The following is a 288,358-nucleotide window of genomic DNA, read 5'->3' on the forward strand; positions in this document are numbered from 1 at the left end:
TTCCCTTACCTCGAATGGAGCTAAACGTTCTTAAAGAACTCTTGGTGGAAGAGAACCAGAACCAATAACAGCTTAATGAGCTGAAAACAAACGCACGAGCACGAAAAAGAACTTAGATTTGATAGAGATTAAGGTAGGACCAGAACTTAGGAGCTGAAAACAAAAGGAAGCAAGGGAAGGAATCAACTTACGTGGTAGAAAGATGTTTCAACTATGGAAATCAAGGAACTTGTTCAAGCCCTAGCAGAGCTTTCTGCTTCAGCACCAGAGACACAAAGAGGACTATTTTCTGTAAAAGTGACAGAATGAAGGGTAAGTGACTGTGAGGGGGGTCTTGGGGGTCCAAAGTGGGCTGAACTTGGACCCTTAAATGGCTAAGCCCAACCCCTCTTTAGGACAGAGTTTAAAATAGAGAAAGGGGTCTCACATTATTGATTTTACAAAATAAGTATAATAGTATATGACACGTGCGTGTACATGCATTTTTTTATTTATTTCAAATATATTTAGAATAATAATATAATTGTTATTATATTTATTTAACCATTAAAAATAGTAATAATATTATTAATAGAAATTATAAATTATAAAAGATTAAAAATCTATTTAGCAAAAGTATTTAGTATAATAACGTTTTTTATTATTAAAAAAAGCACTTATACTAATAACATCACTATGAATGGTAGTAGTAATAATAATAATAAAAATAATAATGATACTAATAATAACAAACAAATGATAATAATAATAATGTTTATGCTATAAATATTAATGTCAATGTAAATACCAAGGCTAATGTTGCATAATAATAATCTATAATTATATATAAAGATATATACATGAGAAACAAAAACAATTAAGAAGGATAACTAATTGAGATATGATATCGTAATAAATAAAATTAAGATGTGTGTCTAACTATAATAATAATAATAATATTACCATTATAATAATATCGCGTAGTGATAATAATAATAATAATATCATTATAATAATATCGCGTAGTGATAATAGTAATAATAATAATAATAATAATACACTAATCAAATATATAAAGAGATACACATTTTTTATGTCCTTCTTTTGGTTTTACAATTTTATTCTCTTAATTATTATTTATTAAATTTAAAAATTATTCATAATAAAAAATTATTTGTCAGTTTTATCATTCTACCAATTTTAGTAACAATTTTTTTTCAATTCAAAAAATATCAAAATATAGAGATAAAATGAATAACAAAACAAATACAAAAATAAAGTAATTGAAATATGATCTCGTAGTAAATAAAAGTAAAATATGTGTCTAACTATATTAATAATAATAATAATACCATTATAATAATATCGCGTGGTGATAAAAAAAATAATACTAATACCACTACTACTAATAATAATATTAATATTAATATAACTACATATAAAGAGATAAACATCTTTGGTGTACTTTATATTTTATCAATTTTATCCTCTTAATTATTATATTTTAAATTTAAATAATTATTAATAATAAACAAATTATTTTTCAGTTTTATTATTTTACTAATTTTAGTATCTATTTTTTTAAATTGAAATAATTGTTCAAATGAAAAGATAAATGAACAACAAAACAAATAAAAATTACAAGTAATTGAAATATGATTCATACATAGTAATTAGAAGTAAAATGTGTATCTAACAATAATAATAAAAATAATAACAATAATAATAATAATAATTATAATAATTATAGTTCTTAATAATAATATTAGTAATATAATAATATAAATAATTATAATTAATAATAATGATAATAATATTTATAGTTGATAGTAATAATGATTACTAATTATAGTTGATAATAATAATTTGTGATGGATCTTCACCAATAATTTTGGGGGAGCTAAAATAATTTATAGTAAAAAATTTTAAACTCATCAATAACTTATTCGGAATAAAAAGCCCCGGTTATTCCTTTTTGAATGTAAGTAACCATATTGTGTTCAAGAAATTCATCTTTCATCTTATTCCGAAATTTGTTTTGAAAATATTCGTTATAGAAAATGAAACATTAAGAGTTAAATAAAATGAATTAGATAATCAATCAAGTAAAATATCTTTAATTTGTTTGTTTTTGTCAAAGATTGACATAATTCAATAATGGTCAACAAATCTTTCAAATTTGAATGGGTATGAACATCGACAATGAAATGTTGGAGTGAAATTTTAAACTGATAATATATTTATCAATATATATATATATATATATATATATATATATATATATATATATATATATTTTTTAAGTTTAAGACAAAAATATAATTTATCATAATCTAATAAAAATTGAGACGTATTACTAACAAAAATATATAATAGTAATAATATTATATATTACAAATAAGAGTAAAAAATTTACTACTAATAATGTTAATAATACTAATAGTAATAATATATAATAGTAACATATAATCATAATAACAATTATTATTATTATAATACTAATATTTGTTATAATTTTACTACTATCACTATAAATAATATTTGTAATAATATTATTATTAATAATAATTATAAATACTAATACTTATAAAAATACCACAAATAATAATATTATTTATAATTAATATTATAGTTGAAATCATAAATAAATGAAATAATATTATTTATAACCGGGTCCTTTTGTACCAGAGTTTTAAAATGACAAAAAAACTAATTTTTATGACACATGTTAATAAAAAAAATGGGTAATGTAATAATTTTGGTAATATCTTCTTTTCTTAATATGTAATAAATTTCATTTATTACATTATTATTTAGCAATACAATAGTGATAATAAAATTTAAAATAATAATCTTTCACGTTTCAACGAAGAAAATAACCTAAAAGTACAAAATGAATATTTTCTAAAAATTATTTATATATTTATCATACAAATTTTAAATTAAATATTTATTAATTTTATGTTTGTTTTAAAATATCATGACATTTATAAAAAAAGAACTTTTGAAAAAAACAATTAATTATATCAAACTTTTTAATTGTTTTTTTAAATAATTCGTTGTTTATTTATAAAATATTTTTAATTTGTTTAAAATTTACAATTTTATGAATAAATGGCGATAAATGTAATTTTCTTATTTTTTAAATAAATTAAAGATTATACACATTAATTTTATACTCAAATGTTAACAAAATTACTATATTCATACAATTAAAGTTTTTTATTAAATTAATTTAATGTTTTTAAATTCACAAAATAAGTGCATTTTATAAATGATCCTCTCTCTATATATATTAAGAATGTTTATTAAATTGATTTAATATTTTTATTTTATAAAATAAGTTCATTTTATAAATGATCCTATCTCTCTACGTATTTATTATGGTTCCTAAATTTTAAAATATTGATACATTTAAATTAATAACGCTATAATTTAATTATATAAATTTAGAAATAAGGATACTTTTAAATTAATAACATTAAATGAGATTCAAGTTGTTATAATTTAATTATATTTAATTTAGGAGGGTATAAATATATTTTAAAATTATTTTTGGATACTTTTAAATTAATAACATTAAATTAGATTCAAGTAGTTATAATTTAATTATATTTAACTAAGGAGGGTATACATATGTATTTTAAATTTATTTTTGGAATCACATTTTAATTAAGTAATTACTCTATTTAATAAAATAAGTAATTGAAAAACTTATATTTACTAAATAATAATAATTATATAACTTCTTTATTTACAAAATAATTACACATATACTATTTTAATATTATATTATCTATCATTATATGAAAAAATATACTTTTTGATAATTACTTACTAGACAAATTTTACTATTTAAAAAGTAATAATATTATATATATATATATATATATATATATATATATATAAAATTATAGATATTTTCAAGCTCTGTTATTTTAATATTTACAATATCAGTTTTATAAAATTATCTATTTTAAAGTAATACAAATTTGAATATATTTTAATCTATAATTTTAATATTATTAACACAAATTTTATAAAATTATATATTTTAAAGTTATATTATATTAATATAAAAAAAAAATACACATACATGAGTACATGTGTTTTTTCTAATATATATAATATGTTTATTCATCAAATTAAATATGAAATAAAATAAAATGAAAAAAGACATAAACATATTTTTAATTTAGCTACATTTAATTTTATCTTTCAAATTTAGAATTACTTTCAGTTCTATAAGTTATCTTTAATAAAATTATTTTAATTCATTTGTCAAGGTGTCTTTGATCTAAATTTTGTCCGATTAAGTATCTAAAAGAAAAACAAATATTTGATCAGGTATTTATTGATAATAGAGTAAAATTAAATTATGTTATTGTACAAATGAATTTTTTCTCTCATATATATGTACCACTTTTTTAATAATAATAATAATAATTAATAAGTTAAGAAAACAATATAATTTTGATGGTTTAAAGCTATGAATATCTTATGTTTTGTATTTTGATTTCTATAACTTTTTGTTTGACATTTGGTTAATTGGTAATCTGACCTCCCATCTCTTACATATTTAATAAAATAATGGCAAGAAGTGAATTAAATAAAAGTAAATCTTATATCAGAAAAAATTAAATAATGAAAATATACTTTTTTAGCACATTTACCTTTATATTTCTTATTGCACCACAATTTTTTTTACTAAACAGCGGAATACATTAATTTCATTACATCAATATTTATTTTAGAGGGTTGAAAATGTTAAATTAAATGAATTATTTTTATTATAATTAACTTCAATTTTATTTATTCTAAAGAGTAACCAAACACCTGTAATCAAATGAATAAAATCATAAAAGAATACAAAAAATATTAACAATTTTATAGGTTAATTTTAATTATATATTTTAACTGATAACAGAAAAAAAAAAATTCATTACTTTAAAGAAATGAATATTTTTCAACCAAGATCACAGTTGAACGTGAAAATAGCACCTTCAGGCACTGTGGCTTTCATTGGTAACGCATACAATCCCAATCCCCAATGCGCAGTTCGCTTATATAAACACACTACCTCTCTTCCTACCTTCATCTGTATCTCTATTTCTTTCTCTCTCTCGTAACTTTTTTTATTAATTCTTGTAAATTAGGATTAGGGTTTATATCAATTTGCACTGTACAATTTAAATCAGAACCTTGTGTTCTCATGCATTCCTCTTTTCTTCAAATAAAACCGGTCCTAGAACCAATCAAGGGGATGCTATTTCGTGCCCCAAATCCAGTTCTTTCCGTAAGTGAGAGCTCATTAGGGTTAAGAATAGGGTTTTAGATGCGTTTTTGTTTCTGATTCGAATCAACATGGAGAGTACGCGCAGAACCTTGGATAGATCTAGAGAACTGGGTTCCAAGAAGCCTCGATTGATCGATGAACTCAGTGCCCGACAGTTACCTCAACGACAGCAAGGGTCCGGGGTAGTTGCTTCCTTGGTGTCTGCAAGGGCTCGAGTAAATGATAGGGACTCCGAAAGCAGCGAATCCGGTCGCGGGGGTGGGTACCAGCCTCAGCCGCAGCCTCACCATGAGCTTGTGACTCAGTATAAGACCGCTCTTGCTGAGCTTACTTTCAATTCAAAGCCTATAATTACGAACTTGACTATTATAGCCGGAGAGAATCAGTCTGCTGCCAAGGCAATTGCCGACACTGTTTGTGCTAACATTCTAGAGGTGAACAAAATGTGCTGCCCGTGCGTATTGAATTGAACTGTAATGGATTTTTGGAATAAAGCAAGAACAATTCGACTTGAATTCTATGATTTGTGATATTTGGTGTTTGTTATTGTTTTTTAATGTATGGGATGATGAATTGGATTGTTGTTGTAGATTGAAATGCTAGAGGAAAAGGGACATCCATCGTTTGTTGAATATCACCTTATCTTATTGGCCCTGTGAGAGTAGATTGGTTTTTAAGTGGTGCTTTATGTCCTGCACCTAAAATCCTTTTGAAGCATATTTAGTTCTCTAATTAGCATTATGAAGAGAAGTTGTCCTTTTGCCAAATGACGGTAGTTTGGTTAATTTTAAATCGGTGTTTGACTGGTAATCACACTGGGAAGTGGTTCTCCACAATTTGCTAGGTGTTTTCTTCATTTTTTATGCAAAAGGGATTAATAATCTTGGTAAACATTGATTTTTCCTGTGACAACTACGGAATCATTAAACAGTTTTCATTCTTAAATACCCGAAGGTATAGCTTTATCACCTGTATTAGTCCTGGTGGATTTGAGCAGAATTGCCTCTCATAGGTGATAACACTAGTCTTAAACCAGAACCAGTTACTAATCTCAATCAGTAATAAAGTTTGATTATGAAATTCTGTGCCAACTTCTGATTGGATTATACATTGTTTTCAGCTGTTTTCCCTGTTTGCATCTGTCATGACAATCTTATTCTTGTCATCGTGTTTTTTAACTTTAGAAAAAAGGTATAGTGTAATTGAAACAAGTTAATGACATTCCAGGTTCCAAGTGATCAAAAACTGCCGTCTCTTTATCTCTTAGACAGTATTGTTAAGAACATCGGGCGGGATTATATAAAGTATTTTGCTGTCAGATTACCTGAGGTCAGATACTCACTATCCTTAACCATTATCTTCATGCCTTTATTTTGATACACTTTTTATTATATATGATGAATCCTTTGGACAGTGAAGTTTTTAAATTTTATACTGAACTGTTCTGACACTAGATTAAGTGACTCGTGAGATTGTTAAGTTATATACTCATAATGAAATGGAAACAATTTTTCCCTATGCATTTTTGCTTTGACATATGTTTTCTAATTCTATACACCTATTTTTAACTAGGTACTACTACTTTACATTTTAGGTATTCTGCAAGGCTTACAGACAGGTTGATCCTATTGTCCATTCAAGTATGAAACATCTTTTTGGAACTTGGAAAGGAGTCTTTCCTCCTCAGTGCCTTCAGATGATTGAGAAGGAGCTTGGCTTTACACCTGCAGTCAATGGTTCAGCTTCAGTATCTGCTACAGTCAGGAATGATTTGCAGTCACAACGCCCTCCTCACAGTATCCATGTGAATCCAAAGTATTTAGAAAGGCAGCGTCTCCAGCAGTCAAGTACGGTATGTGAACCATTGCACCAAAAACTTGTTCTTTAAAGGTCTGGATAGTTGCATTTTGAAAGGAAAATTCAAGCTTTGATACTGTTACAAATTTTTATGTGATGAATTGAAATTTGCAGTCATGTGTTCCTTGGATGTTGAAATGAATGGAAGACATGTAATTGGCATCCAATTTTGATCTTTATTTTGATACACTATACAGTATTTTCAATTGGAATTTTTCCATTAAACTACTTTAAATTTCTCTTGATCATAAATTTCCATGATTTTGTGGTTCTAATTATGATTTGGCAGGTGATGATATATATGTGCTATTAACCTTGCTAGGGTTTAGTTTAAAGTAATATTTTGAATGCCATCTCCCTATTATTTTCATATACATATACCAGTCTTTTCATCCACTATCACTTGTACTTATTTCTTTTGCCGTCTCCTTTTTTAATGCCATGAAGAGTAAAGGAGTTGTTGATGACATGACTGGAGCTTTGTTAACCTCAAATGAGGATTCAGAGAGGCCAAATAGAGCTTTGGGTGCTTCTCGACCATGGCTGGATCCTAGGATTAACATGCTTGTATGTGATCTAGCTGTTTCCTTTTCCTCTTTATGCTATTATCTCTCGCAGCTGTTGTATCTTAATGTAGTGATGTGTATTGCAGAATAATCAGCACACACAGAGAGATGCATTTAATGATTCTGTTCCTGAGAAGAGCATTGATGGATCATTTGGAGGCAGTCAATATGGTTCTGGCATTTCTAGTAATTTGGTCTCAGGGGCTGGAAGAACTGGAACTAAGCTCATTGATTTAGGGCAAGAAAAAACATGGTCCAAAACAGATGGTGGTGATGCAGAGACCATATCTGGGCAAAAAAACGGTTTCAGTCTCAAGCGTAGTCTTTCAACTCGTGAAGCACCAAAGTCCATAAATTTGAAAGCACAACGTCGGCCAGGCCTAACTTTAACTCAGATATGGAACAATATGATGTCAGATAACTGGAAAAATTCCGAAGAGGAGGAGTTCACGTGGGATGAGATGAACTCTGGTTTGACTGATCATGGACCTAATGTGTCCAGCAATTTGAGCACAGATTCATGGATGACAGATGATGAAAATTTGGTAAGCTTGCTAAAAGGGTCAGTTGCACTGCCATTTTGTTTGCGATTTTTCTACTAATTTATAAAATGAAGTACATTCCTTTGTTATGTAACATGATTCTATTTGAAATGATCCTCCAAATTTATAAAACTCCTGCTAATTTTAGAAACCCTTTTCCTACTACTACATTTTTCACAAAGCAATCAAGACTGGTTAATGTGGCTAATTTCGATCAGAAAACTCCACTTACTATGTGAGTTTTTTCACTTTCAGCAAAAACTAGAACATCATTTAGTGTTACTCTTCCCCTTAAAAAGTTGCTCTTTTCTAAGCTTCGAATTATGAGACAATCCCTATCTTGAAATATAGGGGACATTACAGATAATCATATTAAAGGAAGAGGCCAATTTCTTGATAGTGAGGGCAATTGAACTAAATAGCGTGCGTGGTAACATGCAGTTGCCCCAAATATTTTAAATTGTGTATAACAAGAAAAGTTGTTTTGTAATCAGTCTAAGGCCAAAAGCACGAATTCCCTTAGATAACTTGCCTAACAAGCACTGATATATCAAAGTCGAGCAATCCAAAGTTTTAAAAAGCCTAATACAAACTAAGAATAAAACTCTAATTTAATTTGGTATAAGATATCCTGGTTCTCTACTTTCAAATCCTGGTAGTTAAACCACTTAATCCCTAAATCCAAAATTATCTGAAACTTCATAAATTTCAATGGATATACATGACTGATTTATTTTTTCAATGTGCAGGAAGGTGAAGATCACCTACATATTCAACACCCTTATGGGGTAAAGGTTGATAAGGAAATATCCACTGTTAAGAAACAACTGCCTGGTTTTGGTGGCCATCCACCTTCATCATGGCAGTTGCAGAAGCATCACACAATTGATAAGTTGAATCTGAAGCCAGGTTACTCAGAAGGATTTGTGTCCACTATTAGTGGCTTACCAGCCAACGCAAGTTCTTTACCTATCAAGAAGGGGAACCAGTCTTTTACGTCAAAGGCAATAGTAGGATTGTCCAAAACTGTAGAGCCACAATTTGATTCTGGGGAGACCGAATCCCCTTCTGGGCAGTCACCTTTGCATCGACAGTCTCCATCACTGCCAGGAGCAGTATACCACCCTCATTCAATGCAAAATTTGCCTGAGCAAGAAATGCCCCAGGATCTCAAAACATCTCAATTTTTGGGAGGTCCAACTAGTCAGCCCATTAGAGATCGCTCACCTACCCTTCATCCCGTCGTTCAGGTTGGTAACATGCGAAGAACACAGGAAAAGGACATGCAGGGCACGTTTCAACCAAAGCTTCAGCAACAGCAGCTCGACTCTTCTCAGGCTGAAGTTTTTGCCAAAACTAAGCTGCCGCCCCTGTCTAAAGTTTCTTTAACCAAAGAAGTTTCAGAACAGTCAACCAAGAATAATTTGTCAGCTGCAGCTGTGAAGAGTGGAATCATTCCCAAGAAATCAATTACCAGTAATCTGGATCCAAGGAAGCATCTATCCAAGTCTGGGGTTCAGCTTCCTCCTTCTGGCAGGTCTTCTCCTGCAACATTAATTTCTTCGGGGTCTGCAGTGGCATCAACATCTTTATTGGATCCTCTGCACAAAGATTCATCTTCGCTGCCCAAAAAACCTCAAGGAAAGGCTGGACAACCGCCACAAAGGCCTTCTACTCAGCCACCTGCTTCCTCTAATGTGAATGCTGCAAAAAGTAATGTAAACCCAATCGCAAACCTTTTAAGTTCATTGGTTGCAAAGGGTTTGATATCTGCAGAAACTGAATCACCGACTATGGTACCAAGCGAGGTGCTGAAAGGATCCAGAGATAAAACTGTAAACATCATTACCAGTAGCTCTTTCCCAGTTACATCAGTTTCTGATTCCGCAGCTGTCCCAGCATCATCTACCACCAGAGATGAGGAAGACGCTGCTACAAAATCTTCTCTTCCCTCAGCTCAATCAACTAGCACGAAAATCAGAAATCTCATTGGCTTTGATTTTAAACCTAATGTAATTCGAGAATTCCATGAACCGGTAATTAGGGAATTATTGGATGATTTCCCTCATCATTGCAAAAGTTGCGGTATTAGGTTTAAACCAGAAGAACAGTATAAGAGACACTTGGAGTGGCATGCCACAAGAGAGCATGGTCCAATTAAAGTATCCAGAAGTTGGTATGCGAAGTCAAGTGATTGGATTGCTGGCAAGGTAGACTATTCATCTGAGCTTGAGTTTACCGACTCTGTTGTTGTACACGACAAAGAAACAGAAAGCAGTCATTTGGAACGATGATTCGAGCAGATGAAAATCAGTGTTTGTGTGTATTGTGTGGCGAGCTATTTGAAGATGTATACTGTCACGAAAGAAACGAGTGGATGTTCAAAGGGGCCGTTTACATGAACTGCTCGGATTACAATGATGAGATGGAAAGTAGAAATGTGGGTCCCATCATTCATGCCAAATGCTTATCAGAGAACTCAATGTTCACCAATTTAGTAAGAGACCTGTTATGATATAGATGTCTTTCATTCAAGTAGTGTATTTAATCATGTTTTTCTTCTGACATAATTTGACCACTTTAATGTGAATTATAATTTTCAAGGAGAGACTTGATATTCAAATGGGTTTATCTTGCATTGTGTGAGAAAGAAAAAAGAGTAAAGCAACTGTTCATCTTGTCTTTACTTCAATGAATAAGGGTAAGGAATTAAAAAGGAACAAAGATAAGGGAACTGCAATTGCATATGAAAGCAAACAACAAAAGAAATCAAATAAATATTTCAGAGGCATCTGAAGGGAGATATGACTTAAGGAATTTGTCTTTGAGGATGGATATGCATGTATTTTAGCATGTCCAAGATCGTTTTCTTAACATTATTCCGTTGAGATATTATTCATTTTAAAATAAAAAATAAGTGTTTTGTTACGGTTTTATTTTTATAAAGCATCTTAAAGTATGAAAAAGAAGAAATATTTAAATTGTCTATTAAATCTTAACTTTTAAGCAATGTGAAACTCTTAAGCATGATAAAAACATAAGTCCCCAGTCGCAAAGTCTAAAGAAAATAACAGGTCATCCCAATGGAGGGCTTAAGGGACCAATGATAAGGTGGCTTAGTGGTTAGAAGAAAGGAAGGAGGGGAAGGTCGTCGATCCCTCCTACTAACAAATTGGAGAAATAAGATTGGTTTAGTGGGATTTAGAAGAAAGGGTGGGAGAGATTCTGAGTTCAGCTCTCTAGCTAACAAAAACTAACAACTAACAATTATCGATAAAAGAGAAAAGGGACCGATGTTAAGTTATTGACCCCAGGGTGAATGCCAATATGTTTTGATTCCAAGATTAATGATAGAATCGCTATCAATCACCATAGATCTAGAGCGTGAAACTTCGTCATCATTTTGTCCTTAGAAGACGTCAAGATGGAAGGAGGAAGAGGGTATTTGACAGATCATCCCCAATGGAATCCTTAAGGACGGATGGTTCCGTTGTCGACTTTATGGTAAGTGTCAATGTTTTGATCATAAGTATGATGATAAGATTATTGTCAATCACTATATATTCGAAGTATTATCCACTTTGAAGTGTACTCTATCACAATTTATCTTTAAATGACATGAAATATGAAAAGAGGAAATAATATTTAAATTATTTGTTAACTAATGCAAATTACATATTTAATGTATTTAATGTGTGATAATTAAAAAGTAATTCAACTTTATAACCGATAACTAAAAATTAACAAATGACAATATTACTTGTCCATTGTTATATTAACACTAAATTATTCTCTTATTCTAACATCTCATTGATTATTAAGAAAATCTAGAGTACTTATTTGTCTAAAAAAGCCAAACTATTTTATATTTCAGTTATATAAACTAATATATTGATCTGTGACCCGTGCGTACGCACGGGTCTTATTTGTTTTATTTTGTATATTAAAATAATAAAATAGGAAAAGTATTATGTAATGAAATATTATAAAAATTAAATTATATTGTTGTAAATGTTATTATTAAAGTAATAAAATAGTAAATCTAAGTGATGCAATAATAATTTCAATTTTAAATATAATAAATAGAATTGATTTTAGTTAATTCTAAATTAATTATACCCATACCCATTTTCTTACTACTTCAATATTAATTTTAATTAATTTTTATAAAATAATAAAAAATTATGGTAAAATAAACATAATATTATCAAATATTCAATATTAGAAGGATGATTGTTTTTTCGATATCAAATACTGTAAAATAAATTATAATTGTTTACATTTTAGATTATAATACTAAATAAAATTTAATGAAAACCAACACATTTATTAAATTTACAAACATTAATGAAACCTAATTGATAAAATTTTAAAATATTTTTTAAAAATATAAAAGGAAAATAAATATTCAAATTAAAATATATTTTAAATGTTTGTTTACTTCAATCTTTTAAATTGTAATGAATATTTTTTTATACACTAATAAAAGTTATAATACATCATTTGATCAAAATGATACAAAGAACAAATAATAATCATAATAAAAGTTTTAAATAAATTATAATTTTTTACATTTTAAATTATAATACCAAATAAAATTTCATGAGAACCAACACATTTATTAAATTTGCAAACATTAATGAAACCTAGTTGATAAAATTTAAAAATATTTTTTTAAAAATATAAAAGGAAAACAAATATTCAAATTAAAATATATTTTAAATGTTTGCTTACTTCAATCTTTTAAATTCTAATGAATCTTTTTTTTATACAATAATAAAAGTTATAATACATTACTTGATCAAAATGATACAAAAAAAATAATAATCATAATAATAAAATTTTAACATAGATCTTGTATCTTTTGAACTTCAATTATGTTGGATGGTGATAAAAAATATTCATGACAATACATTAAATTTTTATATTGTAATAAATAAAAATTATTTATACAATTATAGTGAAAAAATTACAGTATGATTGATAATGAGTTATAAAATAAAAAATAATTAGATAAATATATCGAAATAGTATTCTATATAATGAAAATAAACAACATATAAAAATATTAAAAAATTAACAAATGTTTACAAACAATTTGAAAGACTATTGAAAGAAATCGCACAAAGAAAAGAAATGTATAATTAAGGGTATGATAAGTTGAAAAATATCTCAGAGATATAAGAAAACTTTTAAAATATCAACATATATACTCAATGGTTGAGAAATAACAAAAATTATTTTAGCGAAACAAAAGAGTTCTTCAAATGAAACAAAAACTAATAATAATAAGTAAAGAATTATTTTATATTACCTAGTAAATGAAAGGTTTGTGCTATTAAATATTTAAATTGAGAATATTAAACATTCTCATGTGAAAGAAAAATATATAATAAATAAAAATATTAAAAAATAATAAAATATTCAAATGTGAGACATAAAATTTTTTAATTGACATACATCTTTTTAACATAATTACATAAAAGTTATGATAAGTTGAAAAATATAATTGAGATGCGAATAAGTTTCATGACAAACCAAATAATTATAAGAAATAAGAAATAATATATATATATATATATATATATATATATATGTGTGTGTGTGTGTGTGTGATTACTTAATTAATTGTGAATATTTTAATAATTTAAACGGTGACAGCTATTATGGCAGGGATATGTACATCCTCATACTTGAACAAGTCGGGGATTCCTCATACTCATACCCATACCCAGTCAATGCGGGGATTATCCGTCAAAATGGGGATGGGTTCAAGTAATACCCATATGAACGAGTTTATTTGTCATCTCTAGCCATAATAATAATAATAATAATAATACCATTATAATAATATCTCGTAGTGATAAAAATAATAATAATACAATAACTACATATATAAAGAAATATACATTTGTTGTGTCCTCTTTTGTTTATACAATTTTATCCTCTTAATTATTATTAGCGAACAAACAGGCGCTGTCGCGCCTGTGTATCCGCATTTTTTAATTTTTATAAGATTAATAATATTTATTTTTAAAATATATATAATAAATTTTAAAATAGTTGTTAAATAAAATAATTGTTTGAAAATGTTTTTAGAATAACGGTCAAAATAAAAAAGATTTAAAAAAATGGTTACAGAAAAAATAATTATAAAATAATTAATTTTTAAAATAGTAATTAAGGGTAAAATTGGAAAATGAAAAGTGGACACAAAAAGAGGAATCCCCTTTTTATATTGTTATAGATTTTTTAAATTAAAATAAATAATAAAAATTATTTTTTCATTTTAATAATTTTAGTAACTATTTTTTTAATTCAAATAATTACATAAATATAAAAATAAAATGAACAATAAAACAAATAAAAAATACAAATAATTGAGATATAATCTTGTAGTAAATAAATGTAAAATGTGTGTTTAACTATAATAATAATAATAACAATAATAATAATAGATAATAATAATAATAATAACACTTAAATAATATCGCGTAGTGATAATAATAATAATAATAATAATACAACTACATATATAAAGAGATAAACATCTTTGATGTCTTTTTTTGTTTTTTCAATTTTATCTTCTTATTTGTTATATTTTAAACTTAAATAATTATTTAAAATAAAAAAATCATTTTTCAGTTTTATTATTTTACTAATTTTAGTAACTATTTTTTTGAATTGAAATAAGGATTAAATATGTTTTTGGTCCCTTAACTTTTAGTGAATTTTGGAATTAGTCTATTTCGAAACTTTAAACCAATTTAGTTCTTCATATTTCGAAATATGTGGGTTTAGTCATTTTAATCAAATTTTATTACGTACACATTTTAGAATTGTATTTGAGTTGTTTATATTGTTTAACACATTCTTCCTTTAATGTCAAGTCAAATACTATTAAACGCGCTTGAAATGTCAAATAAACTTAACAAAATTTGATTAAAATGACTAAATTCACGTATTTCGAAAGATGAAGGACTAAACTGGTCCAAAGTTAATTGGTCCAAAGTGTCGAAATGAACTAATTCCAAAATTCACTGAAAGTTAAGGGACCAAAAACATATTTAACCGTTGAAATAATTATTCAAATATGAAGATAAATAAACAATAAAACAAATAAAAGGATAAAGTAATTGAAATATGATTCATAGATAGTAAGTAAAAGTAAAATATGTATGTAACCATAATAATAAAAACAATAATAATAATAATAATTATTATTATAATAATTATAGTTCTAATTAATAATAGTAGTAGTAATGATAATACTTATAATAATAATAGTAATATAATAATAGAAATAATTGTAGTTAATAATGATAATAATAATACTTATAGTTGGTAGTAATATTCATAATAATAATTATAGTTGATAACAACAATTATAGTTAATAATAATTATAATTATAATTAGAGTTGATAATAATAATAATAATAATAATAATAATAATAATAATTAGAGTTATGATCGATAATAATAACACTAATATAAAACTAAAATAATAAATATGATGAAAATAAGTCTATATTGTTGTAAATGTTATTATTAATTAAATTAAGTTGTAAATTCAGTTTTAAATATAATAAATAAAATTAATATCACAATATGGTGCGGTTAGTTGTGACATCCCATTTTAAATAGAGTAGTCTACTAAAAATTAAGCATCACATAATTATAATGTAAAAGAGCACATATCATGAAGCATACATGTACTGACTATTACAGTTATCCATAGTATACTTGGAATAAAAGCTTAGGCACACCACAATTGCCATAAAAAGGACACAAGGGTACTATTGTTTTACAAAAGATTGCTCATAGAGCAAGGAATCTAAATAAACAAGAGTTCTTCAAAAAGTGGCTCAACAGTGAGCCATAACCCAGACTAAGGGGATCACTCTACACAGCAGCATCTTCACCATCTTGAGTTCTACCAAGGGTTTCCACATCTGCTCACACCAATAAATTGGTGATCATTGCAAAAGAGAAAGCAAAGCAAGGAACAAACAAAAGTGAAAGGGTAAGCTAGAGTAAAATATTTTAACATGTTATCAAGCAACCAAATGATAAAACAGGTTATAATCAAACAAAGCAGTAGGCACCCAAATCATGTGAAAGCAAACAATTGCAAGACTCTATGACTCAATATCCGGATCATACTCTTGATATAGAATTCTAAAGGAAGTATGCACCTGTGTTGGTTTCTAAACTCTGCAGAGTTTAGACGCAAGGGATTATCACCCAACCACACACAGGGTTAATTCTCTAATGTCTTAGGCCCAATATGTCCCAAGACTAGGACCTCCTGCCACTCTCACCACATAAATCATTCTGCTCTATGTGATCGTGAACGATTATTAGAGTTTAGGATACCTTCCTTTATCTAGACATCTCCTATATCAATACACTAACTACCATTACCAAGAGTTTCCCTTGAAACTCTTTTACCAACAAATTTCCACATGCCATCTCAAGAATTCAATTTTCATGCCATTTCACCACCAACCACAAAACAAGTCATGCTTTCCATACCAACATTCTCATTATCAATCTCATTAAAGCATACAAACAGGCATGATCATCTATATTGAGTAAGGGAAAATTAAAGAAAACCATCATGAAACAAACAACAGTCAACACAGCCTCTCCTACCTGAGTTTCATAGGAATGACTTAAAAAAAACATGTATTATCATTGAAAATCTGACATTTGTTTTAAACTTACAAATATATAAATAGTTTTAATAATATTTGAGAGTAGCATATAAAATTAAAACCATTGTTAAACTTGCATGTGAAAGACTTTGAACAAATTATGTTAAATTGGTAATTGGTAATTAATGCATTTAAAAACAAACATTTTTCTTTTATAATAATGAGAATAAAAATTATTGTCATTTATTCTTATACAAGGATCAAAGATATTGGTATTCTAAAATGTAACAAAATGATTAAAATTTTATCAGAAAACTAAAAGATATATATATATATATATATATATATATATATATATATATATATATATATATATATATATATATTGACCTTTACTAGGAGAGGAAAGACATTACTAATTATGAGATGAAGAAAAAAGTAACAGGTCTGAAAATCAATACATGTATGGATTCATGATAACACTTGCAACAAAATAATGTCTTTTACAACAGTGTATTATGTTCTCATCAAACTAGTTTACTCTCGTGAAAATAGTTACATATATAATAATTTAATTTTTTTTAACCAAAATATAATTTACCCAGAAGGGAATACTCCTCACATTTATACTTTTATCTAGATTTTTAATTTTTACAAAACATAAAATGTACTCGATGCAATATGAAAATTGTCAAGGGACATGCCATTTTTAATGTAAGCATCAACACCTTAAATTATTTTCTACAAATCCTGCACAGGGGAAATTTTCAATAAAGAATAATTTAAACAAGATATCAATCCACAAATGTTTTAAAAAAAAGAATTTTACTTAGTTCATACTTCAACATAAACCCAAGTCTTCAGAGATTGAGACCAAAGGCAAACTATTTTCATGAATAAAATCTCAACAAATAAATAAAAGTATCTAATGTTAATGATTCAATGCGGGCAACAATCAACATCTAAAATTTCAACCAAGGAAACTATGTACAGAAAACAACATACCCTTAAAAGGATAAATATTAAATACAGTCAGATACTATACCAATAAAAGTACAGAAATGATGCACCTTGTCCAGCAACAGTTAAATTACAAGGTGCTTTCTGTCACATAAATCTGATGCCTATATAGAAAGCATAATAACTTTAAAAAAACACAAACTCTAACTTCCCTTACCTCGAATGGAGCTAAACGTTCTTAAAGAACTCTTGGTGGAAGAGAACCAGAACCAATAACAGCTTAATGAGCTGAAAACAAACGCACGAGCACGAAAAAGAACTTAGATTTGATAGAGATTAAGGTAGGACCAGAACTTAGGAGCTGAAAACAAAAGGAAGCAAGGGAAGGAATCAACTTACGTGGTAGAAAGATGTTTCAACTATGGAAATCAAGGAACTTGTTCAAGCCCTAGCAGAGCTTTCTGCTTCAGCACCAGAGACACAAAGAGGACTATTTTCTGTAAAAGTGACAGAATGAAGGGTAAGTGACTGTGAGGGGGGTCTTGGGGGTCCAAAGTGGGCTGAACTTGGACCCTTAAATGGCTAAGCCCAACCCCTCTTTAGGACAGAGTTTAAAATAGAGAAAGGGGTCTCACATTATTGATTTTACAAAATAAGTATAATAGTATATGACACGTGCGTGTACATGCATTTTTTTATTTATTTCAAATATATTTAGAATAATAATATAATTGTTATTATATTTATTTAACCATTAAAAATAGTAATAATATTATTAATAGAAATTATAAATTATAAAAGATTAAAAATCTATTTAGCAAAAGTATTTAGTATAATAACGTTTTTTATTATTAAAAAAAGCACTTATACTAATAACATCACTATGAATGGTAGTAGTAATAATAATAATAAAAATAATAATGATACTAATAATAACAAACAAATGATAATAATAATAATGTTTATGCTATAAATATTAATGTCAATGTAAATACCAAGGCTAATGTTGCATAATAATAATCTATAATTATATATAAAGATATATACATGAGAAACAAAAACAATTAAGAAGGATAACTAATTGAGATATGATATCGTAATAAATAAAATTAAGATGTGTGTCTAACTATAATAATAATAATAATATTACCATTATAATAATATCGCGTAGTGATAATAATAATAATAATATCATTATAATAATATCGCGTAGTGATAATAGTAATAATAATAATAATAATAATACACTAATCAAATATATAAAGAGATACACATTTTTTATGTCCTTCTTTTGGTTTTACAATTTTATTCTCTTAATTATTATTTATTAAATTTAAAAATTATTCATAATAAAAAATTATTTGTCAGTTTTATCATTCTACCAATTTTAGTAACAATTTTTTTTCAATTCAAAAAATATCAAAATATAGAGATAAAATGAATAACAAAACAAATACAAAAATAAAGTAATTGAAATATGATCTCGTAGTAAATAAAAGTAAAATATGTGTCTAACTATATTAATAATAATAATAATACCATTATAATAATATCGCGTGGTGATAAAAAAAATAATACTAATACCACTACTACTAATAATAATATTAATATTAATATAACTACATATAAAGAGATAAACATCTTTGGTGTACTTTATATTTTATCAATTTTATCCTCTTAATTATTATATTTTAAATTTAAATAATTATTAATAATAAACAAATTATTTTTCAGTTTTATTATTTTACTAATTTTAGTATCTATTTTTTTAAATTGAAATAATTGTTCAAATGAAAAGATAAATGAACAACAAAACAAATAAAAATTACAAGTAATTGAAATATGATTCATACATAGTAATTAGAAGTAAAATGTGTATCTAACAATAATAATAAAAATAATAACAATAATAATAATAATAATTATAATAATTATAGTTCTTAATAATAATATTAGTAATATAATAATATAAATAATTATAATTAATAATAATGATAATAATATTTATAGTTGATAGTAATAATGATTACTAATTATAGTTGATAATAATAATTTGTGATGGATCTTCACCAATAATTTTGGGGGAGCTAAAATAATTTATAGTAAAAAATTTTAAACTCATCAATAACTTATTCGGAATAAAAAGCCCCGGTTATTCCTTTTTGAATGTAAGTAACCATATTGTGTTCAAGAAATTCATCTTTCATCTTATTCCGAAATTTGTTTTGAAAATATTCGTTATAGAAAATGAAACATTAAGAGTTAAATAAAATGAATTAGATAATCAATCAAGTAAAATATCTTTAATTTGTTTGTTTTTGTCAAAGATTGACATAATTCAATAATGGTCAACAAATCTTTCAAATTTGAATGGGTATGAACATCGACAATGAAATGTTGGAGTGAAATTTTAAACTGATAATATATTTATCAATATATATATATATATATATATATATATATATATATATATATTTTTTTTTTTTTTTAAGTTTAAGACAAAAATATAATTTATCATAATCTAATAAAAATTGAGACGTATTACTAACAAAAATATATAATAGTAATAATATTATATATTACAAATAAGAGTAAAAAATTTACTACTAATAATGTTAATAATACTAATAGTAATAATATATAATAGTAACATATAATCATAATAACAATTATTATTATTATTATTATAATACTAATATTTGTTATAATTTTACTACTATCACTATAAATAATATTTGTAATAATATTATTATTAATAATAATTATAAATACTAATACTTATAAAAATACCACAAATAATAATATTATTTATAATTAATATTATAGTTGAAATCATAAATAAATGAAATAATATTATTTATAACCGGGTCCTTTTGTACCAGAGTTTTAAAATGACAAAAAAACTAATTTTTATGACACATGTTAATAAAAAAAATGGGTAATGTAATAATTTTGGTAATATCTTCTTTTCTTAATATGTAATAAATTTCATTTATTACATTATTATTTAGCAATACAATAGTGATAATAAAATTTAAAATAATAATCTTTCACGTTTCAACGAAGAAAATAACCTAAAAGTACAAAATGAATATTTTCTAAAAATTATTTATATATTTATCATACAAATTTTAAATTAAATATTTATTAATTTTATGTTTGTTTTAAAATATCATGACATTTATAAAAAAAGAACTTTTGAAAAAAACAATTAATTATATCAAACTTTTTAATTGTTTTTTTAAATAATTCGTTGTTTATTTATAAAATATTTTTAATTTGTTTAAAATTTACAATTTTATGAATAAATGGCGATAAATGTAATTTTCTTATTTTTTAAATAAATTAAAGATTATACACATTAATTTTATACTCAAATGTTAACAAAATTACTATATTCATACAATTAAAGTTTTTTATTAAATTAATTTAATGTTTTTAAATTCACAAAATAAGTGCATTTTATAAATGATCCTCTCTCTATATATATTAAGAATGTTTATTAAATTGATTTAATATTTTTATTTTATAAAATAAGTTCATTTTATAAATGATCCTATCTCTCTACGTATTTATTATGGTTCCTAAATTTTAAAATATTGATACATTTAAATTAATAACGCTATAATTTAATTATATAAATTTAGAAATAAGGATACTTTTAAATTAATAACATTAAATGAGATTCAAGTTGTTATAATTTAATTATATTTAATTTAGGAGGGTATAAATATATTTTAAAATTATTTTTGGATACTTTTAAATTAATAACATTAAATTAGATTCAAGTAGTTATAATTTAATTATATTTAACTAAGGAGGGTATACATATGTATTTTAAATTTATTTTTGGAATCACATTTTAATTAAGTAATTACTCTATTTAATAAAATAAGTAATTGAAAAACTTATATTTACTAAATAATAATAATTATATAACTTCTTTATTTACAAAATAATTACACATATACTATTTTAATATTATATTATCTATCATTATATGAAAAAATATACTTTTTGATAATTACTTACTAGACAAATTTTACTATTTAAAAAGTAATAATATATATATATATATATATATATATATATATATATATATATAAAATTATAGATATTTTCAAGCTCTGTTATTTTAATATTTACAATATCAGTTTTATAAAATTATCTATTTTAAAGTAATACAAATTTGAATATATTTTAATCTATAATTTTAATATTATTAACACAAATTTTATAAAATTATATATTTTAAAGTTATATTATATTAATATAAAAAAAAAATACACATACATGAGTACATGTGTTTTTTCTAATATATATAATATGTTTATTCATCAAATTAAATATGAAATAAAATAAAATGAAAAAAGACATAAACATATTTTTAATTTAGCTACATTTAATTTTATCTTTCAAATTTAGAATTACTTTCAGTTCTATAAGTTATCTTTAATAAAATTATTTTAATTCATTTGTCAAGGTGTCTTTGATCTAAATTTTGTCCGATTAAGTATCTAAAAGAAAAACAAATATTTGATCAGGTATTTATTGATAATAGAGTAAAATTAAATTATGTTATTGTACAAATGAATTTTTTCTCTCATATATATGTACCACTTTTTTAATAATAATAATAATAATTAATAAGTTAAGAAAACAATATAATTTTGATGGTTTAAAGCTATGAATATCTTATGTTTTGTATTTTGATTTCTATAACTTTTTGTTTGACATTTGGTTAATTGGTAATCTGACCTCCCATCTCTTACATATTTAATAAAATAATGGCAAGAAGTGAATTAAATAAAAGTAAATCTTATATCAGAAAAAATTAAATAATGAAAATATACTTTTTTAGCACATTTACCTTTATATTTCTTATTGCACCACAATTTTTTTTACTAAACAGCGGAATACATTAATTTCATTACATCAATATTTATTTTAGAGGGTTGAAAATGTTAAATTAAATGAATTATTTTTATTATAATTAACTTCAATTTTATTTATTCTAAAGAGTAACCAAACACCTGTAATCAAATGAATAAAATCATAAAAGAATACAAAAAATATTAACAATTTTATAGGTTAATTTTAATTATATATTTTAACTGATAACAGAAAAAAAAAAATTCATTACTTTAAAGAAATGAATATTTTTCAACCAAGATCACAGTTGAACGTGAAAATAGCACCTTCAGGCACTGTGGCTTTCATTGGTAACGCATACAATCCCAATCCCCAATGCGCAGTTCGCTTATATAAACACACTACCTCTCTTCCTACCTTCATCTGTATCTCTATTTCTTTCTCTCTCTCGTAACTTTTTTTATTAATTCTTGTAAATTAGGATTAGGGTTTATATCAATTTGCACTGTACAATTTAAATCAGAACCTTGTGTTCTCATGCATTCCTCTTTTCTTCAAATAAAACCGGTCCTAGAACCAATCAAGGGGATGCTATTTCGTGCCCCAAATCCAGTTCTTTCCGTAAGTGAGAGCTCATTAGGGTTAAGAATAGGGTTTTAGATGCGTTTTTGTTTCTGATTCGAATCAACATGGAGAGTACGCGCAGAACCTTGGATAGATCTAGAGAACTGGGTTCCAAGAAGCCTCGATTGATCGATGAACTCAGTGCCCGACAGTTACCTCAACGACAGCAAGGGTCCGGGGTAGTTGCTTCCTTGGTGTCTGCAAGGGCTCGAGTAAATGATAGGGACTCCGAAAGCAGCGAATCCGGTCGCGGGGGTGGGTACCAGCCTCAGCCGCAGCCTCACCATGAGCTTGTGACTCAGTATAAGACCGCTCTTGCTGAGCTTACTTTCAATTCAAAGCCTATAATTACGAACTTGACTATTATAGCCGGAGAGAATCAGTCTGCTGCCAAGGCAATTGCCGACACTGTTTGTGCTAACATTCTAGAGGTGAACAAAATGTGCTGCCCGTGCGTATTGAATTGAACTGTAATGGATTTTTGGAATAAAGCAAGAACAATTCGACTTGAATTCTATGATTTGTGATATTTGGTGTTTGTTATTGTTTTTTAATGTATGGGATGATGAATTGGATTGTTGTTGTAGATTGAAATGCTAGAGGAAAAGGGACATCCATCGTTTGTTGAATATCACCTTATCTTATTGGCCCTGTGAGAGTAGATTGGTTTTTAAGTGGTGCTTTATGTCCTGCACCTAAAATCCTTTTGAAGCATATTTAGTTCTCTAATTAGCATTATGAAGAGAAGTTGTCCTTTTGCCAAATGACGGTAGTTTGGTTAATTTTAAATCGGTGTTTGACTGGTAATCACACTGGGAAGTGGTTCTCCACAATTTGCTAGGTGTTTTCTTCATTTTTTATGCAAAAGGGATTAATAATCTTGGTAAACATTGATTTTTCCTGTGACAACTACGGAATCATTAAACAGTTTTCATTCTTAAATACCCGAAGGTATAGCTTTATCACCTGTATTAGTCCTGGTGGATTTGAGCAGAATTGCCTCTCATAGGTGATAACACTAGTCTTAAACCAGAACCAGTTACTAATCTCAATCAGTAATAAAGTTTGATTATGAAATTCTGTGCCAACTTCTGATTGGATTATACATTGTTTTCAGCTGTTTTCCCTGTTTGCATCTGTCATGACAATCTTATTCTTGTCATCGTGTTTTTTAACTTTAGAAAAAAGGTATAGTGTAATTGAAACAAGTTAATGACATTCCAGGTTCCAAGTGATCAAAAACTGCCGTCTCTTTATCTCTTAGACAGTATTGTTAAGAACATCGGGCGGGATTATATAAAGTATTTTGCTGTCAGATTACCTGAGGTCAGATACTCACTATCCTTAACCATTATCTTCATGCCTTTATTTTGATACACTTTTTATTATATATGATGAATCCTTTGGACAGTGAAGTTTTTAAATTTTATACTGAACTGTTCTGACACTAGATTAAGTGACTCGTGAGATTGTTAAGTTATATACTCATAATGAAATGGAAACAATTTTTCCCTATGCATTTTTGCTTTGACATATGTTTTCTAATTCTATACACCTATTTTTAACTAGGTACTACTACTTTACATTTTAGGTATTCTGCAAGGCTTACAGACAGGTTGATCCTATTGTCCATTCAAGTATGAAACATCTTTTTGGAACTTGGAAAGGAGTCTTTCCTCCTCAGTGCCTTCAGATGATTGAGAAGGAGCTTGGCTTTACACCTGCAGTCAATGGTTCAGCTTCAGTATCTGCTACAGTCAGGAATGATTTGCAGTCACAACGCCCTCCTCACAGTATCCATGTGAATCCAAAGTATTTAGAAAGGCAGCGTCTCCAGCAGTCAAGTACGGTATGTGAACCATTGCACCAAAAACTTGTTCTTTAAAGGTCTGGATAGTTGCATTTTGAAAGGAAAATTCAAGCTTTGATACTGTTACAAATTTTTATGTGATGAATTGAAATTTGCAGTCATGTGTTCCTTGGATGTTGAAATGAATGGAAGACATGTAATTGGCATCCAATTTTGATCTTTATTTTGATACACTATACAGTATTTTCAATTGGAATTTTTCCATTAAACTACTTTAAATTTCTCTTGATCATAAATTTCCATGATTTTGTGGTTCTAATTATGATTTGGCAGGTGATGATATATATGTGCTATTAACCTTGCTAGGGTTTAGTTTAAAGTAATATTTTGAATGCCATCTCCCTATTATTTTCATATACATATACCAGTCTTTTCATCCACTATCACTTGTACTTATTTCTTTTGCCGTCTCCTTTTTTAATGCCATGAAGAGTAAAGGAGTTGTTGATGACATGACTGGAGCTTTGTTAACCTCAAATGAGGATTCAGAGAGGCCAAATAGAGCTTTGGGTGCTTCTCGACCATGGCTGGATCCTAGGATTAACATGCTTGTATGTGATCTAGCTGTTTCCTTTTCCTCTTTATGCTATTATCTCTCGCAGCTGTTGTATCTTAATGTAGTGATGTGTATTGCAGAATAATCAGCACACACAGAGAGATGCATTTAATGATTCTGTTCCTGAGAAGAGCATTGATGGATCATTTGGAGGCAGTCAATATGGTTCTGGCATTTCTAGTAATTTGGTCTCAGGGGCTGGAAGAACTGGAACTAAGCTCATTGATTTAGGGCAAGAAAAAACATGGTCCAAAACAGATGGTGGTGATGCAGAGACCATATCTGGGCAAAAAAACGGTTTCAGTCTCAAGCGTAGTCTTTCAACTCGTGAAGCACCAAAGTCCATAAATTTGAAAGCACAACGTCGGCCAGGCCTAACTTTAACTCAGATATGGAACAATATGATGTCAGATAACTGGAAAAATTCCGAAGAGGAGGAGTTCACGTGGGATGAGATGAACTCTGGTTTGACTGATCATGGACCTAATGTGTCCAGCAATTTGAGCACAGATTCATGGATGACAGATGATGAAAATTTGGTAAGCTTGCTAAAAGGGTCAGTTGCACTGCCATTTTGTTTGCGATTTTTCTACTAATTTATAAAATGAAGTACATTCCTTTGTTATGTAACATGATTCTATTTGAAATGATCCTCCAAATTTATAAAACTCCTGCTAATTTTAGAAACCCTTTTCCTACTACTACATTTTTCACAAAGCAATCAAGACTGGTTAATGTGGCTAATTTCGATCAGAAAACTCCACTTACTATGTGAGTTTTTTCACTTTCAGCAAAAACTAGAACATCATTTAGTGTTACTCTTCCCCTTAAAAAGTTGCTCTTTTCTAAGCTTCGAATTATGAGACAATCCCTATCTTGAAATATAGGGGACATTACAGATAATCATATTAAAGGAAGAGGCCAATTTCTTGATAGTGAGGGCAATTGAACTAAATAGCGTGCGTGGTAACATGCAGTTGCCCCAAATATTTTAAATTGTGTATAACAAGAAAAGTTGTTTTGTAATCAGTCTAAGGCCAAAAGCACGAATTCCCTTAGATAACTTGCCTAACAAGCACTGATATATCAAAGTCGAGCAATCCAAAGTTTTAAAAAGCCTAATACAAACTAAGAATAAAACTCTAATTTAATTTGGTATAAGATATCCTGGTTCTCTACTTTCAAATCCTGGTAGTTAAACCACTTAATCCCTAAATCCAAAATTATCTGAAACTTCATAAATTTCAATGGATATACATGACTGATTTATTTTTTCAATGTGCAGGAAGGTGAAGATCACCTACATATTCAACACCCTTATGGGGTAAAGGTTGATAAGGAAATATCCACTGTTAAGAAACAACTGCCTGGTTTTGGTGGCCATCCACCTTCATCATGGCAGTTGCAGAAGCATCACACAATTGATAAGTTGAATCTGAAGCCAGGTTACTCAGAAGGATTTGTGTCCACTATTAGTGGCTTACCAGCCAACGCAAGTTCTTTACCTATCAAGAAGGGGAACCAGTCTTTTACGTCAAAGGCAATAGTAGGATTGTCCAAAACTGTAGAGCCACAATTTGATTCTGGGGAGACCGAATCCCCTTCTGGGCAGTCACCTTTGCATCGACAGTCTCCATCACTGCCAGGAGCAGTATACCACCCTCATTCAATGCAAAATTTGCCTGAGCAAGAAATGCCCCAGGATCTCAAAACATCTCAATTTTTGGGAGGTCCAACTAGTCAGCCCATTAGAGATCGCTCACCTACCCTTCATCCCGTCGTTCAGGTTGGTAACATGCGAAGAACACAGGAAAAGGACATGCAGGGCACGTTTCAACCAAAGCTTCAGCAACAGCAGCTCGACTCTTCTCAGGCTGAAGTTTTTGCCAAAACTAAGCTGCCGCCCCTGTCTAAAGTTTCTTTAACCAAAGAAGTTTCAGAACAGTCAACCAAGAATAATTTGTCAGCTGCAGCTGTGAAGAGTGGAATCATTCCCAAGAAATCAATTACCAGTAATCTGGATCCAAGGAAGCATCTATCCAAGTCTGGGGTTCAGCTTCCTCCTTCTGGCAGGTCTTCTCCTGCAACATTAATTTCTTCGGGGTCTGCAGTGGCATCAACATCTTTATTGGATCCTCTGCACAAAGATTCATCTTCGCTGCCCAAAAAACCTCAAGGAAAGGCTGGACAACCGCCACAAAGGCCTTCTACTCAGCCACCTGCTTCCTCTAATGTGAATGCTGCAAAAAGTAATGTAAACCCAATCGCAAACCTTTTAAGTTCATTGGTTGCAAAGGGTTTGATATCTGCAGAAACTGAATCACCGACTATGGTACCAAGCGAGGTGCTGAAAGGATCCAGAGATAAAACTGTAAACATCATTACCAGTAGCTCTTTCCCAGTTACATCAGTTTCTGATTCCGCAGCTGTCCCAGCATCATCTACCACCAGAGATGAGGAAGACGCTGCTACAAAATCTTCTCTTCCCTCAGCTCAATCAACTAGCACGAAAATCAGAAATCTCATTGGCTTTGATTTTAAACCTAATGTAATTCGAGAATTCCATGAACCGGTAATTAGGGAATTATTGGATGATTTCCCTCATCATTGCAAAAGTTGCGGTATTAGGTTTAAACCAGAAGAACAGTATAAGAGACACTTGGAGTGGCATGCCACAAGAGAGCATGGTCCAATTAAAGTATCCAGAAGTTGGTATGCAAAGTCAAGTGATTGGATTGCTGGCAAGGTAGACTATTCATCTGAGCTTGAGTTTACCGACTCTGTTGTTGTACACGACAAAGAAACAGAAAGCAGTCATTTGGATACGATGATTCGAGCAGATGAAAATCAGTGTTTGTGTGTATTGTGTGGCGAGCTATTTGAAGATGTATACTGTCACGAAAGAAACGAGTGGATGTTCAAAGGGGCCGTTTACATGAACTGCTCGGATTACAATGATGAGATGGAAAGTAGAAATGTGGGTCCCATCATTCATGCCAAATGCTTATCAGAGAACTCAATGTTCACCAATTTAGTAAGAGACCTGTTATGATATAGATGTCTTTCATTCAAGTAGTGTATTTAATCATGTTTTTCTTCTGACATAATTTGACCACTTTAATGTGAATTATAATTTTCAAGGAGAGACTTGATATTCAAATGGGTTTATCTTGCATTGTGTGAGAAAGAAAAAAGAGTAAAGCAACTGTTCATCTTGTCTTTACTTCAATGAATAAGGGTAAGGAATTAAAAAGGAACAAAGATAAGGGAACTGCAATTGCATATGAAAGCAAACAACAAAAGAAATCAAATAAATATTTCAGAGGCATCTGAAGGGAGATATGACTTAAGGAATTTGTCTTTGAGGATGGATATGCATGTATTTTAGCATGTCCAAGATCGTTTTCTTAACATTATTCCGTTGAGATATTATTCATTTTAAAATAAAAAATAAGTGTTTTGTTACGGTTTTATTTTTATAAAGCATCTTAAAGTATGAAAAAGAAGAAATATTTAAATTGTCTATTAAATCTTAACTTTTAAGCAATGTGAAACTCTTAAGCATGATAAAAACATAAGTCCCCAGTCGCAAAGTCTAAAGAAAATAACAGGTCATCCCAATGGAGGGCTTAAGGGACCAATGATAAGGTGGCTTAGTGGTTAGAAGAAAGGAAGGAGGGGAAGGTCGTCGATCCCTCCTACTAACAAATTGGAGAAATAAGATTGGTTTAGTGGGATTTAGAAGAAAGGGTGGGAGAGATTCTGAGTTCAGCTCTCTAGCTAACAAAAACTAACAACTAACAATTATCGATAAAAGAGAAAAGGGACCGATGTTAAGTTATTGACCCCAGGGTGAATGCCAATATGTTTTGATTCCAAGATTAATGATAGAATCGCTATCAATCACCATAGATCTAGAGCGTGAAACTTCGTCATCATTTTGTCCTTAGAAGACGTCAAGATGGAAGGAGGAAGAGGGTATTTGACAGATCATCCCCAATGGAATCCTTAAGGACGGATGGTTCCGTTGTCGACTTTATGGTAAGTGTCAATGTTTTGATCATAAGTATGATGATAAGATTATTGTCAATCACTATATATTCGAAGTATTATCCACTTTGAAGTGTACTCTATCACAATTTATCTTTAAATGACATGAAATATGAAAAGAGGAAATAATATTTAAATTATTTGTTAACTAATGCAAATTACATATTTAATGTATTTAATGTGTGATAATTAAAAAGTAATTCAACTTTATAACCGATAACTAAAAATTAACAAATGACAATATTACTTGTCCATTGTTATATTAACACTAAATTATTCTCTTATTCTAACATCTCATTGATTATTAAGAAAATCTAGAGTACTTATTTGTCTAAAAAAGCCAAACTATTTTATATTTCAGTTATATAAACTAATATATTGATCTGTGACCCGTGCGTACGCACGGGTCTTATTTGTTTTATTTTGTATATTAAAATAATAAAATAGGAAAAGTATTATGTAATGAAATATTATAAAAATTAAATTATATTGTTGTAAATGTTATTATTAAAGTAATAAAATAGTAAATCTAAGTGATGCAATAATAATTTCAATTTTAAATATAATAAATAGAATTGATTTTAGTTAATTCTAAATTAATTATACCCATACCCATTTTCTTACTACTTCAATATTAATTTTAATTAATTTTTATAAAATAATAAAAAATTATGGTAAAATAAACATAATATTATCAAATATTCAATATTAGAAGGATGATTGTTTTTTCGATATCAAATACTGTAAAATAAATTATAATTGTTTACATTTTAGATTATAATACTAAATAAAATTTAATGAAAACCAACACATTTATTAAATTTACAAACATTAATGAAACCTAATTGATAAAATTTTAAAATATTTTTTAAAAAATATAAAAGGAAAATAAATATTCAAATTAAAATATATTTTAAATGTTTGTTTACTTCAATCTTTTAAATTGTAATGAATATTTTTTTATACACTAATAAAAGTTATAATACATCATTTGATCAAAATGATACAAAGAACAAATAATAATCATAATAAAAGTTTTAAATAAATTATAATTTTTTACATTTTAAATTATAATACCAAATAAAATTTCATGAGAACCAACACATTTATTAAATTTGCAAACATTAATGAAACCTAGTTGATAAAATTTAAAAATATTTTTTTAAAAATATAAAAGGAAAACAAATATTCAAATTAAAATATATTTTAAATGTTTGCTTACTTCAATCTTTTAAATTCTAATGAATCTTTTTTTTATACAATAATAAAAGTTATAATACATTACTTGATCAAAATGATACAAAAAAAATAATAATCATAATAATAAAATTTTAACATAGATCTTGTATCTTTTGAACTTCAATTATGTTGGATGGTGATAAAAAATATTCATGACAATACATTAAATTTTTATATTGTAATAAATAAAAATTATTTATACAATTATAGTGAAAAAATTACAGTATGATTGATAATGAGTTATAAAATAAAAAATAATTAGATAAATATATCGAAATAGTATTCTATATAATGAAAATAAACAACATATAAAAATATTAAAAAATTAACAAATGTTTACAAACAATTTGAAAGACTATTGAAAGAAATCGCACAAAGAAAAGAAATGTATAATTAAGGGTATGATAAGTTGAAAAATATCTCAGAGATATAAGAAAACTTTTAAAATATCAACATATATACTCAATGGTTGAGAAATAACAAAAATTATTTTAGCGAAACAAAAGAGTTCTTCAAATGAAACAAAAACTAATAATAATAAGTAAAGAATTATTTTATATTACCTAGTAAATGAAAGGTTTGTGCTATTAAATATTTAAATTGAGAATATTAAACATTCTCATGTGAAAGAAAAATATATAATAAATAAAAATATTAAAAAATAATAAAAATATTCAAATGTGAGACATAAAATTTTTTAATTGACATACATCTTTTTAACATAATTACATAAAAGTTATGATAAGTTGAAAAATATAATTGAGATGCGAATAAGTTTCATGACAAACCAAATAATTATAAGAAATAAGAAATAATATATATATATATATATATATATATATATATATGTGTGTGTGTGTGTGTGTGATTACTTAATTAATTGTGAATATTTTAATAATTTAAACGGTGACAGCTATTATGGCAGGGATATGTACATCCTCATACTTGAACAAGTCGGGGATTCCTCATACTCATACCCATACCCAGTCAATGCGGGGATTATCCGTCAAAATGGGGATGGGTTCAAGTAATACCCATATGAACGAGTTTATTTGTCATCTCTAGCCATAATAATAATAATAATAATAATACCATTATAATAATATCTCGTAGTGATAAAAATAATAATAATACAATAACTACATATATAAAGAAATATACATTTGTTGTGTCCTCTTTTGTTTATACAATTTTATCCTCTTAATTATTATTAGCGAACAAACAGGCGCTGTCGCGCCTGTGTATCCGCATTTTTTAATTTTTATAAGATTAATAATATTTATTTTTAAAATATATATAATAAATTTTAAAATAGTTGTTAAATAAAATAATTGTTTGAAAATGTTTTTAGAATAACGGTCAAAATAAAAAAGATTTAAAAAAATGGTTACAGAAAAAATAATTATAAAATAATTAATTTTTAAAATAGTAATTAAGGGTAAAATTGGAAAATGAAAAGTGGACACAAAAAGAGGAATCCCCTTTTTATATTGTTATAGATTTTTTAAATTAAAATAAATAATAAAAATTATTTTTTCATTTTAATAATTTTAGTAACTATTTTTTTAATTCAAATAATTACATAAATATAAAAATAAAATGAACAATAAAACAAATAAAAAATACAAATAATTGAGATATAATCTTGTAGTAAATAAATGTAAAATGTGTGTTTAACTATAATAATAATAATAACAATAATAATAATAGATAATAATAATAATAATAACACTTAAATAATATCGCGTAGTGATAATAATAATAATAATAATAATACAACTACATATATAAAGAGATAAACATCTTTGATGTCTTTTTTTGTTTTTTCAATTTTATCTTCTTATTTGTTATATTTTAAACTTAAATAATTATTTAAAATAAAAAAATCATTTTTCAGTTTTATTATTTTACTAATTTTAGTAACTATTTTTTTGAATTGAAATAAGGATTAAATATGTTTTTGGTCCCTTAACTTTTAGTGAATTTTGGAATTAGTCTATTTCGAAACTTTAAACCAATTTAGTTCTTCATATTTCGAAATATGTGGGTTTAGTCATTTTAATCAAATTTTATTACGTACACATTTTAGAATTGTATTTGAGTTGTTTATATTGTTTAACACATTCTTCCTTTAATGTCAAGTCAAATACTATTAAACGCGCTTGAAATGTCAAATAAACTTAACAAAATTTGATTAAAATGACTAAATTCACGTATTTCGAAAGATGAAGGACTAAACTGGTCCAAAGTTAATTGGTCCAAAGTGTCGAAATGAACTAATTCCAAAATTCACTGAAAGTTAAGGGACCAAAAACATATTTAACCGTTGAAATAATTATTCAAATATGAAGATAAATAAACAATAAAACAAATAAAAGGATAAAGTAATTGAAATATGATTCATAGATAGTAAGTAAAAGTAAAATATGTATGTAACCATAATAATAAAAACAATAATAATAATAATAATTATTATTATAATAATTATAGTTCTAATTAATAATAGTAGTAGTAATGATAATACTTATAATAATAATAGTAATATAATAATAGAAATAATTGTAGTTAATAATGATAATAATAATACTTATAGTTGGTAGTAATATTCATAATAATAATTATAGTTGATAACAACAATTATAGTTAATAATAATTATAATTATAATTAGAGTTGATAATAATAATAATAATAATAATAATAATAATAATAATTAGAGTTATGATCGATAATAATAACACTAATATAAAACTAAAATAATAAATATGATGAAAATAAGTCTATATTGTTGTAAATGTTATTATTAATTAAATTAAGTTGTAAATTCAGTTTTAAATATAATAAATAAAATTAATATCACAATATGGTGCGGTTAGTTGTGACATCCCATTTTAAATAGAGTAGTCTACTAAAAATTAAGCATCACATAATTATAATGTAAAAGAGCACATATCATGAAGCATACATGTACTGACTATTACAGTTATCCATAGTATACTTGGAATAAAAGCTTAGGCACACCACAATTGCCATAAAAAGGACACAAGGGTACTATTGTTTTACAAAAGATTGCTCATAGAGCAAGGAATCTAAATAAACAAGAGTTCTTCAAAAAGTGGCTCAACAGTGAGCCATAACCCAGACTAAGGGGATCACTCTACACAGCAGCATCTTCACCATCTTGAGTTCTACCAAGGGTTTCCACATCTGCTCACACCAATAAATTGGTGATCATTGCAAAAGAGAAAGCAAAGCAAGGAACAAACAAAAGTGAAAGGGTAAGCTAGAGTAAAATATTTTAACATGTTATCAAGCAACCAAATGATAAAACAGGTTATAATCAAACAAAGCAGTAGGCACCCAAATCATGTGAAAGCAAACAATTGCAAGACTCTATGACTCAATATCCGGATCATACTCTTGATATAGAATTCTAAAGGAAGTATGCACCTGTGTTGGTTTCTAAACTCTGCAGAGTTTAGACGCAAGGGATTATCACCCAACCACACACAGGGTTAATTCTCTAATGTCTTAGGCCCAATATGTCCCAAGACTAGGACCTCCTGCCACTCTCACCACATAAATCATTCTGCTCTATGTGATCGTGAACGATTATTAGAGTTTAGGATACCTTCCTTTATCTAGACATCTCCTATATCAATACACTAACTACCATTACCAAGAGTTTCCCTTGAAACTCTTTTACCAACAAATTTCCACATGCCATCTCAAGAATTCAATTTTCATGCCATTTCACCACCAACCACAAAACAAGTCATGCTTTCCATACCAACATTCTCATTATCAATCTCATTAAAGCATACAAACAGGCATGATCATCTATATTGAGTAAGGGAAAATTAAAGAAAACCATCATGAAACAAACAACAGTCAACACAGCCTCTCCTACCTGAGTTTCATAGGAATGACTTAAAAAAAACATGTATTATCATTGAAAATCTGACATTTGTTTTAAACTTACAAATATATAAATAGTTTTAATAATATTTGAGAGTAGCATATAAAATTAAAACCATTGTTAAACTTGCATGTGAAAGACTTTGAACAAATTATGTTAAATTGGTAATTGGTAATTAATGCATTTAAAAACAAACATTTTTCTTTTATAATAATGAGAATAAAAATTATTGTCATTTATTCTTATACAAGGATCAAAGATATTGGTATTCTAAAATGTAACAAAATGATTAAAATTTTATCAGAAAACTAAAAGAATATATATATATATATATATATATATATATATATATATATATATATATATATATATATATATATTGACCTTTACTAGGAGAGGAAAGACATTACTAATTATGAGATGAAGAAAAAAGTAACAGGTCTGAAAATCAATACATGTATGGATTCATGATAACACTTGCAACAAAATAATGTCTTTTACAACAGTGTATTATGTTCTCATCAAACTAGTTTACTCTCGTGAAAATAGTTACATATATAATAATTTAATTTTTTTTAACCAAAATATAATTTACCCAGAAGGGAATACTCCTCACATTTATACTTTTATCTAGATTTTTAATTTTTACAAAACATAAAATGTACTCGATGCAATATGAAAATTGTCAAGGGACATGCCATTTTTAATGTAAGCATCAACACCTTAAATTATTTTCTACAAATCCTGCACAGGGGAAATTTTCAATAAAGAATAATTTAAACAAGATATCAATCCACAAATGTTTTAAAAAAAAGAATTTTACTTAGTTCATACTTCAACATAAACCCAAGTCTTCAGAGATTGAGACCAAAGGCAAACTATTTTCATGAATAAAATCTCAACAAATAAATAAAAGTATCTAATGTTAATGATTCAATGCGGGCAACAATCAACATCTAAAATTTCAACCAAGGAAACTATGTACAGAAAACAACATACCCTTAAAAGGATAAATATTAAATACAGTCAGATACTATACCAATAAAAGTACAGAAATGATGCACCTTGTCCAGCAACAGTTAAATTACAAGGTGCTTTCTGTCACATAAATCTGATGCCTATATAGAAAGCATAATAACTTTAAAAAAACACAAACTCTAACTTCCCTTACCTCGAATGGAGCTAAACGTTCTTAAAGAACTCTTGGTGGAAGAGAACCAGAACCAATAACAGCTTAATGAGCTGAAAACAAACGCACGAGCACGAAAAAGAACTTAGATTTGATAGAGATTAAGGTAGGACCAGAACTTAGGAGCTGAAAACAAAAGGAAGCAAGGGAAGGAATCAACTTACGTGGTAGAAAGATGTTTCAACTATGGAAATCAAGGAACTTGTTCAAGCCCTAGCAGAGCTTTCTGCTTCAGCACCAGAGACACAAAGAGGACTATTTTCTGTAAAAGTGACAGAATGAAGGGTAAGTGACTGTGAGGGGGGTCTTGGGGGTCCAAAGTGGGCTGAACTTGGACCCTTAAATGGCTAAGCCCAACCCCTCTTTAGGACAGAGTTTAAAATAGAGAAAGGGGTCTCACATTATTGATTTTACAAAATAAGTATAATAGTATATGACACGTGCGTGTACATGCATTTTTTTATTTATTTCAAATATATTTAGAATAATAATATAATTGTTATTATATTTATTTAACCATTAAAAATAGTAATAATATTATTAATAGAAATTATAAATTATAAAAGATTAAAAATCTATTTAGCAAAAGTATTTAGTATAATAACGTTTTTTATTATTAAAAAAAGCACTTATACTAATAACATCACTATGAATGGTAGTAGTAATAATAATAATAAAAATAATAATGATACTAATAATAACAAACAAATGATAATAATAATAATGTTTATGCTATAAATATTAATGTCAATGTAAATACCAAGGCTAATGTTGCATAATAATAATCTATAATTATATATAAAGATATATACATGAGAAACAAAAACAATTAAGAAGGATAACTAATTGAGATATGATATCGTAATAAATAAAATTAAGATGTGTGTCTAACTATAATAATAATAATAATATTACCATTATAATAATATCGCGTAGTGATAATAATAATAATAATATCATTATAATAATATCGCGTAGTGATAATAGTAATAATAATAATAATAATAATACACTAATCAAATATATAAAGAGATACACATTTTTTATGTCCTTCTTTTGGTTTTACAATTTTATTCTCTTAATTATTATTTATTAAATTTAAAAATTATTCATAATAAAAAATTATTTGTCAGTTTTATCATTCTACCAATTTTAGTAACAATTTTTTTTCAATTCAAAAAATATCAAAATATAGAGATAAAATGAATAACAAAACAAATACAAAAATAAAGTAATTGAAATATGATCTCGTAGTAAATAAAAGTAAAATATGTGTCTAACTATATTAATAATAATAATAATACCATTATAATAATATCGCGTGGTGATAAAAAAAATAATACTAATACCACTACTACTAATAATAATATTAATATTAATATAACTACATATAAAGAGATAAACATCTTTGGTGTACTTTATATTTTATCAATTTTATCCTCTTAATTATTATATTTTAAATTTAAATAATTATTAATAATAAACAAATTATTTTTCAGTTTTATTATTTTACTAATTTTAGTATCTATTTTTTTAAATTGAAATAATTGTTCAAATGAAAAGATAAATGAACAACAAAACAAATAAAAATTACAAGTAATTGAAATATGATTCATACATAGTAATTAGAAGTAAAATGTGTATCTAACAATAATAATAAAAATAATAACAATAATAATAATAATAATTATAATAATTATAGTTCTTAATAATAATATTAGTAATATAATAATATAAATAATTATAATTAATAATAATGATAATAATATTTATAGTTGATAGTAATAATGATTACTAATTATAGTTGATAATAATAATTTGTGATGGATCTTCACCAATAATTTTGGGGGAGCTAAAATAATTTATAGTAAAAAATTTTAAACTCATCAATAACTTATTCGGAATAAAAAGCCCCGGTTATTCCTTTTTGAATGTAAGTAACCATATTGTGTTCAAGAAATTCATCTTTCATCTTATTCCGAAATTTGTTTTGAAAATATTCGTTATAGAAAATGAAACATTAAGAGTTAAATAAAATGAATTAGATAATCAATCAAGTAAAATATCTTTAATTTGTTTGTTTTTGTCAAAGATTGACATAATTCAATAATGGTCAACAAATCTTTCAAATTTGAATGGGTATGAACATCGACAATGAAATGTTGGAGTGAAATTTTAAACTGATAATATATTTATCAATATATATATATATATATATATATATATATATATATATATATTTTTTTTTTTTTTTAAGTTTAAGACAAAAATATAATTTATCATAATCTAATAAAAATTGAGACGTATTACTAACAAAAATATATAATAGTAATAATATTATATATTACAAATAAGAGTAAAAAATTTACTACTAATAATGTTAATAATACTAATAGTAATAATATATAATAGTAACATATAATCATAATAACAATTATTATTATTATTATTATAATACTAATATTTGTTATAATTTTACTACTATCACTATAAATAATATTTGTAATAATATTATTATTAATAATAATTATAAATACTAATACTTATAAAAATACCACAAATAATAATATTATTTATAATTAATATTATAGTTGAAATCATAAATAAATGAAATAATATTATTTATAACCGGGTCCTTTTGTACCAGAGTTTTAAAATGACAAAAAAACTAATTTTTATGACACATGTTAATAAAAAAAATGGGTAATGTAATAATTTTGGTAATATCTTCTTTTCTTAATATGTAATAAATTTCATTTATTACATTATTATTTAGCAATACAATAGTGATAATAAAATTTAAAATAATAATCTTTCACGTTTCAACGAAGAAAATAACCTAAAAGTACAAAATGAATATTTTCTAAAAATTATTTATATATTTATCATACAAATTTTAAATTAAATATTTATTAATTTTATGTTTGTTTTAAAATATCATGACATTTATAAAAAAAGAACTTTTGAAAAAAACAATTAATTATATCAAACTTTTTAATTGTTTTTTTAAATAATTCGTTGTTTATTTATAAAATATTTTTAATTTGTTTAAAATTTACAATTTTATGAATAAATGGCGATAAATGTAATTTTCTTATTTTTTAAATAAATTAAAGATTATACACATTAATTTTATACTCAAATGTTAACAAAATTACTATATTCATACAATTAAAGTTTTTTATTAAATTAATTTAATGTTTTTAAATTCACAAAATAAGTGCATTTTATAAATGATCCTCTCTCTATATATATTAAGAATGTTTATTAAATTGATTTAATATTTTTATTTTATAAAATAAGTTCATTTTATAAATGATCCTATCTCTCTACGTATTTATTATGGTTCCTAAATTTTAAAATATTGATACATTTAAATTAATAACGCTATAATTTAATTATATAAATTTAGAAATAAGGATACTTTTAAATTAATAACATTAAATGAGATTCAAGTTGTTATAATTTAATTATATTTAATTTAGGAGGGTATAAATATATTTTAAAATTATTTTTGGATACTTTTAAATTAATAACATTAAATTAGATTCAAGTAGTTATAATTTAATTATATTTAACTAAGGAGGGTATACATATGTATTTTAAATTTATTTTTGGAATCACATTTTAATTAAGTAATTACTCTATTTAATAAAATAAGTAATTGAAAAACTTATATTTACTAAATAATAATAATTATATAACTTCTTTATTTACAAAATAATTACACATATACTATTTTAATATTATATTATCTATCATTATATGAAAAAATATACTTTTTGATAATTACTTACTAGACAAATTTTACTATTTAAAAAGTAATAATATTATATATATATATATATATATATATATATATATATATAAAATTATAGATATTTTCAAGCTCTGTTATTTTAATATTTACAATATCAGTTTTATAAAATTATCTATTTTAAAGTAATACAAATTTGAATATATTTTAATCTATAATTTTAATATTATTAACACAAATTTTATAAAATTATATATTTTAAAGTTATATTATATTAATATAAAAAAAAAATACACATACATGAGTACATGTGTTTTTTCTAATATATATAATATGTTTATTCATCAAATTAAATATGAAATAAAATAAAATGAAAAAAGACATAAACATATTTTTAATTTAGCTACATTTAATTTTATCTTTCAAATTTAGAATTACTTTCAGTTCTATAAGTTATCTTTAATAAAATTATTTTAATTCATTTGTCAAGGTGTCTTTGATCTAAATTTTGTCCGATTAAGTATCTAAAAGAAAAACAAATATTTGATCAGGTATTTATTGATAATAGAGTAAAATTAAATTATGTTATTGTACAAATGAATTTTTTCTCTCATATATATGTACCACTTTTTTAATAATAATAATAATAATTAATAAGTTAAGAAAACAATATAATTTTGATGGTTTAAAGCTATGAATATCTTATGTTTTGTATTTTGATTTCTATAACTTTTTGTTTGACATTTGGTTAATTGGTAATCTGACCTCCCATCTCTTACATATTTAATAAAATAATGGCAAGAAGTGAATTAAATAAAAGTAAATCTTATATCAGAAAAAATTAAATAATGAAAATATACTTTTTTAGCACATTTACCTTTATATTTCTTATTGCACCACAATTTTTTTTACTAAACAGCGGAATACATTAATTTCATTACATCAATATTTATTTTAGAGGGTTGAAAATGTTAAATTAAATGAATTATTTTTATTATAATTAACTTCAATTTTATTTATTCTAAAGAGTAACCAAACACCTGTAATCAAATGAATAAAATCATAAAAGAATACAAAAAATATTAACAATTTTATAGGTTAATTTTAATTATATATTTTAACTGATAACAGAAAAAAAAAAATTCATTACTTTAAAGAAATGAATATTTTTCAACCAAGATCACAGTTGAACGTGAAAATAGCACCTTCAGGCACTGTGGCTTTCATTGGTAACGCATACAATCCCAATCCCCAATGCGCAGTTCGCTTATATAAACACACTACCTCTCTTCCTACCTTCATCTGTATCTCTATTTCTTTCTCTCTCTCGTAACTTTTTTTATTAATTCTTGTAAATTAGGATTAGGGTTTATATCAATTTGCACTGTACAATTTAAATCAGAACCTTGTGTTCTCATGCATTCCTCTTTTCTTCAAATAAAACCGGTCCTAGAACCAATCAAGGGGATGCTATTTCGTGCCCCAAATCCAGTTCTTTCCGTAAGTGAGAGCTCATTAGGGTTAAGAATAGGGTTTTAGATGCGTTTTTGTTTCTGATTCGAATCAACATGGAGAGTACGCGCAGAACCTTGGATAGATCTAGAGAACTGGGTTCCAAGAAGCCTCGATTGATCGATGAACTCAGTGCCCGACAGTTACCTCAACGACAGCAAGGGTCCGGGGTAGTTGCTTCCTTGGTGTCTGCAAGGGCTCGAGTAAATGATAGGGACTCCGAAAGCAGCGAATCCGGTCGCGGGGGTGGGTACCAGCCTCAGCCGCAGCCTCACCATGAGCTTGTGACTCAGTATAAGACCGCTCTTGCTGAGCTTACTTTCAATTCAAAGCCTATAATTACGAACTTGACTATTATAGCCGGAGAGAATCAGTCTGCTGCCAAGGCAATTGCCGACACTGTTTGTGCTAACATTCTAGAGGTGAACAAAATGTGCTGCCCGTGCGTATTGAATTGAACTGTAATGGATTTTTGGAATAAAGCAAGAACAATTCGACTTGAATTCTATGATTTGTGATATTTGGTGTTTGTTATTGTTTTTTAATGTATGGGATGATGAATTGGATTGTTGTTGTAGATTGAAATGCTAGAGGAAAAGGGACATCCATCGTTTGTTGAATATCACCTTATCTTATTGGCCCTGTGAGAGTAGATTGGTTTTTAAGTGGTGCTTTATGTCCTGCACCTAAAATCCTTTTGAAGCATATTTAGTTCTCTAATTAGCATTATGAAGAGAAGTTGTCCTTTTGCCAAATGACGGTAGTTTGGTTAATTTTAAATCGGTGTTTGACTGGTAATCACACTGGGAAGTGGTTCTCCACAATTTGCTAGGTGTTTTCTTCATTTTTTATGCAAAAGGGATTAATAATCTTGGTAAACATTGATTTTTCCTGTGACAACTACGGAATCATTAAACAGTTTTCATTCTTAAATACCCGAAGGTATAGCTTTATCACCTGTATTAGTCCTGGTGGATTTGAGCAGAATTGCCTCTCATAGGTGATAACACTAGTCTTAAACCAGAACCAGTTACTAATCTCAATCAGTAATAAAGTTTGATTATGAAATTCTGTGCCAACTTCTGATTGGATTATACATTGTTTTCAGCTGTTTTCCCTGTTTGCATCTGTCATGACAATCTTATTCTTGTCATCGTGTTTTTTAACTTTAGAAAAAAGGTATAGTGTAATTGAAACAAGTTAATGACATTCCAGGTTCCAAGTGATCAAAAACTGCCGTCTCTTTATCTCTTAGACAGTATTGTTAAGAACATCGGGCGGGATTATATAAAGTATTTTGCTGTCAGATTACCTGAGGTCAGATACTCACTATCCTTAACCATTATCTTCATGCCTTTATTTTGATACACTTTTTATTATATATGATGAATCCTTTGGACAGTGAAGTTTTTAAATTTTATACTGAACTGTTCTGACACTAGATTAAGTGACTCGTGAGATTGTTAAGTTATATACTCATAATGAAATGGAAACAATTTTTCCCTATGCATTTTTGCTTTGACATATGTTTTCTAATTCTATACACCTATTTTTAACTAGGTACTACTACTTTACATTTTAGGTATTCTGCAAGGCTTACAGACAGGTTGATCCTATTGTCCATTCAAGTATGAAACATCTTTTTGGAACTTGGAAAGGAGTCTTTCCTCCTCAGTGCCTTCAGATGATTGAGAAGGAGCTTGGCTTTACACCTGCAGTCAATGGTTCAGCTTCAGTATCTGCTACAGTCAGGAATGATTTGCAGTCACAACGCCCTCCTCACAGTATCCATGTGAATCCAAAGTATTTAGAAAGGCAGCGTCTCCAGCAGTCAAGTACGGTATGTGAACCATTGCACCAAAAACTTGTTCTTTAAAGGTCTGGATAGTTGCATTTTGAAAGGAAAATTCAAGCTTTGATACTGTTACAAATTTTTATGTGATGAATTGAAATTTGCAGTCATGTGTTCCTTGGATGTTGAAATGAATGGAAGACATGTAATTGGCATCCAATTTTGATCTTTATTTTGATACACTATACAGTATTTTCAATTGGAATTTTTCCATTAAACTACTTTAAATTTCTCTTGATCATAAATTTCCATGATTTTGTGGTTCTAATTATGATTTGGCAGGTGATGATATATATGTGCTATTAACCTTGCTAGGGTTTAGTTTAAAGTAATATTTTGAATGCCATCTCCCTATTATTTTCATATACATATACCAGTCTTTTCATCCACTATCACTTGTACTTATTTCTTTTGCCGTCTCCTTTTTTAATGCCATGAAGAGTAAAGGAGTTGTTGATGACATGACTGGAGCTTTGTTAACCTCAAATGAGGATTCAGAGAGGCCAAATAGAGCTTTGGGTGCTTCTCGACCATGGCTGGATCCTAGGATTAACATGCTTGTATGTGATCTAGCTGTTTCCTTTTCCTCTTTATGCTATTATCTCTCGCAGCTGTTGTATCTTAATGTAGTGATGTGTATTGCAGAATAATCAGCACACACAGAGAGATGCATTTAATGATTCTGTTCCTGAGAAGAGCATTGATGGATCATTTGGAGGCAGTCAATATGGTTCTGGCATTTCTAGTAATTTGGTCTCAGGGGCTGGAAGAACTGGAACTAAGCTCATTGATTTAGGGCAAGAAAAAACATGGTCCAAAACAGATGGTGGTGATGCAGAGACCATATCTGGGCAAAAAAACGGTTTCAGTCTCAAGCGTAGTCTTTCAACTCGTGAAGCACCAAAGTCCATAAATTTGAAAGCACAACGTCGGCCAGGCCTAACTTTAACTCAGATATGGAACAATATGATGTCAGATAACTGGAAAAATTCCGAAGAGGAGGAGTTCACGTGGGATGAGATGAACTCTGGTTTGACTGATCATGGACCTAATGTGTCCAGCAATTTGAGCACAGATTCATGGATGACAGATGATGAAAATTTGGTAAGCTTGCTAAAAGGGTCAGTTGCACTGCCATTTTGTTTGCGATTTTTCTACTAATTTATAAAATGAAGTACATTCCTTTGTTATGTAACATGATTCTATTTGAAATGATCCTCCAAATTTATAAAACTCCTGCTAATTTTAGAAACCCTTTTCCTACTACTACATTTTTCACAAAGCAATCAAGACTGGTTAATGTGGCTAATTTCGATCAGAAAACTCCACTTACTATGTGAGTTTTTTCACTTTCAGCAAAAACTAGAACATCATTTAGTGTTACTCTTCCCCTTAAAAAGTTGCTCTTTTCTAAGCTTCGAATTATGAGACAATCCCTATCTTGAAATATAGGGGACATTACAGATAATCATATTAAAGGAAGAGGCCAATTTCTTGATAGTGAGGGCAATTGAACTAAATAGCGTGCGTGGTAACATGCAGTTGCCCCAAATATTTTAAATTGTGTATAACAAGAAAAGTTGTTTTGTAATCAGTCTAAGGCCAAAAGCACGAATTCCCTTAGATAACTTGCCTAACAAGCACTGATATATCAAAGTCGAGCAATCCAAAGTTTTAAAAAGCCTAATACAAACTAAGAATAAAACTCTAATTTAATTTGGTATAAGATATCCTGGTTCTCTACTTTCAAATCCTGGTAGTTAAACCACTTAATCCCTAAATCCAAAATTATCTGAAACTTCATAAATTTCAATGGATATACATGACTGATTTATTTTTTCAATGTGCAGGAAGGTGAAGATCACCTACATATTCAACACCCTTATGGGGTAAAGGTTGATAAGGAAATATCCACTGTTAAGAAACAACTGCCTGGTTTTGGTGGCCATCCACCTTCATCATGGCAGTTGCAGAAGCATCACACAATTGATAAGTTGAATCTGAAGCCAGGTTACTCAGAAGGATTTGTGTCCACTATTAGTGGCTTACCAGCCAACGCAAGTTCTTTACCTATCAAGAAGGGGAACCAGTCTTTTACGTCAAAGGCAATAGTAGGATTGTCCAAAACTGTAGAGCCACAATTTGATTCTGGGGAGACCGAATCCCCTTCTGGGCAGTCACCTTTGCATCGACAGTCTCCATCACTGCCAGGAGCAGTATACCACCCTCATTCAATGCAAAATTTGCCTGAGCAAGAAATGCCCCAGGATCTCAAAACATCTCAATTTTTGGGAGGTCCAACTAGTCAGCCCATTAGAGATCGCTCACCTACCCTTCATCCCGTCGTTCAGGTTGGTAACATGCGAAGAACACAGGAAAAGGACATGCAGGGCACGTTTCAACCAAAGCTTCAGCAACAGCAGCTCGACTCTTCTCAGGCTGAAGTTTTTGCCAAAACTAAGCTGCCGCCCCTGTCTAAAGTTTCTTTAACCAAAGAAGTTTCAGAACAGTCAACCAAGAATAATTTGTCAGCTGCAGCTGTGAAGAGTGGAATCATTCCCAAGAAATCAATTACCAGTAATCTGGATCCAAGGAAGCATCTATCCAAGTCTGGGGTTCAGCTTCCTCCTTCTGGCAGGTCTTCTCCTGCAACATTAATTTCTTCGGGGTCTGCAGTGGCATCAACATCTTTATTGGATCCTCTGCACAAAGATTCATCTTCGCTGCCCAAAAAACCTCAAGGAAAGGCTGGACAACCGCCACAAAGGCCTTCTACTCAGCCACCTGCTTCCTCTAATGTGAATGCTGCAAAAAGTAATGTAAACCCAATCGCAAACCTTTTAAGTTCATTGGTTGCAAAGGGTTTGATATCTGCAGAAACTGAATCACCGACTATGGTACCAAGCGAGGTGCTGAAAGGATCCAGAGATAAAACTGTAAACATCATTACCAGTAGCTCTTTCCCAGTTACATCAGTTTCTGATTCCGCAGCTGTCCCAGCATCATCTACCACCAGAGATGAGGAAGACGCTGCTACAAAATCTTCTCTTCCCTCAGCTCAATCAACTAGCACGAAAATCAGAAATCTCATTGGCTTTGATTTTAAACCTAATGTAATTCGAGAATTCCATGAACCGGTAATTAGGGAATTATTGGATGATTTCCCTCATCATTGCAAAAGTTGCGGTATTAGGTTTAAACCAGAAGAACAGTATAAGAGACACTTGGAGTGGCATGCCACAAGAGAGCATGGTCCAATTAAAGTATCCAGAAGTTGGTATGCGAAGTCAAGTGATTGGATTGCTGGCAAGGTAGACTATTCATCTGAGCTTGAGTTTACCGACTCTGTTGTTGTACACGACAAAGAAACAGAAAGCAGTCATTTGGAAACGATGATTCGAGCAGATGAAAATCAGTGTTTGTGTGTATTGTGTGGCGAGCTATTTGAAGATGTATACTGTCACGAAAGGAACGAGTGGATGTTCAAAGGGGCCGTTTACATGAACTGCTCGGATTACAATGATGAGATGGAAAGTAGAAATGTGGGTCCCATCATTCATGCCAAATGCTTATCAGAGAACTCAATGTTCACCAATTTGGTAAGAGACCTGTTATGATATAGATATCTTTCATTTTGTTATACTTTAGGTAGTAATTTGATTGGAGTATTTTTTTTGCAGGGTAATGATTAATGGTTTGCCTCCATAGCATTGCCCAATGGTGTAGTCGGAAGCTTACCAAGGGTATCCACCCAGTTTCACATTGCATACTAAATTTTGATGATCCTTTATACTCAAAATTTATTGCCTCTAACTGGTTCTTAGAGCGGTTAAACAAATTTTGTGCTCTTTTTTGGTTATTGTACTTTTACCCGGGAAAAAAATTGCGTAGTGTTCAACTATATAATTGAGCTAAACTTAATCGTCGATAGTGCATTTAACATATCTGGCGATAATCACTAGGCAAATAACTGTGCCCATGGTAATCCAAATATACGATAACGTTATCTGCAGCAACAAAAAAAACCACGATCTTAATTTCCCTCGTTATTTTCCGTAGTTAAATTTGTTAAGGAGGGATTGAAAGTAACTACTCTCAGTTGGATGCTCCCATCCCAACAAAGTTTGACGTTAAAACAATTTTCATACCTTAGGAGATTTTCATCCCATCTAAGTTTCTAGTCACCCCTTTTTTCACTGTGTATATGTGTTAATAATTTCTCCACCTCTGGATAAAAATCAAATACTTAAATAGTTGAATGGTTACGTATTGATAAGTTCATTCTTTCGATGTTATTTACTAGTTTTTTCCTCAAAAAACATTATCTCTCATGCTGTTGCACGCAACATGGAACCATTGAACATTGTTATCTGATAGTTAACCATGTTTCCATTGTGCAAAGCTAATTTTAGCCATTGGATATATTTTGGTTTTAAAATTTATAGTTGATATTTTTTCCATTTTCCTTCACCCCACCACGACCACGACCTTTTTTTTTTCTTTTTTTAATTTGCCCATCAACAATCTTCTTTATTTTTTTTTTTGGCAAAGTTTCTCTCCACCTAAGATCTACCTTCTTTTCTTTAATCTTTGGCGAACTTTCATTTCCAACTCTAACGAATGCTTTTTGATTTGGACTGGACTAGCGAGATAGTATTTATATTCATCCTTAACTGATGTCTTCACCGTCAATGTCACTGGTGAGAGCGTAACCATAAAGCAAAAACTTCAATCCTCTTTGTTCATTTTTGCAGTGGAAGCTGGTGCATGGGGGCAGCGGTGGGAGTTGCGGGGAACTTGGAAGGAAGAAGGGAATATAATGCCTTTTTTTTCTGGGGTCCTTCTCTCTCACAAATGTACGCTAATTTTTTTTAATACAAGTTTTAGATAATGTTCTTTGTTTTTGGTGATGAATGTTGAGTGTTTTGGTCGATTGGTCTGGTGATGGTTTAGTTTGTAACATGTTTGGGTAATTTTATTTATTTATTGTTTGTGTTATGGGTGATAATTTGCGGTGGGTATTCTCAACTAATGAAACAATTCCTCTTTATCTCTGTATATGTTCACACACAGAATATTATACTTGATTTAATTCTAACAACATAATCGTAGGTGCGAGACAGTGCCAAAATAATCTAATCAAATCCTTTTGGATTTGGAGCGGTGAGATAGTATCTGTTATTTGTGTTCTGAACGATGGATTTGTGTTGGGTGGTATTCTCGGTTTGACAACTTTACTCAACAATGTGGAGTTATTTTTTCATCCAAATGGTGCAATTTCTTTATGGAATTGTAAAAGAAAAATGATGTAACTCTTTAAAAAAAATTTGAGACCAAAGTCATGTCAACTTGACAAAAATTCATTACTAAAGAAAATTTACATTAAAAGTAGTTAGCAAAGTTATAGTATATTATATTTACAAATATTTAAGTAATTTATTATGTGAAATAAAATAAATTTGACTTACTTTTATTAATTATGTTTTGAATTTTAACATATAATTAAGACTAAAATAAAAATATAAATGCATATTAAATAGGAAAATATCGTTTATATATTATAAATAAATATATATTCAACGTTATTCAGCTCAAGATTAAAACCACGATAGAGGGAATTTTAAAATCTTCTAAGATGCTTTGGATTTTTCGGTTCCTAATGTTAAAAATAAAATATCAATTCTTGAAAGGAAAGAAAAAAAAAGTAAAAAAAAAAATAGTGTAAATTGATTTCTTAAATTCTGAAGCCCTCAATTTTTATAAACGTTCTGGAGAGAGTCTGACTGTAGAAAATATTCTAATCTATGATATCATTAAAAGGTTTAATTAATCGTATAATACCCAGTTTGGGGTTAGTGTGTCAAATAGGTACCCGATTTTAAAAAAGTGTCAATTGCATCCCAACTTTTGAAAATTGCTTCAATTAGGTCCCTTTCAGACAGAGTTGACTAACGCCGTTAGTCAACGTGCCACGTGTCAATATGTGGTTTTTTTATTTTTTTTTTAAAAATTTAAAAAAAAATTAAAAATGCCACGTGTCAAGTCCCTGTGTATGACACATGGCATTGTCAGTGCCACGTGGCATTGCAATGCCACGTGTCAGTATCATTATCAGATGTCATAATGTTGATTTCGATTTAGTCCCCATTTATATTTTTTCGTTTCAATTTAATACCTACTTATGTGTATTTGATTCAATTTTGACCTAATTTTTTTAATAATTAAAATATTTTTTTATAAAATTAAAAGTAATTAAGTATAAAAGTTTTACAAAAATTAAGTATTTGATATTTATATTAAAATTTAGTGGTAAAAGTCATTTTATTAAGTCATTTTTAATAAAAAAAATTAGTATAACATTCATACCAATAGAAATTTTGATTTAAAATTAGTAAGAAACAATATTATTCTATTTAAAAAATAAAATAAACATTAACAAAACATGAGTACTTAATAAAAAAGTAATTAATAAAATAATATGTTAAAAAGTCGTTTTTAATAAAAAATATTAGTATAATATTTATACAAATAATAAATTTGATCTGAAATTGAGAGAAACATTATAAATATTAGTACTTAATTTTGTAAAAATATTTATACTTAATTATTTTTAATCTTATAAAAAATGGATTACAAAAATATTTTAATTATTAAAAAAAAGTTGGGACAAAATTGAATCAGATACACATACTTAGGTACTAAATTGAAACAAAAAGACATATATGAGGACTAAATCGAAATCAACACAATGACATCTAATAGTGACACTGACACGTGGCATTACAATGCCACGTGGCACTGACAATGCCACATGTCATACACAGAGACTTGACACGTGACATTTTTTTTTTAAATTTAAAAATTTTAAAAAAAAAAAAAAAAAAACCACATATTGACACGTGGCACGTTGACTAACGACGTTAGTCAACTCTGTCTGAAAGGGACCTAATTGAAGGAATTTTCAAAAAATTGGGTTGCAATTGACACTTTTTTAAAACCGGATACCTATTTGACACACTAGCCCCAAACTGGGTACTATACGATTAATTAAACCTAATTAAAATCTAACCAACAAAGGCAAAAGATAGAATTTAAGGTACGTAGATGAGTTTATGATTATTGAAGACTCGTTGCAATGATGTTGAATAGTTATTAGAGTACCACAAGAATGATTACATCTTTAGTCTACTACGGATAATGATATTTTTATAATTAAATTATTTAATCTATAATGATATTTTTATAATTTTTTCTTATAATCTAAGATGATATATTTTAAGTTATTTTAGAATGTATAAAAATGAAAATATAAAATATAAAATATCAATTAAAAGATATCATCTTAGATAAAAATAGATAAAATTTAGTTATTATTTATTGATACGGTTATGAGAGTAGATGTATTCCAGTTCTGGCTCCACCATAAACCTTCTACTCAAACACTCTTCGTCCTTCACCTCGCATTCCTCTGACCCCATCAGCTGCAGCATGCATGAGATTAATTACATTTAATTAGGTCAAATAAATGGAGAATGAATATGATTAGAGGAGATTAAACAGATGGTATATCTTTACTTCCATGTCATCGACCTTCATTTTTTTCTCAGCTATATCAAGTAGCTCAAACCTTGGAGAAAAACAAGCACCAAACAACGTTGTTTTGTTTGTACAAGGAAACGTGCAGAAGCTAAGGAGGAAAGAGCAAGAAGAGAGACAAAGAAGATAAGCTGTTGCTGCTTCATTGTTGAAGGGTACTCTGAGAAACCAAAGTTTATATATGCCTCTACCATGGTGGAAGAAGGGATAAATAAGTCCAACAATTAACCCACTACTTTTCATTTTTTTTTTCATTTTTTAGTTTAAATTTGAGATCTCACTAAAACTAATCATCTAATTCTAGTTATAATAAAAACATGTTGGTTTATGGACACTATGTATGGGAACACTTTCACACACTTTTCTTAACTGCCCTACCCATTTCAACTTACTATAACGCCTTATTTTAAAAAACCTAAGTCTTTATGTTAAGTATATCTACTTCACAAAACAATTTAACAGATTTTTGAATATAATTAAATTCATCTATAATCTATATTATTTTTAAAATTAATCTTACTAATATATTAGGTTTTCTTAATTTCTAAATAATTAATTGATTAAATAAAAAAGAAGACTTTTAAAAAAGCAATAAAGAATTATCTTGACAATTTAAGGAGATAATTAGCCTAGTAGAAATACTGAATACTGTAAAATTCGATTGAGAATAGATAGATCAGAGAACAATTCCTTTCAAAACATTTGTTCTTTTTATGATTTAAATATGTTTTTAATTTCTAAATTTTGATGTGAGATTGAAATTCGTTTTTGTTCGAAATTTTGTTATATTTTGGTCTCCAAATTTTAAAAATGAATGGATATATTATTTTTACCTATTTACGTTAAATATTTTTGACGTGTCAACGCATTTCATACTAATATTTGAGTTGTTTACACTATTTAACACATTTTTACTATTATAAAATAATAATAGAAGGAGTATCGAACAAAAATATAACAAACTCTGCTTTATTGAATTGAATGATTACAATAGAAGTCTACTTTCATTTATATAGAGAAATTAACCCTAAACTTGAAATTCTAAATCATTTATATAACAAAAAAAAAAATAGAGTGACAACTATCTTGATTATTACAGCTTTCCTTTACAAACTTAATGTGGTGCATAAATACAAGAGAATCCACTACATTGAGTTTGGAATGTATGAACAAGAACCGATTGGAAAAGAGTGGTTTAATTAGAGCATCAAACCATTGATTTGCGGTAGGAATATGATGCACGTGAAGCTTTTTAGATAAAACCTTTTCTAACAAAGAAAATATCGATTTCCATTTTGAGAATGAAGAATTGGATTGTGGGTGACACCTACAACACTTTGATAATAATAACACAAAGTTGGAACTAAAGAAGAAAATGACGATTATTTAAGAAGAGTTTGGTTATTCTTCTATAATATTCATTTCAATGTTTGTTAAAATCGCGTTTGATACAAAATTTAATATAATTAAATTTAAAAAATTATATTCATTTATTTTTAAAATTTAAAATAATAATATATTAAAATTTCTTAGGGAATAAAATATATTTAACTCATTTTTATTTTAGTTTTAATATATAATTATCGGTTCCTGTAAGAAGAATATGTACAATTTAGCAACCTTCTTATAAAAATGAATACAAAAGTTATTCAAGATTTTATGATAAGGTTCAGAGGTAGTATATTATTTGTTTTTTTCTATTTTCTTTTCTATCATTTTTATTTCTATTATATAGCCTATCTTTTTTTTCATTTCTCATATCTCTTTTTTTTCTCTCTTCTGCATCTCACTTTTCTGTACAAATTCTTGGTATAAATACAATTATATATACTTTTGGTCTTTAATATACATGGGTACCCTTAATCTTGTAACATTGAGGAGATCCAATATCATGACATTTTGTCATGTTGGAATTAATGTGACCACAATGAACAATTGAGTGGAGTTATTACTCAGTATGCACTTTCTTCTTATTTCTTCATACTTTATAATAGAAATGTAAAGGTGGAAAGGAAAAATACAGATACATATCTATATTATTTGTAGTGGATATTCGGGGATAAGCACCATTGTATTTTAGTGGTATTTATATATTTATTCCATTAAACTTTTTTATGGATGACAAAAAATTGTCAACTATAAAAAAAATAGACACTAATTTTGCAGTAGAATTACTTTTCGTTTTAGATAAGTAACCGAGATTATGAGTTTTTTTTTAAATGGTTGTTTATGTTAATCAAATTCAAGTTTTTCTTTTAATTTTAAAAAATGAAAAATTTATATAAATTTGTCTATAAGTAATTATTTTTTAAATTAACTTAATTAATATACGATCGTTTAAAACTGTTTCATTATTTTTTACCTTGACATGAAATTGAGAATCGAATAAAATCAAGGAAAGTAAAAATAAATAAATAAATAAAAATAGATACTTCCATGATTGAAATTTTGTTAGTCGTCATATTTCACGTCATTGTTAAATGGGTTGAAGAGATTTTGCACGCTAGTGTTATGACTTTCATCCTAAGAAAAAAATGGTTCGATCTATATTTCTATAGAAATTAAAGTTATGTTTTGCCATACGGTCTATTTCCACTTCATTCTTTCTCATTTCGTCTATCAATTTTTTTTTTTAATTAATTAAATTTTAATTATTTTTAAAACTGCTCTAGGAACGTGATTCTGGAGAATGCAAAATGAAAACCTGAAACATGCATAGTCTGTAATATTGTCTGTTGTCTATGTATTTTCATAATTCTTTACTTAGACCCAACAAATTAACAAGTGATCCAAACTCCATACATCGACTAAATACATTTCAACAGCTTATTAGATAAAATAACACTTTAATGATGTAATAATATAAGAGCAAAGAAGGTAAAAAAAGAACAGGACATTCAAAGCACAGTATTCCTTGGAGCACAGGATTGACTAATATAAAACCTCCAATCGGAAGTAGCATTAAATTCTGAAGATTCTACACACAAGATGCAAACTTTTCCAGAAGCATACAAGAGTTTGCAGTATTGAAGCAGAACCACTCGTGACAAAGGTGTGAATATTTGAAAATGATGATTTGCCTGAAACAGTTGTATCAACTTAAAACATTAATTACCTGCAGCTGAAATGTCTGAGAGTGCTCTGGAGCTCGTCATTGGGAATGAGTCGCAAATGAGAGCGAGGATAATTATGGTCATAGGATTCCCAAATTCTCTCTTTTATTTTCATACTTGCATTTTAAAAACCTTTAAAATCTGAATTACACTCCCAAAGCTTCTTAAACACGCTCTAATTGAACCAAAGATGAAAGATGCACGAACATGGAATCTATAAGAATAGAGCATTATTACAAGAAAAAAAAATCATTGTCTAACTATTTCTCTGCATCTCATATTTTACAACAGTGCCTTTGGTCAGCTAGTATACCGTGTCTCAAGTCATCTAAGGTACTATCAAACTAACCATACAGAACTTACATGGATCCACGAAAAAAGCTTTCACCTTGTAAAGTTTGATTTCTTCTATTATCGAAAGAGGTAAAAGAAATTAAGTGTAAAGCTGGAGTGAAGTATATAACCTATCCTATTGAAGATGTATCACTACTATAGTCACTATATGCTGCAGGAAAGCTAATCTACATAGAAACCAGAAAGCAACATATGTCAAAAATAGAGATGGACAAGTGGCTCCCATTTTACCTCCGACAACAACTCATATCATAACCAATAAAGAAGCTGCCATCTCGCAGATTAAACGTGAAATTTGTAAAAGTCAGGTAACTGTCTACCAGGACAGGCAATGCAATTTTATCTGTTCAAAGGTTCTAACTGAACTTCCATTCTCCCAGAAGGTAGTGACTCTTTATCTGCAGTTGTTCTAGTTGAGCTCAAGAGATCAACTGAATCATCTTCCTCAAGATTACCAAACACCCAATTGCTTTTTGCAGATACCTGCTTCTTTATGCGCTGCCTTTCCTGGTATTCTAAATAAATAACAATCAAAGCACCCACTAAGAACCAAATTGCCATAGCCCAATTGAGTCCACGGGCATTTTCCACATCATATCTGTCTCCCAGATGCTTCATCCCAGTAAACAGTGCCGCGATGCCAACAACAATGGCACATCTACCAACAAATGCGTGGAAATATTCCCAAATAACCCTCTTGAAGGGTGCTTGCTCCCCATTTGCTGGCTTTTGAGGCCTTAAGAAAGCATTTACTGGCTGTATACAGGCAAAAAATATAGTAGCTAATCCAAATTTCACATGTGTTGAGCGGACATAAAACCCTCTAAGCTCAGCAACAGCAAAAAGAAGGGCAAGTAAAACAATTATTAGCCCTGAGTATTGTAAGTAAACATGAATCCGGAACCATCCGTCACCTTTAAGATGTTTTAAGTATCTGGCGGCCAATATCCCTCCGGGAAACAGGATACCCCATGCAACAAACATCATAAATCCATGCACAGCCAAAACAGGAAGCAAATCCTGTTCCGCTTCAGCTGACCCACGCATCAGTTGTACACGGATAGGCCTATTACTTGTACTGGAATGCATATTCCTATTAGTAAGATGGTCATTAGTCCATTTAGCACCCATTGCCCAAACAACTTTGAGTGGAGATGTGGGATCAATAATATTTTTACACTCTACCCTCTTTTCCCGTCTACAAGATGGGTCCAAGGGACGCGTAAACTCCAAAGTAATGATGCCATTTTCTGTTTTACACCTCACATGTGTCAAATTCTCCCGTGTAAGATGCAGGCTTAAAGCGTCTTTTCCATCAATCCAGTAAGTGTTTACATGTCCAATACCAGATTCATCCACCCAACCCACATACACATAGCTGTTCACCATTCCACTTCCAAATCCTATGGCAAGATAACCACTTTTTTTCTCGCCACGAGCTGCAATAGATATGGAATCCTTTGACAATGACCAAAAGAAAGTAACCTGTTGATCATCCAAAATGACACTGTTATTATACATATCTGATAAACCCCCATCAACAACCTCAACCCTCCAACCCATTTTCTGGTCATACAATGAATGGTAGTAGATGTTATCAGGAGTGTTCCTGTCAGGAGCCCAGACTAATTCTGTAGGACTTCCTTGAACTCCATGGGCCTCTGGACCTCCAGCATAAATAGTCTCAGTCTGATTCCTCGTCGTTGCATTTCCACCAAGCGGATCTGAAGTAATATAAAGAGCAACATCATGCCCAGCTTGGATGGAAAACTTGACTGGAACCCCTCTTTCCACTCTCAAAACAGGAGCTTCCTTTTTGTTGATGTAAAGAACCTTTGCAGGATTTGGAGGGTTGGGGTAATGCATTGCCGGAGCCGAAGATACCACCAGCGGATTATTGCCATCTGCAATGATAACACCTTGATCTTGTTTATCTTCGGCATCCAAGGGTCCAATACAGTCATTCACATGCTCCGAGACATTCAAAAACAAATGACCATAATTTACAGCCCCGTGATTCTGAGGAAGATAGTAAGGATTAATAGTATCAGGAGGCTTAATAGGCCCCAAAGCCCAAATAACCTTCATATTTGCAGTATGATTCACAGGGCGATCATACTTTCCACTAACCTTAGTCAAATGCCATCTGTATCTAACGAAGGACACCCCATCGCTCCTATGCCCATAAACCAACATTGAATTGTTTACTAAACCCACCCCATCAGGCCCTTCATAAACTGAATCAGGACAAACCCCTTGAGCAACTCCATCAACATTTTTCGCACACTCACTATACTTCGTAATGAAAAAATCATCCACAAAGGGTGCACCATCTTCCTTAAACCCTGCGACGGCAACATCGCCACCAATCATGAGATCAGAGTCTTCGGCACTGGGTTCAGCCCATCCAAAAGCCATGTAATCGGTGATCCCAATCGCAGCCTCCAACCCAATTTCAAGAGAATCCTCAGACACATTCAAACTCCACCTCAACCTGAAATTCTTCGACAAAACCTTGCAATTCTCGAACACCGTCGGAGGCGGCTTCGCCGGAGCGTCCCCACGAAGCACGACGTGGCCGAAATCAGAAGCGGCGCTGCGATCCCATACGGCGAGGACGTTGATCATGCTCCACGTAACATTGCTCAGCAAATGCACATCTAAGGTGGAGTTCTTATAGGTTCCGTGCAATCCGTCGTTGGAAACAATAAATCCGGCGGTAAGATTATCGAAACCAGTACCCGGCGCACCCCACCAGTGGACGTCGGAACCGGGAAGCATGTCAAATTGGGAAACCCTAAAGGAGCAATCGTCTGTGATTTTCAGAGATCCTCGAAGCTGGTGCTGAACCAACTCGAACTGGGACTCCGAATCGACGAGGGAGCTGTTCCGAGTGCAATTCGGAGCAGGATCCGCATACCGGAACAACAACAACAAGTGGAAGAGGAAGGGAAGAAAGAGGGATCTGCGAAGCATGAGGGGTGCAATTGTTGCACTGTCACGCAAATCGTGTGGATCGGAATCCACGGTGACGAACAGTGCAGGAGAGGGTGGTGATTGCGTTGTTTATGCGCCGTGAAAGGGTTGAAGTAGATCAGACGTTTGTGTAATTGCTCCAGGTGAAGAAATGAAGAATGTTTTACACGTTTTAAGGAGTGAAAATGGAGTTCTATTGTATTGTATGCATCACTGTCCCGTGGAATGGATCTGACGCAGTTGTCCTTACTCAGGGATTTACTTGATTCCTACTTTGTAGTATTCGAATTCTGATTTTTTTTTTTCTATATACGTTTCATTTAATAATTTTAATTAGGTTAAAATTCAGAAATTTGAAATAAATATTTTTTAAAAATAACTTATCTAAAATTAATTAAGGTTTAAATACCTTTTTGGTCCTCACCTTTGTAGTGTTTGTTGCCAATGATCATCATTTTTGACAGAATGTTTAAAATGGTTATCATCTTTACCGAATGTTTAAAATGTTCCTCATTTTCGCAATTTGTGTGTGTTATGTGTACTGTACTCTCTATCCTGACGTCAATCCACCACATAAGAGGATTTTACCAGTAAGACCCAAGAAAAAAAAAAGTTGGAAGAGGATTTTTTGGAATTTCTGATGTAGAATTCATTATTAATGTACTGCATTTTGACTTTCCTTAACCTTCGTTCAATCTCACTTTTGCCAAACATCGATGTAGTGCTGAGAATGAATTAATGTTATCAATTTAACTTCTTCCAGACTTAGATCAATTTAATTTTTTTCCAAGTTTATATCAATATCACTTACTTCAATGCTCAGATTAAGATGTTATTTTGAACATGTTGGGACTAATATCAACATGGTTTAAATAGTCTTTTGGTCCTAGTTATGGTCGACTTTTTTCACTTTGGTCCTACTTTTTAAATTGTTTTCAATTTGGTCCTATTTTTCGTTATATTTTTTCAATCAACTCCTTTCCGTTAACTCCGTCCAAATCATTAACGGATGTGAACAGTAACTGCCACGTGTCATCTTGTGATTTTTTTGATTTTTTTTTTAATTTTTTTTTAATTTTTTTTAATTTTTTTTAATTTTTTTTTAATTTTTTTTATTTAAAAAAATGTACACGTGTCAAGTTTATATTATGCCACGTGTCAGAATTAGATTTTTGTATTCAATTTGGTCCTATTATTCGTTATCTGTTTTCAATTTGGTCCTAGTTTTTTTAAAAAAATTTAACATTTTTTTCCTCTCCAAATTGAGACAAAATTTAATTTGTATATATTAAAATGCATATTTTTGTTAAATATTTTAATTTAGAATTAAATTTAGTTTAGAATTAAAACGAAAAAAAGCAATAACACCATTAATTTAATTTTTTTTTAATTTAGTATTTTTGTTCCTCTCCAAAGACAAAATACAATTTGTATATAAATGTTATATGAATATTCTTATTAAAATACATATTTTTATTAAATATTTTTAATTTAAAATTAGAGTTGGTTTAAAATTAAATATTTTTAACCTCTTAAAATTTTAAATTAATGATGTTATTGCTTTTTTTCGTTTTAATTTTAAACTAAATTTAATTCTAAATTAAAATATTTAACAAAAATATGCATTTTAATATATACAAATTAAATTTTGTCTCTAGGACCAAATTGAAAACAGATAACGAATAATAGGACCAAATTGAATACAAAATCTAATTCTGACACGTGGCATAATATGAGCTTGACATGTGTACATTTTTTTAAAATAAAAAAATTAAAAAAAATTAAAAAAAATTAAAAAAAATTAAAAAAAATTAAAAAAAAATCAAAAAAATCACAAAATGACACGTGGTAGTTACTGTTCACATCCGTTAATGATTTGGACGGAGTTAACAAAAAGGAGTTGATTGAAAAAATATAACGAAAAGTATGACCAAATTGAAAACAATTTAAAAAGTAGGACCAAAGTGAAAAAAGTCGACCAAAACTAGGACCAAAAGAGTATTTAAGCCTATCAACATAATCAAACTAATTCATTTCTTCATTTAAAAATACTACAAAACTGATTGAACTTTAAAAGATTACACACAATAACAGTACGAATAATACAATAACAATACAAGTGAACCCTATTACTAATTGCAGCCTCTTCTCAGCAACCTTCAATGACTTCTCCAAATAATTAATCTGCATCATTTGTGTCATGATAATGACATCCTTTTCATCAATACCACCATTTGTTTGAAAAAGTTGCAGTCCACATTATTGGAATCCCCACTCTGTAAATCAATAAACCAAAAATTAAAACCAAAAATTAAATCCAATTTATTATTAACACAAAAATAAAAAACAGATTGTACCCAAATTTTTTTTCCAATATTCTTTGGAGTTCTTGCCATCCTCAAAACTGTCATCTCTCCACAGCTACAAATCGGGGTTAATCCATTTCTAACAGTGCAGATACAACACGGTTGTCTCCAACGATTACAATCAGAGGTAAAGGAAGAAGTTTGGAACCGCAACATATCTATATAATGGGATTGCAGGAAGAAGAAGATTGCAACAACACCAATTGGGAATGAAGGAACAAGATTGCCAAAGCTCACCAACTGCCCAAACATTCCTTACCAAAACCCTAACTCACTTATTTATCCCTAAATATCTAATTACCACACATGTACATTACATGTAACACACCCTACAATGCTCCGTTAATGATTTAAACTGCGTTACAGAAAAGGACCAAATAAAACACCAATTGCAAAAATGAAGACCATTTGAAATATAGGTAAAAAATGAGGATCATTTTAAACATTATGTCAAAGTGAAGATCATCCGTAACAAACACTACGAAAATGGGGATAAAAAAGTATTTAAGCCATTAATTAAATATGATTCTTTTAAAAAATAAAAGTATGATTTAAAAAGAGAAAAACACGTGATAAAAACAAAAACTCTGTTTCTTTTATTAAAAAAATACCTTTTAAAACAAATAATAACAAACAATTCCGTTCTATCTCAACTATTTAATATTGTAATTTTTATTTATCTCTCAATTAGGAGAAAAATGAGTTGAAATTGTTTCCTGAACTCTTTTTTTGTATTGTCCTTATTGTACTTTCAACCTATATTTTAAAATATTTAACATAATTTAAAATATGAAAAGTTAGTATATTTAAAAGTTTACAAAAATCTAAATTTAAAAAGATAGTAAGATAAAATCAATTCATACATACTTAATAATAACAGAAGAAAAAGTACTGAACAAAAATATAATAAATTCTGTTTTGTTGAACTGAGTGATTACAATTATATATAGTTTTGGTATTTGATATATACACGGGTGCCCTTAATCTTGTAACATCGAAGTGATCCCAAATCATGACATTTTTTCATGTTAGAATTAATGTGACCACAATGAACAATTGAGGGTGCGTTTGTAAGCACTTTTTGAGAGAATTGATTCTATTTAATGTTGAAAAATCAATTTTGGTTGATAAAGAAATTAGAAAGAATTGTTTTTTTTTTACATAAATTTTCTATCTACAATTGATTTTAGACATTAATTTTGGATACTTTTAAATAATTTTTTAGCATAAATTGATTTTGGATATTTTCAAAAGTGAAACCAAACATGCACCGAGTGGAGTTACTACGACTTTCTTCTTATTTCTTCATACTTTATAATGGAAATGTAAAAGTGGAAAGGAAAAAGTACATATACATATCTATATTATTTGTAGTGGATATTCGGAGACAAGCACCAAAATTATATTTTAGTGGTATTTATATATTTATTCCATTAAACCTTTTTATCGTGCTCCATTTACCAACCTAGCAACGGTAGGTGACAAAAAAATGGTTTGTTGAAGTCTTCAACCTTTTATACTTGTTCTTCTAGCATATAAAAATTTGTTGAAGACTTGAAGAAATTCAACTGATGTGACAATGCAAAAGGTTTGAACTGGATGACCCTCCAATTGAAAAACAATTAATCTTCTTAAGATGATTTGTTGATTGGACTTCATAAGTTTTCATAAGTAAGCTTCATTTGTAGATCAATATCTCACGCCAAACTCTGAAAATGAGGATGATGAGTGATCATGATAGAAGTTAACAAATGGAACTTATGATACCTGTTTTTCTCCACTGGGATAAAAGGGATAAAACCATTCAAAGAGGGTTCAAAGTAAATATTCTTTCTTCAAAGGATTAGTAAGAATATCATAAGCAGAGTCTTGCACCAGATTGTCCACAAGGTGGCTTCACACAAATCCCACCTATTTCACATAATAGTTCAAATATTCCTCCATAAAATTTTGAACTTATTGGCTTCATGCATAAAAGAAAAGCAGTGAGTTTGTGTTTACCTTGGTCTGTTACATCTCTGTGCTACAAATGCATTTTAGGTTGTTCTAGGCAAGGTATTCTAGTATCTGGTCTGGTTACGTGTTTTTTCTATTACAAATCAGATAATGGTAGTACTTCTTGTACCTTGTTTACTTTCTTTTTATTGTGTGCTGATTTAGAAAAAACCTGCAAAAAACAGATAGATTCTGACTTGTGAATTCAAACTTTCTAGAAATTAAGCTTGGACTTTATCGTGAATCAGAACGGATGGTTTTGACCGGCAAAGGGAGAATTTAAGTGATCACATTCATAACTCTTACCACAGAAATTTCTCGAATTTAATACAGCAAACAAGTAGTCAACAAATTTACTAAAATTTTGTAAGATCTAGAACAAAATTTCGAATTGAGAGTAATGGAGATGTTCACACTACGAATTGTGGATCTGACTGTGAATGCATGCACACACGAATGATGTTCCCTTCTCAAGCGTGGAAGTCAACTTCCAACTCTGAATAGATTTCATTTATATGCAGTATTCTCTGTAGTCTAGATCAGTATGTTGGAAGTTACGTATTGATTAGAAATAAGATGATTTAAAAGTATATAAATGAATATAAATCTGATATTAGAGTCATAGTTAATCTCTGTTGGGCTGGTATCAGACCGCATATTTCTAACAAATATAATGCAAATTGTATAGTAAACTAAATTCAAGCACAAAAGCTATTATGTCTGTCCTTTACTATGATAGTTTTTTTAGTAAAATGAGTTCATAATTTTAAATTTCAGTATATACAAAACATAAGCATATGCATAGGCTCATAACTATAACTGTGAAAATGGGTTAGAGAGCGAGCTAATTCGTCTCACCACAGGTTTGAGTCGGGTTGGGTTGAAAATTTTTTACAAATTTTTATCTGATCCACTTAAAATCTGACTCACCCAAGTTGAACTTGTAGTAAGTTGGGTTGACTTACCAACTTGCAAATAAAGGGTCACACAAGTGTTTTTTCTTAAGTTGGACTTTGCATTTGGGTCATATTATTTTTTTTTAACACATAGATAATTTGTATTTTGTATTTTTGGTTCGTATTTGGATTATATTGAAGTTTATTTAGATTTTAATTAAAATTATAATTTAGTTTTGATGAAAAAAATAAAAAAAATCTGTTTTTTAAATTAAATGAGCATATGAGCCAACCCGTTTAATCTACTAACCCGTGATGGATCGGGTCGAGTTTGAATTTTTTTGGCTCGCTAATAAATGAGTTAGGTTAGATTGACTCATTAAATGATAAGTTTCTGGTGGATCAAGTCGAGACAAATCATAATATCCGTTTTGACAGTTCTACTGAACAAAATTAATTTGAGTAAACAAAAGGGTAAGGATCGTTTATTAAATTCTTATTACACTATAATTTTGATTATAAAATGAATCTAAAAAAATATTCTGAATAACAAATTTACTGAAATAGACTTAAAATTTATTGGAATCAAAAACTATTTTTCTGAATACATTTGGTGTGAAGTTTATTATATTAAAAAGAAAAATTATAATTTGAATTGTGATATAGCAGTTGATATATGAATAGTCAACCCTTCGCTTTAATATGTACAGATTTTGTCAGCGCCTTCACTTTAATGGGCAACTCATTTAAGTTTCTTCACATTCTATTCAAAACCTATGGGCCAGTAATTAATTTTACATTAACTATTTTTCGGATAATTTTCAAATAAAATTTATTTACAAACATATGCGTTAACAATATTGTTTTTCTTTCAAGTTTAAAAGTTTACTTCAACAATTTAAAATCTTGTGATTTAAAGAAATTCCCTATTATAATAAAGCATCTCAAATTCTAATAGAAAAATAGGTTAACTTTAGCTTGACAGGTCATTTTGTCAATATAAAGGCGTGACAGCAGGGCATATGGTGATAGTCAACCATTCCTCTTAAAGTAGTTTGGGAGATTTAATTTTTTTTAAAAATTCAAATGCTTTTTATATAAAACAACTGTTTATAAAAATGTTAAATGTTTGAGAAATATTTTGGAATTTAATAAAAACTTTTTAAAATAGATAATTTTGTGGAATCTGAAATTTTGTAATTTACAGTTTTTTTAATATTATTATAATAAATAACAGTAGTTATTTTATTATTAAAATAGTATAATTTGTGGATATGTTGAAAGATAGTTTTAAGGTATATATGGTTTAAAGAGAAAATAGGAGTAATGGTATGATGTAGGAGCAGATATGGGTGGGAATTTAAAACCCAATAATGAGGAAATGCAAGTGCCCCAATTTTGCGGCTGTTGAAACAACATGTTGAGAGGGAAAGGTTTCATCACATTAAAGAACTCCATAAATTCTTCTGACTTTATACATCTTTTCAATTGAAATAAATTAATCCAATGCAACGTATTTTCTAAAAAGTAAAATTAACTAATGATTATCTTCGGCATGAGGCAAATAAAAGTTGGAACCAAACATCAACTAACAAACATAGAGTGAATCCATGGGTCAATACTAGCTGAGCTAGCTATGAAGTTTGTCAAATATCACAACTGCTCTATAAATTATTGCATCCACACATGCCTCCACCCAACACTGACCAAACTTTATTTTGAAGCTGTGTTAAGAGGATTCTAACTTTGATTCTGAAATTACACATATATGCTATATATAATAAAGATGACTTTATTTTTCTTTTTTCTCAAATAATGTTGTTTTGTGCACAGTGTATATTAAACATAACTTTACTTTAATTAATTTTATGCTAATATGTCGAGTTTGCACAATCAATATAAGATTTCTATATCTTTTTTAAGTGAACTTGTGCGTAACAGGCACAACTTCAATTATTTTATTTTCAAATTAAAGTTGTATATAATAAAAACGATTTTTAATATAACATATTTTAAATTGAAGTCGTAATTTATTTGAAGGAATTATTATTTCTAATAAATAATGGTGTTATTAATATAAGAAGAATGCTAACCAGTGTTCTAAGATAACTGGTTAAGGAATAGTTAATATGCATTGGTTACATCATTTTTACATTTTTATATTGAAAGTTTAAATTATTAAATATATTAATTAAAATAATATAAATGTATATAACAAATTTTATAAAGACAAAAATACTCTTTTAAATTTTTGGACAATAATTTTATGATACAAAACAAAGATTTTGAAATTTTTAAGGTTTCTACTAAAATGTAGGAAAAACTTGTTGATACTTGAAGAGTATCTCAATGAAAATTTCAAATTGTATATTTTGTTTGTAAAATTTTTAGATATTTAACACTATTTTTTGTTGGTTGTTCTCTTAATTTAAATTTGCTTATGTTTAATTTTTACCAACATTAAAATATTATTATTTTATTATTAAATTATTTTATAATTTTTATTGGTGGGTATTAAATAAAATATGAAACACACTTGTACAACATTTATGAGTATTTTTGTCCTTTAAATAAAATAAAATTGTATTAATGATTATTAAGTCAGATTTCATTTAATATCAAAATGAATCATGTATTTTTGTAAGATTCAAGAATATTAATTATCCTTAACACATGCTGTCATAATCTTGGTTATCAAAACCTTTAATATAAACATATGTACAAATCTTAATATTGTTTTGTGAATGATAGATAGAAAATGAAGTGAATTATGAGTTTATATTTTAACAAAATTATGTTTTACGAGAACAACTGCCTAACAAGTTCAATTGTTTAAACAAGCCATAACATTTAAGATGAGTTTTTTGAAAGCATATGCTTTCAAACCACGAGAAAGGCTACACTCACTACCATTAAGCTATATTATATTGATGACGACTACAAATTTGTGATAGTGAAATCTAAGACAAAAACATACGTATCACGTTGCATACATTATGGGATAACGAGTATCAATAACGAATACAAGTATTTTTTAAACAAATTTGACATCAATAAGAGATTAACAAAATTAAAACACCTTACTTTTACTAAAAAAATTTAGATTGAATTCAATCAACACAAATCTCTCCATAATTTCTGTAAATACAATAGGACTATTTCCATAATTCTTTGCGAAATTACAAGGGATAATGGGACACAGAGGAACACGATGCATTTAAATAAGTTTCACGGTGATGAAGCCGTATTGTGTTTTTCCTTCCCCCAACATATTTAATTAATTAATATATGATTTTAGTTTTCAAAGATGGTTATAAATGTGACACTCTCACAGTGACAAACTCCTTTTCTATATGAAATGCCAACTCTGATGTTCAACATGTTCGCAACTCATCAGCCTCGGTTTATGGTCGTGCTATTTTTGTCCATCGAGATCATCACCTTGAGATGCAGTTCCACCACGCAAGAGCTTCACGCGGCTTCTCGGCCACGCCAGAGTCTTCAACGGCGTCGTTTCAGGCAGTTCTCAGTGACCCCAGCGGAAACTTTTCCCTCGGCTTCCTCCGCATGAACCGAAACCAGCTGGCACTAGCCATCCTCCATGTGGCATCCTCGGAGCCTTTCTGGGTGGCCAACCCAACCCGCGCAGCTTCCTGGTCCGACACCACGCGCCTCTTCTTCAACGGTAGTCTCGTGCTGTCGGACTCCGAAACGCGCGTTTGGTGGTCAACCGCCACAAACGGAGACCGCGCGGTGCTCCTCAACACCTCCAACTTGCAGGTCCAAGCCCAAGGCAGTCCCCTCTGGGAGAGTTTTGACTTTCCCACAAATACCATCGTCCAGGGCCAGAATTTCACCTCCAAAATGTCTTTGTTATCCTCCAACGGATTATATTCGTTGCGGTTAGGCAGCGATTTCATGGGACTGTACGAAGAAAATAAGGATTTATACTGGAAACGCACAGTACTGGAGACGAAAGCGGAGGTGCAGGAAGGTAAGGGACCGATTTACGCCCGAGTCAACGCGGAGGGTTACCTCGGGATGTATCAGACAAACGACGAGAAGCCCGCGGATGTTCAAAAGTTCAACAGCTTCCAACAGGCTGTCACAGCGGCGTCGTTTTTGTTCGTGCGGATGGAACCGGACGGGAATTTGAAAGGTTATTACTGGGACGGTTCCAACTGGCTAACTAACTACCAGGCTATTTCTGAGACCTGCGAACTCCCCCGCTCCTGCGGGTCCTACGGTTTGTGCACGCCCGGCGTGTCTGGATGCTCCTGCTTAGATAACCAGACCCGGTTCGAAGCGGGTGGGTGTTTCAACGATGTTGGTGGAGAGTTGTGTGGGGAGGAAGGGATTGGTGGGAGGGAAAGCGGGTACCGGGTGCTGAGAAGGACCGGCGTGGAGCCACCGCATAAGGAGCTCCTGAGCCACGTAACGACGTCGTCCTTGGCGGAATGCGAGGAGGTATGCGAGAAGAACTGTAGCTGTTGGGGAGCGCTGTATAACAACGGCACCGGGTTTTGCTACATGTTGGATAGTCCGATCGGAAGCATGTTGGGTACCGGGGATGCGACAAAAGTGGGGTATTTCAAAGTTAAAAAGGGGGAGGAGAAAATAAACGGGTTTGGGTACGGGTTGCAGTTGTGATTACGGTTTTGGTAGTGGTTGGGATTATTGTTGTTGGGACGGGGCTTTGTGTGAGGAGATGGAAAAGGAGAAGAGGAGTGAAGGAAGAGGATTGGGCCTCGCCCGGCCCGTATAAAAATCTTGGATCTGCGAGTTTTAGATCCATCGAAATGAGCAGTAGATAGAGAATGACGGAAGGGGTGACGCATTGGTGTTGGTTGACAATGGTGGCGCGTGGTGGGGACCATCCAATCTAATATTTGTTTTTTCCCATGGCAGTGTCATGAGTGATGCTTTGACACTTTTGACCTTTCCTTATTTATACGTGAGTGAAGTGGGCGAAAAGGTGGAGGGGCTGTTTGGTTTCTCACCCACCCACCGCGAGGGGAAGCAAGTGGCGATTTGGGTGTGAAGAGTGTGGAAATATTAATTCCCATCACAGACTCCACTTAAATTAAATTAATTCTTCTCTTGTTTTCCTATCACACTTCTTTTTTTATACTTCTATTTCACTTCACAGTGCTGCCGCCCCCGTGCATAAGTTCAAACTAATCAGCAACCAGATTAGCTCAACGAGATTTATTAATGATTAATTAGCAACGCTATTAGCTCAACCAGGAGATTTATTAATGATTGATTACAACCGCTGTTAGCTCAACCACGAGATTTGTTAATGATTAATTAGAAATGTTGTTCGCTTAGATATTTAAAGTAATTAAAGATTTGTTCGTAACATTATCGATTTTCCAATCTACCATTTAGTTAATAAGGATTTGAGTTCAGACACCGACTTTTATTCCAGGAGGGACTGATAAGAAAAGATAAATTTGTAGTTAACGTTGTTAGGTTTACGAAGGCTTTTACTTCTGAAAAAAAACGTCCAAATTAGATCTGAGCTCAATTATATAAGATATTGACACAATTTTTAATCTGAAATCTTAAGATAATAAGCTTATGGGTTTTTATCTTATATAGTGTTCTATTTTTTTATATCTAGTCAATATGAAACTTAGATTCGTTCCTAATTATATTTTTCTAAAGATTTAGGAACATATCTGAAAGATATATTTACATAAATAATAATTAAAAATTACTTTTTAAAGATGTAAGATTACAATCGTCAAATTATCAATATATCATTTGGAATATTCATAAATTTAAAATTAAATTTTGTATTGTCAAATTTTTAAAATTTAAATGAATTGTATTTTTCGAATTATCTTTCGACTTTAGTTGTGTTTAATGAGAATTTTGATTTAATACTCGTTTAATTTATTCTTAATGAACTAAAAAAGTTCGAAGTCAATTTCTTTTTTAATTACACTAATAATTTTTTTTTTCAATTTAAATTGAAGGGTTTTAATTCCGGATTTCATAATCAACACAAAATTGATGTGTAATTTCTTTAATATTATGAATCAACTTTATAAAAATGTTCAATTTATTGAATTCTTTTTCAATATGAACTTCAATAGAAAAAATTCATTAATTTTTCTTCAATAGTCATGTTTTTGAGCTTTTATATAAAGGTGGAATGGTGTATGAAGATTAAGTGGCGATAAAAAACAAATAACATGTAGATAGATTAGTAGAATCGCTTAATAAATGAGAAATGTAAAGTTCATAAATATAAATGGTAGGAAAATAAATGATCAAGAATAAAACAGAAGATAGTAAAGGAAATATACAAAAACGATAATTTAAATTACAACAATCATTATTGGATATGTCATTTTCTTGTTGGTAACATTAAAAAAGTATTTGAGTTCTAACCACAATTTGTCACAAATTTTTTGTAAATAAACATCCTATTTTCATTTTCTCTCATTTTTTTTTTGTTAATTAAGTCAAAATAAAAAAAAAATTACATAATTTGCAGTATCAGTATAAAATCACTCACTTTAAGTCAATTATGCTTATTAACCCCATGTTTTGTGGCAACTACATATGTCTTAACTCTTTCCAATCTCACATAGTTCATTTTCGATCTTATTTAACGATAGTTCTCTCGATGCATTTCTTGAGTTATTGATCATTTTTCAACTCTCACTTATATGTTGCTTTTACCTCGATTTCCTTTTATTTCAATTATCTCTAATTATTTACTTCTCAATTCTTTTCTAGATATTTTAATCTTTCAATGTATTTATCTCGATCCTTTTCGATGCATTTATCACGGCAGCCTCTTTCGATTTCAATGTCCTCAAACAAGTTGTTATCTCAGAAAAAAAAAATTAACTTTCAAAATTGCTGAAAAGATAGAAGGAAACTGTTACACTAATTGGATACTACAGGAAAACAAATAAATATAAGAATAATAATATATTTATCGGTATGTCTTGAATTTAAGATATCAATTGCTTACGTACTGTCTAGAAATTCATCTCAGCAACAAAAATTTAAACGCATGATTAAACTATGATGTTTATTTAATTAAAAAAGACAATTTGTATTTCAACGATAGTTTTTAAATTACATAAGTTAATTTGACTGAAGTGAACTTATTAATTTCATGAACTTATTTTAATAAATTACAAACATGCTTCCCCAAAAGGCTTCTAATAATAATTTGAGATGAAATTTTCGAAGTAAATTTGATGGGTCTTTCTTCCTACACCTCCAAACATTTCTTTTGCACCTCCAAAATTTTTTTAAATTCCCAAAATACCCTTTGACCATTTAAGGAAATTCACGAACATCACACACCCCAAAAATACTTTCGGAAGTCGATTTCCGAAAGTCAAAATATATAACTTCCGAAAGTCAAAATATATCACCAGAAGTCGACTTCTGGAAGCCAAAATATATCACCGAAAATCGACTTCCGAAAGTCAAAATATATCACTGAAAGTCGACTTCCGAAAATAAAAAATCATTACCGGAAGTCGACTTCCGGAAATCAAAAAACAATACCGAAAGTCGACTTCCGTAGATAAAAAATTAAGTGATTTTAAATATTTTTAATTCTTTCTCAAATTTATATTTTCTAACTTATTTTATTTTATTTTTTAAAACATATATTAAAAATTTTAAAACATAAATTTTAAAAAAAATTACTTTAAAAAATAAAAAAAAATAATAGAAATACTAAATAAAAAATTTAAAAATAAAATTTAAAAATAATTTAAATTAAAATAATAAAACTTCAAATTTAAATATATATATATATATATATATATATATATATATATATATATATATATATATATATGTTATAAGATCATGTATGGGGGCTGACGTTTGCCCAGTGTCGGAAGGTCAAGGAAGTTGGTGACTTGATGACAGGGGAGTCGACGACCGAAGTCTCAGTGAATGGCGGCCGTAACTATAACGGTCCTAAGGTAGCGAAATTCCTTGTCGGGTAAGTTCCGACCCGCACGAAAGGCGTAATATATATATATATATATATACCCTGGAAGTCGACTTTTGTATATGTATATATATTTTCTTTTTTATTTTTTTAATTTAAAATTTTATTATTTAAAAAAAAATTAAATATTAAATAAAATAAAATGAAGGAGAATAAATTTTTTATTTTTTTGTTTTCTTATTTAAAGTTTAATATTATCTTAATTTTATATTTATATTTATTTTTCAGTATATTAAATAAAAATAAAATTATATATATAGATATTAATATTTTAAAAAATATATATATTAAGAAATATGAAAACATAAAAAATAAATGAAATAATAAACTAAAAAATCATTAAAAGTTAAAAAGTATAAATTTTAAAAAGAATTAAACATATTCAAAATAAATTGTTTTTTGACTTACGGAAGTCAATTTCTGGATAATTTTTTTGACTTCTGGAAGTCGACTTCCAGAAATATTTTTTGACTTCCGGAAATATTTTTTGTTTTCTGAAAGTCGACTTCCGGGAATATTTTTAGACTTTCGGAAGTTGACTTCCGGTGATAATTTTTGACTTCCAGAAGTCGACTTCCGGTGATACATTTTGACTTCCGGAAGTTAACTTTCAGTGATATATTTTTACTTTTGGAAGTCGACATAATTTTGAGGATGTGGTGTCAGCGTGTTTCCTTAAATGGTCAAAAGGTGTTTTGGGAATTTAAAGAAAGTTTGGAGGTGTAGAAAAAATTTTGGAGGTGCAGGAAGAAAGACCCAATTTGATTTATCTCAAGCTGTGTATCACAATGAATTGGGTTTAGGATCCAACCAACAAAGAAAGGGCCTGGTAGAAACTTAAGCACTCTAGTACTTTTGAGGGCTCCTTCCTGCACCCCCAAAGTTTTCGTTACTTCCCATTCTGTCCCCTCCTAATTATATCTTAAATATTTAAATATAACTTTCATCTTCCTCCTCCCTGACAGTGAAAACCTTGCACCCAAAGCCTTCTTTACTTTCACTTGGTAAGCAATACTTTTTGTGAATGGGAAAACGTACAAATTACATATAGATCAAATCCATTTTAGACCGTGTAATATAAAAACTGATTTTAAGCAGTATAGTTTAATGTTTAAAAATATATTTTGAATTATATAATTTAAACATGTATTTCAAATGGTACAGTCTATAATATACTTTTTTATTTACTTAAATTAGAATTTTACTCCAAGTTTTTTATTTGAAATATGTTTCTAGGTTACATAATTCAGAAATATGCTTTATTTTGTATAATATAAATCACGAACTGTATAAGAAAATTTAAAACATATTTACAAATATGTTTGAATTTAAAAATATATCCGAAGTATGTTTTTAAATTTCTCTGTCGAAAAATCTAAATCGTATATTTAATTTTTGTCAACACCCGTAGAAATCCATGAAGAAATCATGCGTAGGAAGAAATTGCGAACTTTGATGAATTGTAAAGCCCACAGGAAGATCCACTCCAAATCTTCATTGCACGCTGTGCGCATTCCCCTATCCACCTGAAATTTTAAAACCCCGAAATCTGAGAAAATAATAACAACAACGATGATACTAATATTATTATTAATATATTTATAATTTTGTTTTCGTATTCATAAATCAATCATACAATTTTATAGTTAAAATTCCAACACGATCATTTTATGAAGTCGCGTTAAATATAATTATATTGTAATAATTAAAGATCTATGTATATGAATTTATAAGAAACAATTAATTTTGGTGTAAATAGAGATTTATTTGCGAGATTGATAGAATGTTGGGGGCACGTATTTTTGGTGCGTGTGAGTGTGTAATCTGTTGCATAAAAGCTACACGTAATGTAAAGAATAAATGCTCTTCCAGTAAGAGGAAGCAACAGAAACGAATATTCTTTATAGCACATTACACTCTGCTTTCTACATGAATATATCCATTATAGGTTCTATACTTTACATTATGCTTTATACACCTATATATATCCATGGAGAATTGCTAACACGTAACAAGCACAAATAATTAACAAAGAGTGTGAGAAAATAACGTGTTTGCTTTTGGAATGACATTTGAATGGACCATATTAATTTTAAATATTTGCTTCTTGGCTTGTACAAGGTGTTTTCATAAAAGTGTTTGGAAAAAAGTGGAAATGAGGATTCATAATAATTGGTGTTGAGTAGAAGAGAGTTATTCATAGATTTCTCTCCACTTAGATAACTCTAAACTCACTACAAAATAGTTCAAGACTGAAGCAGATAAAATACTCATTTTAGACTTAAAAAAAGTTCAATTAGTTCTAATATTTTTCAATTAAATTAATTATAAAATTATTAAAAAAAGACTTCAAATTTTTTTAGTATTAATATACTTCTATTAAATTAATTATGAAATTATGTTTAAAAAATATCTCAATTTTTTTTAATACTAATATATTTTATTAAATTAATTATAATTTTTTGTTTGAAAATAAAATTTAATTAAATTATTATCATTGTTAATTTTGATTGGTATTAAAAAATGACATTTAATGAGTTAAAACCATTTTTCAATAACTTATAATTTTATTTAAAAAAAAAATAATGATTAATTATCTTTATTCTCTTATAATCAATTATTATTATTATTTTCTTCTTTTATCTTTCTAGTGATTCCATTCCTTGCGTCTCATTATTTTCTTATAATTTAGAATTCTTCTTTTTAGGACTCAGACAAATTATATTTATTGAATCACATGTTGTTTGTGTGTACCAATATTTTTATCTTTATTTTTAGTTAGCATGCTTTATTTTTAATTATATTGATATTATTTTTATCTATTTGTTAAATTTGTATTAAGATTAAAAATGTGTTTTTTGTCCAGTTTATTTATTCATATTTTATGATTTATAAGTTTTGAGAATTCTTCTGCATGTATTTTGATAAGAAGTTGAACTTTTTGTCTGAATATCATAGAACTATTAATTAGATTAATGTTTAGCTTATATATAAATAATTTATATAAAATCTCTAATAAAATAAATAAAAATTGAAATTGAAAATAATATAAAATTAAATAAAATTAATTATGAAAATTTAATAAATAATGTATATAAAAAAGTAAAAAGATAATATAAAATAAAATACTTCATTCTTAAAGTTTACGGTTGATTCTATCAATTATAAGTGCATCAACTTGTTATGCATAAATAACTTCACACATTATATTAGATTTGTTGTCCAAAAATCTTCACGTGCAGCTCTACCCCCTCGTGCCAATGCTAACTAACGCAATCTTTATAAATAATTATCATAGTAGTGAAAAGAAAAAAAAAAAAACATTCTTTGGTTGTATATGTTTTTAAAGAAAATAATAATAATGGTCAATTGAAATTTTTTAAGAACTTACACCATTTCCAAAATTTCAGAACCAAATTATTTCATATTAGCAAAAAAGCCTATATTTATCCTGTATGCATGATCGATGGGATTTGTGAAATTAAGGAGCTAACAATTTAGTTGATACGAAAGTCTTGTCATAAATTGAAAAAAGAAGAACTTACTATATTACATTTAATTAATCATACAAACATAATCCTTAAAAAAGATATAGTAATCAATAAAATAAATTAAATAGCAATCGATGTAGAAACAAATAATTGAAATTAATAGTCATATATTTCTAATCCTCCGGTCCAATGTACCAATGTACGAACAAAACAACTGTACCATTTGATTCCCTATCCCTTGTCGACCAAAAAGATTGTGTATCTCCAACTAAAAAGTAAAGTAAAACAATGAAAAAAATTCAAGAAAACAAAATTAGTTAGAAAATTATATGTATTATTTTAGGACTACTGCTTAAAATAAAATTATCTTCATCATATCAACCATTACATATTTTCACATGTTGTCCCTACTATCGAGGAACTATGTTTGTCGGATTTCCCTTCTGCATATTCTTTACGAAATATGTACGTACTTTCATTGTTTTTAGTTGGAAATCTTACTAGTAATATCAAATTAGGAAATAATCAATTCGTTTTTAAAAACATTCAATGATGGATAGATTTCTACCTTATTTCGTGTAAATATTTTTTTTTATTATGGAATCCAGCTTTTTTCTTAATAGAATTCTTAATAAAAGCCTAGTAATAAATTCTTCAATAATTCGAGATTTAAAAACCAAAATATTTGTGTGAGAGCATTCTGAATTACATTTACTCAAATACACATTCCAATTAGGTTGAACAAATTATTTTTTTTTTTTTATCAAAATAGACCCTAATACTTCTTACTCCATTATAGCCTTCTTTTAGATAGCCTTTTAGTAGTTTGTTGGTGGTGACACTTTTAGTTTAACGGCAAAGTAGGTTTCTCTTGATTAAAGTATAATCTCATTTCTGAACTCATCACTTTCCTCAAGTGCAACGTTTTTCCCAACAAAATATTTATGCAGAAGAGCATATTTTTTCCATATCCACGCATTCAAACACAGAGAGAGAATCAAACACGCAATAATGTATTCATTAAATAGGAACAACTAAGTTACTTGCTGTGTAATGTCACAACAAAAGATGTGTGAAGAATAATTCTTCGCTGGGCTTGGAAAACATAGATTTTATTTAGCCGTGTGCGAGACATTCTCGAGTAAAATTATGAAATTCAGATGTGGTTCCCTCATGAAAGGATGCTGTTGTCTGTGTACCATCGTGATGTGTTTTATCTTTCAGTTGTTTGTCTGAAATCTGAATGATTTCCCCCAGCGTACACAAGTTACAAAAATAATTGTGCTCAGTCAAATTTTGTTCGTGTGTGACACAAATCAATTGTGTCCATGAAACTTTGCTTAGCCACCAAGTTAAATCACCTAAAATTACTGTCACTCAGGTGAATGTTTCTTGTGGGTTCCTTTTTTGTCTGAGATGCGTATGTTCTTAATTTCCATTTGGGTAATTTTTATTAATAATCTTTTGTTTAGTGTGAGTTTTCTCTTTATAGGTTGTCAATGTGGTTGCAATCAGATGCATCCCGAGACATTAAATTTCTTTTTCATTTGGTCCATGGACATGAATTTTTATCCAATACACTACGCAATACACGTATCTGTCCCTCCCCTATTTAGCTGGAGAGTGAAAACTGAGAGCCTAATCATCAATAAACGCCTTCATTTAGTTGACGGGAGAAGCTAAAACTGATACAAAAAGTTACTTAATTTAGACCTTTAAACTTCCTTTAATGAGCAGGTTGAAAATTTGTGCTTCCCACGTAACTGAAAAATAAATAAATTAATAAGCACTACGAAAGAAGGGACATTGAAAGTTGGATTTCGCTTTCCACCCTCGTTTTCCTCTGTCTATATTTTGAAAATCGGAAAGGATAAGCTTTTTGTGTAACTTACAACAATAGCTAACACGGAAAAAAAAAATGTTAGAGCAAAAGTAATGAATTTGTAGCCTGACTTGAATTCGTGGGTCCAACCGTCACCCTCATCCTTGCATTTTCCTCTCCATTTCGCCGTCAGCTTCGTTATCTTGTTACTGTGTCTGTCATATTCATCCCAACCCACATGTCAACACTTGTCAAGGTATCAAGCCAGGGAAAAAAATACCATCCTTCAACCAATAACAACACTTGCTTTTCGCACAAACTCACCAAGCTCAACTCAACCCTAACTAAAATTGCATACTATTCAATGCCTCATCATGACTTACATATTTTTTCACTAACCAATTCATAATTAACTCGGGATACAAATTGACCATGTTTTTATCATACAGGGTCAAACCGTAACTAATCACAATTTAATTAGTGGTGGGAAGGCAAGAGAAACGTAACGCAAGCAATTTAAGATACAATAGAGTTTTCAATTTTCATCTAGTAGTAAATTTTAAAGGTTAGAATTATAATATTGAATGCAGAACCGAGTATCATGCATTTCGTTTTCTTGCCTTATATTTTGTCTTTACTCATGCTTCACTCCACAGGTATGACAGAAAACATAAAGGACATTCACACATGGAAAATCCCAAGAAGAAAAAGTCTCCTCGTCTTTTGTCACCTTCAAAATCCCTCTCTTTCTCTCTCGCGGTGCTAGCTAATTCTTTCCTCGTTCATCGAGAAGCACAAGCATAATCAGCGAGTCACCTTAGTTTGTTTATTTTTATTTTTTTTCCTTTCCATTACAGAGTTGTCTTGATCCTTGTTATTTTTATGTCGGTTTATTTGTGAGAGAGAACCCTTTTATGATGAGAGGCATAGCATCTTGTTACAACGAACATGCTATTAGAGTGTCCGATTCATATTGTTCAAGGCCTTCAAACCAGACCTATTTATGTCCAAAACTGAATCCTTCCACCACCACCACCAGAGATTCAGTCACCTGCATGTACAAAATCTCAACGCAAAAACAACTCTTCATCACTCTAACTTGGGCCAAGAAACTCTTAGGTCAAGGCTTCACCATAACCATCTCCAATTCCCAAAATTTTCCCTCCAAATTCAACGCAAAGCAATTGAACAAAACCAAAGGCAACCAAACATTCCAATCCCACAATTTCCAAATCAAAGTCCTCTGGGATCTCTCCGGCGCCAAGTACGAGGATGGGCCAGAACCGATTAACGGGTTTTACGTCGTCGTTTTGGTGGACTCCGAGTTGGGCCTACGCCTCGGCGACAAAAATCCCTCGCTTGAAGAACAATCGGACACAAAGGAAGCGAATTTCTCGATGGTTTCACGGAGTGAGACGTTTTCCGAAACTGCGGTTTACGCAACGAAGGCGAAATTTTGCGAGACGGGAATTTCTCATGACATATTGATAAAGTGCTGCGCGGAAGAGGGAGCGTCGAAGGGTCACGTGTTGTCCGTGTGCGTGGACAAGAAGACAATGTTCCAGGTGAAGAGGTTGCGCTGGAACTTTCGTGGGAACCAAACAATTTTTGTGGACGGTTTGGTCGTGGATATGATGTGGGATGTGCATGATTGGCTTTTCAACCCCAATTCTGCCTCTGCAATGTTCATGTTCAGGACAAGGAGTGGCCTCGACAGTAGATTATGGTTGGAGGAGAAGACTTCGCACACGCGCAACCAGCAGGACAAAATTGGGTTCTCTTTGCTCATATGTGCATGTAAGAACCTTGATTGATTCAATCTTTTTTAGATTTTTTTTTTTAATTCAACTGGATTTTCTAAGATTAAAAGGACTGACACATGTTTAGATTTTTTTTCTTCTTAATATCAATTGTTCATGATCCTTGGTTGTCATTGTTCTGTTTGAACATGACTAGATGAATGTTCATAGATTATATTAAATACTCGTACTGTTGGAAGTGTGATTTTATAACTAAATTGTTCGCGATTATATGTGTGGAGTTTCGGTGTGTGAGATCATATATACATGACAAGCCACACTTCAATTTCGTTGAATTTTCTGTTTTTCATGATGTCTTGTTTTGGGACTCCTTGGTCCTTAGCTATATATAGTTATTATCTGTGAATCGTGATCTTTCGATCTCACTTCACAAAAACATGTGTCTAGAAAGTTTTACTTTGATCAAATATGTTAAGCTTGTTTGTATGTTGAAAAGTTCTTTGAGTTTGAAATTTCCGCGTTATTATATACGTTTAAAGTTAAAAAATTCATTGTCATGATGTATGTTTGGTGTACTTGTGCGTTACACTTTTACATTATCACAAATGTTTATGTGATTATACGTTATAAATTTCACGTCATCATATATTTTAAGTCATCATTATGATCGTTTAGTGTGTTTAAATGTTATGAATTTTATGTCATTCTCATACGTTTAATGCGCTTGTATATGTCTTAAATTTTACGTTACTAAAATTTTTTAACGTGTTTGTACTTAAAAAATTTCGTATCACCAGATAATATCGCTGTGTATGTTAACAAATCGATGTCACTAAATACGTTTTTTGTGTTTGTGCTTCAAATTCCATTGGCGTATTTTTAAGTTAAAAAAATCACATTATTAAAAAAACTGTTTATTGTGTTTCTATATTGAAATATTCAGGTCATGAATATGTACTTGCGTTACGTTTCTTATTTGCATTCTGTGTAGTTGGTTGGACATAAATTCTTATGCATGTTCTGCGAGAAGATATAATTTAAGAGGGTCTCAAACAAATTTTGAATTCACACGATTCCCTTTTGTAAAATTTTAACACACATCATATTTTATTCTTAAAGAAAAAAAAAAAAAACTTCTTTGTGTGCATTGAAGTTTTCAAAACAAAGGACCAATTTCTATCAGATAATATATGATATTTATAAGTATGTAATTGCATTAAATATTTGGGTGAAACGTTTTATCAGTGATTATATTATTTTATTTGAACATAATTATTTCTAATAAATAATATATGGTATCCATATAAAAAATATACAAATTGTTACTCTGAGCAAGTTGAAGTTGATATTCTTCTCGATTTGAGTTTTTTAATTTTTCAATTATAACTTTCGATTCTTTTATCATTCTTTTAAATATTTTAGCCTTTGGTATTTGAAAAACAAAAGCACTGATAAATTGAATTGATTTTAAAACCGTTTGTAGTTCCTAGAAACAAAAATATATATTTAAAAATTTTGATGGATTCAGTTTTTATAAAAAAAAATTAGAGAGTAAAATTAAACTTATTCTAAAATTTCCGAGACTAGAAATACAAATACCTACTCTGAAAATATTCCAACCTTATGCATAGCAGGAATTTCTTCTAAAGCATTTAGACATTATTTTTATTTGGATAAATAATTTAACCTTTGTTTAGTTTCAGAAACTAAAAGAATTAAACTAGGGCCTGGTGGTCTTGTGGGCTACACTACACAGGAGGAGGAAGAGAACCTGCTACAGTCATTCCTTCTTGCACCTCTATAATTTTAACTTGCACCTCCATAACTCTTTGTATTTCAGCATGTATAATCTTAAATAAATATTTTGTATTATAAATTTTACATTTAAAAATGTAAAAAAATAATTCCGACTGAAATACAAAATTTCCATTTTAGGTTATATAAGTTAAAATAAAAAACTTGTGGAATACAAATTAAAATCATAGAGGTGCATAAAGAAATTGCCAACTTGTAGGTATTATAATGCTCCACACGCTGGGCTTTTAAAATGATCCAAGTCCACTAAAAAATGGATGAAAACTCGTTTAGTCGCTTGATTAAACACATTCTTTCTTTCAGTTAGGCACGAGAAAGCTGGTTGAGAAGATGTTTTGCATTTTTTAAATTAAAAAATAAAATGAAAAATAGTTTAAACGAATTAGTTGTTTATTGTATTATCTAAATGATGTAAATATATAATTTTATTATAATTTATATAATTAATACGTTTTTTAATTAATTAATTAATTAAAAATATCTACTTATAATTAAACATGTTTTTAATATATATTTATAATATTAATAGAAGGATAAATTTTACTATTTTTATTTTCTTAAGTAATTGTTTACTTGAATTTAATCATTTTCTAAAGGAAAATAGTTACTTCGTCATTTTACTTTTAAATAATTGTTTATTTAAATGTATAATGAAAATACAAATTTGATGGACTAACATGAGTTAGTATTTTGATAGAGTAAATTTCTAGACTACTTAGCTATGGTATAGCAGTCTCCCATGTCCTTTCATTTTTTAATTGCAAGAGAAGTATACATTATTTATAAATAAATAAAACTTTAAATTATAAACTTAAAAAATATATTATAAAATCTATATTTCAACAGCCTAAAAATACACAAATAAAATGTGAGGTGAGGATGAAATAGCATACAAGACATCTCTCGTATTAATTGGAGAAAGAGAAAAAAAAAATTGAGAAAAGGTTTTAAAAAGTACATTTATTACCTAACATAAAAGGTTTGATAAAAATCCAAACCCAAACCTATCTCCAATCTAATATGGACCCATTCAATGAATCCGAATTACAATTTCTATCATTTTTTTTTTAAACTAAAATAGTTTTTACTGTATGGCACAACTTTATTCGTTTAATCTTTACAAAAAGAAATTAGATTTTTACTGTATAGCACAACTTTATTCGTTTAATCTCTACAAGAAGAAATCCATTATGCATTCCATATAAATTAAAATAACAATATTATTGAATGAAATCTTTTGTAGGCATCTTTCAACCCCTTCTAATCTATTTTGTCGTCTTTATTTTCAAATTAAATTTCAATGTTTTTTAGAAATTAGTATCAATAGATGAAAATAATCTTATACATACCAACATCAATTATCCTTCATAAATCTAGAATATAAACTATATATTTAAAAAATCACATATTGCACGTTGCAAATACGATATTATTTATATATTAAAAACTGTTTATTTGTAATAAATTTCAATTTTTTAAATGGACATTGAAAAAGAAAAAAAACAGTATATGTTAAATTACTAAAATATTGCACCGAGATGTATATTTATTATTTCCAATAATTTTTATTTACTCAATGGAAGAAATTTATTATTCACAATAATTTGTTCCGATTCAGTTAAGGATGTTATGATAAAAAAAATGCAGAGCCTAGAAAGAGAAGAAAAGTTAGATCGATGTGTATTCATATTCTTGGATTTGCTATTATTATTAGCTATTAATATCTTAGCGAATAAGCATATGACCTTTTTCAATGTTATATTTTATCCTTTGCTTATCCTAAAAAGTTATTCTTGAAAGTAAGTTAGGAATTTTCCAACGATAAATCAGCTTTCATCCTATTATTTTAAATTGGAATATCACAAAGCTGAATAGAGAATAAAAAATGTCCTGTTGCAAGCACAATAATTCTTCTTCTTTTTTTTTATCTAAAGTAACATAAAGCAAAACACAGTTACTTGTTGATTTAACATCATTAATTTTAAAAATAAATTGTACTTACCTATCATCATGAGGTCCTGTTAAATAACATTATTATTTTTTTTCTAATTTTAAAATAAACATATATCTACCTTATGATTTCAATGACGCTCGTCATTCTTCTATATAATAAATGCACATTAATATTGTTTAGATGTTCAATCAATATCACTGTTTTTTTTCTTCTCAAAGATGAAAAATAAAATATTAAGGTTTCTACATAATAAGAATTGTGTTTGTGATCTTCATCATGTAAATTGCCTAGTATCATAACTACAATAAATTTGTGATTGACTAGATGGGAGCCAAAGGTAATAAATTAAAAAACAATATTCACTCTGATTTTAAAACATGCATTTAATTCTATTATAATGTTACTAAATAATATTTACACTTCATGTTTTGATATTTTATATTTATATTAAAATAATATAATAATCAATTTAATGTCTAAAATATGAATTCGAAATTGATTATATATCTCTAAATAATGTCCAAGATAGTCTCCTTTTCATCATTTTTACCTATTTTTAAAAATATTAAAAATATAAAAATTTCTAACAAAAGTATTTTGACAAAAATTCTCATTGCAACATCATATTTCTCGATTTCTCTTATATTAAAAAAATAAATTTAAATTATTTATAACAATATATTTTTTCTTTCAAAATACCAATTTTATATTTTAAAATATAATTATTTATTAATTTTTTTAAAATTAATTGTTACTTTACAATTTTTTGTTTATTTATCAACGATTATTCTCTTATATTTTTTTATACATTTTATTTTATTTTTAATAAATATTATTTTATTTAATTTATTAACTTAATAACATTATATTATCATCACCTATTAATATAATATATTTTATATATCAACTTAATAACATTATATTATCATCATTTATTAATATAATATCACACATATTTAAAAAATACATACACATATACATACGACAAATACGCTAGTTAATGATAAAAAAGATGATTACACATGTTTTGATTTGTTTGTTCCAAACTAGAACAGGATGACGTGAGTCACATATAAAATGATTCATAAATCTTGGCTTACCCAAATTGATGAACTAGAGAATTGATGCATCAAATTATTAATTTATTTTAAAAATTATATCTACGTATATATTAAAAATATATTTAATATTGTAAACATTATTTTAATATATTTACTCATATACATAAATTTTTTATGTTTTTAAATGATTAATTAATTATGCTAATAAAATAAAATAATTATTATATTGATATATTAAATTATTTTATTATAATTAATAGTCGTAACTTAATGTATCAATGGTGTAAATTAAAATATCACACACTATTTATATATTTACAATATGATATAAAAAAATAACATTTTAACTAATATTTTTTATTTTAATTTTTAATTTAAAAAAGTCGGTCAATTCCCACTCATATAATCCACCAAACTAACACAGGTGAGGATATACTATTTTTTTATAAATTAAAATAAATAAAAAAATAGTTTAAAAGATTAGTTTTAATAATATTTTAACTCAACCATAACCATGATTTTAGACCCACTTTGATATCCTAATTTAAACACACCTTATAGTATTAAGAATAATTTAAGTATTTTTTTTCTTAACCCTGTGATGTTTAGACAAAATCATAGTAAATTTATGAGTTTTAAGATGGATACTTTCTCATATACAATCATTTACTCTAACTATGTTAATTCAACCAAATAACGAAACATCTTTAATTATTTTATAAAATTAAAAACAATAAAATTAACTACCAACATTTTCACAATATATTTTATAACTTCAACATGCAACGCAGTACTAATCGTTTTTTTTTCTTTTTAACAATGTAATATACCATAAATTACTCACCAATATCATGTTATTTTTTTTAAAATATGAAGACAAAATGTGTCTCTTTTACATTAATGTCAATAATGTATTTTTATACTGTATTTTATAAAAAGATTAATTTACTTTTTATATTATGTTTTGGCAAAAAGTGTAATTTATTGAGACACGGATAGATCATTGAATACTTATTGAATACTTATGCAGTCGAGTTAATTACTTAAGAATAAAAAACTTTACCATTCTTGAATCATAGATAATTTTATATACAACTCAAACATGTACCAAAGAAAAAACTAATTACAATTAATGATAAAAAGAGTAAAAGAAAAGAAAAGAAAACTAATTGCAATTAATGATAAAAAGAGTAAAAGAAATAAGAAAACGTGGGGCAAGAATATTTTTTTTAGGAAGAAAACATTGATGGAAGTTATATATATTGGAACACCTAAACATTTAAACTAACTTTTTGAACACTTCAAATGAAAAATGATGTGGAATTTACCATACTACCACTACCTTCTTTCCACGCCAACCCATTTGGCAGTCATAAATAGTCACCAAAACCACTCTCACTTTTCACAGTTTTAAAACCCTTCTCTTCCTTCCTTCACTTCCTCAAACCCAAAACCTTCTTTTCAATTTTTCCATCAATATTAAAACACCATGTCTTCCTTCAAGACCAAATACCAAGGTTTGTCTTACATGCCTTAGAGGTTTCTCACACCAGGCTTTCTTTTTTTCATGTTGTGCGTGTTGTTTGCGTTGAACAATGGTGCTTATCTACTATGGGTCTGATCTGATTTTGTCTTCTGGGTATGACGATTCAGATGTAAAAGTTTGATCTTTTCTATACCCTGCTTCACATTTTGGCAGTCTATGACAACTAAATAAATCTATATCTATAGATCCAAATTTCGTTCTGTCTTTGAGTATCTTTTTTCTTATGGAAAAATTTAAAATTTTGTCCATGATTGTGTTTTCTGATTGGAATTGAGAGCAACCTTTGAATCTTAGTTCGTCGAAAAACTTAAGAATTTGATCTTGTTGGGTGTGTGTTTGTCTCTGAATTGTCGTGTGATTACTATTTTTACCGTTCTTTGTATTGAAAGGTTTTGGTTGGGATATTCTTTGTAGTCTGAAGAAACAAGATCAGTCATCGAAGTATTTCTTTTTTTTGGTAATTTTTTGATTTTGTTTGGGCTTAGTGATCCTTCATGAATTTAGATCTTTGTTATTGAATGATAGCGTTGTACAAATCTCTTAAATCACACATAAACACGGTTTCAAGGTTAAAGATGTCATTTCATTATTTTATATTAAAAAATATCAACTTTTTTTTTTTTTAAATTGAGGGAGAGCCCCTGGAGACACTTACACCCTCTAGATCCTTCATGCAATTCTATAATATCGGATTAATAAAACTGATTTCGGTTCGTTTTTTCTATTTTTATTCAATAGAACTACTTTTATCGGTTTACATTTTTTAAACAATTTATTTTATTCTTTTTAGGGAGTTAACTAAGTTCTTAGCTATGTTGTGTCTCTTAACTCGTCTTATGAATGACGTGTCTGGTATCTAACATGTATCCCATACCGAGTGTAACATGTATACCGAAATTCGTACGTTATATGTAAGATATGTCATGTTTAATTTGAAAAATAATTTTTTTTGTCTTTCTCATGATTTTAATATTAAAATAAGAAACAAATTTTAAAAGATCACTACTTCTCGTTTTTTGGATATTAAATTTATTTTTATATTAATTGACAATTTTAAATTTAATATATATATATATATATATATATATATATATATATATCTTTTTTAGATATTAAATTCATTTTTTATTAATTGACAATTTTAAATTTAATATATATATATATATATATATATATATATATATATATTTATTTATTATGTCCTGTGTTCTACATTTGTTCCCGTATTTTGTGTCTGTATCCGTATTGGGACAACATAGGTTCTGAGAGATGTTTATTCTTACATGACTTCTCTTCCTAGCTTATTCATGTGAAGTTGAAGTGAGATTATTGTACTGTGGTAATGAATTTACATGAATTGCAGATGAACTCATTGCCAATGCTGCTTACATTGGCACTCCGGGGAAGGGTATCCTTGCTGCTGATGAGTCAACCGGTACAATTGGCAAACGTTTGGCCAGCATCAGTGTTGAGAATGTTGAAACAAACAGACGTGCTCTCAGGGAACTCCTATTCACGACACCTGGTGCTTTTGACTGTCTCAGTGGTGTCATATTGTTTGAGGAAACTCTATACCAAAAGACAGCTTCAGGTATTGTTCACAGTTTTGTAATTTCAAATGATGCATTACTTGTATCTGTAACAAACATGCTGTTACATCTTTATTAAGATTATCTGTCTGCTATTAGTATATAGCATTACTCTTTTCAGGTTTTCTTCAGTTTCTGAACTTTTATCATGTAATTGATTGCAGGAAAACCCTTTGTAGAGTTGTTGAAGGAAGGTGGTGTTCTTCCTGGTATAAAGGTTGACAAGGGCACTGTGGAGCTTGCCGGAACTAACGGTGAAACCACCACTCAAGGGTTGGATGGGCTTGGTCAGCGTTGCCAGAAGTATTATGAAGCCGGTGCCCGTTTTGCGAAATGGCGTGCTGTGTTGAAGATCGGTCCAAACGAACCGTCTGAGTTGGCTATCCATGAAAATGCGTATGGTCTTGCTCGATACGCATTGATATGCCAGGAGAATGGGCTGGTGCCTATTGTGGAGCCAGAGATTCTTGTGGATGGACCCCATGACATCAACAGATGTGCTGCAGTGACAGAGCGTGTTCTTGCTGCATGCTACAAGGCACTGAACGATCACCATGTTGTGCTTGAAGGAACTTTGCTGAAGCCCAACATGGTGACTCCTGGTTCCGAGTCTCCAAAGGTGGCCCCAGAGGTGATAGCCGAATACACTGTTGCGGCGTTGCAGAGGACTGTTCCTGCTGCAGTTCCGGCTATTGTGTTCTTGTCTGGAGGGCAGAGCGAGGAGGAGGCAACCCTGAACCTGAATGCCATGAACAAGTTCCAGGGAAAGAAGCCGTGGTCTCTTTCTTTCTCTTTTGGAAGGGCACTTCAACAGAGCACTCTGAAGGCATGGGGTGGGAAAGATGAAAACATTAAGAAGGCTCAGGATGCCTTCATTGCCAGGTGCAAGGCAAATTCAGAAGCAACCTTGGGAACATACAAAGGTGATGCTACCCTTTCTCAGGCTGCCTCTGAGTCTCTCCATGTCAAGGACTACAAATACTAGAAAATGGTGTTGGCTTCCATTGTTGGAGAGAATTTTGTACTATTGGTTTCTGCATTTTGCACTCTAGGTTATAGGTTATAGGAATAATTGCACCAACCTAAATTGGCTTGGCATCGTTGCTTCTCGTGTTAGTTTGTGTCCCTTTGGATTTCTATGATTGAGTTTTGTATTGGGAAGAAGTTTCGTTTTATGTTTCAATGAGATTGGGTTGTGAAAAAGCATTTTGCTTCCACCATGTTTGCATATAAAACTGTGTTTGCCCATGATAGTTACCCGATTAGAGTTTAGTTGTTTTTTCATGAATTATGAGGAATTTTTCATCATTAAAATTACGTTTTAATTGGGAACAAAAGATAATTATAAAATTATTAGTACAATTAAAAGTTATTTATGTCATAATTAATTCAATCAATTAAAAAGTAACTTGTATCATATTTTAATTTAATTTAAAAAGATAATTTGTGATACTTAATTCGATCACTATCAATAGATGTTAATATTATTGCAATAAATCAATTTCAATTAAATATGGTAGTTTGTATTACAATCTGATTACTTGCTACTAATAAATGATACAATAATTCAAGTCAGTAAAAATAGTATATAGAATTAACTAAAGTGATAATTCTACTTTTTCATGTATATTTTCAATGGTGTCTTTTGGATTATCTAAGCCCGAAATCTTTTGGAACAAGTTTTCTTTGGAATAAGATTTTTAAAATATAAAAAATATTTTTCAAAATAAGTTTTCTAAGATAAATTTCCATATCAAAGTTTTCCAGAATATATGAGATAGTTTTTTTTTTTTAAACAAACTTTTCGAAACAAACTTTCTAATATAAGCTTTCCAAACCCTACCTTTCTGGATTTTGAATAATCCAAAAATATTATGGATTGAATGTTACAAAAGTTTTCAAGATTAAGCATTCCGGAAAGAGGAAAAGCTACATGATCAAACGCAAACCCAATAATAGCAATGCTAGTAGTTGAGGCAACGGCTTAGTACAACAAAAAGAGGTATTTTAGCGATTTTTCTTCCTGTTATTGTGGAGGTGCAGATAGCGATCATGGGGTACAGGAAGCTAAAGAAAACAAATTGGACGTAATACAAGAGAATACATGGCCCATGGTAGTTTCGAGTGTTTGGGCTTTGTAATAGTGAAACGGTTCCTTGATACTGGCATTGCTATGTAAACCCATCCTAGTAAAGAGAATCGCAAAGTCAAATATGGATCCATGAGCCCCATTCAAGCGCAATACTTTGTAACTCAGCCAAGGTCCAACTTTCTGCACCCCACAATTCTCTTGAACACCTCTCATGCTGGGTTTGTCGAATGTAAAATATATAATTCAAAGATAGTTTTCATCTCAAAAGTTTAGTCAGTGCATACCGAGTTTGATCAGAAAAATTTCATATGTATGTATCAGGAAAAGTTATTTACATTCACTGAATTCCTCTGTAATTTTTATGTTGACCCCCATTATTTGATCTACTTTCTTAACCATACTTAGTTGTGACATATATAACTTTTTGCTCTTTTCTTCCTTAACTCTCTCCTTTATCCACCCTAAACAATCCCATTTTGAGAAATGGAAAGGGGTATGGACATTGATTAGGTATTGTACCAGATGTTCACTCAACCATGCACCCTCTCTAACCCTTTTAAAAAAAAGGAAATGGAGAAACGGTAAAGTGTTGATCGGGGAAAAGAGTTATGAATTGTAGTGGGTAGGATAGGGTAGTTATATTTGGCCTAGCCTACTAATGAACTTTATATAGACACCAATGTATGAGGAAGCATTTCCCTCTCGCAGGCATTGAGAAGTCAGAACCTGATTGCGTATTTTTAACTAAGGGTGAGATCGATAAAGCTTACCTTTTACAGCCCTAAATAATTAAAAGCAGCACCCGAAGGCAGAACTTGCTGTGATGATTCTGGACCAGTACATAAACCCTTTTTTTTTTTTTTCGTTTTAGTTTTTGTTGAGGTGCAGTGTGCAGCTGAGTAAGTGGTCACGTCAGGGGTATCAGAGAAAAAAGCACATTGTTATATTTATATAAACACTTTAATTTGCCATCATGTTTCCATTATTGTACAGGTGATGCGGTTTTGGTGCCTTTGACCACCCAATTACTTAACTGTCTCTAAATAAGCGTGAAGACAAAGCAAGGAAGAAGGTTGAAGAGAGAAACCAAAGTTGTGTTATGTTATGATAAGGACTGCCAATATGTCTCCCCAACCCTTGCATTTGGTTTTCCTTTAGCAGGAAACTTCTTTACTCTTTCCCAGGTACGGATACTGTCTGCCCAGGAGCGTAAGATGTATCAGTAATATTTATGTAATGCTTATGCATATATGTATGTATCTCTGTAGTAGTAGCGATAATAGTGCCACTACCACATACCCTCACTATGCAACAAAATACTTACACTGCAGATAAGACCCTCTGTACATCTCATGCTACTGTCACTCACTTCTCCTACAAAAACACTATCAAACAATTTTTATTTTATTTTTTCATTTTCACCTTCCAATGCCACTACACGCAACTCGCAATCTACCCTTTTAATCTTTATTATTATATATATCATTACTACTTTAGTCAGCACTGGCTTATGAGCAATTAAGCATGCTTGAATGGAAGCTTAATTATTGGATTGGATTTTGAAGTGGAGTCTGCTGAGTTCTATGTCAACTTGTTATATATATGTTATGTATAATTGTTTTGTCATGCAAAAAAGGAAGAAAATACCACAACAGAGGTCAATGCACTGTTGTCAAGGATTTTGCTTCTCTCTTTGCTCCATATCACAACCAACCAGGACCACACAATAAAACTAAGAGCTGAATGGCTATAGAGAATTCCCGTGCAGTTACTTGCTGGATAACATTTATTGATCCTTCTGTACAAACCAGCCAATGGTATGGTCACGTTAGTGACCTATCAAGCTAAATAGTACAAACATGTTCTACTACAACTTCTAATATATATATATATATATATATATATATATATATATAAAATATATATTTTGATGTTAGTTGAACGTTTCTGTATCCGTTCACCTTTAACACAAAATATAGCTTTAGACCGCGTGCAATGGAGGAGTTTCACAGTAAAGGTTTGATCGGGTTGGGGTTTCGGTTCATTGTGGTTAAGTAGGCCAAGCAACAGAAAACATCGCTGTTATGAAATGCTTTTTTCGAATCACTAGGGTCAGTGTGGTTGTGAAAAGTTGTGTTGTGATAGTTTGAAGACGCTATGGATTTAAAATTTATTATGGTCGATGCAAAAGAATCCTTTTTTCCAGGCATAATAATGTATTTCATTTTTATAATCGTTTAGAGATTCGATTATACAAATATGAAACACTTTCTTTAGTTTAATGTGCCCCAATAGTAGTGCGCACGCGAGGCTGCAATATAACCTAGCTCAGTGACAACTCTAAAAGGTTTCTTATTATTTATCGGCTAATCAAATCATATTAAATTATTTATTAATAGGTTTGAGTTCACTGATATGCAAAGTAAAGTGAAAAAGAAAACAAGAAAAACACACCCTATTAGAGTTTGATAGTTTAGTCCCCTAGTCTGAACCAGCAGAAATGCTGCTCCTTTGATTCGAAAGATGCCTTCTCAAAGAAAATCAGGCCTTTTCTTATGCTTGAAACAATTAATATTCCATGCTTAAACAATATCCATCAATACATCACTTTCTCCTCCTTCATAAAAATATTGACTAATAAATAAAACCAAAGAAATTGCTACCTTAATTACAGTCTTCAGTACACAAACAGATAAGGCCCGCACAGATAAAATATCCAAAAATTACTTGAAAAAAGCAAAAAAGTGGAAGATGGGTGTAGGAGGAGAGAAAGACGGTGACCGAGTGGTGATATAAACATCATTGGAAGATGCAACATATGAAGTAATACAATTGCAAACTCCACTTGCACGCATAAAAGAAAACCTGCTTCAAGAGAAACTCACCTGAACTAGTGTCAAATTCACACCCCAATAATTCAGTGATATTTGTCAATGTCTAGTCTCCCTCATTAAACTTAAGTACGGGACTTGAACACATTATTTTTCACCTTGATTCCCATAAATATAATAAGATTGACCACTTTATCATCATCAGTGCCTATACATAAACGACCCTCATTAGTTAGCTCTTGCTTACATAACGGGAGATCGTCTCAGATAAATGGCTGTGAAATGTTCGTGCCTGTTATGAGTGTCAACCTTATTTCCATCTCATCACTGGTTTTGGCTTGCTTTATTAACCTTTAAGCTATAGTTCTCCCACAAATTTGCACCCTCAGTCATCAAGAAGGGAAAACAGTTATCACCAGCAACATTTGAATTTGAAGGCGAAGAACCATCATTTTGCAGCCTCCTCTCGTGCCTTTGATCATTAATATCACAATAGGTTCCTCCTTGGTTATACAGGGAAGACTGTTCGCTGTTATCGAAGTAGAAACAACCTCTAGAGTCTTCCTTGCGCTTCTTGTTTCCATCTTTAGCATTCCTTGCGTAGTTTCTGGTACTTTCCCATTTCTCTTTGAACACTAAAGCACTCCTTTCGTAACCAAAACAAGCCATTTTGGTTGCTATTTCCTCCCACATAAACTCTTCTGAACACCCACTTTGCATATACCTTGTCTCCATCTCAGCTCTCAACTGTTGAAGCCTGGTAATCTCAGATTCTGGCCAGCTTTCAGCACCTCTGGCAGTAGTACTATTTAGTATTTCACTCCCATCTTCATTCAGGTTTTCGCTGTGGTTCTGAATTCCAGTTACCATTACACCCTCAGGAGATTGAGTACTCTTTATCATCTCATTTCCTGTTAGTTTTTGTAAGGCCTCCATTAAAGCAGCATCCCTGGCTTCAATCCATGCTCTCTCTTTAGCCCAAAATTTGTGTTCCCTCTCCAACCTTACAGCTTCTTGTCTCCTCCACTCTTCTTCTCTTAGAACCCTCTCCTTTTCTTTCTGCTCCAGTGTCTTGGTGAGTTTATCCAACCACTCCTCTTGCTTCTCCACCAGCTTCCTCATCTGCGAGTCAATGAAGTCTTTTATCTTCACCTTCCAGCTTCTTCCGCTCAACCTCTTTCTCCTCTTCTCCGTGGAGTCATTGTCCTTGAGGCCCCCAGTGCTATTCTGATCGTTGTCATCCGATGATGACGTATCCAAATCAGTGGAGTTGGTGAGACTTAGGCTATCGCAATGCTTCTGGGAGTGAAACATTTCTTGATTTGTTTGAGAAGGGTTGTGGTTGTTTGAGTGGAAACGAAGGCTGCCACTACCGAAATTGGTTTCTGGTACCGAGGTTTGGTTACTGTTTTCGCCATATAAGGCTTCAAGTTGACGAAAGAACCTGTAATGCTTCCCATCCTGTCTTCCTGCTTTTCCCTCCTTTGTCTTCTTGTAATATTTGTACAGGTTCTCAAACTTCTCCCGGCACTTCTTCCCGCTCCTTTGATATCCATGTTCTTCAGACATGATCCTTCAACATTAACACAAGAAACAAAAATGCCAAACTGAGCTCAACGTAGGTGATGGAACATGGAACCCTAGTCTGAGCTGTGAATGATGTGAGCGTTCATAATAATAATAATAATAATAATAATAACAATAAAAAGCTACCCAAGGTCATGCAGTGACGTTCGCTACGGTATCATAGCAACCTAGTTTTAGCAAACGAGCATTGGAATGGGTATAGAAATATGATTCATTGAATGAAGAGCCTGCGGTTGATGTCATCCCACGAGATAAGAGCTAGAATTAAAAATAGGCAGCTCCAAAAGGTTCCGAAAGTTGAATGAATTTTGCGTAGGGAAAAACTAGTATTAAAGGGGAGGCTATGACTTGCACTTAAAAGAGGCTAGAAATTTCTAAAAGGGAAAAGGGACAGTGGTAGAGACGTACTAATCTTGGTATATGAACTCAAAGCACTTCGAAGTACACGATCAATAATCGAAAATTGAGTTGTATATAGTATGGTCACCTCAAACAATTAGTGGCATATTATATTTCTATCAGAGTTTCCAGAAAGTAGTGTCACCACCACTAGTCACCCAATTAAAACCGATTAAGTGCAGTGGTGTTAACAGGAAACCGTCAAGAAGGTAGTTACACAGATATATTTAAATTTAGCTGTTTGTTTTGTCCACTGCTTTTCTTGTTTTCATTATTTTTTAATTTTCAATCCCAAAGAAACAAACAAACAAAGAATTATGATTTTGAGATGTTCAAGTTGAGGAAAAAAAAAGGTTGAAAAGAGAAGCGAGGGAGTACTGTTTTGAAACAGAAGAAAATAAAAATGGTACCTACCTAGAAACTTCATCCCATAGGGGACCCTTTTGATTAGCCTCTTTGAATTTAGAGTCGAGGCGAGATCTGATCTCAAGAAGAGTGAGTGTCTCTTGTCTGGGCCATCTTCCAGTGGAGGCGTCTCCACCGATGCATCCTGCGGTCTCACCCTCTAAGCAACTAAGCGGTGGAGTGGAGGCACTAGTGGTGGTGGTGGGAGTGGCAGCAGCGATGCTCGTGTTGTTATTATTGGTGGCGGAATCGGTGGAGGCAAAGTCATGAAGACACCGGGGCATTATGTCCGCCACTTGACGACCAAACATCATCATCTCGAAGTGCTGCGAGGGGGCCAGGTTGGGGTGGCCGGCGGGGAAGAGGTCCGGCTTGGGCTGCGGCGGCATGGTGGGGAAATGGGTGGACCTCGGGCCGTTCATGAGTTGCCTGAGATCAGTGATGGCATACTGTTGCTGGTGGTGGTGGTGCTGTTCATGGTGTTGATGATGATGGTGATGATGATGGTCCTCCATTTCCATATGAGAAGGTTAGAAAGAAAGAAGAAAAAGAGTGAGAGAGAGAGAGAGATAAAAGGTGAAGGAGAAAGGATGATATAGAGAGGGAAGAGAGTTAAGCGGCAGAGTCGGATCCTGTCGTCCACGAAAAAGATCAAAATTTAAACGCAGAGAAATGGTCCCATGTCTGTGTACAAATGTATGCGTGTGGTGTATGGTGTACGACACTACGAGAGATATTCACTTATTATTCAGATTGAAATGAAATGAACTCTTTCTCACACTCACTCTCTCTCTCCTTCTCTGTTTAGTGTTAGTAATAGTAATAGTATTAGTGTGGTGAGGTAATGTGTTATCTCTCTCTCCATCGCTTTATGCTGCTTCCTTCTGTGTCCTTCTTCAGTACAGTGAGAAGGGTGGGGTTGGAGTGTTTCTGGGAGTAAGCCCTAAACCCATCAACCATACAAAACCAATGTTAATGTGTATAGCTTGTATTGCTGATATTATTTATTATATTTATTATGATGATGATGTTTGATTGCCTAATGAATGCACGACACGTGGTCTAAAGTGAAACGACGAATGGAAGACAGCCGAGTTTGTCTTGCTGACGCGTGTATAGTGTCTCCGATGCTACCTTTTTGACTTTTGGTAGTGATTCCATACAACAACATTAACGTGTTCCCTTCTCTTTTATGTTGAATAATTATATCTTATGTCATTTCTAGTGTTAAGTTAAAATCCATAATTTATTACAAATTTTTATTGCATTATGCTGATGTCGTATACAAAAAGAAGCCTTAAATTTTAGACCTGGAGTTTAACAAATATTTAAGGGGTAAAAATTTGAAATATAAATAATAATTACAAAAAAAGTGTAGTTTTTATAATATTTTTATATTATTAGAGAATGCTTTTATATTTTATAATATTTTTATATAAATATTTTTATATTTTTATAGTATTTTTTACAAAAAAACCGGTAATAATGTTTTGAAATTGATTCGGCATAACAGGATGACCTTATCTCACATTAATTTAGGGTTGGATGAATAAATTATCACGATATTGGTTTATAACTATTTACATATAAAAATTAATAACTTTGTTATCTTTATTGTACATCTCTAATATGATATCTCACTACATCTACATTTTACAACCTAATACTATCATATCATTATAGATAAGTTTATTAAAGTCTCTATAACACTTCTCTAGAAGAGACTCAATTTAATCAATATTTAATCTCATAATTCATTTATATTATAATTTTTTTTAATTATTCACTTACTAATTTAAGTGTTACAGTTTTATTTATGGAACAACAATAATAAATATAATTAAAGAGAGGTAATAGGGTTGTCCTTAGGGATGACAACATGACGGACCGGATGGATTTCATTATCATATATCTATTTTTATCGAAAAAATCCATTTACATTCTCATCCCCATATCCAAATCTAACGAGTATTAAATTTCTGTCTCATCTCCATGCCTATCAGGTAATTGGTATATACTCGTACTCATACTTGTATCCGTTTTCTTACTGTTTCAATATTAATTAATTTTAATAAATTAATAAAAAATTAAGATAAAGAAAACATAATATTATCAAATATTTAATATCAAGAGGAGTGTGGTTTCTTCAATATCAAATATTTATAAAGAAATTATATTATTATATACATTTCAAATTAGAATAACACATAAAATTTCATGAGAACCAAAACATCTAATAAATTTGCAAACATTAATGAATTGTACTTAATTGACTATGAATATATTGATAATTTAAAAGGGGATGAGGTATGGCGGGTATGGGGATAGGGATAGAGCAGATATGCATCTCTATACTCATCCTCATACCCAGTTGAAAAAGTCGTGAATTTTCCATACTCATACTAATATCCAGTCAATGTGGAGATTCTCGTTAAAACAGATACGGGTTCAGACAATACTCACGGAGACAGATTTATTTGTCATCCCTAATTGTCCTAATTTTTGTACAAAAATAAAAGAAAAGAATGAAAAAGAAAAAGAAGTTCATGGAGCAACTCTCTCCAACTAAAAAAAAAGGTATACAACTAAAGAATGCACAAGGATTCGAGATATATCTGAATATCTCATTCAATCCAAAGTCTAATCCATTTTTTCTTTTCAGAAAAATAATGATAGTAAAGGTTGAGGAAGTTACAAATATTGGAGTTAAGCATATTATGGAAGCTACAAACATCGTTCACATGATTACCAACAACAAAAAGACTAACCTCAAAAAATATGCAAGACATCTATAATAGTACAACATACAAGAAATACATAATCAATACTAGTTTGCGACTCCATATGCAATAGAAATACTAACTCGGTTAGAAAACATCATTTCCAATTTGTTTATAATGTCACTCTAATAAATCAAGCCTGAAGATATCACATCCCTTAATTACATTCATAAGTGATGATTTTACCAATAATGATCCTTTATGAGATACCTATGATCATAATGATCAATATTGTGGATTGGGGAGTATGAAAACCCTTCACATACTAAAATCTTCATCCTTAAAAAGAATTCAAATTAATTGTTCTCTAGCACAAATTACTTTTTACTCAGATTCCAAGCTTAGGAACTTGTGTACCTAATTGTATATAATATATTTGGATATCCTATAAATAAGTTATTATCAATAGACAAGTTGATCACCATTTAATGGTAAAGTCTAATCATTCAACCACCTTTGATTTCCTAACAAATAGTATTAGAATTCATATTTCATTTCAGTGACACACTCAAATATAAATAATAAAGTAAATGGTGGATTTTATATTTTTGAATCTTTTACGTTAAAATTTACAAACATCCTTATTTTAAAACGTTTAGTTAAAAGTAATCAAGTTCTCTTGTATTGTTGACATAGAACTCATAAAAATGACATTTTATTTATATAAATAACACCCAAGTTCTACTTTCTTTCGTTATTTATTTGATAACAGCAATTTTAAACTGTGAAATATAAGTAAACTATATGTATGTAGATTAATTTTTGTTACGTATTTAATATTAAGTTACGTACGGTGTAAGATATTAATATTAATTTATAATTAAATTAAACGGCCCAAAGTTAAACAGTTGTGTTTCAACTATAACTGTGAAATTCTACTTCTTCCATGATGTGAGTGATTATGATTCTGAAGTCAGCTAGAGGAGGATGAAAGTTATGAGTAGAGGAATTTTCGAAGTTCGAACGTTAATTTGCTTTTTGAAATTGAAATCATTAAAAGAAGAGGGAAATAATTACATATGTAAAAAAATCATGATAAAAGGAAACGAGTTATTATCTTCTTTATGTTGTTTTTGTGATTCTTGCTTCAATTCATCTTCTTTCGTGACTATCCATTTCATGGACCACTCAATTCCTACAATGAACCATATTTTACTTCTCGTTAAAATAATTGCATGTATATATATATATATATATATATATATATATATATATATATATATATATATATATATATATATATATATATATATATATATATATATATATATATATATATATATATATATATATATATATATATATATATATATATATATATATATATATATATATATATATACTGTGTTATCACGCCTGTTGTGTACACATTTTTTAAATATTCATGATATTATATTAGTAATGGATGATATTGTAATGTTATTAAGTTAATGAACAAAATAAAATTATATTTATCAAAAATAGAGTGAAATGTATGGAAAAAATATGAGAAAATAATTGTTGATGAATAGAAGAAAAAAGAAGAAGAAAATAAGTAAATAGTTTTATAAAAACTTGTAAAAGTAACCATTAATTTTTAAAAATTTAACAAATAATTACATTATAAAAAATAAAGTTGAAATTATAAAATATGGACACGTAACACGCGAAATGCACTTGTAGTTGTCCAAAAGGTTAAAAAACGTTTAATTGTTAATCTAGCTAGATCAATAAAGGATTTGATAATTTACTATCAATAAACAATCTCAAAATCATAATTTATATTGTTTCCCTGATTATTTTTTCTATTTTCACAAAGCATTTGTATTTCCTTTTAATTAACATTTTATAATTTCACACACACACACATATGTGATATATTTAGAATACAAATAATATTTTTTTTAGAAAATTTAAAACATTAACCGTATTAATCAATTTTCATTACAAAATCTTAAATGTCAAAAAAAAAAAAAGGAAAGTAAAGAGCCTTATAGAGAGAGAAAAACAGGAAATATACAAATTACTTAATATTTAATAATTTTAAACATTCTTTCTTAAAGTTTCGATTGAAATATTAAGTGGATAGAAAGATATGTCAATTCATTGCATTAGCAACAAGCATAATGATACTTGTAAACAGAGTTTTGTTTGTTCAATTATTCATCAATTTGTCACGATATTCATATGGAGCCATCAACTTTATATTAACTAGTTAATTGTAATGTTTTCTTTTACAACAAATGATAAAAGAAGCTTCGAGTAAGGTCTTGTGCGTGTGTGAAATATCTAACATTTGACATATAATATGTTTTTTGGATTAAGTATAAAAAAAATTGTATGTCTCTAGAAATTATCATTTTTTTTCAGCTCTTTTTAAGATTCTGACCAATTTTCTTATATATATATATATATATATATATATATTTGAATATCCAAAATATATTATAAAAATTCTGATACAGAGAATTATAATTCTAGCCAATTAGAATGTCATTTTGAGTAAGTTTATTTTTATTTTTTCTCTTAAGTCAATATTTAGATTTTCTGTATATGCATGTGTTAAAACGAGATTACACGTGGCTTGAGAAATTCAATATAAATATATATTTGACTAAGATTGCTAGAGTATATTTATATTGCTAATTTGAGATTTATATACTTAGGTAAAGTATATTGTGAGATAGAGTTCTTGAATTTTTATTCACTATTTCTTGATTTTCTTGTAATGTAATGTGATATATTGGTTTGAAGTTGGGAAAAAATTTGAGGATAGACATATTAATTTGGATTAATTAAATGACTCATGGTGACTTATTTTAGAACTAAATTGCATATATTGTTGCTTGTTTAAGAGATAAAAAAATATGTTGGAGCTAATTGATCAAGTTTAGAGATGACAATTAATTTGTGAAAATGACACTGTGTGAGTGGATGGTGACATGATATGTGCATAATCTTTAAATCTTTTTTTTATGAACAAAGAATGAATTAAAATTAAAAGAGCACTTAAGAAGTGTTTTAATCCTTGTACATTGAATCTAATTATGAGTCTTTCAGAAATAGAATATAGTATCAGTTTGTGATAACTATTTAAATCGAATGAAATTATATAATTATTGATGTGACGTGGAAGAATTTGGTGTTTTTAAAATGTTACTTTTTTTTTTATAAATAGTTATGTTTGTCAAAAAATATGCTAGTGTATCATATTTTTTCGAATTGTGATTTTCCATTATGATAATTAGTAATTTAAAAATATAATATTAATAATTATTTTAATCAATTTTAGTTGTCATTAATTTTTGTTGAAGTTTGTCATGATTTTTCTAATTAATATTAATATAGTTTTTTTTCAATTGACTCATCAATAATACATTATTTTTAATTGATATTAATCATAATTATCAATAATACATTATTTTTAATTGATATTAATCATAATTATTTAGGTTGAGATCAATTAAATTTATTTTTACAGTATTAAGTTTCTTTTTTTTGCTAACTTTTTTTTATCAGTGTGACTATAAATTTTTGTAGTTGACATTGACAAAAAATAATCCAAGTTAATGTTGCCCGATCAAATTAAAAATAATCATTTTAACAAATTATTGATTTAAGTCAAATTAATCATGTCCAATGAAATCTGAGTTGAGAATTAAGATAAAAAGCAGAAATATGATTAATGGAAGGACATACAGTACATACACTGTTAATTATGCTTATTAAGAATCTTACTTCCCATCACCTCTTGTATTTGACAGCATAAGAGATAGACTGGACAAACAGAGCACAGTTCCATAACTAGTTGTTTGCTTTTGAATTGTATATTTATGTAAGTTATATCAGAACGTTCTATCCATGCACATTATCCATAACAACAACAATTCTTTTTATACTTTCAAATTATGAATCTTAGTAATTTAATTTCTAAATAAAATATAATGCTAGCTAGCACCAGGAACTAGTTTCTTAAGTCTCTTCTTTAGAAAACCTAACCAGTTTCATCGCACTAATGTATTAATTATACTTATGATTAATATTTTGTCATGTAACAAAATAAATTTTAGAAAATGTAACCTTACTGTTTAGGGAGGGTACTTAAGTACTTTCATAGTAAATATTTTTTTAAAATAAATAATAAAAATAGAAAAAAAAATAAAAAGGGAGATTTGTGCAGTGTGCGGAGTTAAAGTGGCTACGAATCCGCTGATCAGGTGCTGCGGCCAGTTTATGAGTGAACTTCGATGTTGCTGACGTAGTAACATGAATTTGTGAACGGTTTAACAGTATTTTAGATCAGTTTATTTATAAAATAATAATTTACTTTTCATTCTGTACTGCTGTCATTAGTTCTTTTTCTTTTAAATAATATTTTACAGGTTAAATTTATCTGGAAGAGTATTTAGTTTTTATTAGGGTTATTTTTATATAGAAATAACTATTTGTTTAATTTTTAAGAAAAAAATGTTATGTCACTGTTGTTCTCTGACCTAAACATTAATATATGACTTTTTATTTTTAACTGAAAGTAATTGTAATACAATATTTTATTTGTAAATATTTATATTTAATCTTTAATATCTATTTTTTACGTTTAGGTTAATGATCTTATAATTCCCTAACATGTTTTATTTAATAACCCGTTATTAATGAAAATTTTGAAGAGTAAATAAATTGATAAAAATATGAACTTTTCTTAAAATTTATTTTAGAAGTCTTGAAGCCACTTTAATATATAAAAAATTTACACCAGACAACTAAAATGATCACACCCATTGAAGTTGTAAAAACAATATGTTATTAATTATGGAACTCTAAACATTTTTTCATCTCAAAAATTTAATGTTTAAGTAACTTTTTAATTATCTATTTATTTAATATCTCATTAATGATCATTGAAAGATAAAAAAATATACTAAATATAAGTATATTCTTACTTAAAATATAATATTTTTTTTATCTACGTATTCCTTAATTAATCTATTTTAAGGAATGAATATAGTGTGCTTTGACTTTAAACATTGGAAAAAAAAAGTTATGCAGGTGAGATACAAATAGTAATTAAGTAAAATGATAATGTTTGAAAGGATTATTGACTACATGTATTCTCTTCTCTGAAAGACTTTCTTTTTCCAATATACACTCTTTAATTACTATAGTTCTAATTTATTGAACATCATAATGGTAGTTTTCTAGAAAATAAAACAGTCAAATTCATTTTTTTTTTCATAATTTGTAGTCAAATTTAATCAATAATAGACCTTGTGTATTAAAAGATGTATTGCTGATTAAAAATGAGAATAAATTACGTCAGTATAGATAACAGTTGTCTTACACACTCACCCGTACTTATACTGAGCATGGTTAAGAGTATATATAATATAATATAAAAGTATACTTGTTTAAAATTAATTTACAATATACATCTGTATATAACATACTTTATATAATTAAGGATACTTAAGTAATTTAAAAAAAAACAAATATCTTATTTTCTCTCTCCCATATCTAATCAATAAGCAATTATTTAGGTATCTATTTTATATTCACAGTGAGTTTTATGTGCGACTCAAGTTAACTATTTATTATTCTTGTCCCATAGTATATGGAAATTTTGTATAAGCATAACTTAAAATAGTATCTAAAATTTGCACCAAAGTAGACAAAAATTATTTGTAATTGTAAGCTACCATTTGTTTTCATATCAGTTATTATATTAACACTTTATTAAATAATATTTCTGTCAAAAACTTAAGTATAAATTAAATGATATATAAGAGAAGTATTAATAAATTTATTGTCTTGAATTTTAAAATGAAAACGATACGAATATTAAATTTATATTTTATTGGATTTGTCTCTCACGTAGTGATCTTTTACAAGAAATGATTTTTTTATTGATGATATTCAGTGCAAAAATTCAAAAGTAAAGAAAAGGTGACTGTCAATTTTGAGAACCAATAATAAAAAGCAGAGTTACAGTCAAAGCTAATTGATCAACTATTGAGCAAATGTTTGTTTGGCAGTATGGTTTGACTTAGAATGGTGTGATTAATTTGTAATGGATATGATAAGGCAGAAAGGGATATTAAAAGAAGTGTAAATTGAAATTTAGGTGAAATAAAATAGATTAAATGGAATATAAAATTAGGAAAAAAAAAAAGAAAGAAAAGAAAGAAAGAGTATGAAAACGTATAGAATGTGAGAAATTCAGATTAGATTCAGAGGGTATGAAGAGTTTGCAGGTGGGTGACTCTGGATGACCTGGGTTTCGTGAGTCCGAAACCCGAGGCCCCTGTCGGGACAGCAATTGGGAAAGTGGGTCCTCCCTTTTATAGCTAGCTGGCCTTCTAATAATTCTCTCTCTCACAAGTTGACATTTTATTTTTTACTTCTTTTTTTATTCCCCTTTTCCACTTTTCTCGATTCTTCTTCCTTCCCTCAACCATCGGATCACACAATTTCTAAACCCTAATCTCAAACACAAACAAAATCCATATATACTCTATTTTTCTTTTCAAAAATTAACCTTAACAATTTTCAAAGCTATTATAGACTATTAGGTATTATAATTATACGTGATTTTATAGGCATGTCAAATCATCATTCACGATTCTACGAGTCTCACGTTGTTTATGGTGGAATTTTACATATTATCATGATTGGCATCGTCGTATCATGATAAGGGTAAGGGTAAGAAGGGTAGGAATATTTTGAATGTGTATGTATTGGAGCTTAATTGATAGTGACATTTTTGAAGTTAGAGAGATGAATATAATGTAAAGTTATAGGGAAGAGAAGGGTGGATACTGGTAGGATTGAGATTTAGAAATGGTTTGATTCGATTCGATCATTAGATGGGGTCATGGCGAGATACAATATCAACCAAAAAGCAACCCTAAAATTCAAAATTGCTGCTTACGGATGTTTGTCACTATAAGAGATAGTGATTCATCGAGATCAAGTGTGGGCCTTTGTCCCATCATGCTTTCTGGGCCCATTCCCTTCAAAAACAAACTCTCTAACTACACTCTCCCGTTACTTCATTCAACTCTCTCTCTCTCTCTCACACACACACTATATTATGTGACACCAAATAAAACAACGTAAGAAAATGGTTCCTGTTTTGAAACAGCAAAATGTGGGTAAGTTGTGGCAGATTGTGGCATGGGAAAGAGGAAACTTGGGGGGTGCATTTATTAATTAGAGATTGTGTGTGTGATGATAGAATAATAGGGTTATGTTGTGTTTGTTAGGGAGTGAGTTGTCAAAGGCTAAGAAAAGCTTAATGATGAGGAATGAGAAAGTTAGAGGTTATTGATTTAAGCAGTGGTAATTAAAGGGAGTGGCTTTATTTTTCCAGCGCCAAAAGTATCTTTGCTCGAATCATAGCAAAATGTCTTTCATGCACATATAGCCATGTAGCCGCCGGGTCAATTTTCTCTTCTCATTCCTCCATCTATATTCTTAAAGTTGCACCCAATTTTTTTAATACTTTAGTTCCTTCGTTTTTGGATTAAAATAATTCCTGCCATAAAAGCTTATGGAAGAAATAAAACGAATGTAAAGTTGGCCGTGAAAAATGGGAAATTAAGTAAATTATATCAATGCTCTTGTATCGACAATAATGAGTCTTGTAAAGTGACATCAACAACACACTCAACCGACGAATTTAAAAGAAGCCCGTGAGTTAATATCATTCGTTTACGTTACTTTAAGAAAACGAGTCAACAACATTTCAGAACTTCTGCCAAATTATAATTGACGAACGAAGTTGGGTGAGGACTTGTTGAAAATGGAAATTTTAGACTCAACATCAACGCAAGTGTTTACTGTACTAGAATATCGGAAGTTCCAAAACGGTTCCTTTTTCAGCAAATTTATCAAACACTTATAATTTCAACGGTCACGGAATGAAAAAAGAAGAAGCTTTTGTTGATGTAAGAGAACAAAAATCACATCTTCGTTCAAAAAGTTTTAGTATGTCAAACAAAGGGTACGTCAATAATGCCTTCCACGCACCACTAGGGATCTACGAAGTATAACATCACGTGAATTATTTGGCCTAGCTAGACAATAGAAAAGGAAAAACAACGAAAAAATATACCAAAATGAAGAATTGGGAACAACCTATACTCATATTTCAGCCAAAACAGAACATGTTCTTTTAAATAAAATCAACTTTGTTCTTCTATGACGTGTTGTTTCAATTTTCCTTTTTTGTTTTTGTTCCGTCGTAGAAATCACGCTTGAATCTCACTTACTGGCGTATCAGTATGTCTTCACCTATGTAATTGATGATAGTGTTATTTGAATTACCATCAAGGAAAATAAAACTGTAAGGATTCATTTGTTGTAATATGAACTAGCAATTTTCTTATTCATAGATTTATTCATAAAGTATCATTCATATGTAGAGAACAAATGCTTATAAAAAAATGTAGAAAATAATTAATTAATTTTCAGTTTCTTCAATGCCATGCATAAGGTACGTTGATAAAATTATTATACGAAATTTCTCAACACAAGTATGAATGGAAAGTAAAATGTACAACTTGCTATGTATTTTAAACTGGTATTTAAATTGCATTTACTAAATGAATTAATTGATATTAAAGTAATAACAGTTTTTTTTTTTCTTCACCTTATTGTGAATTCTTCAGTCCTATAACAAATTGATCTTACATAGTTTATAGTATTTCAATTCATTTTGAAAAATATTTTAGTGAGATATCATATCTAAATACAAAATGTAAGCTGTTTTAAAAACTATGTACTTTCTATAGTTTTAGTAAACTCTTGAATATTATAGCTTCTTTTGTTTAAAAAATAACTTTCCCCCTTTTGAAAACCAAGCGATTTACGTTTGATATTAATACTTAGATTAATTCCTTTACTTCTCTCTTTATGTATGAAATGAAAATAGTGTGAAGTTTTCGAAATAATTTAATGTTTCTTTACATAATTTTTTTTAAATGAAACATGAGACTTTACTTTAATTTTTCTTCATGCTTTTATAAGTTCTTACACGAATATATTTAGTTTTCTAGTTTTAAGTATTCAAAATTTTCAATATTTTAAGTGAATGGGGAAAGAAAAAACACGATTCTGTTCCATTAGGTTAAATTTGAATGGGAAAGAAATATCCCACAGTTATTGAAGTGTTCTGATACAATTTAATCATTATTAAAATCGATAAATGCTTATGATGAAAAAAAAATTATAAATCCCTATGATGCATGGATACGATACATGAATCAGATACGACACGTATCCAATCCATCAATATGTTTATTTTGAAAGTAATAAGACACGATATGTGATATATACGCAATATATGAATATTGAAAAATCGGTATAATAATTCTTAAAATAAATATATTATTGTTATTGTGTTAATCCAAATTAAAACAATATGTACTAAAGTTATCAACATAAAAAATATAAATCATTGTCATCATAAAAGTACGTTCTTAAATAATGATCAATTTTAGTAATCGTAACCAAAAATATGTTAGAGACCAATTTCCTAATTAGAGACCAATTTATAAACTAATCTTTTTGGTAGTCAAAACCTTTGCAGCTAATGTTAGTGACCAATTTAGAAACTAATTATTTTGGTAGTCAAAATCTTGGTAATTAATGTTAGTGACCAATTTAGAAATCAATTCATAATGAAAATTATTTTAATTATCAATTTAGAGATTAATTATAATTTTTTGGAACTATTTTAGTTGCCAATAATTTTTAGTTTTTAAATTAATACTTAAATTGGTCACTATATAGTGACTAATTATTTTTGTTACTAAAATTAATTTTTATTCAAATATTTCCTTGTACTGTACTACGATTTTGTAAATTAGATATTTCACTTATAAGTATGGATAAAGTATTTTAAAGTATTGGATACGGATATGTGTCAGACACGGATACATGAACCAAATTGAAGTATCGGTACATCATAGATAAATCCAAATGCCATTTTTATCCTTTTTTGTTGTTGTTATCTATAGTATATATATTTCTATTTAAAAGAACTTCTTTGGGAAACCAAAGCCCAAATTTATAAAACGTTAGCCCATTATGAATCAAAGTCCGAAGAGACACCAGCAACAATTACGAGCCCATAAACTAAACATTTAAGGTTACGAACATGTACTTAAAATTTACCACTCTTTTGATTTGGGTGATGTGATATAATAATAAAATACACAAATTAAGTGTATGTGTTGCGATCTTTTTAAAAGTTCTCATTTTTTTAATAGAAGAATTGAAATACTACATTGAAAGATGTAACTTGAAGATTAAAATTAACCATAGAGATAGCAAACTAAGCATGAAATTCAAATTAACCATGTAGGTATCAAATGATTAATACTTAACATGTTGAAACCTTTAATTTTCATTAGACGATGTTTTTCTTTCATATTATGTTGAATAAAATCGTTATCGTATCCTCCTTTTCTTACGTTAATAATAAACTTTTTGTATAACATTAATACTAAACTCTAACAATAAATATTTCATGCATAAAATATAAGTTATAAACTTTTTACCCTAATCAAATGTAATTGTTAATAATTTAGAGTATTTAAAAAATTTTAAAAGATAATTGTTTGTCATTAACAACTTCTGTTTTAAAAAAAAGTATCTCTTAAAAAATATTCAAAGCTTCAATCATACATTCGTCAGAATTGCATTATTATTTATTCTTTTGACAAATTAAGAACTAAAATATTACTTATGAATATATTTCACTAATATTTAGCATTTTAAATTGGTTTCATTAAGGAAATATACGTAGAATAAAAACCATGAAAGAATGAAGCCATGAAAGACAGTTATTATAAAAAAATAACTTTGTTTTTCGTAAAAATATAAATGATATATACTATTATTGATGATTAACAAGAATATATTTTTAGAAGTTATTCCGTTAAATATGATAATATCATAATTCTAAATTTTTAAAAACATTTTACCTTGAATCTCATCCTAATAATTATTAAAAATATAAAAGGGTGAAGAGAAGTTGTTGTTGGTGTTGGAAAAAAATTGAATGCCCAAGTTTAATTCATTTTTTAAATGAGTTTAGCGAAAACTTAAACTTGATTCAACACAAAATAAAAAAAAAACAATTTTGAACTAATGTTGTTTTTAATAATAAAGAAACTGTGCATAATCATTTTATTTTTAAGTTTAATATTATTTCAGATAGTCATAACCTTTAATAATAAAGAAATTGTGCAAATATTATGAACATAAATATAACTAATAAATATTTTTCCGTTGAAAATATATAAGTTGTTTCCACATAAGTAATATTCCTTTTTATTTAAACTGACGTGATTTTATTCAATGTAACACGGTTAATAATTTTATACAAAAAATCAATTCTACAAACTATATTGGCTAGTTTTAAATTAATGTAAATTTTTTATATATAATTATAGGAAAATAAACTCTAATTTAACGATGAATTTTAAAAACCTGTGGTTGAAAAGATATTAAATAATTAAATATTAATTTTTAATCCCAACAAAAATTTATATAAATAACCATATTAACAAAACTTATAATTTGAGAATGAAATTGATAAAATTTATTTACATAAGGTGCAACATGGGGGAAAATTATAGCGCTTGATATCTTTTTGTTTATATATATATATATATATTCACAAACTCTCAGTATTGAATTTTATTTTAATTTCTTCATATAACTAATTTAAATTTTAAATGCAGTTTTTCTTTTGTTGATGGTGTATGAGTTGAGACTGAGTAATTAGCTAATTAGTTTTCTCATTTACAAAGTAATAAATCTGAATTAATGCGTAAGATTTATAGTTGAAAATTAAAAGTTTTTGTTCGTAATGGCTGCGCGATTTTCTAGTTCAAAATTATGATTCATTAAACGAAAGGATTCAAGAATGATATAATAAGCACGCGGTAGCGGTAAACCCTTCACTAATCTAAGGGAATTTTTATTATCTTCCAACATTTTTTACTTAGCTCATTATAAAGCCTGTTTAATTAGAATGCAGTTATTTAACAAAAGTATTTCATTAATTTATTTTTTTTAGAATTAAAATACTGCTTTTATATAATAATTTATGTTTTACTGTTTAAGATTTTATTACAATAATAGGTCTCTTGGTTTTTCTAATAATTGCCCTTTGAAAGTAAAATATATGGGCCTCATGAATTAGCAACGGCCCAGCCCGTTTAACTATTTCTGATAATATATATTAGTTTGTTAGAGAGTAACAAAATCTACTATTTTATTATGTTCTGATTCCACTAATTCAATATTTCAGTTCTTTTTTATCTTTTTTTTTTCTTAAGTTTATAAAACATATAAGTAATTAATAATAGTTTTATGCCTTAAATAAAGAGTTCAGTGCCCTTAGACCATACTTGCTTATGTCATGTATCCAAAGATTCATATGTTGAAATAAGAAACATCCGTACACAGACACACAATAAAAAGAGAGTAGGAAACATCCTATCCATATCCCTATCCAATTGCAATATCTTCCAAATTTTTTTGTCTGTGTTGGTCATTGGTGAAGCAATGTCCTTTTTATGGAATCAAAATTATTATTATGTCAAAAATGTCATACAGCTAAATATATACAAAGAATTCCATCATCATGGATTTACATAAGTAACTTTTAAAGAATAATTTTATTTTACAAAATTAAAATGTTTTATTGTAAACTATGTTGTTTGTATTTTTATTTAAACAAGAAAAATTATGAGAGTATTTTTTTTATAATTTATATAGAAGTATAAATCTAAAGTTCTTGATACTCTTTTATCTTTCTCATTTATATTTTTTACATTAAATATTTAATATATAGAGAGAGGAGGAGCACACACATCGGCATATTACTCTATCTAGACAAAGTGTTTAACAATATAAATTAAATTTATAATTTGAATATTTAGATTCTTCCACGTTTAAAAAAGAAAATTCAACTGTCCCATGTAATAGGAACACCCTATTATAGCAAATGTTGAAACAGTTTTTAAAACTATTGTTAAATAACTCACCCTATTACCTTGTTAACAATTCCTTTACATACAAAGATAAGTTAGGATGAAAGAAAGGGAAGAAAAAAAGTGATATGTAATAAATGTACAGGAAAAAAAAATACGAAAAATTAAATTCTTAAAAAATTCCTTAAGTATGTGGTTTTCTAACTCTTATATCTTGAAAAGTCGAAGGATTCCGGTTTCTACGAACGGCATAGCGAAAGTTTAGACCAATATATGTAATTTATTAAGAGATGACAAATAAAAGAATTTGAATTTTCTACTCAGTTATTTGTGTTGTTTCTTTACTATATTTTTATAATAAATTAATTATCACTAATTTTAATGTTTTAAAATATATTAAAAAGATATTTAAAATGTTAACACAATATGTTTTTAATACTCAGTAAAGAACAACACACACGAAACCCAGTAGATAATCTGGACTTCAATTAAACTCGTCCTCATGAATATTATTTAAATTTGTTTCCGTTTTGATGGACAATTCTCATATTAACTGAGAATGAATATGAGTATGAAAATATCTGACTTTTTCAATTGGGGATGTACATATTCGTCGTGTCCTCGGCTCCATACCTACTATAATACCCGTCCCCATTTAAATTATTAAAATATTCATAATCAATTAAGTAAAATTATATAGAATACTACACACTCTCCATTTTTTATTTATTCCAATTGTTTGGTTTGTCATAAAATTTATTTGCGTATCCAATATATTTTTCATTTTATTATAACATTTTTTGCAATTATGTTCAAATAATGTATGTCAATTAAATATTCTTTATGTTTCACATTTGAATATTTTTTTCTTTTTAAATATTTTTATTTATTGTATATTTTCCTTTAACATGAGAATGTTTAAACTTCCACTTTGAGTGTTCAATAGCATAAACCTTTCATTTACTAGGTAATATAAATTATTGTTTCATTTGAAAAATTATTTTGTTTTACTAAACAACTTTCGTTATTTCTTAACCATTGACTATGTTTGACTATGTTGATATTTAAAATTTTTCTTAGATCTCTAAAATATTTTTTATTTTATCATACCCTTAATTATATATTTGTTTTCCTTGGTGTGATTTCATTCAATAGTCTCTCAAATTTTTTATAACACACACATTTTATAATATTTTAATATTTTTATTGTGTAAAATATTATTTTGATATTTTTTATATGATTATTTTTTAACTCATTATTATACTATAATTTTGTTACTAAAATTGTATAAATAAATTTTATTTATTGTAATATACAAATTTAATGTAATTGTCATGAATTTCTTTTTATCACCATCCAACATATATTGAAGTTCTAAAAATACAAGATGTATTATAACTTCTATTAGTATATAAAAAAGATATTCATTAAAATTTTAAAATCTGAAGTAAACAAACCTTTAAATTTATTTTAATTTGAATATTTAATTTTCTTTTATATTTTCTTAAAAATACATTTAAATTTTATCAACTAGGTTTCATTAATATTTACAAATTTAATAAATATTTTAATTCTCATTAAATGTTATTTGGTATTTTTAATTTGAAACGTATACAATTATAATTTTTTATAAATATTTGTTATCGAATAAACAATCATCCTTTTAGTATTGAATACTTGATATTATATTTCTTTTACCATACTTTTTTATTATTTTGAAAAAATTAATTAATTAATATTGAAACAGTATAAAGCGGCTAAGAGTATATACCGTTACTCGGTGAGAATGAAAATAAGACAAAAATTTGATAGGACGAGAATGAAAATGAATTTTTTAATAGGAATGTAAATTTATTAATCTGAGTCCATTTGAGAAAAGACTATTTTACATCTCACCTCTAACTCCATAAATTAGGAAAAAAAGAGACCATTTCTGATTCGGGTTACCAATTGAAATTTTGAAATGTGAAAAATTAAAGTTTTAATAATAATAATAGTAATAAAAAAAATCAAATAAAAAATTACATCTCCGATTTCTATAATTGGGAAGAACAATTATTTTCCAACTTTCTATTTAGGCAAAATGTATTGAACGTAGTAATTGGCTATCAGTTTTACTTTTGCGACCACCTGTATGATCGGTCAAGGAAGTGATAATATCCATTGATAATTTTTTTCATTTCATTTTCTTAAAGTGCATGCACCTACAACCATTGCCATGCTCCATTGTGGAGTACAGAAAGGGACACTCCTCTCAATCTCATGTGGGGAATTCTCCTAAACATACCGTAAATACATTCTATTTGCTTTCAAAAATGTTCTCAAACTCATTATCATAGACCTTGCGGGGAATTCAAACATATTGGTTTAAAGTTTTGGGACTGGGTGATTTTTTTTATGTGATTTAAACTCATGATTTATCGTTATTGAGTCTTTCATGTAAATACCTAAAGAGACTTAGGAGTAGTATCAAAGTTAATTGACTACAATATATGTAAATAATCCAGTTAAACAAATATCTTTTAAAGAGTTAAATTGCTTTGCAATCTTCTCTTTGCTCCACTAATGAGTGTTTAAGACAGACCAATTCAATGTTTTTGCTCAAAATTAGTTTTGTTTTATGTTTTATAAACCTCAAAATAAAGCATATAAATATTGTGACACCCTTATTTTTACCCTCTATCAGCTGATTATAAAGATAAACTTTTAACATAAAGAAATATGCGTCCAATTTATACATAAAAAATTAATAACACCTTAAACCTGAAATTTTAACATAATGAATTTATCAATCTTTTTTTTACATTATATTTAATTTTACACATTTTTACTCAATGTAAAATTTAAATTTATTTTTAGATTTTCAATATATATATATATATATATATATATATATATATATATATATATATATCTTCTCAATCAATTCATGGGTAGTTGCTATGTCTCAAGTTAACTTCTGTTTCAATCTTCAACTTTCAGCGTTGAATGAATATAATGAAAGAGTGATAGTTGTCAAAACTAGTGATTAAATAGGAAACTAAATTCTGTTTTTAAGCAGCTCATCAATTGACCAAGCAACATATATAGGCAAAAGCTTAAGAATATTCATTTATGAAACTATAGATTTAAAATATTTTGCAATGCCAATTAAATGATATTTTATTAAGCTATTTTTTATGAAATCCAACAATTTTATCATTTTCTCCAAAACTTAGCTAAATATTACGTGGGGCAATAATATGTTACGGGCTTCAACCTGGCTTATAACGAAGTGAAGAGTATTTTCATTTCTTATCCCGGACTGATAGGAAAGAGATAAATGCAAAGAAGAGATAATAATTTGCATTCATTTATATATCACTCTATTTATATATATGTATCCCTAAAATTTTCAATAGCAACACACTGATTTCACGAGTCTATGATCTAGTCTGCTAGTTCTTTTATGCGTCTGAAACCAACTTAATACACCTACAAATGAACTTGGCAGCATACAAATAGCACAGCAAAAAGGTAAAATTTGTTCATAAACATGTGCTGAGGAAGAAAAACTACGTAAAGCCTTCCAAATTCTGATACCAATGCAGCAGCAGGAGGAGAAACCCTACCTAATTGGAGGGACAAAATAAACGAAGGGTAACTAAGAAAAGAAAACCATAACCTGGTCTGATAAAACACAGCCACTGAAAAAATCCACGTCAGCAGTCTTATATTATGTTATAGAATAATAGTATAAGATGGGAATTTCACGTTCTGTGGAAGATATCAAAATCCCTGTTGAAAAAAAAAGCAAGAATGGTGGTTAGTGATGTGCATAGAGAAAGTGCAATATCACTGTTGATAATTTTGACGTGGTTTTAAGAGGAGCAGCAAGCAGCTAATAGCCTCTTCATTTTGATTTTTATTTTATAATTTTGGTAAAACGCTCTCCAACTCCAACCCAGTTATCCAACATCACCAAGCTGGCTTACACCCTAATCCTTCACACACCGTAGTTCATCAACAACTGGTTTGCACTTCCATCTCAGAACTCCTTCTCCAGCCATCGCAATTCTAACCCCAATAAATGGCTCCCCTCAACTGCCAACTGCCATCATCATCCTTCACCTCAGATATCCCTCACAATCACCACCATGCGTTCCACCAACAACACCACGTGTGCTGCATCAAGCACCGGAGCCTCTAACGGTAGTAACACAGGGCGCCACCCTGTGTACCGCGGAGTGAGGCGTAGGAGCAGTGGGAAATGGGTTTCTGAAATCCGTGAGCCCAGAAAACCTAACAGGATTTGGTTAGGGACATTTGCCACCCCGGAAATGGCGGCTATTGCCTATGACGTGGCAGCGCTTGCTCTTAAGGGGAAGGATGCCGAACTCAACTTCCCTGACTCCGCCTCTTCTCTTCCCGTCCCTGCTTCGTCCGCTGCTCGTGACATTCAGATGGCGGCGGCCAGTGCTGCCGCCGCCGTCGGAGCGGCTAATGATGCACTGAGTGAAGGAAGCCGAGGAGGGAATGTTTCGGTTTCAATGGCGCAAGAGTTTTCTGGGGGAAACTTAAACCACTTTGTGGATGAGGACTTGATCTTCGACATGCCCAATATTCTGGTCAACATGGCTGAAGGAATGCTACTCAGCCCTCCTCGTTTTGACAATTTTTCTGCTACGGATTATGACTACATGGATGAAAATCCTAATCTCTGGGGGTTCCCTTACTAGTTACTATCCATGGTAAATAACCTTTTATACTAATAATGCAAAAATCTTAATAAGGAAAGGTATAATTAATAAGTAATATGTAATAATGAATTATGGGAGAAGCCTTGTATCCAGTCTTTGCTTAGACACCAGGAAAGGTATAGTGTGTGTGGAAAGTGTATCTTTCTTAGTCTCTTTCCATTTGGTTTTTCTTTTTTGTCTTGTGTACAGTACTACCTAGTTATACTGAGGTTTGTTGCTGTTTCACCTCGAATCTATGTATATGTAATGTTTATGTAACATGTTAATTAAATAATCTTTTTTTGGTTATTGATATATATGTTACCTTAATTCTCAGCTGGTATATTTGCAGGTGCTCTTTCTGGTAGGTTTAACAAATTTGCTTAATTTGGAGACACTCATATATATATGCCACCGGCCATTTTATTTTAGGTTTCTTGCAAAGCATAATTAAATGTCTCCCTCACTTCAAACAGAATTTTTTAAAACCTAGTCGTAGGTTGCTACTAGTGAGAAACTTGGTTTGAAGAGATCCCAGGGAGCAATTAAAATGACTGAGGTTGAAATAGAAAAGAAATTCGAATATTAATGCATTGTGGTGTTTCCCTAGCTTCATTCTCTCCGTGGGGATTTGATAAAAATGGGAATGTAGAGAAAAATGAGAAAGCAGATATGGTAGCTAGTTTGGTAAAGAAAAGGGGGCAAGTGGTGGGAAGGCTTAATCATTCAGAATTGATTATTACTTCATGGAATTAATGAGTGCTGGTATCATAATCATGTTTCAGCCTACTATTTTATTGAGGTTACAAGAATAATGTAGGCAAAATCTAGCTTCTTGGAGGCTGTTTCAAACTCAAGCATCTACTTGTGGTCCACCTTAATTACACTTTTGTTGATGTTTCATTCTCAAGAAAATAGAGTTTTTAAAGGAGAAAAGTTATTATGTGGATACGAAAATTGAAAGAAAGGCATCAAAACCAGAAACAAAGACAGGTGTCAAATAAAATGAATGGTATAAAAAAACTATAGATTAAAATTATGTAAAGAAATAATATATAATTCTATTCCAAAGTTTTATTCAACGTAAAAAACACACACCATTGAGCATATTTTTGTGATATTGACACCTTACCTTCCCTTGATAGGTATTGGTTCTCAAGTCATGCATGCGTGTAATTCCATACGTGTATATATTAAAATGTTTGACTATATGTTTGTGCATGTCTTTGAAGCGCACCAAATTCAAGTAGTATCAAAAGAAACACGCAGCAATTCTTGCAAAAGTAACGATAAACATAGCATGAGAGAAACGAGAGGAAATAAAAAGGGATAGAAAAAAAGTACAAAAAGAGTGTATAATTTAGTATGTTCAATAAAGTAGTTATAGGACTTATTCAATACAATTGACAATTGTCATACAAATTTTCTTATCTGCAAACCATTTAATGATAAAAAAAATCTGAGACTATGTATTTGACGGGTGAAGTTTGAGGGGAATTCCTAATTAACTTTTGGAAAATTCGACAAGCGCTTAATGGGTGTAATAAATTGAGAAAATGCATAAACAAAAGATCTGTTAGACATGTATAACACTTTCATAGTAAAGACTCAAGTTGAAAGTTAATGAAAGTGAATATTATTTTATTATTTTTAAGATTATTTTGTCACACTATATCTAGAATTAGTAAACATATTAGAATACAATGATATATTTGTAATGTAACAGGCCTCGATGCATTAGTTATGAATTGGAATAACTCTGTCTTATGATGTAGTTTTTCAATATTCTTTCATTTATCCAATTGTTATTGTGATTGTCTCATTATTTTTAATTTTCTTTAATTTCATATTAATAAATATTGTTTCTATCCTCGTGATAAAATGAAAAAATACTTTGGTTTAAAGAAAACAATTTAATAATATTGTAATGAATATAGTTATTATATGTCTATTTGAAAATTCATATTTGGTAATTAATATGAAAATAGTCATTCTTTGTAAATTGGTATTGTCCTCTAACATAATATATTATATTGCAAAATACTATGATAGGAGATAATACCAATTTGTTCAGTACTTTTTGGAGTGTAAAAACATTACGAACAATATAATATTTGGTCTGCGAAGTGTTGATGAATCAAATTTCAACAAAAGTAAATTTAGCCCATAAAAGAATTGAGGTGGGTAACTTATGTAATTTATGTAAGCAGGTGGAGGATAATACTAATTATATGTTGTGGAGGATAATGTTAATCATATGTTTTGTACTTGTTACATATTTGGGTCAGTTTGTGGTCTTTGTGATCAGTGGATAGGTGTTAGATATGTTCGTCATAATATGTTTTCCTTTCTCTTTCAACACTTCTATGCATCTAGCCTAAATAAAAAACAAAATAAAGTTTAGAAGGTGTTATGGGTAGCAATAATTTAAAAGGCTTGGAAGCATAGAAATAACACAATATTTAGGCCACGCAAGGTAGATGGTGAGAAAATATTTAAAATTTGTTCTTAAAAGACCAAAATCATCTTGTGAAAACCCTTCAAACTTCTTGCTATAAGAAAATAAATTTATGAACTCAAATTTATACACTAATTTAAAAGTTGTATTTTAATAAATATATGATAATTGTATATTGTTAGCTATTCTTTTAAACAATTTTATAAGGTAAAAAATAATTAGTCACTATATTGATTAATTTAAATACCATTTTATAAACTAAAAATTATTAGTATTTAAAATATTTTCTATCATAAATAAAAAATTATAATTGATTTGTAAATTAGAATGCAAATTTATCTATAATATTAGCCAGCAAGATTTTAGTTACCAATTAATTAGGGACTAACTTAAACACTAATAGTAATTCACAAACTAGTTATCATTTTTTATTCATATATAAATATAGAGAATATTTTACATACTAATAATTTTTACTTTATAAAATTATATCTAATTTAGTTAATATTTGACTAAGGATTCTGATATTTAAAATGGATTGTTATTTAATGATTTTGTATATAGTATACCTTTAATCAAGTAAAAAATGAAATTATAAAGGTGAATATTGTTATGTATTTTGATGATTATTATGTAAAAAGTACAAGATAATACCAAAATAAATTCGTTTTCTCTCTTTTCTTAACCCGATTCTCTTAATGATAACAATAAAAGTTATTAAAATAAATTTAAACTACTAAAAGTAAGAACATTTTATATAAGAAAAATGATTTACTACTGTAGGCATTAAAACAAACTGACTGACCTGCCTTATAGAAAAATTGTGGGTTTGAAAATATGATCCACCTGCATACTTATGGGCCCATGGGATTGGCCCACATATGTGGACATTTTGACTTAAAAAAAATAAGTCTCGGACATCATAATTCTAATTTTTAAGCATCAAAACAGTCTAATAAAACAAACATGGAGCATGCATGAACACAACCTAATATAACAAATCAAAATCATCATCACAATTTTAATATTTGAAGCATCAAAACATTCAAATAAAACAAGTCCTAGAGCATAAAAACAAGTTCAATAAACACCATTGTAACAGTCCTAGACCATAAAAGTGTCTAATAAATAACATCAAAACATGAACTTATTACTAAGTTAGGATAAGAGGTGTTAGATTATGCGGATCATGGGTTAGCTCACGCAGGCCACAAATTATGTGGATCGAACTTTGATGGATCTGACTTGCAAATTTAATATCTCAACTCGTCCTATTATTTTTGATAGACCTAAGATTGGACCGTCGATCTAAACCCACGTTGTCATGAATAATTTATAAAGTATTCACTTGTTTTTATAAAACATAATCTTTTTACTATTTATTTATTTATTTTTTATTTCATCTGCTATCCAATTTTAATTTTCAAATGGTTTATTTATATTTAGACAAGGAAATCATCACTATTCGTAAAGATGTACTCGTTGCATTATCAAAGACGTTTATTTTATACTCTTAATTAAATTAGTTTCTAAATATGTTTTTACAATTTTAGATATTTTTCTTAAATTGAAATTTTAATCTCTCTAATTCTTTTCATCTCTTTAATCGAAAATAATTCACTTTTAGTCAAAAACTGCTGTCTAATGGAGCTTAAAAAACGCTATTGAAACGTACGTGTGAAAAAATATAGAATACTTTCAAACTAAAAGAACAAAAAAATGGATAAAATTTTAAATAGATTAAAATTAAACTATTAAGATTACTATACGAGTAAAATATAGTTTTAAACAATTTTTACCCATGATATTAATAATTTAAATCTTTAACCCACCACTCTGGATAAAGATTAAATTATGTTTATATATACTAACAAAAACTCATACGTTGTCATGTCTGTATATTTATATTTTTTTAATTTTTATAAAAATTGAGTTAATATTAATAAATAATATATAATTAATTCTTAGAATAGGCTTCATATATTGTTAAAGATAGAAATACTCTATTAAAAATAAAAAATGATTTTTTTTTACAAACTACAAGTTACACTTCAAAATTTGTAAAGATTTGTTTAGTTACCTAAACTTTTTTAGAGGCAATTACAACTGTCTTATCGAAAACCACTAATTAGTGACAAAATATTTGGTACAATGAATTTTGTCCAAATCCAATCCACAATTACAAATTGCACTGTAGTTTTCACTGTGCCACTGCCACACCTTGTCTTCTCTCTTTCAAAGAGTTAAGGCAAGTGGGCCCATTTATAAAGACCTCCATAAATGCTTCATTATATACAATGTTTAGCTAATCCCTCTTCATAACACAAAATAAATAAATACTATACCCCTGTTATTGGATAATGAAATAAAAATCCTTATCAGAAAATTACAATCCCATATTGACCCATAAAAGTTAAATTTGTCATTCGACAAGAAAAATGGACTGAATCAGTTTTTTTTTTTTTTTTCAAGATGTCCAGATAAAAAGAATGAAAAATGATAATTTAGTAAAGTTTCTTTTAACAAGACAAATTACTTATTTAAATAAAGAAAGTAATATTTTATTATTTTAGTTTAATTAAAAAAATTATTTTTTTTAATTTTTTTTTTCAAATTTGTCAAAAAAAAATTGTCAAAACATAATTTTCCAAAAGAATCAGTTAAACCACATGAAAGTTTAAAAAAGAATCTTTATTCATGTCTACTTATTGAGGTCATGACATGATTAAGATCATAAATTACTTTAATTACTCTTCTTTTCAGTATACACAATGTGAATTAGGAAAACCTTGCTTTATCCTTTTTTTCTGACCGAAAACGTGTAACTTTAAATATATGTAGAATTTACCTCAATAGCAAAATTGATAGTTATTGATTTTTTTTGAGAAAGTGAATTTGGATCTTTAAACGGGTACGTTAATAATATTTGGATTTTGATATTGAATTTGGAGCTCATTTAGAACAAGAAACCTAGCGAGAGTACCACTATCACCACTACTCTAAAGTAATAATAGGGGTATAGTATTTATTGTTTTTTTAATGGCAGTACGTAGCCAGTAGATGATGTTTTCAAAATTCACATAATAGTAAAATCTTGCAGTCATTTCTAAACATAGATTTGGTGAGTAACCCCGAAAGAAGTAGTAGAGAGTGGCAACACAATAATCTAGCTCCACTAATTTCACATAAATCAATTCATCAACTCTATCTAGGTAACATAAACCTTTCTCAACTCTGCCTCCTCTGCATACATCATGATCGGTTAACATATTCTTTTAATTATCTAATTCTTATAAAAAATTCAATTAAATTATTAGTTTTTATTTAATGTTAAATTTTAGTTAAAATTAATAAATTAAATTACTTCATCTAAAAGTCTAAATATTTAAATTTATTTTATTTTGTAGGTAAAATGATGTAATGTATACATTATAAAAAACATTTAATATCAATATAACTAAAAGGATATAATTGAATCATTTTAAAGAATTAGAAAACTAAATTAAATCAAATAAAAATAAGAAATTTAATTAAATTTTTCATAAAAGTTAAATGATCAAAATAAAATTTTAACCTAACAATAACTAGTGTTGTCTTATTAACTCACACCAATTGCTTCCCATAACTTATATTACTCATCCCATTGCGAGTCCAAGGATACTTTAGCGGAAATTTTACAGTGTAATTTATTTTAGTTTTATAGAAATGGACAATTTTTTAAGAAATTACGTTTTGAATAAATCATGTTTTATGCAACACAATGTTTTTTTTTTGTTGAGAAAAGTGGACGACTAAGGTGAACACAACTTTAAAGTTACTCGGCACAAACATAATTTTGATTAGTTTGATTTGTTTTTATTTTAATTGTGGTGAAATTGTTTCACTACAACAATTATTTAAGTTGAAGTTGTGAATAAATAACACAATTTTAGTATTGTATGGATTAACCTGAAATTATGTAATGTTCGTACAATTGTAGTGTGTTTGAGGTTAGTCATGCAAATGCAAATAGAGCACTTCACCATAAATTATAAGAAAAAAAAAGGAAAAAGTTTATAAGTTGTGTGTCACACAACTTTATTAATAATACTAAACATGTGTTGACCAAATATGATTTTATATGGAAAGTCCACTCTAGTCTGGAAGTCAGATTGCATAAAAACGACCTTTTTACAGCGAAGTTGTTTCATATAGGGACTTTTTACATGTTCTTAATTTTTTAAAAGGTTAATTTTTTTTTATTTCAAATTACGTTAAAAAATTGTTTCATCTCTCAATTATATATATATATATATATATATATATATATATATATATATATATATATATATATATATATATATATATATTGTCCTTACGCTTTATTCAAGTTAAATAAAATATTCTTCTCATTAAAATGTAAAGACAAAATATAAGTATATATCTAATTATGAACAAAATGCATTTTTTAAATAATTTTAAAAGAAAAATATATTTAATCATTTTTTAAAGATTGGCCACATATGTGAAATGGAAAAAAAGTTACACATATTTGATAAATTTTCCTACACTCTGTAGCTGAATAAATATTCAAGTTGTTAGTTATTTTTATACAAAATAATTAAGGATATTGATAAGTTACTAACTTTTAAATTTAATAAAGAAAATTTTTGTAATGATTAAAATTAAGGGTTAAATATATTTTTGATCTCTTAACTATCACAATAAAATTAAAATTAGTTTATATTTCAAAACTTTACAATAATTTAATTCTCAAATTCAGAAATGACTAGATTTAATCCTTAAAAAGAAAAAAAAATTGCTAAGTTGTAAAATGGCTTTCAACCATGGAATATAATGTTTTGAATATGTCACTATACACGTCTCAATTGATTTATTCTTCTCGAGTGAATCTGATGGGAAAAAAAAATTAGAAAAGAGGAAATTTTGCAAGCTTCAGTCCAACTCAAATTTGTTTCTTAAAGAACAATCCAAATGATATTTTTCCTTTTTCTTTACTTCAAGAGACGAACCACACAGAAAAGAAGATTCAAATAAAGAAAAAATGGTAAAATTTCATGGGCCAGCAACATTGGCAGTAATAAACGAATCTAAAAAGAATTAACGAATTTTGTTACAGGTTTAGTTACCCTAATCCATATGATTGACAATTGATAATTATATGAATCATCTGAAAATTACATTCCAAGAGTAAAAAACTAAAGTTGAACAAAGTCTCACTATTTGTTGTCGTCATCTTTAACAACCTCTTGGGTAGAAAGATATCGAACCTTGAAGCGTTCAAGCTTCTCTTGAACAGGTTGCCGAAGACCACGGGAAGTGGTGTTCTGGGTTTCTTCACTCAACATTTGTTCTACTTTCTGGAACTCATCGAAAACGCGATTCACAAGCTTAGATACAAGGGCGACTTTCCTTTGTCCCTCTTCATCTTTTACCATGCTTGGTGGCACATAATTCTCATCAATCGGTTGTTGTGGGGGATAAATTGTTGATGATATTCCTAAGGTCGTGTCATAACTATTCGAGGGTCTTACCGGTTGAGGAAGTTGATTTAACAGAAACTTTTCACTTGAAGCAGTCATGGAGATGGGTATTGCGTGGTGGATGCAAAGGGAAACCTGTTAATTTGGGTGGTTTTGTTCTGTTGTGAATGAATGATAGAAGATAAATGATGAGGCAAGACCAAATGTCTAGTATTTATATACCAGAATTCTTGACAGATTCTGGGACCAACCATTTCACAATTCAAATGTTAAGGTGACGGTCAAAGGAAGACCGTGTCTTGCAGACTTCACCATTTTGATTCCTTGTGCTTTCGGCCAAATAAGACGTGTCACTGTAAACTACCTGGGAGAGTCACGAAACCTTCCATGAATGGATATTTTGTGCAGAATCCAAATTTAATTTATTATTTAAAAGCTACTAAACGTATTTATAATGAATTCCTTAAATTAAAAAAAAAAAATGAGAGATGAAAAAGTCTAAAAAGAAACACAACATCATCTCACGTGTGGATGATTTTCCATATATGAACGTCATTGAAAAACATTTTTAATGAACAGCTAAGATTCTAAACAGATGATGATAGGTGCAAGCTCATCTTTGCAAAGTCCGCATTCTTTGGGCCATAAATTTGTCGCCCGTAAAAAGGCCCACTTTTTTTTTTCCTGCATTTCCATAAAAGCAGTAGTTTTCAAATAATTGAAATAACTTTGGTAAGTTTTTTAATTTCTACATCAAATAATTGAAATAAGTAACGCTTTTTAGTTGTTAAATTGGTCAGGGATGACCAAATTATTAAATATTGAAATAAGATAGAAATTTTCAGTAAATATTTAGCAATAAAATTAAAATTTGGTTAGTAATTACTTTGTAATTAGGACTTTTGTTACCATGTCATTTTGGTCATTAAATGATTTTTTTTATTGTGAATATTTGTGACTTATGTAATTCAAAATAATTATATTTTAAAATCTAAAATAATCATATTCGTATATTATGTAATTTGTAATATCCACATTCTCATAATATCAATCTATATATATATATATATATATATATATATATATATATATATATATATATATATATATATTCCCATGCTTTTTTCTTTAAAATAAGTATATTCCAAGAAATTATAATCCACAATAACCATACATCCTAATGGGGGTATACTACAGCAAAGTTATTCTTGAACTACCTAATTCAAAATAATCATACTCCCAAAAATAAGTAATCTAGAATAACTATATTAGTGAACACATTGAATAATTAACCATATTACAACTCCAAAATTGCCGTACTTGAATGAACAATATTCACAAAAACACTACCATACATTTTTTTTTTTATCAACAAGTAAATATATATATTTATTTTGAAACACCAGGTATACAAATATAAAAAGTTTTCATATAAAATAACACTACCCTACATACTTCATATTAATTTAAATAATCGAATTTACAACACATGTTTCTATCCAATTAAATTTATCTTGAGTGAACCGAAAGTAAACAGTGATTTTGGCTACAAGATCCTAAACTTTTCGTTCCAAGACGACTGGAGCGTAGATCATTGTTTTGCGGAGTCTTTAAAATACTGAGAAGCCGCAAAGTAGGTCTGAGCCACCGTGAGAAGCAGCAATACGGAGGCGGCAAGAAGAGAGATAAACGACCATGGCGTATCAAAGTAAGTGTACTTGAAGCTAGCCCACTGAACGTGCCAACTGTTTCTGTAATATCTATGAACATCATTGAAGAGCTGAGACAAATAACACAAATCCAAATCAACCGCCACATCTTTTCCGGCGTTGTTGACGAAGCTGGCAACTTCTCCTTCAGTCCCAAAGTGGTTCTCGACCACATTCCGTTCACACAAATACTCAACGTCCCTGTAAGTGTTGACGAGACAGTCCAAGAGAGTGACGTAGGCCGTGAAGTGCTTGGAGCAGCCACTGTAGCACTGCTCAAACGCCACGCAGTTCAGCAAAAAGCAACTCATGAAATCGTCCATTGTAAGCGGTGGCATTTCAATCACGCCGCGCCTGAACGTCACGTGAAGGAAACTCTCGCTTTCCTTGCCGGGGTTGATCTTAATCCCGGCCCTACGAAGCTTAGAGACGCAGTGGATCACGTGGGTCGGCGTGGTCACTCTTTTTCTCGGCTCTCTAGTTTCTTCGTGGTTCGGAATGAAACTGGAACGAACCAAGTCGAGTAAGTGTTTTCCCTTCACGTTGGCCCAGGCAGCAACATCTTCTGCTCTCTGCAACGAGTTGTTGAAGAACATCATGGCGAGAGTTGACAGAGTCCACGTTGACTTTTCTCCCGGTAGTTTCGTAACTTGGAATAACCGGTTCAGGAGGAAGAACGGGATCTGGTTTTCAAGCTTGAGAAAATCTCGGTAAAAGAAGGGTAATATCCAGGCCATGGTAACAAGAGGGTCGTCGCGTTCAAAGGGTACTAATCCAACGACTTTGCGAAAGAGCTCAACGATGAAACACCCGTCGAGGATCATCATCTGGATGAAGTCGTGAGAGTCAAGGGGGATGGTTTCTGAATAGCACTCTCTGGCTTCGGATTCTAAAGGGGCAAGGGCTTTGAATAAATCATCTAAGCCAAAACCTTTGGTTTTGGTTCTGTTGAGAAGAGAACCGAGGTAACGCCACTTGTGTTCCTCGATCATTTTGAGACGAGGTTGGGCATGGTGGTATGGTCCTATGGACACGATACGAGGTGTGTAGGCTTTTCCGTTGACCTCGATTAGGCTCTGCGGTATCCTGAAGATGCAGCACAATCTCTTCCCCGCTGATTTGCTTAGCAACTTGGGATTCTCCGAAATCTTCATCTCCATCGACGCCAACCTTTCTCTGTCTATTACCTTCCATATGTCTATTGTGTGCTGATCATTGGCTTCTTCCTCCATATCCATGCTATTGGAATCTTCACAATGATTGCTTATGTTTCAAATGTGTTATTGTATAGGTTGGACTTCATACATATGTTAGACTTGAGAACAATTCATATTTGTCAAATTTCCAAAAGATTACAAAATCATTCGGCCACAAAAAGTGTTTGGCATCTGAACAAAGTCTCTCTCAGTCACATCAGCATATGCTGATGATTTTTACATTAATGATTTTGAATTAGCTATAGATTTTCTTTTATAGGTTTTATTGCTATACATTATGTTATACAGGTATTATTTATTAAATTAAGAAATTTTATTAATATTATAATTATTAAAGAATAATTTTAAAAGAACACGGTATTAGAATTGGTAGAACTCAGACAAAGTTGCCTTCAAAATATATTAAATTAGATTTATAAAGTTTACTAAATTAGAAATGAAGGAAAGTAGGGGAACAAAGACTATTGATCACTATCAATATTTGACGAGAATTAGGTGGTAAGAACTATATAGGGACAAACGACTTGTATTAATTTCAATGTGGCCACCTTATTAATCAGTAGTTTGATTTTTCCACAGCTGTCGCCATATTTGAAGTTTCAATTTGTTTTGTCCAAGTAAACGGAGATATAATATTACATTATTTTTTCTTGGCAAGTGTCAAGAACTTGATCTTCCTGGAAAAGTAAGGTGTGTCATTTGCTTGGACTTGACACTATTAGAATAAAAAATAAAAAACTTAATGGTAGTGTATACACATGCCACTATTCGAACCTTAAGAAAAAAAAAGTCCTATAGTTTGCATTTTAAACTGAAGTCAATTTCAATGGGTTGAATCCCTCTTTCAAAACATGAGAATATATGGATTAGACAAAACCTAAGTAAAAATTTAAATTCAAATACGGTTAGTATTAAACATTAAATTATGACGATATATATGATTCCAAAACAAGATATGGTGACATAAACTTCTCAATTTTTTTTTCTATGACATTCTTGAGAGTAGGCTGTTCCCATATTTCTTAACTAAATTTTGATAAATTTCTCTTACAACCTGAGTTGTAAACTTTTAAGTAATTTTCAATTTTTCCATTTTTTCATTTTTTTATATTTCAAACTCATTTAAAATATGTCAACTCATGTTATAAAAGGAAGTTGTCAAAATTTAGTTGTTATAGTATATTATCCTTCTCCTAATATGCATCACATCATTGATAAAAAATGAATAACAAAGTTATAATTGATTAAAACTTTTAATTAAAACTTTTAAAAAGAATTGTTTGTACCTTTCATTTCAAATTTGAGTAACCGATTTTTAGTACAAATAAAGGATTTCATAATATTTTAGAAGAAAAAAATTATGATATATTAATTGAAAACTTTCATACTAAAAATTGATTTAAATATCACTATTGTAAGTTGAATGTTATGTCACGTATCAATAATATGACATTTGGAAATCTTAATTGATTGTCCTTCTAATGTCGTAAAATATTAAAATGTGGATGATGTTTAAAAAATGTTTTTTCACATTCAAATAAGGAAAAAGTTATTTTGACACTATCATTTTCAAATAACTACCATTTCATATATGCGCGACATGCATAAATGTGTTGGGTCTGATTTGAAGTCAACATGTGTGCATAGATGAAGGCCCAATTCATAAACTCACAGTCCATCTCCTCTTTGCAGGATAACGGCTAAACGTAACCACATTCTCGTGGAAGTCGAGATAACCCCGACATACGTCAACCACCTACCGCGATCCTAGAAAAAACTGAAACAAGGACAAGCTGGAAACCTCTATAAAGTTAAGCAGCTACTCTCCAAAGAAAGTTCGACAAAAAGAATTGAGAAAGACACGACTACAGAGAAAAAGTATCCTATTGCGACCATTGTACACCTTGAATTCCCTTTTGCGAGAACACATATTATGATTCAATGCTTCTTCTTTGGTAAGATACAGAGAGCTTGAAAATTTCGATGTTCCTATTATAGTATTTCTTGGTTAGACATCTTCACTCATGAAAAATAGAATACTTGTGTTAAACATAGGGGTGGGCAAAAAATTTAATTTTCTTGATCCAATCCACTCCATTTATAATCCATTCTATTAAAAATCTAATCCATTTAAAATCCATTTAATGGATATGGATTCCAATATAATTTACATTTTATATATCTTATGGATTGGATATCCATTTTATAAATCAAGATTTTTAAATATGGATAATCCAAAAAATCCAATCCAAATTTTCAATTTAAATTTAGTTGGGTTAGACTAAAGGTTGAGATGAGCTATGCTAAATTCATACTTGGATGGGCCTTGCTCGACGACCTATACGGATCGGACAGGCCCGACAAACCGAACGAGTCGATCAGGCCCAATGACCTGATGAGTCACGCGGACCCGAAAACCCGAACGGACCAGGCAGAACCAATGACGAAAACAGGTCAAGCAGCCCAAAGACCAGAACGATTCAGGCAGGCCCAAAAACCTGAACAGGCCTGACAACCCGAACAGGCCCGAAGACCCAGATGGGTCGGACGACCTGGCGACCCAGACAGGCCCGACGACCCGGATGGGCCTGACGACCCAGATGGGCCCGACGACCTGGACGGGCCCGACGACCTGGATGGGTATGACGACCTACACGGGCCTTACGACCCAGATGGGCACGACGACACGAACGGGTCGGATGACCCGAATGGGCCCGACGATCCGGACGGACTTGACGACTTGGACGACCCTGACGGGCCTGGCGACCCGGACGAGCCTGACGACCTACACGGGCCTTACGACCCGGATGGCACGATGACACGAACGAGCCCTACGACCCGGACGGGCCCTACGACCTAGACGGGCTCGACGTCCCGGACGAGCCCTACGACACGGATGGGCCCGACGAGTCAGACGGGCCTGATGACCTTGACGTACCTGACGACCCAGACGGGCCCCACGATTCGAACGTGCCCGACTACCCGATTGGGCCCGACTATTTGGACCTGTCCGTCCAGGTCGTCTGGCCCGTCTGGGTCGTTGGGCCTATTTGGGTCGTCTGGCCCGTTCGCGTCGTCGAGCCTGTTTGTGTTTTCAGGCCCGTTCGGGTTGTCTAGCCCGTTCGGGTTGTCGAGCCCGTTCGGGTCATCGGGCCCGTCTGGGTCGTTCGGGTCGTCGGGCCCATCTGGATCGTCCGGGTTGTCGGGTCCGTTCGGGTCGTCGATCCCATCTGAGTCATTCGGGCCTTAATGACACAAGTTTTAAGAAATTCAATTTAAATTTCTTTTATTAAAAATGGATTCTGGATTTTAAACTTGATCCAAATATTTGGATTGGATTTAAATCTTGATCCAAATATTTGGATCTGGATTCTAAAAAAATCCAAATTATTTTTGCTAAAAAAATGGATTTGGGTCAAAAATCTAATCCAATTATTTGGATATAAAATGGATGTGGATTGGATCATTAAATATCCAATCCATGCCCACTCCTAGTTAAACACTTGAATTTTTTTTTTGTTTAAGATATATAACGGAGATTAATAATGGTTCGAAGCACAAACACGTCACTCTAATCGGTCCAAACATGTCTCATCTTCATAGTTGACATTTCCTATCAACCAACACTCACACGTATGTAAAATACAATTTCATATTGGATAGACGAAATTAAACATCAACTTTGAGATCAAATATAAAATAAAAGTGAAGATTCAATTTTCTTTTTTGTGTGTTCTTGCCATTCTTTCATTGTAGGAAAAATTATATATTTTCTGTTGTTATGTTATTGATGAGTTTTCCTTCAAATTGTCTTCTTTTTCTTATTTTCTTTTTCAAAAAATTTCAAAACCCCTGTGCTTTATTGAGAAATGGTATTTATATAGTTAGAAAACTTGTCATTTGGTATTCAATTGTACACATCAATTTGGATTCAGGAAATTGAAAGATTGGGAAGCAAACACAAGAAATAGCATTGGAAATTAATACATTTGGGTGAAATTTTAGTGATTTCAAATAATGGATTTTTACAAGTGACATCACATCAACTGTCTCGTCTTGAGGTCGTTTATGACTAATGCTATTAAAAATTTATTCATTTCCTAAAAAAACATTCCTAATTATGAACTGTAGACGTTTTGTAATTACAATAAAATTACATCTTTTACAAGTACCAACCCGGATACTATGATTTCTAAGATCTTTCCAGTCAAATACGATCCAGTAGTGGATTTTTTTAAAGCTAAGATGGGACATAACCCCATTTACTCGTGGCGCATACGTTCTTCACATGTGGTGTTAAATGAAGGCTATGGATGAAATTGGGGAAGGATCTAAGGATCTAAGGTCACTGTTTGGAGGATTATATTGAATATGAGTGTAAGGTGAAAGTGTTTGTGTGGATATTATGCAGCAAAATTGTACCTACCCGCATGAACCTAAGGGACAAAGGTATTGAGTGCTTCTGCTGCTATATATGTCTTGTCTGTGAATACCATCCATTCTTCTGCTGCACAAAGAGCCAAGAATTCTGCAAAAAGGTTACTATGCAAGATTTTATTATCAAAGCTGTTGATCAACAATAATACATGAAAGATATTACATTTCACGTGCTACACAATCGGAGTCCGACTCATATGTGTGTAATGGTTTTTCTAGTGTTGAAGCCGAGGACCCAAAGAAGCATACTTTATGTTCAATTGGGTTATCCTTTTATTACTGTATATCTAATTTAGCCATGTAATGTTTTTTTTCTTTAAATCACTGTAAGATACATTAATTACTCAGTGCCATTTTTACTTTAAATTTGTTGGTGACTATTGACATTATGACGATGACGTGTTTGAGCAACAGTGTCGGAATTGAACAAGTGGCGTTCCCCAGGAGAAACACAAATTTGAAGGTTCCAAATGATAGTGATGGATGAATGGCAGCAGAAAAGCATAAGCAGAGACGCCACCTGGAGTAATTAGAACAAAAGGAAAAGGCAAAAAGCAAGATGCAAATTAGACAAGTTGTTTATCCATCAAACAATAAAAGGATCACTGGAAAAGAAAAGAACATGAGATTAATCTGATAAGTTGCTGTCAAATTCCTCTTTCCCAGACAAAGATCACCCAATTATAATATTCCATTCCCTGCACCAAACTCTAATTCTTTTACCTTCAAATATTCCTTCCCCAAACATACAAACAAATTTTAGCGACATGTTTTGGTCCGGTTTTGGTCCGGTGAAAAAAAAAGAAAAATCCTTATCAACTCTCATTTATCATCTAAGAAACCCATTAGGCTTATGCCTTCTTCAAATCACTGAAAACAAAATGTCATGATAAGAAATTATATTATTAAATTAAGAAAAGTGACTTACAGCATCCCCACAACCAACTAGGAACATGAGTCATGTACATATATATATATATATATACCCTGATTATCTTTATGGGTCACTTTTTTTCTTTTCCTTTTCAATTACTACTAGCCTATCATACCCAATACATGCAAGTCAGACTGTACTCTAAAGAATAAAGATAAATCATTCATACTAATAAGTCCCTCGTCTGCTTCAGAATTTACCCCCCAATTAGCATACTAATTCCTCTGAAAATTCCTCCACCAGAAAGCCGAAGATGGCACACTCAAGCTCCCCAGCCATGTTTCTTATCTGCTCCGCATTTTTCTTCCACCCACCATCCTCCCTACAGAAGTCATCTTCTATCATCATATCAATTGTGTTCGACTCCACTTCTTTCCACAACTCCAACCTCTTGCATATCCTTCTTATCACCATATCCCTATCTTCAAACCCATCAACTGCTCTCTCTTCTTCCATTATCAGATCAGACACCAGCTTCTTAAACTCATCTGGGATGTGCTGTCTGTCATGCACCCTTGATTGCCACACACCTTTCAAAATCACCTCTCTACAGTCATTTCCTTTACGCGATGTTTCCTTATCCTCATTTTCGATAAATGATTCATCCTCCTCCTCATCTTCTTCATCATGCATTATTCTTCTCTCAAGTTCTACCGGATCCAACTCTGCCAGTTTCTCAAATCTACGAAGCTTGTACAGTAACTGCTGCTTGGCTCCTGTAAAATTCAATGCTATATATTATTAGCGGCAAATCTTGAATTAATGAAAGAAAAAGTGTAAGATTATATTTGTGTCTAGCATTATTGGTATGGAAGAATTGTGAAGCTGGGGTACATAAAAATATTATGAAACAAGGTGGGATTTTGATTGCTCATATGTTATCCAACAAATTGAATGCAGTGGTGGGAATTAAGACGTAGCTCCTAACAAGAAAAATAGTGGGTCACATTGAAATTTATAACCAATGGCCTTGTATCTAGATGTGAAGGATCCACAATAAATGGGAAATGCCGTTTGGATGTAGAGCAACTGTGATCTTTCGGATGGAACCCACAAGGATAGCACGGTTCAAGATCAGCACAATCACATCACTACATCAGCAATTAGCCCCTCCTCTTATTGTATTTTGTGACAGACAAGCAACTTTGAAGAAGTGTGTACGATGGTGCGTTGGTGGAAAACGACCACACAACAACAAACACAGAATGGTACAAAAATAAATAAGCAGTGACATACTCTGTACAATCGCATAGCTGCACTCCAAATCAAAACCACCCTCCACTCCTTCGTCACCGTTCCCGTGCCCTTCCTCATCGTCCTCGAACGGTGGGTCTAACACACACACCGGACTGCACTGTTCGTTGTCTTCCTCCTCTTCTTCCCCTGATTCGAACTTCTTCACACTCTCGCCTTCGTTACTTTCTTTCTCCTGTCAACATTATCCACACAAAAATCCATTAGAATATTAACATGATTTTTCGATAGTGGGTTGTTTGGTAAATCACTTTTCAACTGATTTATTTCTCACCCTTTGAAAGAGTCATTTACCAACCCAGTACTAGAAGTAGTGGAAAACATAATTTGTCACTCTTTAAAGAAGCAATTTACCAAACAACCCACCAGAAGAGAGAGAAAAGATTTGCATGGCAGAAACACGATCGAAAAGTACAATTATGAGAAAAATCAGAAAAACAAAACAAAAACACGAAATTGACATATGTAACCCTCCACAGTCCTCACAGGGCTGTTCTCTAACAAATTTCGGAAAGACTGAGGGCCATGATTGCCACCGAAAAGCGACATTCCGGCCAAACTTACAGACCCACGTTCCATTACCGACAAAATCAGAACACCATTCAATTCACGAGTCCTGTTTTTATCCTCGTCAACTCACTCGCCACAGAACAAACCAGGTTCAACATAAAATTAAAAAACAAATTACCGTAAAAGATTAATATAATAAAAACAAGAACAAGAAAGACAAACCTCAGTTGCGTGGCAACTTGGCGAGGTAAGCTCCGGCGTGTGGCGGCCGGAGGAGGGAGAACTGGTTTGAAGAACAAAACGGAACGGACTTTCGCAGAAGCAGGTGGGGTTTTTGTAATTGGTTATGAAGTGAACCTCGTCGGAGTAGCCGCTACTAGATGTTTCCATGTCGAGGGATTTATCCTCATTGGTCTCTGACCAAACAGCACTACTAGTTCTACCATTGTAAGAACACACAAAGCCACCCACTTCACACGCATTCGCATTCACATTCACAGTTTCTTCGTCCTCTTTCTTGTTGGAGCCTTTTTTTCGCCCAACAGAGGAATCCCACTTCAGAATGTCCTTGACCGAGACCTTGACGCTTCCACCACCCTGTATCTCGCGCTTTTTCTGGCTCCGTTGCGTGAGTCTCTTGTAGAGGGAACCCAAGAGGCCGAAGGATTGGGCTTTCGTTTTGGGCCGCGAAGTGGGTGAGGAGTGTTTCTGGATCCTGACAGCGGCTTCGAGAAGCAGAGACGCGGTTCGGGAAGGGATGTGAAGGAAGATAGCGTTGGGGGATTTGCAAGGGCTTTTTGCTGCGGAAGCGAATTCGAATAGTGGAGATTTTCTGAAATCTGGGGTGTCTGTGAGGGAAAAAAGACAAGCACTTTTGCACAAATTCCCCGGGAAGCTTGTGGTTGGATTGGTTGATTTGCGTTTCTTGACTTGCAAAGTGTTGTTCGGGGAAGGCCGTTTCATCTGGCTTCGCCTATCGGAAATGTACTTGTTTAGAAGAAAGGGCTCTTGATCCTCCTGAAGTAGCTCGTGCAACAAGTACTTGTGAGCCATAAGGGAAATGCTATAATGAAGAACCAAACAAATTAAGAAAAGTGAAGCCTGAACTGTGTTCACACAAGAGAAGGGAGTGAAAGTGCAAGAGAGAAAAACGAAAGGAAATAAAAATAAAACAAAAATGGTGTCCCCCGGGGAGAAAGAGAGTGAGAATGAGGAGACTTTGTTCTTGATTCAAATGAAGATGGGTTATAAGATCGAGGCGAGAGAGAGTGATAACTGGTTCGGTCATACACCAATTATTCTTAAATAATGGGATTTTATTTTCCACTCCCAGCGATTTGCGCCGAAAGCACACTTGGCACAAACCATGTTAAAAACCAAACTCTTGTTGCTTCTTGCTCACTGTCATCTTATTAATAAAGATATTTGCGTATGTGTTTAACCAGCGTTGCGCATTTGACTCCCCGGTGACATTTTACCCAGCACAACACATGTACTTTGTCCATATTATGGTTTAATTTTTATCTTGTTTTGAAATTAAAATTTTCTAGTTTACTTACTAACCCAGCCTTCCGTTTCCCATCTCAGCTATGGATGAAAATCACACATCAACGTCATGTTCTATTAATTTCATATGCAAGTAAAGACAAACCATGACTAAGCCCACTACATCACTTCTTAGAACAACAACACCAACATACATACATATTTGAACCGCATGAATCCAATCTATCTATGCTCTTCTCTTTCACTCTTTCTCAAAGACACAAACACCTTTAAAAAAACATAAATCACATCATAGTTATGTTTTTTTTTTAATTTTTCTTAGTTTCTTCTTTATTTTGGTTTTGCTGGAGTTGGTGTGAGAAGAGGCGATGAGAGTATGACTGTTTACATTTTAAAGCGATGGAGTGAGACTAAATGAAAAGTCAGCAATAATTTAAACGTGGCAACATTAAACATTGAGAAATGAGACAAGGAGTTGTGACACATAGAGAAATGAAAACGACAAAAAAGGGTTTGAGGAAGATGCTTGCCTTATTTTGTGTCACATACACACTTCCACACAGCGAATAACCGGATCTGGACCTTCTCACTCCAACTTTTCTTTTCTTTTACCTTTTCCTTTTCTTTTAACACAGAATAAGCAATGCCACCTCTTTTATATATAAATAAAAAGTCAAATTCAATAATAGTTTCTAACACTTGTTTCAATTAACTCAACATTTTTTTATGACAGCCTAGGACAATCTCATAAGAATCACATACACTTGCATAGGCTATTCCAAACTCATGTTCCGATTTGAATTGTTTGTGAAGGTATAAACATAAACATAAACATAGTTGGAGATTGGGTGTGATAATAATGTTTTTTGATTAGGTTGTAAGTTAGAAATGATGGGTAGAGAGTGTACTGCGGATCCTGCACTGCAGTATCTCCTTTTTCCTTTTGTGAAATAAGCCCGTCTGGTCCTTTTCTATTTCCACTAACTTCAACTTTAATTTAAATTTGAAAAAACATGCCCCAGTGGTAAAATTCTCCAAACTTTGAGAATTCTCTACTGTACCACACTTCTATATCTATGTTTTGCACTGTTAAAACAAAAAAATACACAGGGTTTGTCTCGCCTAGGGAGGAGTGACGCGTGCCCCACTCCATTTCATGGTCTCAGAATTTTCGCTCACTTTTTGTGTAAAAGTCTTTTGCCTTCCAACTTTCAAACTCCAGTCTCATTTTTTTGTGTGTAAAGTGCGTTTCTGGGTCACTGCAGATTTTTCACGTACGTTTCTCACCCCACGCTTCCACTAAATCCAAACCAACTCAATTTTACACTTCACACAAAAACCCATATGCATCAATCAAATACCGTCACTATCTCTCTGTAACTATGTGTTTGTTCATCACATAACATTTCTCCTTCTCAACATACAAAAAACCAGATACTAAATGCCACGTCTTTCAGACCATTCAAAATCCAAATACTACAAACAGATATCATCTCTTTCATGCCAATTTACCCACTTCTGTGGAATTAATCAACCTTTTTTCTTTAGTTGGTGGTGTATAAAATTTTGAATAGAGTATGCTAAAAGTCAACAAATTTATTACATATATGCATAGATAGATAGTTTATGATTGGATGGCAGTTATTTTACATTATGGGTGGATAGTTTTTTTTTGGAAAAAAAAAATTGAATTCAAAACTTGTATAGTACCGTTAGTCCTTTTGTTCCCATTTACTAAATGTAGTTATAGCACCATGCATGAAAAACTATAGTCTCCTCTTTTGTTTGTACAGTACGAGGAGGCTTGATTTCCTCGTAAGTCAATTGTTTTTGTTGTTGAAAAGTTTTAATCTCAATACAAACAGAACGTGCACCTTATAACGTGGCTTATATACAGCGAAAGATACAAGAGCATAGATTAACCAAGTAATAACAAATGTTTTGCACGCTCATTTTTCGCTCGAGGCTTCAAAATACCCAGAAGACAGAAGAAGCTCACAAACCCAAATAAAGGTTTAAAATTAAAATTACGAAGTTCGAGCTCATCACTGTAGTCAAAATCTTCCCACAATAACCTCCTATTTTTTTATTTCACACTCACTTCCATATGTCTGGCATAAACCAATTTTAAATATCCATCCACGCAACATGCATAATTACATTTGACATTCATTAATTAACTATTTTTCTCTCTGCACGTTTCCTTATCGTCTCACCTAATGCTAAAGCTAAAATGCAATAAAAAAAAATTGTGATTAGAAGAGATATCTATTAAGGTTAATTAGGTTCGTTGATTAAGTTTCTCACCACTTTCACTCAATTAGTGTAGTAAAAACATTAAAAAGAAATACTAACGGTTTTAATTTTTACATAATGTAACTTATAAATACTTATGAGATAAGATAATCAATAATAGATTTGTATTACAACAGGGAATCTTAGAAACCCAAATTCATGTACATAAGCCACCACTCTTAGTAGTCACTCTAAAAGTTTTTATAATATAATGATATATAAACACTTAAACAAGATAATGTGTAACTTTTTATCTTTCGAAGTATCATATAAAATACAATACTTGACATAAAAAATAAAAAAAAAAACATAATTATAAAAAATTCATAACAAAAGGGTCATTGTGAGAATCTTGGGCCATCTGTCTATCTTTGTTGTTGAAACATGATTTGCTAATTAGAGGGTAATTAATGTAATCCATCCACCTGTAAACGCATGTCAAAGTGTTTTAACACTTATATCAAACTAATCATTATCGGTTTTTTTTTTTAATTTAATTTGTTTGTTTTTCTTTAATCCGGAGTAAGGGGAGGAATCCCTTTTCTCTTCCTTCATTCCCTAGCTTTCGTGCTGGAAAGTGGATTAAGATTGAATTTAGAAATATGGCGATCATGGTTACTATACTTGCAACAATCGACTTCATGATCTCCTAAACAAATTGTTGGCAAAAGAATAATAATGCACTCAAGAACAAGTGTTCGTGTAAAGTTTATAAAACATATAGAACATAGCTGCTCCCATTGTGCATTATTTTAGGTAAGGGCACCATAATGATCTTATTATGAAGTTAATAATTATAATTTTATGCAATAATGTTGAACCATGTAGACGAAAAGCCATTAACCTGGAAGGTGAGGAAGGATATATAAATGGTGTAAAAGTTGTAATACGTGTTAACATTGTGATGGTGATGGTGAAAAAGAAGATGCAAATTTAATGAATAAGTGATTGTACATGTTGAAGTTATAATGGAGGAGAAGTCTCGCGCTGAAAGTTTTTGTTGAAGATTCGTTCCTTTTTTCATACAGAGTTGTGTGATGGGTTACCCAACATGGAGAGATAAGGATGGACCTCAACAGTGTTTCAGTGTTTCTTAACTGTTAGAAGTGTAGAAAATTAATAGTATGTCACTTCGCATAGTAACTTCTGTTGCCTTTTATTTTGTATATATGTATAGTGATGACTGAAAAAATGGAGATAAGGTTGGGGATAGATTTGGACCAACACGACTTTTTCATAGACTTGTGTTTGGTGTCAACTTTTTAAATATGAACATGGGGAACAGTATTTAAAATCATTGAGAAAAAGGAATACATTAATTAATCAATTGCTTGTATATATTATTAGGATATATTTTCCACCAAAATTATTCCATTCGAAAAACTCTAACGACAATTAAATTCACATTTTCGATCTTTTTGAAGTAATATCCATGAATTTGTTTCTCATTATCTCTTTCTATCTATATCTTAACCCTAAATTGTTAAAAGTGAGACTTAATCTTAACTCAACTCTTAGTCGATGTGAGACAAATAACATCTTTTTTTCAATAAAATCAATTATAAAATTTGTCCAGATTTTCATTGAATATGTTATCACCCTTTACAAATATTAGAACGATGAGAACACACTCACTCTGGTGATAGTATAACCACACCAAAAGAATCATACACTTATACAATACTATACACCACTCTTAACCCAAAACCTTAAGGTAATGGGTTTATGGGTCTTTATTCTTATATAATGCTCTACTTTTTCATTTCTGGTCAATGTGAGACTTAGACTCACACTTGGATTCCTAACACAAAGTATTTCCAAAATAAAGTTCGCATCTCTTCTTTCAAGAAAGTCTCTAAAATCACAAATAAAAAAGTGGAACACTCTCGTAAATTCAAAGTCTTAAAGCTTTAAATTGAAAATGATATTAATATGTTATATAGATTGATCTGATGTGTTTTACTGTTATATCTTTCCTGTAAAATTCACTAAAATGACCAAACAAGAAGAAATAAATCAAGTGCAAATTATCCCAATATATACAGGGCATACATGAATGTATGCAAATTTAATTGGATGCTGAATTTGATGGTGGAAACTTGCTATAATTCTGTGCTATCAATCTCAGTGATCGAAATAATAAGGAAACATTAAAAAAGTAGGTGTTTTGTTATTCTTTCTGTTGCCACGGATTTGTCTCAATAATTCTCATGCATGCATGAAAATAGGATTTGCCAGTTTCTAAAGTCGAAATGTTATTCCTATCTTGCTGGTTCATTTGTGGATATATTCATATCTGCATTCTACTTTGAATATAATAAGTAATGATGTATGCTCCTCACACTGTTAATTTCAAAAGACAACTATAATGATGGCAACCACTTACCCTACACTTCCACGTATGTAAAAAAACAACATAAACTCATTAGTTTAATGAATTATTGTCGCCATTTAACATTAGATGGATTAGGTTTCAGATTCCTTTTGGTAAAATTTGAAAAAGACGGTAGCTCAACTCTGAAGCCAGCAAGAAGATTATTTGCAGCTGCTAAATGATGAAACCTGTGTTCATATATTTCATGCACCAAACTTTTCGAAAAGGAAAGGGTTTCACTTTCACAAAGACAAATTATTGAATTGCATAAAACATCTCTCCTCACTTTTCTACGAAAATTCTTTTGAGTTCAATATACTTTAAAGTATAAAAAAATCATTAAATAATAATTAATTTTAGAAACTAAAATAATTAATCAAAATATATAATTAATTTATGAATTAGAATTTAAATTTTTGTATCCATTTCTATTTACATTTGTATATTTTTCTATTAAATTTGAAAAAAATATTACATAAATATCAAAGACTGAAATGTAACTCGTTTATAATGTTCTTTTAATTAACATATATAATTAATTTTGAGTGGTTCATGATTAAGAGAATGTATTCAACCATGAAATAACTCTAACCACCGTTGTGTCGTCCGTTTCTCCCAAAGAATCCTTTGTATTTATGAAAGCTACAGAAAACTGATATTATCGTTTAGTTTTGTTTTTCTCTCTTCTTGTCTGTGTGGGATGAAGAAGAAAATGTGAAAAAACTAAAAAAGGTGACATGTGAAAAAACATTATTCTTGAATGGTACTTATTATGTAATATAATATAGTTGGACTCCGAAGGGTACGAAGGATGCATGAGACAGTCGTATAATAATATTGACATAGGTCCCTCCCAGAGCAGACACCAAAATCTTTTCGACTTTTCTAAAATCTTTTACGGACACAGAAAACGTCTTCAAAGCTTTCAATTTGGGAAAACGACGCCCAAAAATCAATTTCCCCTCTCACTCAAAATTTAGGTTCTCTTTATGTGGCCATGGAATTGGTGGGGTTTGATTTTCCCCCATGAATCAAACACAAGATATGGAATATATAGTGTTTTTATTTACATGTGATTAATTAATTAATTAATTTAATTAGAATATATGCATATTTGGTGGTATTATTATGAAGCTAGATCGAGTGAGAGATGGAGCAATGTGAAGAATGGATTTGATTGGAAAGAAGTAATAATGAGGCATGTCGTGTAGGATTTAGGAATGTTCCTCCATGCTGCAATTGGATCCATTACCATTTGCATGTGATTTTCTTTTTTCTACAATATCAATATATATAAAATTTGTTGCATATAATCGAATCCAATGTTCGTCTTTGTTTTCAGAATCATGGTGGAGCTTTCTTTTTGTATGTAGTGTGCATTTGCAAGCTACTCTCCACAACCACCAATTTCTATTATCAAATTCAATTTTCAATTCACCTTTCTTAGACAGTTTAATTCCTTGTCGGGTTCCATGTATCAGTTCATAGCCAATCACTACATGACAAAACACTCAACCTAGTTTTTTTTTTCTCTTCGTGCATAATTTAAAATTTAGGGTTTGAATATATTTAAGCTATATTAATAAAACAAAATTTATTTCATGAAAAGTAATTTGTCTAACCTAAGATGTGTATAAAATAGAAAAGGCTGAATCAGAAGTAAAAGCTGCTGAAATTATAAGAAATAGTTAACACCCAAAGAAAAAGGTGGAAAATGGGTTCTTCAGATAACATGATGTAACATTGTTTTGTACTTCTTTTATTAATTTGAAATTATTATAAAAATACAAATTTTTTAATTAAATTTATTAACTAGTTAGAGGTGACATCCTCCCAATTTTACAACTTCTAACAAACTTTAACTGGAAGAAAACTCTGTTTGAGAATGTGATACTTAGACTCTCGTTTTTAATTTAAGAGATATATACAAAAAAAGGAAAATTTTAAATAATGCTAATATGTAATGTGATAAAGAAAGGCAAATAAAAGAAATAAATGTAGTGCGGCTGGGTCTAGCATTAGTTATATTTATAGGGGTTTTTTTTTCGAGCACAAGGTATAAGGGATAATTTATTTGCTTTTCTATAATTATAGGGTAATTTATTTTCTTAATATCTATATTCTAACTGGGACAGGATATGACGTCAATTATCATCAATTCACGGTTTATTTGTTGATTAATTGAATCATACTAAATATAATATAATATTGGTTCTATTTATTGTTTTAAGTTTTAGAGGTTTTTAATTACCAGTTTAGAAAACAGCACTATTTCCTATTTACCAATTTTCGTACAAATTGATTTGGCATTTTCGAGCTCAAGATAACAATAGTAACGTATTTATTAATTTTACTTCTACTTTTCGATTAAATTTAATTTAAATTACGGATATACCATTAATGTTTTCGAATTAGAAATGGAAAGTATTATAATAGGAAACTTAAAAACCGTTTTATTAAAAAATATTTTATATAAATAAATTAAAACATATTATTATTACTTAATGATGTGAACTCCATTTGTACAAAAGCTCATTTAGGATCTTTAGGGTTAGAATTTTGTAGAAAATTAGGAAAATTAGTGAAAAAGGTAAATAGGAAAGTGGTTAAAACTTTAGTTTGGATAATAATTTAGAATCGTGGATATCTCGTGATATAAAACTCTAATTGAAGTTATTCTAAAACAACAAGAAAGTTCACGTTTTGAAATTCAGTTTAGGCGTAAGAATCACTAAATTTGAATGAGTAAAATGATATTTATGATCACAAGATGGATCTGGGTAGAATTGTGTTTTCTTTGTGAAAATTGGATGAAGAAGAAAGAATAAGAGGTGAATATAGGTGAAAGAAAAGAATAACTCTTCCAAAAGGAGACAACACACAAAGGATTGGAAAAGTCCTTTGATATAGCTAAGGGTTTTTGAATCACTCAACTTAGGAGAATCACTTTAGGATAAAAGAGAAAGAACTCTAATATTTTTAAATAAAACTCAACGTGTCTTCATTGATAAAATGGTTCAGCTTATACAGAAACTGTAATTACAAAAGACCCATAAATTACAATTACATCTCACTTAAGCTTAAGCTACTAATGATCCTAATACTTAATAGCTGATTATAACTGAAATTGTGACAACCCAGAAGTTACCAACAAACATTCACTTATGCATCTCTTCTCCCGAAGGCTGAAGGCTAAGTTGTCCATTGGACCATTATTACAACTTGAAATAAAATTAAACTAAAATACATTAATTGATTAAACCAAAGCATAATTTGGTCGCTCAATTTTATAAAAAATTGGACCATGATTTAAATAAACTAACAACTTTAACAAAATTATTGTAAAATAATACATTAGTCCTTCTCCATTTGAGTCATGATACTATTCATATAAATTAATTAGACCAAATTATAAAAAAAGATTGAGTTGATCACGTAGTTAGTTGGAGGGAAAAAAACAAAAGTTAACAATTATACGTCCAAGCAAAAAACAAAACGATAGAAAGTGTAAAAATACTTACTAGAAACAACACTTTTTTTTATCAAAACTTAATTAAAAATACTTAAAATTTAAAAGTTACTTTAAATGTAATTAAACTTTATTATTTATCTGATGTCTTTCTTGGTGGTCATTTTTAAAGTTTTTGGTACAGCAAGTTATCAACCAACATGGATCCACCTTTAAAAAAATGTTGGATCCTCATTTTTTGTTGTAAAGAATGGATCTTCCTCAATGTGTGGACTCTGCACGTTGTTGCTATGCTTTCACGACATTCATCAACTTTTTGTTTTTCAGTTTTTTCTTTACAGCTTTTAATTTTAATATATTCTAATATTATAAATTCAAATACATAATTTAGAAAATAAAATTATTCAAATTCCATTAATCTGGTGTCGTATTTTCTCCAGAAGAACGTGAAAAAGTCCCACATTGGATAGAAAAGACAAAGTTAAACACTGTATAAGAATAAAGACCCATAACAACATTGCCTTAAGGTTTTGGTGTAAAAGTGGTGTCTAAGGTCTTATATGTGTAAGACTAATGTCATATAACCATATGCCGACCATAATTTCTCAATGACCATAACTATGCCATGACCATAACCTATATGAAATATATATAACCTATCAGTGGTATCAGAGCCGATGGTTCGGAGTGACTGACCGCATAACCATAACCAAAGGGGTCACCCATAACCTGAAGGGAAATATACCATATGAAAATTCCCTTGAGGGAGATGTTGGGAATAGTCCAAGTGTGAGTCAAAAAGTCCCACATTGGATAGAAAAGACAAAGTTAATAAGAATAAAGACCCATAACAACATTGCCGTAAGGTTTTGGTGTAAAAGTGGTGTCTAAGATCTTATATGTGTAAGACTAATGTCATATAACCATATGCCGATCACAATCTCTCAATGCCCATAACCCACATATATGAAAAAATATATATATAACCTATCAGACTGAGAGTGGGATAGATCTTCAAAGCATTTTCTTTCTTCTATGTCATTTGATTGTACTTTTTGGTGGATTAAATATCTGGTTGTCTTTTATATTTATATTTTTTGGTTGAACATTGATCAATGTATTTTTAAATTGATAAATTCAATTTCCAAAATTTTTAAAATAAGCGATTATAATCACTTTTATAATTTTAGAACAGTATACAATTATCATTAAACGTTAATTTAAATATTAAAAAACTAAAATCACATATTATATGAATTAATCTATTTTATAAACTTTGTGTTGTGAAATAGCTAATATGTTAAATGGACATATAAAAGATTACTAAAATCACGCACATTTAAGCATTGGAGAATTAAATTTATTAATTTGAAAATATGTATAAAAAAATTTGATGAAAAATATGAGAAAAAAAATTATATTTCATCTGATTCTTATTGTCATCACCTCAACCAATATTTTTTTCATTCGTGTTTTATCTTTCGAAAGGATGTTATCTTTTTGGTTTTATGTGTTTTTTGAAAATATTTAACACTCTTAACAAAATAATTGTAAAACACGATGCAATGAGATATATTATTCAAGAAGACTAGTCTGTTCGAAATGATATGTAATAACTGTTGTGGCCGAAATAAAAAACTATATTAAAATAAAGACTTAGTTAGTAATTTAGTTTTTTAATTTATTAGTTTGGTTTTTATATTATTTTTAATTATTTTAATTTTTTAAAAAATTTAATTTAGTCTTTTAATTGTTTAAAAATGTTTAATTTTTAATAAAAATTCAACTAGTCCCTTATTTAAAATTTTGATTCATATTTTACTTTTAAGATGATTCAATTTTGTCATCTCTAATTTGAAACCAAATTAATATTAAATTTAATAATAATTTATATATATACATTATGAGATAATTTTTTATAATTCATACATCAAGTTACGCAACCTAAATACTTAAATTTTTTACATTAAGTAAAATAATTTGATATATAAATTCTAAAATTATTTTATTTTTCACACTCTACCTAGGTACTCAATTTTTGTTATATTTAGGCAGTGTAAATTGATATATAAATTAAAGAAAAAACAGTTTTTCCTGTGGGGTTACCAAATTGTAATTAAACTTAACTATTTATTCAATCTCAAATTGAAAAGCGTAAAATTAGATATTTTAAAAAATAGAAAAAAAAATTACATCATTTTAAGAAACAGAGGAAACGCAAATTTAGGGTTTGATGCTTTTTTGACTATGGAAAGCCCATACCTTAGAGAAATAGGCCGAAGAATAAATGGGACATGTAAGGCCCATACCTTCAAATTTAATAGCCTACTCTTTTTGGTCTCACCTACACATTAAATGCAATTGTTTTATATGACACCATCTACAAATACCGCTGTTTATAACAGTCTTTGGATAAGCTCAATTTTGGGTATTTATCTACTCCTCATAAGAGGAGAAGAAGTGTGAGTTTAGTTCGAATTAATTGGAAGACGATAAACGGAATGAAATTAAAAGTAAGTCCAACAAATTAGACAAACTCAAATAATAAGATATTTAAAATTAAAAAATTATTTTTTTAAACAATTAAATATGAAATGAAAGTTTTCGACGAAAATTCAATTAAAAATATCAAATTTAACTATACTAGAATATTTCTAAATTCACTTGAGAAGAAAACAAATTTGTGGCACCTTGAAAAGAGTTTGTGAAGAATTGACGTTGCATTTCAGGTTTCAATTTCAACAGTGGGTAGACTTTCTATCTCACAAGAAATGACAACATTTGAGGGAACCCTTAACAAAAAAAGTATTGGGCCCTAAATATTTCAAATCAATCATTTAATAGCCCCATTAATTACATTAAATACAATTAGCAAGCTCCGTTCTTCTTGTTTTGGAACACTAATATTTTATTTTAATTAGACATTTTTTTATTATTAATAGAAACTTTTGATAAAGTAGGAATAAGTTTTATATTAATGGCTAGTGTTTTAATTAGAATATCATCCTCCTTTTTTTCTCAATTTCTTATTCTTTCCCTAAACTCTTCGTTTTTATGAATTCCTATACCACACACATCACAACCCCACTTTTTCCTAGGATGCTCTTGCCAAAAAAAAAAAAAAAAGAGTAGCGTGTTTCACAACTGCGCCACAGCGCGTGACTCCCCGTTTTTTGTAAAAGTAAAACGCAAGAAGTCGGCCATGTCTTACCGGCGATACTTTTCCTGTACTGTACTCTACCCGATCTTACAAACAGTACTAACCATTTATTTTTCTTACTATTATTATTTTAATTAAAAAAGTTAATCTATTATATTTAATTGTATTATTTAAGATTAATTATGTTTTCATTATTTACGTAAAATTGATATTCGGTAATTTAAGTTGATTATATATTCAACTCAAATATCAATCTAAGATAAATTTTAATGTATAAAATAAGTCCACCACGTTGTTAGGTAATATGGAAGATTATATTTATTTATAGGATTAAGTATAGGATTAAGTATGTTTCTAGTACTGAATAGTTAAAAATTGGAATTCGTCTTGGTTGAAATTTTGATAAATTTTGATTCCTAAACTTTAAAAATGAATGAATATAATCTTTTAAATTCAATTACGTTGATTTTTTTCAACATGACGAATGTGTTTCATGTTAATATTGAAGTTGTTTACGCCGTTTGACACATTCTTGACTCAATATTTACTGAGAAATGCGTTCAAAACTTAAAAAAAAATTTAACAAAATTAGGTTAAAAGGACTATATTTATTCATTTTCAAAATTTAAGGATTAAAATTTATCAAAGTTTCAACAGGGACGAATTCCAATTTTGGATCAAAGTTCAGGGACTAAAAACATACTTAACCCTTTATTTATATTTTGAATTTAAACAATAAAATATATCAAAATTATGAACGAAGTTTATTTTACTCTTCAAACATTTAATCCAGTTCTTTATCCATAAAGTAAAATTCTGAATCTAGAATTACTCCGATAAATGTTTGTGAATTAAGTTGGGTGTGTGAATCACAGTGATTCATGATGAAAACTATGGTTTGAAAGACGTTTGAAGGTTGAAGCATAAATGATAAGAAGGTTTTCCCGTGAATGAGACGCTGTAACTTGCAATAAAACATGGCATAGCATCTGCAAAGCAATTCCATTGGAAAATATTGCTCCTAAGACAGTGGAAAATCATTATTGGACTAATAATAATATAAAAACACACCAGTTCTTTGGTGGCAACAAGAATTCAAGTTACATGAATAAATTAAATTAAGGAGAAGAAGAAAGCAAAGTGAATTGAAGAAGGGTAAAAAAAATGACAACAAAATGCAAGTATTTAGTTACAAGCCTGCCTGTTTGTAGGGTAATATATCCCTCCCTAAATTAGATGATTGATTATCCATCAAATGCTAGTTAACACAAACATCAACACCACAAAATTACAAACCACAAAACACCCCATACATATAATCAAAATATACTATGTCATCTTTAATATACCACACATCGCTAATCAGAGTCATTAATCATTGCATCGAATCTACGTTCTTGCTCAGCTCCTCCAGCTTCTTCATCCTCAATCTTTCACTTTCACTCACCAACTGATCAACAACAACAACAACAGTATCAGTAAACAAAATTATCATCTATTCAAATCCAAATTCACAAAAAACATCACACTCACTCACCTCCATTAACTTGGTGATTAGCTGTACTTTTTCCCTGTTCTTGTCATTAAAAGCTTCGAGGGCGTCTTTGTATTCTTTCTCCTGAAAACACACATCAAAAACCAGATTTCAATGCTGTCACTTCCCCTATATCAATGGTTTCTCAGAAATTCATTCAACTGAGTTCACCTTCTTCTGGCAGGCATGACCCAGCGGCTTTAATTCTTTGTTTACGGAATCGATCTTTTTTCGAACAAGTGCAACTTCTTTCCTCATTGGATCTGCCAGGGCTTCAAGCTCCTGATATCCCACAAATTAAACAAAGTTTGGGATTAATTCCATTACATATCAATTTCCGCATAAATCACTAAATTCCAGAACCAATAAAAGAAATAACAGGTATACCAACTTTCACCATGAATTATTATTGTCAGTTGTTCATTTAAAACAAGTATTAAAAAAATTTGGTATATTGCGCAAAGAACACAGTGGCCAAAGAAATTTAAGAAATTGTAGAAAGGAAATATATGAATTATTTTTTCATAGCCCGACACGGCTATCTGACAAGAATATCTTCAAGGGAATAAGAAAGTTCAAATTTTGAATTCTTTTCCTAAAAAAAACACATCGGAAAATAAAGAAAGACGTCGTTTTGGGGCTCCAAATCCACTGTGTCGAGAACAAAACCACAGATCGGGCATATCCAAGAGCTCTAGATGTTCTCCAAGCCTCTATAATTCTCCTTGTTATACCATAACTCGACTTATTACAAAAATCGCCAAAAAAAAATACGAAAAGGACCAAAGCTGTTTCGACCAAGAGATAAATAAACCAACGCAACCTCGTTAAAAATCCTGATTTTTATGAAAGAAAAAAAAAACATAATTCTCCCATGCAAGGCTGTAGCAAACAAATTATTATTTAAAAAGAAAAAGAAAAAACAAGATTTTTAGGAACGAGATAAGGGGTTGAGATGAGTTACGAAGAAAGCAAAGTAAAAGAAGGTTACCCAGTTAAGTAAAACTGAAAATTGAGAGAAAAAGTTAGTTAATTTGGAAAAGAAGAGGGTGTGAGAAGGTGAGAGATACCTCACGAATGGTGGCAAGACGTTTGGTTTCTTCCTCAACACGACCCAACTGAAGCTGAACCTTTTCTCTGACCTCCATCTTCTTCCTTTCAATCTCTTCCTCCTTGGCCCTGAAAGTGGAAAGAGCAGACCTTGACATCTCTTCATCTTCCTTCGACAAATGGCTGCTGAAGCTTAAGCTCCCCGAATTCTGCACTACCAACTGGTTGTTGTTGTTGCTCTGTTGCTCACTCTGCATCCTGTCCAAACTCTAAACACAAACAAACCCTTCTTCTTCTTCCTTCAAAATTTTCTGTTTTTGTGCTCTTTTTCTTTTCTGCTTTCCCTTTTTCGTTTTTGTGCTTGCTTTGTTGGCCTTGAAATGATGAGGTTGCAGTGGTGTGTTGCTTCCCCTGTTGCGAGTGCGCGTCTTATGTAGTAGAGTGGAATGTTATCTCGGAGGGTTGCCCTTTCTTTAAGCCCTTTCTGCCGTCAAACCCCCTCACCTTACCCCTTTTGCCTTTATGGACCAAACATTTACTTTCAATTTCTAAATTAATGCAAAATCTCCAACGTTCGTATTTCGATAATAACCACAATATTTCACACCAATTTAATTTCTACAACAATCATTTTTACTTTTACAACAACAACAACCCATACCATAATAAACCATCTATCTTCACTCAAATTATTATTTTTACTCTATTCTTTTCATTTTGTCGTTAAAACTTAGAAACACCTGTCACCTTTGGTTTTTTCTTCCTTGCTGTGATAAAATATTATTAAAGGATTTGTGGGTGACCTGTTCCAACTTACCCTCTTTCGTCACAGCTTGGCCTACCCTTTTGAAACCCCAAATAAACATCACAATGAAAAATATAAAAATTATAAAAAAAAAAAAGACAAAGATTACAAAAGTAGAAGCTGATCCGGCCCAACTGCCAGACAGTCACTGATGATAAAGATGAAGTGGCCTTCAACTTTACTGAAACAAAGATCGTTGCCTTTGCTTTGGTTTATTTCAGACAATTAATCCCTCACCTCACCTATCTCAAAAATACTACTTCAATAGTTCAACTCAACAACCTTGGAATTTGAGCATGCATCAACTTCCTTCCCACACGTTCTTTCTAAAAATGTCTTCAAAAATTTCTTCTTCAACATAAATGCTCAAGTTGCTGTCAAATTATTTTTTAAACGAATGCCTACACAACCCACACTAATCTTTCCTTCATCATGCGCTGTCACTTCCTTTTAGTAATTAATAACAATAACAACATCATTCTAAAGTACCTCAAATTTCAATTACAAAACGTGTAAGCTGGAACATCTCATGCATCTGCCATGGGTATGCTTATATATATTCTTTATTAACTATGATGGCAGCCAGCATCAAAATCATTCAACCCCTTAAATTGTTATGATGGAAATGATAATATTTATGACATTCAATATGTTTTATCATTCGTAATAAAATCCTCTGTCCTAAATCCATTATTTTTAGAATGTTGAATATTCGTAACAGAACAAATCTCCATTATTTTTCAGGTACAGTGTGAGTCAATTGAACCCAAATCCTAAGCGGCACAATAATATATATGAGTGAATTTGACTTTCTCTAAACAAACATTTAAAGAAAAAAAAAGGAGAATTCAAACTTCAGTTTTTCTTTTCTTTTCCACGTGAGAGACGATATTGAGTGAATTATTATTGTAGCAAAAATACACGATGAAGGAGAAAACAATACATGTAAAGAATGTTCATGTAAATGTCCCTACATGAGTAAAAATAATATGAAGATTGAGAAGTATATGTTAAACTATTATTGTTTGACCGTTAATGTTTCATGACAACCATTTTTCCTCCAACAAATGCTTTAAAAGTTGTAACTGTTGCGAGTATTCTTTCTCAATTGGCGGCAACCGGCCTCGATTATAGTTTTAAGATTGTTATCTGTTTTATTTACCACTCACTCTACCATGTCTAAAACCTTTTGTACTCGTCACGTCTTAAGAGATAACCCTATTCTTGATGTAATCTATGTTAATTGTTATCCTATGATATCTGTTAAAGGCATTTTGAAAAATGAAAATTTGAAGGTTTTTTTTCACTGATAGGCAATTCAGTTAGGTAAATTACGATAGTAGGCATTTTTTTTAAAAAAATACCATTATAGGCAAAACGTGTGGGGGCTGAACGTTTTCTGATGAAGAAATCGTTATACCCTCATGCGTTCTTAGGTCAAATCTGGTCAGAGGATGAAATCGTGTGGGGATGAACGATTTTAATAATGAAATCGTGAGGGGGCATGACGTTTTCAAGAAGAAAACGTCTTGGAGTGTGACGTTTTTAAGGTGCACGTTTTCACCTTTTTTCTTTTTTGTTTCTGCTTTGTGCACACCCCATCCAACTTTTATGATTCCGGATCCTCATATTCTTTTGTATTTTATGCAATATGAACATGTTTTATCGATCCATTTTACAATCTTGATTACATAAATAAGGCTTATCAAATCCAATTCCACCCACTGCGAAATGAGGACTATTGGTCAACATATACAAGTCCTAATTTCATTCCAGACCCGCAAACTAGGCGCAAGGCTTCCGAACGACCTACAACAACTAGGATCCATAACGAAATGGATCAACCCATTACGGATAAACCAAAAAAAATGCTCTTATTGTCGCACTGAGGGTCATCATAGGGGACAATGTCCATTTCGCCAATAATTTGTTCATTTTTATTTTCAATTAATTTACTTTTCAATGCTTTTTTCTTCTTTCTTCAATGTCAAAATTAAGACAATTTTTATGACATTAACATATCTTATGCATTCATCCACTATAATTTCAAATACTTTATTCTCTAATGGACGAAAAAACTCTATAAAATCATTACAAATTATTATGATTGCCTTTGCATCCAATTCGAATTTAATCAACTTTTTTTACAAAAAAAATAAATAAGACTGTAATCGATTACATTTAAATCAGAAATAATGTACTCATTCTCTAATCAATTACAGTTTGTCCCTAATTGATTACATTAAACCCAGAAACACTGCAACACATGCAGTAATCAATTAAATCACAGGATAATCGATTACATAGAGAAAAACGTTCCTCCTGCACAATTTCTGCTACCGTAATTTACTTAACTGAATTGTCTATTAGTGAAAAAAAAAAACCAAATTTGAAGGATATCAGTGTCGTTTCCTCTGAACTTACTCTAGAAGCTGAAAAGATTTTTTTCTCAATTGTCCTAATTATGATACTTACACCAAACGGGTAACATTTTTTTTGGAGCGGGCAAGGTTGCTGTTAGGCAATCGTACCATGTTTTTGCGAAAGCTTTGTAAAACCAAACCACCAATTTGAAGAATAATTACTTGCAGTAGAAGAAAGATGATAACATGAATTGAGAAAGTTAATTAAGTAAAATTTCTCTAATAAATTAAAACTAACCCAAAAAAAAATCCTCATCCAACTTCTTTAACACAGTAATGTAGAGTTACGTTGAATTTATTTAAACATTTTCCCCAATATATGTTATTGAATCTGTTTCTGTAGGTGTATATATGCCCCCACGAAGAAGAGACGTGCAGAATTTTTATTTGACAGCTTATATAACCAGTGCTGTAAATTGTAATAAAGCCGCGAGGTTGCTTTCTAGTGTTTCTCGTTTTCTGCTCTGACATGTTCACATCCCATATGCATGTGAGGGAAAAAGGATATGTGTTTATGGATAAGGTTTTGTATCGTTATTCGGTCTGGGTTTGTAACGTTTGAAATTTTGAATTCCTTTTTTAGATATTAGCGAATTCATTTTTTAATTTTCAAGAAATTTAAGTTAAGATCAATAATAGATATATAATTTTTAAAATAATTATTAAATCTAAAATTTTAAAAAAAAAGATATGTAAAAAAAAATTTAAATAATAATTTAAGATAAAAGAAATTTCTAGAAAAATAATTAAAAGTAAATTATTTATAAAATAATTAATTTTTAAAATAATTAAGGATAAAACGGGTATTATGAAATGTGGACACAAAAAGAGGAGTCCTCCTTATTATTGTTCAAGAAATTTAAGTTAACATCAGTAATAAATATATAATTTTTAAAATAGTGGTTAAATATAAAATTTAAAAAAAAAAGATATGTAAAAAGAAAATTAAATAATGATTTAAGACAAAAGAGATTTCTAGAAAAATGATTAAAAGTAAATTATTTATAAAATAATTAATTTTTAAAATAACTAAGGGTAAAACGGGTATTATGAAATGTGGACATAAAAAGAGGAATCCTCTTTATTATTGTTATAGATATTTGTTTGAAGTATACGGTCATCCGGAATAAGAAAAATGATATTTTGATTATTACATTTTGACAACTTTTTCTTATAATATTAGGTGATATTTTTTAAATAATTTTCTATTTTTTCACTTTTTCATTCTCAATATTTCAAAACCATTTAAAAGATGTCACCTCATGTTATAAGAGAAAATTATCATAATTTAGTAGTCAACATATCATGATCCATATATAAGTAAAGTATAAATATCATTTTATAAATCGGTTATATAAAATTAAATTAGATTTAAAATCCATCTCTATTCGAACAATAATGATTGTGAATAATATCTAAATAACTTTTACTTATGATTATAGTATATCAAGGGAGTGGACCTTGAATGTGCGAATTCAATTATTTCTTTATCAACATTATCATTTTACTAATTATTATATCATTGTTACGGTTCTTTACATTTACTTATAATTAGTTGTGATCACTTATAAATCATTCTAAGTTTGTACTTGATATTCTTTATTATACCAACAATGTCGCTACTATAAACCATATTGTGGATTACCAATTCCTAGGCTTCAAATACGCATAATTTCACACGTTCCACTATTATCTACTACATTCAAATGAGTTTAAGGTTATTGAATCGTAACATTTTCATTTTTATTTCAATGTAAATGGAAGTAAAAATATTGTGTGAAAGAAACATCATATGCAAACTTTTTTTCCTTTTATTCTCATAACTTATCCTAAAATAGTGAATTGAGTTTGTATAAAAAAATTTGATTATGATACCGAAAAAGTCTTTCTTGCTAAATATTTGGTACTTCAGCCATATAGTATTTTCTCAAGTTTAGCAACACTTGCCTAATATTTGAGAAATTATTTTCCTAGCCCATATGTATTTTAGTGAGTCTTATTATTATAATAACTGGTTTTCTGAAATATGTGTACCAATAATTGTTCACCTGAACATTTCTTAACCATTTTTTATGTCTTGCTTCTATTTGTGTGTATATATTGATGATTAGTGAAAATATTTTTTTTCTGTGTTTCCTAGAGCTGTCAAAATGGATAATTTGGTCTGATCCGACTCGACCTACCATAGTTTGATCTAGTGAGTTAACCCAACTCAGCTCATTTATTAGTGAGTCAAAAAAATTTGAATCCGTCTGGCCCACCACGGGTTGACTCAATGGTTCACTTAATTAAAAAAAATACAATTTTTTCTTCGGTTTAAAAAAAAAACTAAATTATAATTCTTATTAAAATCTGAATAAACTTCAATACAATCCAAAATGATGTTAAACTCCAAATATAAACCAAATACGTAAAAGTACAAAATACTACTGTGTTGGCTAAGAAAATAACATAACCCGACCCAAATACAAAGTCCAACATAAAACAATACGTGTGTGACTCTTTATCTCTGAATTGGTGAGCCAACCTCACCATGAGTTCAACCCGAATGAGCCGGGTTCTAGGTAGATCAGGTCAAAAATTAACCCACACTGAAATTTTTAAAATTTTTTTAATCCAACTCGATCCAAAACCATGGTAGGTTGGATTGACTTGCGAATTTCAACCTATTTTGACAGCTCTAATATTTTTTTTTTAATTTAATTGGGAAATCTTTTGAAAAGAAAAACCGAAGTAGAAAAAAGGAATGTTAAAGACAGGAGAGAATGTTAAATAAATTGCTTAGGGGGAAGAAAAAAAAACATTAGAAATTTAAAAATGTTATTTATTCATCATTAGCATTTATATAATACAAAATAAGAGGATAAATGCATGTTTTTTTAAAATTTATTAATTAATCTCACATAATATTTTCCACTTTATCTTAATATTCGTTGAAGGGATTTCTTTGACATTGACTTTCTTTTTCTCTTGTCTTCCCTTCCATTCTTACTTCAAACAACAAAACTCATGAAACTATTTTTTTCTCATTTACTTTTCTCTGTTTCCACTTACGAAATAATTCGTTTTTACAACATTTACATTTCTGTTTCTTCTGATAATTGAAGAATACATATAGAAAAGGAAAGTAGTATATAGAGAATGAAAAAACATGAACACAAAAGCTCACATTGATGGAAAGTGATATGTATATATATCCAACTTTACTTTAAAGTGACATGCGCCGAAAAACAGTGAGAAAGTTAGGTTATAGATTTAATTTGTTAAAATGATGGATATTATTGTTATTGTCCTCTCTATATTTGATTTACTATTTGCGGCCATTATATGGTGCTGATATTGCCATGACAATGGTGTTTTGTTGTTTTGGTGGAGCCATGGCAATGTCAGGAATCAGAATGATGAAAATCACTGTGGCTATTATAACTGACAACTGTTTTTTCTAAATATCATAATGCACACACTAATTTCTTCTCGTTGCTTCTCGTTTCTTTCCATCACCTCCTCATAATGCACTCACCACCAAGCTGTTCAAATATTATCTTCATTCACTTTAAATTTTATTGGATTGAAGAGTAGAAAAAAAGAAGTAAAAGGTTAGTTCTTTAAATTAAAAGAGTTTGAAAACAAATAGTAAAAAGATGATAAGTAATTTAATTGATATAATGTAATATTCTTTCATATATTAGTAATATATATATTTAGATAATTATGTGTACCATAATTTTTTAAAAATAATTAATGTAAAAATATCTTTTAAAAATATAAACTAGAATTTTAAATAAAAATAAAAAAATTATCAAGTATCAGTGGCATTGACGTCTAAATTCTAAACATAATGAATGAATCATAAGAAAAATCGTGACTATCGTATCGTATATTACTTGTTCTACAATTGAGGGAGTCAATGATTTATAGTTAAATGTTAGTTAAAAACAAACCGAGACAGTTGTAAAAGACTATCTCTCCAATATGACATTGTTGTAACAAATAAATAAAGAAAGAAAAAAAATTACACGAAGCCGAAATTGAATTTTTACTTTTATAAAGGAGAAATCAATTATAAATAAAGATAACCCCATACAATCAAAGTTTGGTCTGTAAAATAACTTAATAGTAAAATTGGAAGGGAATGTAAGAGAAATTATGGATTCAACTTTGTCTATTAATATTTAGGAGTAATAAGGTTGATTTTGAAGGGAAAGAGGAAGAGATTGTAAATTTAATTTCTCCCACTAACAAAAATATATAATAACAAATATTTGTAGATAAAAAAATGTGGTCTTAATTTTATCAAAAGCAACTCATGTCACGACGTGCCCCAAATTATGTTGAATCAGGTTATATTAAGTTAAATTAGTTTAAACCCATTCAAATCGAGTTAACCTAAATAACCTAAATTTGAATTATTACATATACAATATTTTTTATCTCTTTTAATTCCCCATACCATTTAAAATTTTAGGAATTAAGAGAAATTAAAAATAATATATTAAAAGATATAGTTTTATAAGCATAGAAACAGGAAGTGTATTTGGTTAAAGTATAAAGATGGAACAAATTCTTTTATTTCATTAATATCAACAAATACACTGAAGTGAAACACATGAACTTCTCCTAGTGCTGATAAAATAAAGGAAAAAAAAACACGTGTTCTAGTTTAGTTTCAAATTTCAAGTAAATTGAATCATCTCAGATAGAGATGGCAAATAAACCCGTGTCCGTGGGTATCACCCGAACCCGTCCCCGTTTTGACGGGGAATCCCCGCTTTGACTGGGTATGGGTATAGGTATGGGTAATACCCGAAATTTTCAACTGGGGATGGGGATGGGGATGGGGATATATATATACCCGCCCAAATACCCGTCCCCGCTTAAATTACTAAACTATTTATAATTTATTAAATAATCTAAAAAATATATATAAATAAATAATATATTTACACATAAAATATAATATAATATAATATAATATAATATAATATAATATAATATAATATACATATAATATATATATATATATAATAATATAATATAATATATATAATATATACGTATAAAACAAATTAATCATTTAACTAGTGAGATCTTTTATAAACAAATTTATAACATGACAAATTTATAAAAATTTAAAAGAAATATATATATATATATATATATATATATATAAAAGCATAAAATATCTACGCATATACATATAATATATATACATAATAATATAATATATATTATTATATTTATATTATTATATAATATAATATAATATATACTTAAAATAAATATATATCTATAAATATATATATATATATATATATATATATATATATATATATATAAACATAAGATATCCACACATATAATATATATACATAATAATAATATATATATATATATAATATATATAAATAATTATATATATATATATATATATATAAACATAAGATATCCACACATATAATATATATATACATAGTAATATAATATAATATAATATAATATAATATATATATATATATATATATATATATATATATATATATATATATATATAACATATTTCTCATTCTCTTTGTTTTTTGTTATACACTTTGTTTACTCTCTCAATTGTCTGGTTTGTTTTTCAAGATTTAATTTTGAAGGTAATTTTTCTTCTTCTTATTACATAATTTTTACTCTCTGTACATGGTTATGTTCAAATAGGTGTTCCTCAATTTCATTCTATTAATGAAATAATTTTTAGGTTACACATTTGATTATCTTTATTTATTTATTTATTTTCATGAAAATGTTTGACTCTTATTTTGTAGCTCTTCTTTTTGTTACTTTGGTTATACACTTTTTTACTCTCTTTTAATTGTTTGGCTTGTTCTTTAAGGTTTAAGCAGATCTTCAAGGTACTTTTCCTTTTATCATAATCTTAATTATACATTTTTTTTTTCCGTTATGTTATGTTCAAATGGATATTCTCAAATTTGGGTCACACATTTAATTATCTTTACTCCTTTATGATAATTTTATTTATTATTTATTTTTTGTTTCATGATAATGTTTAATTATTTACTATAGAGGCTTTGATGTGTACAAGAAGTTGGATATGGAACTCAAACCATCTAGGTAAGTTACTCAAATTTATTAATATTTTTTGTTAGTATTTTTTGTGAATTCTCATCTAATATTCTACATTTGGTGTTTGTAGGTGTTAAAAAATTAAAAGGAAAAGATGTTCTCATGAGTGAAAATGAATCTGATGAAGAAGGTACATTATATTCTAGTAATTAAAATTTTCAATTTCAATTATTATATCATATCTAATTTTTCATTTTTTTTCTATGTGTAGGTGGATCGAATGCAAATGAAACCACTGATCATTTGTAAAATTAATAAATATTTTGGTTATTATAAAATTTTAGTAATGTGTAATTTTTTAGCTTTTATATAATTATTTGAATTTTATTTAGTTGTTATTTGATACTTTAATTTGAGATTTATACTATTATAATATTTTTCTTAATATTTGACATCATGAAAATCAAAAAGAGTATGTTATTTTAATATTGAATATTTTGATAGTATCATGATTCCGTTGGTGTGATTTTTAAATTTTTTTTATAAAAAATATTTAATTGATATATGGAACAATAAAAAAATGGGTATGGGTATGGGTATAAGAAAATACCCGTTACCCGGTGGGGATGGGGATGGGTCAAAAGTTGTATACCCGTTGGGTTTGGGGATGGGGATGGGGATGAATTTTTATTATGGGGATGGGGATGGGATCATGATACCCGTACCCGCCCCGCCCCGTTGCCATCCCTAATCTCAGATATCATTTAAAAGAAAAATAATCTGAAATATTACGATAACTTTGATTTCGTCTTTAAAATTATTAAAATGGTTAAATATATTTTTGGTCTTTCAATTTTTAGTCAAAATTAAAATTAGTCTTTTTTGAAAATTTTGAATCAATTTAGTCTCTCATATTTAGAAATGCATATATTTGGTCTTTTAAATCAATTTTTTGTAAATTTATTTGACATTTCAAATGTGTTTCTCGGTTAATATTGAAACGAAAATGTGTCAAACGGAATAAATAACCTAAGATACTATGATAAAATGTTTTTAAAACATCAAATAAACTTAATAAAATTTGGTTAAAAAGGCCAAATTCACGCATTTAAATCGTTGAAGAATTAAATTGGTTCAAAATTTTCAAAAAATACTAATTCTAATTTTCACTAAAAATTAAAGAATCAACAACATATTTAACTCTTATTAAAATTGCAATAGACCATAGAATATATAGAGATTGTAAAAAACTTAATCTCTAAACGTTTTAAACGTCTAAAAACTATATCTAAAATTAAAGATTAGTCAGATACAGGACAAATTGTTGTATGCGAAGTGCAATGTTTCTTCGCCTTTTGTTAAAAAATTTATTTCACTCTTTTTTTTTAGTGTAATTTGAATCTGGGAAATGTACATAAAACTCTATCGAGCTATTGTTTTTCTTTAAACACGATCAGATAAAAATAGATCTACAAAATACATATTTATTCATCACGCGATACATTAAATAATACATATTGTACATAAGCCAACGAAATCATTTCTTGCTGAAAAAAAATAGATAATTACATAAAATAGTAATAATTAAAAAAAAAAACAAATAGTTCTATTTATAATATTTTATGGTTCCTGCAATTATATGAATTCACGTGATTATCTTTACGTGCTTTGGTTTAAAGATTGTGTAGACACAGCGAATAATTTTGATAAATATGTTTGTTTCCATTGTAATAATCCTTACAGATTAAGATACAAGGTACAGTTGAATTAGTTTAGATTGAACAAGTTGGCAAATTTGGTGTAATTACATACTACTTTTTTTTTATTACGTTGTTTGCACAAAAAGTATTAGTAATAAATAGAAAACCGTAATTTTCAATTTTAAAAGCAATGTTAGAGTAAAACCTAAAAACAAAACTAGAAACGAATTAAGCAACTTTTAACGTTGTTTTGAAGTTAGAAGAGAAGGACCAAGTCAAGATTTCGCAGGCAAATAAATACGTGAATAAGTCTATGTTTGAAGTGAAAGGGAAAAGAAAGGGAAGGAACACACAGGTTTAGTATCAGTATTAAAGAAGACGTGAAGGTTAAGGCAACGTTGGAGGGGTTGTGTTGTAAAACTTTTGACAAATATTGCATCTTTCTTTCCAATTATCATATCTTATTGGTATTCAAAGACAGAATAATCGTTATTTCTTTACTTTTATTTTGAATTATTTTTTGTTTTGCCATGATTGAATGAGGTCTACTTTAGATGTTCGTAATTTTGGTAGATAGAACTTTACACGTCCTAAACCAATGTTAATCACAGTGCTCATGAATCTCTTTCTTTCTCGTCGTTGGCGTGGGGGACCATCAATGTACTCTTTTTCTTTCCCAACATGAAATTCTTAAATGAGAAAACAAAAAACATAGAACAAGGAATCTTGAAGTGGGGCCACTTCTCTCATGGTGGATGCCCAAACATTTGTTTCGAGCATGGGATATTTAAGCTAAACAAATTAAATTTATTTAATTAATTTATTGGTCACTAAAGTAGAAAAGTTTAGCACCAACCCACCAAATAATGAACATGGAGGCTAGTAAACAACACCTAATGCCTACGTAAGCAATTTGGATTCACCAAAAAAGAGCGCGCCTTAATATATCAAATTTGGATTCTTTCTAGTTTTATGACATTACATTTAATAGTTTTAAAAAAACTAAATCAATTAATCGTATTTGAGTATTTTACATCACATCACCTTTTTTCAGTTATGCAGTTTCAAAAATAGCAGAGGATCCATTTTTAATATTATTATAACAAAAACAATGATGAGTAGTGGGTTTCTGTCAAAGAAAAAGTGTAATTTCAGGTTTCATTTCAGCACCAAAGAGAATGAAAACATGTTATTTTCGACAGAGTTGAAAGGTAGAGGCCAAAACATAGAAATCCAAAATTCAACTGAGATATAAAAGCAAAAACAAACGTCTTTTTATAAAATGAATGAAGTTAATGATATTTAATTTATATAATCTTGGTTAAAGAAAATGAAGAAGAAGAAAGAAAGCAGTGAATAATTTTACTTAGTATGAGTGTGTGACCTTTCTTTCCACTCTGTACTAGTGAGAAGAAGAGAAGAGTGTTGCTTTCCGTAGCCGTTGAGTTTTTGGATTTAGGTGGGTGTTACGTTACAGCCATGACAACTGTTTTTGAAAGATTCTATTCACTTCACTCTGTTCCTATTCTATTCTTCGTTTCTTTCCATTTTCTCTACACTTTGTTATATCTGTCTCTACACTTCAACTTTACTATCTACCCAGTTTTAAACTATTCTTCACAAAAGAGAGAATATAATGAATTGTCAACATTTTTTTATTAAAGACAGAATATTAATTTAAATAGTAGTAATTTTTTAAGTGAAAACTATTGTTTTTTTTAATGGATATATAGCAGTGATTTTTACATGACAGTGAAGTTTGAAAACGAGTTTGATTGACTTTTTATTTTGTATATTATGAAATAATTAGAATTCATCTTAGATGTTATTTTTAAGGGTTAAATATGTTTTTATCTTTTAATTTTTAGTTAAAATTAAAATTAGTCTATTTATAAAATTTTGGTCTAATTCACTTCTTCAATGTTATAAATGCTTAAATTTAGTCTTTTTAATTAAATTGTGTTAAATTTTTATGTTTTGAACGCGTTTCATGATAGTTTCTTAATTAATATTGAAGTAAAAATATATCAATTGTGTAAACAACTCAAATATAACAAAATTTAGTTAAAAGACTAAATTCACACATCTCTAAAGTTAGATGACTAAGTTGGGTCAAAGTTTTGAAGATAGACTAATTTTAATTTTCGCTGAAAATTAAAGGACAAAAAACATATTTAACCCTAATTTTAAAATATATAAAAATTAAAAATTTTAACTTATACGATAGTTCATATTTAAGTGATGATGCAAAATATTATATTTTTAGTGTATTTGAATTTAACTAATTCATAAAAAATAATAATTTCTCAAAAGTAGATTAATTCTGTAGGGTATTACTTATTTTAAAGTTTATAACTTCACAGTTTTTATCTTTAAAAAAAATACATTAGAGAGTTGAAGAATAAATATATATTTAAATTACACATTGAAACAATATGAAAGTATTGAATGCATGGAAACAAAGTTAAATACAATTGCTTTTAATAAAGTAAATAATGTGAAAGTAAAACTAGTTTAATATTTTGGATTTCTTAACAAAATATTGAGATTGAATATTGAATTATTAATTACAAAGTTGCAACCAAAGATGTTATTTTAAGTAAGAACGTAAAAGATGTTGAACTTGATGGGTCAAAGTAGATGGTTAACCCACCGATCCGCATTGATTCACTTCATTTAAAGGCTCATCTAGTTGTTGTGATAATGATGTGGCATTTTGGGCTAATATTAGGCCCTATATAATCAGGGTCTTCAACATTCAACCCTACATTTCTTCTTTCAACAATAAAAACAAATCGGGTCTTCGGCTTGTATTTGCATGCTTTGAAATTTTCTCCATCTCTTATTTACTTCACATCTTGATCTCTTCGTCCCCTCTTGTGTGCACAAAAATCTTTCTCGTGACTCATTCTTTAAATAATCAACTAACTATTAAGAAAAAAAGAGAGATAAAATATAGGTCTCTGTTGTTATGCTGTTTATACTTGATATTGACCAAGGCAACTACAATTATTATATTACAAAACAGATATGTATATATTATTACTGCGGCAGCATTATATTGAGTCATATGTTTCAAAACGTTTAAAGAGTTATTTCCTTAAATTCCTAAGATTAGCATAAGTTTTTATTTCTTTTATATTTTACTCTAAATGGTGTGTTTCAAACCAGTTATAAAAGTTTCAACTTTTTATATCTTACTATTTTCTCTTCCGCACCTCATTTATTTTAAAATGATTTTTTTTGAAATATAGAAAATGTATTTTGAAAAGTTAATTTCAAGATCAATAGAAAGTGAATAAGAAAATTTTAGGAATTAGAAGTGCTCACTTATAAAGTTTCTTTTAGTTTAAATATTACCAATTTTTTTGAGGCCGTTAAACGCGATTGAACCTAGTTTATATACCGAAAATCAACGGAGTTTATAAAAAAAATATTGGATATGTAATAATGTGTTAAATTTTGCATTTTATCTCATTCTTTTCCACTAATCTTATATCTTGCGTTTTTAGATTAGATTGTGGTTTGAAAAAATTATGAGAAGTCCTTATCTTCATCAATCTATTGGTTTCTTATATAAACTATAAATTATTAAACAAGTAACTAGTGAGATTATTTTTGTATTTATGCTCCTAAGTCACTAGTTGGATTGATACAATGAAAAATATGAAAACTAACCAATATTGTGGGTAATTTATTAGATTATTTGTCGATCTTAAAGATTAACTATATGACCGACAAAATATAACATATGAATTCAACAAAATGATATGAAATTTTAGATGAAAAAGCACATTTTATTTACTTATACATAAAGATATATAGGGAGTTTATATAAATTTTAAGCGATATAAAATGTCATTTATTGTTAAGAAGTAAACTTTAAGTCTAAGTCAATTTTACACTCATTTACTTATTTTAAATTGGTCTTATCTCTATTTCATGTAAGACTTTCAACACACCTCCTCTCAGTGTGATATATACATCTCGAGTGTGAAACTAGATATTAATGAATGTTCCGATAGTGGCCTAACAGTGAGTATAAAAATATGTCCAACAAACATTAAACTTGGCTAGGATAAGCTTTAGGAATAACTTTGATATCATGTTAAAAAATTGACTTTAAATCTAACTCAACTCTATAAAACTGATTTGTAAGGTGAGATTTGCACCTACTTATATATTCGGCACGAAACTTCCAACATTTATAAAAATCAACTTTCCATATTAATAAAGACACTTATGAATGTTCCAACCAAAAAACCTGAATAAAATATCAAGATACCTTTTGTATAATAACTTCCACACTAATTTTTTCTTTGATACTTGGTAAGTTCAGTTTTTTTTTTTTATCATATTTATGGTGCACCAAGGTTACTCACTTATTAGAAAGCAAAATTTTGAAGAAAATTGTAGTTGTAGCTTTAAATATTTTTGACTTGGCTAAAAATTACACAAAACATCATGAGTTCCAAACTTCAACGGCGTACTCTTACAACTATTATTATTGAGATATTAAATATAATCCATGTATGCGACTTTGTTAACTTTAACATCATCATTGTTATAATAAAATGATTGTGTTATATTTGTCTTTTGTATTCAAGGTAAGAGTCTACTTTATTTTATTTTTCATCCTCTCAACTTTTTCTCTACCCATCTCACTCATCTCTTTGCTGCCACAGGTAGGAGAAGCTTATGATCAATTCAATTTAGGTTATATAAATGTGTTCCACCACTATCTTAAGGTGTCATTTTACAGTTTTATTTTGTAACGTTTGGGTCAAATCTACCATAACCTTGGTGGGCAATATTTGTTTACCAAAAAGATAATAATAATGGAGATAAAAAATATAATAGAAAAAGTTATAAAATAGGGAAGGACCACGATGTTTAATAAAAATATGGAGTGGGTTGTTTTGGTGAAACACTACTATAGAAATCATTATTACAGGTGAAGTAGATAGTTTCTTTCCAAAGGAGAGTTGCGTGGAGTAGGATTTTGAACGTTGGAACAACCTATGTATGTATGTATGATGGTCCTACCTCTTATGGCTACCACTTCATCATGTTTATGATTTGAACAATGATATTTTGACTACTAAATTTTAACAACTTGTTCTTAAAATAATATCGCATTTACTTGAACAATGATATTTTTCATTTTTCCATTTTCTTGTTCTTAATATTTTAAAATCACTTAAAAAATATCGCATCATATTATAAAATAAAGTAGTTAAAATTTAGTAGTAAAAATCAATTTCTTTATGATTTCTCGTCCAGAACCTTAGACTCCAAAACATTGTCACGTGGGACATCACGCTATCTCATTTTAGACCCCACTCTTTTCGGCCCAGCCCAACTTCAGTTTCTTAATGGGCTTCTTACGGAATTTCACTTCCTCTTCCACTTATTCTTATTCATCACTATATCTAACAAAACTTAATAATCTTGTATGTATATGGTAACTTGTGATTGGGATTCCATTTACATTTTAATGATTAGTCACTAAGAATAGTTTCTAAGAAAAATTATTGCGTCGTTAAATAGTATATAAATCAAGAAACAAAAAGTATTAAATAAAACAACATATATGTATTCATGAGTCTCAAGTTAGAAAATTACAACAGTTAAATATGCATAACAGTAAAGAGTTAAGTAATTTGTATTATACAATCTTCAATTTCATACCATATTGCTTTTATCATATAATAAAAAATGCAGTCATATATAAATTGATCTGATTTGGTTGAACTTCAAATTTTGGATGACCTTAAATAGATGTAGGGCTTTTGCAACAGTTTTTCTTTTCTTTAAACTTTAATTTTGTTTACTAATATTACTCTATTACAAATTTTAATTTTTTATAAAGGTTCTGACTTTTGACTTTCTCTTGTACATTATTGAAACTATACTTTCCATTTTGTTTATATTGCAATAGAGTATCTCTAAATTAGTACAAAAAAATTATTATAAATATTTAAATGATAAAAATAAGATAAAATTGAAATAAAGTGAGTAATAAAAATTTATCCATAACAAAATTATTAGTAAAAAATCAATAAAAACATGATCATTCATTACAAGAAAATCTTTAAATAGCAATAAGTTTTAGAGATTTGAACTAAGTAAATTTATCTATACCAATTTAATGTTGTATGTGTTTTTAGTTGTAAATCGTGTTTTCTTGAAGTAAGTTACGACTTTCTAATTCTATTTAGTCTCTAGTTTAATTATTTAAAAAGTTTCAGAATAAAAGGTTTCAATATAGATGTAAAGGAAGTTAACATAACTTTTTCATTTGAATTGAATTGAGATTTTGATAGAAGTTGAATATGAGATTAGTAATTTCATGAATGTTTGCTCTTGAATTTCATGTTGTTAGTTTGGACTATACTAATTATATATGGACTTTTAAATTGATAGTGAAGTTTGAATTAATTAATATCTTGGTTTGGTATTTAAATTAAACTATGAGTAACTAAGTGTAGTTTCATACATTATTTTTGGCTCATAAACTTTTTTTTATGTTATAAAACATAAAATAGAGAACTTATTCTCTATTGGACTTTTGGTATTGTTTCTTTATTGTACTTTCAAAGTACATTTATTATGCTATATCAAAAACACGTTTAAATAATTGTGTTAAATAAGTACATTTTACCTTTGATCTCTATTTGAGTGTGTTAAATAAGTTAATAAGAAATATTTGTGATTGAGAAAGATAAAGAAGAACTAAAGGGAGCATGAATGGACAATTAAATGTTGATTTTGAGGCAAATATCCATGTTGGGCGCCAAGGGATCGCTCATAGCACTACAAAGTCAAAAATGAGAATCAGCTGCAGAGCATCGAGCAATGGAGAAGTGCTACGAGGCGATGGCCGACAGGGCTGGCGGTGGAGAAGTGTCATCGGGTGGTGACTCTTTGGAGTTGCTTGTTTTGTAGTTTTACTGATAGGGCCAACGGTGTTGGGATGACGTCCAAATGTGATGACACTCATATGTCGAAAATTGGTATGTAAACATGTTTCTCGTGAGGCTTTGTGGGGATTCTCTTCCTCCCACGATTTCTCTCCACTTAGAGCGACTGAGAGAGGCCCTTGGAGGTTGTTTGGGAAGCTCTCCCACTCCTCCTTGGGTTTTCAATCTCCATCCATGGTATTTTTCCCCTTTTGAGGTTGATGAGAGAGAGGATTTACGAATTGAAGATGTTGATGTGATGGGGAGGTGCAATTAGAGCATGGAACAACTGTCAAAAACCTTGGAAAATGGCTTACATCTTCTCTTTGGTTTCCATTTTTTTCCCTATCTCTTCTATTTGTAAACCCCTAGATTCTTCAATACATATGTTTTTCTATATTTATGCCTAATGCTTGTTGTGGCTTGCTCACCCGTGACTTGTTTGTGATTCTTGAGGTATTGGAAAATGTCTTTCGAATCTAAAATGGAAATTGAGTACCTAATGGAGCTTGTATCTAGGGATAGAACATGATTCATTAGTAATCTTAAAACTCTTAAGCTTAATGCATGCTTGCTTATTGATGATCAATGGATTGGACTTTGATGAGTTATTATAGGTTCAAAGTCATTAGGAATATGATTTTAGTACCCTTGTGAGTTGATTTGACATGAATATGGAATCTAGATGTTTGTGAATGCATGAGAATTGAGTGAATAAAATCTACTCCTAACAATTGTAAATACTCTATCTTAAAATTTTATTGCACACCAACTGTTTAATAAATATATAACAAAAATTTCTTCTTGCTTTTGTGATATTTGTTATCTACTTTAATTGTTAATGGTAAAAATTATCATGTATTGTACAAATCTTCTTGGAAAGAATGGTATTTATTATTTGTTACGTATAACCGATGTACTCATAGTTTTTTTATATATATATATATATATATATATATATATATATATATATATATATTCTTAACATTTCAAAATTATAATATTTAGAATGACATTTTTGGATAGTTGTTGAGAATTTAAAAATAGAAAGATGATCTTATAAATTTTAGCATAAATAAGACATCAACTCAGATTTCTTTTAGAATTGTTTTAGTGCAGACATTTATTAACAAATATTTTTATCTGATAATATAATTCTGAAATTTCATAATACATCCATAGATATTATTATTATTATATAAATATGTTAACTTAATACTTAATAATTTTGAAAAGGAAATAAAGATCATAATCATATTTTTTATTAAATACTTTATTATAAGTTGTTTTTTTTCTTGTTAGACATTTTTTCATCTTTACTTTTATTTTCTTATTATACCATTACTCTATTTTCTCTTCTTATTTTCACTTTAGACATAGCAACTAAATTCTATTTACCAGGTTTTTTATTTTCTAAATTATAATTGGTTAGAGTTAACTTAAGAGATGGAAACAGATCAAGACGAGAATAAGATGAGATTATTTGAATTAGACGACAATATATGAAAATAATAGAAAAGAAAAAAGTAAATTTATTTCTTATTAATTTTTTATTTTAATATTATATTTAATTATTAATATTTTAAAATATATTAAAATATTTTTTATATTATAAATTGTGTATATTAAATTATATAATATAATATAAAAGATTATATCTTTTGCACTTTCCTTTTTCATTTTTGCGTTTAAAATTAATTTTTATTTTTGTAAATCATACTTCTCCATTCTTTTATGGAAACCAATATTTATTTATTTATAGGATTGTACAAGATACTTCACCAAATAAGTTAGATTGGTTAGATGCGAGGAGGATGAGATTCTGCTTTTTAGTGTTGATGAATATGAATATACATATACCCATATAATCCAAAAGCCAAAAGAATAGTCATCATTATTCTTATTATTATTTATTTTTCTTCAAACTGTGTGCAGGAATCATCATATCATTATAATATCACTCCAGATGATGTTGAATAATGTCAAAGTAGGACCTTTTAGATACTTAATTCAATTAGGTGATATATCTTTTATTTAGTATAAATAATTTAGCTATATATATATATATATATTAAAACCAATATATTTTTAGTTTCGTATTTTATTAAAAAAAGTTTTAATTTAATTATAAATTTAAATTTTTGTATATATTGGTTATAATACTATAATTTTGAATGGTTGTAAAACCATTTATTTTCTAATATATCATAATTATGAATTTTACCTTGAGAGATAAAAGTAACAAAATATGTTCATATTTTTATAATTCTTCTGTAAATATACTAGAAGTACATGTAATCTTAAAAAATTACTATTATTCCTTTTATTTTATTCTTTATATAATATAAAACTAACATAGAATAATTTCTATAAATATATACATATATTTCAACTTATCATTATTTATGTAAAAAAGTGATATTTTAACAATTATCTATGTAAAAAATGTAATTATTTTAATTTGAATTCTTTTTTATCATCTTCACTATATTAATTAATTTTTAATGATTATTAAAATAATTAAATCTAATAAAAAATTAAATTAATTATTAAAATTCAAAATTAACAAATATTCTTACATTAACTTGTAACAAATTGCATGAGAAGATATTAAAAGTAAAAATAGGTGCATAAAAATAAAAATGTTTGATATTAGACGAAGAAAAAAAAAAAAAAAGCCCTCGTCTCGATATAAGAAGTCACGTGAGATTGATGGTGAGGCTCGCGTGCCGGCGTGCCTCTCTTTATCCAACAAAAAATGTTAAAAAAGAGAGAAAGAGAGTTAATAGAAAAATGGGACCCATGTGCCAGAAGTCTCATCTACTGTCACATATTTCAGTTCTGAGTTTTGAGACATGTGAATCAATGTTATTACTTTTATTTTCTTTTTATTATTTTTTATTCATATTCAACTCCCAGAAAACGACAAATTAGGTTCCGTGGCTTCTGTGTTCAAGGGACCCTCTATAGATTCCTACATACTCAATCAAATTCTTTCAACCAAGTTTCACAGAGATAAACACAAGACTGAGTATGAGATATTGAATAGTTTTTTTTAGATCAGATACTAAAACAAAACTCTAGTCTTATAATTCACTACAGTAATTAATCAAATGCAGAATACATGTATTATAATATCATATTTTAATTTAAAATATTAAACACAAAAATGCTTCAATACTCATGTAATAATTTTTTAAAGATATAAATACATGAATTCTAATAACTATATATTCTTTGGTTGACCAAAATAAATTAAAAGAAAAATAAGATGTGTTTCAATAAATTTTCTTTTAATAATATTTGAAAATACAAATAAAAAGTTAACAGTCAAATAGAAGTGAAATTTTAATGATATTAAATTTTATACATTATTTGGATTGAGGTGCAGAGGACAATTGTAATAAATCAGAAAAAAAAAATAGAGAGTAAAAAAGGAGGTTATTCAAATTAAAATAGAGTGAACATATTTGAAGTAAAATGTTTATAATAAGTGTAATTTATATAATTGAAGAATATATATATATATATATATATATATAATAATTTTAATTAGTTGTTTATTTTATTGTAGTAAATGAAAAGATAAATATAGATAAATATTCACATAATGCTCAATTATATCTTTATAAAATATATATGAAGATATAATTGACTATGCTTTTAATATAGTGGATTACGTAATAGTTGATAAGTCTAATTTTTAAACAATTTTTGCTATGATTATTGCAAAAATATACATGAGTTAATGAAAATATAACATCATATATGTAATCATCAATACAAGCAATTTACATCATCATATTTTATTTATTATACACATTTATCATGTATATGAATGTAAATGAATTCATATTTAGTTACAATGACTAAATACGACATCTTTCAAAAAATCATAAAATCAAGATAAACAAAGTCTAATCAAAAGATAACACTTAACATGTCTTGAATTCATTAGACCTTAATTGATCTATGTTCTTGATGTTAATGTGACAACAAAATATTTTCTATTAAGCTAGATGTATACTATTGTCAAGTTAGATATATACTTGTTATACCAAATTAGATATAACTCTCCTTTAGTTTCTTACCACTTGAAATCATGTCTACCTGATTATGTAACAATGAAGTCATATACTTTTGTTAAGGTGAATTTTAAGTTTATCATTGTCACCTAAGGTATGACACTACATTAGGTATCTTTACATCATTCATCACCGACCATGCAACCACCTAATCAGAGACATTCATCCAAAACAAAATCTTATATACACATGTATCAATCCATATACACATATCTAAACAATTTATCTGGAGTTCATCATTCATAAAAGACCATAAAAAAGGCATATTATATATGTATATCATATCATGCATATAAATATCAATTATATAAATATCTAGCCACAACATTATAATAAATCTTACCTTTTATACATCATATCATAAATATAAACATGCATAAACATTAAGCATGACATAATATCATCATCATTTTAATATGTTATCTCTTAAGTGATTTATTATAATAAACACAATAGCACCAATTTTTCTTGAGTGATACACTTGTCACTTAAATGAAATGCAATATGAGAGCAACTCCTAACTCTAACGACCATCTTGTCGCTTAAGTGTCTATCATATGTGCCTCAATGCTAACACTTGGGAACCACCACTTCATTAGAAGAAATCAAAGAAGTTCCAAAACATCATCTTAGGACACTTGAGCCCTAGGTCGCATGTGTCAAGTAGTGTCATCACACATTAAAAACACATGTCCATCACCTTAAGATCTAACCTAAGACAAAGTCATGTCACTTAAACATCCTGTTGAACATTTGAGCTATACATTTATAAAGGAAAGGAAATCATCTCAGGCTCTCTATTGCTTAAGTTCTAAGTTTATCTACATCACACTGCTTGAGTGACTAATACATACATAAGACAATTAGTATAATTAGTGCACATTGTTCATGTCTTAGTTTAGTGTCAATACATCATTCAAGTGATATTCAAGAGTAAACCCGATAATGAGAGCCCAACATTTTTCAAATAGTTACTATTCATATGACAACTTTTTATAGACTCAAAATCATTGATGTTATAATTAAAATCATACAAAAAATATCAATGCAAACCAACAATATCATTATAGAAATCCTATGATTTACATATCATCAAGTTTCATGAATATATAATATTCATCAAAACAATACTTAAAATTCTTAGATGTAGTGTTAACTCCCATTGTATAGGTTGAAGTGTGTTTTATAACACTCTCCAAACAATTCAAATAAGCGCCTAAAGACTCAATCCTACATTAGGAACACCTCATTTTTTTTAACCACCATATTGGAGAATAGATGAAAAAAATAATCAAAATTTCTACTTATTAAAATCAATATTTAATTGGTCCAACCTCCTCTAATCTCCACAAACTCTTAAAGACTCCAATCTTATAAATTAATTTAAAAATTTTACTTGTTAAAATAAAAATTTAATTAGTCCAACTTGGTCTAATATCCACAAGCTCTTTAAAACTCTAAGCTTATAAGAAGTTCATGGTCAAAACTTCTTTTATAATTAGAAATACAAATTTTCTTATAGTAAAAAATAATTATAATGATTTTAAAATTAACTTCTTGTGGATGCCATATCCAATTTATTTTTAAAATGCATTTATTAAATATTACTGTATCTTTTATATTTTATTATTTTCTAGTCCGTGGATACATGTTATTTTGAAAACTTGATATTTAAATGATATCAAACATCAATCTATATAAAAGTAAAAAAAATAGAATAAAATAAAGAAAGTTATTTTATATTACATTACTATAACTTTTCTTATTTCATGAAATTTGTTATAAAATTTTACAAGAATTTTTTTTTTAAGAGTTTTAATTGATATATAATTTCTTCGTGATAATAAATTTTTACAAATTTATTTTATAAGAAAATTTGTAAGTATTATTTTAAAAAAAAATTAAAATAAAATTGACAGGAAATATATATTTTTTAATGATGTTAGAACAACAAGAAGATTAAAATACACGAATTAGTAAAAAAAAATCATGCTAAGTTTTTAAAATTAGTATGTGATAGTAAATTTGAAGTATATAGATACCATGGTACACACATTTTTTACATATGAGCCAGTGAATGAAAAACTATATATTTTTTGTCTTGCTTCATTTATATGTTTGCTTCGGTTATAAGGGAAATACTAATGAGGTGGCAGAATGTGAAACAGACCTTTCAAGAATGAGTATGCATCCACACTCCCTTCTCTTCATCGGAACATATGTATTCTAAATAAATACCACTTTAAGATTTCTTCTTGTTTTTTCTAAATTCTCAAAAAATAGGTAATGTTTGATTTTAACAACTAATGTATGAAAAATATTCATTGTAAAATATTGCACGATATATTATGTGAAATGGAATACATCATTATACTATATAAGTCATTTATCAGTTTATCATTTAGTTTTCGTGTAACTCGTATAGATCTCTAGTGTTACTACTTTTAGGTTCGAAATGTTGAACCTTTAATATGATTGAAGTGTGTTGAAACTAGGGATGGCAACGGGGCGGGGCGGGTACGGGTATCATGATTCCATCCCCATCCCCATAATAAAAATTCATCCCCATCCCCATCCCCAAACCCAACGGGTATACAACTTTTGACCCATCCCCATCCCCACCGGGTAACGGGTATTTTCTTATACCCATACCCATACCCATTTTTTTATTGTTTCATATATCAATTAAATATTTTTTATAAAAAAAATTTAAAAATCACACCAACGGAATCATGATACTATCAAAATATTCAATATTAAAATAACATACTCTTTTTGATTTTCATGATGTCAAATATTAAGAAAAATATTATAATAGTATAAATCTCAAATTAAAGTATCAAATAACAACTAAATAAAATTCAAATAATTATATAAAAGCTAAAAAATTACACATTACTAAAATTTTATAATAACCAAAATATTTATTAATTTTACAAATGATCAGTGGTTTCATTTGCATTCGATCCACCTACACATAGAAAAAAAATGAAAAATTAGATATGATATAATAATTGAAATTGAAAATTTTAATTACTAGAATATAATGTACCTTCTTCATCAGATTCATTTTCACTCATGAGAACATCTTTTCCTTTTAATTTTTTAACACCTACAAACACCAAATGTAGAATATTAGATGAGAATTCACAAAAAATACTAACAAAAAATATTAATAAATTTGAGTAACTTACCTAGATGGTTTGAGTTCCATATCCAACTTCTTGTACACATCAAAGCCTCTATAGTAAATAATTAAACATTATCATGAAACAAAAAATAAATAATAAATAAAATTATCATAAAGGAGTAAAGATAATTAAATGTGTGACCCAAATTTGAGAATATCCATTTGAACATAACATAACGGAAAAAAAAATGTATAATTAAGATTATGATAAAAGGAAAAGTACTTTGAAGATCTGCTTAAACCTTAAAGAACAAGCCAAACAATTAAAAGAGAGTAAAAAAGTGTATAACCAAAGTAACAAAAAAAGAGCTACAAAATAAGAGTCAAACATTTTCATGAAAATAAATAAATAAATAAAGATAATCAAATGTGTAACCTAAAAATTATTTCATTAATAGAATGAAATTGAGGAACACCTATTTGAACATAACCATGTACAGAGAGTAAAAATTATGTAATAAGAAGAAGAAAAATTACCTTCAAAATTAAATCTTGAAAAACAAACCAGACAATTGAGAGAGTAAACAAAGTGTATAACAAAAAACAAAGAGAATGAGAAATATGTTATATATATATATATATATATATATATATATTTATATTATATTATATATTATATTACTATGTATATATATATTATATGTGTGGATATCTTATGTTTATATATATATATATATATATATATATATATATATATTATTTATATATATTATATTATATATTATATTATTATTATTATGTATATATATTATATGTGTGGATATCTTATGTTTATATATATATATATATATATATATATATTTATAGATATATATTTATTTTAAGTATATATTATATTATATTATATAATAATATAAATATAATAATATATATTATATTATTATGTATATATATTAATGTATATGCGTAGATATTTTATGCTTTTATATATATATATATATATATATATATATATATATTTTTTAAATTTTTATAAATTTGTCATGTTATAAATTTGTTTATAAAAGATCTCACTAGTTAAATGATTAATTTGTTTTATACGTATATATTATATATATTATATTATATTATTATATATATATATATATTATATGTATATTATATTATATTATATTATATTATATTATATTATATTTTATGTGTAAATATATTATTTATTTATATATATTTTTTAGATTATTTAATAAATTATAAATAGTTTAGTAATTTAAGCGGGGACGGGTATTTGGGCGGGTATATATATATCCCCATCCCCATCCCCATCCCCAGTTGAAAATTTCGGGTATTACCCATACCTATACCCATACCCAGTCAAAGCGGGGATTCCCCGTCAAAACGGGGACGGGTTCGGGTGATACCCACGGGCACGGGTTTATTTGCCATCTCTAGTTGAAAGCTTAAATTAATTAATGACAACTATAGTTTTTGATTAAATTAGGTTTCAACTCAAATTTTAAGAAATATTTCTATAGAAATACTGTATAACCTACAAGTATTATTGTTTTTATTGTAATTGTTTTAAAAGTTATGAAATTGGTATAATTTGAAGTTTTATCTCAGGACAAACAAATCTAACAACTAACTATAGTTAGGACGGTCTAACTTTAATTTGGATAACGTGGGTCATAAAGTTAGTATTTACTGTATTAGGGTTTTAATTTCTGATACCAGAACATTTTTAGTTAATTCTCCTTGTATGGAGTTAATCGGAAAAGGAAATTTCTATGCAACACGTTATTTCGCAAAGTATAAAAATAATTTTTTGTTAACGATCAATTTTAATAATTAAAAATTATTAATTTTGATCGATTTAAATATTAATTTATAAAATAAAATTTATAAATTGTTAAAATAATTATTATTATAAATAAAAAATTATAATTAATGATCGAATTAATTTCTAAAATTTAACTATAAAAAAGTTTGGTCATCGCATATTAGCCGTCAAGGTACTTGTTGTAATTAAACAGATGGTACAACTAAGAACTAATGTACTGTAATTTAAAATATTAATTACTGAATATACTATTAAGAAAAAGCAATTAATATTTTCTTATTCTAAGATAACAAATAAACCGAGACAGAAAAGTATTTCAACTGTGACGGAAAATCAGAGGATTTCAAAGGTCTATAATAAAAAGAACATATTAGAAAGAATGTATTAAAGATTATATGTTGGTAGTTCTCTCGTAATGTAAAACTCAATTTATATTGAATTTCGTTAATTCAACATTACATTTTAATTAACTAAATGAAATTTAAAAAATTCGTAATTAAATTTAAAAAGAAAATGACTTTATGTATTCTAATTTTGCAAATAGATATGAAACTATTATTTTGCTTTCAAAAGAATAAAATATCAGCGAAAGTACTGAAAAAATGCTTTCATTTTTGTTCAAAACAAAATAAAACCAAATGTAAAGTATACTTTCAAAATTATGCGCGAAGATAAGACATAAAAAGAAATGTTCAGTGGTACCTTTTTTACAAACTTTTTTTTGTTGAATATTATAATTTGGACATAATATCCAACAGCATTAATTATTTGAGTATAAGCGAAATCCTCCTTGCAAATCTGGAACCATGACTTTCTTTCTGAGTACAAATTTAACATTTTAATATTCATAAATATGTCAGAGAAAAATCAAATACCTACACGCACCCAACTAATTCATCTCCTGATTTTCCACAGTAATAAAAACATTTTTCTATGTGTAAAAGAAACTATTCTATATCATTTGATACATCATCACTATATATTTTTTAATGTTTAAGAATTGAAATAAATGCCAAAAAAACAAATTACTAAATATACATTTGAACCGAAGCATGCTCTTGCTTAATTTTCTAACAACTAAAAACCACAGTACATTGCATTACGGACGTGTTTTTGTTTTTCCCACCACTTTACTTTAACAATCACTTAAAACCAAATGTTGGTAATGCAATATTCTTTTTATGTACTTTAAATAATAGTATAACTAGATCTTTAATTTACGTCTAAAACGAGAGCAGTTTTGAAATAAAACGAACTGATAACATAAAAAAACCAGTTTTTTACATAAAATGTGATGTTGGATATGATAGAAAATAAAGAAAGAGATTATTAGATGAGAAGTGAAAATCCCTCGAGATGCTACATGCAAAGACCTATGTGATTAGACGTAAATCGAGATGTTAGTTCCTAAATATGCCCAGTTTACAATAAACCTTGATGTTTAGTGGTTATGTTATGGTGAGTTCCTTTCTTCAGAGGCTCAAGAAAAAGTGAATAACGAAAACTCATCATCTCATGCAGCTGCAATAGAACTGCACTGTCGGATTAAACCTCCCTATGTCAGTCTTCATTGAAGTGTGTGTTTTTTTTCTTTCTTTCTCTCTTTCTCTCTTTCTTCTCCCTCACATTCGTCCAAAACCAACTCATAAAAAATGCATAAAGCAGATGAATATAGTATGATTGTATGCCACTCTACTGTTATAGAGTCCTAGTAGTGATGATAATAAAATATAGTAAAAAGCTTATTTTTCCACTTACAAGCCAAGCCCTATGCTATGCTGCTACTACTTCTTCCCTCGAGTGGTATTTCCAAAGCAAAGCAGAAAGACAAAAACCGCAGGTTCTTTCTTTCATCTCTCTACATATCCATTATTTTATTATTTTCAGCTCTTCTTTTTCCTCTCAACTGTCTTGTCTCACTGTCTTTTTCTCAAGTGCTCTAACCCTTCCCCACTGTCTTCAAAACAAACTTTGCAGGCTTGTTGTCAGAGAACCCTCTCTCTCTTTCTCTCTTTCTCTCTTTCTCTCTCTCTCTCACACTCACAGAGAGAGAGCAGAGAGAGGTATCTGCCAAAGATATAAAGGAAGCAGGAGAGGACACTGCAAAAGCTTTTTTAAAAACTTGGTCTTTACACATCCATCACACCTAACGAAGTTAATTAGCCACACAGTGGTCACACGCTAATATTAAGCGAAACTTAATAGAGGGGGGTTCTTTCTTTATCTCTCTCTCCATGGACTTGCGTCTGAAGCAATGGAGAAACCAGCATGAGTCAGAGGAACAACATTCTACAAAGATGCCAAAACTTCTCCCTGAATCCCATCAACACCCACAAACACAATCATCTGCCTCTGCACTCCCTTTGTTTGTACCTGAACCCAACAGCAAAGTCAGCACCCTGTCAGATTCAACATTAGCAGCTACTAACAGATTTCCCAGTAAGATTTTTATTATCTCTTTTCTTCCTTTTGGCAGAAAGAAAGTTTGATTAGCTTCAGGCATTAGTTGCTGCTTACTTTTCACATTTGCTTCTTCCACTACACAACCTTTCTTTTCTCCCTTCTTTGGCTCTTACGTTTTCTCTCTTTTTTTCCCTTTCTGGGCTGGTCTCCTCTTTATTACACCTGTTCAGGGATGGGGAGCTACTTCAGCTTGTCTCAGTGGCAGGAGCTTGAGTTGCAGGCTTTGATCTTCAGGTACATGTTAGCTGGTGCTGCTGTTCCTCCTGAACTCCTTCAACCAATCAAGAAAAGCCTTCTTCATTCCCCTCACTATTTCCTCCATCACCCTCTCCAACATTACCAACCTGCTTGTAAGTTTCTCTCTCTCTTTTTATATTCTCTGCTCTCATACACCCTTCTCCAATACATTACCACGTTTTTCTCGTGCTCTGTGACCATTCACCTTCCCAAGCACCTTCTTTTAGTTTATTTTTAAACCAACTTCCCCCGAGACATTGATTTACTTGATTAAAGGAAAAAATATAGTTTACGTTTTGGACAAGACATGCTTGTTGCATCAGTCTTGGTTTCATACCCGATCTCTTGTGTGGTTTAAGGAAGATGGTTGTGTTACAGCGAGCTTGGAAACCCAGTGGGAAGTGAAGAATGATGTTAGACAACCAAAAGCTATAACTACGAACTTCTTCAAAACACATCCAAGACCTAAAATATAATGACACTGATAAGCCCAACAGTAAACTTCAAAATCTTTAAATGTATAGAATATGGATCACTTAAGACAAAGGGCAATGACATCACCTAATCTGTATAGTCATCTTACAGAGGAATAAGGTTTTTTATGTTATAAGTTGTTGCATCATCATCAGTGTTAACTATAAAAGGTGAAGGGAAGAGTTTTTTGAACATGTTTTGTTTGTTGGATCAGTGCTGCAATCTGGGTATTGGGGTAGGGGAGCGATGGATCCAGAACCAGGGCGGTGCCGGAGAACTGACGGCAAAAAGTGGCGGTGCTCGAGGGACGTGGTGGCTGGGCAAAAGTACTGCGAGCGCCACATGCATCGTGGAAGAAACCGTTCAAGAAAGCCTGTGGAACTACCCACACCAAGTAGTGCTAATTGCGGCGGTGGTGGTGGTGGTGGTGCCGGATCTCTAGGATTAGGTGCTTCATCTTCCATTTCTTCACCGCCGCTAGCTTCTGCTTCTCTGAAATCCCCTTTTGATCTTCTTCATCTTAGTGAACGGTAATCTAAATTCCTTAATGGCTTGGTATGTGTTTGTTTATGTATGTGATTTGTTAAGAAGATGGCAGCCTAAGGGTTGTGTGAAGATTTTAGTTTGGACTATTAATAATTATTATGATTTGAGTGTGTATTGTGTCTAATAAAAGGCAACTAGCGAGTGAGGTTTGTTATGGAAAAGGGTGGCTAAATGTTAGTTTGATCTGAAATATGGTGGGGCATACTTTACTTGTGTGGTTTATTTTTTTCCTTTTGTGTCAATGTGGTTTCTGAGATGAATTCATTGACGTTGAAAAAGTAAGTTTGAATTTGATGCATTCCGATTTGAACAAGTAATCTAAGGAAGGAGATATATGGTTGTGACTTATTGTACTATTGCCTAACTCGGATAGGGACCCCAGTGAGGGTATGGCCACAATGTCTCGTACTTGGGAAATAAAGCAGGTTATTTGAAGAAGATGCCAAGTGGGATCTATATACTGTTTAATGTATCTCAAATGTAAAACACATCAGGAAACAAAGGAAAAAAGGTCATAAATTTTGTTTCTATTAGTGTCTTGCAAACGGGGGTCTCTCTAAAAATCAATGATTAGGGTAATAAATAAGTAACCAACTTTTTAATGAAAATAATGAAAGAAACATGATGAAGAAGAAAACACTTGTTTTCGTTTTTGTTCCTTAACTGGTATGCATTTAATTTGGGTTTTTAAAAGAGTGAAAGGACAAAAGATGTTGTGTAAAGCATTAAGTGGATGGCAAAGACAGTACTAGTGTAGATTTGGCAAGAAGTAATCCCCAACCGTTCCTTTGTAAACTAAATTTAGTAATGTTTGTGTAGCTGTGTTGGACGACAAGAGTTTATAATTTTGTGAGGGTTTTGATAGAAAGGCTGAAGTTGATATTTTTGCTGTGTTGTTACTGGGCCACATGTAGCTCCTCTGGGACCAAGAATGAAGAGTTTGAAAACGAAGATCATGTGGGTGGGGATGGCAGAGCAGGTGGGCATATGCTGAGGCATTTTTTCGATGATTGGCCAAGATCACTGCAAGACTCTGACAATGTTGAAAACAATGCTGCCCGGATCAACTCCGCCACATGCCTCTCTATTTCCATGCCCGGAAATGCTTCCTCAGATGTCTCTTTGAAATTGTCCACGGGCTATGGGGACGACCCGGGCCCAACAGATCACAATGTCAATCTCGGCCCCGACCAACTGCAGTTGAATTGGGCCGGGGGGTGGGCCGGAGGTGGTCAAGTGGCTTCCATGGGTGGGCCACTTGCTGAGGCACTCAGATCATCTACTTCAACTTCATCTCCTACTAGCGTTTTGCATCACTTGCCTCCTCCTGGTTCTGGATCTGAGACCAGCTTTGTTAGCAACTGAAGTTTACTTTGTTGGTGGCCCAATTAGTTTTCTGCTTTTGTTTTGGGTTAAGTTTCAATTTTGGAGCGTTATTGGACAACGGTGTTGTGTGTTGGTATCGTTCCTATGGAGTGCTTTTTGTTTCTTAGTGTGAAATGAAAGGATATGGTGAGTTCTTGGATGCGTCGCCTTTCGTTGCCCATAACACTCGTTTAATCTTCACATGCCTTTATTTACCTCTAGAAAAACTACTTCAGCTCCTAAATTTCCCACTAAGTAATAAACAGAAAACAATTGAAGCTCACGGAAGCAAGAAGATTCAAATACAGTGAAAGCAATTTCTTATATTATTATTTGTTTCTTACGCTCAAAATAAAAAACAGTGAAAACAGCGTTGCTTGCTCCGATCTCCCCTAAAAACTGATTGCTCAAGTCATTCTCCTTATGGGATCTTAACAAGCTGACTCCAAAAAGAATTATATCACCGGCTGCAATTACATATTTGTCCTTTATTTAACCTTAGTTCTTTGTTTCACCTTTAATTTAATTAACTAATTATTTTGTCCGTTAGTTCCTTAAAATCAGCTATAGGAATTTAATTACATTATTCACTCTTTCATCTTAAACCATTGCAAAATGTTAAATGTAAAGATGTTTTCATCTTGTGCAATTGCAATTAATTAATCAAATAATTTTTATTTGTGTATTAATAATTAATTTGTATATTTTAGAAAAATAATGAATATTTTTAGTTATTGCACACACCTTAGCTGTATTAAATAATTTCTTACTTTATTTTAGCTATTTATTATAATTAATTTTCCAGTTTTATTTTATGCTTTAATGAACAAAACCTAATTTAGTCTAAGTTACAAGTTTTATTCAAAGTTTATCATTTAATGTTTAACCATATCTTAAGAAAATAAAAAACTTAAATCTTATTTTTAAAATATAGGACAACACAACTATAATTATTAACTTTAAATTAAAAATGTATATTAAATATATGGAAAACTCATTTAATATAAACATAAAGAAATTCATCACCAACCTCAGGAGTTCACTAAAGATAAGTGGAAATCATGAAGCTTCCGTGGAAAAAAATTAAAATCATATTACGTAGAAACTTTTATTTTAAAAAATAAAGTTATCTTACTTTATCATAATTTCTATTTAAAACAAAAATTAAAGAAAACAAAAATCATCATAAAAAAAGAAGCAAAAATCATGATTTCAGTGACGACTTCGATGTGAACATTAGGCCAACCCACGTTCCTCTTCTAAAAAAGCAGCTCATGCCTCATCTCAGCAAGACCAATTTGAGTCCAAATAAATATTAGATAAAGTCGAGTCCAAGCTAAGTTGGTCTGAGCATAGTCTAAGTAAAATTGAGTCAACCCATTAAGACAAGGTCGGGCTTAGTCTCATGTCAAGCTCAAGCTCTAAGTTTAACCTAAGTTAAATCAAGTCAGTTTCGGTCGAAACCTAAATCAAATTGAGTCAAACCAATCCAAGTAAATTCCAGTCGGACATTGTGTTTGGATTGATATTTCCTTTTAAAACGTTTCTCTAGAAATTATTTGATGTCGGTCCCCACAAAAAATAAAACGGAAAACAGACAAATATGTAATGTGAATATAAACAAGATTCTTATTTTAAAGAATAGCCGTTGAAAGGAAGTGAATAAAGTAAGGTAATTGTTTTATTTTGTTTTTTGAGCAGGTACCGATGTCTTTATTACACGGATCGGAATTGCTACAACTCAAGTTTTAAATATAAAGGAGACAGTTAACGAAAAAAAAAGAGCCGAAAGCAAAGTATCTCCTGCAAAATTTTCCACTATAAAAGTCCCTTGGAAGCTTCCAACTCCTATACACTATGGAGATTGACATGTGAGACTCAGGTTCGCAGATGAAAGCTTCGTTGATTTACATTGAATCCTAAAAAGAAAAAACAGAAAGATGGGTGTGATATCGCAACTTATTACCCAGCAAGGCACATGTACAAGATTTCGAGGCCAGTGTCCTGCCTCACTAAAGATTAACTAGCGCTCCACTTATTCCACTTCAATTCAAATATGCTTCTTTGGTGTTTCAGTGCCGGTTAAACAACCAGACATTGGTTGGCTAGTTTCACAAGGGATTTACTGCTGCCATTGTGCACTTGTAGCATTCGTCCCAGAAGCTTTTCATCAAGGATCAACTGCCTCTGGTTCACCTTCATCTGCAAGGGCTGATTCAACTTCATCTGGAAGGGCTGGTTCAACATCATCTGCAATGGCATAAACCGCTGCTGTTCTAGAAGGTGCATAGACAAGAAAGGATCGAGGTCGGTCATCATACCATCCTTCCTGTAAAATCACAGAACAAAATTTTTCGGGATATCAAAACTCTAAAATCAGGTCTGCAATACAAACTAGAGACTTCTGTGTCCATGCCTAAGCATGGTGCACACTCAGACACAAGTTTAGACAAGTCCCATACAGAAGTGAAGTACTCAGCAGAGTGGTTGAGCCGATTGAAGCCACCAAACAAGGCATCATCTGTATCCAAGACAATCTGGAAAAAGGAGAGCATAACCCATTATGAATCAAATTCTCTAACTCGGAAAAGAAAAAGAGAATATAAAATTAATGTTGATCATATTCGATGTATGATAGTATCCCTACACGCAGATTTCATACCTTATATTTCCCAGGGGTTGAGCAGCCAACTCTGTAATCTGAATAGCTGTTGTTCCAATGAAAATTGAAGACAAAGACGAGGTTGCCCCTTTCAAAGATTATAACTTTGTCACCTTCATTTTTCCGTGAAATATATTGGTGCTCAGCAGTCATGAACTGAAGCAAAAAGTTAAGTACAGTTAACGAACATAGGTAAAAAAACTATCTGTAAAAATGAAAGTTAGCTTGCATAACCATGTGTATAGAAACTGTCTTGGGAAAAAAACAAATTAAAATATCTGTGCTTCCAAAAGTATATTATGGTTATTATGATTATGACGATGATCATGGTACTGCAAACTTATGCTTGTTATCTTTAATGATGAGCAATGGCCATAAAAGCATAGTTAGACAACCATCCAAATTAAGATTTCATTAGGATAATTCATTGAATAGGAAATAAGAGACAGATAAAGATACGAAGGCTTACACCAAACTTTTCTTCTAAAAGCTGCATGGCTCGATCAAATTCTTGCATTCCTCGATATCTTAAATAGTCCGCATCTCCCTGATTAAGCAATACAAGATAAATTTTGTAACTTTTGAACAAAACATTTATTTTGATGTTTTGCCTACAAAACTAAGATTCTAAAAGGCAATGATTCATCATAATCTTTATCGGATTTATCAGGAAACTAGTTTCATTTTCTGACTCCATATGTTTAACTGTTAACAACTTCATTTGATTTTCATAGGCATGCAATGTTCGAGATGTTCACATCATAAACAATTCATATGCTAGTTTCTCCATTACTCCATGTATTTCAACGATTCAAATAATATTATCTTCAGTAACTGTCACTAAATCAGTTTGGCGATTTTCAGGAAGAAAGAAACATGGTCTATATTTCGATGAAGAGGGATCCATACTGTTCGATAACAGTTTGTAACAAGACGGAAACAATCAACATTAACAAAGAAGATGCGGAAAGAGAACAACTTTTCCATAACCACCGCTTATACTCATGAAGACAATAAAAGCAAAACAAATAAAATAAAGACTAATCCAACAAGATGACAGGATGAGAAGACAAAAAGCTAATGAAAAATACGAATCATTCCATACTCCACTTAATCTAACTGCCCCCAACAAATAAAATGCTTGGAACTCAGAATATTTGAACGAAATTTGTCCTATAAAAAATACATTAAACCTAAAAGAAAGAATAGGGATGAAGAAAAAGTGCTCATCTAATATTCAAACATGTATAGAAAAACATTATTAAATATAGTGATATTAATGATATCTTAACAAACATGTATAGTTTATAATTCATCAGTAATAAGATGAACACATTTTGCATCAACGTATTGCTCATCTAACTGAAATCTTACAATAAATAAACACTAAATAGTGGGAATATAAATTAGTAATTGCACAGGTCCTGAATGAACCAAGAACTTACCAAGTCAAATCTTCGCCTGCATTTATCATAACTGTAGTTGTTCCCTGGAATTACTGAGCCATCAGGAAGTTGTTGTTCACCCCTTGGAAAATCAATCCACTCTGAACAGACCAATAATGAGTGAGCAAAACTTAATTTGGAAACTTCAAATCCAACTAGTCATGTAATATTGAATCTCTACAAAATAATGTTTTGGTAATCAAATATGCTTACCAGGATGGCCAAACTCATTCCCCATAAAATTCAAATACCCTTCACCACCAAGTCCCATGGTAATAAGCCTAATCATTTTGTGTAATGCTATACCACGATCTATACGAGGTGTAGATGGCCTGTCTAAAGCCATGAAGTCATACATATCCTGAAGAAGGCAACCGAATATTAGTAGTAAAATATAAACGTTCAATTGCAAACTGCATTCATACACTTTATACAGCAGAAACAAGTGTCCTTAAATGATTCAACAGAAGCAAAGTAATTCAAGAAACAGCCAGAGAGGTGGGCGATGTTATAGGTATTCTCTCTAAACTGATACTTAACACCAGAAGCTGATTGCAAATGCATACGAGAAATTTCCATAAGATTTATAGTAGTCAAGCAAGTTATTATTTATATTTTGTAAATAAGCACTTCAATTCAGCATGCAGTTTCAAATAGGTGAGAAACACAATATAGAAGAGACAAGCACCTTGTCCATCAACCAAAATGCAATTGTCTTGTCACCAACCAAGGCCTGATCATGACTCTCAGCATAAGATACACATTTTTCCAGCCATCTTCTGTTTGTTAGTGTGTGGACAATATCACCCATTTTCCAGTCCTCATCTTGCTTCCTACACATAAAGGACATCACTTAAATCAAACATGGATTTCTTTTCACACTACTATACAATGAAGCTCATCCAAATAGGTTTATAATACAATATGCTGTATCTGTGCTCAAAAGTAAAGGTTACTTGAGAATCTCAATCCACTTGTCTGCAATGGCCATTTGCAGGCGATAATCAAAACCAACCCCACCATCTTGTGTAGGAAGGCAGAATGTTGGCATTCCACTCACCTGGAAATGGAAAAAAAATTGAATTGTCAACTGCAGTTTCATTGAGTCATATAGAGGGTTCAAGTTCAATCACCATACTGTCTTTCTTTTTCTTTACAACAGTTACACAACCATTCATACTTGATCAAGGAAAGTCAAATCAAGTTGAAGAGTTGACAACTACTCAACTCTTAAAACAGTTTGAATAAAAAGTTAAAGTTGTACATTTATTTAAAACTTTCAAGAGGATAACATACATCTTCACCAATGGTAACAGCCTCAGGGAAGAGTCCATGAATGAGATCATTAGCCAGCATCAGGTAAACCACAGCATCAACATCAGTTGCCATACCAAAGTACTCACTGTAATTTCCAGTGAATGCTACCTACAGCAAGATCAAAAATACAAAAGAAAAATTAAAATGATTGAGAATGAATATCTAAGTGAAACAGAATCCTCTGCTTCAAAGTCTAACCACGGGTAGAATATATTTCATTAGTTGTTAAAATGGTAAAAATCAACTTTGCTGAAATTGCTAACACCAAAGGAGACTTCTCAATTCCCAGTTCAATGTTTTTAGTGGGAGTAGATGATAGGTGAAGATCTTCATTGTTATCTAACTGTACAATCAAACCATTTCAGTTAAGCAGGTCATATTCATGCTCATGATACAGCATGTCCCGTGTATCCATGAAATGGTGTAAGTTACATGGCTTTTGCATTGTTTGCAGTCTAAAACCAGACCTGGCAAGACCACCAAGGATGCAAGGAACGGGCTTCCTAAGCAAACGAAAATAACCTGGAACTGTTTTTCCTAATTTCATAAGTTTGGCTAATTCCATTTTCAGAATATTTGACAGATTTGAATATCCAGAGAAAGAATAAGAAAACAAACAAGCTCAAGAAAGTAATAAATCTGTCCAATCCTATGCAACTTAATGATATTGACAGTTTCTCCATTTTCGAATTCAATTTGCATTCCAATAATCCTTGAACACTTGATCAAGAACAAATGAAGCAAAAGTAATCTTAAAATACCAAGAAACTTAAAGGCCAAACACAAAATCCAATTAGAGTGTACCTGCAACCCATGATGAGTGTACATCATTGATGTAACACCATCAAATCGAAACCCGTCAAACTTATATTCATCCAGCCACCATCTTGCATTTGAAAGTAGATACCTTAGTACCTAAAATAAGAATTAAAGTCAGTCACTTACTATTATCCATAAGGTATCGAAGAGTCATGATGGAAAATATTATCATAACTAAGCCAGTGAATTCTGTAGAGCCTGCACTTACTTCCCAGCTTCCATAATTGAAAAGGCGAGAATCCCACATCCAATGATAACCTCGTGACCCAGGATGGAAATAATGACCATCAGTTCCATCAAACATGTTTAGCCCATCCAATGTATTATTTGATGAATGGCTACATTCACAATATATTATTTTCACAATCAGATCCAAGGTTGTAGGAATAAAACGTTAAAAAATAGTATCATTGATGTAATAATATGTATGAGGGTAAGGTTAAAAGGAAAGAAATAGAGATATAGATAAAATAAGGGAAAAGAATAATATGTACGAGGAATACTCTTTACCTGTGTACAATATCCATCAGAACAAGCAGACCTAGTTCATGGGCTTTGTCTATCAGAGATTTAAGGTCCTCTGGTGTTCCAAATCGGCTGCTAGGTGCAAAGAAATTTGTGACATGGTACCTGCACCATGCACAATACTATTAGTACAATCAGACCATCAAAACTAAGAAAAACACTAACTTACTGAGAAACCAGAAATATAGCACACAAAACTGCCTGATGGCTGTTATTTTATGAATCTCATTGGGACAATCAGCAATTTGGGAGCAGGGGAAAAATGACAACAAAAGAGTTGCACAAAGCAGACATAATAAGAAAGAAAACCGAAAAGTTACCCAAAGCTGGCATAATAAGAATGTTCTTGGATGGCCATAATCTGGACAGCATTGTAGCCAAGCTTTTTAATGCGAGGTAGTACATCATCTCTAAAATTGGCATATGTGTTGATCTTTGGCTCCTGCACCACATGGTTCACAATATTGCTGATGGTAGAAAAAGAACTGAAACTCTAAATGGACACTTTACAGATTTATAGATAGTTGACTTTAAAATAAGACAATACATATAGGAAAAGGAAATAGATTACTAATTGATTTACATAAAAAAAAAATGATCTTACCGGACTACTCATTCCAACATGTGACTCGTATATTCTAAGTGATTTTGGTCTCTTTGGCTGTGGATGTTTGAACACATACTTTTCCTGTAAATATTAAAAAGAAAAACTTAATGCAGAAGCGCATGGTAAAATAATTAAACATAACTGAAAGTATTGTTATCAACAAATATTTTTTATTTGATATACTAACTAAACTATATTCAATATTATCCTGCATTCTGCCACCTATTCTCTATCTCTATATTTTTGAATAATTAAGAAGAGAAATTACTTACATCATTCCTCCTAATGTAAGAAAACATTGCAATGACTTAAAAATACTACTACAAAATTGCCAACATGTAAGGGAAAAGAGATATCTAGATTTGTCATCTCTTTCTCTAAGTGTAAACTAACATTTCAGAAATCTAGAAGCTTACCTCTTCTGGGGGATCATAGTATATTCCGCTATATGGAATTTCACCAGGAGCCTGTACAGAAAACTTGATCCAAGCAGGAATCGAGTCCTTTACTCCAGATGGAGTATCCATGCGGATCTACAAATATGGTTGAGAATCAGTAAGTTTGAAAATTATAGAGGAGAACTTTTCAGACATCGTATGTCACTTGCTAGGGAGTTGTGATAACACCAAGAGCATTTTTCTTCATACTTGCAACAAATTTTATCTTCTTTCAGAGTGTAATTCTTCATAAAAAGAAAAACACTAATTGAAAAAAATGTTTAAGCACCAAATTTGAGGAACTAGGACATACATTTGAAAAAAATACTCATTAGTTATGATATAAAAGTCCTGCCTATATGAATACTCAAACTAAAATATAAGTTATTTATTTGATAAAGAAATAAATATAAAGACTATCAACGAAGGTAATAACATATATGAAGACTATCTAGATCCATCAAATTGTTTAGGAAAAAAATTACCTTGACCCGAGAACCATGAGGAATTGGTGGTGAACCATCCACATTGTTTGGCAAAAAAATCTCCCAAACACCAAACTCATTCTGTAAAGTAAAATTACAACATTTAAAGGTTGCTAATAACAAATACAATTGTCAATTAAGTTCAAATAACAGTATCTGCAACCAGGAGCTTGTAAGATTTGTAACAATCACATTCAGATCCTAAAATACATCTGTACAGGGATGGAAAATGACAAACTGGAGTCGAAGCAGAGGTAGGTCATGCAGGATTATGGAGGTATCATCTGAGCTTGGAACTCAGCATGGAACTCCGTATCAAACTAATAAAATACACTATTTAGAGCCTCTTTCTTTCCCTCATCCTTTAGATGTGTAGATATAAATAAAACTTAGAATCGGTTAAATATAATCAATGGAAGACCAGCGTATTTTGGACATAATAAAATTATAATCAAGGGTAGCTCTTATTTATGTACTATTTTCAAACTCTGTCTCTAATCAACAAGACTTGGTTTTATCCCCAGTACATGAAAAAGTGGATATTATAACCAAACCATAACCATTTTTGGTTTTATAAACCTGTTTTAATTTTTAGAAAACCAGTTATATATGACCAATTATAGCAAAAACCAGTATTGAAAATTACAAATTTTGTTTTAAAGCTGATTTTGTGTTTAGTACATTCTTACAACCAGTTCTGGTTTTAAAGATTGTGCTGTTTTAACTAAAATTGATTTCAAATGTTGAAGTTGGATTTTCAAAAGCCAAAGCCAATTATTAATAGAAGATATTAACTGGTTTCAGTTATAGCCAGTTTTTAAAAAATTAAAACTGGTTTTACCAAACCAGTCATGGAAAACTGAATATGGTTTGGTTATAGTTATTTATTTTATAACTAGTTATGATGATGGACCCTATTTTCATCATGGGACTCATTCCATACCTTGTAATTGAATCCTAACATACTGATTATCCCAGCATCATCAATATGTTGGGTATTGACGACAACTCTATTTATTACTGTTAAGATTTAAACTGTCAAAAAGTTCAATATATTGAAAAGAGGCATATGAATGGTTTTATATCTCTAACATGCATCCCTCATGAAAGTCCTTGAGTCCATGGAATAAGAGCAAGAATGAAATTACAAATCAATTAGAAGAATGAGATGACAAGAATTAAATGAATGACCACTTGATTTTAGAGGGCTATTCATACCAATAGCAAAACCCAACTCTCCAAAACTGTTACAAACATATGAATTATTCTATACCTTTGACAATTAAGCATTGTACAAACATGAAGCAGAATAAAATAATTGCCATAGCATAACTATTATATTGAATATAACTAAAGCAATAATTATATCCATCAACAGTTACCAATACTCATTCAGCTTTTTAGTCTTAGTATCATAAGAAATTAATAGATTTCTATATTTGTTTGAATAGCACAGCCACCTACCTAGTTTTTTATTCAAGGATATTTCCATTTTCTTCCTTTTTTAAGTAAATACTCAATTTGGTCGTCCAAGCATTAAAGTCGACATAAAAATGATCTCACTATTATGGTGCTTTGTGAATTCACATCTTGAATAAATTCGTATAAACCTAAGGCTACCTCATATAGTTCACCATGGTCCCCATAGAACAGCAGAGAAACAGATTTCTTTTGATAAGACAGGTCTAATTTAATTAGGTCGAGTCACAGAAAATGAAAAGGAAATGAACAAGGGGGAAAGAAGGTTAGATTTTAGGTCAAACGGAGGAAAGAATACGAAGTTGAAACCACAAGACGTTCAACTTCTTATTTACACATAAGGGCTTATTAATGAAATGAAAAAAAGTATATTGAAGTTCACATGTATGAACTTTGAAGACCAATGAAAGATAACATACCCGAGTCATTACGTCTGCATTTGAATTCCAATTGTTGAAGTCTCCAATTAATGCTGCTGACTGAAAAGCAATCAATAACATCCATAATGTTTTGGGGAGGAAATTAAAAAACCGTTATATATTGATTAATTGTCTTCAAGTATAGAGACACACTACACACACAACATCCAATTGTTAGCAGATGTCAGATGGCAATGACTGACAAAAACCACCATGCTGGCACTACCACTTGATAACATTGATCCAAAAAGGATTTTCTCCAAACTTAATAAGAAAATATAGAATGATTTAGTATGGAAAGAGTCAGACTTAAATCATAAATTAATGGTAGATTATAAATTAGGTCTTCCGAATTTAACCAAATAACTGCATTTTCACCTTCAGGTAGCTAGTGCTTGACAATCAGTTACCACAAGTAGATTCCGTTCAAATTTAACCACATTATGAACGAGAAAGTCTCAAAGACCACAATTCAATCAAGCAATTTAGAGAAGTCCAACAAGTCCTAAATTAACTCTAACATATATGAACATTTTTTTTTTTAATTCTTACATATTCAAGTAGGCTAACAGCTAATGCAATACGTACTGATCGAGTGCAATGAAGACCTACTATAACACTCTTGCCAAATGTATAATTAAGCAGAGATATATTAAAATTTAACTTCAAAGAGACTCTACCAAAGTGGCAGACGTGCTCCAAAATAGTAATCGTACACATCAGATCAAACACTTCAGATGCCTCTAGGAGTATTTATATCTTTCTTTTATTTGTTTAACTTTCACACTAATACAGATAGAAATACCACAGTCATTACATAATTACAGAAATAATCATATATACAATGAATTACACTGCAAAATAATTTGAACCAAAAAACAAGAAACACTGCTAACTCCAATAATTGACTAGAAATATACCTTGGCTCCAGGTGCCCACTCTCTGTAAGTAATGCCTGTAGCACTGCAAACAAAAGTTTATAGTCATTAAGGACCATATTGATCAACTAGAAACTGGAAATTAGGGTGTAGCAATATGGGCATTATTTCCCTTTTTATGTACATTTATGGTTGCACAATTAACATCTGTACTATGACAACCGTTATTTGTGTGGGTGTAATTCAGTGTATTTCTATGATTTGTTGGCTGCACGGGAGGTCTGTATGGTAAGGACATTGTGTCTCGTTTATTGTAATAGCATTGACTTAATATTGTAACAGGTCTTGGTTTACCTTGTATGACTTATTTAAGTATATACATATCCTTTTTTGCTGAGCGAAAAAAACCACCATTACTTAGTATAAAAAATTTATCAATAAAGGTGTAATTCACTGAGTCTATTACTTTCTCTCTCCTCTCACGGCCACAATCTCTGTTTTGAAGATCTTAAGTATGATACTCACCAAGCAATTCTTGTTGGCCATTTCAATCTAGCCCCTTCCCGGAAGCTGGCCTCTTACAATTTCCAGTTACTAATATTTATTATTAGTTAGATTGTCTATTAAGGTTTTAACAACTCTAGCTGCCACTTGCCAGATGACTTCAATTCAAGGTTCTTTGATTTGTAGCATTAATCCATTATACAAGACTTAGTCCTCTTAGGGTATTCAATCTAGTGTATATTGTTTGTTGATCAGTAATAGATATATTGGATTGATGTATCTATTTATCATCTTAATAATGACATCAATAATTTATGAAACAATGTTATGTGTATGTACACATGTGAGATATTAAGCTCTAAAGCAACCATAGCACAGTACCTGCGTATGAAGCCAAATTTTTCATAGCCACGAGAAAATGTATCCAGACCACCTTCATGTTTGTTAATTTCATCGTGCAATCTTTTGTATTGTCCAAAACTGTGAATTAAGAAACAAAATTTAAAACAACCTCGTCAATTTAGTTACAGTACAGTAGGTAAAAAAGTGTTAAAGCAGAGATGTTAGAGTTTTGAAAACCAGAGGGTATTGTACGGAACTTTGTTAATAAACAACCTATATAAGCAGAAAATTGAACATTGATGCGTAGTATTGCACTTTGTTGGTTTCAGTTTTGAACAACTAATGTCAACTGACAATTGTACAGGTGAAAGCTGACAACCCAGTAGGATTTGATAGGCAGTTATAGTACAAAGAACTTTGTAACAGTCTACTTAGAGACTCCCCCTTTTGTACTCACATTGTTTGATGTAAAAGACGCTCATTGGGGTTGACTTACCGGAAATCAAGATGCCCACGGTGGGCTAGCAAAGATGGATCAATCTCATAAATTTTCTGCCCAGTGCCAGGTCGGGGAATGGTCTTAGGTTTAGCTTCATCACTTGGTATCTTTACGTTCTTGCCAACAGATACCGTTGGTAAAACAGAACCTAGCCCACCTTCAATCTGTCTGTAACTGCTATCTGCTTCACTAATGCTGTATTTATCCTCATCTTCCATTGTTAAATCCTCTAAATTCTGAAAACATTAAAACATATATTCAGCAAAGAATATTCAAAGAAATTTACAATCTCCAAGAAATCCAATCTTGAGATTAATAATAACAAATAAACAAAAATTGCAAACAAAATAACAAATCATATGCATCTGTAAGTTGTAATCACACTCTTATTAATCTCATTGTCATATTTATTTTTCGACTTCATTACTATGCTCATATTGCTCCCGAATGGTGATGGTATGTAAACATTGTGACTTATTATTATCATGATTCTTTTTTTGAGTATTGAGTGTAGTATAAATTATTTAGTTTACATAATATTATTTTAAATAGCATTCCACTTCCTGCTGTAACATTTTCGGAGTTGGCCAATATGCACTCTAATTTGAGTTTGATAAACTTTGGGATTGCGTCACTTGTGCTTGTCTCACCCAACCATTTACAATTACAATCTATTGAGAGAAATCGAAGCCCCTCTTACTTGAGGGATATTTAAAAGAGCCTTGATTGGAAGACTTGGTACAATGAAGGTTGAAGATCCATATGAAAACTTGGTTGAGTTAAAATAAATGGACAATCTAGAGGACTACATCTAAGAAAACTCATCAAATAGGTCTTAAGTCACATTGAATAAGATAAAATCTACACCACAATTTAAGTGGTGTTTGCATGATTCAGGACAAAAAGCACGATAAAATATGTTGATTAGAAGATTTAAAGTCACACGGATAGAATTTCCTAAAGCACTGTGGTTAGAATTTGAAATGAGGTCGAACATGTGTTTGTCTAATCTGAGACAGACTCCTAAAATAGACTTCACATATAGAAATCTTGTAACAGCAGTTTGAGCTACAGCCTACTAATCTGCAACCATGACCCGGAAAACAACATTTGTACAATAACATTTTCCTTTATTTTCCATTCACAGCAGTAGAGTTTCTATATCTTTTTTCTCTCCATCCTCCAGATTCTTTCTTGCTCATAATTACAATCAGCTATGAACCATATGGCAAAAATATACCTAAATAAGCACTGGTTTGCAACCAAAAATGCACAAAGTTTCATACATTCTCCAGATGCATTGGGCAAGAAAACCACAATCCAAATACAAAGAAAGGCATGTGACAACAAAACACAAAAATAATTATATAAACATGTTTGATATAGAGTAAGAGAGAGGTACATGTGCATCCTCTGAGGTTATAACAGGAGTTTCAAGTTGATCTGTCAAGGATGCAGAGTTATCTTGATCTTGAGGAATAAGAACCTTATCAGATTCAGCAATTGCAGAAGACGGGGAATCAGAATCATGAGAAGATTTTACAGCAAGGATTTTCCCTGAAAGTACACACAAATGATATCACTGAGGAGTTTTAAATCCAATAATGTAGATTTATCAGTGCCATGCACAAACTAGATTGAACTTTGTGTTCATCCAAAGCAAAATAGACATACAACATTATTTCCCTTTCCTATTTTTATTGCTATCACTATGATGTATCAGTAATTTAAAAAATCACATATCATCATATAATCAGTTTCACAAATCAAATGAAGCCAATTTCACACTGCGACAGTTTGTCCAATCATAGCCATTCAGATTACAGATCATTTCCCTTTCACCATCAAACCTTATACAGTATGTTTCAATCATTCAATTCATATTCTGAAAACAAAGAGTTTAGTCGGGATTCAACTCTAAATTTTGCAAACATACATGAAAGTGGAATTACTTTCACCCAAATTGCAACCCAAGGAAACATATTTTGTCAAGAGTGAATCTAAAAGCACGACCTTATCACAATAGCTTATATTATAAATTCTTTCTGTAGTTACTAAAATGCTGATGCATATTTTCAAATGTTCGGTTTATCAGTTATACCAACCCACAGTGGCTTCTCATGTTATAGAATTCAAAGAATGCAGAGTCTAATCGATATAATTATTACAATGACACTGTTGAAATTTCACATGCAAGCACACAAATTATCATTTTTGATTTACAATTTACAAACACAACCAAAGTTCACAGTTTTTCCTTTATCAACATATGACCAACGAATCATGAAAACGCAGATAAATCTTAAAATTCATCCAATAGAGTAATAGTCATAAAAGTCGAAAACTCGATTATCTCAGTTACTAACAGATGCATCAACGGTCATAAAACAGAGCTACACGCTAACATCGTTAATCTAAAAATGCCACGAAATTGAACACGTAACCGAAGTCCAGCCCACGAAATAAACAGTATACAGAATCTCACGTTTCAGCTTCACGAGGTTAACACTCGCTTCTAACACGAAATCAAAAACTAAACAAACAAGTTTCCGCCCTTGCATGTGCTTTAGCATTCAAGAAAACAAATAATAATGATAAATATATGATTACTATCATCATTATTAGTTATAAGAACAATTATAATGACGACGAAGATAACAACAAAAACAAATAATAAGAAGCAGTGAAATCCAGAATTAGCAAGTGCTACTCACATAACTCCACAAGAGAGGAATGTAACGGAATCGTAAAAGCATAAGGCTAAAATGAGGAAGGTTCATTACGAGAGAAGTTGTTCTTTCTGAGAAAAACAGGAAGAGACGCTGCCCTGCGATCGCCACGGAGGCTGGAGGCGTTGAGCGGAGGAACAACCGGAAATCGAATTCCCGAGATGGTGTAAACCATCTTTACCTGCGCTTAGGGTTTAGTCTTTGAGATTTAGGGGAGAAGAAGAAGAGAATGTTCTCTGAGAAGCAGAAGAACAGATCCAAAAGTGTGAGTGTGGTGAGTTCGAGGTGCCGAGAGAAGCGTGACACTATGAGAAGGAGTGATATTATATATAGTAATAATGTATGAGATAAATTCTGAGATTTTATTTAAATAATTATAAAGAAAATGAAATTGTACGGTGAAGGGTGGCGCTATCTGCGTGGAGGTGACAACAAGACTGCGAGTGATGCTGCTACGTGTGCTTGTTTACAGTCCAAACAGCATGCTAATGAAACTTATGGGACCCACTTCTCTTCATTTCTGATCGTCCATCGTCTTCGCCAAACGAATAGCACTTGGATATGAAATGCTTGGCTATGGACACGCTTCACAGATATTTTCCTTTTTGCTTTTTCTCTTTTCTCTTGTGTTCTGTTGTCCTTTCTATATAGTTTAGGAAAAGGGAAAAGTTTCATGAATGAAATGTTAAAGGATCTTTTTCTTTGTGGCAAGTATATGCCTTACCTTGCGTCCCCTTTCTCAAATCATAAAATTAAATACTTTTCACTAGTCCTCACAAAAAAAATGTTCCAAAAGTGCATGTTGGATAATATATCATAAATACTTCTCTTGATACCAAAATTATTAGGAAATGAAATATTATTACTAGGAAATCGCAGTCTGTAAATTCCTCGAATTATTCTAATGGGTTATCGTGGAATGAGCCTTGTAATTAAAATAAATTTGAGAGTTAGATTCTGGAGATCATATGTTATTTATGTATGTATGATAATACGACACTAACTTCTGAATCAACTAATAGTTATACTACAACAAAGAATAAGAGACAAAAACCTGAATTATTAGGAATTGGAAAGTATCTCGTGATCACAGTTCTTCTTCGAAAATATAATAATGGTTTTCTTGTTCGGTAGTCCCTTCCTGTCTGAGATGCTGCAAGGTTAAAGAATGCAATACCCTGCTGATTCTGGTATGATATTTGACACTTTATCTTATTATTTATTTTATTCGCAGCTTAGATCTTATCAACTATGAGAGATACTGTAAAAACATTATAAAAAAATACCATTAGAGGTAACGGTTTAATTACAGCAGTTGTATGAGAATTATTAAATGAGAAATTTAGTTATTATTAGAAATAAAATAATAATTAAAATTATTTAATAGTTCAGATTAGTATTTAATTTAAAATCTAACATGCTTTTCTGAAGATCTTACATAATTTTTAATAAAAACATAAGAGATATTTTAATTAAACACATAATTCAAAATTTAAATTTAATAACCGTTTAAATTGTTTTCCGCAATAATTGAAAGTTATTCCTTACATACCATATATATGCGTATATATGTATCTATACTATCTAATACATGTGTAAAACTATAATGATATAGTTTATATTAACTATTACATCATTTAGTAACTTTTAATTGAATAATTGTGTTTATCAAAATTTACAAAATAATTTCTTTTAGATAAACCATGTTTATAAAAGAACTATATTAGTAGAGATGTCAACACCGGGTAGGTGATGACGGTTTCTTCGGCAACCATTTTCTAGCAAATATATTGGTACGTAATAGTATTAACAAGTATCGTATCTATAGCAATTTAACAAGTATATTGATAGTTCGATTTTTGGGTTTTTTTATTGATTGATAGTGCAAGTAAATAAAAATATTAGTAATTAGATAGATTAAGTAGAGTAGGGGTTATGAATTGATTTCATCTCATCTTTTTCTACTACACCACTACCATCTTGTTTATTTACTATGCAAATCATTCAATGTCCTATGAGTATTCTTTCTATGTAGAGTTAAGTTCATCCCCGATAAACTAGAACCTAAGGACTCCAAATCCAGTGTGATTTCTCTACTCTTTGTCCTGGTGCTTAGCATGTGACCTTTCTTTTTTTGAAGGGTTTTCCTGACTGCCCAACCTCATGGATTTGAGTTACAGGTTTCCTTGCAAATAGGGTTTTCTCACGAGACTCAGTTTCATTTCTTGTGCTCAGCCAAAAAGTCCAAATATGTTGTCCTGTTTTTTTCTACTTCCATGGCTCAACTCTAGTACTGTGGCTTAGCTGCATACTTGATATTTCCTTTTATTTGTACTACAAAAAAACAAAATATCATTATAATTCATAAAACTCTATTTCTCAATATTTCATTATGTATTTCAAGCTAAAGAGGTTTGTTTTGTACACAAATAACACCATTTGATACATGATAAGTGTCAATTTTAAATGGAAAATTTACTTATTTTTGACAGTTATCAGTAAGGTACGGGTAGTAGTTTCTTCATACCCTACCTGTTGGGTAAATATCTGTCCCGTACCCGTATCCATATTTATGCAGGTATCCGTTATACGGGTATTCACATATTTTTTTTAATATCTATGAATATCCATTGGGTACCCGCAAATATTTACAAAAAAAAATATTTAACCACATATTTTAACCATAAATTTAAATAAAAACACAATGTATAACATTTATAAATTTTATAAAAAGTGCAAATTACTCGTTTAAGTAGTGGTGAATATAGTTTATAAGGAAATGAAGATTTTTCATAATCAATTAATACAAAATAACTCATTAAAAATCAACGTGTTAATGTTTTAATCATTTTTTTTAATTTAAATTAGAATATAGCGAGTACGAGTATCCATGAGTACAGATACCCCGTACCCGCCTTATTAACATACGAGTATAAAAAAATACTCTTATCTTATCTGTTACCTGCGAATATCCATTTATTGTGAATTTTACTCGGAGATACATATGGGTACAATTTTTTTTATATCCCTGTATATTACCTTAAACTATTTGAAACTCCATTTTTTATAAATTAAAATTAACACAATAGTAACTTTTAAAATACATAAAAATATAGATAATTTGACTGATGGTTAAGATATAGAATTGTTTTAAGTCTGTCATAGGGAAACAGTTACAGCAATACAACCTAATAACCAAGACTGCAAACTTTAATAAATAAAAAAAATACCAATACAACACAACAATATTTCACAGGTGAGATTTCACACAAAGAAAGATTACCATTTTCTCAACGCACTTACATTATTGTTACATAATATAATCATAATAAGTCTCATATACAGCTATATTAAAAATTATAAGGTCCTAATGTAACAAAAACAAATCTATTTAATTTCATCATAATAAAAAAATTTTATTTATATTATAAATAGATATATGAATAATGAATCAATGCAGAAGATATGTAGAAAACTCATTAAATAGGTTTTATCATATGCTAACACTTGATAGACATAGATCAATAACGAACCTTTAAGTCAATAATTACATTACGATCTAAATCATTCATCTACAAATTTTACAGTACCTAAAAATTATTTATCAACTTTTTACCATCTAATATTTTAGTATAAGAATTAAATTATCAATGACATAAGGAAATATTTGTTATATTACATGTTCTATTACTTAATACACAAATTCAATCATGATTCACAAACTGTAATTGACTTGTGATCTCCAATTTTCATGTATAAATCATTCCAAAACATTGTATTTAAATCACGTTAATATAATTTTATAATATCCTTTAAATCATACTTATTCACAAATAGTAATCAATTCTTATAAATTATTAGATTCAAACATCAGGGAAAACATACGAAAACATGAAAAATATATCCATAAATTCATTAAAATAAATTAAATCCATGATTATCAATGTTTTTAAAATAAATTAAGCCAACAATGTTCATCACATTATATACCATATCATATCACTTCATTAAATTGTATCACAATTGAAAGAAACTCATAAAACAAAAATCATTTTACCACAATTATTGTCTTGACCTTAAACATGGAATAACCTGTCTTAACCTTTATTCTTAACTAGCTTTTAAAATCCACATTAAAATATAAATCAGATTAAAATCTAAATTAAATAAAATGAATTGAATATCTAATAAAATAAATTTTAAATGGATTAAATAATAACAAAAGTAAAAGAATCCGGCATTAATGGATTTTTTTCCGCGTTATATTAATTAGGTAATGCTTTCGTACAATTGTCAAATATATAAAAAGAAATGCAAAATTAATATATAACTAATACTAAATACTATGCGTGATTAATTATTTGATTACAAACAACTGTATAGTAGTAAGGTTATTAATTTTACCTTATTTTTTTACAATATATTGACTTGTATTAATTATTTTATAAATTATATCATTAATAATGCGCTAGTAAATAACCATTTATTTTGATCTGACAGATTTATAATAAAATTAAGTTCAGTGTTTAAACAGTTTTGAAAACAATTTTTTTCGTATAATCCTAAACTTTTTAATCTATTGAAAATTTAATAAATTCGTTTATAATAAATAATAACTAGTTGTTGTATGACTTTTCGATTTGTCAACTTTTTTATTTTTCTGATGTAAAAAACAACTTTTAGAGTTTTATAAAAATTAATTTAAGGGTTCATTAAATATAAATATTGAGAGAGAAAAAAAACTTGGTCTTAATTTTTGTATTGAAAATATTAAATTGATTAAAATCTTTATTCCATAATGATTTTATTTCTGATAAAAAAATCTGAAAATACAATATTTAATATGCGCGAACTTCATTTACCATGATACTAACCTGGTAAATGATTTAAAGTTTTAATAGAATAAAAAAATACAACATTAAATATGCGCCGCGAAGTAGTTAGAAGTTACATAACCATGGAATAACTTAAAGATTTAAAGGATACGAACTATATTAAAAATAGCTTTTGCATATATGTAATTTATAATTATCTTCAATTTATTAAATAACGTAATTAGTATTTAAACTTTTAGAAAAACGAAATCCTTAAAATAATAGAAGTGATTACTTTTAAAATTTTCTATGAGGAGATAAATTTGATGAGATTAAAAGTATAAAATAAATAATGAAAGTTATCTTACAAATAAAATTATTTTAAATATATATATTTTTAGGAACTTTTCTTCATTTTCAAAACCTTGTCCATTATAACGCGATTAAGTGTTTTATTCATGTGAATCTTCATGAACAGTTAAATCATATCACGAAAGAAGGTATGCGAAATTTCTTCCTTGCATAACAATTTTAGTATCCTTCTTGCGATGATAGCAGCCAATTAAGATTGGAAATATAAATTTTGCAATTTTTAAAATTCATATAAACAAAATGGAAAACTGATTAAAAAATAGATTAAAATATAGATCAAAATAAAATACAGATTTAAGAAAATGGGACTTTAATGGAAACAGATTTAAGGAAATAGATTTTGAATGAATCTGAGCAAAAACAAAATGGAGCAGTTTAATAAAATCAGATTTTTTGCCCACCTAGTCAAAAGAAACGCAACAACTTTTTAAGTAAAATTGATACTTTGACCTTTGTAATTATAAACCTTCTTGGTAATAAATTCTAAAGTTATTATAAAGCAAATATTCAATATTATAACAAGAATTTTGAGATGTGAAAATGAGTTTTAATTTGAGATGTGAAAATGAGATGTGAAAAAGAGATGTGAAAAAGACTAATTATAAAGTTTTAATTGAATTGATTTCAATTTTAAAAGAGAAAGTGGATCCACGTGTAATTTGCCAACAAAATTTTATTAGTCTTTTTATTATCTTTAGATAAATTCATTATTACTATTATTTACTATTTTTAAATTTTTAATTATATAGATTATTTTGATATTTTTAAGATATTGTTTAATAATATTTAAATAATTTGGATATTTAATTTGTTTGTCAAAATTATACATATTGATGCTTTAATTTTCAGTTATTATCTTTATAATAATATTTGAAAAATTTGATAAATACTTTGATTTCATTATTATATAAATATAAATCAAATTAATTTACTTTCATTGTAGAAAAAAAATTATAAAAACAAAACATTTGTATATAAGTCAATCACTAACCTATTAACTTGAGATGGGTCGAATCTAATTACAAAATTTTTAATTAAAAAAGATAAATTGAATTAATTTTTTTTAATTAATTTTTTTTAACTCAATCCACAAATAAACAAATCAAGTTAGCTTATTTTTACACTTTCTACGAATAAAAAGGAACGTTAATTAGTTTTGTGCCTACAAAATATAAAAGTAAATTTAACAACTTTTATCCACTTAGTCTTGAGTTTGAGATTGAGTGAATTTAGATTTGTTGAGTGAACTTATACCGTTCCCTTGAGCAATTTGCGATCTACTAATGTTGACTCTTTTATTTGTTGAACCGTTTAATGCAAAATTAGTTATTTTGCAAAATTTTCAAAAAATAACACCAAACTTTAACAAATTATTATTTTTAAACTAAAATACATTTCTATCAAAATTTAATTGTTTAACTTTAACCACCTGCAGCATTATTTCCACATTCACACCAGTCCAACCAATTTTAATTAAAAAATATATTGTTGAATTCTAAACTATCCATCTTAAAATAACCTTATTTTTAAAATAGTCTTGATTTTAAAATATTATTATTTTGACGAATTTTATAAAATGCGATATATAAATGTATGTTGCAAATATTTATCAAGTATATATTATTTTTTGAAAATCAAATTTAGAATGTAAGAAAATATTATCAGTGGTCAATATTTCAGTCGCTGGTTTTATTTTAAAAATCGCATACTAAACTATAACTATATATTGATCACAATTTCAATCCCTTATTTCAATCATTGCATTAGTCATTGAATATTAGTAACCAATATTATTGAAATTTTTTTGTATATTGATCCTTATATTAGTCACCAAATGGATTAGTGACTATTTCTTATCAACCAAACTTTCAATAAATATTTATTGATTATCTTATAGCTATTTATTACATTTTGACTTGATTTATCTAACACTTTCATTAAAATTACTTTTAATTATTTTCAATATATTTATGTTTTTATTGAGATGTCGTGACAAATGTCTATTTTGTGCATATTAAATTTTAAATTTTTCTTAAGAACACCTATTCATAGAAAAAATATTAAATAACTTTTTAGCAAATATTTATGATTAAATCCTAATAAATTGTAAATCCTTATCGTAATGATAAAATTAGATGAAATTTTCTTAATGACAAGATACAATTTTTAATAAGATAAAATCACAAAATCTTTATCTTAATTTATGGATCTTTGTGTGAACAATATGCTCTGTATCTGAATAATATATGTGAACATTGGAAAAGTATTATTTGACACTCCCTTTTGAATTCACATACGTGACAATTACTTTTATAATAAAATATTATTTAATGTAATAAAAATAAATAAAATATTACAATAAAACAATATTATATGAAATTAATTACTAAAAAATCATTTATATATATATATATATATATATATGGTGTTTTTAATACGGCGGTTCTTTGAAAATATCGTCGTATAATACTATATTTAACAAATTGCCATACTTTATTTGTAAAATATGATATTTTTAAATGTCATATTATTAATTATTATATATTACTAAAAAGTATGTCATTTAAAAGTAACATCACTCATTAACATTTTGTCCTAAAAAATGGGCACCATTTTGTGTCTATTTAACGTATACAATAAATAATTCAAAAACTAACGAATGTATATGGTTGATGAACAATATCATTTGGACACTTTTTATTTTAAACCTCATGTAACCGTTGATTTCGATTAAAAATTTATTTTTTAACATTATATTATATTGCAGTTATTTGAGTTTTATTATAATAATATTTATTATTTGTTGTATTTATCTTATAACTTGTTGTTATCATACCATTATCAATATTTTGTTTTCATGTTTGAGATGTACATGTAAGTATGGGAAGATCTTGTATAAAATAAATTTAGAATATATTATTGCAAATCTTACACTAGACATATGAATAAACTAAAATCCACATTACACAAGAAACTTTGTATCGTAATTGTTTAAGGACATATAACCTATCAAATTTGTTAGTTTATTAAGGTTATGAAAGGAACTGATGAAATAAAGAGATTGTTGATAAAGTAGGATGTGAAAGTAGTAGTGGACAGGAATGTTAGTGTATATGAATATTTATGGACCCATTTCCGTGATATGATTAATTAAAAAATCCTAGCTACAATCACTTATGCAGAACATTCTAAATTTTACTTCTTATCTTAGACTTTTTTTATTGTTCTAGAATTTACGCAACATTTCAATACTTCAAACTTAGGCTTTTCTATATTATTATAGAATTTGCATTACACTTCAATAAAATCCCACTTTCACTTGTTCTACAACCCAATTTGATTGTCATAAACCATACATTTGAAGCCAAAGGAGCTGGGGAGATATTAAAGGATCCTATCTCATCTTTTTTGGAAGTTGAGGAATTTGATGCTATAGGCAAAAACAAACAAGAAAAGGAGAACCCAGCCTAAGTGAACAACAACAACCACTGGGAGAAAGTGATAGTCATAACCAAAGATTTTCTTGAGCAGTTCCTTGAGCCCAATGTTTTCAGCTCCTGGGATTTCCACTTCTGCATTTTCATCACCAAGTTGAGAGGTAACAATGCCATACAGTGTCCAAGCATTAGGAGTAAGCCAATAGTACCATCTCCACCATACAGGAATTTGCTATAACATATACGAGAAACATAAGTTTAGATACAAACAAACCTGGTTTCCAACATCATATTATGAATCAATATATAAAAATAGTAGCTATTGTACCGTCCTAGGAATGACAAAGCCAGAGAAGGTGTTCCAGATGGATAAGAAGAAGGTATTACAAACGGCTGCAACTTGGAAACTCGGGGTTAGGGCAACAATCATCATCCCATATAGTGTGTAGTAAATCAAACAAACGAGCATGAAGTAGTAGAATGAAAAAAATTTGGCCGCTGTCCATTCAAACCCAATAAGGGAGTAGAGTATGAAACTAAAGATTGTTGTTTGAATAGCGTTGTAAATTGTCTCCACTTCTACCTACGAAATCAGTTAGATACATAAGAAAAAGGAATCTATGTCTCATAAAGATATACCTAAACTTAATAATAGAACACAAATTGGATTTGTAACTTTCTCGTTAAAATCAACAAAGTTGTGCCTTGTCTTGTACATTTGTACCTGACTAATTGCATAGGTCAATGTCGAATACATCCCTGCTGCTCTTTCACGATACAATACGGTTCTTTCTATGTCAACAATTGGCTGCACTCCCATAGTGTTTTGGGTTCCAAGGAACATCACAGCAGTATACATGGCTCCAACAACATCCCATACATCTTGTTGCTTTTTTCTGGCCATCAAATTAATTAGTTTTGCAACTTAAATAGTCAATGTGCACTTCACAGTTTATCTTTCCAAGATCATAAGACTAGAAAATACAATTGTAATGAACTATTAATTAACTTACATATTTTTTGCTTTATTCAAGAAAATTAGACCAAAGAGTATCGCAATGAGTATTGTGAAGAAGAATCGAGTGCCATTGTAGGAAGCAGTTCTCCAATAAGACCAATATTGTTTCCAAAAACAAGCCTTGCACTGCACAAAGAATGATTGGGAATATTTGGTTGGGAAGAGCAAGTCATTGGAACCTGGTGGTGGAGTATCGAGTTCTTTGATAAGCTCTTGATTATTTCTGTAGAAAGTATAAAGAAAATAAAGTTATTATTCGTAAAGCTAGAAGTTTCGTAACTATAGTGATAAATCATAGGTAAAGACTTACAGGAAAAGAGTAGAGTTAGCGTAAATCTCCGAAAAATCTATGCCAAGTTGAGCTTCATACGAAGGAGTGCTAATCTCAAGCATCCATGTTGCTGGATTATAGCCTTCATTGATTTTTGGAACTCCTGGAATAGTCTACAGAAAAATATTCATTTATATATAGAGTAAGAAAATATTGCCCCTGAAATTGAATAAAGCAAAGGTATAATGATATCATAACTTCGTTAAAATTACAGAAAAAAAATTCAGTACTTCAAAATATTCTATGAGCTGCTGTGAATGATAACCAAGAGGTCCAGCATAGATAACATGTCCTCCTCTTTTCATTAAAAATAACTGCAATAAAGAAAAAATCAAACTTGAACGTGTTAATTATGTCAGATAGAAAAAAATCACCTAAAACAATCAAATTCACATATGACCTCTAATAATTTCATGTTTACCTCATCAAAAGCTTCGAAAATGTCTATGCTTGGTTGATGAATTGTGCACACAACGGTTCTGCCAGTGTCCACAGTGTTTCTTACAGTTCGCATAACAATAGCAGCGGCTCTAGCATCAAGACCAGATGTTGGTTCATCCATGAAGATAATTGAAGGGTTGGCAACCAATTCTACCGCAATTGTAAGCCTCTTCCTCTGTTCAGTTGATAGACCGTTTATGCCTGGAAGTCCCACAAGTGCATCTTTGATTGATTTAAGCTCAACCAACTCCATAATTTCTTCAACAAACATCTGTATCAACAAACAAAACTAAAATTAAATAAAAATATTATCCTTGCAATTTACTACATTCATAATGGCCAAGATATAACAAATTAAGGTTGTCCCCACACACCTTTCGTGTATGTGTATTCACATCTGAAGGAAGGCGAAGCCATGCTGAAAATAATAGTGATTCATAGACAGTAACATTCGGAGAATGAATGTCATTTTGTTCACAATAACCACTGACACGAGCAAATGTTGCTTGGTTCTTTGGGTAACCTGAGATGCTAATACTTCCTTCGATGTATCCACCTGTTTTTCTTCCAGCTAATACATCCATAAGAGTTGTCTTCCCAGCACCACTAACACCCATAAGTGCTGTCAATACCCCTGGTCTAAAAGCTCCACTTGTATCATGCAGTAGTTGAAGTCTATCTTTATTGATTCCTTCGCTTTTCATTTCCTGATTAACATAAAGAAAAACCAAAAGTATTAGGGAAGAATTAATCACATGAAAGTGATAGTACAATATTATTTAAGATATTCATTCACTTACGGCTGGCATGTCTACATAGTAGTTGACATGATTGAACGCAAGTGAAAGAGGTTGAAACGGCATGACCATTCCTTTTCTTCTTTCTCGTTGAGAAGCATTTCTGACTGCCAGGTCTATTCCCTGACCTCCTGTTTATCAAAAGGACAGAATATTCAATAGAATAGTGGGACTAAAAACTTGAATGACAATGAAACACAATATGCAAGAATGAAACCCCGACAAATTTTAAGTAGAAATGAAATACACTTGAATGAGCAAGAAATACCTTCATTCTTCTTGTCATCTTCATCCGTGATAAATGCTTTTGAATCACCAATAGCTGAAAATTTTGTTTGATTAAAATGGTTTGTCAATGTTGAAAATTCCTTTCATTTCTAGTGTATTAAAATCTACAGATATATGTTACCATTCAAATAAGTCAATGCAGCAATGCAGAGAAGGTTGAAAAGAAGAACAAAACCAAACAACGCTCCAATGCATATCCAAAACCAATAATCTTCAGTGTAAAAGCCTTTAGACTTGAGAAGCACTTTTCCAATTGTAGGAGCATCAAATCTAGAGTCTGTATTTGGCTGAAAATAAAACATATTTGACAACTCTTGGAGTTAGTGGAATTAATTTAGACTATGAATTTGTTTTTGTAGTTGAACGTATGTAACAATAGGCAATGAGAAAAAAGAAAACATTTCTTACTTTACTCCATCTTTCATCTAAAAATTCGTTTAGTACTATAGCATTCTGACCATAACTCATGGGAGAAACATAGTAACCCCATTTCAACCATGGTTTGATATTATCTGCAGGCATAAAAGAAATTGGGTTAAAATAAGTACTCAATAAAACCATATAACTGTAAAAGATGAGTCGGAAACAAAACAATTCAATCTCAATGTGTATTTATTTTACGTTTCCTTGAACTAACATACATATATCTAAAAGATTAAGAAGTGAATGATGATGTCTCACCTTTTGAGACAACAAATCCTCCAAGCACAAAGACTAGTTGATACACCACACCACTCAGTATATTAGAAGCAACGTATGTTCTACCAATTGCACCAACCAGCCTGAATAGAGAGATAGCCATCTGATGGACGCCAAACAATGTCAATAATTGTTTGAAAAATCTGATGAAACAGAATGAGTAGTGTGAGTTTTAGAATTTTTCATTACAGACTGAAAAAAAACATGATTGTAAAAAAATGATGGAAGGAAACCCACAAGACCTGCTTGGTGAAGGAGCAAATCCAATTGGGTAGTATGTGAGAACAATCCATATTGCTGATTCCACAAAGGAAATAGGGATCCTGAGAACACATATAGGTAAGGCATAGGCCCATGCAGGGTAGAACATGAAATCCCTTTGTTTGTAAAAGACAGGAAGCCTTGAAACAATCATGGCTTGTTCTGAGAACCCATTGAACATTATGTTCACCAGAGAAAAAAATAGTGCTCCAAAGAACTTTCCCCCATCTTCAACTGTTCCCACTGGCATTTTAACTCTAAGAAACACAGTAAATCCTAGAACAGATAACACAACTAACTGTATTATCCTAAATACATACACAAACATGTCACGTTTCATAAGCAACCATTCTCTCGAGAAACATGCCTTCAGCAGCTCCCAATTTGATATACCATACTTGTCTTTAACTAGGGCAGCTGGGTGGGTTTGGCTCTTATCATAAGGAACCTTATACTCAGTTCCAAGTTTTTCTCCTATGTGAAACAAATGGAAAGACTTTGCAAATTCTGGAACTGAAACATACCTATAAGGTTCATCTGTTCTAAACCAATATTGTTGTTGATCTTTCTTAGAAGTTACTTCTTGTAGAAAGTCGGCAACTCCCTTTCTTGGAGGACATTTGAAACCCATGTTTTGAAAGAACTCTAGCACATGTTGGCGTGGACCTTGGTACACAATGTGACCTTCTGAAAGTAGGATAATGTCATCAAATAGTTCGTAAGTCTCTGGTGGTGGTTGAAGGAGAGATATGACCATGGTTTCATCCATTATATGAACCATTTGTTTCATGAACTTGCATATCTGAAAGGTGGTGGAACTGTCAAGTCCAGTTGATATTTCGTCCATTAAAAGTGCTTTTGCTGGTCCTACTAGCATCTCCCCTGCATTCAGTTACAATTGAAGCAGTAAGTAATATTGAATATACAAGCTGTTAGAGGCGAAAGTTCTAAGCCATTGGCCACAAAAAGAAAAAATGAGGAGGAGAAATGTTGTTGACAACACTATTTTTTACACTGATCGAACCGAATGACTTTTAACTTAATTTTTATGTGTTTTACTCTATGCATATGATGATAAATTGTTTTATTTTTCATTCTATGATTTTGTGAAGAATAGGTATGTGATGTTATTGACCTGTTGTGACACGCTTTCTTTGTCCACCTGAGATGCCCCTTCTCATGTCATTACCAACCATGGTTTCAGCACAAATATCTAATCCAAGTATCTGTTAAAGCACCACAGAAGTACGTGTAAATAAAAATGATTAAATATATAACTTTTGTTTCCTAAGACTTTTGTTTCTTTTATTTTTTAGATAACTTTATCCATTTTTTAATAAATAAAAAATAAAGAACAATTCCTTTATAAGATTAAATAAAATTTGAAGGCTTCTGACTAATAATACATATGAGTATATGCTTTGGATTTCAATTCTTATTATCAAATACCCATCTGTGTTTTTTTATTTCTTTCATTTATTTGAATCATGTTTATGTATGAGATGTGTGAACAAAACTATTTTTTTTTTCAAATTACAGAAAATTTTAAAAATATCGATTTTATATTAAATAATTGAAAAATTAACTGAAATTTAAGAAATTGCAAAAATATTTAAGTTTACTTATTCATTTTTCCTTTCATTATTATAAAACACGTTTCAGAATAAATTGGTTTTTTATAGAAAAGAATTTATAATTTTATACAATTTAAGATTTATTTTTCTTATTTATTTCTAATAATAGTACAAGTATTTATGTCTTTTCTAATGAATAGTGAGTAGAACTTTAAAAGTCATTACAAAGGTCAATTTGGTTAATGAGAAACATTTTTTTTTTAATTTAACTAAATACTTTACTGATTTTTATGATTATGTTTGATTACGCCATTGCTTACATAAATTTGTCACCAATAAACTCAAATAAGTATATCTGTATTCAAATTAAAGAGAGTTTATTGCATAAATAATGTTTTAATTTTGAAGAATCCATATTAAAACATTACTTTTATTAATAAGTACTTCATCATTATATACACTAGTTGAAGTATTCTTTTTATACTAAAGACAAGTGGAGAGAATATGAAGTTAGGTAAGAAAATTACAAACCTTAAGAACATAATCTGTTTGCAAATTGGTGTTTTGACCAGATATGACAGTAGCCTTCATAAATGCGTCAATATGAGAATCAGGTTTGATTCCTTTGTATTTCTCCCTCCGTAGAAGTTCTTCTAACATTTCATACCTCGTACCAACACCTAGACAACGTCCTGTAAAATCTAATGTCTCTCTCACTGTCATTTCTCCATAGTGAATATCATGTTGCCCAATGTACGCACAAGTTTTTCTACATACAAATTCATTAAGCTCATGCCCACAGTAACTTACTCTCCCACAAACCTGATCATCGTAAAAACAAATTATACCTGAGATTATTCAAACGATGAAGAAATTATTTAAGTAAATTAATTGGAACCAAACAAAGATACATGAAAACAGAGAGTGAACCTTTAAATCTGGGTCAAGCTTCCCTGCAAGGGCTAGAAGTAATGTTGTTTTCCCTGCACCTGGAGGACCTAGAAGTAGGGTCATCCTGACAGATAAATTACCATGTTAAATAAAACAAGAAGGAAAATGATTGGTTGATACTACTTGACAATAGAGATGTCAATCGTCAATTTGGTTAAGCACACCTTATCCCCGTGTGTTAGGCCCACGACCGAAAAGTCCTTATTAAAAAATTTCATAAGATAAAAAACCCATCATGTGGGCCAGATTAATCTATGGACTTTCTTTTTAGAAATAAAGAATATATTATTTTTAAATATATTTTATTAAATTTTTTATAGGTTGATGTGTCTCGACCTTTTGTCATATCGGTGAGGATTGATATTTAATTCAGGCGTATTCAACTCCAATCAAATTTGATGAATTGTCCATGGTCGAATTTGCCTGAGTCAACCTCGATCGAAAATCGACCGCGTTACCACTTGTCAAAATTTGTCCAAATTCAATTGATTTGGCATTGAACGAATTCGATGAGACGGCCCTGTCTGAAATTCGACGGCCCGAGCTGGTCCATCTCGGCTGAAGGCCCAGGATGCTCTGTCTCAACCAATAGCAAGGGTTGACCCGTCTCAACTATCAGTCTAGGTCGATCCGTATCAGTCCAGGTAGGCCACTCTAGCATGTCGATCTGGACCAGCCTATCTTAGCTTGTCTCGGTCTCATGCCCAGCTTGACTCGTTTCGACCTTAAGTCTGAATCAGTCCTTCTCAACCTTTGACCCGCCATCTAGACGTTTAGTTCGTCTTGGTCGCCGACGCGACCTAACATGTCTCAATCTTTGACTTAAGCTAAAAATATTACTTTTAAAAGTTAAAGTATTTTAGTAGGATCAAACCTACTTCAGTCTGACCCTAACCTACTTGAAAGTGGACTTTGGAGACTGGAGCTTGTTTTAACCCCTCATTTGGAATCTCCCTGAAAGGGAAGTAATGAAGGATGAATTAGGACTAATCCATGGACTATTGGCCACATTAACACTTCTACTTAATATTCTACTTTCAGAAGTAAAATAGTCATTAAAAAGATGAACTTTTATTAGAAGTGTCAAAATGGGTTGGAACCCACGAGCCAACCCGGCTCACCACGGGTTCGGGCTGGGTTGGGTTAATTTTTTTTTACAAATCTCAATACAGGTTGGATCGGGTTAGGTTGTTTTTATTAGCCAAGACATAGATAATTTGTATTTTTGTGATTTTAGTTTGTATTTGGATTTCATTAAAGTTTATTTATATTTTAATTAGAATTATAATTTAGTTTTGATTGAAAAAAAAAATTATATATATATTTTTAATTGAGTCTGTGAGTCAACCCATTTAACCCGCCAGGTCAAGTTTGAATTTTGTTGGCTCGCTAATAAATGAGCTGGGTTGGGTTGGCTCACTAAGTGATCAACCCGTGATGAGTCGAGCCAAATTGGGTCAGATTACCCGTTTTGACAGGTCTAACTTTTATATTAATAAAAAAAGGTTAAATTATACTTTTAGTCATCATTTTCGTAGCAAAATTTGAATTTGGTCCCTCAATTATTTTTTATCTCAATCTGGTCCCTATTTTGGGAAATTTGATCAAATCAAGTCCTTTCCGTTAGTGGTGTAGTAACAGTGTTAAATGGGATGCCACGTGTCAGCTTCTGAATTTTTCGAATTTTATTTTATTTTATTTTATTTTGAATTTTTTTTAATTTTTAATTTTTTTTAAAATTTTTAAAAAAATTAAAATTTTGCCACATGTCAAACTGACATCATGCCACGTGACAGTGACAGTGCCACATGTCACTATTATGGGAGGTGTCATTTTCTCATTCTCAATTTGGTCCCTGTATTTTAATTTTTGTCTCAATTTAGTCCCATTTTTTGTAAAAATTGTACAATTTTGTCCCTCTCCAAATTGAAACCAAATTTAATTTCTATATAAATATGACAAATATTTCTATCAAAATTGATATTTCAAGTAAATATTTTTAACAAGATTAAGTTTATTTTAATTTATATTTTACATTAAATTTTATTTAAAATTGTTTTAAATTTATTAATAGAGAATAATGCTAATAAAAAAAATCATAAATTATATTGATATTTTATTACATTATACTTTAATATTATTTTTTATTTGAATTTATATTTTAAATAATTGCATATTTTTAAAATGTGTAAAATTCAATAATTTCTATACAAATGTTTTAGTTGGTATAAAAATAACAATTATATAATTTAAGAAAAATTAACTACTTTATGTAATAATAAAAAACAAATAAATTTGAAATTTGAAAATAATTTTAAGTAAAATTGAATGTGAAACAAATTTAAATAAACTTAGTTTTATTGAAAATATATAATAAAAAATCAAATTTAATAAAAATATTTGTATAACATTTTATAATTTTTATTTCAATTTGGAGGGGGACGAAATTGTATAATTTTTACCTAGATTGAGACAAAAATTAAAATACAGGAATCAAATAGAGAATGAGAAAATGACACCTCCCATAATAGTGACACGTGACACTGTCATTGTCACGTGGCAAATTTTTAATTTTTTTAAAAAAAATTCAAAAAATAAAAAAATTCAAAAAATCCAGAAGCTGACACGTGACACCCCATTTAACACTGTTACTACACCACTAACGGAAAGGACTTGACTGGATCAAATTTTCCAAAATAGGGATTGAGATAAAAAATAATTGAGAGACCAAATTCAAATTTTGCTACGAAAATGGGGACTAAAAGTATAATTTAACCTAAAAAAAATTTATGTTAAATCAATAAATATACTTTGTCAATAAAATCTTAAATTTAAGAATAAATCTTAAATTCAATTCAATAAATAGTAAATAAAAAATCTACTTTGTCAATAATTAAATATAATTTTCTTCAAAATAATAAATATTCGTTCATCTTTATAAACCGGCAATTAAAAATAATATTTTTGGTTATCATATTCTCATAAAATTATTGATTTACCTTGATGGTTTCACAATTCCACTAACATCTTTAAGAATACGAAGTTTTCTCTTCTTGGAAGATGCGAGGCCAACCAATCCCAGAATCGTCTATCAAATACAACAAAAGAAATCCAAAATAAATATTGTAAAAAATTATCACAAAATCAAATTTAACAAAATCTTGGGCACTTTAACAATTTAAAATTGTATTCTAATATAAAAGATTGTCTTAAAGAAAAAAAAGAAAAAAAAAATGTAATACAATGTTGTGTTATATATAAAGAAAGTAATTTTTGTAAACAAAATTATAGAAGGTAAGTATCATAACTGTGATCGGAGAGAAAGAAAACAGAAACTGTTAATTTCTTCCAATATTTCAGTTCTAGACTTTAGAGAAACAAATGGAACTAAAGTACCTCAAAAGTGTTAAGAGTAACATTAAGCAGGGTAGGAAGTGATCTATTTCCAACATGAACATTTCCCTCCACTGATAGATTCTCGTATCTGATTTCAATTTTTGGAATTCTAATCCCCACTCTGTATGATAACAATTCTTAACAAAGTCAGGAAAAAAAAACAAAAAACAAAGTGCTTATAACCACTTAATAACAACATCAATAATATCAGCAACAAACCCTTGTAACACAACATTAACAATGGAAGCTGCAACAACAAATATTAATGATCATCAGAATTAATCATCACATTCTAAATATATTATTTATCTTGGAATTTGGTTATGGTTTTATTTTTAAAATATGTCAAAAATAGAATAAATATTTAAACTGACATTCATCTCGACTCGTAATAACACTACGTACTGATACGATGATACCTGTTAATTCTATCTCGAAGTTTACGAAGAAATTTCTCATTATCATCATCAACAAATTTGAGAACAGTGTCCAAGAGATGTTTTTTGTCTTGCAACCTAAGATGAGCGGCATCAACTAGGCAATGTACAACCTCTCCATTGTCAAGAACTACCTTCAACAACCCTTTTCTTATGCGGTCCATCGTAGGTAAACGCTCGATCGCAGCCCATTTGAGATCCTCTTCACTGTCTTCTTCCTTGCTGCGTCCACTCCTTAACAATGGAGATGAGGTCCAACTCGCTTCGTAACCCAACGAAGGACAGCTATGGCCACGATTTTCTCCCACCACCAACTCATTTCTCACAGATTTGGATGCCATTAATTTTGAAGAATGATAAGGCTGTTATGTTACATATGTAAAAGATTCAGAAATCATACTGCATCTGTTGAAACCTTGATGGTTTAATAAAGAAAGGTTGGTGAAGTGAATGTGGAAAGCAGACCAAACAGTGTGCATGTGTCACATAGCTACACTTATGAACTTACGAGAAACGTTGACCGTTCTTTCAATTCTAACATTCACATAGCGTAATCACTAATATTAAATGAAAAACTTCTTCAAATTTTTATGTTTTTGGTATAAAATTTTATGTAATTAATTTCTACGTAATATATGTGCCGCAATCTATAATAAAATCTTGAAAGTGTATATATTAACAAATAAAGCATTTTTTGCCGTAATTCAATCACAAATATCGACATGAAAGATTTTAATTTTTTGTAATATTAATTAAAAACTATATCAAAATAATTAGTTTGTATTTCGACTTAACTTTTGTAAGAAAATCTAAAAGTTTTACCTTACGTGAGAGATTTCAAATCAACGATGAGTTGTTAATAAATGTTGATTAATGTTGTTTTAGATTTGAGTTAAATATGTTTTTTGATGCTTAACTTTTAGTGTTTAGTGGGAATTGAAATCAATCCTCTTTCATGGTTTAATTTAGTCTCTATCTTTAACTATACGTGAATTTAATTTTTTTAACCAAAATTTATTATGTTTATTTTATATTTTAAATGTTTTCTCAACTCAGATTGAAATGTATAAGTATCAAATGATGTAAACAACTTAAATATTATCATGACTAAAATTAAAATTTATTTGTTGCAAGTGACATCAATGACACTTGAACTATTACACTCTTAAATAAAAAAAATAAAGATAAATCCTAACTAATGACTATAACTTTTGATCTACTCGATCAATATATTTAAGCTTTTAATTTTAAATATTAAGAGTGTTAGTTTGATTTTATTGGGATTGTTCATCTAATATATAATAATTATAATATCAAAAGTATACTACTTTTAAATATATTTCGTTTGAACATGATAGAGACACCATATAAATTTATCATGAAAATAATAAATTTTTAATAGAGATTAGATTAAATGCTATGTATTTCTAATTTTTGAAATTAATATTTTCTTACGATTTTAAAAATTCATAACAATATAGTTAACATTTATTAAATTAATTTTAGATTAAATAAAATTATATTCAGAGAGAATCGGTATAAATTACCACTAAATAAAAAATTTGTCGGAAAAATATTAACAATAGTCCTAATTTTTAAAATTTAGGTAAATTTCTTATAAATCACAACAAAGACATTATTGGAATAATTTAACAAGGTTGTTAAGTTTTAGATATCAAAACTTCAGTTAAAGACTCTATTTTTTTTTTCATATAAAAATACGTGAGCTATGTTAGAAATACTTTTTAAATTTTCATCAAGCATCCAACTTCAAAACACATATGTTATTAATTAAAATACTATAATTACCAAATTCTCTTCTGGTTTCTACATATTAATTTATACGTATACACTTATTTGTATTAATTGCTTCTAATAAACTGATTATAATAAATATTCATATTCTAATTTTTTTATATTATACAATATTATCAATTACTTATTATAATTCTCTTTCATTATATATAAATTTCTCTTTAAAAAGCCTTGCATGGCACAGTTCACCGTATAAGTAAAATATGATATTAATAATTAATAATTTCTTTGCACTAATTTAAGTAATGTTTCCAATGATTTGTTTTCATAGATGGCATAGAAAAGGTTAATGAGTAATATATATATATATATATATATATATATATATATATATAATCAATTTGCTAAAAGACAAATCTTTTAATTATTTTGTTATTAACATAAATAGTTATAATAATGTAAAGCTACAGTTAAATTATCCTTTAAAATAAATTAATCATTTAATATGTATTCAATAGAATTACATTTTAATATCTCATTCCAATCTTTTTATTTTCTCTCATGCACATCTTTTCCTTGCCTTCTCTCTATTTTTCCATTCCTTCTTCTCTCTACCTCCATTAATTCACTATTATTTGAAAAATTTGGTAACAATAAATTATATCAAACTTTGGTTTACTTTTTTAAAAAACTTATTTATTTTTATTTTGTTATAACTACTGTTTATTTGATTTCTAAAATATATTTAATTAATTTACCTTTTGGTCTCACAACTTGCTTTTATGTATATACCTTTTAACGTGACATGTCTCGTCACTACGAGTAAAAAGGGATATTTAGTGCATATTATACCTGATCATTTATATCAACATAATGAATACTGATAAGTAAAACTTATTTAATTATATATTAATAACCTAAAACTTATTTATTATCTTCGTATCATACAAATTTCTTATGTAATTATTTTTAATTTGTCGTATTTAATTCTGTAGATAAAATAAAAATTAGAAATATCAATTCACTAGGTTATCTCTCGTTTTCAATAACAAATAGAGTTTGATAAAAACAAAAAGATATAGAGGACATCTTGTTCAATTTAGCCCATCATTGTATTCAATGTGAACTTGATTGTTATAAATATTTGCATAAAAACAAATATAAACTTAGCATTTTGTAAGTTAGAGAATTAAATGACATGTAAACAAACTTTACAATAATTAGAGTACTTAAATATGTATAGTTTGTTATCTCAAACATTACTCTTCTAAATTCTAACAACATTGACAAAATGAAATTCTTGTCTAATTTGACCAAAGTTTTTCTCTATCAAATTAAAAAATAAAATTGACCAACTTTTGAAGAAAAATAATGTTTTTCTTGTTTATTGAAAAATAATTCATACAAAAATCAATCAAAAAGTAATCACAACAAACGTTAATTAAAAAAATTTGTGTGGATGTTTGCCAAAAAAAATTATAAGCATCGACATTTTATAAAAAAAAAACCTTGACTAACGTCTATTAAAAAATAAACATGGTCTATAATAACAGAAACATGATCTCAACAATATCAACAAAAAAAACAATTCTTATTAATGAATTAAAAACTTGATTATGATTGACTAAAAAAATATCATATCAATATTGGTCCAAAAACTTAGAACTAATATAGAAATTAACTTAACCCTTATTAGCTAAAAAAATCTAGGTGACCATTATGCATCATTATGTATGCATTACCTAGACCTATTCTTTGTGCAGGATCATTCTGCCTAAGTATTTTGGATCAACAAAATAGGTTCACGGATAGTGATTTAGTCCTATGCTTATATTCTGTAGAACCTTTTTCATCTGGTGTTGATTTTCTAATTTTGGATGTACTATTTTGTATGACCTTGATATCAAGCTTTTATATTTTATTATACAGGTGTAAATTAGAACATTTCATAGGTGCTTTTCTTTAATTTTATTTATTCATTATTGATAAAAAAAAATATGTTAGACTTTTTTATGTTAAGTATTAGAAATATATTGATATTGGTACTTTAAATTTTTTTAATATATTTTAAAATTTCAAAATTAATGTTTATTAGTATATATTAAAAATACAATATAAGAAGAACATATAAAAGTTAGTAGAGAATCTAAATTAAATAAAAAAACTTCGGTGACTTAAAAAAAATATCAATTATGTAAATTGAAAAATGTACGGATCACCATCACATGAATTCTATATCAATATTCAGTTAATGCTTGAAAATGAACATTAAGGATATTTTGATATAGAAAAAAAAATGGAAAGAAAAAAAAATTTAAATAAATTAAATTTTTATGTTTATAGCATAAAAATAGGTAACACAAATAGAGATACATTTTAAAATATTAAGCTGTTTATTTTTTTTTCCTTGATTCAAATACTTTATGTTATTTATTTTTCCATCCTTTCTACCAAACATATATAAAAAAGTATGCGATCGCACTAAATGAATGATTAATTAATAGTGTAAGGACCAAATGTAAAGGTTATGCACGGAGGAATTTTTATATGTAAGTATTTTCACATCAATAAACTTTTAAAACTTTATATTCACTATATTTTATTTTTTCTTTATTTTACAAGTATAAAAGTTAATTTTTTTAATGATCAGCCTATCTTTAAGAGTAAATTGTTAACCGACGTAAGTGGTGTAAAAAAAATATTCTTCTTTTTATATTAATTGAAGGAAGTAAGTGGTGTAAAAAAATATTTTTCTTTTTATATTAATTGAAGGAAGCACACGATATTAGAGACGGGAAGCAATTATTACTAAAAGTGAAACAAATACCCACATTATGTGTAGGCTTTTCTCATGTTACTTTAAAAGATGCGATTTGAGTTTGATACTCAATGAATTTATCTAGTTGATGTTTTGATACTTAATGAATTTATTTAGTTGATGTTTGGAAATAGTCTAAGTGTGAGTCAAAAATTTATATTAGATAGAAAAAATAAAGTTAAATATTATATAAGATTAAATATTCATAATTACATTGTCTTAAAATTTTAGAATTAAAAATGATATCAAATATTTTATATATGTAAGACTTATGTCATATAAATATATAGAATCACAATCTCTCAAATAACTATAACCATATATGTAAAAAATATATATAAACTTATCATTATGAGTAGTTAGTGTACTAGTATTTTAGAATCGTTTTAAATACAACAACCATAAATATGAGTTTATAAATTGTATTATTGTGAATTTTATAGATGAACAACAACAATAACAAGAAGAGTTGCAAGTCGAGAATGATCTTAGAGTTGCACTAAAAATGAAAGATGAAATGAGGACTCAAAAAGGTTGAACAAATTAATGCAATTGAACCCAATAGTGAGTGGAAGTGGTCCCATCTCTCAAAAATATAGTGAAAGAGAAAAACAAATTGACCAAAAAAGAATAACAAGTCAGGCCATTAGAGTCTTAACAATAGTTAATGAGTTAACCATTATGAGTAATTAATGAATATCGATAATTAATGTAGTAACCGTTTTAATTAGTATACTAGCTCTTTATAACAATTTGATTACAATGGTCATAAATATAAATTTTACTATGAATCTTATAAATGAACAACATGAATCAAAGTTTTTTACAAGAGTAGTTATCTACAACTCCTATAGAGTATTCTCACAAGTAAAAAGAAAAACTACTCTCATTTTAAACTACTTTCTCACCTATTTACATACTCATATCCTAATTCTTATACTGGCTGGACATAATAAAAACTGCTATGACTTTGCTGATTCTACCTCTTTTGGAAATTAAGAAATTTGATGCCATAGGCAAAAACGAACAAGAAGAGGAGAACCCAGCCGACATGAACAGCAGCAACAACCGGAAGGAAGTCATACTGAAAACCAAAGTTTTGTTTCAGGTATTCCTTCAGTTCCATGGTTCCATTACCTGGTATCTCCAATTCTGCACTTCTGTCACCTAGTTGTGAGGTGATTAGGCCATACAGTGTCCAAGAAACAGGAGAAGCCCAATAATACCATCTCCACCACACAGGAATTTGCTGTTCAACATTTAGCACAAACAAAATTAGCTTTGTATCCAAAAAACGAGAGTCATTTCTAGAACTAATTAAATTATGAATTCCATGTGAAAATGACAAATCACTTACCACCCTGGGAATTATAAAGCCAGAGAACAAGTTCCAGAAACTCAAGAAGAAGGACATGCAAATGGCAGCCACTTGGTGACCCGGTGTCAGTGCTACAATCATCATCCCATACAATGTGAAGTACATAAAGCTCATGAACATGTAATAGTAGAACCAAAAGAAGTTTGTTGCTTTCCAATCAAACCCAATCATTGAGAAAAGCAGAAGAGAATAGATGGCCGTCTGAATTGCATTATAAATTGCCTCTATTGCCACCTGCATAATCAATCAAGTGTCTTTAGTTTGAGTATATTTTATTTCCTTTGCATTGAAATTGTCATATGAAGATGTTTCATTTCCAAAACAGCATAAGCTAACTTCAATAACTAAAACAAATTGGATTTCTTGTTGAATTTATCGAAAGGGTGTCTCTAGGCCACTCTTTCTTTGCTTTTGTACCTGGCCAAATGCATAGGGCAATGCAGAGTACATCCCTGCTGCTCTTTCACGGTAGAAGATAGTTCTTTCAATGGCAACAACTGGTTGTACTGATGAAGCATTCATGGCTCCCAGAAACAACACAGCCGCGTACATGGCTCCCAAAAGATTCCCTAAATCTTGTTGTTTATCCCTGCCATCAAAATTTGTCAGACAAGCATCAAAATGGAATAGTAACTTGAAATGAAAGACTATGACTTAGACAAGTTTGAACATACGTTTTATGGGCTTTATGCCAGAAAATCACGCCGAACAGCACTCCCTCGACTATTGTCATGAGGAATCGGACAAGGTTGTACTGAGGATATCTCCAGTAAGACCAATATTGTTTCCATAAGTTAGCCTTGCACTGAACAAAAAACGATTGGGAATACTTGGTTGGGAAGTGCAAGTCCTTGGAATCTGGTGTTGGAGCACTAAGCTCCCCAATAAGCTCCTCGTTCCTCCTGAAGAAAAGTACACAGAAAATAGAAAGTTACAAAGACAGAACTAGAATAAACTCAAACACTAAAAAAATAACATAACTAAAGCATGAAAAATCATACCGGTATAGGGTAGACTTAGCGTAAATCTCTGCAAAATCTACCTCAATATTAGCCTCAACTAAAGTAGAACTGATATCAAGCATCCATGTGGCTGGATTATCACCATCCTTGATTTTTGGAACACCTGGGATAGCCTGAAATATATGCACAATAGATATAATTATATGAAAAGTTTTCTGATTAAAATAAGAGGAGCCAGTGCTGGAAAAAGTATGAAGCTAGCTAAGGTCGATCTCAAAGACAATATACACATTGAAATGCTTCAAACTCACTTCAAAATATTCTACTAGCTTATGTGAGTGGCGTCCAAGAGGTCCGGCATAGATAACCTGTCCTCCTCTTTTCATCAACAAAAGCTACAGTAACAAAATAAGCAAAGTTACATGGAATATTCTTCCAAAGAAATAACATACACACTCTATATAGTCTATACACTCCACAGTTACCTCATCAAAAGCTTCAAAAATGTCTATACTTGGTTGATGAATTGTGCACACAACGGTTCTCCCTGTGTTTACAGTATTTCTCACAGTTCGCATAACAATAGCAGCGGCTCTAGCATCAAGACCAGATGTTGGTTCATCCATGAAGATAATTGAAGGGTTGGCAACCAATTCAACAGCAATGGTAAGCCTTTTCCTTTGTTCTGTTGATAGACCATCTACTCCTGGAAGACCCACAATTGCATCTCTGATGCCGTTAAGCTCAACCAAATCCATAACTTCTTCAACAAACATCTGTGTCACCGAACAAAATTAAAAACTTACTTTATTCATGATGGCAGAGAAAATATAATTTTTTGTTTATCCCCCACATACCTTTCGTGTTTGTGCATTTACATCAGAAGGGAGGCGAAGCCATGCTGAAAATATTAGAGATTCATATATAGTAACATGTGGAGAATGAATATCGTTCTGTTCGCAATAACCACTGACACGAGCAAATGTTGCTTGGTTCTTTGGGTAACCTGAGATGCTAATACTTCCTTCGATGTTTCCTCCTGTTTTTCTTCCAGCTAATACATCCATAAGAGTTGTTTTCCCAGCACCACTAACACCCACAAGTGCTGTCAATATGCCTGGTCTAAAAGCTCCACTAACATCTTGTAGCAGTTGAAGTCGATCACCTTTGATTCCTCGACTCCTCATTTCCTGATGTAATATAGAAAGCACGAAAACAAAAACAGAACATTTACTATGAAGAAAAATGAACAGGCTTGAATTAAATTCAACTATTTCTGACAATTTTAATCAACATATAAAAGCATTCATTTTTTAACAACAATTAAGATGACATAAGAATTGAAAAAGAGATTTTATATTTACTCTGTCATGTATTTAAGAAAGCTGAGCAATTAATGAATTCAGAGTGTTGGTAGTGTGATTTAGAGATGTTACATTACCCAAAAGATATGGAAATTTTTTGTTATCATAGCATGTACGGAAGTGAAAGTACTTTCAAGAATTTAGTGACTTACTGCAGGCATATCTACGTAGTAGCTTATATGGTTGAATGCAAGTGAAAGAGGTTGGAAAGGTAGAACCATTCCTCTTCTTGGTTCTTGGTTCGAAGAAGTAGCAATTTCTGAAGAACTTTTCACTGCCATATCTGTACCTGATATTTTCATAAGAATTAGCAACGCGAGAGGAAAGGTGTGTCTGTCACTGAATTGCACGAGAACAACTTGCAACTACACATTTTTCTAAATAATAATAAGATGCATTTGGTTGAAAGGTTTGAGAACCTTCAAGGACTTGCTGTTTAGAGGATGACTTCTTATTTTTTTCGTCATCTTCATCCGCGACGACTGTTTTTGAAGTTCCAAAAGCTGAAATTTTGGTTGGCAATAAAGGTATTTATCAGAGGTGTAAAGTTTACTAAATTAAAGACTTTGGAAATCAAAAGGATATAATTAACTTACTATCCAAATAAGTTAAACACAAAATGAATAAGATGTTGAAGAAAATAGAAAAGCCAAGCAAGGCTCCAATGCAGATCCAAAACCAATATTCTTCAGTAAAGAAGCCTCTAGATTTGAGAAGCGCCTTTCCAACTGTAGGTGCATCAATTCTAGAGTCTGTATTCGGCTGTAAAAGATAAAGATAAACGATGTTTAACAATGCTTAAAGTTCATAGAATATAATTAACTAACGCCTGAAACAAATTCATCTTGATGTCTGCAAGTATATAACCATGCTATGAGAAAATTGAATTCTTACTTTACTCCATCTTTTGTCTAGGAATTCATTCATTACTATGGCATTCTGACCATACATCATAGGAGATATATAATAACCCCATATCATCCATGGCTCAATGTCATCTACAAACACCAAAAGAAAATATGTTGCAATAATTTGAACTAAAAAAGAAGAATACAAAAAGCTTAACACATTTGATCTTACTAAAGCTTCACTAAACTAATAGATCTATCCAAAATTAAGAAGTGTCAACGACTTACTTTTGGCAATAACAAAACCTCCAAGCACAAATACCAATTGTAGGACTAAGGTACCCAGTGTATTAGCAACAACTAGTGTTCTACCAGCCGCGGCAATAAACCGAAATAGAGAGAGAGCCATCTGATGAATGCCAAAGAATGCCAAGAATTGTCGGAAAAATCTGATGAAACAAAGGGAAAAGTGTGGATTAAGAAATTTTAACCATTCTAGTTTAGGAAAGTTGAAAATTTGGTTTAAGTTGCTTTGCAATAACAAACTGCAAACTCGTGTTTATTACCTGCTAGCAGAAGGAGCAAATCCAATTGTGTAATATGTAAGGATAGTCCATATCATTGATTCCAGAAAGGAGAGAGGGATCTTGAGAAGCCAAATAGGCAAACCAAATGCCCATCCAGGGTAGAAGTTGAAATCCCTCTGTTTGTAAAAAACAGGAAGCTTAAAAATAGTCATAGCTAGTTCTGCCATCCCATTAAACATCACGTTCACTAGACTAAAGAACAATGCTCCAAAGAATTTCTGTCCATCTTCAAATGTTCCTACTGACATTTCTGTTCTAAGGAACACAGTAAATGTAATAATAGACATGATTGTTATCTGTGTTGTCTTGAATATATAAACGAAAGAACTGCGCTTCATAAGCAGCCATTCTCTTGAAAAACATGCCTTCAATAGCTCCCAGTTTGTTATGCCGTACTTGTCTTTCACTAAGGCAGAAGGGTGGGTTCGGCTCTTATCATAGGGTACCCCAAGCTCAGTAGCGAGTTCCTCTCCTATGTCAAAGGAATTAAAGACTTCCACAAATTCAGGAACTGAAACATATCTGTAAGGTTCATCTCTTCTTGACCAATATTGTTGCTGGTCTTTCTTGGATGTCACTTCTTGTAAAAAATCAGCAATTCCTTTTCGCTCAGGACACTTGAAACCAGTGCGTTCAAAGAACTCTAGCACATTTTCACGTGGACCTTGGTACACTATTTGACCTTCTGAAAGTAGGATAATGTCATCAAAGAGTTCAAAGGTCTCTGGTGCTGGTTGTAGAAGAGAAACCACCATGGTTACATCCATTATATGAACCATTTGCCTCAAGAACTTGCATATCTGGAATGTGGTGGAACTGTCTAACCCTGTTGATATTTCATCCATAAATAGTGCCTTTGCTGGTCCTACCAGCATCTCCCCTGCATCCATTTACAATTAAAATGGATATCATAAACTATTAGATAATTACAAATGCTTATTGAGAAGCCATCATTCGAAAAGACTGAAGTTAGGACGTTTGAAAAACATATATATTTTTAAGGAATGAACCTCTAGCATACAACATGAATTAGTTTAAATGTTTAACAATATGACGTGAGAGATTAAAACTTTGTTTGATTGGTGGTGCTTCTACTAACAAAAAGTTAACCTGTTGTTACTCGCTTCTTCTGTCCACCAGATATGCCTCTTCTCATATCATCTCCGACCATAATGTCAGAACAAATATCCAACCCAAGTATCTGTCAGAATATAATAGACGACTGCTTACATACAAGAGGGTAAAATAAAATCGTACAGAGAATGTTTATAATTTAAAGTGGAGACACCAACCTTGAGAACATAATCTGTTACCAAATTGGTTTTTTGACCTGATAGTGCTATAGCCTTCATGAATGCATCAATCTCAGGGTCTGGCTTTATTCCTGCTTCTCTCTCCCTTCTCGACAGTTCCACCAATGCTTCGTACCTTGTGCCAATACCCAGACAACGTCCTGAAAAATCTAATGTCTCCCTCACTGTCATTTCTCCGAAGTGAATGTCGTGTTGACTAATATAAGCACAGGTTTTTTGTGGAACAAATTCATTAAGCTCATGCCCACAGTATGTGACTTTTCCAGATACCTGATCACATTTCAACATAGAGCTCATTTCATATTAAAAAACATACACATGATTTTATGTATGATTGAAGTAAACTGATTTGTAAACAGAAAAATGAGAACAAACCCTTAAATCACGATCAAGTTTCCCTGTAAGTGCCAAAAGCAGTGTTGTTTTCCCAGAACTTGGAGGTCCCAAAAGGAGAGTCAACCTTTGATAAGCACCAAATAAAATAAGTCAAGTATGATAAAAGAAAAAATCATATAGTGACTGATGCAACTGGGAGTCAACATCCTCCCTCAAGTAATGAAAGGGTTCATAAAAGTATTTTTCCCCTTTGTAGAACTTGGCTTTCCAGAGAAAACAATTCTAAATACAGCACAATCAAGATCAATCCATCTTTGAAACCAAATTTGGATTTTTTATTCTAAATCTACCCCAAAACTAGATCAAGGGTGAGGTTTGTCTCTTAGTTATATGAACTATTTTGGTCATATCATTATTAGACATGGGATTGAATATTTTTAGAGTGAAGCTTGTAAAACTAGACTTCTGTAGGCATCGGATCAGTAACAGGTTATCAGGTATATTAAAAAAAATAATTAGAAATCTAAAAGCTTCTGAAAACATTTTTCTCTTATTCTGGTGAAACTTTTGCTTGAACTACCTTGACGGTTTAACGATCGCACTAACATCTTTAAGAATCTGAATTTCGCTCTTCTTGGACGGTGCAAGGTGAAATAATCCGAGAACACTCTGACGTGTGTAAACAAGATAATCAGACAAAGCATTAGTATATAGTAGCAGTAGCTATAGCACTGAAATCCAATGCAGAAATCAGCTAGTTTTTGAATCAGAGAACAAAAGTGTTGAATTAGAAACAAAGAAGTACCTCAAAAGCATTGAGAGTAACATTTAGCAGGGAAGGGAGTGCTCTACTTCCAACATGCACATCACCCTCCACAGATAAATTCTCGCACCGAACTTCAATCTTCGGAATTTCAATCCCCACTCTACATTAAAACAAGCACAAACCATGTCAGAAAATAATGAAAATGACAGAGAGAAACGGCGATATAGAACTAATAGAACAGTAACATTAGCCATGCACCTATCGACTCTATCTCTAAGTCTGCGTAGGAATTTTTCATTATCTTCCTCGACAATCTTGAGTATGCTGTCGACCAAGACCTTCTTGTCGGGTAAGCAAAGGTTGGAAACATCGACTTCATCGAGCACCACTTTTCCATCGTCGAGCACGTGCTTGAGCACGCCTTTTCTCATGCGTTCAAAAGTTGGCAAGCGCTCTATGGCGGCCCATTTGAGCTCTTCCTCGTCCTCCTCCTGCGTGTGGCGACCACTCACGTTAAACACGTCGTGCGTCGCCATCCACCCCTCCCTGAAACTTCCCGTCGTCCAGCTCCGGCGACTGCTCACCGATGTCACCAAATCATCCCCGCAAGTGCCGAAGCCATTAGTTTAAACAGTATCTATATATCTTAGTGGTTGTTGTTATGAAAAATATGTGTGTATCTCATGGATCTTAATGACATGTAGTTGGTTGTTTGTGGAGTTTGCAGGGAGAAGGAAATGGGGGAGAGTATGAGCTGTGAGAGAAAGGTTTTGTACTTATAAGGTGGGTGGTGAGAAATTTACCTGACCAACCATGGAAGCTTTTTGGTCACGAGTAAAAATTTCCATGCGAACTGAACAAATGTCTCTTTCAATTAATTAGTTGTCCATTTACACGGAAAAGCATTGTTTGACCCTCCCATTTAATTCTACTGTCAATTCAGTCACCGTTTTTTTATAATAAAATATTATATAAATATAAAAAAAAAGTAAATAAAAGATTATAATAAATAATCATTTATGAAGTTGTAAGTTAAATTATAAGAGAAAAATAAGAATGCATCACTCTTTAAAATCGTAACAGCTATCTTGAAGACAATATTCTATAAAGATGAAACACTGACACAGGAATTCAGATCCTCAAGGAGAGAACGAAAGTCCAGATGAAAAGGCACGAAAGTCAAGATAACCTTTTCCCGTAAACTCTCTCGAATCATAAGCGAGAAAAGCGCAGAGAATGCGTAATAGAAACAAAGATAATTATTTTATTACATTTAATTAATTAATCTTATTATATACTTTAAATAAATTACCCTAAATATATTTTGACATATGAGAGTTTGATGTGAATTTAATTGGGATGCGAATTTATGAAGTTTGATGAGTCATATTACAACATGGAATAGTAGGATTGTATAATTGTAATATCAAATATTATGAGTGTCGGAAATTTGTAGAAGTTGTGAAAATATGAGAGATATGAAACATAAAAGATATATTATGAGGAAGTTGTTATTTTATTTTATTCATATGAATGGGTTAAAAGATTCTCCTTATTTATTATCGGATCGAATTAGTTAAATCAAACTAAGGGTATGTTCTTCACCCTTCGGTCATCTTACACAATGATCAATTGACAATCGCACGTGAACAAATTGAAAATAGTTGTCAAATAATTTTACATAATTTTTTTTCTAAAAATAAAGTCACAAAATTATTGATCATTTCATTTCCAAATGCGAATTTAGACTTAAATAAGTGTGGACTTAAGAGAATGTTTATTGTAATGTTTAACATATAATAATTAAATATTTATAAATATATTTTACTGCTCTATAAATTTTAATTTCAATCTCAATTTTCTAAGACCAAACGTATTTAACCCAAAAATATGTTATCAATCTTTATAGTCATTGTCTTTTATGTCATTAAAACAACTTTAAATATGTTATCAATCTTTATAATCATTGTCTTTTATGTCATTAAAACAACTAGTAAGGATTAATTGTTTTTTTGTTGCCATTAAAATGTAATTAAAACGACGAGTAAGGGTTAATTGTTTTTTTGTTGCCATTAAAACAACGAGTGATGGATGATTGAGTGAATTATCAAAAATGCTTAAAGTTAAATGAACTCCATTCAAATTATTAAAATTGCATATTTTGTTTACAGATACATAAAATATTTATGGGTTGCTTAACATGGCTTAATCGATCTGTCTCCCAAGAAAATATTATTGTTTTGATCTGAAATTGTTGAGTTTGATGTGTTTTCACACCTGCGTGCTGCTAACTCACCATTCAACATTGTTTATTGATTATTAGTTAGAGTATATATGTTAGCAGCATTAATTTATACGTATTATGACAATAATAAGCATGGTATCTTCAGAAGATATTCCCTTACATTGCGTTATATAATATATTTAAGATTTATAGAGATGCCAAACCAATCTTTCCCAGATGCTCCAACACTGTGCAAAACCAGCTAGCGTTTGTTCTATATAGGAAAATGCTTCTATTTTATGTTATCCAAATGCTGTAACTGGAATGCACGTAATCAAGTTTCTTTTCCAAATTATAATAATATCTAAAAAACAATAAAAATCCAATATTTTTATGTTCAACCATGCTCTAACTAAAAACGCTTGTTAAGGATTTCTTTTAATGGGTTATGCCACCAAATTCCACTTTATTTGAATTAAGTATTCCATTGATCACTAATTTATTGGATCCATAAAGATTTAATTAAAAAAATATGTTTTCTTTATAAGGTACTACTTCATTTATGTGACTTAAAATAACGTATTCATTTGCATCAAACTTTCTAGAAAGGGATAGAAAGATATAAAATTGAGTGATTTTTGTGAAAAAAGAAAACAAGTTACCAAGAAAAAGAGAAAAGAAAAAAAAAACCAATGTATTTTTCGTAAATTTGTGGAGAAATATCTTATATAATTATATGATATATTTGGTTTTGTGTATTGTCTAAGTAGATACTCACCGGAATTATTGTATTGTTATGCACCATGCTATCGAAGACAATATTTTGAGTTCAACTTTAAGGTTTCAAAAGAACTTGTGATACATTTATTAGTTATTATTAGTAAAAGTTTTACTGTAATTTTTTTTTTCATGTTAAAAGGTTTTAGTGGTTGTTAGTTTATCATTTGTTTGGTTCATCTTATTATTTCACATATTATTTCTAAATGGAATCATTATGTTATGCAAAACAAATTTGATGAAGAATAATTTTATTTTCACTTACAAGTTTAACAATAAGGAGAGAAGGATAGGAAGCCGTTGGGAATAGTCCAGTGTGAATCAAAAGTCTCACGTTGGATAGAACAAACAAAGTTAAACACTATATAAAAATAAAGTCTCATAACACCATTGTCTTAATTGCCTTAAGATTTTGGAGGTAATAGTGGTATCAAATGTCTTATTGTATAAAACTAATGTTATATATATATATATATATATATATATATATATATATATAATCACAATCTTTCAATGACTATAACATATAATATAACCCATCAATGGTATCAGAATCAATGGTTCAGGGTGATTGACCCTATAACCATAACACAAAAAATGGGTCATCATACACCTGAAGAAAAATATATCATATGAAGAAAAAAAAAATTCACCTTAAGGGAAGATTGTTGGGAATAGTTTAAGTTTGAGTCAAAAGTTCCACATGGGATAGAATAAATAAAGTTAAACACTATATAAAAATAAAGACTCACTCATAACACCATTGTCTTAAGATTTTGGGATAAAATTGATTTCAAATGTCTTATATGTGTAAAATAAATGTTATATGTATAGAACTACAATCTTTCAGTAACCTTATAACCCACATATGTGAAATATATAAACCCAACAGAAGAGAAGGAAGAAATCATGATGCTAAAATGAATCATGTATGAATCCATATAACGAGACATACATAAATTAAATAAGATTAAAGATTGTGTGCATATATAACCATGCCTTAAATTGTGTACATGAGAAGACATTTGATTAATCATCATGAATAATTTATATGAAAATATGCACTCGTTTATATTTTGATGTTTATTAAAAATTATAACTCTCTTTACATTAAAGTTTAAAGTAACGCAAGTCACACACGCACACGTTTCCAAAGTCAACGAACAAAATATGATAATTTTGGAATCAAAATCTGGAGTAGCGTGAAGAGAATAGTAGAAAAATAAGAATCATGTGAGTGGTATCCTAGTATTCAATCCTCAAATCTTGAAACCTGAAATTATGCACTGTGGCTAGATTTGCTAAGCGATTATGCAAATGCAAAACTTTTGATACTTTATTGAATGCAACGTAAGTTGTTATATTCCTTTATTTAGAAGTCTTTGTCCAAACTTGTTCCCGATGAAGACAATATCGATATACTGTGAAGCACATGCCAACTATTTTTCTTTTCCTTCCTTGGGTTGGAACCAAATATTTAAAAAACAACAAAGCCAAAGTTCATATGAGCAAGTGGATTGCAACTTATCAATCATTATCGTAAATATTTACAATGGACAACGTTTTCCATCAAATCCATATAATGCATTTATTAATGTAAGCTATGTTCTAATTAGTTGTCTTGTCTAAAGAGAATCTCTCCGCGAAAGATGTCTTCTAGGTTGGACTCCAGAAGTTGGGAACTGAAACAGGTAAATCAGGCATGAACGTGTGTTTTGGGAAGACAAACGAACCCCCTTCTAGGTTTTATTTGCCATTTTGTCTTCTTAGATCTTAATTTTTTAAATAATTATTTTACCCTTCCTAAAACTGTTTTTTTTTTGTTCTATAAATCTTTTTTGAATAAGGTTTTCAGAATTTTTAAAATAGGAGTTTTGGAATAAAATTTTCACAACACAAAATTTATTTCAAAATGAACTTTTCCGGAACAAAATTTTTGGAATGGATTTTCCAGAATATATATGATACCTTTCAAAATAAGTTTTTTGGAACAAGTTTTTCAAAAATATGAAATACCTCTTGTAACAATATTTCTATAACAAGTTTTTCATAATATGTACGATTCCTTCTCGAATAAATTTCTAGAACAAGACTTGCTTCTTGTTAGAGGCAACAATAGTGGTGACGTGGTGCAAAGAGAAAGATATTTTAATCTATTGTAGGGATGATAAAGTGGGCGGTCCGGCTCATTTTTGCCTGTCCCAAATTTAGGCATGCAAAGTGCGAGTTGGGTTGGCCCGTCCCACAATTTAATATTGAGTTTACTTTTTTAGCCCGTCTCATTTTATGAGTTGATTCGCGGGCGCGGGCTACCCCGCATTTGTGATGAGGAAAATATTTTTTGTTGTTGAGCAAAATAAAAACATTTTTATTTTTTCATAATAATTGGTATTCATTTTCTATCGAAATAAATCCAATTAATTTACTTAATCAAAGACAAGAAAAATAACAACGAAAATTATAGCTAAAGTACAATAGTTACATGTTACCTTACAAAACATGTATCTAAAAATACATAAAAAGATATTATATATTCAAGAACTAAAATCATTATCTTATATACAGTAAGTATACATAAACATAATAATAATAATAATAATAATAATAATAATAATAAAAGGAACTTAAAGAAACAACGTGATGAATGGTGTGAGAACTAAAAATTTGATAACATATAATTTTGTAAGTGGGACAGTGGGCCAACCTGTCTGCCCCGCCCGACCTTTAACCCGTGCGTGCTGCTGAACTATACAAGATGGGTCATTGTGGACCAGCGGGTTCAACATTCCAACCATCCCGCATTTTTTTGTGTGGGTCTGGCTCGCCCCAAATTGTCATCCCTAATTTGTTAGTAGTATGGGAGTGTAGATAGTAAGCATGGAGATGCAAGAACAAAAGGCCTTACTTGTTAGTTTTGGGCTTCTTAATAAACACTAATTTTAAATCACTTGCGCCTAAAATTATTGCATCCTATCAACTTTTCTTTATTTCTTGCATCTATCAAATTTCTTAATGCATTACATCATTCTGGATTTTATTTTGTGAAATGCACTGAATCAATTTGGAAAACATTTTTCTGGAACAAAAGGGATGAGTGTCTGGTGATTGTGTTTTGGAAAAATGTTTCTAGAATTGATTTAGTGAGTTCCGAAAAATATAATCCCAAATGATAGGGTACAAGAGAAATTGGTAGGGTGCAAGAAGAAATTTTCAATGAATTTGTCCTAATCTCTCTCCTTCGGAAATTTGGGACGAGAAACTTCTTCAAACACCTCCATACATTTTAAACTGCATTCCTATAGAATTGTAAAATAATCTATTTACCCTTATCTTCTTAATGCATCTTCTTCCTCTATGTCCTCTACTTTTCGCCTTTTTTTTTCTTCCTAAAAATATATTTTTGGATTACACAATTTAAAATAAAAAATTTGTATTTCGAAATACATAATCTAAAATACGATTTTTTTTTATCCTACAATTTAAAATATATTTTTTAACACTCACATCGTAATCTCCGTTGGTCAAAATACAAATCACTAATATTAAATGAAAAACTTCTTCAAATTTTAATGTTCTTGGTATAAAATTAGTATGTAATTAATTTCTACGTAATATATGTGCCACAAACTATAATAAAAACTCTTGAAATTAACAAATAGAACATATATTAACAAATACAACATTTTTCACTGTAATTCAATCAGAAATCGACATGAAAGATTTTAATTTTTGTAATATTAACTTAAAAAGCACATCAAAATAATTAGTTTGTATTAATTGAACATGTAAATATTTCACTTTTGTAAGAAAAACTAAAAGTTTTACCTTTTCCATTACGTGAGACGTTCAAATCAAGGATAATTTGTTATTAAATATCGATTACTGTTGATTTAGATTTTATTTTGCTGAGATTGTTCGTTTGATATATAATAATTACAATATCAAAAGTAAACGACTTTTAAATTTATTTCGTTTAAACATGATAGTAACACCTTATAAATTTTATCATGAAAATAATAAATTGTTTTAATAGAGATTATATTAAATGCTAATATATTTAATTTTCGAAATCAACGTTTTCTGACGATTTTTAGAAAATCATAATAATATAACTAACCTTTATTAAATTCATTTTAGATTAAATAAAATTATATCCAGAGAGAGCATTGGAATAAATTACCACTAAATAAAAAAGTTGTCGGCAAAAAATTAACAATATTCCTAATTTTTAAAATTTAGGTAAATTTCTTATAAATCACAACAAAGACATTATTGGAATAATTTAACAAGGTTTTTAAGTTTTAGATATCAAAACTTCATTTAAAGACTCTATTTATTTTTTTTCACATAAAAATATGTGAATTATGTTAGAAATACTTTTTAAAATTTCATTAAGTATCCAACTTCAAACACATATGTTATTGATTAAAATACTACAATTACCAAATTCTTTTCTGGTTTCTAAATTATTAATTTATACGTATACACTTATTTGGTCTCACAACTTGCTTTTATGTATATACTTTTTCATCGTGACACGTCATTACGAGTAAAAAAGATATCTAGTGCATATTATCCCTGAACATTTATATCAACATAATGAATACTGATAAGTAAAACTTATTTCATTATATATTAATAACCTAAAACTTATTTAATTCTCTTTGTATCTTAAGAATTTATTATGTAATTATTTTTAATTGACTGTATTTAATTCAGCAGATACAATCAAAATTAGAAATATCAAGATGTAAAAGGAAATTAAAAGAAAAACTTAGATATAAACATTATTATTTTATACTATCTACAACCTAAACTCTCCAATTTTTCACTAAGTTATTTTTCGTTTAAACTCTCCGGCTTCTCACTAGGTTATTTCTCGTTTTCAATAACGAATAGAGTTTGATAAAAACAAAAAAGGTGTAGATGACATCTTACTCAATTTAAACAATCATTGTATTCAATTGAATGTGAACTTGATTGTTATAAATATTTGCATAAAAACAAATATAAATTTAGTATTTTGTAAGTTATAGAATTATATGACATGTAAACAAACTTTACAATAATTAGAGTAATTAAATCTATATAGTTTGTTATCTTAAACATTACTCTTCTAAATTCTAACAACATTGACAAAAATAAATCCTTGTCTAGTTTGATCAAAGATTTTCTCTATCCAATTAAAAAAAATGTTGACCAACTTTGATGAAAAATAACATTTTTCTTATTTATTGAAAAATAATTCATACAAAAATCAATCAAAAAGTAACCACAACGAACGTTAACTAAAAAATTGTGTGGATGTTTGCCAAAAAAATATAACTCCATCGAAATTATAAAAAAACCACCTTGACTAACGTCTATTAAAAATAAACATGGTCTATAATAACAGAAACATGATCTCAGCAACCAAGAATACTTCTTATTAATAAATAAAAAAAACTTGATTACCATTGACTAAAAAATATCATAACAAGAAATTAGGACTAATATCAATCGAAAAATTAACTTAACCTATGTTAGCTAAAAAAACTCTAAGTGATTACTTGGGAAAAAAGGAATCTAAACTATGTCAATCGAAAAATGTATGTTAGTCAGATAAATTAGAAAGTAAATTAAATTTTTAATTGTTTAGTCGCATAAAAATAGGTATACAGAAAATATATATTTTAAAATATTCCTTAATTTATACAGAAAATATATATTTTAAAATATTCCTTAATTCAAATAATTTAAATTTTTTTACTAACTTGGTCTCCATAATTACAAAAATTGGCAAATTTTAAATATGAAGAAATTGTGTCCTCTCTAGCCAATCTCTGAAATCGTGAGATGTCAAAACGATTTTAAACTTGAAATCATATTGGGACCGTATGATTTTATTGTAATCAATTACGAGGGATGTAATCGATTACAAAAGTAAGATTCTGTAATCGATTATAATCGATTACGAGAGAGCCCAATACCCAAAACATTTATTGTAACAGTTGAGACTTAAGGTGCTTCTGTGTTAAAGGGACATAGTTGACAATGAACTCTGCAATCACAACCCACACTTCTCTTTCACGTTTTTTCTTTCTTTGCTGTATGGTACCAATTTTTCTTTCACGTTATTTTTTCACATAATTCAAATAACTTCATTTATTTTGCAAGACTTACCGCAACCCATGAAAAGAAAACAAAATCAAAAGCCTTTTGTTCAATAATCAACGTTATTTTATGTTGACCAGGAGACAATTTTGTTAAGACTTTTATTTTCTTATTTTAATTTTGAATGAAAGACGATAATAAAACTTTTAGAGTGTAGATGTGTGAAATGGAGGCATAGAATGTTATAAATGTACAGAAGTATAATAATTCAGAATTTGATTATTTAAATTTGAAAAATCGTTTTTGGATACGATTTTTTTGTAATAAAATCGTGTGGAGGGCACGATTTGCCCAATTTCAAATTTTTTTTAAAATTTACCCATTTATATCATTATGAGGCATATTGGACTACGTTAGGAAAAAAAACCAACAATCTATGTTATTTATTTTCCCTCCTTTCTCTCCTTTCTACCCAACGGGGATAAAAATAAGTATGCGATCGCAATAACTGAATGAATTTTTCATATAAATTGAAGGAAGCACACGTTGGTAGAGCCACGACAATTTTAAGCAATTATTAATAAAATTATTAATAGAAGTGAAACAAATACTCAGTGTTCTCAAAGGTAAAAAAACTACTGTCATTTTAAACTACTTTCTCACCTATCTACATACTCATTATCTTAATTCTTATATTGATTGGACATAATAAAAACTGCTATGACTTTGCTAATTCTACCTTTTTTGGAAATTAAGAAATTTGATGCCACAGGCAAAAACGAACAAGAAGAGGACAACCCAGCCGACATGAACAGCAGCAACAACCGGAAGGAAGTCATACTCATAACCAAAGTTTTGTTTCAGGTATTCCTTCAGTTCCATGGTTCCATTACCTGGTATCTCCAATTCTGCACTTCTGTAACCTAGTTGTGAGGTAATTAGACCATACAGTGTCCAAGAAACAGGAGAAGCCCAATAATACCATCTCCACCAAATAGGAATTTGCTGTGTAACATTTAGGACAAACAAAATTAGCTTTCTATGAAAAAAACAGAAAATTAACTTATGAATAATAATCGCTTACCATCCTAGGAATGACAAAGCCAGAGAACAAGTTCCAGAAACTCATGAAGAAGGACATGCAAATGGCAGCCACTTGGTGACCCGGTGTCAATGCTACAACCATCATCCCATACAATGTGTAGTACATAAAGCACATGAACATGTAGTAGTACAACCAAAAGAAGTTTGCTGCTTTCCACTCAAACCCAATCATTGAGAAAATCAGAAGAGAATAAATGGTTGTTTGAATTGCATTATAAATTGCCTCTATTGCCACCTGCATAATCAATTAAGTGTCTTTATTAGTCTTCTGTTAAATTTCTCAAAGGGTTTCTCTATGTTGCTCTTTCTTTGCTTTTGTACCTGACCAAATGCATAGGGCAATGCAGAGTACATCCCTGCTGCTCTTTCACGGTAGAAGATAGTTCTTTCAACGGCAACAACTGGTTGTACTGATGTAGCATTCATGGCTCCCAGAAACAACACAGACGCGTACATGGCTCCCAAAAGATTCCCTAAATCTTGTTGTTTATCCCTGCCATCAAAATTTGTTAGACAAACATCAAAATGAATAGTAACTTGAAATGCAAATTTTGGTGTGAAAGACCATGACTTAATAGGCAAGTTTGATAGCATACGTTTTATGGGCTTTATGCCAGAAAATCACGCCGAACATCAACCCCTCGAGTATTGTCATGAGGAATCGGACAAGGTTATACTGAGGAAATCTCCAGTAAGAACAATATTGTTTCCAGAAGTTAGCTTTGCACTGAACAAAAAACGATTGGGAATACTTGGTTGGGAAGTGCAAGTCCTTGGAATCTGGTGTTGGAGTACTAAGCTCCACAATAAGCTCCTCGTTCCTCCTGAAGAAAAGTACACAGAAAATAGACAGTTACAAAGACAGAACAAAGAATAAACTCAAACACTAACAAAAATAACATAACTATAGCATGAAAAATCATACCGGTATAGGGTAGACTTAGCGTAAATCTCTGCAAAATCTACATTAATATTAGCCTCAACTAAAGTAGAGCTGATTTCAAGCATCCATGTGGCAGGATTGTAACCATCCCTGATTTTTGGAATACCTGGGATAGCCTGAAATTTATGCACAGTAGATATAATTATATGAAACATTTTCTGATTAAAATAAGAGGAGCCAGTGCTGGAAAAAGTATGAAGCTAGCTAAGGTCGATCTCAAAGACAATATACACATTGAAATGCTTCAAACTCACTTCAAAATATTCTACTAGCTTATGTGAGTGGCGTCCAAGAGGTCCGGCATAGATAACCTGTCCTCCTCTTTTCATCAACAAAAGCTACAGTAACAAAATAAGCAAAGTTACATGCAATATTCTTCCAAAGAAATAACATACACACTCTATATAGTCTATACAGTCCACACTACCTCATCAAAAGCTTCAAAAATGTCTATACTTGGTTGATGAATTGTGCACACAACGGTTCTCCCTGTGTCTACAGTATTTCTCACAGTTCGCATAACAATAGCAGCAGCTCTAGCGTCAAGACCAGATGTTGGTTCATCCATGAAGATAATTGAAGGATTGGAAACCAATTCCACAGCAATGGTAAGCCTTTTCCTTTGTTCTGTTGATAGACCACCTACTCCTGGAAGACCCACAATTGCATTTCTGATGGCTTTAAGCTCAACCAATTCCATAACTTCTTCAACAAACATCTGTGTCACCGAACAAAATTAAAAATATTATCGTTAAAAATTTACTTTATTCATAATGGCCGAGAAAATATGATTTTTTAGTTTATCCCCCACACACCTTTCGTTTGTGTGCATTTACATCTGAAGGGAGGCGAAGCCATGCTGAAAATATTAGTGATTCATATACAGTAACATGTGGAGAATGAATATCGTTCTGTTCACAATAACCACTGACACGAGCAAATGTTGCTTGGTTCTTTGGGTAGCCTGAGATGCTAATACTTCCTTCGATGTACCCACCTGTTTTTCTTCCAGCTAATACATCCATAAGGGTTGTTTTCCCAGCACCACTAACACCCACAAGTGCTGTCAATATGCCTGGTCTAAAAGCACCACTAACATCTTGTAGCAGTTGAAGTCGATCACCTTGGATTCCTTGACTCGTCATTTCCTGATGTAATATAGATCAAAAACAGAACATTTACTATGAAGTAAAATGAACAGGCTTGAATTAAATTTAACTATTTATGACAATTTTGATCAACATATAAAAGCATTAAATTTATAAGAACACTTAATATGACATAAGATTTGAAAAAGAGGCTTTATATTTAATCTGTCATGTACGGAAGTGAAAGCACTTTCTAGAACTCGGTGACTTACTGCAGGCATATCTACGTAGTAGCTTATATGGTTGAAGGCAAGTGAAAGAGGTTGGAAAGGTAGAACCATTCCTCTTCTTGGTTCTTGGTTCGAAGATGTAGCAATTTCTGTACCTGCTATTTTCACAAGAATTAGCAACGCGAAAGAAAAGGTGTCTGTCACTGAGTTGCACGAGAACAACATGCAACTACACATTTTTCTAAATAACAATAAGATGCACTTGGTTGAAAGATTTGAGAACCTTCAAGGGTTTGCTGTTTAGAGGAAGACTTCTTCTTTTCGTCACCTTCATCCGAGATGACTGCTTTTGAATCTCCAAAAGCTGAAAATTTGGTTGGCATTAAAGGTATTTATCAAAGGTGCAAATTTTACTAAATTAAAGACTTTGGAAATAAAAAGGGTGTAACTTACTATTCAGATAAGTTAAAGACAAAATGAATAAGATGTTGAAGAAAATAGAAAAGCCAAGCAAGGCTCCAATGCAGATCCAAAACCAATATTCTTCAGTAAAGAAGCCTCTAGATTTGAGAAGCGCCTTTCCAACTGTAGGTGCATCAATTCTAGAGTCTGTATTCGGCTGTAAAAGATAAAGATAAACGATGTTTAACAATGCTTAAAGTTCATAGAATATAATTAACTAACGCCTGAAACAAATTTATCTTGATGTCTGCAAGTATATAACCAAGCTATGAGAAAATTGAATTCTTACTTTACTCCATCTTTTGTCTAGGAATTCATTCATTACTATGGCATTCTGACCATACATCATAGGAGATAAATAATAACCCCATATCATCCATGGCTCAATGTCATCTACAAACACCAAAAGAAAACATGTTGCAATAGTTTGAACTAAAAAAGAAGAATTCAAAAAGTTTACAACATTTGATCTTACTAAAGCTTCACCTAAACTAAAAGATTCATCCAAAATTAAGAAGTGTCGACGACTTACTTTTGGAAATAACAAAACCTCCAAGCACAAATACCAATTGTAGGGCTAAGGTACCCAGTGTATTAGAAACAACTAGTGTTCTACCAGCTGCGGCAATAAACCGAAATAGAGAGAGAGCCATCTGATGAACGCTAAAGAACGTCAAGAATGATCGGAAAAATCTGATGAAACAAAGGGAAAAGTTTGGATTAATAAATTTTTACCATTCTAGTTTAGGAAAGTTGAAAATTTGATTTAAGTTGCTTTCCAATGCCAAAAGGGTAAACTCGTGTTAATTACCTGCTTGCAGAAGGAGCAAATCCAATTGTGTAATATGTAAGGATAATCCATATCCCTGATTCCATAAAGGACAGAGGGATCTTGAGAAGGCAAATAGGCAAACCAAATGCCCATGCAGGGTAGAAGTTGAAATCCCTCTGTTTGTAGAAGACAGAAAGCTTAGAAATTGTCATAGATAGTTCTGCCATCCCATTAAACATCACGTTTACTAGACTAAAGAACAATGCTCCAAAGAATTTCTGTCCATCTTCAAATGTTCCTACTGACATTTCTGTTCTAAGGAACAAAGTAAATGTAATAATAGACATGATTGTTATCTGTACTGTCTTGAATATATAAACGAAAGAACTGCGCTTCATAAGCAGCCATTCTCTTGAAAAACACGCCTTCAATAGCTCCCAGTTTGTTATGCCGTACTTGTCTTTCACTAAGGCAGCAGGGTGGGTTCGGCTCTTATCGTAGGGTACCCCAAGCTCAGTAGCGAGTTCCTCTCCTATGTCAAAGGAATTAAAGGCTTCCACAAATTCAGGAACTGAAACATATCTGTAAGGTTCATCTCTTCTTGACCAATATTGTTGCTGGTCTTTCTTGGATGTCACTTCTTGTAAAAAATCAGCAAATCCTTTTCGCTCAGGACACTTGAAACCAGTGCGTTCAAAGAACTCTAGCACATTTTCACGTGGACCTTGGTACACTATTTGACCTTCTGAAAGTAGGATAATGTCATCAAAGAGTTCAAAGGTCTCTGGTGCTGGTTGTAGAAGAGAAACCACCATGGTTACATCCATTATATGAGCCATTTGCCTCAAGAACTTGCATATCTGGAATGTGGTGGAACTGTCTAACCCTGTTGATATTTCATCCATAAATAGTGCCTTTGCTGGTCCTACCAGCATCTCCCCTGCATCCATTTACAATTAAAATAGATATTATAAACTAATGGATAATCAAATATGCTTATTTAGAAACCATCATTCTAAAAGACTGAAGTGAGTACCTTTGAAAAACATATATTTTTAAGGAATTAACCTCTAGCATACTACATGAACTAGTTTAAATGTTTAACAATATCGTGTGAGAGTAAAACTTTCTTTTCTTGGTGGTGCATCTACTAACAAAAAGTTAACCTGTTGTTACTCGCTTCTTCTGTCCACCAGATATGCCTCTTCTCATATCATTTCCGACCATAATGTCAGCACAAATATCCATCCCAAGTATCTGTCAAAATAAAATAGATGACAACTTACATAAAAGAGGGTAAATTAAAATCATACACAGAATGTTTATAATTTATAGTGGAGACACCAACCTTGAGAACATAATCTGTTACCAAATTGGTTTTTTGACCTGATAATGCTGTAGCCTTCATGAATGCATCAATCTCAGGGTCTGGCTTTATTCCTGCTTCTCTCTCCCTTCTCGACAGTTCCACCAATGCATGGTATCTTGTGCCAATACCCAGACAACGTCCTGAAAAATCTAATGTCTCCCTCACTGTCATTTCTCCGAAGTGAATGTCGTGTTGACTAATATAAGCACAGGTTTTTTGTGGAACAAATTCATTAAGCTCATGCCCACAGTATGTGACTTTCCCAGATACCTGATCACATTTCAACATAGAGCTCACTTCATATTAAAAAACATACACATGATATGATGTATGATCGAAGTAAACTGATTTGTAAACAGAAAAATGAGAACAAACCCTTAAATGACGATCAAGCTTCCCTGCAAGTGCCAAAAGCAGTGTTGTTTTCCCAGAACTTGGAGGTCCCAAAAGGAGCGTCAACCTTAGATAAACACCAAATAAAATAAGTCAAATAAAAAAAAATCATAAAATTTTCGGATGCAACTGGGAGTCAACATCCACCCTCAACTAATAAAAAGGTTCATAAATGTATTTTTTCCCTTTGTAGAACTTGGCTTTCCGGAGAAAACAATTCTAAATACATCACAATCAAGATCAATCCATCTTTGAAAGCAAATTTGGATTTTTTTTTCAGTATAAATCTAGATCAAGGGTAAGGTTTGTCTCTTAGTTATATGAACTATTTTGGTCATATCATGGGATTAAATATATTTAGAGTGAAGTTTGTAAAACCAAACTTCTGTAGGCATCGGATCGATAACGACTCGTTATCAGGTATATTAAAAAAAAAATCATTAGAATTCTAAGAACTTCTGAAAACGTTTTTCACTTATTCTAGGGAAACGTTTGATATAACTACCTTGACGGTTTAACGATCCCACTAACATCTTTAAGAATCTGAATCTCCCTCTTCCTTGACGGTGCAAGGTGAAATAATACCAGAACACTCTGCGTGTGTAAACAAGATAATCAGACAAAGCATTAGTATGTTATAGCAGTAGCCATAACACTGAAATCCAATGCAGAAATCAGCTAGTTTTTGAATCAGAGAACAAAAGTGTTGGATTAGAAACAAAGAAGTACCTCAAAAGCATTGAGAGTAACATTAAGCAGGGAAGGGAGTGCTCTACTCCCAACATGCACATCACCCTCCACAGATAAATTCTCGCACCGAATTTCGATCTTCGGAAGTTCAATCCCCACTCTACAATAAAACAAGAACAAACCAGGTCAGAAAATAATGAAAATGACAGAGAGAAACGGCGATGTATAACTAATAACATTAGCCATGCACCTATCGACTCTATCTCTAAGTCTGCGTAGGAATTTCTCATTATCTTCCTCGACAATCTTGAGTATGCTGTCGATCAAGAGCTTCTTGTCGGGTAAGCAGAGGTTGGAAAAATCGACTTCATCGACCACCACATTTCCATCGTCATGCACGTGCTTGAGCACGCCTTTTTTCATGCGTTCAAAAGTTGGCAAGCGTTGTATGGCGGCCCATTTGAGGTCTTCCTCGTCGTCCACGTGCGTGTGGCGACCACTCACGTTAAACACGTCGGGCGGCGCCATCCACGCCTCCCTGAAACTTCCCATTGTCCAGCTCCGGCGACTGCTCACCGATGCCACCAAATCATCCCCTGCAAGTGCCGAAGCCATTAGTCTAAACAGTATCTATGTATCAGAGTTTGCAGAGACAAGGAAATAGTGGTGGATAGTATGATTTGAAAGAGAAAGAGGTTGTGTATTTATAAGGTGGGAGGTGAGAAGTTTACGTGACCAACCATGGAAGCATTTGGTCACGAGAGTAAAGTTTGCATGCCCATGTGAATAAATGTCTCTTTCTATTAATTATCTTGTCTACTTTTGTTCTTCTTTTACACGGAAAAGATTGTTTGACCCTCCCATTTAATTCCCCATTAATTCTCTTTTAATTCTCTTTTGTTCTTCTTTTTTACCAAAAAACACCGTTTGACCCTCCCATTCAATCCCACATTCAATTCACTATTTTTTTATAATAAAATATTATATTAAAATAATAAAAATAAACAGAATAAAAATAAATGTAATAAAAAATTATAATAAAGTATTAATTCATGAAGTTGTGAGTTAAATTATAAGAATGTAATAATCAGTTTGTATAATTGTAACAGCTATGTTGAAAACAGTATTCTAGAAAGATGCAACACTGACACAGGCATTCAGAGATCTTCAAGGAGATGACAAGGCACGAAAGTCAAGATAACTTTATTCCGTAACTTTCCAAAATCATAACGACAAAAGCGCAGAGAAAGTCTACTAAAAACAAACATAATTAATGTTGTACTATATTTAATCGGTTAATCTTATCGTATAATTTAAATAAATTATCGTGTAACATATAATAATTAAAAATTTATAAATATATTTTATTACTCTAGAAAATGAATATTAATAAATAAATATAATGTTTTGTTAATATGTATTTCATATTAAAATAATTAATTATAATTAAAATATGGTTTAAAAGTAATTCTATACATTATAATTTTAAATACATATTAAAATATTTTACATAATTAAAATATAATGTTTTGTTAATATGTATTTCATATTAAAATAATTAATTATAATTAAAAACAAATATAATTTTACATAAATTTAGGAAATAAGTTTAAGAAATAAAATCATATTTAACTAAAAAATATATTATGGATCTTTATAATCATTGTTTTTTGTGTCATTAAAACAACGAGTGGTGGATTAATTGAGTGAATTATCAAAAGTGCTTAAAGTTAAATTAACTCCATTCAAATTACTAAAATTGCATATGTTTTTTAACAGATACATATATTTATGGTTGGGCAGGGTTGCTTAACATGGTTTAATTGATCTGTCTCCCAAGAAAATATTATTGTTTTGAACTCAAATTCTTGAGTTTGATGTTATTTAACTCACTATTCAACATTGTTTATTGATTATTATTAGTTAGAGTATATACGTTAGTAGCATTAATTTATACGTATTTATACGTATTGTGACACTAAAGAGCATGGTATCTTCAGCAGAAAATATTCCCTTACATTGTCCTTTTATATATATATATATATATATATATATATATATATATATATATATTATGTTATAGAGATGCCAAACCCAAGTTTTCAGATTCTCCAACACTGCAAAACCAGCTAGCGTTTGTTATATATATGAAGATGCCTCTATTTTACGTTATCCAAATGCTGTAATAATATGTAAAAGACAATAAACATCCAATATTACTATGTTCAACAATGCTCTAGAATAAAACCCTTGTTAAGGATTTCTTTTAATGGGTTATGGCACCAAATTCCACTTTATTTGAATTAAGTATTTTATTGATCGCTAATTTATTGGACCCATAGTGATTTAATTAAAAAAAATGTTTTCTTTTAATAAGTAATCTTTACATCAAAATTTTTAGAGATAAAAAGATATAAAATTTGAGTGTTTCTTTTTATTTTTAATAAAATAAAACAGGTCACCAAGAAAAAGAGAGAAAAATATATTTTTCACAAATTTGTTCAGAAAGAAGAGGTTTTATACAATTAAACGATATATTTGGTTTTCTTTGTTGTTTAACTATTGTTGTATTGTTGTCCACCCGTATCAGTGATGGGGATATTTTTGGTTGAACCTTTGAAAGTTGAACAAAAACTTGTAGCATACTTATTAACTATTATTAGTGATATTGAAATTTTCTGCATTAAAAGGTTTTGGTTTATTAGTTTTTCTCTCTTTTCTTTGATTCATCCTATTATTATACATATTATTTATGTAAGGAAAAATTGATTTAGTTTTTGGTTTTCTTATTTTCCCGAGATTAGGGTATATTGAGCAAAGAGCATCTAATTAAGTTATAAATGGAATGACGTTGTTATCCTAAACAAATTTGATGAGTAATTTTATTCTCACTTCTACAACTTGCGAATAAGGAGAGAAAGATAGGAAAACAGGTAAATCAGGCGTGAAAGTGTGTTTTGGGAAGACAAACGAATCCTCTTCTAGGTTTTATTTGCTGTTTTGTCTTCTTACATCTCCTTAATTTTTAAAATCATTATTTTACCCTTCCCAAGAGTTATTTCTTTATTTTTTTTTAAATAAAATTTTCAGAACACAAAATTTATTTCGAAATGAACTTTTCAGAACAAAATTTTTGGAATGGATTTTCCAAAATATATATAACTTTCACAATAAATTTTTTGAAACAAGCTTTTCAAAATATGACATCTTGGAACAAGATTTCTAGAATACGTTTTTCATATTATATGATTCCTTCTAGAACAAACCTCGCTTCTTCTTGTTAGAGACAGCAATAGTGGTATTTTAAACTTTTCGTTGTTGTAAGTACACGAGAGTTTTGGCCTTCTTAAATAACACTAATTTTAATCACTTGTGTCTAAATAAATTTTCTTCCTGCACCCTATAAAATTTCTTCTTGCATCCATAATTTCAAATTTTCTTTTTCAAAACACACTAAACTAATTTTTGAAAACATTTTTCCGGAACAGGAGAGGTGAGTGTCTGGTGAATCGTCTGGATTTCAAAATATGGTGAATTTCAAGACCGCATTTTGAAATACGGTGAATTTTAAAATTGTATTTCGAAATACAATGAATTTCAAAATCATCCTTAACAGAATTTCGAAATTTGGTAACTTCTTAAATGAGTAAATTTCTTGACCAGATTTCCAAACTCAATGATTCCCTAAATCAGATTTCGAAATTCGGTGACCACTTAACTTTTTTTAGTAAAAAGAATGTCTGTTCGAGTTGATTAAAAGTGATTGGGAGATGCAAAACTTTCAATAAATATACAGCAAAGCAGTAAATACGTTTGGTAACTAAATTTCTTTTAGTAAAAAGAATGTCTGTTCAAGTTGATTAAAAGTGATTGGAAGATGCAGAACTTTCAATAAATATACAGCAAAGCAGTAAATGCGTTTGGTAAGCAGAATTTACTATCTACCTGATTTACTTAACATTATTTATTTTTCTTTTTGAAAAGTATAACCGGCATAGGTGAAAAGTTCGGAGGTGCATAATAAATACTTGGATGTAGGGATGGCAATTTAGACCTGACCTGCGGGCCTGGTTTGCAGAAAAAACGCGGAGCGGGATAGGGTAGTGAACCCGTAGGTCCGTGCGGACTCGACCCGTATAGTCTCGCGGCCTGCGCGGGCTGGCCCGTAAGCCCACATAAAATTAAAAAAGAAAATTTGCACTTGTGTATATTAATTACTTTTTTTATGGACTCTTGCATTAACATTTCAAATTCTTATATAACTGAAAAAGACAAGTATTATGTAATTTTTAATGTGCTAAAATTTAAAGAATACATCGTGTATGTCATAGTATGAATATGATGAAAATGTTGAATTATCAATTTATCATCTAATTTCCCAAAGTCTTTATTTAATTTTGTGAATTTCTTAAAGTTTTTCAATTTTTAAACATTGAAAATTTTATCATAAAAAATTAAAAAAAAAAAAGCGGGCCGACCCGTAGGTCCGCAGGCCAAGAAGTATGCGGGACGGGCCAGTATTTTCAGCTCGCATATTTTATGCGAGACGGGGCGGGCCAGCCCGCATTGTGCGGGCCTTATGCAGACCAGACCTACCCGCATTGCCACCCCTACTTGGATGTACAAGAAGAAGCCACCGTACTTTTTTGGGGTCTGGAACACCCCAACAAAATTTGCATCACTCACATTATATAGAGCTTAAAAAGGTTTGAACTATAGTTATTATCTAACAATAAGAGTCGTAAGCTACTTATGCTACCATTTTACATAAATAATTTTTATTAAACACGTACTTTTAAAATAAGTAAAATTTTACATTTAAAGCAATACTTTTAATTTTCCTTTGTCTTTTATCAAATCCATAGGTTATGCGAAGGAGGTAGAAACTTGGTAAAAATAATCCATTTGAAATACGAATTTCTTGAGTTTTTCATTTTGTGGACTGCCTTATCCATATACCTAGCTCTACTTGATACAATAAATAATAAATGCATAAATATGAGCACAATTCTAAGATTACTAAAGCCTTTCCTTCACCACTGTTCTGATGAGATCTCTGCTGTTCCACACGAGCACCAGCGTTTCCATATGCACTGATCTACTGCGAGCCCCTGAGGTAGAGGCTGGGTTATTAAATGCACATCTCTGAGATTTGCATCTTGCTATTTTTAAGGTACTCAAAAAGTATCTGCCTGCATACTGCAGAACATAAAAAAATTAGAATATCCCTTGGTTAAACATATTTTTTCAGTCCATGGTGCCCTTGAAGATGTACTGACCCTTAAAATGACTGCCTCAAATTTACCACTCAATATAAATTGCATCAAAAAATGGAAGTATGATGGGATGAGAAATGAGAGGATGAATTAGAGCCACTAGACTTGCACATCTATAATAATTCTCCATAGATTGTGATGACAACTCAAGAACTAGTAAAACAACTAATATAGCATAGGAATGGTGCTACTTACATTTGGAATGTCAAAATCGCCTTCCCTTGCATCGCATATATCCAGTGACAATTTTCGAAGCAATGGCATCTGTTATAGTTATGACAGAAGATACAACATCTAAATATTAGTTTCCCCACATTTACAAAATACAAAATAATAAATAAACACGTCTAAGCAAAGTGCAACCTCTGAAGCAGCATAACAAATGAAGTTTCTGCATAGCCCAGGGCCCTGCATAGTAGATTACAGTTTCAACTTTCAATATATGGTCTCCAGAGGGATTCATAAAGCAAATATTAGCTTTTTTTCAGAAAGCTGGATGAAAGCTGAGAATTAAGATTTTTAACATAATTTAGTATTATCTTAATAGTCAAAGACGCATAAGTATATTATTTCATACTTCAGATGCGTAGCAAAAAGTGTCTCAAAGAGCAGAAAGAATAGGGCATATTTGTTTCCAATTGTACTTATAATCTCATGTGCAGTCCTTATTTGATCATCAGAAAGAATCAAGATTCACATAATCGCCAATCAGAATGTTTAGGCCTTCTAAATAGAAATAAATAAAGAATATTGCTGGAAGAATAATGTGTACAGCAATAAAAAAATTGAGAACAAGGCTCAAATACCATGTGTTGGAGTGTAAAATGTCTCATTTCATTTTAGAACAAAAAAATTGAATGTATAGAAAGCTCACATTATGACGCAGCAGGATATCTTCAAGAGCTTTGCAGTCAAGAAGAGCAGAGGCCCCATTAGCTGTTACTTCTCCGCAGTCCTAAAAAGTATGCATACTTGCAATTAAAATTTAATTACAGAAACCTAGAGGGTAGCGTGATAAAGTTTTAGAACCAAAGAATCTCATTGTTGAAATGTTAGCATCAGTTATTTTATTATTATTCTGTACATTGCAGTACTACAGTTGTACTATTATTGTTATTCTTTCCTACATCCATGTTAAATGCAATACAGAGGTAAGGACTCTCTTTCCATGCCAATTCGCTCTTTTTCGTACTCATGAAACAATGTGGTAACTATGATCATACGCATTCTCTAAACAATAAGTATTTGATGTATAAAAACAAATTAAAAAGTAACAATTACCATAACACAGGATTGGTACTCAGTCTCTATGTCAAATTCAGCAGAACAACTTTGAGTTACCAATAATGGGAGATAGGTTTATTCTTTCACTTCCCAGCAGGAAAAAAAAAAACTATTCATTCTTACAAAATTACTCTAGGCCAGGAGATGACAGCTGCTTGGTTTCTAGGACACGCATATTGCTTGGTTTCTAAGACACTCATTTAGCCAACATATTCACATTATGTAAAAAAGGTCTGCGCATAAACATGTTATAGCCATGTCAGAGATAATTCTATGTTTTTCTAAAGTGGGGAAATCAACAAACCTCTAAATGAATAGAGACCAAGCCTGGCCACCCACACGAAATTATCTGTAGAGAGTCTGCAATGAGAACTAGCATTGAGTCATCGACAAATATAGAAGTGATTACTGGTTGATTAAATTAGCAGTGGCCAAAATACTATAACTTAAATTGTACAAGACAAAATTCAGTAAATTGTTATTGTCCCCTCCCTCCTTTAATCTTCCATTTTCTTTTTTCTAATTGTTACCGACAACCAGAGAATTCTAAATAGCAATAGACAACAAAACAATCAGCAAAATGGCAGAGGCTGTTCCTGTTTGCAATATTATATAGAGGATAAGACTTCATCAAATTAGAGGCATATGATAATGATACAAAATCATGTGCTATAGTCACATGCCCCTAATAATCATTAGACTAATTAATCCCCCTAATAATCATTAGACTAATTAATCCTAACCTGAGTCAAGAAGAGAACACCCAAGCAATGAAAGCTCAGCCAAATTTCTACAGTTTTGAGTTAGAACGACCAAATCATCATTTGTCATCCAAGGGGTTACTCTTTCAAGCCTCAACTTTCTCAGATTTTGCATCGGGAATTTGAAGCTTGACATGGATATATCACCAAAACAATAGCACATGGCTAATACTTGCAAGTTTTTCAGGGATGCAAAAAAGTTCATCACAATTATATCAGATATTACCTGTAAAAAAAAAGAAACCCAAAATAAAGGGAAACAATTTTAGAAATGCGATACAGCATCTAAGAACTGAAAGCACAACTATACATAGAGTAAAGTATAATAGTTAATGTAAGAAACATGCATCTCCTACACATTGATACAAGAAGAATCAGAAAGACAACATTTTAGCTATAACTGATGAAACTAATTCAAGGTGAAAACCTGGACTCGTCTGGTGGAATGCTTGGAGGAGGCAATAATGATGGAACTTCATGGAGTGTAGATGCCAAATGGAAAAGTTTAACCACTAAATTAGCTAAAGGAAAAAGTTTCTTCATTGTTTTTCAGAACTTTGATCCATTAAAATAATTTTTCTATATTCTTTAGGGAACATTTAAGAACCTCAAATCACAGGGAAGGTGATCATCACCTGAAAATGAAGGATTATTGTTTCTAGCAAGGGACAGATTGCAGGTAACCGTTTCAAAGCATCTTCACCTAGCATTCCACCTAAACCAATGTTGATGGCCTTTAATGACATCAGTGCAGATTCCAGAGAACTAAAAGAGATGAAAGAAAAGCCCCATCCAAACTCAATCTCTTCCAATCTATTCATTTTTCCTAACTCAGCATGTAGTTTTTCATGCAAAGAGGGTAAATCAGATTCCCTTTTTTCAGTACAACTGTCTCCAGGAAACAAATTTCGACAGTCTCTTGCTTTCAGACACTTTAAACTTGGATTTCCTTGAATAACATGAGTTAATGCAGCCCCAGAAATCTGCAATTCCAAAAAAATAAGAAATTGTCTCAGTAACCCAAAATGTCCCTCCCTGCATATATCAATTTAATTTTCTTGGGGGATGTTGTATGACATAATGGTAGCTTATTGTACAATAACATGCATAAAATATCAGTTAAGCATACAATATTTGAACACAAGGATAGTTAAACTAGAGGCGATGAAATTGAACAACTAAGAAGAAACTTTGAATAACTTATCCCATTGATGGAAACATAAAGGTTATAATGTTTGTAGTGAAAGCATCCAAAACAACAGTTAGAATTCAACATGAGAAAGATATAACTTGTTTATTAGCCAATGCTTATACAATTAAAGGAGGTATATAATATACATCATGCTTAGTTATTTTAGGTAGAAACTGGCCCTGTAAGTCATCTCTACAGCCGAAATAAACTTGCTATTGTACATAGAATGGAGCAAGCATTCAAACCACACAACCTTAAACTTGAACTAGCATTTAAGTTTCAGTAATAACATCAACAACTTCTATTGCCAACTGCAAAGATAAAGAAAAAATATGCAAGTCTATAAACTTGATGACAAACCTTAGTATTTGAAATATCAAGCATCTCCAAGGAAGAACCTACAAAATTATACAGTGCCTGGTCAACCAGATCAGTTCCTCTCAGGCATAAACTCTTCAAAACTTGCGTTTGAGACATAAGCTCGATTAGAGATGACTTTGAAACACCTATAAAACAACCATTTATCATTTTTCTTTAACATAAACAGAAATTTCTAAAAATGTAAAGCACTCCTCTCAAAACAACAGTACTAGGTGTTGTACAAGTTGTTTTCAATTATAAAGCATGATTTGGTCCCTTATTACATTTGATTCAAACAAAAATTATTCATGAGGTTATCACTACAGGAATTTCTTTTACCACAGAAAAGTTAAAAAAGCTTGAAAATAAAGCAAAAAACTGTTGGACTGAAGAGCTAGCATGTGAAGAGGTTATAAGGGTGATCCAAAGCAATAGTAACATAATTGTAACCTAACTAATGTATGCATGTATCAAAAGTTTTCATGAAAAAATAGGTATGTTAAATCATTATCATTTATCAGTCCATCGTTCTGTTTGAATAAAACTTTATCCAAGTCACACAATGCCCTAGCTTCTTTCGAATGTCAAAAACATCTGCAGTTAGTATTATTAAGTAAATGGTACTTCTTGAAATTTTATACAAGCCAAGCATTTACAGATTCATTATGGAAGTTGACTCAAATAAGAAAAAGGAATACAACTTACCCTGGCAGCCACCCATGTGTAATGTTTCAAAATTAGACACCACAGAATTCAAACGCTTATCTCTAGAATGTAGAGAGGTGTTGCCACTATCAGAAATAGCTGAGCAAAGAGCTTGAACAGCATTTATCCCAAATGAAGTATCACAAACCACAATTGAATTAAGTTTTTTACACGTGGAAATGAGATCAGATATGCCAATATCAGTAACAGAAATGCATCCTTTAATATTCAGGTGACACAATGAAACACATAATTTGGAGATGTAATGGAGACCCAAATCTGGCAGGAAAAAGAATTATTATAGGTTAACATGGGCACAAGCATAGACTAGAAAAAGAGATAGATTCAAAATGAAGCTTTTCACCAGAAAAAAAACTCTTACCACTGACATCAGTTCTTCCATCCAATGTGAGTTTTGTAACATTAGAAAGAGGAGGTCCAAATTCATTAAATGACATGATTTGCACTGCTTGATATTTAGCACTAGAGGTCTTCTCTGGTACTGGCTGTACCTCAGCGGGACTAGAGGATAAAACTGTAACTGATGCTGGTATCAGTGGAGTAATATCAACAGTCATGTCAATTTCACAAACCAACGGACATTTCTCCAATAACTGAAGGAAACTGGTTGTCCCAATGTTCAAAAGATAACCTGCTTTCAATGTTCTTAAAGAAGGAAAGGACTTGCGGAAGCAATCAACAGCATGTTCAACATGCAAATTTCGACACTTAGAGATATCCACCTCCTGAACTGCTTCAAAGGTCAAGGTTTCTTCTGACAGATTTTGTGGGAACACCCATCTATCTCTTACAGGATGTTTACAATTAAAAAACAACTTTTCTATAATCTTCTCTTGCATGGGATCTGTTAAATATGATTGAGGGATGAGTGACAGACAAAGTATAGTAGATGGTATTTGCGGGCAACCAGAAAGGTTCACTTTCTGCATGCAATGGAAACTTATGTTACAAAAGCATGATAGCATTCTTAATATAACATCACATACTCCTTGCAAACAACTAGAAGACAAATTGGCTAAGATATAAGAATATCTAGGAGAGAAAAAATACTAAGAAAAAAAATGAAATTGACTTATCCATAAGCTAAAATTAGCTTATGCGCAAGTTAAAATAAAAATTTAGAGAAGTTACATGAGAGAGCCTCTATAAATTAGCTTATACACAAGTTAATTTTAATTTATGAAAATGTCAACTTCCTTTTTTTCTTCATATTTTTCTTTCCTAAAATTCTTATGAAGAAGTCATCCAAAAAGGCATAAGACAACACAATGCATTTGAATAGCACTTGCAAATACTGAAACCATGAATCAGAAGGAACCAATCATAATTAACAAAGTCAACAGAGAAAAATGTGAAAAACAATACAAAGATTCTTCACAATATAACACTAGAAACAGAAGGAAAAGGGATGCAGCACAGCTTGGTAACACGTTTGTTTTGGGTACAAAATGTCACGGATTCAAATCCTCTCATCCCTATCATGAAATACATAAAAGTTACACAACAATAATACTTAAATGCCTATTTGGTCATTACAATGTTTTGTGGATCTCTTAACATAAGATGAAAGAAAAAGCTAACTTTAGTCAATGAAATGCCAATCTGGTCAAGTAATGAGCTCATCACGTTCAATTTGTACTTTTTTCCATACCATCAAAGGAAATGAATAATAGTGTCTATGAAGTATTGACTTTAACTCTGACACCAAACATGTCATTTACACAGGGAGATAACTAATGTAAAAAATATAGGACATTGTGACACCACACACACATATATACATATGTTGAGAATTGAATTGAAAATTATAATTCACCTTATAAAAATAAAGTTAAGATTCATAATTTCAAATGAAAATAACCTTCACAAAAAGAATACTGAGATAGGAGGGAGTGAGAAGCCATTTTTCAATGCAATCTTCAAAAAAATCCTCAAATAAGAAGATGAAACATACTTCTTAAAACAACTAGTTATGTCCTATAATAATGAGCCTCAAAAAATGCTATGATAGGAAGCACCTTCAAGTTGTTTCAAGGTACAAGATCTAGTCTAGAGTTGGTGACCTCCTTCATAATCATTGAAAAAACTATAGCCTGTAGTTCTAATTCAAGTGAAAATAAGTTTAAAAAATACATTTTTTTATTTATTTAGACATTGTACAGGTGTGTCCAACACATGTCAAGGACGTGCCGTGTTAGTAAGGTGTAGGACATGCAACATGTCTCTCAATTTGCATGTTGATGATCTTTGGATTGTATCATTTTATACATGTATTCTTTTGGTGTGGGCTATGGAGGGAAATCACCTGTTCATTCTCTAATTCTACTTAAAAATGATCATATAGAGGCAATCTTAATTATTAGCCAATAATTAATAAAATAAAATTCATACAAGATAGTACGGTGTTCTCTTAACGTCTTTTTCTTCTTTTTTTCTGGTACAATAAATCCAAAGTATTAAAAGCTCATAAGCTTGAGCTAAGAAACATAATTAACAAAGCCAAAACAATTGAGGGCTTTCAAGTATTAGAAGTACCTTAGAATATTCTGTCAACCTAATTCTGAGATGATCCAAGTCACTATACTTGAAAGTACCCAGTGAACCCATAGGAACAATATTTAGTAGTCTGAAAATTGAATCAAGGCTTTCCTCAGCCAGCTGTCTAAAATAAAAAGAGTTTCTTTTTCCTGTTAAACAAATAAAAAATTACCTTACAACATCTAGGAATTTCTGCATGAAGAATAAAGACTGTTCAGTGCTTCATGTAAAAGCTCAAGAAAATGGTATACCTAGAGCAAACCACAAAGGCAAAAGGCCCACACGAATCTGTAGGAACCAAAATAAAAAGCTTATAAGCATAAACCAAATTGTCATCAATGGCAAAGCCAGATTTCAGGTGCAAAAGCATCAAACAATTTTAAGAACATGATTGATTCATAATTATTTCTCAAAATAAATTAGATGATAAAATATTTACATTTGCATCATACTAATGAGAATATAATTACATGTGGATCAATGTAAATATTAGTCAGCATGTTATCAAAAAATCAGCACAAGTTTATATATATTGAGGGATAACTATGCATAGGTGAGTGGTATTAGAAGTGGAATGTGGAGAAAATAGAGAATAATTCAAGCATCGGAGGTGAGAGGCAGAGGAAGGAGCCTGTTGCAGCCTTTTAAACCAAAGCTTGATATTGGGGGTGAGAGGGATTGAAAGGTGTCAGTTACACCATTTGAATCCCCCCAGTTTCTGTAAATGCTTGTTATTATCTGTATGCATCAGTAAAAATTTTTACTCCAACAAGGTCCTGAATATGTTACACAATTTTTTGAGATTAAATTACACCAACCCCCTTTATTTAAATTACATTACATTACAGTAACGTGCAAACCACCTTCCAAAAGTCTGAGTAAATTATAGTAACACCAATTGAGATTTTGTCAAATTTCTCGTAATATCCCTCATTTTTGGATCCCTACACCAATTCCCTTTGATTGTTTGAAAAACATTACACTCATAACCCTAAATTATTTTAAATACATATTCCTTCATAGTAAAATATGACTGTTATCACTCACTGTTTGCCTTTGGCGGATGTAGGTCCGGAAACTAAGAGAGATGGGTGTAAGTGTTACTAAAGGAATAATGATCGGAATAGTTTTCTCTTTTTCCTAAAGCCTTAGAGACTTGTCCATTAACTACGTTGCTCTATTAGGATTCTTAATGTTTTACAATTCTTATTATTATGTTAATTGTGTTGTTGGTTAAGCTTGTACTAATTGTATTTTACCAGTATTTGACCTAGATTAATTAGTGACACGAGGAGAGGCTTGTATTTTTCTTATAACACCATCATAACATCTCACAAATAGTAACCATGCCAATAAATAGCACATTGTTGACAATATTCTAGTTTCAGCAGCATAGTGAAGCAACATCCTTCTGTTTACAAGATGCAAAAAAGTAGGATTCATTAAGACCATCTACAATGGCAATTTTTCCCAAAAGTATTTCCATTATAAGTTATTCAAGGCCTTTACATCTATAATTAGCCATATAACCTCACTTGTTTCAAAATTCCGATGCAATTGTCTTCAGTTTTGATTGGCCTCTCCAAATTTTCCAAGTTACTTTCAAGCCAGAGAAGAAGTGCATCAGAAAGATGCAGTTCACTGTCAACATACTATAGCATTAGAATGTAAAATTTATGTAGTATTGAATGACGTCATTTTATATATAAATCAGTCAAACCTGTCAACAGTCAACTGAGGGTGCTTTACAGAAGATAGCAGCAGGTCATATGGAAGTTTTACAAAAAATTCGCTACGCTTTGCCCACATCTGTAAAACAAGAAAATGAAAAAAAATATATAAAAAACATCCACAATTAAAAAAATGAACAAAAAACTAAGCTTAGAAAAAGCCCGAAATATATATATATATATATATATATATATATATATATATATATATATATATATATATATATATATATATATATATATATATATATATGCGTGTGTGTGTGTTTGTATCAGTAAGTAATCCCCAGACTACTTTTAAAGCATCACAAAGAATCTACTGTATCAGTTACACATTCTAAAACTAGAAAAGAAATAAACCCAATTGACATCTGAAAATGGAAATTTCCAAAAGCTCTAAGAGAACACACATAAAAATGTGAACTAGGGGAGTTGGAAACTTTGTATCCGTAGTTACTCAAATTAAAGATAATAAATAATGATAAGGATGCAAATTAACAACGGACTACATGAACTTCAAATTGTATTTTCCCGACAAACTAGCAAAAGAAATTTATCTCAACCAGCTCACTTGAAATATATAGAGGTAAGTGGGTTATTGCCTTTCATATCCCCATTTATCTTATCCTAATAACAACAGTATCAAGCGAAAGAGTTTAGTACATACAAAATTTCTTGCTAGGTAGCCCATGCATAAGTGCACGATATAGTCCCTGGCTGCAAAAGAAAATCCATAAAAGAAAAAGAAAAAACCTGAGAATGAACCATGTGATGGTATAGCAGAAGTGAAAGGAAAAAAAAGTGCAGACGTGCAAGTTAATCATTGCCAATATAAAAAAAAAAAAAACATTTTACCACGATCTGAGCCAAAATTCCAAATTTGGATCAAGTCCTCCATTTGTATTTGAGTAGATTGAAATCCTTCGGGTGAGAACACCTCAGAAAGCCACATCTCACACTTCAAGAGAAGTGATTCCACTCCAAAATAAAGCGCACCCTAAGACATACAACAAAAACACAAACTGCATCAGCCAATAGACTGTCAAATGACAAATATTAGTTACAAAACGCAATGATCTCAAATAAAACAAGGAGTCCGGAAACTACAATCACATATTGCCTGACCAACAGCATACCTCATAAAGAGGGAAGAAATTATCCAACGTAATATCCAAAACGCAGTCACACATATGCTTAAGAATTTGCAAAAATTCGCTCACATTCCAATTGATAGAGATAGAGCCCAAGCATGATTCACTGCAGAAGTAACAATAAGTACGGTGTGTGCATGCAGATTCTCGAGATCAATTTAAAGTAAAAACAATGAAGAGGAAGATAGAAAACAAAGTTTGAGGTTAACATATGTTGCACCTGAAGTTCCCACTGAGGAGGCCGCGGAAATACATAGATTGTTCAATGAGCCTGTTAATCGGTACCAAGAATGAAAAGAATTGGAAATTAATCGACACTGGATGCATAAGTTAAGTGAAATTGAGTTCAATGAGAAAAAGTGTATGGAGGGAAGTGACGGACATATTGGAATGTGCCTGAACTTTAATCGTCGGAAAAGTGAGAATCGTTGGGAGATCCCAAGAGAGAATATCAGCGGTGGACACGAGAATCTCATCCTTTAGGGTTTCAGCTGTTTGGATTGAATCAGTGTTAGTACAAACAAGGAAAACGTGCTCGTCGTCTTCGTCTGAGACCTCCATTGTAAGAACAAAGAGACGGCAAGTGAAGTGAAGTGAAGAAAATTGAGAGATACACCTAACGTTTTTAGACAATTTGAAGGAGAACTCAAATAATAATAAAAATGCTTTAATGAATAGAAATAAAAAAATAGAAATTATATATATATATATATATATATATATATATATATATATATATAATTAGATGAAACCAAAATATTTTTTATTTTTTATAACTGATTTGTATGATTTGTTTTTCATTTATATATTAGTATCACACATGAGATTACACATGTTGAGCATCAAATCTAACTTTCATAGAATAAATTTTATTGTTTTTTTCCATAACTATTAAGTATAAATAAAGGTAACAAAAGTTTTAAAAATGGAAAGTAAATTATTTAAAAACATGAAAAAGGAGATACTTCTATTACGATATATTATAATAAAATAAATAATTAAAATGATAGGTGCATTTCAAAATGGAGAGCACAACGTCCTCATCCCACAGTAGCAAAATCAAAGATTACTTGGCTTATTTTCATTACCATTCACCGCTAAATTGATAGAAACATTTTAAAATGGAGCTCTACCACTTATCATTCTTCTAGAGGTTAGGATTTGCCTTTTTCAAACCCTGAAGTAAAACAACAATAGCGACTATAAATTTGTTCAAGTGATCTAATCAAGAGTGTAATTCTCACATTAAATATAATTAACCAAATTAAATATTACATAAGAAAAAAAAAAGACTGATAAATCTGATATCTTAAAATTTTTCTGATGCCTTAAAATTTTGGATTAAAAATGATTTCAGATCTCATTATGTCTCAATATTGGAGTCTGATGTTAAAGTGGCAGGATCTTTTATTAACAAGTCAACACGGGGAATATGGGAATAGGACTTTTTATTTGTTGGAATATTTGATCTTTGAGAATGTGATTATTAACCGTAGAGTTGCCATATGACATGAACCTCTTCCTAGTGCCTAATCTCTAACTTCCTAATGCAAGAAATCATGATATAAAACTTATTCGCAACAAGGCTGTTAAGCTTAAGGCTTACAAATAAATTACATCTCGACACTGACAGGGAGCCATAAATGAGAATCCATAACATGAATGCCATTTTCAATAGAAAGCAATGTCTTTAAAACAACTCGAATTCTACACGCTCTCCTACTTTACACTCTAAGTACTTAGCACCCTTAACCTGTGAGTTAATCATGTCTGAAACTCCATAATCATAATAGTCTGGAAGTTCTGGAGGGACAGCGCAACGAATTAAGGCCCAGTTAAGGCCTTCAAAGAAAGGATGCTGTTTAATCTCAGCAGCCCCTTTCTCTGAACCCAAACGATTTTCAGGCTCCTTAACCAACAACCCTCTAATCAGATCCTTTGCTTGGAAACTAACAAATGGGTGGTCAGGGAACCTAAGACTCTGCATCACTACGTTGGCCAATGTTTCTTCATTGTTAGAACCTTTAAAGGGTGTTCTACCATACAAAAGTTCATAGAGAAAAACACCAAATGTCCACCAGTCAACTGCAGCTCCATGTCCCTCTTCTTTGATGATCTCAGGAGCCAGGTATTCATGTGTACCAACAAAGGAATTTGATCTTGCATCAGTGGGCTCGGCCACTAGCTGTGGCAATGATCTGATCTGGGCAGAAGGATCAGCTTTTAATCTCCTTGTTTTTGCAGCCGCAGGTAGGAATCTTGGGCTGAAGCATGGAACTTGACAAGATGGTTCGATGCAGAATGGTTCAATGCAACTTGATTGCACACTTAGACCAGAAATTTTTGCAGGGTCGACATCAGAAGATGATTTCAGAAGTGTTGGGTTTACAGCACACCTCAGGGACAGATCAAAATCTGTGAGCATAATGTGGCCATCTTCCCGAACAAGAATGTTTTCAGGTTTCAAATCACGGTAAACAACTCCAAGCATGTGCAAGTACTCCAAAGCAAGAAGGACTTCGGCAACATAGAACCTGCACGATACATATACGTAAGTTTCAGAAATATTCAATTGATGTTACCACTTTATGCTGAGGAAAGAAACTATTACCGTAATAATCAGTAATTCAAACAATATCGCCTTTGTCAACGTAAAGAAAGAGAACTCAAAAATGGAGGTCAGACTATTGGAGAATACTGCAAGGTTTTAGAAATATGACATTGAGAGGATGGAGATTCAGTAGGTGGGTACAACAGGGAGATCATAGCTAACTGAGGCATAGGCAAAGGAAATACGTGGCACAATGCACAACCAAGTTGCACAATAGCAAACAGAGAACATAGCAATAAAAGCCTTGCTGGTCAGTAAACCCCAACTCATGGATACGATTTTATTAGAACAATGTTGGTTGGTTTTTATTTTAACCGTTCAAGTTAAATAAAAAACACAATAAATTATTAAAATATATTTAACAGAACCTCTTCTATTTATTGAGAACAGGTAAGGGTCCGTATACTTTTATTGTCTAAGAGTTTCAAATCTACCAAATTTATAAGGAACAGAGTTTTGATCGACAAAGAATGGATAATTCCAAGTGAGCACAATCAATGAAACAACTACTGAGTTTATTTCATAACTGTTATGATTTACGAGGGAACATAAAACGCAGAAGCCTTCTTAATTAAAGCAGCAACATAAAACGCATAGAATCATATTCAGTATAGTGCCGCAGTAAAGTAATATACTATACAAAAGAAACGTGTCCAAAACTTATTAATACATCAGATAAGGACATATATGCATTACATAACACGAGAATGATCACAAGCGCTGCAAGAATAATTGAGCAAATTAGATGTATTCGTTTATGCCAGGAAATACTTGAGCAGTTGAGAAATCATATCATTTATTGAACGCCTAAAATTTAGTGTGTGAGTCGTTGCATATAACTTCTGACCAAACAGAAAATAAAATCCTAATATATTACTGGACACTTGCTCTTAGTATCTTACCTTGCTGCTGGCTCTGAAAAACATCTACCAAGCTGCTTCTGCCGTAGAACATGAAGATCTCCTCCTGGACAATACTCCATGATAAGACACGATAGATTATCTGATGTAAATTGTGCATACATTGTGGGAAGAAAAGGATGATCCAGGATCCTTAGTATTTCTCTTTCAGTTTGAGCCCTAGGCATTTTCTTTCTCCTTTCCAAAAATTCATTGTCCATGACCTTAATAGCAAACAAGCAGCTTGTGCCAATTAGTTCCGCAAGATATACGGTCCCAATGTCTCCACAACCAAGCTTCTTCAAGAGATTGAAGTTTCTCAAGCTCAAGACTCCATGCTGCATTTGAACATGTCGTATGGCTTCCCATCTGACATCTTTTGACATGTGAGGCCTAGTGCTACGACTTGAGCCACTTACATTGCTCTCATCACTGGTACTTGTACTACTACTGTACTCCCCTTGACTACTTTTAGAGCTTTGCGAAAATTCAAGTTGCTCTTTCAACTTGGAGTTCTTGACTTTTGCAACTGTTTTGCTTTTATTACCGCCAGTTAGCACCAAACCAGGTTTGTTTAAGCCGGACTGTACATTACTCTTGTTTACTCCATTTCCAGGACTGGTAGAGTCCAATGCCACAGCATCTTGGTTTTTTTCTTCACTTGTATTTTCTAAAGCACATCTACATCTCTCACAAATTAGCCGAGGCGTACCAGGAACTGGCTTCTTAACTACATTGGGCATAGGACCACATAAAGCAGAACCCGAATCCTCCTTTAGTTTCTTCTTAGTCAGATTCTTGTTCTTGATGACTGATTTAACAGTGCGGGGGGCATGGCGTGGCAGTTTGTTAACTCTGTTGCCATTTGCAGAAGTAGATGAAGATTCAGTTTGCGACCTACCTTTTTTCCCGTTACTTGACACACATGCTTTATTACCCAACTTTTTAGGGGAAGAAGCATTTTTGGGCACCTCTAGCTTGCTTCCAATTGTATTAGGAAGAGAAGATGAAGAGGCAGATGCTTGTTCTTCTGTTTCAACAGGTACCACTCTTTGTGACTGAATTCCAACTTTACTAGATGGGCATGCCAAATCACTTTGTATCAATGAAGTCCCAGAATCATATTGAGTGGTGGCAACAGCAATTTGCCGAGACGAATGAATGTTTCGGCTCGACGATGCGATTTGGGCAGGTTGATAAGATTGAGAGGTTTTCACCAATGAAAGGGACTTACTTTTTTCTGGCACAAGAGCTACTTCAATTTGACGCTCCTTGCTCTCAACAGAGGAAGGCCCAGGTCGATTGGTTTCAACTACAACTGAATTGTACAATGTCTGTATCTTCCCAACTTCAGATATTCTTGGAGAAGCTGTTGACTTTGATAATCTCTTCATAGCGGCCATTTCCGATGCCTTAGATATGCAAAGGTCTCTTAATGCTTGCTTTAAATTAACAGGCTCAGAAGCCCCAACTCTTGGGGACCGAGGAACACCCATTGTAATTGGCTTTTTTAACGCACTTTTCAGTCTAGGACTTGTGCCGTCTTGTAAAAGACCCAGATCCCTTGACGAAGACTTAAGAGCAATTGATTCAAACAGCTTATTAATATCATCGTCTAGATCATCCTTGCATCCGAGTTTCAGCATCGAAAGTTTGTGACTTTTCTCAGACGTGCTACACTCAGAATTGTACCGATAAATCCCAGGAGCTTTCCTTGTATTCAGCTCCTCCCTTGCCTCAACTATTTCGGAAGTGCCTGAGAATGAACCCATTACTGGACTAAATGCTCAGCTAACGTACCTTTTCATAATATAGAGGCAACACATAAACGTTGATTCGCCATGCTCAAGTCTCACTACTAGTTCACTTCACGTATATCATACACCATAAACTCAAAATCCAAGGAAAGAGAACCCGGCATCAAAACCATTCTTTAGATAGATAAAAATTGAAGTCTGAATGGTACATTCACTCTGTTTACCAGCTACATGACATTTGAAACCCTGCTATAAGGGCCAACATTTGAAGGCATCAGCAAACAAAGAAAATAGTACGAAAAAATTAATTTAATAAGTAAGAGAAAGGGAATGAAACGAAATTGAAAGACAATGCAAGAAGTCCATAAGTGTATGGAAAAATATTATTTAACTTTGCATAATCCCATTATTCTCCCTTCCACTTCCTCCAAAATTCCCACCCCTTCCCCCACCACCAAACAAGCCCTAAGAAGAAAACAATCAGAGCCAAATAACTATATACTCAAGTAAAGATAAACAAAACACTTTTCGTTGCTATTCATAATATGCCTCAACTATTACTCCTAACAACATCTCTTACTGCTTCTCATTGGACCCCAGACTGAGGTAAAAACACTCAAATCGAAGCCCTTTGTTGTTATTTAAACCATTAAGACAACCCCCTCCAAAAAGAATCACAACAGAGAAGCATTGTTTTATTCTCTTATCTTTCTAAAAGTGTTCATAAAACTAAACAATCACCAGATCAGGAGAAATGCAGAGCCAGGCGAAGCCGTGAGCCAGTTTTTTGTTGCTTTTCACAATCACATTACCCTATTACGAAAGGAGGGGGTGGTCCTGTGAACTTAGGATCTATCTCCATCCCCAAAAAAAATGGTCCCAACACCAAACCTCACCAAAAAAATTAAAACAAAAATACCAAAACGAACTCTCTCTCACACACACACACAAGTACATGAACTCGAACTAGAAATCCTTTTTCACATATTAAAATCCAAAGCAGCTGAAAAGTAAAATAACTCGAACCGCAAAAAGAAAAAGGTCGAAATCTGCAAAGATGTACGGTATAGGCAGACAATATTCACCTCAGATAGATAAAGAGAGAGAGAGAAAGAAATACGCATACATATTGGTTGGAGGAGTCAGAATTTAAAATGAAGCAAATGCGATCGGAAAGAAGCAGTAGCAGCGAGATGAAGCAAAGGCGAAGATGGAATGACACATTGACGCAGCAGCTTTAAACGGTGAAAAGAAAGTGGGAAAAAGAAGAAGGAGAAGAAAAGGAAAAAACCCTAAGCGCGGATGAAATGGTTGTGGTGGAAAGGTTATAGAGAGAGATGCAGAACAGAACGTAGTAATATGCTTCTGTTCCGTTTTCAGCAATGGCACTGATTGCTTTGTGCAGACAGGACCCACCCATGCTACAATAAAATCAAAATTCGAAAGTGTGAATAAATACTGCTACATAAATTCTTCATTTATGAAACCGAAATTGTTGAAAAGACACATGCGAGAATGTACTGTTCAATGTATGAAGGGTATGGTGGGAATTTAATAAAGGATCAAGGTTTCCCATCACTCTTTTTTGGCTCTTTATTTAAATAATATCTCAGTTCTCAGATTTGTCTTCTCCTACATTTTTTTTTCCATCTCAGACACACCTTGCACCATACAATAATTGCATTGCTTCAAAATCAAAAATTTAAAACACAATTCATAGTATCCGATGTGGTCTGTTTAATCAATAACAACTTTATAAAAAACGTACGACGCGTAATTTGGATGTTAATTATTGATGTCGTGAAAGTGTTTCATACCCCATTACCAATTGTTTAGTTCAGCAAAAAAGATGTCAACTTTCTGTGATTGCCTTCTCGTTGGGTTTAAGCATTGTCTTTAATTTTAACTTTATTAATTAATTGGTGATTGTTAATTAGCATGAAGTGGTTCGTGATTTGATTTCACACTGGTGGAAGAGCCGTAATTTGAAAGAAATGAATTTGCAGTCAAATGAGAAATGAAAAGCTGTAAAGAAACAGGTTTTCCCTTTTCCCGAGGAAAAACTGAATCATAGTGTTCATCATGTTGCTCCCCATGATCTCTTTTGAAATTACTACTAATATTTTTACTTCTCAGTTCAGATTCCAGAATCTCAAAATTACAACACTTTCACAGTTTTGGGTACATCTCAAATACTTGTGAGTTTCACTGTCAATAGACAGAGTCAGAACTTTAATTTAAGAGAGTTAGAAATTAAAAATATATATTAATTTTATTAACTTAAAAATCAAATCAAGATAAATGGCACTGTATATTCTATGTTTATTTTATTTTATTAATTATTGTATACATTTAAAGAGGTTAAAATTCGGTTAAATATTAATTATAAATTACATAATAAGTAAAAGGTAAAAGAATTGGGGTATTTTTTATTATAGCATTGGTTATAATCTCATTATTAAAGAATTTGTTTGTTGGATATCATACTGTGAACAAAATCACTCTTTAATATAGTTAGTTAAGAAAAACTGGTAGCGTGAATAAAAGAACTGATCATTAAAACGTTATCTTTAAATTAATACTGTTGCAACATTCTTAAATGGACTTTATTTAATAGTGGTGGTGTGTGTTATACCTAAACTTTAGATATGACCTATCTTATTAATTGTATTTGTCTTGATGTAGCAGAAAAAATTTATGAAAATCTTCAAATTTTCAGACCTTAAATAGCAAATAAACTAATAACAAATTCATAAACTTAAATAAAAAGTGGAGCAATGCTAGCTATCAATCATTTTTTTTCTTTGCTTCTGCTATGGAACAGTGTAGAAAACCTTTGACAGAAGAGAACAGAAGAAGGACATGAAGATTATATGAGTGATGATGTGAGCCTTTTTAGAAAAGATAGTAATCAAAAAAAGATAAAAATATTTATGTTTAGTCATAACCCAATAATTGTCGTAAGTGAGAGCAGGATTTCTACCAAATGCAAAACTGAATGTTGGCATCCTCTGCTATTCGTGTCCCCAACCACACAAATGGAGGGAAAACCAAATTTTGAATCATAACATTATTTGTTTATAGGAAAAGGGTAAGTTAACGAAGTTTTTTTTTACAAACTTTGATAAACTACTTATTTAGATTAAAAAATATTATTTTATTATTTTATTTTGGTTAAAAAATAATATTTTATTTTATTTTAATTTTATTTATAAAAAATTTGTCAAAAAATAATTTTCCTTGTTTATAAAAAATATATGGTAATTGTTATCATTAATTGTGATCAATAGTATCACACAGATATTAATGTTTTATTTATACAAAACACTTTAATAAAACATTCCAATCGTTTTTCTTTTTACAAAATCATTATTCTACTTCAATCACTTTAATGTAAAATTGGAATAATACAAGTATATGTTAGGTTTAATAGAGGGGTATTATTGAGGAGATATAATACCAATTAGACCTGAGTCTAACCAGATAAGGTATTGACATCACTCTCAACCCAAAATTTTAAGACAACGGGTCTATGAGACTTTATTCTTATATATGTTTTACTTTCTCTTTTCTAGTCCATGTGGGACTTAGACTCATATTTGGACTCCTAACACTATCATACTGGAATTTGTTATTTGTTAAATCTATTGTACCACTATTAATTATTAAAAATCTCACATCGACTAGAGATAAAATTTAGATATCTAATTCTTAAAGTTATGATTTTTTTTTCTCTATTTAAAAGTTGGAGTAAGTGATGGGTCAAGAAGGCTAACTAAGAGAAGAGTTAAGGTAGGCATATGCAGTAATGGAAGGTGGGCCATTGAGCTTGGCACAATAATGGAGCAACCTAGCAAGTAAGATACATTGTAAGGTTTTTATAGTTTGAATTCAGATGCAGTACAGTGAACATGTGTTGATTATTAATTTTTAAAAATATAATTTGATATACTTTTATGAAATCAAGGAGAAGAGTTATTGAAATAAATTCACATAAAAACAAACCCCTTATGTTTTTCACAAACAATAATGTTCATATATTTATACAATACCTTCACTTTTTTCTATCTCGTTTTTTTCTTCAATTTGGTTTGTTTCTCATGTAATGTGATAAAACTTTGTTGTTTAGTGAAATAATTCAACTAATTTGAGTCTGTTCGCAGCATGTTGATTAAAAAATGTTTAATTTGAATTAATTCACTTTTTTTTTGTCACGTATATAACACACCTCAACTTAACTTACCAATAATTTATTGATATTTTTTTTCACTTATCCAGAGATTTAAATTTTCTATATATAACACACCATCTCCAACTTAAAACATTTTAAGATGATTTGTGTGTTTTTTTTTCTTATATATCATTTAACTTTTTAAGTTATGTTTAAATTGAATTTTTCAATTTTCACTTGAAGTTCTAACATAATTAATAATAAAATTATTTTAATTGTCTGTTTAACCGATCGAGAGAGAAGGAAGCTTTTTGGTGAGGAAGTTATCACAGATCACATTACTAAAAAATCTCATATTACATGGGAATTTTCTTGCAAATTTGTTAAAAAAATTTGCAAAAAAAGTCTTTTTCCTGCTATTTTTTCTAAGAATTTTAATTGGCAGGTAATTCCTTCGTGGGTAATTATTTCCTACAAAATTATAGAATTCGCAAATATTTCCTACAAAATTTGTTGCGAAAAGTTTTTTATACAAAATCTTTTGCAAAAAAATTGGCAGGAATTTCCTGCAAATTTTTTTTTCCATAACAAAATTTATAAATATTTCCTACAAAAAAAAATCAAAACAAAATTGACAGAAAATATGAATTTTTTAGAAAAGAGGAGACTTAGAGAAGAAAGGAGTAAAAAAATTGAAGTGATTCTTAGTAGGAACTTGGTCCCTACACCCGAAACATTTATAAATATTTTTATACCATGAATCAGTTAAAGATTGTAGTATATGATCATTTTGTTAATATTTACAATATCTAGCTTAAAGATTACATGTAAGATGATTAGGAATTGTTGAAAGTGTAAAACTGGTACACGGTCAATTCATGTACTTTGAACTTTTATAAAACTCTTAACACTTTATTCGGTAATGAAAAAAAAATTATAAATAGAAAAAAAAAGAAAAAAAACGTAGAATTTTGGCTTCATTAGTTTAAGATTTTATTTTGTTTTTAAAAGAAACAAGAGTTGTAGGTTTGAAATAGAAACAAAAAGATCGAAATTTAGAAATGAAATCAGAAGAGAAAATCCTTAAATAAAAGTGACAAGTCATTAATATTTTTAGCATTCCTATCAGTTGCAAAATCCTGTATTAGTTATGTGTTCCATTTTGAAAGTAGTGATAAATTGATGAAACATATGGAAGGGACAACTTAGAGTTATATAAAGATTTGGAATAAAAACAAATGTAGTACGTATGTATCACATGGATGTGGTGTGTTATGGTCGGCAAGGAAACCTTTACATATCCCTACTCAAAGGGCTAATTTAGGGCTTCTCTTTAAATCAGAAATAATCAACCTTTAATAATTCTTATTTGATGTTGGTATTTTGATTTATCCAAACTTTTATTTTCGTCTAGTTTCTACCACTACAAGTCCTAAAATAGATTCATGAGATTCTTATAAATAAGTAAATACTTGGGATAAGAAAAAAATATTAGTCACCTAAAAATCAATTTTATTACAAATAATAAACTTTGTCATAAGGTTTAACGTGACATTTTGATACTAAATTAAAATAGATTTAATTATATATTTGATCTTCCATCTTCGTAAAAAAATATTGATTTGGTCATTTTATTTTTTTTATCTCAATTTGGTTTATGTTTTGGGAAATTCGTTGCAATCAAGTCTATTCCGTTAGATGAGTGTCACGTGTCACGTGTCAGTTCTTGAATTTTTTGAATTTTCTATTTTTATTTATTTTCTAAAAAATTAAAAATTTGTTACATGCCACGTGACAGTGTGATGTGATAGTGACAGTGTCACATGTCATTATTCTCAATTTGGTCTCTATATTTTAATTTTTATCTCAATTTAGTATCAATTTTTGTTTAAATGGAGTAATTTTGTCCATCTCCAAATTGAAACCAAATTTAATTTTTATATAAATATACACAAATATTTCTATCCAAAATTGATCTTTCAAGTAAATATTTTTAGCAACATTAAGTTTATTTAAATTTATATTTTACATTGAACTTTATTTAAAATTGTTTTAAAGTTATATCAAATCCATTTAATATCCATTTTATTGGATCTGGATATCAATCTAATATACATTTTATATATTTTATGGATTAGTTATTCATTCTCGAAATCTAGATTTTCAAAATGGATAATCCAAAATATCCAATCCAAATTTTCACTTTATATATTTTGTTAGGTTAGGCTAAAGGTTGAGACGGACTAGCCCAAATTTAGTCGTATTTGATTGAATTACCGTGACCCTGTACAAAATTTGGTTAAATTAGGCCAAATTCTATCAAGTCGGTCCCGATCGAGATTTGACCCAGTTGATCCTGGATAAAATTTGGAAGTATTCGGCCAAATCTGTCAAATTCTTTGGTGTCAGCCCTATGGACACAAATTTGGATCCACATCCATTATTTGGATCCAAAATGGATGTGGATTAGATTTTCGATAGTGCTGACACCATAGAATTTGACAGATTTTTTGTTGAGGCCAACGAGACCAAATTTCAGCATGGGTGAACTTAAATGACTTTCGAACAAATTTTGATCGGGGACGACGTGACCAAATTTGGGCTAAGGTTCACTCAACAAAATTTTAGTCGAGATCAACTTGACTGGATTCGACTGAATTTCAACCAGGGCCGATTTTGTCTAATACGACCAAATTTTGGCCAGAGCCGACTTGGCCAAATATGGCCACATTTGGGTTAGGTCCTGATTAGTCAAATTTCAGTCAGGGTTGACTCCACTAAATTCGTCGGCCGGGACCGACTTGACTGAATATGGCCAATTTTTGATCATAGCCGACTAAGTTAAATATATTCAAATTTCGTTCGGGACTTAGTCGACCGAATACGACTAAATTTGGGCAAGTGCCGACTTGACCAAATTTTTGCCCAAATTTTGGTCATGACCAACTCGACTGAATTTGGTCAAATTTAGGTCAGAACCGACTTGCCTAAATATGACCAAATTTTGGTCACGATCGACTCTACCGAATACGACCAGATTCAGGTCAGGACCAACTTGGTCAAATTTTGGTCGAGGTCAACACAACCGAATTTTGACGGAGCAGACTCGACTGAATTCGGCCGAATTTCGGTCGTGGCCGACTTAGTTGAATACGACCAAATTTCAATCGTGACCGACTCATTTGAATACGGCCAAATTTTACCCCAGGCCGTCTCAGCCAAATACGACCAAATTTGGGCCAGGGCCGACTCGGCTAAATCTCAATCGGGGCCAACTCGATTGAATTCAACCAAATTTTGTATAAGGTCACGCCAACTCAATCAAATACGACTAAATTTAGACTAGTCGGTCTCAACTTTTAGCCTAACCTAACAAAAAAATATAAACTAAAAATTTGGATTAGATATTTTGGAATATCCATTTTAAAAATCTAGATTTAGAGAATGAATATTCAACTCATAAAATATATAAAATATATATCATATTGATATCCATATCCAATAAAATGGATTTTAAATGGATTGAATTTTTAATAAAATAGATATTAAATGGATTAGATCATAGAAAAAATAGATTGAATTACAAAAAATGGATTTTTTGCTCACCCTTGATTAGAATTTTGTGACACATCTCTTCGCATATTGAATGTCAGAACAGAAAACCAATAAAAAAATATTGTCTGCCAACATCTAAACACTTTTCCAAAATCATTCATGTAATGATAGCAGACATCTGCAAAAGCTTCAAATTATTGTTGTTGCATAAGCTTAGCTTTTCTATTTCCGGTAAAATAATGTTCTTTCTATTATTTCGATCAGTAAGAAACTTGAAGAAGGATAAACAACAAAGAAGAACCTTAGCTATACTGCAACCAATAAACCAAAGCACCATCATTTTATGAAAGAATCAAGTATTTCAGTGCAATAATGTGAGACGTACGACATGGGACGTGAGACATGCTACGTGAGACGTAAGGTGAGACGTGGGCGTGATACGTGGGGCGTGGGACGTGCGACATGAGACGTGAGACGTGAAACATGAGACGTGAAACATGAGACGTAGGATGTGGGACGTGAAACGTGAGACGTAAAAAGTGGGACGACGTGGGATGTGAGACGACGTGGGACGTGAGAAATAAAACGTGAGATGTAAGACGTGAAACGTAAGACATGAGACGTGAAACGTGGGACGTGAGACGTGAAATATGAGATGTCAGGCGTGAGACGTGAGACGTTAGACGTGGAACGTAGGACATGACACGTAGGACGTGGGACATGGGACGTGAGACGTAAAACGAGACACGTGACACGTGGGACATGGGACGTGAGACGTGAGACGACGTGGGACATGAAACGTGAGATGTGGGACATGAGATGTGAGACGTGGGACGTGGAACGTGAGACGTAGGATGTGAGACGTGAGATGTGAGACGTGAGACGAGTGACGTGGCACGTGGGACGTGAGACAACGTGGGACGTGAGACGTGGGACGAGTGACGTGGGACGTGCGACGTAACACGTGAGACGAAAGATGTGAGACGTGGGACGTGAGATGTGTGACGGGAGACGTGAGACATGGGACGTGAGACGTAAGACGTAGGACGTAGGACGTGGGACGTGAGATGTGACACGTGGGACGTGTGACGTGATACGTGAGAAATGTGAGATGTGATTCGTGGGATGCGTGACGTGAGAGACGTAAGGATCGTCGAACGTGGAACGTGGGACGTGGGACATGAGACGTGAGACCTGAGAGACATGAGACGTGAGAGACATGAGACGCGAGACACGTGCGACGTACGACATGCGACCTGTGACATGAGACGTGAAACGCCCGTAAACACTAATTCTTACATTTATATTCATAAACTTTAAAGCTTACAATTTAATTGAAAATGTTAGAAGTTTAATAAAAGAATTGTTAATGTATTCATAAATTTGTACTAACAAATTTAAATTATACTCTTGTAAAAAATGTATTAATAAAAAGAGATTAAATACATATAAAATTGAAAGAATAAAAATATGAGGGTAAAAATGATAATTAATGTTTATTTAATAAATAAAAATAAAAATTATGAGGATAACAATAATAATTTATATTTATTGAACTCTTAAATGAGCGGAAGGAAGCAGAGAATGATCTGAAAAGTTAAACTAAGTATAGGCAAAAAATCTAATTTTCATGATCCAATCCATTTTTGCTATGATCCAATCCATTTAATATTCATTTTATTAAAAATCCAATCCATTTTATTAGATTTGGATATCAATCTGATCTACATTTTATATATTTTATGGATTGTATATCCATACTCTAAATTTATACCGCGACCAAAATTTGGTTGTATTTAGCCTAGTTGGCTCCAGTCAAAATTTGGTCGAATTCAATCGAGTTGGCCTCGATTGAGATTTGGCCGAGTCGGCCCTGACCCAAATTTGGTCGTATTCGACTGAGACAGCCTAGGATGAAATTTGGCCATATTCAAATGAGTCGGTCACAATCGAAATTCGATCGTATTCAACTGAGTCGGCCACGACCGAAATTATGCCGAATTCAGTCGAGTCGGTTCCGGTCAAAATTTGGTCATGTTAGCCTCGACCAAAATTTGATCGAGTTGGTCCTGGCCTGAATTTGGTCGTATTCGGCAGAGTCGATCGTGACCGAAATTTGGTCATATTTAAGCGAGTCGGTCCTGACCTAAATTTGGCCAAATTCAGTTGAGTTAGTCATGACCAAAATTTGGTCGAGTCGGCACTAGCCCAAATTTAGCCGTATTTGGTCGAGTAAGTCCTGAACGAAATTTGACTATATTCAACTTAGTCGGCTATGATAGAAAATTGGTCATGTTCAGTCAAGTTGGTCCCGACCGACGAATTTAGTGGAGTCAACTCTGACCAAAATTTGACTGATCAAGACCTGACCCAAATGTGGTCATATTTGGCCAAGTCGGCTCTGGCCAAAATTTGGTCGTATTAGGCAAAATCGGTCTTGACCGAAATTCACTCGAATCCAGTCAAGTCGATCTCGACTGAAATTTTGTCAAGTCGACCTTGGTCCAAATTGGTCACGTCCTATACCGAAATTCGTTCGAAAGTCATCTAAGTTCATCCTATACTGAAATTTGGCCTCGTTGGCCCCGACAAAAAATCTGCCAAATTCTATGGCGTCAGCTTTATGGACACAAATTTTAAAAAAAATTAATTTGAATTTATTTTATGAAAATTGAATTTTAGATTTTGAACTTGATCCAAATATTTAGATCTGGATTTAAACTTTATCTAAATATTTGGATCTAAATTTTTAAAAACTTCAATCTACTTTTTTTGAAAAAGTGAATTTGGATCGAAAATCTAATCCAATTATTTGGATCCAAAATGGATATGGATTGGATCATTAAAAATTTAATTCATGATCACCCTTAGGAAAAAGGTTCTGAATGTGCAGGAAGAAACTCCTAGATAGATTTGTTGAAATGAATAGTCAGTCCATATAGCAAGTAAGATTTGAACTTCATGTGTTCAAACAATCCGTCACTACCTAAGTTCAAGGAGTATCAATCTTCAATAGTTCACAAATTTTGATAACACTTTCAGTTCCTTAGTTCTTAAGTGCCACGAAAAATTATCATAGACCAAAGTTCCACATTCATTGTTATTTGGAAAGTTGTAGTGGGCAGCACCCCAGATTATGAACAACACGTCACAAATTTGAAATACTCCTAACCCATTTCATTTCTTAATTTTAAGTTTGTACAAAAATGTTAAAATAAAAACTGATCCTCATGTTCGAAAAACATTTTGAATCCCATAGGAATTGTTCCTCATTGAACTCTTTCATTTATCTTGAATTACCTATGATGTCGACTTATGAAAAGATATATGACTATTTCTCTACCAAACAAGATACAAAAGATAAATTTTCACTCATACAAAATACTTGGGCAAAAACCACTACCAAGACCGTGCTTTATAGACTTAATCAACAAGACTAATTATGACCATAATTATATATATATAGAGAGAGATCGAGAGTTATTTTCCAATTTCATTTGTCATTGTTTTTTAACATTTTAAATGTTAATGTTATGGTATCATTCAACTTGGTGTTATGATATTTTTGTTTGTAAAACATTATTCTAGCATTAATTTAAATAATTTATTATAATAAAATTCACATTTTACAACACAACTTTTACTTTAAAAAATTATAAAAACCATCTCAAATTAATTTTAATAAAAATGTACTTAAAATTAAAATATTTATTAAACGTTCTTTAATTTAAAGTTGATATTTACTCCTTATAATTGTACTGATAATAAAAAAAGTAACAAAAAAAAATATAACTATGCAAGAATTCGAAAAACATGATAAATTCAAATCAATTTAAAATATATATACTTAAATTTAAAATTTAGTTTCCAATTATTATAAAAATATAACTTAATATTTATTTTAATAATTAGTTTAAATTTAGAAATATTATTTTAAAAAAATTTCTATCAATTATTTATTAATGAAATTACTCTTTCGATTCTAAAATTCGAAATCAAAATTAACTTTCAATCAAATAATTAAGTTGTTCTTTTATTATTCTTATCTCAAAACAAAAACAAGAAAAGGATACAAGCATTTCAGAATTCAGTTTAAGGGAACTGAATTCCGAACAAGGTGACCAAATTTAAACTTTTAAAAAAGTGTGCTATATATCAAGCTACTGAATTGACGCGATTCCTAGTTTATCCAGAAATATCAAGCTACTTAGAAGATATATCCTCACTTCTTTACTAATGCTCCTCCTAGTGAAAGATTCTTCTTACCTTTGACTCAGCTTACTACATTGTTACTTATTGTGTTAATTCATGACAAGCCTCTTTTGAGCCTTTACAGTGTCTCTGGCGACAACTTAGGTGAGACAGTGATATTTGGAGCCAACATTACAGACTTACCAAGAGCCTAAATGTTTGGGACAACATGTTTAACCAGTCATAGTAGATTATTAAGATAAGGTACTTGCATAGAGTAGAACTCCTTTACAAATAGGATTTTGTTTTCGTAATAGCAGGGAAGGTAGAAACAACGAAAACTTGCAAACAAATATCAATCACTCCTTCCTATAATAGAGAACGAAAGATTGAAAAAAAAAACTGTTTTACTTAAAACAGCACAAAAACGATTGCAGTTATCAAACACTCTGCAGGAGTAGTAGTATTATACGCAGCAATGTACTTCAAAATCTTGATCACAATTTTTAATAATATGATCTTTAATTGTAGTACCTACATACATACTGAATTCTAACAACAGAAAGTGGATAAAGGATAAAATATATAAAGTAATTCATGGATGAAAATTCAACATCATCAATATATAACTCAAATAATTCAGCAACACAATTCATTGACTTGAACGCTACTTCAACAAAAAAAGAACAAAGCTAAGCAACTCTAAGTCGATAATATGATCCGAACACTGGTTGAGAAACCTACCAATTAATCAAAGAGACTGAAGCCCATATCCTGCATCGCAAAATAAACCAACAACAAAAAACAAATCAGATACCTCTCAAACTAACAATTTAATTGAAAACTAACGAAATCGGTATCGGAATATTTGTCCTTAATTTAAAACTAGAAAAATACAACTCATACGATAGGTTAGAAAAAGCACAAGAAAGAAAATCTTACGTCATCTGATTCCTCCTTCTCTTCCACCTTTTCCTCCTTCTTCGATTCCGCTGCTGCCGGAGCTGAAGCGCCACCTCCGGGAGCGGCGGTCACGGCAACGGCAGCGCCACCGCCAGAAGGCACTGAGGCCAACTTTTCCCTACCGGCGGCGATAAGTTCGGCGATGTCTTTGCCCTTGACTTCGGACAAGAAGTTACTGATATTGTCGTCATTCGCGTCTGCTCCAACTGAACATCGACAATTCAAAGCAAAATCAAATCGAATGAAATTGTAAAATATATCACTTAAAATAAATGTGAAGAAAATAACGAGAAGGAAAAAAATATGTACCAGATCCAAGGATGACCCTCAAGTCATCGGCGGAAGGAGCAGCATTGCCTCCCAAGACGGCAAGCAAATAGGCGGCGATGACCTTCATTTTGCGCCGGAATGCGAGTACGGAGAAACAGAATGCGCGATTTAGAGTGAAGATAAAAGGTTACGTATTACGTAATTACATAAATAGGGTTTAGGGTTCGCGAATGATGGACTAGTATTGGAATAGACCCAACAAACGTTATTATGGGCCTTTACCCCTAAACGAACGCGTCCCTTTCTTTCTGCACCTCCAAAATTTCTTCTACACCTCCAAATTTTCTTTAAATTCTCAAAAAAACTCTTTAACCATCTAAGAAAACCCACAGACACCACACCCGCAAAATTATGTCGACTTCCAAAAGTCAAAATATATCACCAGAAGTCAATTTTCGGAAATCAAAATGAATCATCGAAAATCGACTTCCGGAAATCAAAAAATATTTCCAGAAATCGACTTCCGAAAGTAAAAAAAATATTCCCAGAAGTTGACTTCCGAAAATCAAAAAACATTCTTCGAAAGTTGACTTCCGTAAGCCAAAAAACAAAATTTATTTTGAATATTTTTAATTCTTTTTAAAATTTATATATTTTAACTTTAGTTTATTATTATTTTTTTATGTTTTAATATTTAAAAAAATATTAATATCTATATATATAATTTTATTTTTATTTAGTATACTAAAAAACAAATATAAATATAAAAATAAGTAAAAGTAAGACAGTATTAAACTTTAAATAAAAAAACAAAAAATAAAATTTTATTCTCCTTCATTTTAATTTTATTTAATATTTAATATATATATATATATATATATATATATATATATATATATATATATATATATATACTTCGGGTTCATATAAATATATATTTTTTTTTCATTTTTTTTAATTTAAAGTTTTATTATTTTAATTTAAATTATTTTTTATTTTTATTTTTCAATTATTTATTTAGGTTTTTTTACTTATTTTTTTTTAAAGTAATTTTTCTTTTAAATTTATATGTTTTGAAAAATAAAATAAAATAAGTTAGAAAATATAAATTTTAAAAAGATTTAAAAATATTTAAAATCACTTAATTTTTTTACCTACGACTTCCGGTAATGTTTTTTGATTTTCGGAAGTCAATTTCCGGTGATATATTTTGACTTTCGGAAGTCGACTTCCGGTGATGTATTTTGATTTCTGGAAATTGACTTCCGGTGATATATTTTGACTTCTGGAAGTCATATATTTTGACTTCCGGAAGTCGACTTCCGAAAATATTGTTGGGGGTGTGATGTGCGTGAGTTTTCTTAAATAGTCAAAGGGTATTTTAGGTATTTAAAAAAATTTGGAAGTGCAGAAGAAATACTTGGAGGTGTAGGAAGAAAGACCCGACGAATGCCCATATTAATTTTGGTCCAATTCAATAATGGGGCATTTCTTCCTGCACTCCCATTTGTTTCCTGCACCCATTAAACAATAACCAACTGCACCCCTGAGGGAAAGTCAAAACCCTAGACATCTCTCCTTTCATTTTCCCTTGCGCTGCATCTCTCCCTCTCGTTTGTGTGTTCCTCCAACTCCAATCCTCTCTTCGAATTCGTTGCACCTCTCTTCCCATAAGTAAATTCCTACATTTTCGTCATCCTCGTTGTTCCCTACGTCTTCCTGCACCTCCATCTCTTGTGTCTTCCTGCATTAGTGGTTTGTGCACCTTCACCTCCTACGTGACTCTGCACCTCCTTTGCTGCAGTAGTGGTTTTCTAATCTGAAAAAAATGTTTCAGATTTAGCGTTCTGGAACGTATTTCATATTCAAAAAATATTTCTTGGAACACTCAATTCATAATGTGTTCTTTTAACTGTATGTTCCTGAAAGTATTTCCAAAACCAAAAATACCTTTCAGGACATTCAATTTAGAGTGTAATTTTGTTTTTTAATTTACTGTTTTGAAAAATAATTTTGATCCAAAAATACCTTTAAGAACAACCAATGAGAAAGGTCATCCTCCTCATTAGAGAATCACAAGGAGTCCTATTTATACCCTTTCTAATCCTTTTATTCTTCTTGAGCCCTCATCATTCATCACCATCTTCAAAATGAGGTCTAACAAGAATCAATATCTCATTAGGGAATTGTAGGGAGACTTATTTGTATCCTCCCAACCCTTCTATTCTTTCTTGACCTTTGTCATTCATCACCATCTTCAAAGGATGTCTAACAAGAATCAAGGTCGAAAGAGATACATATTGACTCAAGTGATGAAGGTGCATGAACCACTCATATAACTTGAGGAAGAAAAGCCTTCAATGGAGGAGCTTTTCCTCGTACTCATGACACCCTACAACCAAAATAAATATTATTTATAACTTACATATTTAACAATATATATTAAATATTATTTAACAATCTAGTCAAGAAGGATTAAATGTCCAACATGTAATAATGCAAAACAAAAAAATACACCTTCATTTTCATTCACAATTTTCCCACCATCTTTAACAAAAAAAATATGTATATTTATACGTACATAATAACGTATATAATAACCGATATAGGTTTCTGGAAAACTAGTGTAATGAATTGACTCGTGAAACTTTGCACCTGTCACGTTTGTTCTCAAATTTAATGATGTTCCAACACTAGAACCAATGTCCCTCACTAAGTTATGAGAGGTTAACCTCACTATCTCTCACTCACACCATCTAGATATCATACTCTGTGTGAATAAGATACTAGTTGAGTCAGATAGTTTCATTCTCGGAATCCTCTTATAATAGAATTTAATATCTTAAACAACTTGTTGTATTTTCCCATGAAAATAACTATTGGACTCAAGAACAAATCATTACTTCAAGCAAAAATCTAACTTTTAATCTTTTAATAAAAGTTTAGACTAAAAGATGTCACCTAGTGAAAGTAAGACAAAGACTATTCTTCCCAAAATTTATTCAACAGTGCCCAACGGGCATGGTGCCCAATGGTATCCAGTAAACCAATTTTAAAACAATTCGAGATCATAACACTATCACTTGTTGTTACAAGATATCATATTCACTCAAATATATGTATGTACATTACATCCACACAACTCACTCCTATGAAACCTATGAAATACTACTGTTTAATATAAATTTTCCCAAAATATACTTCAAGCATTAGAAACTGCACAACCAATATTTGAACCATATACATTCTTTCTCATCATCACAAACTCTTTCTCAATTATACATAATAACTTATTTTCACTAAAAAGATATCATAAATTCACATATAACATTCACATATTTTCTATCACATTGACCAATCCTTTCATACTCACATTAAAACACACTTCAAAACACATAAATCTCAAATTTAGTTTCCAAATAGATACCCAACATTTGAAGAGAAAATTAATTCTAAATGATTAATTCTCCTGACCTTAAAGGAGGAGTCTACCCATGTTTTCTTTGGACATCCCACACTACTTAAGCTTATCCTACATACAACAAAATCCTACTAAGAATTAGATTGCAATTTCATTGAAAATCAGAATTGACTCCTAACAGAAAAAATTGCATTTACCTATATGTATAGATTGCTAAGAGTATGTTGTACAATTTGTTGCAAAAATCTTGTTTCCACTACTTCAATCTTCAAAAGATGAGTAAGAGTTATATTTTATGAGGAATAGACAAGAGAAGAGGAGAAAAGGAATGCATGAAGAAAAGTATGGACAAAACTTTTATAAATTTTAACTTTTTAATAAAATTTGAAAATAATCACTTATATATTTATTAGGTTCTCACATTGTGTTTTTTCTTCATACAAATAAATATAAACTTAATGTGTACTTGTTTTTTTCTTTATTACTTTTTGAACTATTTTTTGTTATATAAAACATGTTATTGACGATGATGATGTGTTATTTTTATTAATTTTAGTGAATGTACCTAAATTAAAAGACACTGAATATGTATTTAAAATATATTTTTATAAATGTTAATTTTATTTTGATTTATATGATAAGAAAAAGTATATATATATATATATATATATATATATATATATATATATATATATATATATATATATATATATATATATATATATTGTTCCTTTTAAATCTTGTGAAAAATTCCGTATGTAAAGATCATAAAATTCAACCGATTTAACTAGCATGTCTTAAAATTTGAATTTGTGATGTTAAATTTCATTATAAAAAATCATTAAATAATAATTAATTTTAAGAGAAAAAAGATATTAGTCATTATAGTTATCAATTTATATATCAATTTATAAACTAAAAAAATTATAATTGGTTTGTGAATTAAAGTTTTCATTTATATCTAATATTAGCTATCAAGATCATAGTTACCAAATAATTAGTGTTTAAGGTCTCTAATTTAAATTTAGAAACCAATTTAAATATTGAGTTAGCCGAGTTATAGTCCAGGTTAAAGATTGAATTGAGTTGGCTCTTCTCAAAGGTCAAACTAAGTCGGGTCAGGTTAAGTCAAGTTAATCCAAACCATGTCAGTATAAGTGAGTCAAGATGAACCTAAAACTAGCCGGGTGGGCCCATACCAACGTCTAGTTGAATCGATCCAGACCGATGTTGAGGTGAGTTGGCCTAGATCGAGAGGTTGAGGTGAGTCAATCAAACTAAGGTCGATGTGAGTTGGCTAAATCAAAATTAAGACAAGTTTGTCGAGATGAGTTCGACATTAGTAGGCTCAGGCCTAGATTGAGCCAAGTTGGCATGAACTCATATTAATCCTAGTTAACCTAAGTCAAAGGTTGAACTCAATCGATCATGCTCATGTTACGTCGATCTATCCGAGTCCATATCGAGTGGAGTCAATTTAGACTCAATTCGAGACGAGTTGTCCCAAACTTAGGTAGAAAAAAATCATTCCAAATTAGGTCAAGATGAGTATGTTCATTTCTAGTTCGAAGCAAGTCATTCCAAATAAGTCTTCCAAATTATAGATTTTATGGATTCTTTTTAAAGGAAAAAATTGAAGAGATATCAAAGCTTAATCATAATCTAGAATTCCATCATATTATGCAACAATCAAATATTTTATATTTTTTAACAAATAAATTTCTTAACACCACCTATATTTATTTAAGAAAAATAAAACCCATATCATAATTGTGGTGTTTGATTTTGAATGGCCATCAAATGAAGTGTCCCTTGTCCAGCTTTGATTGAAAGCGTAGGCAAGACCATGTCCAGTAAGCAGTGAGAAGTGAGTGGTCACCCCTACAATCATTGACACAGTTACTCTCCTTAAAACACTCTCACAAACACTTGTTTCAGTTGCTTCTTCCTTCCCATCCCATGGAGATTCAAACTCACTCTCTCTCCCCCACTTTTCAATTCCACCTTCTCTCCCAATCCACCGACACCTACTTCCCTCCAAACCACTCATCTCTCCGACATGCCACTGCCGCACTCAAGCTGCAAAAGGTCTACCGGAGTTACCGTACCCGCCGCAGGTTGGCCGACTCGGCCGTTGTTGCGGAAGAGCTATGGTCTGAATCCATGCACGCACTCTAATTTATATACTTCTACCACAAAATATTATTATCTTGCTCATGTCTTGTTCATATTGAATTTTCCAACCGTAAAAAACATCCTAACATATATGACAACAAAATTTGATTAGGTGTCACATAATGGATGAATATCATATGTGATGAGGGTCCGAGATTAACTTATAATTTATGTGTATAATTTTTGAAGGTGGCAAGCCATAGAATATGTTAGGTTGAACCACAGCACCATTTCCTTCTTTAATTTGCCTGAAACTGCTGCGTCGCGCTGGAGCCGAGTTAAGTTGAACGCTGGCAAGGTATCTCATTGCTTCTGTCTTAACACCGTTTTCTCTATGTTATTAATGATTCTGGTACACAGTAGCTAGAGTCCAATTAATAGTGTATAGGCTTCAATTATTTGCGCAGGTGGGTAAAGGTTTGTCCAGGGACTCCAAAGCACAAAAGTTGGCTTTTCAACATTGGATCGAAGCTGTGAGTGTATTCTTGTTACTATATATTTCTTGACCAATGAGTTTTTTTTTTTTTCTCTGTTGAAATATTGTTGATGTTTTTCTGTGCTTGAAGAATCATAGTTATGTATTTGAATTTTGATTGTGTAAGTAGATTGATCCACGACATCGCTATGGGCACAACTTGCAATACTACCATAAAGAATGGTGTAAATCTGACGCTGGTCAACCATTTTTTTATTGGTAAGATGTTTTGCTTGAGTGAAAGAAAGGTTGCTATTCTTATTTACCTCTGGTTAAAATTAACCTGGGATAGGTGAAAATTGTGTAAGCACAATTTTTTATTGACCGTGTGTTTTATGTGCACAAATATTTTCACCTGCATGTGCCCGTTTCAGTAAAAAGTTGAATCCTTTAGCCGATATCTTGGTAGTTACAAGCTTTATTCCGACAAACAACATCATATGTAACTCATAAGTATGTTGTTATTTTGGTGTTTCCATTGTGGGAACATGGGAATCTTCTTGTGATCAGACAGCCCCCTCAAGTTTCTCCGTACTATCACTGATTAATTATGCTTTTATATTCAAATAAGACAGTGCTTCATTTGCAAATTACTAGTATTGTGGAATTGGAAATTGCAATACATTTTATATCTAATTTATGGTTAGAATAAGGCTTTGTAGTTTTGTTCCTTGTCCCTTATCTTAACACACGGCTTTATCATAGTGGCGTTAAGATACAGAGCAATATGAAAAAGGGGAGAAACCAGAGGACATTGCTTGGTTTGAGTCACTTAAATATTTATTTCTTCTCCTGCAGGTTGGATTTGGGAAACGGGAAGAATCTTGATCTTGAACAATGCTCCCGATCAAAGCTTCAAAAAGACTGCATTAAATATCTGGGACCTGTATGTGCTTATTCTTGCTTTGGATGCGTGTGGTTGGCATTCTTGCTTTTTCACACGTTCCTCTAATTTTATATTCATTTGTCTCTCGTTCTCATTTTCCAAATTTAGCAAGAGAGAGAACAGTATGAATACATTGTGCGTGAGGGTAAAATTATCAACAAGCACTATGGAGACGCACTCCATACAAATGAAAACTGTGATGATGCAAAGTGGATATTTGTAATGAGTACCTCTAAGAAACTTTATGCAGGCAAGGTAACAGTTCAAGTTCAGTTGCATATTTTCTTCAAGTACAACCTTCCATGTCCTTGACTGTGCCACTAATACATTGCATTAACCTTATAGAAAAAGAAGGGACTATTTCACCATTCTAGTTTTTTGGCTGGAGGAGCCACGTTAGCTGCTGGAAGGCTTGAGGCCGAGCATGGAATTCTTAAGGTGAATCAGATTCGTAGGTTGTATGATTCAATTATTGTGATAGCTTCTGATATTTGCCTGCTAAATTTTTTGACTTTGACTTTTCAGTCCATCTCTGCTTATAGTGGACACTACCGACCAACAGATGACACTCTAGACGGTTTCTTATCATATCTAAAGGAAAATGGCGTCAAGCTTGAGCAAGTTGAGGTATCTGCATCAGGATATTTTAAGTTAGACTAAAAACTGTAGTACACTATAGTTACAGATTTTGTCTAAATGTTGTTTGTAGCAGAAAATCTTCAAGCCAAAAGATGGTTATTTAACTTGATCATATTTTGTTTCTGATTTGGGTTATATCATAATTTTTTTGTTATATAGTAGATAGTGTTTATGGTCATGTGTAAACAAGGCCTAAACATGTAATAACTAAAGTGAAAACTAGGTGCGATCACTTAATTATGATTCATGTTTTCAGTTGCGAAAGCCAAATGAAGATTCTGATATATACGAGGACAACAATAACATTAGTGAAGGAGCAGAAACAGTAGAAAGCATTGGAAAACTGCATCTGGCTGAAATCTCTGAGGGAGCCACCAATGCTCCATCTTTAGTTAAGGGAAATCCTCAATCTGAAACTGTTACTTATGCAAGGACTTTATCGGGTGGTCTTCAGAGTCCGAAAACTGTGGTGCCCAAGACTGCAATATTGCAAAGAATCAATTCGAAGAAGGGTTCGAAGTCCTACCAATTAGGACACAGACTTTCTCTTAAGTGGTCAACAGGAGCTGGACCTAGAATTGGGTGTATTGCTGACTACCCTACAGAACTTAGAACACAGGCCTTGGAAATGCTTCACCTTTCTCCAAAACTTCCCCCTACTCCTTCATACAGGCAATTGGGTGGGCTTGATTTGTCTTCAACCTCCTAGTAGCTCTTGCTGTAACATTGATGGGACTTGTGTCTGTATAATGTAAGGTCAGGATCTTTAAAGTGAAGGTCCATGTTGCTTTAGGTTTTAAAGTGAAGGCTAAAGGTGCTTTCGTTATTTAAGAACGAAAATACCGTTCTTCACGTTATGCAAACTTTCTCAAGGACTTGAGCGTGATCTTATCTTAATAATAAGGTCCAATCGTTGTTATGATCTCTCACCTCATGCTTTTCTTTTTCCCACTAAACCTGAAGATGTTTGATATGACTACCATTTATGGAAGCTTTTATGCTGGATGACCTGGTTTGGATTAACAAAACAAGTTTATAACATTAGACTAATCAGATGAAAGCTTGTCAAAAGTAACTTTTTAAAACTTTTGGATGAGGTATGGTTCCATAAAAAAAGAATGTTATACGAGTATTGATTGAACTCTTAAACTAAACGTGTTCTAATTAGAGGCCATTGTCCATGGTTGGTGGCTTCATCCTCGTGTATCTTGTTAATAACATGACAATAAAGACAAAAAAATAAAAATAAAAAATAAACGACACAAAAATTTAATGTGATTCAATAATATGTATAACTACATTCACCATTAGACTATGAGACTCTGTTCTTTTGAGATGAAGGATCAGAAGGAAAGGAAGAGGAAGAGATGGAAAGGATTAGAGGATGAAGTTGATGCTGTTCTTTTTAAGGGATTTTAGAATAGATTAGAAAGTGAAATTCGTGAAAATTTGTGATTGAATTGAGTAATATGACATATTAAAAAAATATTTAATAGATAAAAAAATGAGATTACCAAAATATCCCTAATGATTAAAATAAATAATATTTTCACATGGCGCGTAGAAAAAAACATATCAAAATTGAAAGACTAGAATAAATAAAAATCATTTTTTTACTATTTCATTAAATGATTAACAAATAATTGAAAACAAAATTTTATTGAAAAAATTATTAACAAAATAATTTAAGATTAAAAGATAAATTTATAGACAAATTACAAAATTAAACATATAAATAGATTTTGATATATTAAACACGATTAAAAGAAATTGTAAAATTAATTTAAACACGTGTAAAAAAATTGATGAAGATAAAATGGTAATTTTGTATCCATCACTTTCTAATCTCTCCAAAAGTAGAGGGATGGAATCTTTTAGCCATCCCTCTATTCCATCTCTGTTATTCCCTTGCATTATCTCAAAAAGAGCAAGGTGATCACCTTCCATGCCTTCCTCTTAAATTCTCTTGAATAGTATATCTCCTCAAAAGAACAGGACTTGAGTATTTTACTTTTGTATGCATATCAAGTTTTACATAGGATTATTTACATAACAAAATAGAGAATCACATATCACAGTATTAAACTATTGAATAAATTAAATTCCACAATATTAACATTATATACTTAATGAAGAATATACTCTGAATATTATGTATAAATTATCAGCAATGAGTAAGAAAAAACTTGACAACTACATTTCCGTAATATATACATTTTATCCTTATCTATTAAAAAATTAAATATATTTTTAATCTCTAAATTTTAATATAAAATTAAAATATTATTCAAAATTTTAATATATTTTAATTTTTAAACTTAAAAAATAAATAAATATAATCATTTTAATCTTAGTATATTAACTATTTTTTTACGTGTTAAACGTATATTTCATGTTAACAATTAAATTATTTATATAATTTGACACAATTTCATTTTGTTAAAAAATGTATTTGATATGTTAAATGTTTTTAATATATTTAGATTTAAATAATTATATTCATTATTTTTTTAATTTAAAGATAAAAGTATATAAATTTTAATTTTTCATCAAAATCTAAAACATAAAAACATATTTAACTAAAAACAAATTACTTCATTTCATATCATTTTACGTTTTTGTTGACCTAGACTTCTCGAGCTGCACTGCACGGTCACTTTAAAAAAGAATTCAGAATAGAACAAATGGCTAGAAAGGATGCAGATGCAATAATGATAACTCTACAAAACGACATAACCATAAAGAGAGGAGGAAATAAAGAAAACTTAAAAGTAGAACACGAAAGAAATGCAGAGATATTATTATATTATTTAGTGACTTGGAATCCGTGCAGTATCAATAATGTCCAAGAGACAACATGTTTCTTGTGACCACTTTTGCGTCATCAGCACAAACAATAAGTAGATGATCTGTAAATGGATTTTGTTAGAAGACAAAAGTCAATGAAGGTTTGAAGATCAATGATGGGAAAAGTGAGAGAGAATCATCAAAGTACTGGTTATCATGATCACTTCGTCAGGAAATGCTTAATTAATGTAACATACTTTTTATGATCCAAAATGTTTAGACTTAATAGGGAAAATGTGTTTTTGATTTGTACAGAGGTCAAATCTAATTATATTAATTTATTTCATTTTTAATACAATAGGAGAAAAAATTACAGTTTTACATATTTATACACCTTCTCTTATTGTCCTCCCATGGAAAAAACCTTCTAGTTGTTCAATCAAGATTTTTAAATATACATTCAAGAGCATGAATCACTCATTTTATACAACAAGAGCCAACAACAACCTTATGATATCTAACTTAGCCACTTCCATGATTATTCTTCGTGCTAAGAGGTGCATAGTGCTATTAATTGGTGTTAAATAGAAATCTTCACAAAATTTATTACATTTTTTCACAATTGAATTCAATGCCAAATTGAGTCACTTTCAACTTTCACTTGCTTTTATTTTCCATCAAAACTTTGAAAATCCAAGAAGTGTCGGTCACTACAAATTTAAATTTCATAAAATAAATAAATAAAAATTATGTTAGTATTAAGGAATATAATATAATACTTACCATCATTCAAATATAGTGTATATGTGGATCTTCTAACTTCAATATGTATTAATTGCAGAACCTGTGTAACTCTTTAAATCTTATTTGAGGAAAATATAAATCTTGTTTACAATTAGAGATGGCAAATAAACCCGTGCCCGTGGGTATCACCCGAACCCGTCCCCGTTTTGACGGGGAATCCCCGCTTTGACTGGGTATGGGTATGGGTATGGGTAATACCCGAAATTTTCAACTGGGGATGGGGATGGGGATGGGGATATATATATACCCGCCCAAATACCCGTCCCCGCTTAAATTACTAAACTATTTATAATTTATTAAATAATCTAAAAAATATATATAAATAAATAATATATTTACACATAAAATAATATAATATAATATAATATAATATAATATATATATATACATATAAATAAAATATACTTATATATATATATATATATATATATTTTACACATATACATATAATATAATGTAATATAATATAATATATAATATAATATACATATAATATATATACATAATAATATAATATAATATATATAATATATACGTATAAAACAAATTAATCATTTAACTAGTGAGATCTTTTATAAACAAATTTATAACATGACAAATTTATAAAAATTTAAAAGAAATATATATATATATATATATATATATATATATATATATAAAAGCATAAAATATCTACGCATATACATATAATATATATACATAATAATATAATATATATTATTATATTTATATTATTATATAATATAATATAATATATACTTAAAATAAATATATATCTATAAATATATATATATATATATATATATATATATATATATATAAACATAAGATATCCACACATATAATATATATACATAGTAATAATAATATAATATATATAAATAATATATATATATATATATATATATATATATATATAAACATAAGATATCCACACATATATATATATATACATAGTAATATAATTATAATATAATATAATATAATATATATATATATATATATATATATATATATATATATATAACATATTTCTCATTCTCTTTGTTTTTTGTTATACACTTTGTTTACTCTCTCAATTGTCTGGTTTGTTTTTCAAGATTTAATTTTGAAGGTAATTTTTCTTCTTCTTATTACATAATTTTTACTCTCTGTACATGGTTATGTTCAAATAGGTGTTCCTCAATTTCATTCTATGAAATAATTTTTAGGTTACACATTTGATTATCTTTATTTATTTATTTATTTTCATGAAAATGTTTGACTCTTATTTTGTAGCTCTTCTTTTTGTTACTTTGGTTATACACTTTTTTACTCTCTTTTAATTGTTTGGCTTGTTCTTTAAGGTTTAAGCAGATCTTCAAGGTACTTTTCCTTTTATCATAATCTTAATTATACATTTTTTTTCCGTTATGTTATGTTCAAATGGATATTCTCAAATTTGGGTCACACATTTAATTATCTTTACTCCTTTATGATAATTTTATTTATTATTTATTTTTTGTTTCATGATAATGTTTAATTATTTACTATAGAGGCTTTGATGTGTACAAGAAGTTGGATATGGAACTCAAACCATCTAGGTAAGTTACTCAAATTTATTAATATTTTTTGTTAGTATTTTTTGTGAATTCTCATCTAATATTCTACATTTGGTGTTTGTAGGTGTTAAAAAATTAAAAGGAAAAGATGTTCTCATGAGTGAAAATGAATCTGATGAAGAAGGTACATTATATTCTAGTAATTAAAATTTTCAATTTCAATTATTATATCATATCTAATTTTTCATTTTTTTTCTATGTGTAGGTGGATCGAATGCAAATGAAACCACTGATCATTTGTAAAATTAATAAATATTTTGGTTATTATAAAATTTTAGTAATGTGTAATTTTTTAGCTTTTATATAATTATTTGAATTTTATTTAGTTGTTATTTGATACTTTAATTTGAGATTTATACTATTATAATATTTTTCTTAATATTTGACATCATGAAAATCAAAAAGAGTATGTTATTTTAATATTGAATATTTTGATAGTATCATGATTCCGTTGGTGTGATTTTTAAATTTTTTTTATAAAAAATATTTAATTGATATATGGAACAATAAAAAAATGGGTATGGGTATGGGTATAAGAAAATACCCGTTACCCGGTGGGGATGGGGATGGGTCAAAAGTTGTATACCCGTTGGGTTTGGGGATGGGGATGGGGATGAATTTTTATTATGGGGATGGGGATGGGATCATGATACCCGTACCCACCCCGCCCCGTTGCCATCCCTATTTACAATAATGTTATCATTTATAAACATTAGATCATGACAATTAAAATGGCCTAATCTCTCGTGCTAAAGCATTATATTGTTAACCTCTTTGTGTATTGCAACATGTCACTAGTGCAGAATTTCTATTTTACCTCGCCTTATATGTCTCAGTTGGCCAGAAACCGAAGCATATAATGGCGCGGTGACATTTTTGCAATTAGAGTCAAGTTTTAGGCCTCGGTTCTCCAAATACCCGAAGCCAAAGAGCGGTATAGGTCCCGGTTCGCCCAAAACTGGTGCCAAAGAGGGGTATAGGCCTCGGTCCAG

General features: G+C 30.2%; 19 protein-coding genes, 4 long non-coding RNA genes and 2 pseudogenes across 30 annotated transcripts in view; 9 read left to right on the forward strand and 16 right to left on the reverse strand.

Moving 5' to 3' along the window:
* The window catches only part of LOC114193075, a 9,588-nt gene extending 9,219 nt beyond the window's left edge, over positions 1 to 369 (reverse strand). Inside the window, exons 1-2 of the long non-coding RNA XR_003606224.1 lie at positions 192 to 369; positions 10 to 80 (exon numbers count right to left, since the gene is read on the reverse strand). This is a non-coding gene — a long non-coding RNA (uncharacterized LOC114193075). The remainder of the gene's footprint in view (positions 1 to 9; positions 81 to 191) is intronic.
* A 4,627-nt stretch (positions 370 to 4,996) lies between these two features.
* On the forward strand, positions 4,997 to 10,863 carry LOC114183422 (annotated as a pseudogene).
* Positions 10,864 to 15,907: 5,044 nt separating this feature from the next.
* On the reverse strand, positions 15,908 to 18,425 carry LOC114185943. Its single transcript, XR_003604949.1, has 3 exons — positions 18,258 to 18,425; positions 18,076 to 18,146; positions 15,908 to 16,193 (listed from the first exon to the last, which is right to left on the reverse strand). It is a non-coding gene; the product is annotated as an uncharacterized LOC114185943 (long non-coding RNA).
* Positions 18,426 to 23,073: 4,648 nt separating this feature from the next.
* On the forward strand, positions 23,074 to 28,940 carry LOC114182149. 2 transcript variants are annotated; one of them, XM_028068935.1, is made up of 6 exons: positions 23,074 to 23,785; positions 24,579 to 24,680; positions 24,946 to 25,203; positions 25,656 to 25,775; positions 25,861 to 26,319; positions 27,066 to 28,940. In XM_028068935.1, exons 1-6 carry the CDS (start codon positions 23,420 to 23,422, stop codon positions 28,830 to 28,832), a joined length of 3,072 nt encoding a protein of 1,023 aa, XP_027924736.1. In that variant the 5' UTR covers positions 23,074 to 23,419; the 3' UTR covers positions 28,833 to 28,940. The 2 variants fall into 2 exon arrangements, with proteins under 2 accessions (XP_027924736.1, XP_027924744.1); XM_028068943.1 differs by lacking the exon at positions 23,074 to 23,785 and having other exon boundaries at positions 24,924 to 25,203.
* Positions 28,941 to 33,988: 5,048 nt separating this feature from the next.
* Positions 33,989 to 36,507, reverse strand: LOC114182174. Its single transcript, XR_003604041.1, has 3 exons — positions 36,340 to 36,507; positions 36,158 to 36,228; positions 33,989 to 34,274 (listed from the first exon to the last, which is right to left on the reverse strand). It is a non-coding gene; the product is annotated as an uncharacterized LOC114182174 (long non-coding RNA).
* Positions 36,508 to 41,154: 4,647 nt separating this feature from the next.
* On the forward strand, positions 41,155 to 47,222 carry LOC114182162. 2 transcript variants are annotated; one of them, XM_028068956.1, is made up of 7 exons: positions 41,155 to 41,866; positions 42,660 to 42,761; positions 43,027 to 43,284; positions 43,737 to 43,856; positions 43,942 to 44,400; positions 45,147 to 46,895; positions 46,977 to 47,222. In XM_028068956.1, the coding sequence occupies exons 1-7, from the start codon at positions 41,501 to 41,503 to the stop codon at positions 46,986 to 46,988; spliced, it is 3,066 nt and encodes a 1,021-aa protein (XP_027924757.1). In that variant the 5' UTR covers positions 41,155 to 41,500; the 3' UTR covers positions 46,989 to 47,222. The 2 variants fall into 2 exon arrangements, with proteins under 2 accessions (XP_027924757.1, XP_027924764.1); XM_028068963.1 differs by lacking the exon at positions 41,155 to 41,866 and having other exon boundaries at positions 43,005 to 43,284.
* Positions 47,223 to 50,638: 3,416 nt separating this feature from the next.
* Positions 50,639 to 51,033, reverse strand: LOC114194930. Its single transcript, XR_003606445.1, has 2 exons — positions 50,872 to 51,033; positions 50,639 to 50,777 (listed from the first exon to the last, which is right to left on the reverse strand). It is a non-coding gene; the product is annotated as an uncharacterized LOC114194930 (long non-coding RNA).
* Positions 51,034 to 53,819: 2,786 nt separating this feature from the next.
* On the reverse strand, positions 53,820 to 57,573 carry LOC114184537 (cytochrome b561, DM13 and DOMON domain-containing protein At5g54830-like). The gene has a single exon (XM_028071848.1). It carries the CDS (start codon positions 57,333 to 57,335, stop codon positions 54,699 to 54,701), a length of 2,637 nt encoding a protein of 878 aa, XP_027927649.1. The 5' UTR covers positions 57,336 to 57,573; the 3' UTR covers positions 53,820 to 54,698.
* Positions 57,574 to 65,910: 8,337 nt separating this feature from the next.
* LOC114184217 (PAN domain-containing protein At5g03700) lies at positions 65,911 to 67,879 on the forward strand. Its single transcript, XM_028071532.1, is given in 3 exon segments — positions 65,911 to 66,062; positions 66,065 to 67,224; positions 67,227 to 67,879. Coding segments are annotated over 3 exon segments (1,452 nt in total). The 5' UTR covers positions 65,911 to 65,950; the 3' UTR covers positions 67,407 to 67,879.
* Positions 67,880 to 76,452: 8,573 nt separating this feature from the next.
* Positions 76,453 to 79,575, forward strand: LOC114184394. 2 transcript variants are annotated; one of them, XM_028071925.1, is made up of 3 exons: positions 76,453 to 76,469; positions 76,561 to 77,701; positions 79,362 to 79,575. In XM_028071925.1, exons 2-3 carry the CDS (start codon positions 76,819 to 76,821, stop codon positions 79,466 to 79,468), a joined length of 990 nt encoding a protein of 329 aa, XP_027927726.1. In that variant the 5' UTR covers positions 76,453 to 76,469; positions 76,561 to 76,818; the 3' UTR covers positions 79,469 to 79,575. The 2 variants fall into 2 exon arrangements, with proteins under 2 accessions (XP_027927726.1, XP_027928387.1); XM_028072586.1 differs by having other exon boundaries at positions 76,454 to 76,469; positions 79,368 to 79,461.
* A 4,215-nt stretch (positions 79,576 to 83,790) lies between these two features.
* On the forward strand, positions 83,791 to 86,859 carry LOC114193013 (fructose-bisphosphate aldolase 6, cytosolic). Its single transcript, XM_028082701.1, has 3 exons — positions 83,791 to 84,011; positions 85,404 to 85,631; positions 85,794 to 86,859. The coding sequence occupies exons 1-3, from the start codon at positions 83,984 to 83,986 to the stop codon at positions 86,612 to 86,614; spliced, it is 1,077 nt and encodes a 358-aa protein (XP_027938502.1). The 5' UTR covers positions 83,791 to 83,983; the 3' UTR covers positions 86,615 to 86,859.
* Positions 86,860 to 90,264: 3,405 nt separating this feature from the next.
* LOC114187297 (trihelix transcription factor PTL) lies at positions 90,265 to 93,899 on the reverse strand. Its single transcript, XM_028075514.1, has 2 exons — positions 92,953 to 93,899; positions 90,265 to 92,125 (listed from the first exon to the last, which is right to left on the reverse strand). Exons 1-2 carry the CDS (start codon positions 93,462 to 93,464, stop codon positions 90,877 to 90,879), a joined length of 1,761 nt encoding a protein of 586 aa, XP_027931315.1. The 5' UTR covers positions 93,465 to 93,899; the 3' UTR covers positions 90,265 to 90,876.
* Positions 93,900 to 112,545: 18,646 nt separating this feature from the next.
* Positions 112,546 to 113,698, forward strand: LOC114162997 (ethylene-responsive transcription factor ERF024). The gene has a single exon (XM_028047036.1). It carries the CDS (start codon positions 112,844 to 112,846, stop codon positions 113,423 to 113,425), a length of 582 nt encoding a protein of 193 aa, XP_027902837.1. The 5' UTR covers positions 112,546 to 112,843; the 3' UTR covers positions 113,426 to 113,698.
* A 9,077-nt stretch (positions 113,699 to 122,775) lies between these two features.
* LOC114196231 (UPF0481 protein At3g47200) lies at positions 122,776 to 124,520 on the reverse strand. The gene has a single exon (XM_028086816.1). The coding sequence runs from the start codon at positions 124,311 to 124,313 to the stop codon at positions 122,958 to 122,960; it is 1,356 nt and encodes a 451-aa protein (XP_027942617.1). The 5' UTR covers positions 124,314 to 124,520; the 3' UTR covers positions 122,776 to 122,957.
* Positions 124,521 to 129,613: 5,093 nt separating this feature from the next.
* LOC114195638 lies at positions 129,614 to 132,825 on the reverse strand. The gene is made up of 3 exons (XM_028086178.1): positions 131,650 to 132,825; positions 130,900 to 131,092; positions 129,614 to 130,379 (listed from the first exon to the last, which is right to left on the reverse strand). Exons 1-3 carry the CDS (start codon positions 132,478 to 132,480, stop codon positions 129,871 to 129,873), a joined length of 1,533 nt encoding a protein of 510 aa, XP_027941979.1. The 5' UTR covers positions 132,481 to 132,825; the 3' UTR covers positions 129,614 to 129,870.
* Positions 132,826 to 145,344: 12,519 nt separating this feature from the next.
* LOC114165257 lies at positions 145,345 to 147,312 on the reverse strand. The gene is made up of 4 exons (XM_028049917.1): positions 146,836 to 147,312; positions 145,937 to 146,047; positions 145,769 to 145,849; positions 145,345 to 145,681 (listed from the first exon to the last, which is right to left on the reverse strand). Exons 1-4 carry the CDS (start codon positions 147,070 to 147,072, stop codon positions 145,607 to 145,609), a joined length of 504 nt encoding a protein of 167 aa, XP_027905718.1. The 5' UTR covers positions 147,073 to 147,312; the 3' UTR covers positions 145,345 to 145,606.
* A 28,502-nt stretch (positions 147,313 to 175,814) lies between these two features.
* Positions 175,815 to 179,074, forward strand: LOC114174489 (growth-regulating factor 3). The gene is made up of 4 exons (XM_028059331.1): positions 175,815 to 176,262; positions 176,457 to 176,636; positions 177,212 to 177,527; positions 178,458 to 179,074. The coding sequence occupies exons 1-4, from the start codon at positions 176,058 to 176,060 to the stop codon at positions 178,906 to 178,908; spliced, it is 1,152 nt and encodes a 383-aa protein (XP_027915132.1). The 5' UTR covers positions 175,815 to 176,057; the 3' UTR covers positions 178,909 to 179,074.
* Positions 179,075 to 180,571: 1,497 nt separating this feature from the next.
* Positions 180,572 to 194,383, reverse strand: LOC114182615 (1,4-alpha-glucan-branching enzyme 1, chloroplastic/amyloplastic). Of its 2 annotated transcripts, none has more exons than XM_028069517.1 (22): positions 194,110 to 194,383; positions 192,729 to 192,883; positions 191,324 to 191,562; positions 190,867 to 190,965; positions 190,024 to 190,066; positions 189,104 to 189,163; positions 187,206 to 187,286; positions 186,700 to 186,816; positions 186,281 to 186,364; positions 185,997 to 186,118; positions 185,662 to 185,781; positions 185,360 to 185,489; positions 185,137 to 185,247; positions 184,312 to 184,440; positions 183,972 to 184,075; positions 183,704 to 183,848; positions 183,229 to 183,376; positions 183,016 to 183,116; positions 182,040 to 182,117; positions 181,571 to 181,726; positions 181,371 to 181,445; positions 180,572 to 181,237 (listed from the first exon to the last, which is right to left on the reverse strand). In XM_028069517.1, exons 1-22 carry the CDS (start codon positions 194,228 to 194,230, stop codon positions 181,079 to 181,081), a joined length of 2,577 nt encoding a protein of 858 aa, XP_027925318.1. In that variant the 5' UTR covers positions 194,231 to 194,383; the 3' UTR covers positions 180,572 to 181,078. The 2 variants fall into 2 exon arrangements, with proteins under 2 accessions (XP_027925318.1, XP_027925322.1); XM_028069521.1 differs by having other exon boundaries at positions 194,041 to 194,372.
* Positions 194,384 to 202,547: 8,164 nt separating this feature from the next.
* On the reverse strand, positions 202,548 to 213,212 carry LOC114190939 (annotated as a pseudogene).
* A 5,001-nt stretch (positions 213,213 to 218,213) lies between these two features.
* On the reverse strand, positions 218,214 to 225,797 carry LOC114194696 (ABC transporter G family member 39-like). The gene is made up of 20 exons (XM_028085068.1): positions 225,257 to 225,797; positions 225,038 to 225,158; positions 224,813 to 224,901; positions 224,272 to 224,356; positions 223,876 to 224,166; positions 223,694 to 223,784; positions 222,563 to 223,463; positions 222,285 to 222,445; positions 222,043 to 222,146; positions 221,745 to 221,910; positions 221,568 to 221,651; positions 221,301 to 221,437; positions 220,642 to 220,974; positions 220,270 to 220,560; positions 220,096 to 220,179; positions 219,824 to 219,957; positions 219,497 to 219,724; positions 219,240 to 219,411; positions 218,802 to 219,056; positions 218,214 to 218,693 (listed from the first exon to the last, which is right to left on the reverse strand). Exons 1-20 carry the CDS (start codon positions 225,532 to 225,534, stop codon positions 218,424 to 218,426), a joined length of 4,275 nt encoding a protein of 1,424 aa, XP_027940869.1. The 5' UTR covers positions 225,535 to 225,797; the 3' UTR covers positions 218,214 to 218,423.
* Positions 225,798 to 234,644: 8,847 nt separating this feature from the next.
* Positions 234,645 to 241,801, reverse strand: LOC114184039 (ABC transporter G family member 39-like). The gene is made up of 20 exons (XM_028071276.1): positions 241,394 to 241,801; positions 241,183 to 241,303; positions 240,959 to 241,047; positions 240,436 to 240,520; positions 240,040 to 240,330; positions 239,858 to 239,948; positions 238,731 to 239,631; positions 238,452 to 238,612; positions 238,209 to 238,312; positions 237,911 to 238,076; positions 237,741 to 237,821; positions 237,500 to 237,612; positions 236,955 to 237,287; positions 236,567 to 236,857; positions 236,394 to 236,477; positions 236,122 to 236,255; positions 235,793 to 236,020; positions 235,518 to 235,689; positions 235,177 to 235,431; positions 234,645 to 235,097 (listed from the first exon to the last, which is right to left on the reverse strand). Exons 1-20 carry the CDS (start codon positions 241,756 to 241,758, stop codon positions 234,828 to 234,830), a joined length of 4,335 nt encoding a protein of 1,444 aa, XP_027927077.1. The 5' UTR covers positions 241,759 to 241,801; the 3' UTR covers positions 234,645 to 234,827.
* A 4,229-nt stretch (positions 241,802 to 246,030) lies between these two features.
* LOC114184050 (BTB/POZ domain-containing protein FBL11) lies at positions 246,031 to 256,782 on the reverse strand. 2 transcript variants are annotated; one of them, XM_028071287.1, is made up of 19 exons: positions 256,544 to 256,782; positions 256,382 to 256,432; positions 256,147 to 256,267; positions 255,866 to 256,007; positions 255,678 to 255,727; positions 255,001 to 255,089; positions 254,816 to 254,921; positions 253,532 to 253,568; positions 253,278 to 253,429; positions 251,104 to 251,665; positions 250,722 to 251,000; positions 250,017 to 250,162; positions 249,100 to 249,447; positions 248,447 to 248,690; positions 248,008 to 248,063; positions 247,294 to 247,374; positions 246,783 to 246,827; positions 246,615 to 246,683; positions 246,031 to 246,342 (listed from the first exon to the last, which is right to left on the reverse strand). In XM_028071287.1, the coding sequence occupies exons 1-19, from the start codon at positions 256,720 to 256,722 to the stop codon at positions 246,163 to 246,165; spliced, it is 2,937 nt and encodes a 978-aa protein (XP_027927088.1). In that variant the 5' UTR covers positions 256,723 to 256,782; the 3' UTR covers positions 246,031 to 246,162. The 2 variants fall into 2 exon arrangements, with proteins under 2 accessions (XP_027927088.1, XP_027927096.1); XM_028071295.1 differs by lacking the exons at positions 246,031 to 246,342; positions 246,615 to 246,683; positions 246,783 to 246,827; positions 247,294 to 247,374; positions 248,008 to 248,063 and having other exon boundaries at positions 248,447 to 248,937.
* A 939-nt stretch (positions 256,783 to 257,721) lies between these two features.
* LOC114183675 (serine/threonine-protein kinase D6PKL1) lies at positions 257,722 to 262,886 on the reverse strand. Of its 3 annotated transcripts, none has more exons than XM_028070791.1 (3): positions 262,555 to 262,886; positions 259,675 to 261,674; positions 257,722 to 258,695 (listed from the first exon to the last, which is right to left on the reverse strand). In XM_028070791.1, the coding sequence occupies exons 2-3, from the start codon at positions 261,441 to 261,443 to the stop codon at positions 257,852 to 257,854; spliced, it is 2,613 nt and encodes an 870-aa protein (XP_027926592.1). In that variant the 5' UTR covers positions 261,444 to 261,674; positions 262,555 to 262,886; the 3' UTR covers positions 257,722 to 257,851. The 3 variants fall into 3 exon arrangements, with proteins under 3 accessions (XP_027926592.1, XP_027926583.1, XP_027926600.1); XM_028070782.1 differs by having other exon boundaries at positions 259,675 to 261,677; XM_028070799.1 differs by lacking the exon at positions 262,555 to 262,886 and adding an exon at positions 262,170 to 262,492.
* Positions 262,887 to 273,826: 10,940 nt separating this feature from the next.
* On the reverse strand, positions 273,827 to 274,798 carry LOC114178262 (60S acidic ribosomal protein P2-2-like). Its single transcript, XM_028064074.1, has 3 exons — positions 274,618 to 274,798; positions 274,288 to 274,514; positions 273,827 to 274,119 (listed from the first exon to the last, which is right to left on the reverse strand). Exons 1-3 carry the CDS (start codon positions 274,703 to 274,705, stop codon positions 274,093 to 274,095), a joined length of 342 nt encoding a protein of 113 aa, XP_027919875.1. The 5' UTR covers positions 274,706 to 274,798; the 3' UTR covers positions 273,827 to 274,092.
* A 5,042-nt stretch (positions 274,799 to 279,840) lies between these two features.
* On the forward strand, positions 279,841 to 283,103 carry LOC114174054 (IQ domain-containing protein IQM3-like). The gene is made up of 9 exons (XM_028058799.1): positions 279,841 to 280,152; positions 280,364 to 280,472; positions 280,582 to 280,647; positions 280,780 to 280,868; positions 281,448 to 281,535; positions 281,644 to 281,790; positions 281,881 to 281,973; positions 282,061 to 282,162; positions 282,431 to 283,103. Exons 1-9 carry the CDS (start codon positions 279,959 to 279,961, stop codon positions 282,881 to 282,883), a joined length of 1,341 nt encoding a protein of 446 aa, XP_027914600.1. The 5' UTR covers positions 279,841 to 279,958; the 3' UTR covers positions 282,884 to 283,103.
* The last annotated feature ends 5,255 nt before the right edge of the window (positions 283,104 to 288,358 follow it).

This window comes from Vigna unguiculata, chromosome 1, assembly GCF_004118075.2.
Source record: "Vigna unguiculata cultivar IT97K-499-35 chromosome 1, ASM411807v1, whole genome shotgun sequence".
Lineage (NCBI taxonomy): Eukaryota > Viridiplantae > Streptophyta > Magnoliopsida > Fabales > Fabaceae > Vigna > Vigna unguiculata.

Bases quoted from the DNA above. Each gene is read 5' to 3' on its own strand.
- LOC114182149 (XM_028068935.1), top strand. From the start codon at position 23,420: ATGGAGAGTACGCGCAGAACCTTGGATAGATCTAGAGAACTGGGTTCC. The intron at 25,776-25,860 runs GTATGTGATCTA...TGTGTATTGCAG, and splicing joins ATCCTAGGATTAACATGCTT to AATAATCAGCACACACAGAG. The intron at 26,320-27,065 runs GTAAGCTTGCTA...TTCAATGTGCAG, and splicing joins TGACAGATGATGAAAATTTG to GAAGGTGAAGATCACCTACA.
- LOC114182162 (XM_028068956.1), top strand. From the start codon at position 41,501: ATGGAGAGTACGCGCAGAACCTTGGATAGATCTAGAGAACTGGGTTCC. The intron at 42,762-43,026 runs GTCAGATACTCA...TTTACATTTTAG, and splicing joins TTGCTGTCAGATTACCTGAG to GTATTCTGCAAGGCTTACAG. The intron at 43,857-43,941 runs GTATGTGATCTA...TGTGTATTGCAG, and splicing joins ATCCTAGGATTAACATGCTT to AATAATCAGCACACACAGAG.
- LOC114184537 (XM_028071848.1), bottom strand. From the start codon at position 57,335: ATGCTTCGCAGATCCCTCTTTCTTCCCTTCCTCTTCCACTTGTTGTTG.
- LOC114184394 (XM_028071925.1), top strand. From the start codon at position 76,819: ATGATGAGAGGCATAGCATCTTGTTACAACGAACATGCTATTAGAGTG. The intron at 77,702-79,361 runs GTAAGAACCTTG...ACCTTTGTTTAG, and splicing joins CTCTTTGCTCATATGTGCAT to TTTCAGAAACTAAAAGAATT.
- LOC114193013 (XM_028082701.1), top strand. From the start codon at position 83,984: ATGTCTTCCTTCAAGACCAAATACCAAG. The intron at 84,012-85,403 runs GTTTGTCTTACA...CATGAATTGCAG, and splicing joins CTTCAAGACCAAATACCAAG to ATGAACTCATTGCCAATGCT. The intron at 85,632-85,793 runs GTATTGTTCACA...AATTGATTGCAG, and splicing joins ATACCAAAAGACAGCTTCAG to GAAAACCCTTTGTAGAGTTG.
- LOC114187297 (XM_028075514.1), bottom strand. From the start codon at position 93,464: ATGGAAATGGAGGACCATCATCATCACCATCATCATCAACACCATGAA. The intron at 92,126-92,952 runs GTAGGTACCATT...TTAATGTTGAAG, and splicing joins CTATGGGATGAAGTTTCTAG to GATCATGTCTGAAGAACATG.
- LOC114162997 (XM_028047036.1), top strand. From the start codon at position 112,844: ATGCGTTCCACCAACAACACCACGTGTGCTGCATCAAGCACCGGAGCC.
- LOC114196231 (XM_028086816.1), bottom strand. From the start codon at position 124,313: ATGGATATGGAGGAAGAAGCCAATGATCAGCACACAATAGACATATGG.
- LOC114195638 (XM_028086178.1), bottom strand. From the start codon at position 132,480: ATGGCTCACAAGTACTTGTTGCACGAGCTACTTCAGGAGGATCAAGAG. The intron at 131,093-131,649 runs GTTTGTCTTTCT...TAATGTTGACAG, and splicing joins CAAGTTGCCACGCAACTGAG to GAGAAAGAAAGTAACGAAGG. The intron at 130,380-130,899 runs GTATGTCACTGC...TGAATTTTACAG, and splicing joins CAGCTATGCGATTGTACAGA to GAGCCAAGCAGCAGTTACTG.
- LOC114165257 (XM_028049917.1), bottom strand. From the start codon at position 147,072: ATGCAGAGTGAGCAACAGAGCAACAACAACAACCAGTTGGTAGTGCAG. The intron at 146,048-146,835 runs GTATCTCTCACC...GTGGGATATCAG, and splicing joins GTCTTGCCACCATTCGTGAG to GAGCTTGAAGCCCTGGCAGA. The intron at 145,850-145,936 runs GTGAACTCAGTT...GTGTGTTTTCAG, and splicing joins GTCATGCCTGCCAGAAGAAG to GAGAAAGAATACAAAGACGC.
- LOC114174489 (XM_028059331.1), top strand. From the start codon at position 176,058: ATGGACTTGCGTCTGAAGCAATGGAGAAACCAGCATGAGTCAGAGGAA. The intron at 176,637-177,211 runs GTAAGTTTCTCT...TTGTTGGATCAG, and splicing joins CCAACATTACCAACCTGCTT to TGCTGCAATCTGGGTATTGG. The intron at 177,528-178,457 runs GTAATCTAAATT...GGCCACATGTAG, and splicing joins CTTCTTCATCTTAGTGAACG to CTCCTCTGGGACCAAGAATG.
- LOC114182615 (XM_028069517.1), bottom strand. From the start codon at position 194,230: ATGGTTTACACCATCTCGGGAATTCGATTTCCGGTTGTTCCTCCGCTC. The intron at 186,119-186,280 runs GTAAGATCATTT...CATGTGGTGCAG, and splicing joins ATGTTGGAATGAGTAGTCCG to GAGCCAAAGATCAACACATA. The intron at 181,727-182,039 runs GTAAGCCTTCGT...TTTTTGCTTCAG, and splicing joins TTTTAGAAGAAAAGTTTGGT to TTCATGACTGCTGAGCACCA.
- LOC114194696 (XM_028085068.1), bottom strand. From the start codon at position 225,534: ATGGCGACGCACGACGTGTTTAACGTGAGTGGTCGCCACACGCAGGAG. The intron at 224,167-224,271 runs GTTTGTTCTCAT...AAATGTGATCAG, and splicing joins AACTTGATCGTGATTTAAGG to GTATCTGGAAAAGTCACATA. The intron at 221,911-222,042 runs GTAAGAATTCAA...TATCTTTTACAG, and splicing joins TAGACAAAAGATGGAGTAAA to CCGAATACAGACTCTAGAAT.
- LOC114184039 (XM_028071276.1), bottom strand. From the start codon at position 241,758: ATGGCTTCGGCACTTGCAGGGGATGATTTGGTGGCATCGGTGAGCAGT. The intron at 238,613-238,730 runs GTAATTAACACG...TTGTTTCATCAG, and splicing joins TTTGCTCCTTCTGCAAGCAG to ATTTTTCCGATCATTCTTGA. The intron at 237,613-237,740 runs GTTCTCAAATCT...TGAAAATAGCAG, and splicing joins TAAACAGCAAACCCTTGAAG to GTACAGAAATTGCTACATCT.
- LOC114184050 (XM_028071287.1), bottom strand. From the start codon at position 256,722: ATGGAGGTCTCAGACGAAGACGACGAGCACGTTTTCCTTGTTTGTACT. The intron at 256,268-256,381 runs GTGCAACATATG...TTACTTCTGCAG, and splicing joins CTCCTCAGTGGGAACTTCAG to TGAATCATGCTTGGGCTCTA. The intron at 255,090-255,677 runs GTATGTACTAAA...CTTGTTTTACAG, and splicing joins GCTACCTAGCAAGAAATTTT to ATGTGGGCAAAGCGTAGCGA.
- LOC114183675 (XM_028070791.1), bottom strand. From the start codon at position 261,443: ATGGGTTCATTCTCAGGCACTTCCGAAATAGTTGAGGCAAGGGAGGAG. The intron at 258,696-259,674 runs GTAAGATACTAA...TGTATCGTGCAG, and splicing joins TTTTCAGAGCCAGCAGCAAG to GTTCTATGTTGCCGAAGTCC.
- LOC114178262 (XM_028064074.1), bottom strand. From the start codon at position 274,705: ATGAAGGTCATCGCCGCCTATTTGCTTGCCGTCTTGGGAGGCAATGCT. The intron at 274,515-274,617 runs GTACATATTTTT...GTCGATGTTCAG, and splicing joins GAGGGTCATCCTTGGATCTG to TTGGAGCAGACGCGAATGAC. The intron at 274,120-274,287 runs GTAAGATTTTCT...TTTGCGATGCAG, and splicing joins AGAAGGAGGAATCAGATGAC to GATATGGGCTTCAGTCTCTT.
- LOC114174054 (XM_028058799.1), top strand. From the start codon at position 279,959: ATGGAGATTCAAACTCACTCTCTCTCCCCCACTTTTCAATTCCACCTT. The intron at 280,473-280,581 runs GTATCTCATTGC...TTATTTGCGCAG, and splicing joins TTAAGTTGAACGCTGGCAAG to GTGGGTAAAGGTTTGTCCAG. The intron at 280,869-281,447 runs GTAAGATGTTTT...CTTCTCCTGCAG, and splicing joins GGTCAACCATTTTTTTATTG to GTTGGATTTGGGAAACGGGA.